Source organism: Salvelinus fontinalis, chromosome 11 (genome assembly GCF_029448725.1).
Source record: "Salvelinus fontinalis isolate EN_2023a chromosome 11, ASM2944872v1, whole genome shotgun sequence".
NCBI classification, from domain to species: Eukaryota; Metazoa; Chordata; class Actinopteri; order Salmoniformes; family Salmonidae; genus Salvelinus; species Salvelinus fontinalis.
This window is the reverse complement of record NC_074675.1, coordinates 10,440,959-10,729,316: the sequence shown is the minus strand read 5'-3', so window position 1 is coordinate 10,729,316 and position 288,358 is coordinate 10,440,959. Positions and strand designations below refer to the sequence as shown.

Here is a 288,358-nt window from a genome sequence, read left to right as displayed (position 1 = left end):
AAACAAGAAGGATATAACCCCACCCATTAAGTAACTGGTTTCACAGCCTTTTTTTCTGTTTACTCAACTGGTCAAAGTGTTACATGAATTTAACATTTTTAGTTGGCTCAAACTTAGCAAAAAACAAAGGCAAAAAAATGAAAAAACGTACAATGATGTGTTTCCTCAAATTGTCTCATAATATGAAAATCACACACAGTGCTTTTAACATACAATGTTATCAACTTACATATTTAAAACACGTTGACATGATTACATTGTGCATGTTAATTGATACAGTAATTAATATTCAACATTATCTCACCTAGGATTTGAGCTCGCAACCTCTTGGTTCACAGCATTCCAATCGTTCTCCTACTCCACCATGTCTGTGTCAATAACTGATTTCACCTGTATTTCTACACGTTGCACTTTAAAGTAAATTTCAGCTCTGTTAAAAGTACACTCAAGAAAAACTATTTTATTTATCATAGTGATTAAGGAGTAACATTAAAACTGAGTAATATGCCCCACCAACATTAGATAAAAAAATTTAACTTTTAGCATGCTTATAGGGAAGACCACTCAACATGCCCGGCACTGACACAAATGACTGATGGTTGGCTGAAAGAAATGTGTAATAAGAAGATTGTGTGGGCTGTTTTGGAGGGACTTCAGTGCAGCCTTTGGTATCATTGAGCATAACATATTGCTGAAAAAACGTAGGTGTTATGGATTAATATCTTCTGCCTTATCATGGATGGACAGATACCTATTCAATATAACTCAGAGGGTTTTCTTTAATGAAAGCCTTTCTAATGCAAATTCAGTTGAGTGTGGTGTACCGCAGGGCAGCCAGCTTGGACCATTATTGTTTTCTGTGTTTACTAATGACCTTCCACTGACCTTGAATAAAGCCTGTGTGTCTCTGTACGCTGACAACTCAACACTATATACGTCATCTGCAACAGTAAAATAAATAACTGACACCCTTAACATAGAGCTACAGTCAGTTTTTGAATGGGTAACTAGCAATAGGCTGGTGCTAAATATCTCAAAAATAATGTATAGTTGAATCATTTTAAATTGACTGCATTTTGTTTTCTCAAGTTGGAGTAAGGGCCAACTAAATGTTTTTATTCGGGTAAAACTTGGACGGAAAAATTGAGTAAAAAAAAAACTGTGGAACCAGTTGCTTAATAATAATTAGTTTAAACAACTATATATTATTATTTAAATAATGTACAATGCAGATGAATATGACACACAAATCTTTCACCGGTTCCAACTAGGTTAGTAGAGCTGAGCAAGCACATTGGAAAGCACACATGTTAAACATTTTGCCATGTAAGGCCTACTAATCTGTTTGATCACATCTCACTGAAGAGGCATTGCTGTTCCCCTCACCTCTCACGGGGGAATCAATGTCCATGTTGTGAAGCATCCTCTTGTCATTTGGAGTGAAAACCAATCTATGGGTTAGCCTACGAGTGATGTGGCTCGACAGGAATTGCTTTTCACCACTCAAGCCAGATGAGGAGAAAATGCTCCCATGGTCAACATTCTCCAATTCATTTTTGTCCATTGAATTTGTGATCAAAATGAGAGTAACTACAGTATCTAAAGACTTCATATCAGATTCTGCTTAATGTGTATTGAATGGACTTCAATGCACAATTGAGTTTGGCTAGCAATTTATCGGCATTGGGTTACATTGTTGTCATACATTGTGTATTGTATTTATAGACTGAGAAACCTCTTAGGAGATACTGGAGAAGTATCATATCCTTCCGACTACAGCCCTCTTCTAAGACAGTCCAGAACATTTTGCTGGAAGTTTGCTAGTGGTTCCTGTTTAAATTGTATTTTTGACTCAAGTAAAATGCCAATGATTTCTGCTGTGTCATCGATGACTGTGGACCTTCAGAAAGGTCACCTCTGCCCTGGTACATTTCCCCTCAAACACTTATGCCCATTTGAGAATTTCTGTGACACTTGTGTACCAGATGCACTTTTCCTTTCTCTGCAGAGGCTGTATCCTTGAAAACTGCTTTCCACTCTGAACACTCCCGTCTGCCAAACTGCACTTACCCAACTCAATGCCGCCGAAAGGTCGCACTGAGCATGCCATTTGAACCAAGGTTTTATTATTGATTACGTTCAGTGGGCCCTCTGTGGCAGCCTGTCTGTTTAGTAGTGTATTTCGTTTTTTTGTTAGGCTAGTGAATGTAGGCTACTGTGTTGTGTGGCGTGCTCACTGCTGTTCAGAAGTTTACTCTCAATCTCTCCCATACACCTCTGACTCTTTCACATGTTTATTCCTGTCAGAATGTTATGTATGCACATGTTATCCACAGTACATAACTTAGGCTATCAGTTACGTTTCTGAGTAAGCGGCATGCATAAGTATGTGAACATAGTAACATGCATGTACAAGCACATGCTCCATCAAACAGAATGACTAAATAAATACAAGTTCCTGCCAGTTCCTGCTGTTGTAGAAAATGCCAAACGGCAAAGTCATACTGCTTCTTTTTCTTATGATGAATTATGGATGAGCTGCATCAGCAAGAAAATAGTCCCCAGCCCCCACGTTGTATCCAGTCCCCACGTTGTATCCAGTCTCCACGTTGTATCCAGACCCCACGTTGTATCCAGACCCCGCGTTGTATCCGGTCCCCACGTTGTATCCAGACCCCACGTTGTATCCAGTCCCCATGTTGTATCCAGTCTCCACGTTGTATCCAGAACCCACGTTGTATCCAGTCCCCACGTTGTATCCAGTCCCCACGTTGTATCCAGTCCCCACGTTGTATCCACGTTGTATCCAGTCCCCACGTTGTATCCAGTCCCCACGTTGTATCCAGTCCCCACGTTGTATCCAGTCCCCACGTTGTATCCAGACCCCACGTTGTATCCAGTCTCCACGTTGTATCCAGACCCCACGTTGTATCCAGCCCCCACGTTGTATCCAGCCCCCACGTTGTATCCAGTCCCCACGTTGTATCCAGACCCCACGTTGTATCCGGTCCCCACGTTGTATCCGGTCCCCACGTTGTATCCGGTCCCCACGTTGTATCCGGTCCCCACGTTGTATCCAGTCCCCACGTTGTATCCAGCCCCCACGTTGTATCCAGTCCCCACGTTGTATCCAGACCCCACGTTGTATCCGGTCCCCACGTTGTATCCGGTCCCCACGTTGTATCCGGTCCCCACGTTGTATCCCATTCTGTGTGTGTGTCTGTGTCTGTGTCTGTGTGTGTGTGTGTGTGTGTGTGTGTGTGTGTGTGTGTGTGTGTGTGTGTGTGTGTGTGTGTGTGTGTGTCTGTGTCTGTGTGTGTGTGTGTGTCTGTGTCTGTGTCTGTGTCTGTGTCTGTGTGTGTGTGTGTGTGTGTCTGTGTCTGTGTCTGTGTGTGTGTGTGTGTGTGTGTGTGTGTGTGTGTGTGTGTGTGTGTGTGTGTGTGTGTGTGTGTGTGTGTGTGTGTGTGTGTGTGTGTGTGTGTGTGTGCATGTGTTGAATAGAGGACCCTGTAATTGGTATGGAGGCAGCTGACCTGACAATAACAAAATAAACTTCTCTGGCACATTTCCCTCCCGGTAACTTCCTGTTTCTTTGTTCCGTATATAATCATTCCACATCCACATCCACACACACACACACACACACACACACACACACACACACACACACACACACACACACACACACACACACACACACACACACACACACACTATTAATGTTTGAGGTCAAGGCATGTGAATTAATGCATTTTGATCTAGCTGTTAACCTTACAAGGCTAAATCACATCTTGATATTATGTGCCGTTGCCAGATTAGTAGTAGGCTGAGTTTGCTTATCAATCATTTATAGTACTGTAAATCTCTCTTTCACCCTCAGTGTTGAATAATCCTGCAGACTCAGTGATGTTCTACATATCAAACAAACTGTAAGGTCTTAGAAATTTGATGGGGAGGGAGGAAGAGAAACAAGGAAATTAACTCCATAGAGGGGGTTACTTCTTCTCAGAGTAGAGAATTTCTATTTTCGATTGTATGCATTGTTTTTCTGAAATTGGTTGTATATTATTATAAATGAAAGCAAACACACATTTGAGACCCAGTTTGTTCGACAACAGCAGTTGCTGTTGACCTGTTTCTGTTTTCTTCTTGTGCTGCAGGCAGCTGTGCTTAATTGTATATTTCTAGTCAGATTGCTGTGGATAGTAACCCAGCTGTTAATGGGTCAAGTACAGTTGTCTCTGTCAAGGATTCATGCATCTAGGCGTGTTGTCTTTTAATCTCGCTGTGTGATATAATCCATTCTAAATGCTAATGGAAAGAATGTCAGAACATGCTCTGGGAAATTGCAATGTTCTTGGTTGATGACCATTAATTTTCCTCCCATGCCATCCTCTCCCCATGGTCTGTATTGGGGCTTTGAAAGAATCGTCATGGTTCAAAATGCAGAGGTGCCTAGGGGTCGTTCATAAGATTAACAAGATTAACGTGGCCATTGGGCAACCCCCCTAAGCATTTGAAATATTAACTTTGTTCCAGAACATTCTTTTTAGGATGTCCCAAAGAGTGAATACCATTAAACAATCCATAATGGCTGTGCACTTCAAATTTGCCAGTGGATCTCTTAAATTTCTGCTAATGAAACCCCTAAATTTTGTCAGTACAGATGCACTTGATATGGAAATTCTGGACAAAAACAGATAATACATTTTTTACAGATGTGATGGCCAATATTAGGCATATACATTATCCTTAGGCATCCCTGCAGTATTGTCAGGACTGGACATATGGTGGTAAGCTGCTGATGATGGTGGTGGTATAGCAAGGTCTACCCTAAAATCACTATCTGTTAGGCTGTCATTACACACAGCAGTTTTAGCTGAACTTTAATCAGACTATTGAAAGCTCTCTATGGTCCATGTCTGTGTCTCAGAGCTCAGCAGCGTCAGTGTCGGGGCCTCAGCATGGTTCTCATTAACATAGCTTTCCCAAAATTGATTTAAGGTTTACTTTGTCAATGACATCTTCCTTTTGCCTATTCAGATGCTGTTTGCAGGACTTTCTGCTTGCCCAGCCAGTTAAACGCTGTAGGCATACAATAAATGTGCTTTTCAGCATGGTTTGCTGATGTTGTAACTTAAAGTGTTGAAGCAGAGGTACAATGAAGACATCTAACTAGCTTGCAGGAATCCATTGTTGTGGGTTCCCACTATGGCCAAGCTGCAAAGTCAAAATTGGCTATATCGTTAAAATGTATGGGTAAAAAATTAGCTTAGGGTTAGGTTCAAAATCAGACTTTAAGAAACCAGGGCTTCTTGGCCAGATAGTGACGACCATTGTTGTGCACTAACAGCCGTGTTAAATTAAGACAATGTAGGGCGATCAAACAATGGAAGCCATTCATTTTCAACGGAAGAAAAGTGATGAGAAGCGAAATGGGCGGGGGACTGTTGGGCGATGCGAGCATGGGCAAGAGAGCGTGACCATGGCGGGACTTAAGTTTAGGAAAGCTGAACTTTATGCAAGTACTCAGCAATATTGCGCGGCTATTGACCAATCGAAGCTCACTATAGCTTCAAGCCCCTACTGGATTGGCTGTTGATACTGAGAACTACCTATCATGCTGTCGGCTTGCTAGCAACCACATGATGAGCCACTCTGGACAAAGCTAGTGTGGCTAGGTGATGCATCACTGCATATTAATACCCCCTAATACCACTGTGCACAAACATTCAGCACCATGGACAGAGCCCTAATCAGCCCGAAGTAAACAGAACAGCTCATGCTCAAACATTCAGCACCATGGACAGTACCCCGATCAGCAGGAAGTAAACAGAACAGCGCACGCTCAAACATTCAGCACCATGGACAGTACCCTGATCAGCGCAAAGTAAACAGAACAGCGCACACTCAAACATTCAGCACCATGGACAGTACCCTGATCCGCGCAAAGTAAACAGAACAGCGCACACTCAAACATTCAGCACCACAGACAGAGCCCCGATCATCACGATGTAAACTGAATAGCGCACGCTCAAACATTCAGCACCATGGACAGAGCCCAGATCAGCACGAAGTAAACAGAACAACGTAATATCAAACATTCAGCCCCATGGACAGTACCCCAATCAGCACAAAGTAAACAGAACAGCGCAATCCCAAACATTCAGCACCATGGACAGTAGGTCTACCCCGATCAGCACGAACTAAACGGAACAGTGCAGCCAAACATTTGTAACAATGGACAACACAGTACTCAGCGGAAAGAAAACAGAAGATCGCTCATTCAGCACCACAGTCACTGAACAGCGCTGTGCGCAGGCAGCTCATATAGATTAATGAGTGAAGATGGCAAAGCGCCTATTTAACTGTTTTTTTTTTGGTGTTGTTGAATTTTAAAATATACAATCTACCTGTAGTGAAGCCGTTCAAAACGTACATGACATTCTAATCATCTAGCCGACACTCCCATCCAGAGAGACCCAAAGGAGCAACTAGGGTCAAGCGCCCTGCCCAATGGCACATCAACAGTAACTGTTTGTTGGCCTCTGTAATGGTTTGTTGGCCTCTGTAACTGTTTGTTAATCTCTGGGACTGTTTGTTGGCCTCTGTTGGTCTCTGTAACTGTTTGTTGGCCTCTGTAACTGTTTGTTGGCCTCTGTTGGTCTCTGTAACTGTTTGTTGGCCTCTGTAACTGTTTGTTGGTCTCTGTAATTGTTTGTTGGCCTCCGTAACTGTTTGTTGGTCTCTGTAACTGTTTGTTGGCCTCTGTAACTGTTTGTTGGTCTCTGTAACTGTTTGTTGGCCTCCGTAACTGTTTGTTGGTCTCTGTAACTGTTTGTTGGCCTCTGTAACTGTTTGTTGGTCTCTGTAACTGTTTGTTGGCCTCCGTAACTGTTTGTTGGTCTCTGTAACTGTTTGTTGGCCTCTGTAACTGTTTGTTGGCCTCCGTAACTGTTTGTTGGTCTCTGTAACTGTTTGTTGGCCTCTGTAACTGTTTGTTGGCCTCTGTAACTGTTTGTTGGCCTCTGTAACTGTTTGTTGGTCTCTGTAATTGTTTGTTTGCCTCCGTAACTGTTTGTTGGTCTCTGTAACTGTTTGTTGGCCTCTGTAACTGTTTGTTGGCCTCTGTAACGGTTTGTTGGCCTCTGTAACTGTTTGTTGGCCTCTATAACAGTTTGTTGGTCCCTGTAACTGCTTGTTGGCCTCTGTGCAGACTGAGGGCTTGCTGAATAAACTCTCTGCCATGCTTGCCTATTCTACTGTTGTCACACTCTGACCTTAGAGAGCCTTTTTTATTCTCTATTTGGTTAGGTCAGGGTGTGCGCCACCGAAGTGGGGGGAGCCTCAAGCGGAGCGGGGTCTGCGTCCCGCACCGGAGCCTCCACCGAGATGAGATGCCCACCCGGACCCTCCCCTATAGGTTCAGGTTTGCGGCCGGAGTCCGCACCTTTGGAGGGGGTACTGTCACGCCCTGACCTTAGAGAGCCTTTTTTATTCTCTATTTGGTTAGGTCAGGGTGTGACTTGGGTGGGCAAATCTATGTGTTCTATTTCTTTGTTGGCCGGGTATGGTTCCCAATCAGAGGCAGCTGTCTATCGTTGTCTCTGATTGGGGACATACTTAGGCAGCCTGTTTTCCACCTGCGTTTGTGGGATCTTGTTTTTGCATAGTGGCTGTCTAGCCCTGCAGAACTTTACGTTTGTTTATATATATATTTATTTTTGGTGTTCATCTAATAAAGTACGATGTACGTTTACCACGCTGCGCCTTGGTCTCCTCATTCTAACGATGGACGTAACAGAATATCTCACCACCAAAGGACCAAGCAGCGTGGCCAGGAAGAGCAGGGATCCTGGGCCTGGGAGAAAAGTGAGTGGAGGACATCATGGACATGGGACAAAATCATGGCAGGAGACAGAAGCCTGCCATGGAAGCAGGCGGAGGCAGCAAAGGAGCAATAGCGACGACGCCGGGGTTCGCGGCCACAAAGACAGCCCAAAGGACAGCCCAAATTGTTTTCGGGGGGGGAACACGGGGTGGTCGGCGGTGCAGAGGTGTGAACCAGAGACAACCTGGGAGGAGGTAGAGGGGTGGTCGGTCGACCCAGGGAGAGTGCCAGAGCCCGCCTGGGATTCAATAGAACAGTGCAAGGAGGGATACCGGAGAATGGAGTTGGCGAGGAGTATGCAGCAACGTAGGCGTTTGGAGGAGCGTGTCACCAGTCCGGTGCAATTTGTGCCGTTCCCACGCCTCAGGCCTCCAGTGCACCTCCCCATTCCGGTATGTCCTGTGTCTCCTCCTCGTATTCACCCTGAAGTACGTGTCCCCAGTCCTGTACGTCCTGTGCCTACTCCACGCACTCGCCCTGATGTACGCCTCCACAGCCCAGTACGTCCTGTGCTACATCCCCGCACTCGCCCTGAGGTGCGTGTCACCAGCCCGCTGCCACCTGTACCGGCCCCACGCATCAGGCCTCCAGTGCGTCTCCCCAGTCCAGTACGTCCTGTGCCTGCTCCTCGTGCTCGTCCTGAGGTGCGTGTCACCAGCCCGGTACCACCAGTGCCGGCCCCACGCACCAAGCTTTCGGCGACAGATCCCAGTCCAGTGATGATCCATGGCCCGAAGCCTCCAGTGATTATCCATGGCCCGGAGCCTCCAGTGAGGATCCATGGCCCGGAGTCTCCAGAGACGATCCAAGGCCCGGAGCCTCCAGCGACGGTCCGCAGTCCGGAGCCTCCAGCGACGGTCCGCGGTCCGGAGGCTCCAGCGACGGTCCCCGGTCCGGAGGCTCCAGTGACGGTCCCCAGTCCGGAGCCTCCAGCGCGGTCCGCAGTCCGGAGCCTCCAGCGACGGTCCGCAGTCCGGAGCCTCCAGCGACGGTCCGCAGTCCGGAGCCTCCAGCGACGGTCCCCAGTCCGGAGCCTGCAGCGACGGTCCCGTCCGGAGCCTCCAGCGACGGTCCCCAGTCCGGAGCCTCCAGCGACGGTCCCCAGTCCGGAGCCTCCAGCGACGGTCCCCAGTCCGGAGGCTCCAGCGACGGTCCCCAGTACGGAGGCTCCAGCGACGGTCCCCAGTCCGGAGGCTCCAGCGACGGTCCCCAGTCCGGAGGCTCCAGCGACGGTCCCCAGTCCGGAGCCTCCAGCGAGGGCTCCCAGTCAGGAGCCTCCAGCGACGGTCCCCAGTCCGGAGCCTACAGCGACGGTCCCGTCCGGAGCCTCCAGCGACGGTCCCCAGTCCGGAGCCTGCAGCGACGGTCCCCAGTCCGGAGGCTCCAGCGACGGTCCCCGGTCCGGAGCCTCCAGCGACGGTCCGCGGTCCGGAGGCTCCAGCGACGGTCCCCGGTCCGGAGGCTCCAGTGACGGCCCCCAGTCCGGAGCCTCCAGCGCGGTCCGCAGTCCGGAGCCTCCAGCGACGGTCCCCAGTCCGGAGCCTCCAGCGACGGTCCGCAGTCCGGAGCCTCCAGCGACGGTCCCCAGTCCGGAGCCTGCAGCGACGGTCCCGTCCGGAGCCTCCAGCGACGGTCCCCAGTCCGGAGGCTCCAGCGACGGTCCCCAGTACGGAGGCTCCAGCGACGGTCCCCAGTCCGGAGGCTCCAGCGACGGTCCCCAGTCCGGAGGCTCCAGCGACGGTCCCCAGTCCGGAGCCTCCAGCGAGGGCTCCCAGTCAGGAGCCTCCAGCGACGGTCCCCAGTCCGGAGCCTACAGCGACGGTCCCGTCCGGAGCCTCCAGCGACGGTTCCCAGTCCGGAGCCTGCAGCGACGGTCCCCAGTCCGGAGGCTCCAGCGACGGTCCCCAGTACGGAGGCTCCAGCGACGGTCCCCAGTCCGGAGGCTCCAGCGACGGTCCCCAGTCCGGAGGCTCCAGCGACGGTCCCCAGTCCGGAGGCTCCAGCGACGGTCCCCAGTCCGGAGCCTCCAGCGACGGTCCCCAGTCCGGAGCCTCCAGCGAGGGCTCCCAGTCAGGAGCCTCCAGCGAGGGTTCCCAGACCAGAGCCTCCGGCGGCGATCGGTGGTTTGGTTCCTCCAGCAGTGATCTACGGTCCGGAGTCCGCAACGACGATCTACGGTCCAGAGTCCGTGACAACAATCTACGGTCCGGAGTCCCCGGCGCCGATCCCCGCACTAGAAGCGCCACCGAAGTGGGGGGAGCCTCAAGCGGAGCGGGGTCTGCGTCCCGCACCGGAGCCTCCACCGAGATGAGATGCCCACCCGGACCCTCCCCTATAGGTTCAGGTTTGCGGCCGGAGTCCGCACCTTTGGAGGGGGTACTGTCACGCCCTGACCTTAGAGAGCCTTTTTTATTCTATATTTGGTTAGGTCAGGGTGTGACTTGGGTGGGCAAATCTATGTGTTCTATTTCTTTGTTGGCCGGGTATGGTTCCCAATCAGAGGCAGCTGTCTATCGTTGTCTCTGATTGGGGACATACTTAGGCAGCCTGTTTTCCACCTGCGTTTGTGGGATCTTGTTTTTGCATAGTGGCTGTCTAGCCCTGCAGAACTTTACGTTCGTTTACATATATATATTTTTTTGGTGTTCATCTAATAAAGTACGATGTACACTTACCATGCTGCGCCTTGGTCTCCTCATTCTAACGACGGACGTAACAACTGTTCCCCTTTCACTTGAACTGTAGATCACTTAAACTGTATAATTGTGAAAAATATTGCTGCCCCAATATTGCTGTCCCAAAATATAACCTTCCCAATTAGAATTTTTATAGCAATGATTTTTAGAAGTTAAAACATTTACAACAATCATTGCTTATTGTATAGTAATGGAGTGTTTTATGTTATTACACAAATGGAAGAACAGTCCATATCCACTTCTGGAAGAGCAAATATCAGGCTGCAACTCCATTCCTGTAGTCCTATATACAATTGCAATGCAATCTTTGCTATGTAATAACATGTTAATACAATGTTATAGGCTGAAATGTTATTTATCATGGAAACTGGTCTACATTCTGATTTTAAGAAATGTATGGATATAAAAAATGTGATGTAGCAAACAAAATGCTTTGTCTTTTCAAATTGACAATTTTACCAAAGCAATGATTTCATATAACTGTTGTTTGTGTATCAGCAACAGCGCCCCTCTTAGTGGTTGCCAAGGTATGACTTGACTTGTGCTCCTTGGCACCCTAAGCACCTGGGGAACCACGTAGCATGGTACTCTCTGACGTATAGGCATTCCCCGCGGCGTATGCGTTATGTAGTCTGTTCAAGGCTGACAAAAACACCGCGTTTTCCTGAAGGTTGGGGGGTAAAGGAACCTGTAGACGGAAAGATCACTCACATTCCTGTGACATGTTAATATTGGTTTTCTTTTTTTAATCGGTGGCAAGTGCATTCTCTCTATAATAAACAGAAATCTTTCCAGGAATTCCCAAAATGTGTTGCTGTGTAAAACTTCCTGAACAAACAGCGAAGGAAGTGGCGGACAGGATTGCCATTGCTCTCCGGTGACTACTGGACTGTTTTTACACCTTCATTCTAAATAAGGAAGCAGCCTGTCAGACATATGACCAGCGTCCCAATTTGGGCTCCGTCAAAGTACCCATCGCATCCCATGATTGCTCAACTCTACCCAATGAAACTCCTCTCCCCCTGCCCCAACTCACATGTGAAGTGACAGCGGCTGCACATACTCTCATCAGACTTGCAGCTCAGCGCTTGCTGCATACACTTTCTGGGTTGCAACTTCTTCCTCTCTCTCTCCCCTCCCTCACTTTGACGGGCGGCAATGAAGTCAGAGTGATGTCATATAAGGATACGAGTGCCTGGCAAGGTGACATGGGTTTTTGGTGAGTGGTATTCTCCACAGCCAGCGTTGCCTATCGAGAGAGGCGTGGAGCTGCAAAAGATGATCATCACCACCACCTCAAGCTCTGTCACGCTCTCTCCCTTTTCTACTCCTCTTTCAGGCTGTCATTTCATGCCAGAAGACCTGATCTGCCTTCCAAAAATAAGCCTTTACCACCATGCCGAAGGAAGAAAAACAAGAAGACAGGTATTTTTAGGGCCAGTAACTTTGACCACGTGCCCCGAAGGTAAACTGGATGGCCATTGCGCAAAGGTTCTTCATCGGTATGTGCAACGAGGCCAGCACGCACTCGACGTTGACTGCAATTGTTCTCTTGGGGTCTCTATTGGGGATTGTGTCATCATATCCGATTCCAAGCAGGACTAATGCAACTTTATTGGAGCAAAGGTGGGAGACCCTCTTTTCCCGCTCCGTTCTGGGAATCTCTGGGGCGAAATCGGACATGAATTGGGAGACTGACTATTTGATGGGCATCAAGAGAGTGCGGCGACTTTACTGCAACGTGGGCATTGGATTTCACCTGCAGATCCTCCCTGACGGCAGGATAAACGGTGTACATAATGAGAACCAGTACAGTGAGTCGCATCCTGAAATGTAATTCAATAGAGAACATATAATATGAGCGGTCCCAAGTAAAGGCGACTTGAGAGCTCCTTGTCGGCCTTGCATGATATTTAATCATTGAGGTCGGCAACATTGAATGTCTCTCAAAGCAAAGACAAATCTATTAAAAAACCTTGTATCAGTCCGTGCTAAATATCTTCCCAGGCCAAAACATGACATGAATGCTTGGACCAATATAGACGCCAACTTATTTTTACACTGGCTCCTTCTGTGGCCCAGAAAAGAATTGCCATGCACGTCAGAAAGTGCAGTTATGATAGATATTCATTTGGGCAACAGGAAATGAACAGCATTGCTCCCCAAATGATACAGAACACAGACGTTGCATGCAGAGTAGCCCCCTACAAGGTTACACCCACCGCTGCATTATGCACGTCTTTGTTCCCCCATAATCAAACGCATTGATACACTGTCAATTTGACAAGGTCCCTCTGTATAACACCATGCTTTGTTTGACTAGGTCTAATAGAGATCTCTACGGTGGAGAGAGGAGTGATAAGTATGTATGGAGTGAGAAGTGAGCTGTTTGTCGCAATGAACAGCAGAGGAAGGTTGTATGGAACGGTAGGTGTGCGCAATTGTATTTCCCTCTATTGCTGGCATGCTATTTCTAAGAGAGATGGAGAAAAACACAATGTGTTTGAGATTAGCTAACTTCTTTGTTAATATGTTATTACAAATTATATATTTTAAAGAATTAGTTTTGTTAAGTAGACCCTTTGCATTATTTTGTTCTCTGTGAATCAAATATTACCTCACTGGCGGGAGCGTTCATGATTATTCATAAATTATTCATAATTTCCAATTTCCCAGGTTATAACTTGTTTCAGTACGGTCTTTCTGTAGCTTGTGTAGCATAATGGAAAGGGTTTTTGTGAAGGATAACAAAAATGTAATTCTTATTGAAATATGATCTATTGAATAAGACGATATAAACGATGCCTAAGGAACTCGTTAGTTAACAATAGCCTAATAGTCTATCAATCATCTGATTGCTTTCCTGAGAGGTGAATGTCTGAAGCTATTTATTGAAGCAATCAGTCAACGTTCAAGGTGGGACTACTAATCTAAAGAGAAGGTGCTTTAGCATTGATTATATTAAGATTGATTTTATGGCCCAATGTTGAATGAAAATATTGCACCAAAGAGTCAGTCTAGTGTTGGCCTACTGCTGTAAATTGGTCTGAATTGGCAAACATTTGGCTCTGACATTTTAGCCTATAAAACTGCACCCTGCTTTTGGCTTGCAGTCAAAGATGGTTTAGTATGAAGATACAATAAAACTTCAACAAAATGCAGTCTCAAATAGCCGCCTGTTCCTTTTAATAGCCGGGCATCGTCACACATTTCAGCAAATAAACGCCTGTTTCAAATAAACGATGGGTCTAAATGCATTGTTTACAAGTGAACTTCAGTGCATATGGTAAGGATTGCGCAATAAAAGATACAGGAGAGCAACCTTATTGCCATGGATGAGACTGCAGTGTGGTTTGACATGGTCGCCTCAATTACAGTGGATACAAAGAGTGAGAGAATGATGCTGAAGCTGAACTTGCGGTGTGTGATAGGCAGCCTAGTCATTGCAAGTCTGATCTGCAGTGGATGTGTTAATATAATGTTTATACTGGTCATACTGGTCACAATAAAGTGTTGTAGTCTTTTCAACATGTTATTGAGCAATAGATGCCTTGCTCAAATGGAAGCCTCCAATTCAAACTCCTATTAGACAGATCTGCAAGTGTTATAATGTAAGCGCCAGTTGTGTTTGGTGACTGAAGCAAATAAACCGCTCTGGCTATTATTTTAAGTTGTACAGTATGTAGAAACTGCATCTCCAATAGAAATCCCCTATCTCGCTTGTAGCTGATGTCATGGCAACGTTGGCTAGCCAAACTCATGCGCAGAAACACGTAATCGGTACTAATGGTCGTTTGGTGCCGAACTGCGCATGAGCAGACCACCAATCAAAGGCACTCCTTTGATATACAGTTGTTTTTGACGAAAATTAAAACATGTAAGTGTCAATCTAGGTTGTGCCTTTAGATTTCGAGAAAATTAACAACTAAGGAAGAATTTTTCACTTCTCTCATTGACTTCTCAAGGGTTTCCGGAAGTCTCGCGATGTTGGGCCTCTGGGTTTATAAACTGGGACTGAACACAGTAGTGTTTAGCTGCAGTTAACATCCCTATCTATTGCCGTGGAGGAGATCTACAACTTGCTGAAATGTATTTAATGTGTTCAGCTTGACAAGACACTGTAAATCAGCAGGCAATGATTCATCATGACGTTGATGAACAAGGAGTGTCAGAACTCTTTTTAACCACGTTTAGTCCAGTCCTCTGTTTCCTCTGTATTTGGATTACTCTTGAAATAGTTTATTGTCTGTATGTTTATGTTAGATCGGCAGAAAACCCAATACTTGAATCATGAAAAATTATCTAAAAAATGATTACTATAGAACTTGGAAATGATTGAATATGAATGACTGCATTACACGAGAAATTTAGAGCATGTGGTTTTAGAAGTTTGAAGTTGTCATTTAAAGCCAGCATGCAGTCTTTTTAATTAACATTGTTTATTTTTTATTTTATCCCCTTTTCTCCCCAATTTTCGTGGTATCCAATCGCTAGTAATTACTATCTTGTCTCATCGCTACAACTCCCGTACGGGCTCGGGAGAGACGAAGTTCGAAAGCCTCCGAAGCACAACCCAACCCAACTTAACACTGCGCGCCTCCAACCCGGAAGCCAGCCGCACCAATGCGTCGGAGGAAACACCGTGCACCTGGCCCTTGGTTAGCGTTGGTTAGCGCGCACTTAGCCTTGGTTAGCACGCACTGCGCCCGGCCCGCCACAGGAGTCGCTGGAGCGCGATAAGACAAGGATATCCCTACCGGCCAAACCCTCCCTAACCCGGACGACGCTAGGCCAATTGTGCATCGCCCCACGGACCCCCGGTCGCGGCCGGCTGCGACAGAGCCTGGGCGCGAACCCAGAGACTCTGGTGGCGCAGCGCCCTAGACCACTGCGCCACCCGGGAGGCCCTAATTAACATTTTTAATCATCACTGTATGTCTATTTCATGGAAAATAACTCCAAATATATTTTTTATCATTTATTTCACTCCTTTTGCCATTGAAATTATGTCTGATCATGTATGCGGGTTGATAGAAATGTAAATATATTTACATACACAACCCCAATTGGTGGATAGAATCATCTAGACTACCCGCTTACCCCTTCACAGTCATTGGTAACCCGCTTACCCCTTCACAGTCATTGGTCAGAATAACCAGATCAAATTATGATGTCATGCTGTGGGCCAAAAACTCCATCCCACCTTAACAGGCTAAAATTTCAGGTATTTTTTTCCAAATGTTCTTATGCAAAAAGCTTTTTGTTGACCTTGTCTCTCCATTTGCCATTTTTAGAAATTCTTCCGGGATGAGTGCAAGTTCAAGGAGACCTTGCTGCCAAACAACTACAATGCCTATGAGTCTTCGGTTTACAAGGGCTCCTACATCGCCCTCAGCAAACATGGCCGCGCAAAGAGAGGCAACAAGGCCACCACCGCCATGACTGTCACACACTTCCTCCCCCGATTAGTATGATCAAAGCTGGCAATAACTCACTAATTTGCACATGTGGATGTTCTCCCAGGTAATATAGAATTATACAATATAAATATATACCATTACAAAAGAACTGCAAAAACTACACAAGTATTTATTATCTTTATATATGTATATTTGGATAGCTGCCTTTGTATTATAACTTATGTATATGCCATTATTTGCTGCTTATCACTTATCATTATCGATTGAGGAGTGTATTTACACTTTTCTGGAAGTACATACCGGTCGTAACGGGAGTAAATCAAGATAGTTGCTCAGCCAAACTCCATAACAAACGGATTTTGACATTATAACGCTTGCATATCTGTCTAATGGGAGCTTGAATCGGAGCTTCCTGGGCGTTCTCTAACTCACAGATACTGGGGCAGCTTCACCCTGTCTTTGGGGTGGATGACTAATATCCTTAGCTTTTAGGAGTGAAATGGATACTTTTTATTACCTCAAAGAACCACTTGACTGGATAAAGAGATGCATGGAATTACTGTATGCTCAAAGTAATACCTGTTTAGTTAATCCTTTCTCTGAGACCTTTGAACACTTGCTGGTCAACTCCCCTGTGTTCAAGATTGCCATTTTTTAGCAAATGGGGGTTTGAGAACGAGACTACTTAAATCCACTTCCCTTGCTGCACGATGTGAAGGTGCCTTGGTGTTCCCACTTGTGGCCCCCTTAAACTTGCATGTAAGAGACACCCGCTGTAGTCAGAAATAGGGCTGACACTCCGAGGAGGGCCTCAGGGGGGCAGGTCTATCTCTGGTTTATTTTCTTTTTCTGTAATTAGATCGATTAAGTAATATACACTCGGGTACACAGAGAGAAGACTAGAGGAGAACTTCCATGAGTGTGGGGAGGTAGAGAAACCCAGTTGCCCACCCACAGTAGAAGTTTAACCCCCATGTGAGACTCTAGTCTCTCCACAAGGTAATTTAAACATGGTGGGGCAGTTATGTGTTACAGACTGGATTCAAACCTCCTTTGTCTCAGAGCTCATTTGCATCATGGCTTGAAATGAACTGAAAAAGGGACTAGCATAAGAACGCACAATAAAACATGCATCTGCTCACAAACTCGGACACTGCTGACACCCAAAAGCTTTAGCGTTTGGCTTTGGGTGAGTGTGTGAAATGTAAAATTGTAAGCTTTTGTGCATCGCCATACATAAAGATGTCTATTAAGCCAATGAAAAATGATGTAAATATTGACAAATGTGAAACAGAAAAAAGAACCCGGAACAAGTTGCGTAGTTCAGGTTGCACAGTGACCATCCATGATGGTGCCTGATGTCTTTTATGTTGCTGAAAGTCGTTCCCATACATGATTATTTATTTGAGTTGTTTGTTAAAGTGTGTTTGGTGAAATCCCATAGACACCTCCCATATCAGTGTGCTCTGCAGCAGCACTGCAGTGGCAGAAAGTTGTTGCAAGCGGTAGTTTGATGGTTTTAAATGTAATTACGGGAGGCTCAGTTCCTAGAGTCAATGTGTAGCACTGGACTGAAGGACAGTGCAGTGCCTCATAGTTGATAGTGTTCTTTCCTCTGCTGCTGGTTACTTGAAAACGGAGGCTTCTCACTCTGCCCACCCCAAGTCACCCTCTGGGAATGTTCTCTTTGGTGGAGCCGAGGAGGAGCAGGACTATTTTAACCTAGGAAAGACTTATGGGATGCGGCCTGCTGTCTCTGTTTGTTGAATCCCCTGCAAGAATGTGTCTCATCCAGGAGGACTGGCTGCTCCCCACATACTCCCCTTTAACCAGTACCACCCCGGTCGTCAGAGACCCCTGTGAAAACCCATGGGGCTGGAGGGACCTTGGGATTCCAGCAGTAACCCAGGAGCTTCCTCTCCTGCTTTAGTCCTTTTTTAGTTCACGGTCAGAGTCATGGACCAGTGTTGACCCTGACTCTGTGTCCAGGGGGGTCTGCTATTTGAGTCACCCCCCCCTTCCCCCCCACTCCCATCAAATCCATGTTTGTCTTTATTTGATAGTGTTATCTCTCTATTTGATTCATTTGCAATGAATTTGATGTAAAGCTAGTTGATTGGTTTTAAAAGGACATACAGGGCTGTGCTGGGTTATTTATTTATGGAATTCCTTATGCACTGTTTGAATGATCTCCATAGAAAGACCATCAGTGGCCTCCAAGACTTCCATCTTGTCCTTAATTGCTTGTATATGCGTGGCTTTAAAGCTACATTCTGTGATTGGTGCATCCATTTTTGGACTTTAAATGTAATGTAAATGAGCCTTTATAGCCATTTATTCTTAAAGAATATAGCTTAGAAATGCCTCATGACCTTAGTTAAACAGTCTTACCCCATCAGAACCCAAAATATAAGATTGGTTTATTCCACTGTTTGTGAACAATGTAATTGTAAACAAACACTGTGGGTTAAAAATAGGTTAAAACTATAAAAACTAGTGGCTAGGCAGCGTTTTGTTTTTCGAATCATAGACTGTAGCTTTAAAAAAAAAATGTCATTGTCACTTTTCATATCTGATTGCCTGGCTGAGAATGCATGTGTCTTGAGATCTACAGTTGTTTGAGTTATGTCTTTAATTTCTCTTGCCGAAGTTCAAACACTTGGTTTGATGCGTCTCTGCCCTGCATTAATGTGAATGCAGGTTTCATTTTTGTTCCTCTCACACCCCTTCCCTCACACACTTGTGCGTAGTCTACATCCGAATACTTCCGGGGAGGGGACCTCTGCAGACTTGATGCAGCACTTGAGGCAAAGAGCAAAGTCACTGCAAGTCTCTATCCTCCCAGTTCTCTGTGTCTCTACAGCAGGCCTTGTGGGCCACTGTGACGTCAACCAACCAACTGCTCTTCAGGAATCACCTAGCTCTGCCTGAGAACAAAGGCTCTGATGTCAAAAGACTGTGGACAAGAGCTTCCAATCCTATCTAAAACAACCCTTCCCTTACACTTTCGCAATCTTAACAGAGAGGTCTTGGAACGGTTATTTAAAGATTTTAGTGGCACATTGGAGTATTGCAGGGGAGTTTCATATTGCAGTGTAACTGTTAAACAATTTACACAGTTTACAAGAGTCCGTTGAGGTTATTTTCAGGATGGATGGAAGCTTTCTCTAAAGGGCAGCACCTACCTACCTGTACACTTACTAGTGGTGTGCAACAGGAATTTTTTATTTTTAGGATGGATTATTATGGGCATACAATGAATCTGTCACATGGTTTAGTGGCCTGGATCAAATCTCCTTTTCCTAACTTGTTGTAATGAGAATCTATGGACTGGAAGTAAATCCTGTTGTTTGTCTATTGGTTAAAGAGTAGTCTCAGAGATCAGACTTAAGACGTATTGCCGCTGTGACTGCATGTGGTATTACATGAAAACATTCTGGGATAGTTATTGACATTGGTAAATGGAAAAATGAAAAGAATTATCAGATACATTGTTCTGATAAAAGTGAGTCAAATATCTTTTTAATAAGTTCAATGTGAGTTCATTTGAACAGCTTAATCCTCATGTCAACATACCAGGGTGTGAAGTGTGTGTGTGTGTGTGTGTGTGTGTGTGTGTGTGTGTGTGTGTGTGTGTGTGTGTGTGTGTGTGTGTGTATGTGTGTGTGTTAGAGTCTTGCACACCCTCCCTCAAAGTCAACAAGATGTCAAAGGTGCACCTTATCAGAGATCTTGAAAATATTGAAAGTAGTGCTGCTTGTGTAAAGTGAAAGTTTGCTATCTTCAAAGTAGCTTATAAAATGGTGTCTTCCTATGTCTGAGCATGGTAACGGGATAGTGAGGCAACTAAAAGCTGGAAGCCTAAAGATTACAGGTTCATATTCTGTTCCCTATCAGACTTGACCAAAACATACGACCACAATAAATTCTAGTTATTTTTGAAAATGATTTGTGAAATGTGTCAATGAACTTCAGCAGAGAAGGCATCCTGTTATCATGCTTGATTGGGAGTGTGTCTGCATGTGTTTCCCTTGTGTGTTTCGGGAAAACTTTCTTTCTCTTGGTTTTGTACCCCTGCACTAAGGGGAGTGAGCTTCCACCTATGCCCCTTCTCTCTGTTAACATATACCTCACCTCCTGCCTTAGTTTTAATTTGTTATGACGATTGTAAAATAGTAGACTTCTGCAATCATTTATTTCTGAAAAACTGACGAGGGTACGTAAGAATACTAATATATTGAAAATGTTTTTCCTTTTATTTTTGTACGTATGTGCTGTGCACAGCATTCTACTGTATTCCTGAGATACCAATAAACGTTTGTTTTATATTTGTTGTTTTCTTGGTTTCTTATTGAGCCCGGGGCTGTAAGGGTTTGTTAAACGTGACAGAATCATGTACACGTCACCTAGGATGAGACCAACTTGATTTCCTCCTAGCACCTCACTCACAAAGATGAGTGAATTACCAAACATATAGTGTGTAATGCACACTGACCAGTGCGCTATGCCCTCTACAGCCTATTGTAAAACTTAAGGTGATCTACTATTTTAAGGTTCAGGGGCACCGCTCTGCAAAATGTGACCCCTAAACCCCCTTATAGAATGTTGACACTTCTTATGTTGAAGCACCAACAACAAAGGCAAATCTGCAGTAGTTCTTGCTTGGAAAAGTGTCTAACATGAAATCATCATGTCTGAAGATTAGATTAGATCAACTTTATTGTCCCATCAGCAGGAATTCATTTAGTCAGGTGCTTAACAAGTACATAAAACATAGAAACAGAATAATAAAATTAATTTGAAAGGGCAATAGGATACATATCTGAAATAAGATAGTTATGACTGGTCATTTTATTTTTATTTGGTCCCACACTAGAACCCTCTGTGCTGTCCATATTGCGACATAAATTACCTTGTGGTTCCCTCTGCTGGTCAAACTCTGTAATGGTGGAATTGTTTGTGATGGACAGTCGGCACCAACAACCTAAAGGGGGCCCACACATCATCACATATACACACAGTGTAATGTTAATTTGGAGCTTAATTAGTCATATTCAGGCATGGATTTATGTTTTTATAATGAAATAGAAAACGTTAGATAGAAATAGAGCACTACATTAGATCTGTGTTTTTAAATGGTCAAATATTTATCTAAGTCTAAGATGTTGTCTTATCATTTAATTCAAACAGATTGTACCATAATGTTCCATTACTATCATAAAATTACGTTTTCAAAACATTAGAATGCTGTTGGGAATAGGTTGTATCGATTAGGGACAGGAAACCTTGGAAATTGGTTGTATAGATTATCTATAGACTTATGAAATGGATAAAACTGGATTCAATAAAGGGCTAATCCTTGACTCATTGTTTTTTTCTATGTCTCAGAAACATATATGTGTAATTAAAATATGCTTACTGGACAGAGGGGTATATTTCACACTGAGATGACAAAGGGTACCGTGAGTCCAAGGATCATGATTCTGAACGTTTTTTTTGCGTGAAAAAAATACGTCACTTTTGTACAGACATTGCTCAATGAGACTACGACGTTATTTGGTGACCAATACATTTAGACAAACAGTCAGGTGGAGATGCACCTCCTTCCTTCAGCCGAGAGAAAGACCCACATCTGCGTTGGGGGCGAACGCTGCGTAGGCTAAAGGATGTGAGCAGGAGTGCCATTTGGGTCTCTTTAAATAGAACCGTCCTCAAACTTTGGACCATCAGATCAGCTGAAGTTTGCAAGCAGTTTGCTGCAGAACTCAAAGCTACATCCAAAATCTCTGGGATACATTTTCTGTGTTTTGGGGGTAAAAGATGGAAATAACCAAGACATCTGGGATGAGGAACGCCGTTCTTGTGCTCTTACTGGCTGTTCTGCAGGGATTTCGACTAGTAGACGCTCTTCCAAACCCATCACCTCTCCTGGGATCCAACTGGTGGAATCCGAGAAGATACGTACACCTGCAGACGTCTTCAGACGTGAACAACTTCTACCTTGAGATCAGTTTAAATGGCTACGTGTAACGGCAGTCTAAGTCGTCCTCCTCAGACGAGGAGAGGCGAGAAGGATCTGAGGACCAATGTGCAGCGTGGTAATTTTCCATGATTTAATTCACACATAACAAGACACTATACAAAATGACAAAACAAACTAAACGTCACAGTCCTATCTGGTGCAGACCACAGAGACAGGAAACAACCACCCACAATCCCCAACACAAAACAAGCCACCTATATATGATTCTCAATCAGGGACAACGATTGACAGCTGTCTCTGATTGAGAACCATATTAGGCTGGACACAGAAACAGACAAACTAGACACACAACATAGAATTCCCACCCAGCTCACGTCCTGACCAACACTAAACAAGCAAAACACATAAGAACTATGGTCAGGACGTGACAGTACCCCCCATACCCCCATACACATGGTTAACAGATGTTAATGCGAGTGTAGCGAAACGCTTGTGCTTCTAGTTCTGACTATGCAGTTATAGAATTTGACGCCGGCTACAGTCAAACAAAAATAAACTAGACGTCAATTCACCATATTCTCTATCATTGACTACTTCAATGTCTAACTTGCTTGCTTATAGAACTTTGCATGCAATGCCCTGATATATTTAGTCCTCTAATCTCTGTGTTTGTGTAATTAGTTATAAGCTGTTTTTAAGGACATGTAAATGTGGCTCATATGGCCAACATCCCTCATTTATTGATGGTGCTGGCAAGGCCAGGTTGGATCTGATTGCATATGGATGTCCATTATATTCATCGAATGTTCTGTAAATTAAAATCTCCCCTGTCATGTGGTCCGGCGTCAAATTCTCCTACAGGGAACTATTAAAGTATTTTAGAATATTCACAAGAAAATCTGTTACTAACTGGATGGAAACCAAGCTATAGACACCCTAAAGACTCTGGCAAGTGTGCTAGTCAAGTGTCACTTCGATTATATCTGCACATCATGGTTCACCAGCAGCCCCAAACATCTAAAGAACAAGCTACCAGCCAAACAAGCTTGTAACAATTGTACTTAAACTCCCCCCTCATACTCATCCGGAGGTTGAGCATTTTGCATCTCTATCTCTGTAATGTGTCTGTATCTATGCACACTGAACAAAAATATGCTGGGGACAATAAAGTGTGCAGTTTTGTCACACAACACAATGCCACAGATGTCTCAAGTTTTGAGGGATTGTGCAATTGGCATGCTGACAGCAGGAATGTCCACCAGAGCTGTTGCCAGAATTGAATTTTTATTTCTCTACCAGCCGCCTCTAACGTCATTTTAAAGAATTTGGCAGTATGTCCAACCGGCCTAACAACCGCAGACCACGTGTATGGCATCGTGTGGGCGAACAGTTTTCTGATGTCAGTGTTGTGAAGAGAGTGCCCCAAAGTGGTGGTGGGGTTATGGGCAGCCATAAGCTGCAGACAACGAACACAATTCCATGTAATCGATGACAATTTGAATGTGATGATCCCAGTCATGTGAAATCCATAGGGTCTAAATAGGTCATTTAAATGTATGATTTCCTCATATGTACTGCAAATTTAATTGATATATTCTACCCCTTTTACATGGTATCCAATTGGTAGTTACAGTCTTGTCCCATCTCTGCAACTCCCATACAGACATGGAAGAGGCGAAGGTCAAGAGCTGTGCGTCCTCCGAAGCACAACCCAGCCAAGGCGCACTGCCCACTTAACCTGGAAGCCAGCCGCACCAATGTGTCAGAGGAAACACCATACACCTGTGTCAGTGTGCATTGCCACGGGTCTCCCAGTCATGGCCAGCTGAGACAGAGCCTGGACTTGAACCAGGATCTCTAGTGGCACAGCGAGCACGTTGCCTTTGACCACTGTACCACTCGGGAGGTCCTGCATTTATATTTTTGTTCAGTATATTTTATATAATTATAAATGACATCAAACTGTTGAAAATCTTTTTTCCCCCTAGCTGATCATTGTCTGCAGCCAGCTGTGATTATAATATAATGATACAGGCAGGAAAAGTGATCTCGTCTGTGGTGGTCGGCGAACCCTCAACCTTCTGGCCCATAGCCCTGTGTGGCATCGACTGTGCCACAAAAGCATGCTGAAGTGGCAAAGTTGATATCCACGTTTATCAACACTGAGTCACTACAGTTATTGTTATTTGTGGTCGTAAACATTATTTTGAGGTAATTCTATGAGGGGGAGGGTGTTCAATGTATTTAAAAGTATAAGGGGAGGGTCATGTGGAAATATTTGTAACTTTGCATTTGCATTTTTTTATGACACCTTGAGTTGGACCAGACCCTCCCCCCTAGTACATTTCCATCTGTCCTTTAAGGAGCCTAATGTCACCATTACTCCTTAAAGTCCAACAACCGTATGTTATTTTCAGCAGTAGACTGGCTCTGGCAGCCCAAAACAGCCAAATACTCCATCTAAACATGAGTCGATTTTCAATTGCAATATGTTTCCCCCCCTTGTTCATTCAATGTAATCTATCAATGGTGAAGCTGACCCCATGATGTTGGTTGAGAGAATGCCAAGAGTGTGCAAAGCTGTTATCAAGGTGAAGGGTGGCTACTTCGAAGAATCTAAAATCGAAATTATTTTTTTGATTTGTTTAACACTTTTTTAGTTACTAAATGATTCCATGTGTTATTTCATAGTTTTGATGTTTTCACAATTATTCTACAATGTAGAAAATAGTCAAATAAAGAAAAAACCTTGAATGAGTAGGTGTGTCCAAAGGTTTGACTGGTACTGTATGTCCATGTATAATTACCTAATTAATACCTCTGGTCCCTGCACCGGTGAAGCGTTACATGAGTACATATCACTTGATGAATACAATTACAATGTGTGTGGTCATCTAAAGAGCATCAGGCCATGACTTATCTGAAGAAAGCCCAGTCACATTTGTGGCAGCCACAGTGGATCTAGGCCAGAGAGTCAGTAAACTGCCATACAAACCTTGGCTGTGTCTAGACACGAAGAATGGCTATGCAGTGGCAACCCACTGCACTTGTGCTGCAGGTACATAGCTGCTGTTTTGTTTTCTGTTGAGAAGAGCACACAAGCCACTGCCAATGGAGAGCTCTCATGCGCTGATGTTAATTGTATGTGGAAAGGCTATCAGAAGAGAAATGTAACAAGCCATGCAGTAGAAAATCTAGACATGGATAGAAGGTCACCTGCAAATGTAGAAAACGGCAAAATCCACCAGGCCTCTCCAATGAGGAACAGCAGGAAGCTCTTGCTCAGTTACATCAGATTCTGCCCTCAGCAGTGGTTTTAGTCAGGAGTGAGGGTGATACAGACAAGGTCTCTGAGTCAGAATATGAACTAAACCTAACGCCAATGTTCCGTCAAAAGAATTTGGGCACCGAGCAAATTTCAGGTCTGATGAACGCAAACTTGTAAATTGTGAAAATTCTGTGCAACTTCTGGCGCATGTTTACTGTGAACACTGAGGCTGTAGCCACTTTAAGTTACCGTTTTAAGAGTGGTCAAGAAGACTACTGTGGCTATTTTATCATAATGTAGGCCTACCAGCGTGGCCTACCATTAAAAACAATGGAGAAAATGCATCCCATAACATTTTAACATGGAAATAGCTGTTCTATCATTAAGCCTACAGTAGCAGCCAATGTGTGGTGTTCAATGTAAACCTACATTCCATGAGACTTTTGAAAAAAACATACAGGGCTTGACATTAACCTGTTTTTCCACTTGTCCTTCAGACAATGAGGTGATTGAAAATGTGTTTGATGCAAGAAACCACTTTACAAAAGAAAATGCATATTTATTCCCATATCATTATTATAGAGAATCAGACAAATTATGCTACCCTCTACCTATTGGCTACTTAGCTTATTCAAGCCTGTCTCAAAATATAACACTGTCCCTTTAAGATAGAAAAAAGTGCTTTACCTAACTCACTTTTCAAAGATGGCTAGAAATGCATAGGTTTTGTGGAAGGAAGCAACCATGTCCCCATTGATGACTAGAAATTAGCTTTAACAGGGCTAATAACTAAATTACTAGCAAACAGTATGAACAAATGTGCACACATGGCTACATGTTTTGATCTCAAAACAAGCGCATCTAGACCACTCATGATGGAAACACAATCCAGTTCAAAGTGAACAGCACAGATCCATATATGGCAATGGTCTATTTGCATAAGAAATATCAGCTACTCTGCTCTGAAAATGTATTGAAAATGCGTTGAAGTTCAATCTCGTGCTTCTCTGCGCAGGCTGATATTTCTTCTGTGCGGCAGTCCTGGAGAGCTGTGAGGCCATGTATGCACAGCTTAGAGGGAACATTGCCCACCAGTCCCACACTGGTTGGCCCAAGTCACAAAAGTTGAAAGTTATTCCCCCAAGGAAAGTCCCTACTCCCTACCCTTCAACAGGGTGACTGTTGTACAAGGTCAATAATATGCACGTCATTCACTATAACAGTGAGTCAGCTGTCATGTAGTATGACACTGTTAGCATTTCCCATGTGCCCGTAGTGAAATGGGACATTGAGCATGAGGAAACTACAAGAAAGGAATGATGTCGACAGATGACAGACCAGCACATCAACTTTCACATGAAACCCTCAGGCCTTGCTGTTTACAATGCCCTACCCTTCCTAGCCGATTCACCTGATGGGACTTCCTGGATGACTGCCATGGGTATATGGTCCTCGAGATCAAGTGTCCCCAGAAATACAATGACTTGCCTCCAATGGACATACAGTACCAGTCAAAATTGTGGACACACCTACTCATTCAAGGGTTTTCTTTATTTTTACTATTTTCTACATTTTAAAATACTAGTGAAGACATCAAAACTATGAAATAACACATATGGAATCATGTAGTAACTAAAAAAGTGTTAAACAAATCAAAATATATTTTATATTTGAGATTCTTCAAAGTAGCCACTCTTTGCCTTGATGAAAACTTTGCACACTCTTGTCATTCTCTCAACAAGCTTCTTGAGGAATGCTTTTCCATCAGTCTTAAAGGAGTTCCCACATATGCTGAGGACTTGTTGGCTGCTTTTCATTCACTCTACTGTCCAACTCATCCCAAACCATCTCAATTGGGTTGAGGACTGATGAAGCACTCCATCACTCTCTTTGGTCAAATAGCCCTTACACAGCCTGGAGGTGTGTTTTGGGTCATTGTCCTGTTGAAAAAAACAAATGATAGTCCCACTAAGCGCAAACCAGATGGGATGGCGTATCAGAACCCAAGCCTTTTGTTGAAGATCACCTGATTCCAGATTTGCAGAGAAGGAAATTGCAAATGGTATTGAATGAACAGGAGGATGGAGCAGCAGCAATCTGTTCTTGCAATAGACATCTGTTTGGCAAGATCACCTGCTGCACAAACTAGGACAGCATGGTGAAGTGATTCCATTACAGATGTGTAGGAATCAAAAGGAAGACAGGACAATGGTTGTGCAATGCGTGTAGGAAGTTAGCTAAACAAGAACTTACGTCTTCACTGTTGATTCTACACAAGGTGTTTTATTGGACTATAGACTGGGGTAAGTCTAGCTCCCCCAGTCATCATCAACTATGCACACAGTGTAATGTTAATTTGAAGCTTAATTAGTCATATTCAGGCATGGATTTATGTTTTTATAATGAAATAGAAAATACTAGATAGAAATAGAGCACTACATTAGATCTGTGTTTTTAAATGGTCAAATATTTCTCTAAATCTAAGATGTTGTCTTATCATTTAATTCGAACAGATTGTACCATAATGTTCGATTACTATCATAAAATTCCGTTTTCAAAACATTGGAAAGGTGTTGGGAATAGGTTGTACAGATTAGGGACAGGAAACCTTGGGAATTGGTTGTATAGATTATCTATAGACTTATCTATAGTCAGTTTTCAGTGTGAAATTATGAATATGTTTCTATATCTATAAAAAATATCTAGGTCTATTATAATATGCTTACTGGACAGAGGGTTATATTGCACACACTGTGATGACATGTGCGATTTAAAGATTAGTGCAAGGATCATGATTATGAAAGTGCTGGTGTTTGGGAAAAAAAATACGACGTCACTTTTGTACAGACATTTCTCAATGAGACTACTACGTTATTTGGTGACCAATACCTTTAGACAAACAGTCAGGTATTACCCTTCCTTCCGCCGAGAGAAAGACCCACATCTGCTAATGCTGCGTAGGCTAAAGGATGTGAGCAGGAGTGGCACTTGGGTCCCTTTAAATAGAGCCGTCCTTAAACGTTGGACAATCAGATCAGCTGAAGTTTGCAAACAGCTTGCTGCAGAACTCAAAGCTACATCCAAAATCTCTGGGATACATTTTCTGTGTTTTGGGGGTAAAAGATGGAAATAACCAAGACATCTGGGATGGGGAACGCCGTTCTTGTGCTCTTACTGGCTGTTCTGCAGGGATTTCGACTAGTAGACGCTTTTCCAAACCCATCACCTCTTCTGGGATCCAACTGGGGGAATCCGAGAAGATACGTACACCTGCAGACGTCTTCAGACGTGAACAATTTCTACCTTGAGATCAGTTTAAATGGCCACGTGAGCAAAACTACACTTCGAAGCTCATACAGTAAGTTCTTATTACATTTTGGGCGTTTGGATTTGATTGAAATGTAGTTTTAAGTCATTGTCTTTAATCTGCTTCCATAGGCTAACACAATTAATTTTGTCAACAGGTGTGATTTTACTGAAGGCGGAAACAAGAGAGCGCGTGGCGATGCTTGGAGTCAAAAGTAACCGCTACCTGTGCATGGATTCCCTGGGAAACCCTTTCAGCTCTGTAAGTAAATTACCATTTTCATTGTCCATTGAACTGAAATACATGTTTTCTGTCATATGCCTACCAAAAATGCGCTTTTACGCACGGATTTCAGACCACTTTTATCCAATCACACAGCCAATATAATATCATATTTCTACATTGGTCGAAGTGTTCTTGTGTTTAGCACTCAAGTAACACTTTGAAAATTAAGTTAATTGATGTACGTTCTTAAGTGGTCTGTTTGCGTGAATTCCTCCATTTATCTGTTTGCAGACTGTTTGCCTCAAGGAAGACTGTCTTTTTAACCACAAGCTATTGGAAAACCACCGCAACGTGTACTACTCTTGTAGAACTGGTATTCTGCTCAACTTGGAAGGGATAAAGCAAGTGTACACAGTAGGTCAGAATCTACCGCAAACCTCCCTCTTCCTGTCGGAGAAGAACACCGTGCCGCTGGAGCGCCTCTTGCATCGGGAGAAGAGGAACCGGGTGGTTGACCCTTCTGACCCGTACAACATGCTGGGTCAAACGGAGGAGGACTCCCGGGCAATGCCGCAACTGGATGACACCTTGGAGATGGACCAGGAGGATGAACTCCCCGAGGGACGCAACATCTCCCGGGAGACCCCTCAGTCTCCATCCGACGACCCGTGGAACGTGCATTCCCTAAACCCCCCTCCCAGCCCCCGTATCATGAATGGAATGATGGGATAAGATGACAGGACACTCGCAGTTGTACACTTGGGTTTATCAATGTAAGCTATGTATGCGTTCACGTTGGGTCTTTTCCAGCAGTTCTGCAAACAACCCTCAAAGTTTTAAACAGATGTTATACTTGTGAAAGTCGGACCGTGACACCCTTATTAGGGCATATTGGTAATTTATATGTAGTCATAATATGAAATATGCAGCCAAAAAAGTACCACATTGGAACATTTTATTTCGGCCATTCTTCACTATAGCACAGTGAGTTGGTTTCCGTGATTTTTGATTCCAGGACGCAAATTCTGTATTTGATTGCGCTCTGTTTACGGGGAACATTCTTATGAGAATCATACTGAAAGCCGAAATAATTGTGCGTCTTTTTTGGAGAAAAAAAGAGTTGAGCTTAAGTCACTTTATTAAATGTTATATAATGCAAGAAGACTGCAAGAAAATTCCATTGATATGAAACTTAAAAATATTCCATCTAAAATTAGCCCTACTATAATGTTGAATATGCCAGTAGGCATGCATGTTATAATGCATGTTCTTCAAGGGAGACGTTTCATTTTAAACGGAAATGAATGGTCCACTCTACAGGGTATCAGAACGAATAGAAACCACATGTTATAGATGCTGGCCACCAAAAGCAAGCAACAAAGTCAATTCCATTAAAGTTTTAAGAATTTATTTATTTAAATCCATTTATTGTTATTTATAGTATACTATTTATATGGATGCTTAGCTGTTAAAGAGTTATTTTGAAAACCTGTAAGTTATGAGGAGGCTATGTGTGTGAGGGCTAGTGACATTTATCTTGAAAAAAGGTATTATGTTGATGAAATATTACTTTTTTAAATTAATTAATATTCTATTTTAGATATTTTAGAACTTCAGGATGAAGAACTGTATACTCACAACCACTTCATCCTAGAATTCTATGTATGATGCAATCATATAAGTACATGCTAAATGTGTTAGGAAGCTCTATGTGTCACATTAAGTGCGTAAGCAGGTTGACCATTGACTCATTCACTTCAAGCTTCCAGTCATTAAGGTTGCGTGTCTCACGCTTCCGCATCTCATTATGGTGAAAATTGGCATATCTTAGTTTCTGCCAAACCATCGTCTAAAAATAAACATTTCCACATTCTATTTTTGTTTCACTCTCACTAAGTAACAAGTTGGAGGTATTTTAGTCAAAGGAACACATTACGGTGACCACTAACCTTTGTCCTGTTTCACTTTGAGGTTAAACCACATTGACCTGGCTGTCACATCTGAGGAGCCTTAAAAATCTCAGTGACGTCATGAGTGAAGGCACATGTTTTTGGATTGATATACTGTAGATATTTTTCAATATTTTTGAGGCAGTTTATTCAAATATTGCAATATTCCTTCAAAGGAAGAACTGTAATAACACTCAAGTTGAATAAGATTTAAGCAAACCCACCCATTCATGTTGAAGGATCAGATTTAGTACAGATGTTTATGCTGCCACTGGTGCCTTTGGAGCATTACTCATGGTTGTCTCTGGAACAATCTAGACACAGGTCAGTAGCTGTCGCATAATTTTCAATTGCCCCAGTTCTTTGACCGGTCACGCTCAGCCTGAACACTGAAACAAAGTGAATTATATCAGGTTTTAAACATGAGAAAGTCTGCAACTCGGAAGTGGCCCCTCAGGTGATTAAACCTGATATTTCCCAACCTGCAAACATCCACGGGTTCAAATCCTGCTTTGCATAAAGAAACTACAAGACTTGCACACTCTATTGCCTCTTATGCAACCTTTACTGACAATTACATTTGTGCAAGATCAGAGGAAGCTTGTGACCATTTATGAACACTTGAGATACATGGCCATTGAACATGTTAAACACCAATATTGAAGCCTTTTTTTGGTTGTGATTAATCAATACAATACCAAACAATACTGCAACTCTGTACTGCTTGCATATGAAAATGACAATGTGTAAAAATAAAGACAAAAAACTGTCAATGTGTAACATTTAGCTAGTTTGCAAAAATAAGTATACTATGTTTAAACAGTTATGATACAAATGTCTGATATAATTGTAACTATGTAGCAGTGACAGGTTGCTTGCAATATTGCTCTTGAGTTCATGCATAGCACACCAGTCTCACAGAAAAGACATCAACTTCTGTTGGTGTATAATTTATTATCTTGTAATGGACATGGACCACAATTAGAGACAACTCCATGTTGAATTGTAAAGGCTTTAAAAGATACTCACTGACATTCTTCACACTTTTCTGCCTTTGTTATAATATGACACAAACAATACAACTAAATCTTCAAACGTGATGGACTTAGTAGTGGAAACAAACCACTACATTATCCACACTAAAACATTCTAAACAAGTCCTCATTTCATTGGACTATGACACAGGAAGTGTTTCGTTTCTATTGAAAATTCCATGGATAATTATTGGAAGACAGGGAAACCCACTCATACAGGATATACATACTTCTTGCCAATAGTTCTGCAGAATTTGCACTGAGCAATGTTCTACTGTACAAATGGTCCATTGACAGCTAAAAAGCAAATCATTTACCCTGTATTCCCATAATACTTTGTGTCCTCTACTTCTCAGTGTCATTGTCTGTGGTTGGGTAGTCATTCCCTTCCTGTGATAAATTTCTGATTACATTTTTCAACAGACCGGGAAAACAGACAAACAATGACAACGGAGCAAAACATTATGTAAAATAGATACATGAAATCACAGCAGAGATATGGACCCAACTTCAGACTGATTCAAGCTACACCATCCGACCTTTCAAGCCAACTCACCCCGATCTCTAGCCAAATAAATACACAATCAAAAGAACAACTGAGGTAGTAAATTTTTTTTGTGTTATTGCCATCGCAGTGTCAGCATCTTTTCTGCTGTTGTTAAACCTGTCAGCATTACACATCATTGTTCGAGTGACAGTGTGTGTGATGAGTCATCATTAAGGACTGGTATAGTGACTCCAAGAACATAAGATAAGGTAGAAGATACCTATCTTCAAAACTTATCCACTTTGGGGCACTTCCAATACATATGCATAAGAGCCTAGGTCACCATGGTTACATATGTCACACAAGGTGGAGGTTATTTAAACGTTTTTAAAACAGGCGAAGGTATAAACTGTGCAAAAATGCTTAATTTATTTACTGTGTATAAAATAAATAATAAATTGGTGATTAGGGTTCTTCGATGACCCTACTAAAATCTCCCCCCAACTCATGTCATCAAATAGTAGACAGGTCACTGTCCCAGATATTCTTTACATTTAGTGGTTTGTTATCAACAGTAAATAATATTTAAACAGAACAGAGTAGTGACTAAACCTTGTGTTTCCTTGTCTATCTTTAATGTGAAATGTAACATATGTTACGGGAGGTCAGGTGGTCCTTCCTGTTGGTGAAAACACAGCGGACAGCAGAGAGCGCCAGGCCAGACTCACTGGGAGACACGGTGAGGACAAAGCGGCTGATGCCTGTGTTGGGGCAGGCTGACAACACCTTGGACATCTTCAGGCCCTGGGGCAGAGAGCACTGCAGGTCCTCCACAAAATGTCTCACAGCCACGCGGATGTAGGCACCGTGGCTCACCACCAGGGCATGGAGAGGGACACCTTCCATCCCGTCGTCAGGCAAACCAGCCAGGGGCCCATCGGTGCCAGGCTCGGGTGCACCGGCCCCAGCCTCTGTCCCTACAGCAGCAGAACTCTGTCCTGAGCAGCTGTGGTCGTCAACCATGCGCTGGTAAAGCGACTTCAGAAACTTCTTGCATCGCAGCCTTACCTGGAGGGAGACATAGACACACATTACAATTATTCAAGGACTAAAATAATATCTCTTTAGAAGAAAAAAAATCTATTAATGATGTGTTGAGCTTCTGCCTTGAAGTCCTGAGTTGAACCCCCGCATGGCACTGTTGGCTATGGAATCCAGCTCTGAGCTGTTGGTGTGACAGGTTAAAGGTAATACTAATAGCCTGTTATACATTAAAAAAGTATTAGTAAGTTCATAGTATGTGAGGATCTTAAAACATCTAAGGTTAAGAAGTTCATGCATTCAGTATTAGTTGATAGATTGATAACATTTATATAATTGTGTTAAAATCCGTCAAGCATACAAAGGGTACGAATTGTGAGAGGAATGTGTAAACGTTATGTTGATTACTTTATGTTGTCGTGGGTAAAAGTGTTAATCTGTGATCTACTAAATGCTTTTAATCTATGAGCCTGAGATCGATTGCTCTGGTCTCCACTCAAGTTCACAGAGAATTTGCGGTCTTTTTCTCATTGCACTAAAAGTTCAATGAGTAAACATTAACCTATCACTCTCGTGATTCTTTCCCCCCTTGTTCAGGGGTGTAACATTGGCAGCTAGCCAACAGCAGGACCAAAGGGAAAGCTGATAAAATGTTCAGATCACAGACTAACCTGTTCCAAGGTCTCCCCTCCAGGAGGAGTATAGTCTCGACATGACTGGCCGGCTGCGTTTGCCATATTCTTCAGATCCTCCTTGGGCCGTCCTTCTGCGATCCCAAAACCCTGTATGATTGATGAACCACTTTGATGCTGATTTTCTATGCATTTTATTTGAATGTCAAACTCTAGGGTCCCTGTCGAGGTAGACTGGGCTGGATCAATTGTATACTACATACATGCAATAGGAAATGGGAGACATATGAAAGACTTACCCTCTCTCTGAGTAAGGGGTCAAAGACCATTTCAACACCCGAGGAGTGAACATTGTTCCTCATAATGATTTCTGCAGTCTGACAAAGGATAAGGATGTGTGAACAATGACAGCAGTCTTAATCTCCACACCCACAACCAAATCAGCTACTAGGCCATCACGAGAAACTAACATTACTTCTAGTTCTACCTGCTGACATTTCTCATATCCTGTCGTCTATATCTGTGGTTTAATATATCCTCTGCTCTCTTCCCTCCTTCACAGTAACATATACAATGGAGAAGTTTTGTTCCAGGAATTATTGAAGTGACTTTGTGTTATCTGAGTGTTTCCCACTGAAAAGGTGTTGTACTAGGGAATCATTTTACTTTGACATCAGTTCCCAACATCTCCTGCCATTTTCTGCAATTGAACGGCAGTGACAGTGTAGCCGGTGTACACAATTATAAGTCGCACACTGGGAATCTAAACTAAACAGAGGTTACATCCTACATCTGCTGTGCATTGTTAATATTTCTGTTGGTCACCTAACCTTGTTCCCAGGCTCAATTGCTACATAGAGCCAGCTGGGTGGATGAGATTAGTGGTCACCTACCTGTAACCTAAGTCGACATCACATGTCAGGAAAACTCACCTGTCTGGCGCGCTGCAGGTTACTGACAAACACGTTGGAGAACCTGAGCTCTCTGAGGTACAGTCCTGCAGCCTCTGCCTGCTGGAGCCCCGGCTCCGACAGGGAAGTGTCCACCCCCTGACCTGACAGCACAAGACCAACAGGTTTACACACTTAGAAAACCAGTTGGATAAGGGATTAGTCAGTGTTTGAGTGAGTGACCTTTCTTTTAACATTCCCCCTCAAGTGAACATGGAAACAGATGAGTATCAATCACTTTGATTCTACCAGCTGATACATGAGAAACAAGGAAAGGTTTATAGCTAGTTCTTACAGCCTTTGGTTTTAAATCACACAGGATTCCCAAGTGAAGGTCATTACTGGTCAAGGTTGGAATGTTTACAAATAACAACATACCTTGTAGCAACTTCTCCTTGTTGTATTGTGTCTCCCCACTGTGAACGTGAGAAGATAATCATTTTTGAAAATTACATGCATAGCGTTTTTCTAAGGATACACAGCACCAGGGAAATTCTAGAGGTGCACAAATAGTTTAAACGTTAACGTTAGTAGCTTTGATCGCTTGCATGTCTTTCAAGGAGGCTGCATGTGAGAGAGGCTTTATATGCGGTCTATGGAGAGGACACTCAGGGTGACACTGCTTCGATATGGTGGCAGAATAAGAAACCTATGGATTTAGCTAGGCAGCCGCTTTGGCACAGAATAATACTGTTAGATGATACATTTGATTTGAATAGGCAACACGCTTGCTAGCTAATATTGTCGGCAACGGACAGCTTCGCTTGAAGTGGTTCAATAGGGTTGTCACGTATGCAGAAGCCTACGTACATTTTATAAAATATATTATACATAGAGCATCTAAACAGCATACAAAACAGAAAGGTGGTGCTATTTACTTACTGTCGAACAACGGTCAAGCTAAATGTAAGCATTTTCGACTATTCCAAAAGACTTTCTGCCTCCTTTCTGGCTCAATGTTTACGGGTTTCTTCCTAGTTCTATGACACGTGGGTGGACGTGACGTCACGAGGTCTACTCTAACAGACCAATGGCATTGCAGAAGGTGAAAAATGAATAATAAATGTTCTAGTTAACAAGAATACAAATGTTACTCTTATTAAGATTGTTCCCCGATCAAACACAATTATTTGAACAATTGAACAATTCTTAAAACATTGTTGTCTAGAATAATCATTAAATGAACACTAAATGTCTTTCGCGAGGTGAAGAAACGAGTTTTGTATGGTGACCCTGAATTAATGGCAAAATTATCCCAATTGGATTGCCTGTCTACTAGCCATTGGTGTGTGTAATGGTACCTGATAAATGTAGCATATTCATTGAAGAGAGGGAGTTAAAGGATGCTTGCAACTGAAAAGGTACAAAACCATTCAATTTGAGTTGTATATATTTTCTTCAACAACATAGGTTGTTGTTTACCACTCTGTATATTTTATAATCTAAATGAAAGCTGCTATATAGTAGTTACTCATTACTAGTATGTCACCCCCGATGATTCAGTACTGTAATTGTTAGTGAGAAGATATAATACCCAAACAACTGGTGCTTTAGTGTTCATTTCCAAAACTCTATATGTTAAATATACAAAGAGAATTGTAAGTGTGAAGAGGTATGTGACTCTGTGGTTTAAACCATACCATGCAGCCAAGAATTTGTAGGTTCAAATATCATCTTGTGTGTGTGTGTTTGTGTACGTTTCTGCAACTCTCGATGTCAAAATTACAAAGAGTATAAAAAGTGTGAAGAAGTCTGTGGCTCTGAGGTTAAAACCATACCTTGCACCTGAGAGTTGAAGGTTCAATCCTCTACTCTTACACTTCAGTGTGGATTTCTGCAACTCTTAACGTCAAACATACAAACAGAGGAAGAATAAGCATTAACCTTTTACTGCAGTGGGCAGTATCAGGGTCACGCAGTGTTTCTTGGTAGTCTTAAACAAATCTACTTTGAAACAAAAGTATACACCTCAAACACATGGTTATGACCTTAAAATAAAAACCTGTACCATATCAGATAGAGTTGAAATTACAGGAAATATGAATACGATTCCACTCATGAGGCCACTAGGTAATTTGTCTGCAGGAAAGGGGTATAGACTTGGTGGTTTATTAGTCATAGCACTGACTTACAGCCAAGAGGTTGTGGGTTTAATATCATCTATGTGTGCTTTTGTATAAGTTTGTGCAACTCTCAATGTCAAAATTACAAAGAGAAGAACGTTTGAAGGAGTCTGTGGTTCTGGAGTAAGGATCTCACCCCATAAAAAGTTTGAACCCACAGACACTAGGTGTCAGATAAGACTATAGCTGCAGACACACAATAGCCTTTTGGTGCAGCATATCTTCAATCAAATGAGAAGCCATTTAGCACCCTCAAGCTTTAACTTACCTTCATATGGGCCTGCATAGTTACTTGGCTGCACAGTACACCACCCCCAACACAATCACTCTAGACATTTCATCTTCCCTTAATCTGCCCACCAGCTGGCTCTCTATGCACCAGCAATTTGAGCCTGGGGACGAGGTTAACCTTCCCTTAACCAGCACAGAACAGAAGTACATTACTAACCAGTAAAGATGCTTCACTCTTTTTTGTGGGTCAAATTTATTGAACAGAAGTTGTGGATCAGACACTTCTGAGGTACATGTGGTTGGCAGTGGTGGGGATCAAAACGAACTAGAAACCCACAGTTTTCCACACTGAAGGTTTACACATAAACATTATTTTTTGATCATAGAAAAAACTCACTAAATGGGTACCTCACAAAATGCATTCCACTTAATCCAATACACTGATCCTAAATGTGCCAATTAAGTTGTAACCCATAAGTAGAAAAAATAAGATACAAATATATATTTTTTGTCTTCCAAATACATTTCTTATAGCCGTCTTTTATTTGGCACCAGGTATGATATGAAATATCTAGTATATGGTCCTCTACTCGGCAAACGACAGATCAGTGTAATCTGACAGATGAGAAGGAATTTCTGTTGTCTAAAGAGAGTAGGTGCCACGTGAATCTCCTGCCTCTCATCCAGGAAAAAAATCTAGAACCTATCAAAAACGCATCAGAGTCAGATTTGATTCAACTAACTCCCTGAAAAACTGCTGAGTTGTGAGGTATTGTCCAATGAACCTGAGGTACACCAACATTTCAATGGTAGAATGCAGTAAGGAAACAACCAGATAAATGGAAAGAAGAGAGTAAAACATGCTATTTGAGAAAACTGCAGAAGGTACTTCCAGTCGAAGACATGTCCCACTTTACCACTCTCTCCAGTTTACACACAACAAGGAAAAGGCAAGGAAACAATAAGATACTATAAAATTCATAATTTAGCAGCACACTCAAGTGAATATCACAATTCTAAGATTGAAAAACAAAAAGCTTAATAGCAGCAAGAAAAAGATATCAAAGATAAACAGATCCATTTTGTCTTTCATCAATTGGAAATTAATTTAAGTAATTAACATAAACAAAACTTTAAATGCTTACCCATATCTATTCTCAGTTTATAGCAGATTGCGTTTAATTGCGAAAAAGCAAATATGTTTTAAGTACTTTCTGCATTGTTGAACGTGAATGCAAAAAGTAAAGAGCAAAGTTTTCTGCCTATAGGTTTAAAGACTTATGTTATTATTATTTTTTCTGAAAAACAAGCTGAACTGTGGAGCAAAACAAAATACAAAAAAACGATGAACTAGAAAAAAAACATTATGATGTGTTATCCTTTCTTAGGACCATCATATTGATTTGGATATGAAGCAGGCAAAAATAAAATTCAAGTTAAATGGATGTAATCAAATAATCAAGTCTAGATGTGATTTTTTAAAGCTTTCCTAGGTTTGCATTGCAAATGATTTGGTTCAACGTTGGTAAACCCTACTCCTACTCATTGGTCAGGAAATGCTTTCTAGTCCTTGTGCATCACCCTAAGTGGGAATCCAGCCCAGAGAATATCAAATAACTTAAAGAAAAAATAATCATTATAAAAAAATAAAACATTGAAAATCCACCTACCCCATTTGATAACCATCCCCTTCAGCTTTTAAGGAACATGTTTTTAAAAGTGCATATTTAGGTTGATCCAAGTCTTTGGCCATGACTTAAATATCTAGTTGAATTTAACGACAGGAGGCCCTTACAGGAAATGTTCCATCACACCAAACTGCTCCCTCGTGATCAACTCTTGACCTATCAGAATGACAACCGTCTGCAGCTCTTCCAATCAAGAACAGGCTTGTTCCGGTGTGCCAATCGGGAGCTTCCTACCATGTCTTCATCCATTTCCCCCTCATTTCAACTGTCTGCAGTCCTTAATTTCATGGCACCAATCGTGCCATCTCTAGTTCCACTCTCAAAACCTCCCTTTTTTGCCATCTCCTCTCACTCTCCAATAGGCTACACCACCTTTGCCAAACCGTCACTGCTCTAAATGTTCCATACACGCCAACTCTGCAAAACTTTTTTAACAATCCATCTGACACTAACAAACAACTGTAGTTTCATTCTCATCTCCAGACTAAGACCATCCCTCTAACATGCCATCTCCCTTTCACAAGTATTGGCTTTGGCTGACCCTGAACAAAAACATGCTTTCACGCCAACTTTCCCTGGTATAAAAGGTATATAATGATCCTCAATAATTTTCTAATAACGTGCAGGAGTTTCTCAGAGCACACAATCCAATAACATATAACAACAAAAATAGCCTTGTTCAATTCAAAAAGTAGAAATTGGCTTGGTATTAACTTGGCAATGAAATCAAGACAGCTGATAGTTGTTCTGTCCTCACTCTCACCCTTAGGGGGCAGTATATACACACCCTCAGTACTCCACACATGCGTCTCTCTTCCCCCCCTCTCTCTCTCTCTCTCTCTGTGTTCTGTGTGAGTGGGCCCAGCCCTCTCCTGGCCAGCATATAAGAGCATAAATAGGAAGCAGTGCTACAGATGCACAGTTTAGCAGGCAGGAGATGCAGCTCTCCTCGTCCTGTACATTAGCTTCTCCTAAATAAAGGTGTATGAACACTGTGCAGAACCAAACCAGCACTTAATGTAATGTCCACAGTACTACAGGGGCTTCCTGTATTTGAAACTGAGGGAAACACCCACTCATTGTGAAATTGATAAATGCTTAATAATGATGAACAATTATTATTAAAATAATCATAAAACTAAATTATATTGAAATAATGATAACAATATTTAGAATAACAATAATTATAATACAATAATATGAATAATAACAAAATGTTTTTGCTAGCTTTTTTTTGAGTGAAAAACTATATTTGGTATTTTTATCAAGTAAAAAACGAATATTTCTATATTTCATAATTCAAGTATGCAAATCTATTCAGGCATCCTTTCTGCAAACCTAAGGCTCTTTCAAAGTTTTCAAATACATTTTGTGTCTAAAAGAGCTTGTTTAATTTAATATGGCACATATGTCAATATGTGACCAGCTAAATATAGATGGGAGCCGCCCATAGATTTTTTTGGACCTATTCTCTATATTGTTTGTAAAAGTTCTTATCAGTTGATAATTCCAGCATGATGCTGTTGACAGCTCATAGATTGCCATCCCAAACTTTGTGGGACCTCACAGGTCGACTTATCAAACAAGGATGGAAACTCGTAGGTTGGTGTGGCATTTAGTGGTGGGTTGACTTGGCGTATGTGCTGGCAGCTCATTGCTTGACATTGCGAATGTTGTTGGATCCCATAGATTGACAGAGTGACGTGATTGGTGGGAGCTCACTGGTGGACGTCACTCTTGTAGATGGTGGTGGTGGTGGGAAGCTCATAGGTTGACATCGCGTACATCTGTTGGGGTGCTGGATACGTCTGTTGGGGTTCTGGACTGGTCTTGCTGCTCCATGGCCTTGCTGCCCGGCCTGCCTTGGGCCTCCTGCCTCTGCTGCTGTTGCTCCTGCTGCAGGCTACTAGCCAACACCCTCTCTATCTGCTCCTGACACGCCTTCAGACAGTCCTGCAACGGACACAGAGAAGAGACATCAATACACTAACACCTCTACTTTAGATGCTGTACACACACACACACACACACACACACACACACACACACACACACACACACACACACACACACACACACACACACACACACAATCTTGATTGGCCCCAGACACCTGTGGACGAACACTTAATGCTGTCACGCAGTTTCACATTCGACATCTGACTGTTATTGGAACAGCTTTGGTCACATGCATGGCAGGCCAGACCGGGAGGGTATTATGAGTCTTGTGATAGGTGGTCGTGCCTGTTTCATGACCAGTCAGTCCCTCGAACAATGGGTACCAGCGCACACAGACACCAGGCAGAGAGTGGCGACTATTGGGCCCTTGAATCCTCCTAAACATACGTGAGGTGTCACGACTTCAACCGAGGCAGGCTCTCCTTCCCGTTCGGGTGGCGTTCGGCGGTCGTCGTCACCAGCCTACTAGCTGCCACTGACTCTTTTTCCTCCCCCCTCCTTATGTGTTTATTTGTTACACCTGTGTTCAGTTAAGTGGGTAATTAGTATGGCTTTATTTGTCAGCCAGCCCGTAGGCGTCTTTGTGCGGGATTGTTACTTTGTATACCTTTTGGATTTCGGGAGTGGATATTATATTTGTGGACTGGGATTGTTGCTCGTGTCGTTGGACCGTATTGTATGTTCACCCAGTTCGTCCGTGTTGGACATTTGTGTTGGACTGTTGGGGATTAAAAGGACTCAACTTATTGAAGCTCTGCTGTCTCCTGCGTTTGACTTCGCACCCCCCCGACACCCAGGTCATTACAGAATCCCGCACCATCATGGAGTCAGCAGGAGCAGCAGCCCCCCCTCTCCCATCGATGGAGGAACAGGTTCTCCACCACACCACCGTCCTCCATCGAATCGGATCCGCCATGGACCAGATGATGGAGAGAATGGAGCGATGGGAGAGGAGTGGGCTCCTCTCTCCACCTTCAGCTCCCCTTCCTCAGGACTCTTCATCCCCCGGCTCCAGCGCGCTCCGTCTTACGCTCCCGAGGGATTATGATGGAGCGGCGGCAGGGTGCCAGGGGTTTTTACTCGAGCTGGAGCTATACCTGGCCACTGTTCGCCCTACTCCCTCGGGAGCGGAGAGGGTGAGTGTCCTCGTCTCCTGCCTAACGGGTCGTGCTCTGGAGTGGGCCAACGCAGTCTGGAATGGCCCGGACTCAGCGAAGGAGCACTACCCAGAGTTTACCCGTCGCTTTCGTGCCGTGTTCGACCACCCTCCAGAGGGCCGAGCGGCGGGTGAGAGACTGTTTCATCTTAGGCAGGAGAAGAGGAGCGCACAGGATTTCGCGCTGGAGTTCCGGACCTTGGCCGCGGGATCAGGGTGGAACGACAGGGCCCTTATTGACCACTACCGGTGTGGTCTCCGGGAGGACGTCCGCAGGGAGCTAGCGTGTCGGGACATCGCTCTTTCTTTGGATGAGCTCATCGACATGTCCATCCGACTGGACAATCTGCTGGCTGCCCGCGGGCGTTCGGAGAGGGTCCTGTGCGTTCCACCACCCAGCGCCCCGGCTCCCATCCCAATGGAGTTGGGAGGGGCCGCGCCTAGGGGTACCGGAGGAGGAGGCCTCCCCTGCACCAGCTGTGGTCGGAGAGGACACACGGCCGATCGGTGCTGGAGGGGTCTGTCTGGGAGTCGAGATGTCAGGCGGAACGCACCAAACTCACTCAGAACCCCCTGTTGGTCACATGTTTGTCTCAATTTTTTTCCCTTTATTTTTCCCCTCTTCCCAGCATAGGGCACTAGTAGATTCAGGTGCAGCTGGGAACTTTATGGATCGCGGACTCGCCCGAGAGTTGGGCGTTCCGCTTGTGCCGATAGATTCTCCCTTTCCCGTGCACTCCCTAGATAGCCGGCCATTAGGGTCAGGGGTGGTCAGGGAGGCCACAGTTCCCCTGGACATGGTGACGCAGGGGAATCATAGGGAACGTATCAGTCTCTTTATTATTGATTCGCCTGCGTTTCCAGTGGTGCTGGGTACTCCCTGGTTGGCCCGGCACAATCCCAATATTTCGTGGAGACAGGGGGTTCTCCAGGGGTGGTCAGAGGAGTGTTCTGGAAGGTGTCTGGGAGTTTCCATTGGTGCCACGTCGGTGGAGAGTCCAGACCAGGGTTCCACGGTGCGCATTCCCCCCGAGTATGCCGATTTGGCAATCGCTTTCTGTAAAAAGAAAGCGACGAAATTACCACCACATCGACCGGGTAGGGATTGTGCGATAGATCTCCAGGTTAACGCTGCGCTTCCCAAGAGTCACGTGTACCCTTTGTCCCAAGAGGAGACGTTGGCTATGGAGACATATGTCGCGGAGTCTCTGGGACAGGGGTACATTCGGCCCTCCATTTCACCCGTCTCCTCGAGTTTCTTTTTTGTGAAGAAGAAGGAGGGAGGTTTGCGTCCGTGTATTGATTATAGAGGTCTAAATGCCATCACAGTGGGGTTTAGTTACCCACTACCTCTCATCGCTTCGGCGGTGGAATCATTTCACGGAGCGCAGTTCTTTACAAAACTGGACCTCAGGAGCGCGTACAGTCTGGTGCGTATTCGGGAGGGGGACGAGTGGAAAACCGCATTTAGTACCACATCGGGCCATTATGAGTACTGCGTCATGCCGTATGGGTTAAAGAATGCTCCAGCTGTTTTCCAATCCTTTGTAGACGACATTCTCAGGGACCTGCACGTGCAGGGGGTAGTTGTGTATATCGATGATATTCTGATCTACTCAACTACTCAAGCCGCGCATGTATCTCTGGTGCGCAAAGTGCTTGGCAGACTGCTGGAGCATGACCTATACGTCAAGGCTGAGAAGTGTGTGTTCTCCAAACAAGCCGTCTCCTTCCTGGGTTATCGCATTTCCACCTCGGGGGTGGTGGTGGAGAGTGACCGCATAAAGGCCGTGCGTAATTGGCCGACTCCAACCACGGTGAAAGAGGTGCAGCGGTTTTTGGGTTTTGCCAATTACTACCGGAGATTTATCCGGGGTTTTGGTCAGGTGGCGGCTCCCATTACCTCACTGCTAAAGGGGGGCCCGGTGCGGTTGCGGTGGTCAGCGGCGGCGGACGGAGCTTTCAACAGGTTGAAGGCTCTGTTCACGGATGCTCCCGTGTTGGCGCATCCGGATCCCTCTTTGGCATTCATAGTGGAGGTGGACGCGTCCGAGGCTGGGGTGGGTGCCGTGCTATCACAGCGCTCGGGTACGCCACCAAAACTCCGCCCCTGCGCTTTCTTCTCTAGTAAGCTCAGTGCAGCGGAGCGTAACTATGATGTGGGGGATCGGGAGTTGTTAGCGGTGGTCAGGGCTCTGAAGGTGTGGAGACACTGGCTTGAGGGGGCTAAACACCCCTTTCTCATCTGGACCGACCACCAGAATCTGGAGTATATTCGAGCAGCTCGGAGACTGAACCCGCGTCAGGCAAGGTGGGCCATGTTTTTCACCCGGTTTAGGTTCACGTTGTCCTACAGACCCGGGTCCCAAAACGTAAAGGCTGACGCACTGTCTCGCCTTTACGACACGGAGGATAGGACCACCGAGCCCACTCCCATCATCCCCGCCTCGAGGCTGATAGCGCCGGTGGTATGGGAGGTGGACTCGGACATCGAGCGGGCGTTACGGGCGGAACCCGCGCCTCCTCAGTGCCCGGCGGGCCGTAAGTACGTACCGCTTGGTGTTCGGGACCGACTGATTCGGTGGGCTCATGTCCTGCCCTCCTCGGGTCACCCTGGGGTGACGAGGACAGTGGGGAGCCTTCGGGGAAGGTATTGGTGGCCTACCTTAGCTCGGGACGTTAGGGTTTATGTCTCCTCCTGTTCGGTATGCGCTCAGAGTAAGGCTCCTAGGCACCTTCCTAGAGGGAAGTTGCAACCCCTCCCCGTTCCACAACGGCCATGGTCTCATCTGTCCGTGGACTTCCTGACCGATCTCCCCCCTTCTCAGGGAAACACCACGGTTCTGGTAATTGTGGATCGGTTTTCTAAGTCCTGTCGTCTCCTCCCGTTGCCTGGTATCCCTACTGCCCTACAGACTGCGGAGGCCTTATTCACTCACGTCTTCCGGCACTACGGGGTGCCGGAGGACATCGTTTCTGATCGGGGCCCCCAGTTCACGTCCCGAGTATGGAGGGCGTTCATGGAGCGTCTGGGGGTCACGGTCAGTTTGACTTCCGGTTTTCACCCCGAGAGTAATGGGCAGGTGGAGAGAGTGAACCAGGAGGTGGGTAGGTTTCTGCGGTCCTATTGCCAGGACCGGCCAGGGGAGTGGGCGAGATACATTCCTTGGGCCGAGATGGCCCAGAACTCACTACGCCACTCCTCTACTAATGTGTCCCCCTTTCAGTGTGTGTTGGGGTACCAGCCGGTCCTGGCACCATGGCATCCGAGCCAGACCGAGGCTCCTGCGGTGGAGGAGTGGGTGCAGCGCTCTAAAGAGACCTGGAGGTCTGTCCAGGAGTCCCTTCAACAAGCTACTAGGAGGCAGAAGAGGAGCGCTGACCGCCACCGCAGTGAGGCTCCCGTGTTTGTACCGGGGGAGAGGGTCTGGCTCTCGACCCGAAACCTACCCCTCCGCTTGCCCTGCCGGAAGCTGAGGCCGCAGTGTGTAGGGCCCTTCAAAGTCCTGAGGAGAATAAACGAGGTGTGTTATCGATTAAAACTCCCTTCCTATTATCGCATTAACCCCTCGTTTCATGTGTCTCTCCTCAGGCCGGTGGTAGCTGGTCCCCTGCAGGACGGTGAGGTACCGGAGGTCCCTCCTCCCCCTCTGGACATCGAGGGGTCCCCGGCGTACACGATACGGGCTATTCTGGACTCGAGACGCCGGGTGAGGGGCCTGCAGTACCTCGTTGACTGGGAGGGGTACGGTCCGGAGGAGAGGTGCTGGGTACCGGTGGAGGACATTTTGGATCCATCTATGTTAAGGGATTTCCATCGCCTCCATCCGGATCGCCCCGCGCCTCGTCCTCCGGGTCGACCTCGAGGCTGGGGTCGGCGCGCTGCGGGAGCCGCGCGTCAGAGGGGGGGTACTGTCACGACTTCAACCGAGGCAGGCTCTCCTTCCCGTTCGGGTGGCGTTCGGCGGTCGTCGTCACCAGCCTACTAGCTGCCACTGACTCTTTTTCCTCCCCCCTCCTTATGTGTTTATTTGTTACACCTGTGTTCAGTTAAGTGGGTAATTAGTATGGCTTTATTTGTCAGCCAGCCCGTAGGCGTCTTTGTGCGGGATTGTTACTTTGTATACCTTTTGGATTTCGGGAGTGGATATTATATTTGTGGACTGGGATTGTTGCTCGTGTCGTTGGACCGTATTGTATGTTCACCCAGTTCGTCCGTGTTGGACATTTGTGTTGGACTGTTGGGGATTAAAAGGACTCAACTTATTGAAGCTCTGCTGTCTCCTGCGTTTGACTTCGCACCCCCCCGACACCCAGGTCATTACATGAGGTGTGGGTAGAACATTCCTAATAGTCCTAAAGCGGAGAATGGGCTGGACTTCCAAATGGTTACATATTCCCTTTATAGTGCAACATTTTGGACCAAGGCCCATTGGGTTGTTGAGAGGAACACAGCAGCCCTGAGACCCAAGAAACCTTTCTCATCACTCAGGAGACAGTGGGTGAATCTCAAAAGTAATTTCTCTGATTCAGTGTATCCTCTCGTGGGAGGTCTAACGAAAGCGCGGGCCTTAAAGAGTGCACACAGCTCGCAGATGCCAACATTCCTTTGAAATGTACGGATAATTAAAACTTAATGGGCCGCAGTCTGAGCGCCAGCGTTGCCATGGCCACATAATAACCACAGGTCTATCGAGAGCTGCTGGGTTGTTCCTAGTCTTAGACTGACTGTGGCCCCTGAGTCCCTGTGTGCTGTTGAACTAGCCTCAGGTTCCTTTGTGTAAGCCAAGGGAGCAGACTTACAGTGATAAATAAATATCTTAGACTACAAACAGCGGTTTAATATGTGATGTAAAATGATAGATTACAGTGCATTCGGAAAGTATTCAGACCCCTTTACTTTTTCCACATTTTGTTACGTTACAGTCTTATTCTAAAATGGATTAAATAAATAAAAATCCTCAGCATTCTACACACAATACCCCATAATGATGAAGAAAAAACAGGTTTTTAGAAATGTTAGCAAATGTATAAAAGACTGAAATACCATATTCAGACCCTTTGCTATGAGACTCGAAATTGAGCTCAGGTGCATCCTGTTTCTATTTGATCATCCTTGAGATGTTTCTACAACTTGATTGGATTCCACCTGTGGTGGATTTAATTGATTGGACATGATTTGGAAAGGCACACACCTGTCTATATAAGGTACCACAGTTAACAGTGCATGTCAGAGAAAAAACTAAACCATGAGGTCGAAGGAATTGTCTGTAGAGCTCCGAGATAGGATTGTGTCGAGACACAGATCTGCGGAAGGTTTCCAAAACAATTCTGCAGCATTGAAGGTCCCCAAGAACTCAGTGGCCTCCATCACTCTTCCTAGAGCTGGCTGCCCGGCCAAACTGAGCAATCGGAGGAGTTACTCTCACAGAGCTCTAGAGTTCCACTGTGAAGATGGGAGAACCTTCCAGAAGGACAACCATCTCTGCACCACTCCACCAATCAGGCCTTTATGGTAGAGTGGCCAGATGGAAGCCACTCCTCAGTTAAAGCCACATGACAGCACGCTTTGAGTTTGCCAAAAGGCACCTAAAAACTCTCAGGCCATGAGAAACAAGATTCTTTGGTCTGATGAAACCAAGCGTCAACTCTTTGGCTTGAATGCCAAGCATCACGTCTGGAGGAACCTGGCACCAACCCTACGGTGAAGCATGGTGGTGGCAGCATCATGCTGTGGGGATGTTTTTCAGTGGCAGTGTCTGGGAGACTAGTCAGGATCGGGGCAAAGATGAACAGAGCAAAGTACAGAGAGATCCTTGATGAAAACCTGCTCCAGAGCGCTCAGGACTGCAGACTGGGGGCGAAAGTTCACCTCCAACAGGACAACGACCCTAAGGAGACAGCCAAGACAACGCAGGAGTGGCTTCGGGACAAGTCTCTGAATGTCCTTGAGTGGCCCAGCCAGAGCCCGGACTTGAACCCGATCGAACATCTCTGAATAGCTATGCAGCAACGCTCCCCATCCAACCTGACAGAGCTTGAGAGGATCTGCAGAGAATGGAGGAAACTCCCCAAATCCAGGTATGCCAAGCTTGTAGCGTCATACAGAAGAAGACTCAAGGCTGTAATCGCTGCCAAAGGTGCTTCCAGAAAATACTGAGTAAAGGGTCTGCATACCTACGTAAATGTGATATTTCCATCTAAAAAGATATATATAAATTAGCAAACATTTCTAAAAACCCGTTTTTGCTTTGTCATTATGGGGTATTATGTGTAGATTGATGAGGAACATTTCTTTTGTAATCAATTTTAGAATAAGGCTGTAACCTAACAAAATGTGGAAGAAGTCAAGGGGTCTGAATACTTATATATATATATATCAGTGAAGGCTGGTGGGAGGAGTTATAAGAGGATGGGCTCATTATAATGGATGGAATGGAATAAATGGGACAGAGTCAAACATGTGGTTTCCATATGTTTGATGTGTTCCATTAATTTCACTCCAGCCATTACAATGAGCCCATCCTCCTATAGCGCCTCCCACCAGCCTCCACTAATATATATGGTGTGAGAGAGCTCTCAATGCAAGTCATCTTAAGGAGTTAGGAAATCTGTGTTTGTTTCTCGTCTGCCATTTCCCCTGAAAAGATGGAGCCTCTGTTAGGCATAAGAGAAGAGCTAAAGTGGGAGCCGTGCAAAGGAACTGCCTGCCTGTGTCCTACCACAAGAATGTGGGCCCTGGGTTCTAAGAAGACATTCCCTCGCCTCTGCTCTTTATAGCTGCAGTCTAGGTCCTGAGCCAAGACCCACAGGCTCTGACTCCATGAAAAGTAAATAGCTTCAATGTGCGACTACTGCAGGCATACTGTAGCGTCGCTCTTGTTTACCAGGAAGATCTCCGTGCTCCAAGCCCAGAAACGTTGGTGAATAGCTAAGTCTAACAGGCAGGCGAAGAGGGTGTCCGTGCCCAATGTTGGAACACATTAAGTATTTTGCTCTATACGCTCGCCAACACTGATATTACCACCTCTTCAAAAGTTTCCCGCCATGCTCCTAAAATGTTGACCGTAGCACTTACCTAGCCTGATATCAGATCTGTTTGTGCTGTCTCGCTAACTCCTTGTCATTCATTGACATAACAAGGAATTGGCCAAACAGCAAAAACAGACCTGGGATCAGGCTATAGACACTACTTACCACCTCTGTGTTGGTGATCTTGGCCAGCAGGTCAGTCAGACGGTCTCGACTCAGGGCCTGGTCTGAACGGTCTAGCTGCAGGCCGCAGACGGCCGCCCCCACGCTTCCCGTAGCAATCATGGAGGGGGGGTTCATGGCGAAGTTGAAATCTGAGGACAAGAGACAACATGATCCGTCAGTCACCTGTCGGACATAAGTGAGTTCACAACAGTCAAGGGGTGACAAACCAGAATCATAGTTGCACATTCAAGTCAAGGAGTAGTCCAAAGGAAGTGAGGAAGCATTTAAAAGAGGGGGAAAATCTACAATATAAATTACAAACTGAGTTGAACTGTACTTTCCCACAGACTAACACATTCCCACAAGATGCACTATCAAGTCAAGATGTAGTCCAAAGTAAGTACAGGAGCTGAGCATTTAAAGACGTTCAAACATCTTCATAATCTCTTAATATAAGTTCTTAAAGAGCTTAACCAACTTTCCCACAGTCTAACACATGGCCGTGGTGGAGCATGTGTGTTTTCCCTCACTCTGCCTCAGCTGTGATTTGGAAAACAGAGCAGGAATCCTCCTACTCAGTGAGCAATGAGTTCCAGGAACTTCTTCCTCTTGTTCTCCATCAACCAGGCCCAAAGCCCTCAGCGACAATAGCCCTGCCGGCTGGCGGGGGAGGGAGGAAGCAGGCCTGGAGGAAAGGAAATGGCACTAACGTGGACTGGGTTTAGCTTCAGCTCCAGCTCTAGCCCAAGCACAGTCCAGCCAAGCACAGACCCTGGTCTCTGTGCTGTGGCCTTCTCTCTCTTTATAGAAAGAGGATGCGACTGATAGCTTTGGATCAACCCCAGGGAGTAGTCCAACCACTCTCGTCTCCTCCTCAAGAGGCCAGCTGTGCGGAGGCCAGAGAGCTCCCCTGTCATGAGAACAACATTCAGTGCAGCACATAAAACCCCAAACATTTACATTACTGCTAAACCACAGCTGACTCTTTTTTTATTGTGGCTGTTTTGCGCTTGTGATATAAACGGGCTGCTTATGAATAGTGGGGAGACCGCTGAAACACGCCCCCCCAAAAATGCAACACTAAAATGGCACTTAACAGCCACAGGCCACGAACCTCATTGAAGGAGCCTATGGCTTGAATACCATAATGTAGTAAACAAGGACTTACGGGCCAGATCGGATCAAAGAGACACATGGCAGTAAATCTCAATACACCAAAGTGGACTTTTTCCCTAAGCTGTATTTCCTCCCCCTAGAACTGTCTGACGTGAAAGATGCAATATATAGAAGAGAGGTCAGCTTTTGTAACTGTCTTATTAATGCAGTCCATTCAATCAGAACAAGGACATACGAGGTAGGGCATACAGTAGGATATAGGAAAGGAAACAAACCCATTGGGATTCACCCTTAGAGGAAGACCGCCGGCTGCCAGTTCTGACTTATCAAACCTGGAAGGGCCTCTGTCAACAAATAATACGCAGAAAGAGAGAGCGAGAGAGAGATAGAGCAAACCAGCTGCTGCAGCCGAGTCATCCTAGTCCACAGAGGAGGAGGTGGAAGGGGAGCCAAACAGCAGGCGAGGAGACTCATCCACCCACTGTCATCACAGGGGGAGGCTAACCTAAACACTACACGCACTGAGAGGATTCTCCCAGCCTCCTTTAACTATACTATTAATGCCTTATATGCTCAAAGTGCTCTCGATACAGCTTGCATCTGCTTTTAGCAGCCATTCTAATGTAAAGATGACCCCATTAGGCCACGGGCAGTGTTCCAGTGATGGGAAGAGAAACGTGGAGAGCAGCCATTGGATGGATGTGTGTTTGTGGTACATTCCCTTAGACTGCTGAGTATAGGGTCAGATGAGTGCAATCAATGATGAGTCACAATGTCAGATAGATTGTAAACGAGAATTGGCAAGACTATCCTATCAGGAATTTCCTGTTATTACCTGTGGCACACATGGCGATGAATGTCTGTGTGTGCTTGCGGACCACAAATAGCTTCTCTTTGGGCAGGGGCAGTCTGTGTAGGATGTGATCCACAAAGTCATTTGGGATGACTGCCGCCATGTTCCACTTCAACTTCCCTAGGACCACCAACTCCCACTCCTAGAGGACAGAGACGGAAGGAAGAAAACAAAGCAAGAGAAGAACTGAGAGCAGCTGTTGCTTCGCGAGGAATCGCTGCCTGAAAATAGATTGTTGGTATTCAGCAGTCATAAAAGTATGCCTTATTTACTTTGAAGAACTACTAAAATAGTGATTTTGTCAGACAGCATAGGCAGCAGCTCTATAGAGATGATGACATGGAATGAAATAATAGTCCTCAAATAAAACAAGTGTAATATTCACAACTAAAATACTTTATGAAAGTAAAATAATGTGAAATGATGGTTAATAAGTGATAAGCGGTAATGAGCAGTCACTACCATCATGGGATTTTTATTAATTAATTGCCATGAAATACCATGCATACCAACAAGTCTGTCTCAATTCAGAGGAGAGATCATTCAACACCAGAGCAACATTTTCCTTGACTCTCTCTTTGCTCTATCTCTCGCTCGCTCGCTCTCCGTCTCTCTTTCTGAACATTTGTCTGCATGGTTCTCTCATTGCTCTTTGTGTGACGTGTCGAGCCTCACCACTGGTTCCAACCAAAGAGACAGAAGCATCGCAGCCACAGTTGCTTCCTTCCTGTCACAGGCCTTAGCTAGCTTCTTTGGTCTGCACCGCCCGCGTTGGTTAGTGCGCTGTGGGAAGCTTTTGTGTTAAAAGCAGCCTCACCCCAAGGGGAAAAGGAATGGAACAAAACAGCCGATGTGACAAATTCAACTGATCCCCCGACTGGTTTCATCTTTTGAGATGATGTATCAACCCAAAACGGAGGCTGTGGCAGTGAACGCCCATGTTTACTGAAACCCCTCTGTTAGCGTGAACAGGGACAGGCCCCTCTCTTAGAGGCTCTTTCAGATTATAGGGGCAGCCCAGGACAAGTGCCAGCCATACAGCAAGACTTCATTCATCTATATGTGTTTCCTACCAGCACAGCGCCACACATGCAAACGATTAACCTATGGTAAGCCCGTGGAGAATGTTGACTGAAGATGTGCAGGGAGGAGGTCTGTCGTCGCTGCTGTGCTCACTTCCTGGACAGCTGCCCTTGCTAGAAACCCCCTGAATTCCCCTCTCTCTCCCAGCTGATGCACCAGCAGTGGCTCATTGACAAAGAATCTAAATTTCACCATGTCTCTTCTTAGCCTGATCCCAGGTCTGTTTGTGCCGTCTAGCATGAGTTGGCATTACTGTGACCTTAGGAATTGGCAAGACAGCACAAACACATCGGGGACCAGCCTCTAACTATAAGTTTCCATTCACTTTTTCCAAAGAAACCTCTAGCACAAGGGTTGTGTGATGATACAACCCCAGCAGCTGGACAGCAGAGGAGAAGAGGACACAGTCCTATAGCTCTCCTCTCCGATGGTGATTCATATTTGGCCACTTGAGCAACATGGGTGGAAAATGCCATTTACTGTAGAACTATTGATGTAATGGTAGGGAGGAATGTCTTATCTGATACTAGGGAGTGACAGACTTTAAATGGTTGCTAAGAGGGTGGGCTGGTTAACTGGGAGTCCCCTGTGGGATAACCTGTGAATAACTGGACCCTGAGAATGACCAATCATTCAATTAAAAACAGAGAGTGGTCAAGAAAACACAGTTAGATATTATAAAACTAATGCATATAAACTTACGCAGCCAGTAGATATTAATAGAACCTTTTGTGGATTTATGCACTACTGTTCCTTTCTACAAATGATTCATCCACAATATTGGAAATCTACCTTCTACCACAAGACAAACTGAATAACTGCCAGTAGGTGGCAACACAGGCCACTTTAGTTCATACCTGATCAGGCACTCTCCTCATGCATGCACAGGCCCACTGTATGGCCAATGAATGAATCTGTCTCCAGAACTGTACACTGACATATTTAACTAAATATGGCAGAAGAAACAATTATAATAGTGTACAATTATTGAGCTATATTTGAATGTATGATGCTTTAAGTAATTGCATACTTTGCCATGCATTAAGAAGAAAAAAAGAGTTTCTTACCAGCAGCTCCCTTGGTGTGATGGAATTGTCTGTGTACATGCACAGCTTTTCTGCAGTTAATGGATGACTCTCCTTTAACTTTGTTGCAAGGAACATGCATACAGCTCCTAGAAGTTGCAAATAACACTTTCTAGTGGGCGCCACCGCTAAAAATCTGTCCAAATAATTAATAGCCAAGGGGAAAACGTCTTCCTCACTCTTCTCCTCTTCACAAACCTGGTGGGAGAGAATATTATTATTATATTAGGCCTACTATTTTTAATTATTCTATCAATATTTACATGAATGTCTGCAGAAACAAGAAATTATCCCATTTCAAAATTTGCATGATGGGAAAACCAAATGTGATCTATGTGGTCGATATTCTGTCAGTGGATCCGCATTAAAAGCTTCAATATCAAAGTATATCAAAGATCTCTCAGTCATCAAACATAGCCTGTAGCGGAAGTCGTGCCCAAACACCCACGCTGCTCATTTCGCCTTGTCCGTCATATTTTCAAAAAATAATTACAAATATAAATAAATTAGCTACAGCAGGTAAATTGTATGCATAATGTTCATTAGCCATTCCTAAACCATTCCCGAAAATTGTGAGAGTAATTTGTCTTCGATTAAAGTTCATAATGGCAAAAACGAAAGTAGCTTTTGAGGCAGCAACTGGAAATAATATTTTAGAAAATTGTCATTATTATTCAGAACGGACAAATTGGATAGATTCAACATGAAAATGAAGCTTAGAATGTCTTCTTTCATTTGACTGATTCCATAACCAATACAATCCAAGCTGTGGACATTCGGCGAACTTAAATGCATGGTGATGACTTTAAATATCCTGGTGGAACTTCCGAGGCACCACATGCCTTGCATGGGTCATTTCTCAGTGAATTAAATTATAAAAATTCGGCTACATGCCATGCATGTCAGCTCTCAAAACAACCATGCTATGAAACTGTAATAAACCACCTGAATAAATACACAAACTTATTACAGAGTTATTAGAACATGCCTATGCCTATGAACAACATGCTAAATTTTTACACAAAAATGCACACACACTCCTGTAGGTTCATTTGGATTATAGAAATCAAATCGTATTATACATAGCACACTTATTAGAGTGAAAGAAGTAAATGACATGCCTTCAAACAATATACCCGACCAATGCACACATGCCTTCAAACAATATACCCGACCAATGCACACATGCCTTCAAACAATATACCTGGCCAATGCATACATGCCTTCAGAACAGCAATATACCTGACCAATGCACATGTAGGCAACAAAAAAACCCACAAACCTCGTGCATCCATCCTGCAACCAATCGCCTCATGTGTGGCTGAATGTCCTTCTGGACACATTTAAAATACGAACATTGCGGTAGAAACCTGTCTTCAATTGTTAGCAGATTTTGCAATACTCTGTCGTCATAGAGAATGTTGGGGTCAATTTTGGCTAGCACGACTTTGTTCTCGAAGCAAATAAGTTCCATGTTTCGGATCTTGCCCTTGCAGAAAAAAAATACGTCAAAACAGGAGTGGGGACAGTGTAAAACAGATGGATAAGTAGGCTATTCGGGAGGAAGCATGGGTGAGACTGCAGCGTTTATTCCAGCGTAGTCCTGCCACTCGATAGTTTCCTCTCAGCCCTGGGCTTTAGGCTACTTGCCGCTTATCGAAGTCTGAATAAACGCAGGGTAGGCTATAGGCTATGATGCAAGCATATCTCATTCTGCACAGCAGTTGGCTAGGCTATAGTGATAAATTGTACAACAAGCTTTTGCTCTGTCTCTTGCTGTGCTGCTAGAAGCAGGAACCGGATGAATGCCACCTCACTCGTTTAACTTGTCCCTCTCCCCACCCCAAATCCGGTCTCACACATGCGCTGATGCAGTGAAATCAAAAATTAGGCTATAGAAATGTCCTAATCTATCACACTAGCATTGTGAGGTTTCTGTATCTCTTACATCTTAGTTTGTCATATTTAATCAGGCTACTGCTTCTACTACGGCTAACGAATATGAAATAACCGTCTTATTATAAGATTATAACTAGGCTATTCTTAATTGGCACTTAATCGGTTAATTATCAAGAGCTTGGAATCTATCAAACTAAACTGCAAGCTTTTCTTTAGTTCAACTATTTCAATGTTTACAGAACAATATCCTATACTGTTGAAAGAGGAACTAAACATCATTGAGCTGAAAAAGCAACATCTTACTGGGATGATTACACAAATGTCCTCTTTCACAATCATGACCAAAAATAACAATGAAATATGGAGTTTCATTGAGAGAAACAAACTTCTGCAGCATCTGCTGAGTTTTTGTGAGAACGGAATGCCCAGAATGTCAAGGTTAGTCAGATTAGTTTTACTTCAAAGGGGACAGGCTGAAAGCCTTCCATTTGCATTCCACTTTCAGGTGGGAAAGATATGCAATTAATATAGGCCTATGGGGGAACAAGTTGACAAACTCAGCTATGGTGTGCAGGAGTCTCAGCTGGGACCCTGGCTGCTATGCTCACACCAGGCAGCCATAATCCAAACATTGGGGGAAACGGAGGTGTCAGACAGATAACGCTCCCTTTAGTCAGTGCTGCTGTGTGTGCATGTGTCTAATGATAACACGTGTCAGCTACTATCACACAGTCCAAGTCGCACAGAGGTAACAGAGACTGGCCAGAGCCCTGGGAAAACGTGGAGGAGCGTGAAATCACCTTGATCCAAAGATTCCTACTGCATACCAGCCCACTGAACCCATTAGAGCAGGGGCTCCGAGACATACAGGCCCCCAGATCAGAACAGATCACAGGATGACACCAGGGTCAGAGAAAGAGACACAGACACACAGACTGGGGGAGAGAAAGAAAGTAGGGTAAAGAAAGATATTAGCTAATCCCTGAAATTGGCCTAAAGGTCAACGTCATTATATTATGAATGATGTGTGATCGAGTGAGTAATGCAAGCGAAACAGGTAAATAAATACTGCAATGAAGTGTCAGTTAACTGCCAAACCTGATTATACCGTTCCCACATAGCCAGGGCCCCCAGTTTTGTTCCTGACAGTCTGACCCGTCAGGGAAAACTCAGGGCACCACGATGGGACATGAAGAGGCACAAAGTCTATTTTGGTTTATTTGCAGCAGAGACGAGCATTCCAAGCTGGAATGCCTGTGTGTGAACAGTCAGTGGTGAGAACCTTTCTCAGAGCTGCAGTGTGTTACTGGAAGCCAATGCAGTGAGAAGCTCTCTCAGAGCTGCGGAGTGGTATTGGAAGCCAATGCAGTGAGATAATTACATTACAGATATTGGGTAATGGACATGACATGCACAGCTTCAAGGTTTGTGTGTGGTAATGGGGTTAACACACTCGGTAGTTATGTATGTGTAAGGTAGTAGGCATTTTACATAAGAGACTCACATCACTTCTATGGTTCTTCTCCAGAGCAAAGTGAACCTATGACGAAGCCAGTGAATGCGAAAAAGCTGACCTGGCACAGAATAAAAACCATAGAGAGCAAAAGGCATGTGGGTTGGCCTGACTGCAGCCCAAGTCGTTCCTTTCAATTTGAGTCCTGTTGAAGACTGAGGGAAGATGATAAAATATTTACATAGAAAACATAGACAGACTATGTCTGCATAGACTACACAGATGTAGTCTATGCAGACATGCATAAACAGTCACATTTACCCTCAGATGAGCTAGAGAGAAATTAATGGAAAAAACTATACATTCAGAACAAGAAAAAGAGAGGTGTTTCCCCACATTTTGCATTGAGAGATTATCAGTGAAACTGAAAGCCCTTATGTAAAACCCAATGGCAACATTTGAGAAGACAATGTTGAGACAGTAAGCACTTCTGGGTTTAGTCTTTGGTCTTGAACACAGACCTGAGTCAATGGTTCTATCCCCTCTTCTCTCAGCCCCTCCTATATACAACTCTCCCTCTATCTCTCTCTCTCTCTATATCTCTCCCTCTATCTCTGACGTCCATCAGCTTGTGTCTCTCACTCGTAACCAGCATCTCTCCGAGAACATTGGCCTACTCTGTTCCTTCCATACACTCAGGAGTGAAGGAAAGAGAGAGGGCGCAAGAGAAGGAGGGGAGAGGAGGAAGGGAGGGAAGGGGGGAGCGCCTAGCACAAAGGGGGAGCTTGGATTAAGTCACGAGCAGCTAGCGAAATAGGTCGGATTTTTACTGGGTGAGATCACATCCTCTCCTCTGAACAAAGAACAAAACTCATCCTCTGATGCCTGAGGAGCGCACTGTGGTGAGCCTGAGACGGGGTCTGTGTCTCTGTATGTCAACCTGTACGTACAGTATACAGTATGCGTACATGAGTGTGATGTGTGTGTAGGCTATGAGCGAGTGATGTAGCTCCTGTGAATGCAATTCTTGGTAGAGGGACTCTGCGTTATGTAACTAACCAGGCTGAGGCTGAGGGCCCCCCCCTATGCTGCTCCGTCTACAGTCAGTTCACAGGAGGTTGGTGGCACCCTAATTGGGGAGGACGGGCTTGTGGTAATGGCTGGAGCGGAATTAGTGGAACGGTATCAGCTACATCAAACACAGTTTCCATGTGTTTGATACCATTCCATTCGCTCCATTCCAGTCATTATTATGATGCATCCGCCCCTTAGCAGCATTCACTGAGTCAGTTCCCTTCCTCTCCCTCCGGTTGCCTCTCCTCTCCTCACATCACAGACATCTCAACGCGGTGAAGAAGGGAAGTGGTCTGAGTGGGAGCCAATAGGCAGTTGGCTGCCTGTCACAAGTGGACCGGGTCTGTGCGGTCAAAGATCAGGGGAAGGGAGAACACAAACAAATAAGATTCCGGTGAGGGAGCTCCTGTCAGCAGCAGTGTCGGCTGGTGCTTTCTGAGTGGGGAGGATGCTGTATTTGGTTGTGCTGGGCTGTGGGGGTGTGTCCTTGCGACCACCAGCTTCCACTTTAAAGGCTGATTCATCAGGGACAGGATGTCCAACAGGAAGACAGGCCCAGGGGGCAGATAGACCAACTGAGTAGCTGGTCATACATACAGTTCTGCACAAACTGATGATTGCTGTTTTTCTGTAGCCTGTTGAAAATATGGTGTGTTAATCAGTGGCGAGCAGTTTCCAGTAAAACATTTTCAGATAGCTTTATTTTAAGGCGCTGGCCCCACTTGTCTACAAATAACATTGCTTTCTTTGTCGCTGTGACTTCCCTCTGTCTTTGCAACATTTCCTCCCCAGCACACTTACATTTTCCTACAGAGAGAAAGGAGGAAATGGGCCCTAGCTCACATGGCTGAAGAAAGTGCTTTGAAAACTGCTATAGCAAGGTGATCCGACTCCCTATAAATCGCTAGCAGGGGAGGGTAGACTCCTGGGTCTGCTCTGGGGGCCCTGTTCCTTTCCTGTGTGTGATGCATGCTAACCATGGGCCTCTTATTCCTATACCAGGCACAAAGAGACCTCTGTGAGAGGATAGCCATCTCAGCTCACATCTTAATTCACCTGATTGGTCTCATTGCTTGATTAGATTGAGGGAGGACGCAGGATGAGAGCGCTTCCCTGTTGCCAGACTCAGCCATTCAACAGGACGATGGAAGTCATTGTGCAGCCCAAAGTGGGACTTGGATTCCATCCCGATAAAAGGGTTGTGCAAGCCAGACCAGGGTTGAAATAATTAGAATATTTCAAAAACTTTATCTGTGCTTGATTGAGCTTGCCTGGTTTACTGGACCAATAGAAAAGTCCCCAAAAGTGCAAACCCCGCTCACCTGGTACTCCAGCCAAGCTAAAGCAAACGCTCAACAACTTTGAAAAATGTCACATAGTATTTGAACCCAGGTCTGGAGCAAGCACAGAGCGTTATCCTCAAACAATGGCTGGGGACACTGCTGGGCTTCAAGCAATTCAAGGGGGGGGGGGGGGGGGGGAGCTTGTGAGGTACAGTAAGTCTTTCTGACTGATTTCACAACATACTTCTCTCAAAGTGAAAAGCCATTCTATGAATCATGGCTGGGTCAAGTACAATCTTGCAGCACAGGCTTGGTTAGCCCACTCAGGGACCATAGGGTGGGGGCGGTAGGGCCTATCGCCCAGAGATGGCAGTGGCCATCTACAGTCCACTCCCAACCGCTCACCACACACCAGTCCAGCAGCACAGACCGGCGTTTAACAAAGCAAATAAACCAACACTCTCACATTACGATGGTAATTTTAAAAAATCCCAACAAGATTGCATAATCTTACATTCCAAACAGCCTAGAGAAGATCGGAGATAAGCACCAGGCATACCAGCCTTATCGCCTTAACTGCAGGAAATGCCATGATATGAATTCGAGTGGTGAGGTCGGTGTGACCGGCAGTGACCATTCCCCCTACTACCCCCCGTCCCCCAGGACATGGCCTGGCTTTGATCCTGTGACTTCTCTTATGGAGTGGAGGACCAGGGAGGCAGAGGAGGCTGACCTGACCAGTGTGGGACCAGTATTGCGGCGGTCTGCCTGGGATCAGAGCGTGGTGCCATCAGGCTGGTATGTCAGTGCTCTGTACCCACCAGGGCATTCCTTTGGACCTAGCCAAAGAATTTCACATACTGCACACTGAAATCATCTAATCTCAAAACTCAATTGGAGAAATATGAGACTCAAACATGAATGGTATGGAGCCAGTGTTGATTGCTCAATAATGTGGTGTTGTGATAAGTCATGTCCTTTATCTTCTTCTTCCCTGTTCCTCCTCCTCCAAATTACACGGAAAATATGTTTCATTGTTCTCCCATAATTCCCTGCCTGTCCGTTCAGAATTATGGTCACTGTTTTCGTAACGTATTTTTTCACATGACACATTACTTTGGGCACAGACCTTTTTTTAGCTGGCAGCCTACATCAGTTCGACAGGCTGGATCTTTATTTAGCAAGAGGGCAATAAGCACTTTCTTTCTCCACAGTGAAAACTAGTTGAAAAACAAACCTGGAGATGAAGAACCTAATAAGACCTGATACTGGTGTTGTCACACAAAGCTAGAGACACCCAAGAAATGGGAGGTGTATCAGAGCAGGCTGATGATGGTGATGGCATTATGATGGCACCAATCAGAGAGCAGGGTTATGATGATGTCATTATGAACGAACAATCAGAGAGCAGGGTTATGTAAGGGATAATCAACGAGAGGCTATGCGTGTTATGGAAAATAATAAACGAAGTGGGTGGTGTGTTCTAGCGCGACGTGGAACTGACCCTCCACGAAGTTTCATTGTTTCAAGTTGATTATCGCTTTTATATCATGCCTAATTTAACACATTTGCCGCTAGAAATGTGTCCATTTGCAGGTAGAAATGTGTTCAACATCTACTGTAGCTAGCAAGTTTACTAGATAGCTACAGTACTTTCCTTGGTAACCAAACAAAAAAAACTTGCTAGTTTAGCTAACCAAACCATCAGTCCTAGCTTGCTATTATGAAAATTCAACAATGCCAATAATATTTTCAATTAGACTTTTGCTTTCAAAAGCAGCACAAACATAAAACATATAAGAATTAACTATAAGCCATTGAATTCTACCGTGCTGCTACCGTGAGTTGTAGGGAAATAATGCACGCTCTCAAATGCCCTTCAAGCCAATCAAAAATAAGTATTCAACAATGCCATGGTAAAACAATGTGTATAATGTAAAATTGGTCCCTCATTATTACATCATCATAACCCTGCTCTATGATTTGTCCTTTCGTGATGACAATGTTCTTATGATGGACTAATCAGAGAGCAGAGTTATGAAGATGTCATAATGGGGGCCCAATCAGAGAGCAGGGTTATAACGTCATTATGAAGGGACCAATCAGAGAGTAGAAGGTATATTGTATACACAACATGTCACACACACAAGCCTTATTTAAACATTTTGAGAAACAAGTGATATACAATTAAGACTCAAACATTCCCACAGGGACTGTTCAGTTTGCTCCATTGGGCATTTTAATACCAGATAGAAGAGACATATCCCTTCCTTCATATCCCTGAGGTCAAACGAGAGGAAGTCATCGATTCTTCCCACCGAAATTCTGGGAAGAAGAATATAGTCTTTTTCCCCTTAAACGTTATTATTCCAATGTCCACTTGTGTGAGAGGAGAGAGCGAGGTTCAGCAGTGCTTCCGAGTCTTCACTGCGATGCTCCAGGCTCATCCTGGGACACCATTTCCCAGCACCAAGGCCACATCCCTGGGGATCACTCGTCCAGCTTTGGCCCCCATCACTCTGGATCCTCCGTGGTCTTCCGGACTGAGAAAATGGCCCATCAGGCCATCACACTGACCTACATAGTGAATGTTGGATGGTGCCCATCTATCAAATCCATCAGACATACAGTGCACTCAGATTGTTGTAGCCTTTTCATTTCCAGGAATGATGAATGTGACATATCCAATGTTTAAAAAACAAACTTTCTTCTGGCAGCATTTTTCCATTATTCTATGTCAGACTAAAGCCATGTAAACAAATCATAATCAAAAATCTTGCTTTATCCACCTCCCGTCATCAATTTACACAGTGATGCACATACTGTAATTATATAATCTGGGAATGTCTTGATAAGAAAAAAGCAAGGTTGGGATACAGAACAATAACCCTTTTGGAACTCTCATTGATGCCAAATACAGAGAAAGTGTCCTGGCTGTTTTTGGAATTGAACAACCTTGGATGTCTGTGTTTCCAAGCCTTATGTAAGCATCCATAACAGGAAGTAGTGAGGCATTTGTTATGGTTGGAGCGATGGCCGTGCTGGGGCTCAGGCCCTTGGTCAGGATTCCCACTGTCACTGAGGAAATTAAGGCAAAGGGAGGCTCTCTTTATGGTTAGCCCTGGTAGACATAAATACTCCCAGGGAGAAGGAGGAGGACTTTCAATGGGGGAAAATAACAGACAACGCACAAAACTGAGCAACTGGATAAAAGATTGAGCAATGAAACTGACCACAATGCAACAGGACATTTTCATTTCAAACTAATCGAATTGTCTTGGTAAAGAGACCAAAGATCTTTCAGCAATCTCTGCAATGCACAGTGTGGGAGGAGTGATTATCCAAACCGAGATGTTTGTAGACATGACAGGGCATTGAAGGTGTGTCTCTGTTCTCCATGTTCTTTGCTGTCATGGTAGTCATTCCTTCTGAGATCACTACTCCTGGGTGTGTAAACTGAGTGTGTGTTTGCAGGCCCAGGGTGTACCCACTGGGATAAAAACTGGTTGAATTAACGTTGTTTCCACATCATAAAAAAACAGCAACAACTGCAATGTGATGACATTGAATCATCATGGAAAACTGATTGGATTTGAAAAAAGTTATCAACGAAAAGGAATTTCAGATTTTATTCACCCAACTTTTAACCTAACATTTTTGTTGATTTCAAGTTAAATTCACATTAGTTGACAACTCAATCAAAACTAGATGTTGAAATGATGTCTGTGCCCAGTGAGTACACACTAGTGGGAATATGGGGTCCTGTGGAGATTCCCAGTTCCCCAAAACAAACAGGCTATTAGTCTACACTGTGATCTGTTGAAAAGGCAAGAAGAACAACAGAGGTATGACCACCCAGTACATGCAAGGGGAACATCATACAGGCCCTTCCACTGTGTGCTGGGTAACCACAAGAACCAACATGACATTTGGCAAAGGCATTTCAATATACAGTATCAGTCAAAAGTTTGGACACATCTACTCATTCAAGGGTTTTTCTTATTTGTACTATTTTCTACATTGTAGAATACGAGTGAAGACATCAAAACTATGAAATAACACATATGGAATCATGTAGTAACCAAAAAAAGTGTTAAACAAATCAAAATATATTTGAGATTCTTCAAAGTAGCCACCCTTTATGACAGCTTTGCACACTCTTGGCATTTTCTCAACCAGCTTCACCTGGAATGCTTTTCCAACAGTCTTGAAGGAGTTCCCATATATGCTGAGCACTTGTTGGTTGCTTTTCCTTCATCCCAAACCATCTCAATTGGGTTGAGGTCGGGTGATTGTGGAGGCCAGGTTATCTGATGCAGCATTCCATCACACTCCTTCTTGGTCAAATAGCCCTGACACAGCCTGGAGGTGTCATTGTCTTGTTAACCTGTTGGGGATGGGGGCGCTGTTTAGACTATTTATGCTAATTTGGCTAATTTTTTAAACGGCTTCCCACAAAATCCTTGATCGTACAATATGCATATTATTATTATTATTGGATAGAAAACAGTCTATAGTTTCTATAGGAGTTGAAATTTTGTCTCTAAGTGGAACAGAGCCCATTCTACAGCAATTTCCCTGACATGGAGTCAGATTTGAGAAATGTTGGCCACTTTTCTGAAGTCAGTTAAAAGGGCACTGTCGTTGCTATGACTATACGGACACTTCTTACGTCTTCCCCTGGATGCCTTTACGTGATGACGATTCCAACGGGGTCGATTGCGCGTTCACAGGCCCTACAAATGAAAAAAACCTTTAGCTAGCAAGTCTTTTCTTGCTGCGTAACGCGCGTGGAAGACACCGACCCTCTCCTGTTCCAAGCGTTAGTTTAGCCTGTTATATTTCTCCGGTCATCTTTTCACTCGTTATAGGAGTTACAAACATCATAAAGTAGTTAATTTAAAGCGTTTTATAGCAATTTATATCCGTTTAGTGCGATTTTGGGACATTTATTTTTGCAACGATGTGAAAAGTTGGGCACGCTTTTCAGTTCATCCCGAACGCAGTTGACATTTCCACATGGCAAGAGGACAGCTTTCCACCAAAAGACGATTTCTCCCAAGAAAGGATCCTTTGCCCAAGATACTGATGGAAGAACAGCTCAAGGTAGGACATTTTTATTATGATAAATCGTGTTTCTGTCGAAACATTTTAGTGGCTTAGGACGCCATGTTTTTTGACGTAGCTTCGCTTGGCGCAAACTGTATTGAAAAGTAAGGATAAATTAAAAAATGTAATAACGCAATTGTATTAAGAATTAAATTGTCTATCAATCCCTGTCCACCCTATATTTTTTAGTCACGTTTATGAGTATTTATGTATAAGAGTAGATCACTGTCTAAGTGGCGCAAGGACATTTTCTGACCAGCTGAGCTACATTTCACATTGTCTAACCATGATTTTGGTGGCTAAATATAAACATTTTCGATCAAACTGTATATGCATGTTGTAATGTGATGTTACAGGAGTGTCATCGGAAGAATTCTGAGAAGGTTAGTGAAAAAATTAATATCTTTTGGCGATGTTGACTTTTATCGCTCACTTTGGCTAGAATCAATGCTGGGCTGCTAATTGCTATGTGCTAAGCTAATATAACGATTTATTGTGTTTTCGCTGTAAGACACTTAGAAAATCTGAAATATTGTCTGTATTCACAGGATCTGTGTCTTTCGATTCGTGTATGCTGTGTATTTTTACGAAATGTTTGATGATTAGTAGTTAGGTAAACACGTTGCTCATTGTAATTATTCTAGTCCATTTGTGATGGTGGGTGCAATTGTAAACTATGCCATCTACCTGAAATATGCACTTTTTTCTAACAAAACCTATCCCATACCATAAATATGTTATCAGACTGTCATCTAATGAGTTTTTTTGTTGGTTAGGGGCTATAAATATCTTAGTTTAGCCGAATTGGTGATGGCTACTGGTGTTGGTGGACAAATAAAAGATGGTGGATTATGCTAATGTGTTTTTAGGTAATAGATGTACATCTTTACATATTGTGTCTTCCCTGTAAAACATTTTAAAAATCGGAAATGTTGACTGGATTCACAAGATCTGTGTCTTTCATTAGCTGTATTGGACTTTAATGTGTGAAAGTTAAATATTTTAAAAAAATATTTTTTTTGAATTTCGCGGCACTGGTTTTTCAGTGGGGGGGGGGGGGGGGGGGGGTGTGCCGCTAGCGCCACGCTGATCCTAGACAGGTTAATAATAGTCCAACTAAGCGGAAAACAGATTGGATGGAGTATCTCTGCAGAATGCTGTGGTAGCCATGCTGGTTAAGTGTGCCTTGAATTCTAAATAAATCACAGTGTAACCAGGAAAGCATCTCCACACCATCACACCTCCTCCACATTACCCACACATGCAGATATCATCCGTTCACCCACTCTGTGTGTCACAAAGACATGGTGGTTGGAACCAATAATCAAACATTTGGACTCATCAGACCAAAGGACAGATTTCCAACGGTCTTATATCCATTGCTTGTGTTTCTTGGGCCATGCAAGTCTCTTATTATTATTGGTGTTCTTTAGTAGTGGTTTCATTGCAGCAATTGGACCATGAAGGCCTGATTCACGCAGTCTCCTCTGAACACTTGATGTTGAGATGTGTCTGTCACTTGAAATCTGTCAAGCATTTATTTGGGCTGCAATTTTTGAGGCTGGTAACATTAATGAACTGATCCTCTGCAGCAGAGGTAACCCTGGGTCTTCCTTTCCTGTGGCGGTCCTCATGAGAGCCAGTTTCATCACAGCGCTTGATGGTTTTTGTGACTGCACTTGAAGAAACTTTCTTGAAATTTTCTGCATTGACTGACCTTCATGTCTTAAAGTAATGATGGACTGCCGTTTCTCTTTGCTTATTTGAGCTGTTCCTGCAATAATATGGACTTGGTCTTTTACCAAATAGGGCTATCTTCTGTATACCACTCCTATCTTATCACAACACAACTGATTGGCTCAAGCGGATTAAGAAGGAAAGAAATTCCACAAATTAACTTTTAACAAGGCACACCTGTTAATTGCAATTCATTCCAGGTGACTACCTCATGAAGCTGGTTGAGATAATGTCAAGAGTGTGTAAAGCTGTCAAGGCAAATGAAGGCTACTTTGAAGATTCTCAAATATATAATATATTTTGATTTTTTTAAGCACTTTTTTTGGTTACTACATGATTCCATATGTGTTATTTCATAGTTTTGATGTCTTCACAAAAAAAAGGGAAGAAGAACAACAGAGGTATGCCTACCCAGCTGTGTCTGCTTCCTCAATAGAGTGGTACATGCAAGGAGAACATGATACAGCCACTTTCCACTGTGTGCCGGCGAACCACAAGTACCAACATGACATTTGGCAAACACATTCCAATATACATGACCTTAGAATAGACATTGGCTGACAGTACACGTCAGGAACAATTCACGTCAAGAGGTCGGACAGAAAGAAAACATGTCATTCGGTCAGAGCCACCAAATGTGTTTCTTCACATCTTAACTGATAAGGTTCTACCATGTGTGGGGTACAGTATGGAGCACGAGGGATCTACTGGGAGAAAGAGGAGAGATAACACATTCCCTTAAGCTACACTCATTTCCTCTCTCAGGCACTGTTGCTGCCTCGACAGCTAATATGCCTCAGCATTGAGTTACTGTAGAAGAAAAGGAAAGACGCTTCAGCAGTATTGGAAACGTCTTTTCTCACAGTCAAGCTAAAAAGGCAGTGTCATGAGATAGGCTTTGACTGGAGCTAGTTGGGTCACCCTTCACAAGCTGCACTTCGTGTCCCAAGATGACTTGTCACAGGAAGTCAGGAGGCTAGGTCATCACAGTAACGGCGTACACCAGCCAAAATTAAACTAGCATGCTTTTCCCAACACAGTCCACAGAGAATAAATTAGAATCATTAATAGCTCATATAAAAAAATAAATTTTTATCTTACATTAAGTGTGATTCAAATATTTCTTCACTTTAATGGAAATTAATTAAATAGGTGGTGACTGCAAAGACAAAGATACGTGTGATACATTACATCACGATCTTGCCTAAGATACCCATTTATTTGATGCATTAACAAATTCAAGGCCTGGCTATTGCAACAACCACTCTACAGTACACATCTCCTTTCGATAGTCAGCGAGGCATCTTCCTCTGACAGTTCTGCATACTCTGCTCTTTACCCACAGACGCCGAGTTGCACTTTGTTCTTGACAGGAACTGTGATGATCTCTTCTCACCACCTACGAGCCACGCTGAGCCTCTCCCCTGCCCTCCATTCACCCCCCAGACTGCCTCGTATAAATATATGGGGCACCAGTGCTCTCAAACAGGAGGGTGAGAAGGTGGGTGAGATGGGCACATGCCAACACGCTCAGTTCTGCCCTCACTTGTTTGTCATACTCTATGGGTTTTCCCGGACATGCCAACTGCAGCGAACATGTTCTCACAACATCTACAGATAACAACAAAGATGAGGAGGAGTCTTATGCAACATTTCTACAAACAACAATATCACAGAATCAACATGCCTCGCCTCTGGTGTTGCCTTCAACAACCACATAGCAGGAAACATGGTGGCATGACTGCACAGCTCTCTGTACAAACAAATAAGATTCTTTGCAAGACAGAGGTGGCTGGCCAAAGGGAGGGCAAAAACATGCTTTTATTCCCATGTTCACTGTAGCCAAATAGCCTCTCTTCACGTTGCCGCAACAAATTGCTGGTTACAAAAGTAATGGGATTATCTGTTTTTTTGCATGTTATTGTCCCACTGATGTAATTTGCGTCCCCAAGACACACATCTAAACCGTGAACAAATGCATAATCTTATTTCCAGATGTGTAATCTTCCTACCATCACCAAACATGCGCGGTGAATAAGCGGTGAATGAACGCCTCGTGGACCTTTGCGTTATAAAGACCAAAGATACAAAAACATGCTCCCTGCACGGCGTTAAGACGTTTGCAGCCGCTTTGAAACGGCGATACAGAGGGCTGATTTTAATATCACACACCATTAAAGGCCTATTGACCAGAGAGATCTCCAGAGGTACAGAGCCTCAATGCTACTTCAATTGAAAACTGTGTGGGTAGATGTGCACTCATTGATGTAGGCCTAGCTCTGACTCTACATAAGCATCCAAGAACACATGAAAATACTTTCTGCCATGTCATAACATCCAGAATAGGCACAGCTCTATCCCCTTCGACGTCGACGACAGTGCTGCATTGTGAATCAGATCAAACGTCTGGGCTAGCCTGGGGCGCATTATATCAGATTCAATTTTGGGTTGAGGCCCCTTCATTCATTTCTGACATTTACAGTTGGAGCAGCCCCCTCTCGGAGGCCTCTTGTATCTGGCTCTCTCTGTGGCCCCAGTCAAGTCAGCCGCTCTGGAAAAACCCAGCAGTGCATCTGACTTGCATTGCCTGGCTCCGCCGTGTGTGTTCCGTTTGGCCCGCACCGCATTTTCTGGTGGAGTAGAGCTCGCCAATTACCAGCAACTGCTCTCTCCGAGACGAGCATGATGTCATCCCCGGTCCGCCATAACAGACTGCAGATGAGCGGGGGTTTGGACAAGAGAGGGCTGGGTCTCAAGCCGAATGAATGTGCCTCACACAGGCACAGTAAAGGAACCGAAGACTTAAAACAAGGAGGATTTGACTGTACAAACTGCAGAAACACAGGCTTCTAATACAGAATTCATATTTCCTCAATATTAATAGGTGCTTGCGTCACTTTGCGGTGCAAAATCAAAGGTTGTGTAAGAATTGAAATAGAAACACACAGACAGTAGATGTTAGTGCACCAGCTGTCTCAGATAACAACCCAGGCTACAGATGGGTGTGGCCGACATGGGTGTTAATGACTGATGTCATAGCTGTTAGACAGCACAAAACGCCTCCAAGGCAGGACCTCTGTAGAGAGGAACCACACCCCTGAATGAACCACACCTCTGAAGACACAACACGGTGTGAAGGATAGAAAACAACTGACTGATGGGGTGTGCTCCCCTGGCCTAGGGCTCTGGAGGACATTATTTTTATGTCCACAGATAGCCAACTGTGTCCTCGGATATCAAAGGAAGGATGAACAATACAGCACAATGAGGCACACACACACACTCACGCACACCACTCCATTGATGACTGGTTTTGGTATCATCCCAGAGGGCTTTGCGCTTTTTAGGAAATGTTATAAAGCCACATCAGAGGCTGTCTCCCCTCCCAGAATGGACCTGTGGGTTACAGCAGGCCTCCTTTCATTTCCCCATGTAATTCATCCAGAACTCTCCAACCACACACTCCCCACCAGGAGTATAGGCTCTTTTTATAACCCCGCTCTAAGAAAGAAATATTTGTTTTGCACTATTTAGGCGTGTAATGGAAATAGTTTTAAAAAACTGCCAGTGCAGTGACATTCAATGACTGTTGTGACAGGAAAACTCCGTGGCATCATCAGGTGGTTCACCTTTAAAGGAAGATTCCACCCCAAAACTATGTTTTGGTATTTGTTTCATCTGTCCATTGTTTTTGCTTGTCAGCAGTCACATTTTCAAGATAAGTAACTTTCAAAATACAGAAATCATCCGCATATGATGCAAACCACAGCTTCATATGATGCAAAATGCATCACACGCCGATGGTTTCTGTATTTTGAAAGTTACATATCTTGAAAATGTGACTGCTGACAAACAAACTATGTCAAGAATGGACTAATGAAACAAATACCAAAATATCGTTTTGGGGTGGAGTTTTCCTTTAAATATAGCAGTGCCCTGAAGGTCTCCGAAACTGCAAGACAAGAATGCACTTAATTATATCTGTGTGTAAGAAGAACCAACCAAGACATACATAAATCAAGATGAACAGATGGCAGGTTAAGACAAGAGAAAGTGCTAAACAAGATTACATTTGAAAATGACTGGGGTGTTAATCAACAGATTACATTCAGGATGTTTATCAATCTTCCTGGATGACATCAGGTTAAGCCCAATGTTTTCTCATCCTCAGAAGTAGGAAGCTTCTCATGGTAGACACATAACTTTCACTGAGGGAACATTTTTTTTGGGGGGGCCGAAACGTTCTAACATTCATTTCACTTCCCCTTAAGTTGAAAATGCTTTTTTCAAGAGCATCTGGGCTCCACTTCTGCTGAGAGCAGAGCGGAGCACTTTGATGGAAATCCCTCTCTTAATCTTCACAGACCACTGCTCAGATACAGCTCAGAGGAGGGTCATAGTAGTTGGGAGTAAGGTGAGGTCAGAACCTTAACAAACCTTAATAAACTTTGAACTCTTCTTGTCTCACTCCTCAAAAAGTGTGATTGTGTGTGGTAGAACTAGCCTGGCTACCATAGAACGATGTAGGGCTTCAGACAATGTAACATAGCTCAACAGAAGACTGATCATTCGTATGCTACACTATGTTCAAAATCCTCCTCATCTTTAAGAGGAGAACCCCATTGAGAAGACCCATAGGACAGTCTGGTCTGGGGTTAAGAGGAAATGACCTCATAATCAGAAGTCCCCTCACCCAATCTCTGTCAATCATGGCTCATGATAGACTGATGGTTTGTTGAATGTCTACACGACTACGAAAACGACAGTCTAGGCCTAAATGTTAAAATAATAACTCTGCTCTGTCCTCTTGACTAAGATCACACCCTATTATATAGCTGCCCTTCTCTCTCTCTCTATGGACCTCCACCCTTTCAGTCTGCAAGGCTGTGTGTGTCACTGTCATAGTAACTGGTGAGCTATGCCATGGTTCACATTCCACTGCCATCCACCTCCTGTCCTGCCCACATTTTCCCACAGAACTTTAAACCCTGTGAATGAGAGTCTGCCTTTGTTTTCATGCATTTTTCCTCCAGATCCCAGCAACTTCCCCATGGTAGGAATGCAGCCAGAATGCCAACACCAGCTACCTGCATTAGAGGGCCTTTGTCCGGAAATAGGAGCGGCTGAAGAAGAGAACAGGTCAAAGAGCTTTGACAGTTGATACCTCGGCTCGAAGGAGCCTAGCCCACAATCCTTAGCAAATGAACAGTACATGCGGTCTGGATCAATGTTTAAACATGGCAAAAGAGCACAAGCAGAGAGACAAAAAAAATATGTTTGCGCAGTTTGAGTCACAAGAGTTTGAGTCACGGGTCACAAGAGCCTCCCCCCACACGTCCCCCTGCACAAATCATTAACTTTTCTGCTGATGAGAGAACTGATTGCACGCATAGCACACTCGACACGATCACTATCTAAGGTAGCGTCCCAAATGGCACCCTATTCTCAATATAGTGCACTACTTTTGACAAGAGCCCTTCGGGAATAGAGAATAGGGTGCTTTGGGACACAACCCAAATGTGTCAGGAGCAGATACAACACTGTGCTGTGGACTTATCATTCCAGCCCAGAGCTTGGAATGACGAGGCAGTCGTTTAGCCTGGAGTTCTAATTCCATACGTTCCTGCATGCTGACAGTACAGCACAGTGAGAGAGACCTGAGGATGCTAGATTAAATAAGCATAATCTGGGCTTTCAGCACTGCTAAGAGAAGGGTTATAATCGGTGCATAAATTCATTAAAAGTCGTTATGTCATAGCCTGCATAAACTGGACTCTCGCTGAACAAATACAGTCATTTCTCTGCAGAACAGCAATTTGTGGTGTAATTCCTAAACCGATGCACCTATTTCCTGACATGATATGGCAGCATGCTGCTCTTCTGATAGCATATGAATGTTGTTAAATTTGATAGGCTACATGAAACATGAGTAACTCCTTGGACAATAAAACCCACATTCTCAAAGTACACTTGAGAGGAATCTAAACATTTGCAATCATTTCCAATACCAGCCAAAATAAAAAGCCATTGTAAGCGTGGGAACCAATGAATGCCACTGTACATGTTGGAGCAAGAGAATACACAGGCTTTGTGATGGCATGCACAGGCAGAGACAGCTATAAGGGCCCTGTGTGAAGTCAACAGAGAGGACTGTTTCTCCCCTGTAACCTGAGAAGGCTTATCTCACGGAGTGAGACCGATCACTGATCTGGCCTAGAATCCCAGTCTGACAACTAACGAAGATAAGGTGCTAACAGAGGGATAGTAATAGAGGTAGGATGAATAGAGACTGGGACATCATATCATGTTAGCTGTTAGCCAACGTGCTGAAGAAGATTAGATTGTCTGGGTTCATTTCCTGGGTGAGCAGCAGACACTGCCAACTGTCTACAAACACAAAGCGAACCAAATCTGAACCACACTTCTCCCTCAGTCTTGAATCTTTAGTTATGGTGGTCAGACATATGATACAACATCCTTTTAGAAAACACAGCAGATGTACAGTTTTAGTTTTACGACCCTCACGCCAACTAGACTCATAGGGAGCAAAGCTGACCGAGGGGAGAGGTAAACTTCATGAGGTCCAGACTCCCGCTGGAGAGGATATATTTTATGAACTCAGAAGGGGAAAGCTGAAGCACGGCAGCCTATAAATGACCAGAGAAAAGATTCCACTGTTTCCAGACAGTTTAATTTATGAGTGAATCTTAGACAAGGGTTACTGGTAAGAACCTAGGACTATTAGGAATACCATTTAGCCAGAGTATTGTAGGAACACATGCCTGCATTCACAGTCAGTCAGTGCTGACATCAATATGAGTCAAGGGTCATGACCCTAGAAGCAAAGGTGAAGTGCCACAGGCCACCAATCAATGTACATCACAGGGATACCTCCACAATGAACTGACAGATGGATGTCTCACTGCTCAGCAGATGGAAGACAATCTCACAAGAATTAGGCGTTGGCCCACATTTACCACTGGACGGTACAGCTAGAATTTTTGATAAACCTATTGTGGCAGGTCAGAATCATGCACCTTTACTTTTCAAGAGACAACAAGTGGATAGTGTTTCAGTGCTACCTTCCAATATATTATTCTACATTGATACAAATGGAAATATTAAAGTCATGCAAAAGACATTCCCATTCAGCTCGTTTGTTATTGTTTACATCCTCACTTCACCATGGACACCAGGGTCTGCACACTCAACACGGAGAGCGAAGCAGAATCATTTCCTCTTTGAAAACCCATGTCATGACAGCCGGTAGATGAGCTAGAGATTTCATGATGACAGGTTGACTTGGATTAAAGTAGAAGAGTAGGCCTAGTCATGACAGGGTGGATGTCAGAGATTAAAGTAGTGGTCAGTGGACATATGGAGGAACATAGGCTTTTCTTCCTGGTGAAGTAGGTGAAAGTTCAGCAGTAAATCAAACTATTCTAACTAACACCATTGGCAATGTCCTAGTTCTAGATAAGAGATGGCGACTGCAAAGGCAACACAAAGGGGTGGTTTGTCTCTCAATCCTACGAAAGTCATTGTCCTCTGAATAATTAGAAAATGTTGCATGAGACTACTAAGCCCTCAAAATCAACGGGTATTTTTGTGAATGGAATCCTCTGCATAACAGCATATACTGTGCAGTAAACATTGCTCAAGAGGAAGGAAGGAAGATTGGACGGATGACACCAGTGATGTAACACCCCTCTTTCACAGCTACTAAGTGGATGGAAGCAGTGAGAAATGCCCGAAGGAAGCCATGTTGAATTCTGAAACTGCCATCTTTGGCAAGACAGACGGAATACTGGGTTGGGTAGGGATATGTCACAAAGATTCACTCACATTCTCAAGCAAACCACTGACCTGACTTCCTGAAATCCACCATAAACCATCCACACTCTCCTAGTAACTGGTAGACACACATAAACAAAGAACCCAAAGCATCAGGAAACCTTGTCCAAAGACAACACCAGCACTTGAGCGCTGCCACACTGCAAAGCCTGTAGAATATCATCACCTAGATCAATTTTTTGGGGAATTCAGGTCCAGCTTTCAACTTACTCTTGAAATTTGTAATGGTAGAACGAATGCACAAGGTGCAATTTCGAAATTGGGTAGTACATCATCAGTTTTCCGCTTGTCATGTCAGTCATTGCATACCTTAGAGAGCTATTTATAACTTGTCAGAAATGTCCAGATCAAGTAGCCCATGTCAGCTAAAGCTTATTAGCTAGGTTTTTTAGCCCATAGATTTTGTAGTGATGTTCGAGTCACTCAAATATCCCATCAATACACATTAGACATGGCAAAATATATAGATTTGCAAGAAAGTCTGCTTTAAAACTGCTAAATGTTCTCTGCACCCCATGACAAAATGTGTAGAATTGCAGGAAATAAGTTTTAAACCTGCAAAATGTTCTCTCTGTCAACAAGAGGGCTGTGAACAGTGTGTGTCACGACCAGTGCTTGTGCCCATAGAAATAGATGACACTGTGGTCAGGCAATGAGTTCAGCTGGCCCACATGCTAGTTTAGTCTCTTCCCTCGCTCTTGGCATGTCAAGAACTGTTATGGGCACAGATAAGTCACCGTGCCAAGAACTAGAAGAGTAGATCCTGTAAACACAGTACAGTAACCAATACCCTCCAGACCGACTGAAAACCTTCCAAATACAAGAACGGTTCAGAAGGTGCCTCCCATAAGGTGCCCACTGTCCAGGTGGGTAATGACAGTACAAAGGACAGACGACAGACTGGGAGGCTCGACAATGGTGGTGCAGACATGTAGCGTGTGCCACACGTATGAATAGGAGCTAATGTGTCGCCTATGTTAAGGTAAGTTAAGCCTACACTGGAGCCACATAGTGGGGTATGGAGGGGTGCGTCACGGCAGGTGTTCTCCCCGAGTGAAAATTGTGGCACACGCCAGCCATCTTGTGATTATAAGGGGACATTCATGCAATAACACCTGGTTATTGGTGGCCTCATTGTAACTGGGCATCAATAATTAATTTACAACTATAATAGACGAGAACGAGAGATAAATAGAGAAAGAAGTCTGTCATCTTACTCCAAGCTCAGAATTATTTTGGACGCATTGTTCTATGTCATTGTTTTACTGCTGTAAGTACTGAAATTCAAAACTGTTATTTGAACTATCAAAGTCAGAGGCAAACACACCTGCGTCCTATTTTTCTGTTCATTCCTTGTGTTATTATTTTTCTATTGGTATGGTTGGAAAGTAAGTAAGAATTTCACTGCTTGTCTACACCTGTTGTTCACGAAGCATGTGACAAATTACATTTGATTAAAAAACAGAGCAGCATTTATAGGGGGCAGCCCAAAAATATATATCTGCCAATCAAAAGTGAGGTTTAAGACTTAGATACAAAACTGTCACATTTCTGTGGTGTCGAGAGTAGATTCGAGCGTCAACTCTAGAAATGCAACATCTAAAAGGAACAGTGACACGCCAGTAAAAAGCGCTGTACATCACCACTGTACACACTGAATGCATTACTCTGCTACTGTCCGCTGACTGTGGGTGGGAGATGCCCACGTAGGCTACTACCTGTGGCACCGTGCAGACGTCTTCCATTCTGTCAGCGTGAGGCAGGCTGCGAGCACACGGACACCATTTCAACTGGTCCTCAGTGTCTTGGCTAAGGTAGTGGGAACAGTTTTTATTAACTATGTGTGAGATTCCCCAGACAGACAGCCTATACCAGTTGTACATGTACTGTAAAGTATGTACTGTAAAGTATGTTGAGACGGAATAGGTGGATTGGAGATATTCTATCTGCCCCTCCTCATTCTCCTTCTCGGAGAGAACGATGATAGGCAAATGACCAATAGAAGAAAAATAAAATAGAAGAACAAAAAATAACAGAACAGAGAAGACTAAAGAAGAACATAACATTTCAATGCATGTCAATCCAAACCACATTTAAGTATGAGTATTGAGAGAGCCTGTGACACATACGGTGGGTGTTTTAGGTCTTGCAGGGCTCACTTCAGTAACTGGAAAAAGACGCAAAACATTTTCAGGTGCTACCTTGGAAAATTAAAGTTTATTTCTCTGTTGACAGCATTATATCGGTAGTGAAATCGAAACAGAACAGAGTACCGGTAACTACTGTATAATCCAATTGTTCTGAAACAAGGTGAGTGACATATTTTCCATGTCAGGCAAATATTATTACCAATGAGTCAATGGCCTTTTCAGGTTTTCCCCCAGAATAACTCAACTCAGCACACTCTTCAAACCACCCGTCTTATAGTGGTTTCAGAACGAGTGGTCTCTGAAGCTTACAAGATGACTGTACTAATGACAGGGTGAAGGGTCTTTGCCTCCACCTATTGGCTAAGCTCAGTAATGCCCTATGAATGTCCAACGTATAAACAAAACCTCAAAACATATACACACCCCACCAAATATACTTCCATCCATGTAATTGCACATAAACAATGACCCATTACCCATCATTTTAAAGTGAAAATCATCAAGATAAATGACATCCCCAATGCTACATGAAGACAACAACCCCTCCAATAGGTACCTATGTGCACCTTGTATTTGGTCCTTGATTCCTACGGTCTCCAGTCTACACCCTTTATCCCTTTAGCTCCGTCAGCCTGAGGACCACTCCTGTTGCTTTCCCTCTGGGGTTCGTCTGTAGAGCAGCATATATGCTGTGTCTTCTCTGTTAGCAAAGGATAAGACACCTGTCAACTCATGCCACCCCCCTCCTCCCCCAGAATTGATCATGTATATTACCGAGAGATGTCGCCATTCTAAAGAGAAGTAATCGTGTTAAAACCTTACCGTTGACTTCCTCCATAGGTGTTCTGTACTTCCTTCCAGCTAACCTGTGTTTGTGCAAATGGTATGTTACTTTAAATGATACCAAAGAAAGGTATATGCATAATACAAACTTGCTGAGTGGTGTAAACATTTTTCCACTAATTTTCTCTTACCTGCCGTACATAACTATCATTAGCGTAGTACCAGCTCTGGTCCTTGTGACGAACATATGCTGTGTAGTGGCCAAACATGGCATCGCCGGAGTGCACTATGACCGCACACAAACTGTACTGGCTGTCACTCTGAAAGAATAAACAAATACAATTTGATGTCTGTCAGTAAAGCTGTACAATTTCCCTCCAATTATGTTGTGATAAAATGTAATTGTGTTTATGTAGGCCCATGTGTAATTTTTTTATGAGCATCATTTTGTATATTAGCATACCTCAAACAAATATGGCAAACATATGCCTATCTACCTGTACATAACGTTCTGACAGTGCCCCTGCTGTCAAGATCTCAGAAATGTTCAGGGTTTCTGGGAAGGTGACTTTGTAGTGTAGTTTCCTGGTGTAACCATGGGAATGACGGAATCTCTTCAGGTGAAGACACAAGACAGGGGGCAGGGAGATGAGTTTGAAGCCCTACATAAGAAAGAACAAGATGGAGTAATTCAGTGGACAGGCAAATCACAACAGTCTCTACAATGGAACATCCTTTCAGTTATAAAGAGCTGACCTGTTGGGAATGCTTCTTTTCTCCACACCTTTCACAGTAGCACTTATCTCCATCGCTTAGCTCCTGAAGCTCGAAGAAGAACCGCATACAGTCCTCCTGGAAGACCACAGAATAGGAAAGACACAGAGGCTCAACAAACCACATCCTCCCTTTGACAGCTATCAAAAGGAGCAATGTAACATTCAGGGCTAAGTACTTTGAATAGAATCCCAATATAAGAGAAAACTTGAGCCAAGTTTGAGGGAACCCTCACCAGGGAGTCATGGCTCTCCCTTATGTGCATGGGGAGGCTGAGCAGAAAGCTGGTCCCAGTTTCGATGTATGTACATTCTAGACACTGAACGTATGTCTCCACGGTAACCTTGTACAGAGAGTGAATCTCCTGAGCCTGGGTATGGAGAACACAGACAGAGAAACTTCCTATCGTATCATCTCCATCATGCTTTTTGTTGGGTATCCCTGTTGTTATTTTTTAGTTTATCTAATATTATGTCAATTTAAGTAGTACATACTAAGGCCTTGTCACTCATCTGTTGTTGGATGAGGTTTAAAATGGAGAGGAATACCTCATCTGCATCCTGCTGAACATGGTCTGAGAAACACATTCTTGTCAATGTTAAAGTTGCAGACAGAAAAATGATATTCTTTATAATTCATAAATGTCGTTGCTTTTTTTCTCTCCATGTAATGACACGTAGACTACTCATACTGCGGATGTAATTTCTGTCCAGGCAGTGCAGGAAGTCTTGATGAGGAGCAGGCTGCGATTGGTCACTCTGCATGGCTAGTAGCACCTTCCTCAGATACAGAGGGACACTCTCCTTGTCAACTGGGTTCCACCTAAGAACATAGCATTCCCAGCACTCAATGCTTTCCCACAAGCAGTCTGATAACTACCAGTAAGCTAACTAATGACTTTGTTACATGTTGATTCTTAATAGCGAAGTACTGTAACCTGCCACCTGGCTTACCCTTCTAGCAGATCTACCAGTTCCCAGGTGGCAGAGAAGGACTGCAGCAGAGCGTTCACACAGCATGACAGGCCATAGTTCATCAGACCTCTTAGGCCTATGGGCATCAATATGATCAGAACATAGCTGCATGCCTCAATTCTATCCAGACAGTTAAGTAATAATAATGTGTTATGTCTCACAGGAGGTTGGTGGCACCTTAATTTGGGGAGGACGGGCTCGTGGTAATGGCTGGAGCAGAATCAGTGGAATGGTATCAAATACATCAAACATATGGTTTCAATGTGTTTGATGCCATTCCATTCATTCAGCAGCCTCCTGTGCTCGTGTCCATATTGATCAATGCAAAGTGTGTGGTGTAAATTGCAGTGATGCTACTGCTGATTATGGTCAGAATTTCTTGACCATGTGATCTGAACAGGCAAAACTCAGGACCCTATAGCGGCTCAGTAGGGTTCAGTTATAGGGAAAAGTGTAAAATAGGTCCCGTGATCAGGGAAAAATAACCAGCCCATTGGCTTGTTTCAGAATCTACTTTCCACCATATGCATTCAGTCCAAGCCCGTACCTTCTGACCTCCTCCCGATAGGTAGACTCCAACTACAGCAGCACATTGAGAACATTCTTCGTGCCATCAGGGCTATCGTTTTAGCTTATCTATTGTTGGACCACTGTTGTTGAGTTAAGAAGCCCTGTGAGTGAAATACAAATGAATAACTGGATCGTCATCATACATTTTTACATAGCTGAGTTTACTCAACTTTGAGAAACTCGTCTAACATTAGGGGTGCATTTTTGTGTGAATCCAAAACACTACAGATAGCATAATATGTATTTATTTTCAGCAGTTATTTCACTTACTTTATCGATCTCATTGACTACCCACAGCCTCGGGGGAAAACATTTGACACGACTAGTGCAGCATCATTTTCACTTTCTATTTCTGTCAAACTTTAGGTAAAAACGAAACTAACGAAACTGAGTCCATTATATCGCCATCTGCCGGCCTTTGGGCTAAGTGCCATTTCTACCGATTTCTATCTTATCTTATTGTTTGGGCTTTGTTGAGGTCACATACAGTATTTTAAAACAGCATTGAGTGTCATTCGCCTGTAAAATTCCATGTCAGTAGTATAAAGTAGTTGACAGCGACAGTTAACACAAAAAGACCTTCTGTTATGTAAAAGGTTGTCCACATAGTTCTAGACAGCTGTGTACGCAACAATTTTAAATCAGCATGGAGACAACCTTTTGCAGCAAGAGAAGATATGGGACTTATTATGGGACAAGATATATAACTACTGATGGGGGGCCTCCTTCAGAGGGGTACAGTATGAAACCCACATAGTTGGTTGGATGGCATCCCCTAGTGACAAACCTGATCAAACTGTCATTTCTTCAATGGAGAATGAGGATGAAACTCCCAGGGGTTGAGGTCTTCATGGCAGGGGCGTTATTTCCTAATCATAGGGTACATAGCTACTACGCACTAGCTCAGCACAGGGGTCAAACAGTCTAGTTTAGTTACACGTCAAGTCAAACAGTTACCTAGCCATCTTCCAGGTCTGCACTGTTCTCTGGAGAACTGTGTCGATGCTCTCTCTGTCCATAGTCCTAAAGCCAGCGAACCATTGTCCTAAAGCTAGCTAACCGGGCAAACAGCCTTCCTACCCTGCTCTGAGCCCTCCGCATGTTCCTAAAGCCAGCCCACTAATATAAACTGGATTAGCCTTTTAATTGGGATTGGAATGATTTTAGTTGGCAATTTTAAATTGTTGGTGTTGAGCTAGGTAGGATATGGTGACTGCCATACTCTGCCATACCCAAATGACGCCCTACTTCACAGGTCCAAAACATTGGTCCCAGATCCGAACGAGGACAATCAGACCCGGATCCGAACGGACCCGGTCATTTAAAATAAAAAAGAGACCAGACCCGAATGGATACAATGACAAGTTCGATTTTTGGACCCGGTCACATGTTTTTTTTTTTTTTTTTTACTAATGATGATAAACCCTAGATTACTGATATTTGTATTGCCCAATGAGAGGTTTTGAAGTCATTTACACAATGAGCACTTGCTGTCTCTCAAATACATTGTTACAGTCGTTGATTAGCCTGCTAGTGAAATTTTGCCATATTAGCACTGACATGAAATCAGTCAAAAAAAATCAAAACAAGACATGGTATCAAGCACAAGATAAAACTAGCTGAAACGAGCCACATACAATTCCCCACACTGCAGCTTCTTGTCATTGTTACCAGCTATCTGACCGTTCAGAGTCCTAACAAAGTACAGCTTCCGGCCACATCAATGCTCGTGCATTATTTATGTGATGTTGTCAGCCAACCCATCATTACAACTACAATCACTTGGTTTAATTTCATTCTTGGTGCATAACTTTACACTTACATTCTGGTGTGTTCATAAGAATGAATAAAGTGCTACTTTAATGAGCAAAATTATACTTCTCAAAATGTTAACAAAATTGTGATTAATGCAAAGAAAACAGATGGATTATATGCATAAAATGAAGGAAACCCCTAATCGTACAAACATTCAACTAATGCACATCAGCAGATACTGTAAATGCACTGTACTGTACTAGAAATGTGTAAAGCTTATAATGTACACAACTACTTAATGTTGTGAGGTTCGCAATTTGCCATTATATAAAGTGCACAAAGCTATCATCAAGGCAAATGCTGGCTACTTTGAAGAATCTCAAATATATTGATTGTTTTGAAGAAATCTAAGCGCTCCTTTTGATTACAATAATTCCACCACACAATTTACTACTGGAGAATACGGGTGACCACATGTCTTATTCAAATATCAATGTTGTTGACAACACATGTAACATGTAATTATTCACTGTTGTCTTCTCATCTCCACATAATCTGTCACAGTTCTGCACCCCAATAGGGCATACGCCAACATCTCTCCTTATCGCTACTGCTAATACACTCGAATCATGTTCAAACAACATTTGAATATCTTTTTCCTTTCTAACCATGGATGAGGCTTTCCTCCAGAACTTATAGGCAACCTATTACCACTATCTTCATACACTCTACTGCCTCAATGTCGCTGTGGCGGGGACTTTCGTCCCTCTTACAGATCTCACAGGGGAATACCCCCACTCGGGACCTACCCTATACGGAACCTACCCTACACTGTAGTGTCACTCATGGATCTCGCAGAGAACTAGCTCCACTTGGGACCTATCCTTAAGGAACCTATCCTACACCATATAAACTCAGCAAACTCAGGTCCCTTTTTCAGAACCCTGTCTTTCAAAGATAATTAGTAAAAATCAAAATAACTTCACACAACCATAAACAATTAACGTGGAACGGTCGTGAAGACACTAACAGCTTACAGACGGTAGGCAATTAAGGTCACAGTTTTGAAAACTTAGGACACTAAAGAGGCCCTTCTACTGACTCTGAAAAAACACCAAAAGAAAAATGCCCAGGTCCCTGCTCATCTGCATGAACGTCCCTTAGGCATGCTGCAAGGAGGCATGAGGACTGCAGATGTGGCCAGGGCAATAAATTGCAATGTCCATACTGTGAGACACCTAAGAGAGTGCTACAGGGAGACAGGACGGACAGCTGATCGTCCTCGCAGTAGCAGACCACGTATAACAACACCTGCATAGTATCGTTACATCCGAACATCACACCTGCGGGACAGGTACAGGATGGTGGCATCAACTGCCCACGTTACACCAGGAATGCACAATCCCTCCATCAGTGCGCAGACTGCCTGCAATAGGCTGAGAGAGGCTGGACTGAGGGCTTGTAGGCCTGTTGTAAGGCAGGTCCTCACCAGACATCACCGGCAACAACGTCGCCTATGGGCACAAACACACCGTCGCTGAACCAGACAGGACTGGCAAAAAGTGCTCTTCACTGACGAGTCGTGGTTTTGTCTCACCAGGGGTGATGGTCGGATTCGCATTTATCGTCGAAGGAATGAGCGTTACACCAAAGCCTGTACTCTGGAGCGGAATCGATTTGGAGGTGGAGGGTCCGTCATGGTCTGTGGTGGTGTGTCACAGCATCATCTCACTGAGCTTGTTGTCATTGAGGCAATCTCAATGCTGTGCGTTACAGGGAAGACATCCTCCTCCCTCATGTGGTACCCGTCCTGCAGGCTCATCCTGACATGACCCTCCAGCATGACAATGCCACCAGCCATACTGCTCGTTCTGTGCGTGATTTCCTGCAAGACAGGAATGTCAGTGTTCTGCCATGGCCAGCGAAGAGCCCGGATCTCAATCCCATTGAGCACGCCTCGGACCTGTTGGATCAGAATGGCTAGGGCCATTCCCCCCAGAAATGTTTGTGAACTTGCAGGTGCCTTGGAAGAGTGGGTTAACATCTCACAGCAAGAACTGGCAAATCTGGTGCAGTCCATGAGGAGATGCACTGCAGTACTTAATGCAGCTGGTGGCCACACCAGCAACTGACTGTTACTTTTGATCTTGAACCCCCCTTTGTTCAGGGACACATTATTCCATGTGTTAGTCACATGTCAGTGGAACTTGTTCAGTTTATGTATCAGTTGTTGAATCTTGTTATGTTCATACAAATATTTACACATGTTAAGTTTGCTGAAAATAAACGCAGTTGACACTGAGAGGACGTTTCTTTTTTTGCTGAGTTTATTTACGACCGGTCGTTACACAAAGGGCCTATTGACTATACTCAGGTTTTCTAGGTCCGTATCCTATAATTGTTCAGCCTACGATTCTCATCTCCCCAAGATTTCAGAATGAGTGGTAACAGGTGTAGGAACTGTGCCTACCTTGTTCCTGGTGCCTGCTACTGTTTCACTGATTCGGACTCTCTAGTTCGACTGTAAATAGTGGTGAACCCTGCTCGCAGCGCCAACTGTTAGATTCTAAATAAACTGAGTAAAAACTCACGGACGACTAGTAAAGCTCTAACCAAGTTTATTCACCCAATGGTTCAAACAGCTGAAAGACAAAGACATATTTACACTCGTATTTAAACCGTCCTCCTATATCGAGTCTCCTCCTTTACACATCTGGACAGCCAATAGATCACCATTTCTAGACAGGACTTCAGTGATTCCTGTTCTTTCTCACTTCATCTTACTTGACTTCGGGCCAAATTCCTCACTTCTCCCCAACTCACGGGTGTCTTGTTGACTTGTACCAGACTGTGGCCCTTCTCCTTTCCATAGGATACCTGATGTCTAACCATAACATGTTCTGGCAGAATATGAATAAGGATATTTCATATTTTCAAGTTTAGAAGTCAGAACCCATTAATGCAAAGAAAACAGACTGATTATATTCATAAAATGAATGATATCCGTAATCGAATAAACATCGAACTGATGCACATCAGCAGATACTGTAAAAGTACTGTACTGTACAGGTATAAAGCTTACCATGTACACAACTACTTCATGTTGTGAGGTTCGCAATTTGCCATTATATAAAGTCAATACCACTACAAAAATGTGTGCATTGTCGAAAACGGATAATTGCACATCTAGTAATCATAGTAAGGTGCATCCCAAGATTAGCTGTAATTTGTCAAACACATTTAACAGAGTGCTAAATCCATTTATCTAATTCACGAAAGCTTTTTGCCTCAGTTTAGTATCAAAGGGTTCACATTTCACACCTCACAGTCAGCCTCAACTAACGACACATGAGCTGTCAGATTTAGGTGCAGGGGTTGGTGCTGGTCTGTATTTTGGTGCTGGTCTAGGTGCTGGAGCAGGTACAGGAGCTGGACGGTAGTATTGCTGGTAGACTTGCGACCATTCGTCGTCCTCACCATAATGGATGAGGTACTCTGGGTACACCTGGTGCTTCTCAAACACCACAAAGATGGAGGGGTTGCTGACTTCATCCACACAGCTGTCGTAGAAGATGGTGTCCCCTCCATCCTTCGAGGGGGGCCGGAGGTAGTGGGAGTGCCCTTTGGTGTAATCTCCCACCAACACACGACAGACAAACATGGACCTCATATTTGATTGGCCAGTGTAGCTGTTGGAGTATTTGGCATCACGGGCAAAGTAACTCCCTGAAATTGGATGTTAGGAGATGAAGGGGTAAGCAGTAATCATTAATCACAGGAAAAGATATTACATCAATGATATATCAACTCGCTTTATGTTAATAATTAGAAAGAAATGTAATAGCACAAGCACATGACACAGCTCACCTTTCCCATAGGCTGTTCCGTTTAGTCCACAGATCCGCCAGTCAAAGTTGTTAAGGCAGATGGCATGGAGGTATTTGGAGTCTGTGCCATGGAAAAGCTGTTTCTCCTTCACATTCCTCCCTCTGTTGTTCTTCTTCATGAGATCCCTTTGCCTGGCAATCAGAATAAAAAATAAATCCCTTTACCTTGCAATCAGTGTATGTCCTCTAGATGCACTGTAGACAGTGTGCAGAATGTATTGGAAATAAATGATTTGTATTTCTTTTTGAGATGATATTTGTGACAGAAGGTTAGTCGAGAGAGAGAATGCTTGTATAATGTGCAATTATTGTGGGTGCAGTCAGGAAGTGAGCATCAAGCTGTAGCATATCCTGCCGCGATTGGGAGTCCCGTAGGGCGGCGCACAATTGGCCCAGCATCGTCCGGATTTGGCCGGGGTCGGCCACCATTGTAATTAAGCATTTGTTCTTAACTGACTTGCCTAGATATATATATATATATATATATATATATACAAATAAATTAAAAAAGAACAACAACAAAAAACATGGAAAAATAAATCTATTCCAGACCAATCAATAACAGGTGATTGTCAGTTGAAAGTGTATGTAGTCTTAGGAAACGTACCACTGAAAGACTTCCCAGAGGGCTTTGTTCTGAATCCTCTCGATTTGGTGGATGCTGAAGCCTCTCATGGTGTTCTGAAAAAGCCCTTGAATCTCCTTAAACTCCACTGACAAGCACGGAAGGTCGACTCTCTGATAGGGACATGATGGGAGACAGAGAAACAGTCATAATACACCATTAGCCTACCATGTAGGGACAGATTGGAGCAGTTATTTGCCCAGGAACAAACAAACAGCCATCTCCATTGGTCTAATATAGCAGGTTCCTTGCATCTGGTATGTACTGTATATAATATAATACCTTGTATCCTGTTTCAGGAGTTTGTGCCTTGTCCCAGTGTCCTGGTAAAGCTCTGAAATTTGAGTGATTGCTCGGAGCCCTTTTGCTGAAATGTAGAAGAACAATAAATATTCCTAAAGGTAAGTGCAAACAGACATTTGGTTGTCCAGTTCAACCACAAAATGTAAAACAAAAAAAAGACTAATATAAAAGGCAAATGGTTGCAGATAAATAGTAACCTGGTTAAATAAAAGACTGCCATTGTTTTGGGGGAAATCTGTCTATTTCACCAAATATCAATACATGTGTGTATTCTGATGTTTTGAAGTTCTACAGCATTTGAATCAAGATAATCTATTCTTTCTAATGATGTACATCATTTTGGGCAGAGTATTATGCTGTGATCAATTGCTGGAAGTAAAAACTTCGGAGTGCATCCCATTGTTTCCTATAGGGGAAATAGGGGTGTGTCGGTCTATTTCGCCAAATATCTACAAAATATAAAATACAAAATATATATATATCTTTTGATTATTTTCAAGTCTTTGTCATGACGTGGCCCTCTTTGGGATAGCGAGTGGCTTCCCCCTCTCTTCTCTCCTATACCCAGGTTCTGTTATCTCAGGTCGTAAATTCCTGGAGGGGGCTCTCTCCTCCTGGCCATGCAGAAAGAGACACATAGAGAGAACAAAGGAACTTCTTCTACATCACAGAACTTGAGAACTGAACAATATTCATGTTTTGGAAAATGTGTAAATGATCGGTGGAGAAGCCAGATACGACACGGTTCATTTTGTTTCATGTTTGTGACCTCATGAAAGACAATGCAGCCACATTACCATAACTCTGTTTATACAGGAGCCTCCGTTATGAGGTTTGCGTCTAATTATTGTATAAAATGAATGAGTAAATATGAAACTATTTGTGAAATCATGTAATGTGATTTTAAACCGTTAATGTGAGAGAATTGTATTCCCTTTAAAGTTTAACTAAGTCATTGGCCCGCCCCCATGAACACAGACATGGCTCATGTGACAGACCTTTTCTACTGTTCCGAATAAAACCCCCACCTGAAGAAATCCTCTTCAGACCATGCGTACCTCGGTCACCGAGGGGGTGAAGGTTTGAGTAGAGACCACAAAAACCCCAGTATAAGCTAAAGTTGTAATGGTTATTGAATTCCTAACCATACCACGTGGAGCATTGGCTACACGGGTGGAAATGGTTCAACTCAGACTATCGATCCCTACAGAATAAGAGCAAATCTTAGATACTAATTACTAGTCTGCAGCTTGAAATTGTTAACCTGGGATGCGAAGACCGACAACCGCCAAAACATCTATTCTATAAGAACATTTCTGAATGGTACTCTAAAGTACCCATTCTAACCACGAAAGACTCCAGGGAAGCAGAGAGAGAGACGCGCGGATGAACGTTCCAACAGAAAGACGGACGATTCCAACAGAGATCACGACGACACACTGAGCGTAAATATATATTGATTGCAATTATTCCCGAATGAGTGAGCGTTCATGTGCAAAGGATTAGAATTTCATTTAATATAATTATCAACTGTGTAGTGACTCTTTTGTAATTCCCGCCTGTTCTCAGTTCACACCCACTTCCCTTTGTCCACCAAGCAGTCATATCGGCTTAGCCCACTCAGGAACCTCCCCTATCATTTCCTTGTAACCATATCTACTGTTTGTTTGTTTATGCATTTCTGTGATTATTTAGTTAGTTAGTAAATAAATTATTAAGACAATTGATGTATGGATGATTCATAGTAAAATCTGGGTTCGTGCAGATAACCAACAATTTACGATGTTTGGAATGAGACTAACGTGAGGTAAAGAATAATTCATTAATTAGAAGACTAATTGATCAGATATTAAAATATCTGAAGAGTTATATTAGGAAAATTAAAACTTTGTAATCTGAAGATTTTCCTTGGTGCCCCGACTTCCAAGTTAATTACATTTACATGATTCGTTTAATCACGTAATAATAATTACAGAGAATTGATTTGATAAAATAACAGTCTTCACTTTAATGATGCCAAAGACACGACATCTGACACCATTTTAAATCAGGAGAATCTCCTCTTTGTAATGATGTAAGGCTGGGCAGCAAGCTCTGCTGTCATCAAACGCTAGTCTTTAAAATGTCAGAAATCACACATTACCGTTGGAACGAGGCTGCCCCATTGTTTCTCTATGGGGAAATTGTACAAGGACATGTCTGTCTACTTCTCCAAATATCTCACAATGTGTATATTTCGATTTTTTCACATCGGACATTAAAATAATTATCAGGAGAATCTCCTCTTTTTAATGATGCAAGTCTGGGCAGCGAGCTCTGCGGTCACCAATCGCTAGACCAGAAAAAGTCAGAAGTTAGAATTTTTCCCTACTTCCTTGTTTCGCAGATGTAAGCACACTTGACATTGAGTTGTTATTTATCAGTTTTATCCTAAGTACAGATTGTAGTTGTAAAATAAAAATGAATACTTTTTTTGGTGCCATTTAGGGGAAATGGAATTCTAAGTATCACTTCAGTCAGAAGAGGCTTAGCGAAGGTTCGTTTCTATTAATTTGCTATTCGCGCTGATGTTCCAGCTCAGCCAACGTTCCTTGGCCATTTTTCAGCCTTGGGTGAATTTTGACTTATTCTATTGACCAGCCTACCAGCAGAGCTAGCTGATAAAATCGAGCTCTTGCCAAATCCAGTCAGGAGACGAGCAAAAACATATTCTCCCCCAAGAAAATCCTTCAATGCAGATATTTGCTGTTCTTTCAATTAAGCTATTCCCTCCAGTTCTTATATAACTGCTGCTATTAGCAGCTTCCACACCAACCTCCAGGCGCTCCTCGTTGTCATCAGCAACTAAACCACCCCACAGATTATCAGAGGACGCTGATTGGTCTGGCCATACGGTGGAGGGAGAGGGATGTGCTCAAACGGTTTTAATATGATTGTTGCCAGACTGTATCCGTGTGGCGAAACAGAATGTAAGCTTGCGTGATCAGGATGGTTCGTACGAGGCTATAGTGCTACGGCAAAAATCAAAACGTACACCCAGTGGGGGCCATGGACCGAGATTGGGAAACCCTGGTCTAACAGAAATCATTATTTACAGTCAGCTACTCCTCTTCTATAGACTACTTTCAAGGCAGGAGAACACACGAGGAGCCTAGTGGTGAAGTGAGTGAACAATCCCCAGGAGAGTCATTTCAAGAGCAAATTGATCCATACAAAATACATTCACAGCTTCATCTTACCTGGTTTTGATAGTTTGTGCATCAGCTGAAGAGACAAACACAGGCCGTCTTCTCACAACCTTCTTGGTGCTGTACTGCTTGTTTGTTTGAATCATGTCTGAAATGGAGCAGAGCTGTTGTAACAACAGACAGTTTACGTCACATGCAGATGTCATTGTTTTGCCATAGTGACTCCATCCAGAACTATCTCAATTTGTCACATACAGTGGTAGCTGTAAGAATCACTGCATATCTGTCCGTAATATACTATGTATGGTGTATATGGTTTTAAGGCTGCAGTTGGTTTATCTTGGATATCACGTCATCTGTGCTCACCAGGGAAACTGAGTTCATAGGTCTGTGACCCCGCGGTGAACTCTATCACAGCCTTGTTGTCTTCCTGGAACCTCTTCTCCAGGTCTTCACTGGTGATGGTGGCTGCCCTGTGTCCACTGCTCTGTAAGGCAAGACAGAAAACATGGGGGTTATGCATTATTTGCATAACTTTGATTTAAAGAGGGACTGAACTCTGTCCTATTCAACCATCACTATTCAACACTGCTCGTCGTCACTCACTGCTGATGCGTACTGGATCCAGTTTCCACACTCATCCTCCCAGAACCAGGCCCACTCCGTGGTGAGGATGAACATAGGCTGTAGCACAGAGGAGACGGTGGAGAGACGCCGGGCTTTGTTCAGACCGCACGTCATCGTATCGAAACACACAGGCTGGACTCCCCGACTAGACAAGAGAGAATAAAAGACAATCAGCAATCACAATAGGAGAAGCTGTATATCACACTAACTAGAAGCGTATATGGCATTAACAACTCATCGTATTAGCAACTAGCAACATTTGCCCACCATTGACCAAGTGCCCTACGTGTTACTGTCCATTCAAGTTCATTCTTCTTAAACGAAGAGCCCACCTGTATGTCTTTGCTGGGTCGCAATAGTCCTTCTCAATCACCTCGTTGTCTTGGAGAGCTGTCCAGTTTAGTCCCTCCCTCACCTCCCATTGGTAGGGCATGGTAGAGTGGGCTTTAAAGCACTTATCTGAAATATGAGTAAAGTTAGGTGTTGAAGTCTTATGTTTATTAAGCTATAAGCATTGATTATTCATAAAATTATGCTTTGAAAATGCTGTCTTACCACCGTGTATGCAACTGCCCTTGATGAAGTACAAACATATTTCCGATTTATCTGAAAAAGAGAACAGGACATTTAATTTACCATGCCAATAGAATCAACATCTATACATTTTCATAGCTTGTGACTGGGAATGTTCATCATTCATCGGATCTTAATACCAGTTAATAACCATGTAAATACACTGTAACTGAGCACATGAAAAAGTTTCTGCTAAATTCTAGGTTATTTTAAACAAGAAATCCACAATTAACCTACGTATTGATTCTTGTCATCAATTATGGGCTATGACTGCATGACCGTGCAGTAGCCTAGTGGTTAGAGCGTTGGGCCAGTAACCGAAAGGTTGCCCCATCGAATCCCTGAGCTGACATGGTACAAATCTGTCGTTCTGCCCCTGAGCAAGGCAGTTAACCCACATTTCAGTTGAATGTACAACTGTACAACTGACTAGGTATCCCCCTTTCCTCTTGCCATTACCTTGACGAGGTCTGTTGGACCGCTGGCTTATGTTAACGGTGGCAGTAGCAGCATCATGCTCAATCTCTTTGAGCGCCCTGAATCTGGCAATCATCGGAGCGGGAAATAGGTGTGCTGGAGTTGCTGCAGCACCCTCCAAATATATATAATTAGCCTACTCCTGTCTGTATAGACATTTATAAATGCAGTCAAAATAATACACCAAAGAGACGCAATTTGGGCAGAAAGTGCGCCAAATATCCAACTGCTTGTTGCGTTGTGGCCATAGAAATAGAATCAATGGAAGGGTCTTGGAACCTCTAACCCTGGCAATTTGTCTGGTAAACTCATGAGTACATTCAAGATGGCTGCCAGTCCTGACTTCATGGGACACAACCATTCTATGGATTCTATTTCTATCATTGCGGTTGTCAGCATTAGGTCTTTGTAAATGTCGAAATACAATCGCGGGAAAAATGTAGTTTGAAAAGCAAATGCCTCTTGCTGGAAAGAGAAGACTAATCTGTCTGCAGAAGCTACCAAATGTTTTCTCAACAACTCCCAATATTAAGCGAACAGCACAGATTTTTTTATTGGCACAAGCAAATCGGCCGTCACCGGTGAGTAGCCTTCGTATATTCATGCTATCTTTATCAATGGGTAAGCCAGTGCCACTGGATATTTTATTTAGCAGCCTATACTCTAGCCCAGGTTTTCTTAAACCATGAGTTGGGCCCCAAAGTGGGCCCTGGTCATGTGAGAGGTGGGTTGCTGTTATGTGAATGCCTCTATAATCACACACTATTTCTTCTGACACCTACAAGATATTAGGAAGTAGCATTAGGTTCCACTAAATGCTATGTTCTCATAAATTAAATTAAACTCACTTTATTTAATGATTATTTAATAACTTATGAGTTAACATGCTAATAACAGTGTAGCCCTTATCGTGACTACTCGGTGGGCCTCTGTTAGTTAGACTTGTTACTTGTGTTAGCGGTTGCATTAGCTTTACCTCTTTGATGTTGCCCCTTGCCTTGCTTGGCATGGTCTTGCTTTTGCAACCACTCCATGTTCATATACACAGACTTCAGGGAGGCAATGAGCTCACTGGGCACCCCTCTGTCCTGCAGGACTTTTAATGGGTGGGGTTCGTAGAAATCATGACACCTGGGACAGTTGCAGCTACCCCTGAGATACATCTCACAGATGTGGAGCCTCTTGCATGTCTCGCCATCCTGGCATTTGCCATACTCTCCAACGCCGTTGTTGTAGTTGCGGCACACCTAGCAGAAGGAAAACGTTTGTATGAAAAAAAAAAACACACAAACACAGACGCATGCACGCACACACATACACATGCATGTATGAGTACACACACACAATATTCTGGGATATTCCATTTATAATTCTGCACACTACAGCACAAGATTGGAGGAACATGAACTTAATTTAGATCATGATCACTAAACACAAGGCCTTAACCAGACAGAGCATACTTTAGCAAAGGGGCCAACTGCAGTGTTACGTACTGGTGGTAAGAAGAAGCCATCATTCTGAAGCAGCAGAGTGCACAGCTCAGATTTGTTCAGTTTCTCCAGTCCGTGTTCTTTCAGGACTCTGCTGTTGTCCCCCGAGGTCAGGTCATGGTTGAAGCGACATCCTCCTCTGTAGTCAAAAGAAAAAAAATTCTTGATACAACCTTCCATCCCACTGGGCACAAACTGGTTGAATCAACGTTATTTGTCAATGTATTGTAACGTGAAATCTACGTGGAAAATACACTGAGTGTACAAAACATTAGGAACACCTTCCAAATATTGAGTTGCACCCCCTTTTGCCCTCAGAACAGCCTCAATTCGTCAGGGCATGGACTCTACAAGGTGTCGAAGGCGTTCCACAGGGATGCTGGCCAACATTGACTCCAATGCTTCCCACAGTTGTGTCAAGTTGGCTGAATGTCCTTTGTGTGGTGGACCATTCTTTTTTTCTTTCTTTTGACCCTCTTTCTCTCATGATATCCAAATTGCGATCCAATTACAATCTTGTCTCATCGCTGCAACTCCCCAATGGGCTCGGGAGAGGCGAAAGTTGAGTCATGTGTCCTCCACAACATGACTCGCCAAACCGCGTTCCTTAACACCCACCCGCTTAACCCGGAAGCCAGCCGCACCAATGTGTAGGAGGAAACACCGTTCAACTGACGACTGAAGTCAGTCTGCAGGCAGCTGGCTCGCCTGTCACATCTGCTCCGGCAACGCCCTCTACTGCTCATCCTGTGTCTCCTTGACCTGCCGCCACTCCCCCAGTACTCTCTACATCTCCCTCGCTCTCTCTGTGTGTGTGTGTGTGTGTGTGTGTGTGTGTGTGTGTGTGTGTGTGTGTGTGTGTGTGTGTGTGTGTGTGTGTGTGTGTGTGATTGTGTGGGCGGAGACAGGTGTGCTGGAGTCAGAGCAGATCCCCACCAGCTGCAACCTGTTCCATAATCAAGATCTCTACAAATACTCAGCCCTGCCCCTTCCACGCTGCCAGATCGTAATCTCTGATCAGTCAGTCTACGTTTCTAGCCGTTTGTTACTATTCAGATCCTGTTATCCTGTTGTGCCTGTTTTCCTTGCCTGACGCTGTTTTCCTTTCCAACCGGTGCACCTGGCACCTACTACCATGCCCCATTCAAAGACACTTAAATCTCTTGTCTAGCCCACTCACCCTCTGAATGTCACACATACACAATCCATGTCTCAAGGCTTAAAAATCCTTCTTTAACCAGTCTCCTCCCCCTCATCTACACTGATTGAAGTGGGTTTACATTTAAGTCAATAAGGGATCATAGCTTTCACCTGGATTCACCTTGTCAGTCTATGTGATGGAAAAAGCAGGTGTCCCTAATGTTTTTTACACTCAGTGTACATTTGATTTGAAAAGTTTTTGAGGGTGAAATTTCCACATAGACAAAGCTTGTATAAAATATGTTGAATTTGTACCTTTGAAACAATGTCAGATCTTCAACGTTATATCCAATATCAGATAAAAAAAATAGAATGGGCAGCATCTCCTACTGGATAATTGATTTACAGCTCCCTTCTGGTCTCCCAAACAGGATTTTAACCAAGCCCAGCCATGATATTTGTCACTGACTACAACCAATGGTCTAGTGAGAATTATTATTAAGAGATCTCTTAATAACCAAATATATTTACTGTTGCTATCGAAGTCATTCCAAAGGGTAGGTTTAACAGAGCAAATCAAATGTTACCATTATTTAAAAGTCATGTATCATCTAATAGGCCTATGTAGCATTTGCGAAATCAACAGCTATTGTTTCAATTCAACCCAGGGTTCAACAAAAAATAGACAACACATATAGGCCTAGGGTTTCAAGCTTTCGTTTATTTCAAATATACTCTTCAAGTTAATAATTAATATGTTGGATTCACGTCTCCATCTCACCCAAAAATCGAAATGAAAGATTAGGACTAAATCAAATCAAACTACATATAAAGTTAGTCATAGACTGTTCTCTCTGCTACCGCACGGCAAGCAGTACCGGAGCGCCAAGTCTAGGCCCAAAAGGATTTTTCAACAGCTTCTACACCCAAGCCCTAAGACCCCTGAACAGCTAATCAAATGGCTGCCCAGACTATTTGCTTTGCCCCCCCCCCCCCCCCCCATCTTTTACGCTGCTGCTATTCTCTGTTAATTATCTATGCATAGTCACTTTAACTCTACCTACATGTACATATTACCTCAATTACCTCGACAAACCGGTGCCCCCGCACATTGACTCTGTACCGGTACCCCCTGTATTTACAGTTGAAGTCGGAAGTTTACATACACTTAGGTTGGAGTCACTAAAACTCGTTTTCAACCACTCCACAATTTTTTTTTTTAAAACAAACTATAGTTTTGGCAAGTCGGTTAGGACATCTACTTTGTGCTTGACAAGTAATTATTCCAACAATTGTTTACAGACAGATTATTTCACTTATAATTCACTATCACAATTCCAGTGGGTCAGAAGTGTACATACACTAAGTTGACTGTGCCTTTAAACAGCTTGGGAAATTCAAGGCCTAATTCAAGACATCATGGGAAAATCAAAATAAATCAGCCAAGACCTATGAAAACAAATTGTAGAGCTCCACAAGTCTGGTTCATCCTTGGGAGCAATTTCCAAACGCCTGAAGGTACCACGTTCATCTGTACAAACAATAGTACATAAGTATAAACACCATTGGACCACGTAGCCATCATACAGCTCAGGAAGGAGACGCGTTCTGTCTCCTAGAGATGAACGTACTTTGGTGAGAAAAGTGCAAATCAATCCCAGAACAACAGCAAAGGACCTTGTGAAGATGCTGGAGGAAACAGGTACAAAAGTATCTATATCCACAGTAAAACGAGTCCTATATCGACATAACCTGAAAGGCCGCTCAGCAAGGAAGAAGCCACCCAATTTGTGGGCAGAACTGAAAAAGTGTGTGCGAACAAGGAGGCCTACAAACCTGACTCAGTTACACCAGCTCTGTCAGGAGGAATGGGCCAAAATTCACTCACTTATTGTGGGAAGCTTGTGGAAGGCTACCCAAAACGTTTGACCCAAGTTAAACAATTTAAAGGCAATGCTACCAAATACTAATTGAGTGTATGTAAACTTCTGACCTACTGGGAATGTGATGAAAGAAATAAAAGCTGAAATAAATCATTATCTCTACTATTAATCTGACATTTCACATTCTTAAAATAAAGTGGTGATCCTAACGGACCTAAGACAGGGAATTTTTACCAGTATTAAACGTAAGGAATTGTGAAAACCTGAGTTTAAATGCATTTGGCTAAGGTGTATGTAAACTGCCGACTTCAACTGTAGTCTCGCTATTGTTATTTTACTGCTGCTCTTTAATTATTTGTTACTTTTAATTCTTACTTTTACTTCTCAATTTTTTTTATTAACACATATTTTTCTTAAAATGGCATTGTTGGTTAAGGGCTTGTAAGTAAGCACTTCACTGTTGTATTCGGAGCATGTGACAAATACAATTTGATTTGATTTAGTCGTATTCTTTAACATAGATTTTGGGTTGATATGGAGATGTGAATCCAACATATGAATTATTCATTTGTAGACAAACTGGATATTGAATTGTGTTTGGTTGTCGATGCAACCAAATATCAACATTTGAAAGAGATGTATATTTTGTGCAACTTACTTAGTCTGGATTAAATTCCAGTTGGTCTACAAATTCATAATTGATATGTTGGATTTCAGTTTCCATCTCAACCAAACATATAAGTTAAATAATTGGACTAAATCAAATAAAACTGTATTTAAAGTACATTTAAAGTTTGATTTGATTGAATCCTTTAACTTATATTTGTAGACTAACTGGAATTTAAGACAGAATAAGTCTGTCACGTTCCTGACCTGTTTTCTGTTGTTTTGTATGTGTTTAGTTGGTCAGGGCGTGAGTTGGGGTGGGCATTCTATGTGTTGTGTTTCTATGTTGGGTTTAATGTGTTGCCTGATATGGTTCTCAATTAGAGGCAGGTGTTTGACGTTTCCTCTGATTGAGAACCATATTAAGGTAGGCTGGTTTCACTGTTTGTTTGTGGGTGATTGTCTTCCGTGTCTGTATGTATGTTCGTACCACACGGGACTGTAGCGTTTGTTTGTAGTCTGTACCTGTTCGTGCGTTCTTCGTGTATTTGTAAGTTCTCATGTTTTAGGTCAGTCTACGTCGTTTATTTGTTTTGTAGTTTGTTAAAGAGTTTTCGTGTTTCGTCGTTCTGTTAATAAATTTCATCATGTATTCATCACCCGCTGCGCCTTGGTCCGCTCATTCACCACAAGACGACCGTTACAAAGTCAGTGCCGCGAAATATCCTTCAAATGTTGCATTGACAACTCAATATCACTTTTGCCATATAGTAAATAGCCTTGAGTTAAGCCATATTTTCATTAAAAGTTATTTTGATGAATTTATTCATACTATTTCATCCTTCCACAAGATATAGTCCCGACACAAATCTAGGGTTGCTACCGAAGCCGGCTGTTCGTTTGTTTTATTGGTTCGGTTGCCATAGACGTGACCCAGTAGTTCTGTATCAACGGATACAGGAAGATAGTCGTTCATTCATAATGTTCCATTGCCATACTGGCTGGCAACATTGTTATCCCTTGCTTGCTAGCTAGCCAACAACGGCTAACTTACAGTCACGTCAAACAGTGCAGCCAGAATACCCACAAAGTAGCTGCATTTGAATTTGTTTAAGATGTTTTCTATTTATTTGGATACATCCATAACAATGAGCTAATGAGGCGTGATTTCGCCTGGCATAGAAAATGTGCTCACTCGTGTTAGGAATTTTATGAATAATGACTAAACAATGTCTACATTTAGATAAAACTATAACTGTCACACCCTGGCCTCTGTTATGTTGATTTTCTTTATTAGTTTAGTTATGTCAGGGTGTGACATGGGGGATATTTGTGTGTTTTGTCTAGTTTAGAGTGTGTGTATTGTTTAGGGTTGTATAGTGTATGGGGTTTGTGTTCAGTAGAGAGGTTTAGGAAAGTCTATGGTTGTCTGGTTTGGTTCTCAATCAGAGACAGCTGTTTATTGTTGTCTCTGATTGGGAGCCATATTTAAGGCAGCCATAGGCTTTAGGTGATTGTGGGTAATTGTCTATGTCTATGTTGCATGTGTGTACGTAGATTGTTAGCTTCACGATCGTTTATTGTTTTTGTTCGTTTGTAGTGTTTGTTTGTCTTCATTAAAAGAAGATGTCTTTCTTTCACGCTGCGCCTTGGTCCGCTTATTATGACGATCGTGACAATAACTAATTGAACTCAATCCTGTATTATTATATCTGATTAATAATGTTAATTCATAAGTAAGGGATTATGTAGCATGAACAAGGAGTAATTAAAACATAATAAACACCATTCCAACTTAGTTAGAGAGGTATGTGGTGTGGGTTATAAAGTAAGCCAAAAGGATCGTTAAACTATGGTTGAACCGACCCAACTTAGCCCTGAGATGTTTAGATAAGGTAGTGAGTAACTTCTTAGGTCTTCCATTATATTGGGTTGTCTGCTAAAGTGGTAATAAATTATAGTGAGCCTTCAGGAGAATAAATTATATTTTGTGTCATGTGTTTGTGTTTGTGTCATGCTGGTGAGTTGGAATGAACTTTTGAACCTGTTTTATCTTGGTCAAGAGGAGGAGCTTTATTCTGTAACCAACGATGTCATATTTTGTATATAAACTGTTGTTTGTGGTTAAATGGGAGCGTGCTCCTAGAATAAATACTATTATCTATTTTTAATAAGACTGTTCCCTGTCTATTTTATGTTAATAAGAATCTTACAAATTCTTAGAAACAGAGTGATTTTAATTATTGAGCACATAAAAGGAATTATGAAATTCCCCTAACACTCGTCAGGACACTGTTTTTAGAGGAGCTAGCCAACAACACAGCTAACACAATCACTTAAAACTGAAGCTGGAAAGACTGCAAACTAGCTGCACTTCATTTCATTTGACCTTTTTTCAATTGACATTTATTTGTATATATCCACAAAAATTATGCCAGCTGATTCATAATTTCGACTGGCTGAGAAATGCTGCCTGCCTGTCTGTCTCGTCCCGACACATTTATTACTATGGGACAGTTGGAGATTTAATATAAATATTGAAACAATGTTGCAATTGTCGGGGAGACAGACGGCAAGGTTAATACAAATCTCCGCTGTTGAAAACTAAATGACAGTCTAAAAGAAATGTGAGATAATGTCTAGATGCTTTATATAGTGGAGATCAAGTTTATAAATTGCCTGGCTGGGCTGATGATGAAGTAGATTGAGCAGTATGGTTGCAAAATTGCAAGATTGTTATAATACGTTAATTGCATCAAATGGTTGTTTTATTCAACAGAATAAGAGTATTCTTAACTATTGTGTGTGTGTTCTACTGAGGATGGGCCTCTGGGAGATAACACTGACGGAAGATTTACAATGTCTTTTGGGTGATAAAACCTAAAGAGCATTCCAGAGCATGAGTTAATGTTTCTGTTCTATACCGTACAAGGGAGAGATGGCTCCAGTTTGGAGTCGAAGGGCCAGACCCTGGTCTAAACAATGAAAACTGTTGACACAGCAGATACTGTCTGCTATGTATTATAGGTATCTTTCATACAAATCTGAACCTTGTGACCCATTCTATATATCTGTTGTTCGTCACGTAGGTTGAAAGGGGTGTACCTTGGCTATAAAAGACCTTTGTACTTTTGTCTCGGCGCACTTAACGAATCATCAGAGACGGTGATTCGTCGACCAGCCATCGCTATTGCAAAGCTCTCACTAATAAATATTCAGTTTAAGTATAACTCTGACTTGTGTGATAAGTTTGTCTCTCCTCATTTGATAGTAAAGAAATGAACCACCACAGCAGTCAGATGGAACAGAGTAAATAGTTATTTTAAAGTAAAATATTTAGCCGTAACTTCTGGAATAGACACCGGCTGGAATGCGGTTTTAACCAATCAGCATTCAGGATTATATCCACCCGTTGTATAATCGACTATAAATGTAATCTTATGTAATCACAGAAAGTATGCGTACTCAAAATAGCATGCTAAGGGTGCAGGTCTGTGAAGGTGATAACACGTCAAATAGATGCATAAATACAAAATATCTGACATTGTATTCGCAATTGAACTTTGTTGTGGTTTTAAATGGTTGAAAGCGCAGTGATAACACATTTAGATGACAACTAAGGGCTTGATTCAATCTGTATCACCGAAGTTCAGAGCTATAGTGCGATTGAAATTTAAAGGTTGTTGTTCCTGCATTTATGGTAAACGCTGCATATGTTGGCTCACTCAGAAATTACCTTAACATTTTAAGCGCGCTATAGCGCTGAACATTGGCGATACAGATTGAAACGAGCCCTAAACTAAATTCCCAACACATTGGGAATTCAACAAACTTTTGGCTGTCTTTCTGAGTGGGTGAATAAATATTGAAATCTCACTGACCAACGTCTCAACTAAATATTACAAAAATGTCCACATTGAAATGACGTGGTGTGACCACAAAAAATTGTTGAATCAACGTTGTTTACATGTCAGTAAAAAATATATATGTAATGTGATGATGTTGAATCAACATGGAAACTGATTGGATTTGCAAAATGTCATCAACGTAAGGGAATTTCGTATTTTTCTTACCCAACTTTTAACCTAAATCCAATGTGATGGATTTTTGGTTGATTTCACATTGAATTCATGTTAGCTGACAACTCAACCAAATGTAAATTAAAAATAGACTTTGAACAGACGTTTGTTCTCAGTGGGTATTTGGTCAGTGCATGATAATATGCCCAGGCCTGTTTCTTACAATTTATTGTAACTACTTTCAGCCTAGTACACAATGGAAAAACTTTTGAGCAGCGCCTAGAGGGTTCAAGATGTGTTCGAATGCAATGCGTAATTTCATGCGTAATTATGGACCATTTTGGATAGGGCCTACTGAAAAAAAGTAGGCCCCCTCAGATTTGCCCTGTCAAAAAATGTGTTTTATTATTTTTTGGTTTAACTTATTGTTGGTGTTTCTCTGTAATACTACTAGCCACCTACCAATTTTATGAAGTTGGCTATCTCCCAACCTTATAACTGGTAACCAAGAAGCCATTTCAGGCTATCAATCAAGTTAGAGTAGCTAGCTTGTCTAACTATCTTAGCTGGCATGCCTGCTGGCAAGGTTGGTAAACTTTAGAAAAGCAAGCAATTACTAAATGTACTGAATAAGACTCACATTCCTTTAAATATTTTACCTTGATTTCAGCAGAGATGCGGAGAAGCATATTTAGATTATTTAAAAAAGGAACCAGGCACAGATCTGGGGAAGGGTACCAAAACATTTCTGCAGCATTGAAGGTCCCTAAGAACACAGTAGCCTCCATCGTTCTTAAATGGAAGAAGTTTGGAACCACCAAGACTCTTCGTAGAGCTGGCCTTCCGGCCAAACTGAGCAATCGTTGGAGAATGTAAGCACTGTATGCTTAAATATACAGAAAAATAAACATATTTATGACATAGAATTAACCATAGTGATTATGGCTTTAGATTGCAGGAAAAAGCAGTTTTAGGTGTTTGGAAAATGCAAAATAATCCAACTTCTAAATGGGGGCCTAGCCCCCCTCAGACCACCTCTGTATCCTCACATACTTTATGCCCCCTCAGATTTTTGTCATGCATGATATGGAAGACTATTAGGCCCAAGTGAAGACCAAAAAAATAAATAATACATTATGGGTGGTGGTACTTGGATTTTCGTTTGGCACGGATTGTACATAATAAACTTGAAAAACTTTGAGAATAAAGTCGACATTTCGAGAATAAAGAAGATATTTTTTATTTTATAAAGTCAACATTTTATTTTGTGAATAAAGTGACAATATTTCGAGAATAAAGTGGCAATATTTTGAGAATAAAGTCGCAGTTGTATTTAAGATTAAAGTAGGAGATTTGGTTAATAAATGCATTATCCCTGGCTTCCTGTTGCTGTGTGCTCCACCTTTGAAATGCCTGAGTTAGATGACTGGTGAAACTATACTTTAGAATTGGCTTTAGTAACAAGGAAATCCTTCTTCTTTTAGCACATAATAACCAAAATATTATAAGTATTAGGACCAATTATCAGGACCAATTATTAGAGGTTGTGACTGCCACAGATCGGGTCTTTTCAGAAGGAGGAACCACACAGACTTGGATGAGGTATTTAATCCAAGCCCGTGTGGTTACATAAATAGGTAGAGATGGGCGTGTTAAAACAAACAAATGGCCATAATAATCAAATACACTTGTTCAAACAGACGTCACTGCGCACTCACACTTATTAATCTAATGATCTAATAACTCGCACACACCCTCACACCAAGTTTCCACCTGGCAATTTCAGCATTACATGGACTTGCATGGATCTCTCCGATTTGGTCCTGCCGTACATACCTACACGTACGCTACAGTCACAAGACGCAGGCCTCTTTATTGTCCCTAGAATTTCTAAGCAAACAGCTGGAGGCAGGGCTTTCTCCTATAGAGCTCAATTTTTATGGAATGGTCTGCCTATCCATGTGAGAGACGCAGACTGGGTCTCTACCTTTAAGTCTTTACTGAAGACTCCTCTCTTCAGTAGGTCCTATGATTGAGTGTAGTCTGGCCCAGGGGTACGAAGGTGAACGGCAAGGCACTGGAGCGACGAACTGCCCTTGCTGTCTTTGCCTGGCCGGCTCCCCTCTCTCCACTGGGATTCTCTGCCTCCTGGTGCTCTTCCATGCCGTCCCTAGGAGGGGTGCGTCACTTGAGTGGGTTGAGTCACAGACGTGATCTTCATGTCTGGTTTTGCGCTCCCTCTGGCTCCTGTGGTGGAGGAGATCTTTGTGGGGTATTCTCAGCCTTGTCTCAGGGTAGTAAATTGGTTGTCTGTTGATATTCCTCTAGTGGTGTGGGGGCTGTGCTTGGCAAAGTGGGTGGGGTTATATCCTGCCTGGTTGGCCCTGTCCGGGGGTCTCGTAGGACGGGGCCACAGTGTCCCCCAAACTCCACCGCTGTCTCAGTCTCCAGTATCTATGATGAAATAGTCTATGTAGCGGGGGGTTAGGGTCAGTCGGTCTTATCTGCTGTCCTGTGTGAATTTAAGTATGCTCCCTCTAATTCTCTCTCTCTCTCCCTCTACCGATAACATGGCCTGATGACTCCTGGCTGTCCCCAGTCCACCTGGTCATGCTACTGCTCCAGTTTCAACTGTACTGCCTGCGGCTAGGGAACCCTGACCTGTTCACCGGACGTGCTACCTTGTCCCGGACCTGCTGTTTTTGACTCTTTTTACTAGGATTAAATGTCAGGAATAAAATCTTGTGTTTACATGTATTTGGCTAAAGTGTATGTAAACTTCCGACTTCAACTGTACAGGGTCAGTTCTAGTACCATATTTACAATGTGCAGGGATACTGGATCGATAGAGGCAGATACAGTGCCTTCAGAAATTATTCAGTCCCTTGACGTTTCCACATTTTGTTACGTTACAGCCTTATTCTAAAATGTATTACACTGTTTTTCCCCCTCATCAATCTACACTCTAACTTCAAGCACCAGCTGTCAGAGCAGCTCACAGATCATTGCACCTGTACATAGCCCATCTGTAAATATCCCATCCAACTACCTCATCCCCATACTGTATTCATTTAGCTTCTTTGCACCCCAGTATCTCTACTTGCACATTCATCTTCTGCACATCTATCACTCCAGTGTTTAATTGCTATATTGCTATATTTTATTGCCCTACCTCCCTTATCTTACCTCATTTGCACACACTGTATATATATATATACATACCTTTTTTCTACTGTCTTATTGACTGTATGTTTGTAAATTCCATGTGGAACTCTGTGTTGTATGTGTCGAACTGCTTTGCTTTATCTTGGCTAGGTCGCAGTTGTAAATGAGAACTTGTTCTCAACTAGCCTACCTGGTTAAATAAAGGTGAAATAAAATAAATAAACACAATACCCCATAATGACAAAGCAAAAACAGTTTTAGAAATTTTAGCTAATGTATTAAAAATAAAAAACTGAAATATCACATGCACATAAGTATTCAGACCCTTTACACAGTACTTTGTTGAAGCACCTTTGGCAGAGGTTACAGCCTTGGGTATGACGCTACAAGCTTGGCACACCTGTATTTGGGGAGTTTCTCCCATTCTTCTCTGCAGATCCTCTCAAGTTCTGTAAGGTTGGATGGAGAGTGTTGCTGCACAGCTATTTTCAAGTTTTTCCAGAGATGTTCAATCGGGTTCAAGTCCAGGCTCTGGCTGGGCCACTCAAGGACATTCAGAGACTTGTTCCGAAGCCACTCCTGCGTTGCCTTGGCTGTGTGCTTAGGGTCGTTGTCCTGTTGGAAGGTGAACATTCGCCCCAGTCTGAGGTCCTGAGCGCTCTGGAGCAGGTTTTCATCAAGGATCTCTTTGTACTTTGCTCCGTTCACCTTCGTCTCGATCCCGACTAGTCTCCTAGTCCCTTCTGCTGAAAAACATCCTCACATCATGATGCTGCCACCACCATGCTTCACCATAGGGATGGTTCCAGGTTTCTTCCAGACGTGACGCTTGGTATTCAGGCCAAATAGTTCAATATTGGTTTCATCAGACCAGAGAATCTTGTTTCCCATGGTCTCAGAGTCTTTAGATGCCTTTTGGCAAACTCCAAGTGGGCTGTCATGTGCCTTTTACTGAGGAGTGGCTTCCGTCTGGCCACTCTACCATAAAGGCCTGATTGGTGGAGTGCTGCAGAGATGGTTGTCTTTCTGGTAGGTTCTCCCATCTCCACAAAGGAACTCTAGAGCTCTGTCAAAGTGACCATTGGGTTCTTGGTCACCTCCCTGACCAAGGCCCTTCTCTCCCAATTGCTCAGTTTGGCCAGGCGGCCAGCACTAGGAGGAGTCTTGGTGGTTCCAAATATCTTCCATTCAAGAATAATGGAGGCCACTGTGTTCTTGGGGACCTTCAATGCTGCACAACAACATTTTTTGTTACCCTTCCCCAAATCTGTGCCTCAACACAATTCTGTCTCTAATCTCTATGGACAATTCCTTCGACCTCATGGCTTGGTTTTTGCTCTGACATGCACTGTCAACTGTGGGACCTTATGTAGACAGGTGTGTGCCTTTCCAAATTGTGTCCAATCAATTTAATTTACCACAGGTGGACTCCAATCAAGTTATCAAAACATCTCAAGGATGATCAATGGAAACAGGATGCACCTGAGCTCAATTTCAAGTCTCATAGCAAAGGGTCTGAATACTTATGTAAATAGGGTATTTTCTACTTTGTCATCATGGGGTATTATGTGTAGATGGGTGATAACTATTATTTTTTATATAATTTTGAATTCAGGCTGTAACACAACAAAATGTGAAATAAATCAAGAGGTATAAATACTTTCTGAAGGCACTGTATGTAAACACACAGATTTGGATGAAGTACCTCGTCCAAGTTTGTGTTGTTCCTCCTTCTGAAAAGATCCAATCTGTGGCAAAACCGATTCCAGATCCTAATAATTAGGTTATTATGTGCTAAAAGAGCAAGGATTTCCTTGTTACTAAAGCCAATTCTAAAGTATAGTTTTAACAGTCATCTACTAATGTGACGCGCACAGCAACAGGCAGCCATGGAGGCATGCAATTAATAACCAAATCCCCTACTTTAATTTTGAAATACAACTGAGTTTATTCTCGAACTATAGCCACTTTGTTCTCAAAATGTTGTCACTTTATTCCTGAAATATTGCCACTTTAATCTCGAAATATTTCCACTTTATTCATGAAATGTATGTTTTTAAAGTACTATCCGTGCAAATCAAAATGCCACCACCCATCACCATTTATTTATTTTTTCTCTTCACTTGGCCCTAAAACTAGGCTACAGATTATATTTTTTGTCTGGGTTAGGCCCAACATGTTATCTAAATGTAAATACCTAATAGAGCCCCACCGTGGAGGTGTAATACCAAAAAAGAACTAGCGGTCAAACAGGGTAATGGTTCTTTCAACATTCATTTTTCCCATATGGAGTTTTAGAAACACTTAAAATAAGGGCTGTGTTTTGTGTCGGCTTACGGTGACGTTTTGATAACCATGTAAATCTCTCTCAGAGAAGGTGACTTTTATCAATATATTTGGCCCTATTGTCACGTTCTTCGTCCTCCTCGTCTGAGGAGGAGTAGGAGATATCGGACCAATACGCAGCGTGGTGAGTATTCATATTTATTAGAATACTTTCAATAAAGAACAAAAACAATAAACAGACAAAATAAACAAAGACGCAACAGTCCCGAAATAGTGAACACTAAACACAGGAACACACGAACAGGAACAATCACCCACAACCCACAATACAAAACAGGCTACCTAAATATGGTTCCCAATCAGAGACAACGACTAACACCTGCCTCTGATTGAGAACCATATCAGGCCAAACACATAGAAACAGACAAACTAGACATACAACATAGAATGCCCACTCAGATCACACCCTGACCAAACAAAACATTGAAACATACAACGCAAACTATGGTCAGGGCGTGACACCTATTTACTCTCATATTTGTAAATGCTAATTAGCATCAAAGTAGACATCATGCAAGACTACAAATCCCAGCAAACTCCTGCACATCATCTCTAGCTGATGCCTTTGCAAACAGGTATTGTGTCAATTTAAAACTTACACAAGACAGTTCATAGAATTGTAAATTTAAAAGAAATGTAGCCAATGTATTCATTAGTAAATTTAGCTAACATTAGATAGTTAATCCAGAGATTCTTACCTTTGCCTCGATTCGGCAGTCTCGTCCAGATCATCATGGCATTTGTAGTTCTTTATGATAGCCAAGTTAGCAGCTAATTAGCATTTCATTTTGGGGGGGTAAATATAGGGGAATATATTGATAAAAGTCACCTTGTCCTAGAGAGATTTACACTCTTATCAAAACGTCACACCAGGGTAAGCCTACACAGAACACAGCCCTTATTTTAAATGTTTCTAAAATCCCCTATAGGAAACATGTATGGTGGAAATTTCACTGTGACCTGCTGCTGACTATCAGGCAGTGAGCAGGTTGTTACTGAGTGAGTGGTGGGAAGGGGTGCTTGTGGGTGTTGAGAACACTAGTTGAGAGAGCACTGCAGCAGGCAGATGAGTCATAGTGACAGAGCAGCACACACACACGTTATGACAACTTCTTACCAGTTGTAGGTAGGTTATTTAGATTGGTCATTATGGAGACACCTATTTCCAAATATTTTTCCATAAAACATTAATGTGCAAGAACTGATTTGACGGAGACAAAGCATTGGAAAACGACTTTAGGCACACTAGAGTGCTTTAGATAGTTGGTTTAAAGTAAACTGCATTCAAAATGTTTACTTTTCTTAGGGAAAACCAAATCAAGCAAAGGGTTTTACGCATGCGCCGTTCTTGGGTCTCGAGCGCTGTGTAAGTGGAAATGGAAGTTATGGAATTCCCCTGCGTGCTTCTGTTGTAGGAAAACATGACATTAAATGTGAAGAATGATAGATTTGTATATGTTGGCCATCAAATAGGCTATTCATTTCTATGCCATTGTAGGCTACTCTAGCCTACAATTTGATACAATAAATACGTTGAAATTACGATATCACTTGAGTCATTGCAAATGAATTTGTGCCACTTGTGTAGCCTACCTGGAGCTGACAAACATATTTAATAAATAGCCTATAACTTCAGTTTGTTGTTGTAGCCTTGTGTTATTATGCAATTATTAATGGCAATGTTTAGTTAATAAAATTGGAAGTTATCAATTGTGATCATGGTCACAGCTCAATGTCAGTTTCATTGTGGACTTTTCCCTGAAATTAGATGTAGGTGGCCTATCATGGGCTATGGGCTACCTGCATCTAGTTCAGCAAACAATGGCAAAGTTGAATTGCAATTATAAACCCTGATTTTAGTTAGTAGCCTATTCCTATTGAAACAACAAGTCAAGCTCGCAAATAGGCCATTTATAACAGTTGGTAGTCTTAACATCTGGCACGTAATAATGGCACAATTGCTAGAAAATAGTTGCACAGAGATGTTGAGATCCTCTGTACAACTTTCATCACTCAAACTCTCCTGTCAGATTTATCTATAGTTAAGCACATGCACAAATTTGATTTATTTATAGTCCTGAATGCTGATTGGCTGACAGTCGGCTATATCAGACTGTATACCACGGTTATGACAAAAAAAATATTTTTACTGCTCTAATTACATTGGTAACCAGTTTATAATAGCAATAAGGCACCTCAGGGGTTTGTGGTAGGCCTTAATGGCCAATATACCACAGCTACGGGCTGTGTCCTAAGAACAGCCCTTAGCCGTGGTATATTGGCCATATACCACACCTCCTTGGGCCTTATTGCTTAATCATAGCAGTCAAAACAAGTTAAATCGACATTCATTGACGGAACATTTTTAATAAGGGTGAATTATCTTTTCTCTTGCGACATATTCTTAAACTAACAAGGATCATTATTTTGATGGAAAACCGATTTTTTTCCTCAGCCTTTGTCATTACAAATTACGTCAATATTCCTTCTTAAGCGCTTGACAACGTTATGGAAAAACGTTATTGGATAAATGTGGCAACTCCTCTCTTGCTGTAGAAAAACAAATGGGGGGCTAGATCTCAGGCCGTGTGGGTCGGTTTTGAGGCTCATTTGTTTAAAAATATTAGCTACACCTGGCGGTTCTCTATATACACCAATAATGCCATAAAGCAGGGTTCCCAACTGGCAGCAACGGTTGTTGTATATTGGCTCCCCAAGTTTTATGAGCAAAAAAAACATATATATATATTTTTTATGATTTGTTTATTTTCTACATAAAAGACTAAAAACACCAGCAGATCAGCTCCAATTGATTTTAATTTCAGAAATCTGTTCCCAAGTATTCCCATGCATAATATGAAGGACACTTGATCGTCTACAAATGTGTGGGATACTTGCGGTCATAAAGCAAAGGGAAATGCTATGTGCCAAAAGTTCCCCAGAACGGGCCTTGTGGTTAAAATAAGGTCACCAGCAAACGATTGTAAAAACAGTAACACAATTGTGAAGAATTGAAGTTCCATACCTTCTCCGACTGAACGGGCAATCTCCAAGCAGGAATCGTTTACAAAAATGTAAATTTCGGCATCCCTGGCAATCGCTGGATCTGCACAGTCGAACTCCAGTCTTGGCTAACACCCTTTGCTCTCCGTCAAAAACAACAAAACAAAATTTTGCTTGATTCTTAATTACATCCCGCACCGAGACGGGCAAGTCACTGTACAAATTCGCATCTAATTCATCGACGTTCATTGATCCATGATTAGCACAAATAAGTTTAGTTATGGTCGATTCCGTCATTTCTTCAACGGGTTAAACAACGTTATATTCTTCCCAATTGGTTCAGAACAATAACGAGAACATGATGTGTTTAGAAGGGAGCTGGTGAGTGAATCGAAACCGAAACTTAGAATAACCTTTATGATCTTTCCTTCTTCTGCAAATGCAATAAAGCCTTCATATTGCACAAAATAATTAGCAAGATCTTGACACTAGCCAATGTGTTATATACTATTTATATAAATAGGCCTGGAATCTTTATCATTGGAACGTAAATATGGAGTCTACTATCGCCTGTCTACTGTAAAAGATACCAACTATGCCCAGTAGATGTCAGATGCGTCCCATCCAAACTCTAGGCCCAGGGGAAATTCATGTCAGTCAAATCACCTACAGTGATCAGAATTTTTTAACATGTCATTATCACTATATTGCCATGAATTTGTTGTAATGTCCATCCTTTACATGTCTGAATCATTTTTTATAGTGTAATGCTGCATACTACGTGAGTGTAAGTGGAGGTTGCTGAGGGAAGGATGACTCATAATAATATCTGGAATGGCATAGTATCAAACATGTGGTTGTGGTTGACACCATTCCATTGACTCCATTCCAGCCATTATTATGAGCCGTCCTCCCCTCAGCAGCCTCCACTGGTGATTGTGCTGCTGTTACCATATGCCAGGGAGTTACACACTACACTCACGGCTGCACAGCAGGATTGAAACCCTCTCATATTACATTGGTGGCAGAGGTGGGATCGCCCCTGTTGTCTGGCCTATGTTGTAAGTGTACCATTGAGCGCCATTTTGGGCTTCATGCAAAAGTACACATAGGGAGAGTATGGCTAATTAGCCGATATTAAGCATATAATATCCTACATCAGTGGTACTCAACTCTTACTCTACGCAGTTCGGAGTCTTCTGGTTTTCAGTCTGCTGGGTTTTTTCTACCTAATAACTAATTCCCAGGTCTAAAATAGTTTTTTAAATATTATTTAATTAGCAAGTCAGTTAAGAACAAATTCTTATTTACAATGAGGGCCTACCGGGGAACAGTGGGTTAACTGCCTTGTTCAGATTTTTACCTTGTCAGCTCATGGATTTGATCCAGCAACCTTTTGGTTACTGGACCAACGCTCTAACCACTAGGCTACCTGCCGCCTGTGCAACAACGGGGCTGGACTCAATGCTGGAAATTCACGTAATTTCGCCGTTTCCACATCAAAGTCAATGAGCAGCACCACGGAGATGTCCACCTTTTAGTCCAGTCTTTCAGGAAGAGAATTAAATCAGTCTCCGATTAGAGAGGAACAATGAAAAAATGCAGTGGAACTGGCTTTGAGGTCCCGAGTTGAGTTTGAGGGGCCTATGTGCCCCCTGGGCCACTAATTTACATTTTTATTGGGCCCACTTTTGATGGAGGTGAATGGACATCTCATTCCAAACTCATTCCACGGAGGGCCGAGTGTCTGCAGGTTTTAGTTTTTTCCTTTCAATTAAGACCTAGACAACCAACCACTCAAGTACAAGGGTGAAGCGAAAACATGCAGACACTCGGGCTTCCCTGTGTAAATATAATCTGCAATATCCAGATATGGGGTATCCCTTTAAGAGAGAAGTGGCTACAGAAGAGTCTGGCTGCAGGCTAGACTTAAGTGTGTTTCCTGAATATTATTATTTAAATTGGCTCCCTGGATCTCGTTGGCGTCTCTTTCTAGCAATGAACAATTTGGAGATCTTTCTCCCCAATAAGAAACCCCTACGAAACTCGGGAAGCCAAAAAGATAATTCTACACAAGGAACGCCTTTTTATCCAGGCTGCAACAAAAACCCTCTGCAACAAGGGGGCAGGGCTCAATGCTGGGAATTCACGTCATTTCGCCGTTTACACATCCAAGTCAATGAGCAGCATCACGGAGATGTCCGCCTTTTAGTCCTGTCTTCCAGGAAGAGAATTAACCAACGCGTCGCCGAAATGTAGAGCACAGGACCAACAGAAAACAAAGAACTTTCACGCGTTTATGATGAACATGGTCATATAATGGATTGATAACAAACCATTAAACGTATTTATTACGTGGCCCGTAACGCTCGACACGTCAGGGAGTCGGATGTGGGTGTTTTTTCTGGTTTATTTCAAAGAGGAGAACGGGAAAAGGAAAGTGGGAAGAGGAGAACTTCCAGAATTTAGCGAGACATGTCAGAATCCCCATCGCAGATCATAACCAAGGTATTTGTTGATTTTATAAAGCAGAATCAAGTTCTAGAACCCCGGGGTGAGATGCGCTTGACGCAGTCGTGTTGTTGACAACTGCATCGTGTGTGTTGGTAATCATCTGTTGCTGAGGGGAACGTTTCGCCGCTCTGTTGTAGACTATACCAGCGCATGGTAAGTCCATCCATGCTGTGCGCAAGTTTACCGACTTCGCAGCACACCTGAGAGAAACGTTTTTCGTCACGACGTTCATTTTCATAGGCTATTGGTGCTTTCAAGACAACTGGGAACTCGGGGGGAAAAAACGAGGTCAAATCATGACGTCAGTGATCTTCAGGTCGGAGCCATAGAAAGATGCCCGCGTTTCCGACTTGGAATTCCGAGTTGGATGACCATTGAAAGATTTTTTTCCCAGTCGGCGCTTGTTTTTTCTGAGTTACCAGTTGTCCTGAACGCGCTAAAGTCGGAAGTCAGAGATTTCCGAGTTCCCAGTTGTTTTGAACGCGCCATATGGCTTGTTTGATAACACCAGAAATGTTACTATCCTTATGGATCATATTAGCCTACAGTTAATGTTACCGGTTTAAACTATTCATGGGAATATAAATGTATCTGTCACGATTAAATAGCATACACACAGGTAACTCATTTTCTATACAATACATTTTGTATACGTAAACCTGAGATATGTAGGCCTAAAATGTGTAAAACAGTTCCAGTGCAAAAATGCATGCTGATTATCATGTTATTACATTACAATAACGGTCTAAAGATGATCTTCAAATTTCAAGTGACAAGGAAACTATTTTGTATTGTTGGGATGCAGCCTAAAAGAGTAGGCCTAAAGATATTTTGGAATTATAATGTTTTGCAGAGAAAAGTAGCAGAGTTAATGTAGGCTATATGTATGCCCTACAACACACGCACTCACACAGAAACTCACTCTCTTGCTCCCTCTTGGCCCCATCTGTACCTGAACCCCTTTTTGACCGTACACAACCATGTCAAACCTGGGCTGTACAAATGCGAAATCTTGTAAAAGTAAGACTTGATATAGTGTGTTACTGTTGGCTATAGGCTACTGAAAACCCTAAGTATTCTTGAAGAGTAGGGCGGTCTGCGTAATAAAATGAGATTATAAGCTCATTGCTACATATGCCACAGTGAGTTCCTAGTACAGTAGGCTAATAGGAACTAGCCATTTTAGATTGACTGGTTGAATGAATCACCAATCCATGTTACAAGATGCCGCTGTTGGCAAACTGAGAGCCTATAAACATCATATTCAGCAGCACTGATTGGCCCATACATACTCACCCGTTAACTGTTGCTGTCCATAGAAGGTGCAGAGTAGAAAGAGGAAAATTAATGATGTTAGAATACCATTGTACACAACAGCACATGCATACATTGTCGTGTTGACGGGTGACATTTTGTATAAGTAAATGTGCATAAATACCAGTAAGTTCAACCTCCTGTTTAGTGACTGGCTGCAATGACCATGCAAACACACCACATACAGTGGGGCAAAAAAGTATTTAGTCAGCCACCAATTGTGCAAGTTCTCCCACTTAAAAAGATGACTTCAACTATGACAGACAAAATGAGGGGGAAAAATCCAGAAAATCACATTGTAGGATTTTTAATGAATTTATTTGCAAATTATGGTGGAAAATAAGTATTTGGTCACCTACAAACAAGCAAGATTTCTGGCTCTCACAGACCTGTAACTTCTTCTTTAAGAGGCTCCTATGTCCTCCACTCGTTACCTGTATTAATGGCACCTGTTTGAACTTGTTATCAGTATAAAAGACACCTGTCCACAACCTCAAACAGTCACACTCCAAACTCCACTATGGCCAAGACCAAAGAGCTGTCAAAGGACACCAGAAACAAAATTGTAGACCTGCACCAGGCTGGGAAGACTGAATCTGCAATAGGTAAGCAGCTTGGTTTGAAGAAATCAACTTTGGGAGCAATTATTAGGAAATGAAAGACATACAAGACCACTGATAATCTCCCTCGATCTGGCGCTACACGCAAGATCTCACCCCGTGGGGTCAAAATGATCACAAGAACGGTGAGCAAAAATCCCAGAACCACACGGGGGGACCTAGTGAATGACCTGCAGAGAGCTGGGACCAAAGTAACAAAGCCTACCATCAGTAACACACTACACCGCCAGGGACTCAAATCCTGCAGTGCCAGACGTGTCCCCCTGCTTAAGCCAGTACATGTCCAGGCCCGTCTGAAGTTTGCTAGAGAGCATTTGGATGATCCAGAAGAAGATTGGGAGAATGTCATATGGTCAGATGAAACCAAAATATAACTTTTTGGTAAAAACTCAACTCGTCGTGTTTGGAGGACAAAGAATGCTGAGTTGCATCCGAAGAACACCATATCTACTGTGAAGCATGGGGGTGGAAACATCATGCTTTGGGGGCTGTTTTTCTGCAAAGGGACCAGGACGACTGATCCGTGTAAAGGAAAGAATGAATGGGGCCATGTATCGTGAGATTTTGAGTGAAAACCTCCTTCCATCAGCAAGGGCATTGAAGATGAAACGTGGCTGGGTCTTTCAGCATGACAATGATCCCAAACACACCGCCCGGGCAACGGAGTGGCTTCGTAAGAAGCATTTCAAGGTCCTGGAGTGGCCTAGCCAGTCTCCAGATCTCAACCCCATAGAAAATCTTTGGAGGGAGTTGAAAGTCCGTGTTGAGGAGAGGAGATCTGCATGGAGGAATGGGCCAAAATACCAGCAACAGTGTGTGAAAACCTTGTGAAGACTTACAGAAAACGTTTGACCTCTGTCATTGCCAACAAAGGGTATATAACAAAGTATTGAGATAAACTTTTGTTTTTGACCAAATACTTATTTTCCACCATAATTTGCAAATAAATTCATTAAAAATCCTACAATGTGATTTTCTGGATTTTTTTTTCTCATTTTGTCTGTCATAGTTGAAGTGTACCTATGATGAAAATTACAGACCTCTCTCATATTTTTAAGTGGGAGAACTTGCACAATTGGTGGCTGACTAAATACTTTTTTGCCCCACTGTAAGTCAAATATGATTTTATGAATAAAGAGATTGGCTATGTGTAGGTACCTTATCCCTTAGATAAAGAATGTCTTTAAATGGTGTTATAGTTTCTCAGCGTGGTGATTCTCAGGCTGTTTGGGTTTAAGGATGGTTTTCGGGAGGTTTGTAACTAAGGGATGCTTTGTGTCTCTGTGTATCTATTCATAGCAGGAGAGGAGCTCATTCAGTCCTTCCTCCGCGAGCCCCCTGCCAAACTCCACTTCCTCCCCTGTCCATGCTCCCACAGCCAGGCCAGCCAGCCGAATGGAGGACGAGCCTGCCAGGCTGCCCGTGCACCTGCGTGAGTCACACAAACATGCAGACACACGCCAAACACACACACACAACTCATGACAGGCGCACACAGAGAATACATGACAGTCATAATCAACAAACAAATCTTTGTCTTTTCAGCCTGCAGTTTCCTTATTCGATAAACATTTGTTTTGAGAGCTTTTGACCTCAGAAAATGGCAGATTGAAGCCATGATTTACTATAGCTACTTGCATGTCACGTCATGACTCCAACGTGCATCATTCTCCCCATGTGGACAGACAGACCTACTCATGTATCCCTACTCTGAGGCGCTGAAGCAGATCCAGGGTCAAGGACCAACACAAGACGTCTTTACTGGACCATAGCAGAGTCACTGTACTGGAACACTACACAGTAGAACACAGTGGAATGCAACACAGCAGGACAGTGACAGCCAACAACTCAGTACACGGCAGCACAGCAGTGTTCAGTACAATAACACCTCAGGGTACTAAAGGACAGCACACAACACAACATAGCTCAGTACAAGAGAATAGCGAACAGCACAGAATAATAGCCCAGTGTAATGGAGGAGCATATAATGTAAAGAAGGTAGGAGAAGAAAGGAAGTAGGAGATGGGTTGGGCTGGGGAGAGTCTAGAATTAGGAGAGAGAGTGAGCTATTACAGGACAGAATAGGACAGGGCGGACAAGAAGGAAAGTAAGGAGAAGACTGTACATATGAGGTAAGGTGAGGAGAGGATTTGATTTGTATTGAGAGGGCAGATGCGTATATTGATTTACATTGCTACTTTACATTATTCTGCACTGATGAGGAAGAGCGGCAAGTAAGAATTTCACTGTACCATTTACACCCGCTGTATCCTGTGCACGTGACAAATAAACTTCGATTTGAGGTGTTTACTGATCTGACATGGTTGGAAAAGTGAGAGCATTGGTGGAAACCATGTTTTTTTTTAACCTATTCTTAAGACCAGTATAATCACCATGGGCCTCAATAAAGAGAGGAAGGAAGGAAGGGAAGGAAGAGGGACAAGGAGAGGAGGGAACATGACAACCGTGTGCTGTCTGGTGGAGCTGACGGCAGGTCTCAACCGGCCACTGCCTGAGCCAATAAAACAACAGGCGGGGTTGGATCACGGCCAGGATATAGACTGGGTGTTTATAGAGTCGTAGAGTCACTGGGCCTGCTCTGTGTGAAAAACTATTCATATTTAACCAGGCACCTTTTAACATGTATGACTTTTAGGACTTAGAAGACTAGTGAGATTCATCTTTGTAGTACTTCAGTGAGTTTGGATATAAATCTTCCCACTGGGCACAGCCATCAATTAAATGTCTATTCCACGTTGGTTCAACGCAATTTCATTAAAACTATGTGGAAACAATGTTAATTCTACCAGTATGTGCCAATGAGTTGTTGTGGGAACTTTTGAGGGTAATTGACCTAAATATTGGCGGTTTGTTGATGTGTGTTTGGCAAAGATATGGTGCAGTACTCATAAATTAGACCAGTATATTAACACACTTTGTGGTAATCTCAATATCTAAAAGAAATGACCTGTAGTGTCTATGCACGTGGACCATACAGAGGAAATTCCCCATTTCCACTTCCCCTTTTGTATTGTCATAGAAAAAGGAAGAACGTTTAACATGTCTGTTTTGGTCTGAGGTTGTCTGTTAGGGCGGTTTATCTGGGCGTGGTGAATGTGGTCTGCTGGACTGTGAGCTTCGATTCAACTTTTTGTTTGAATCTTTAGATTATGCAAGATTTCCCTCTCTTCTACATGTTGACTCTGTCTTTAACTCTGTTAAATGTATAAACTACCCTTCACCTGTTGGCCTACAGTACCCAAACTTCTTATTGGAACCTTCTTTGGCTCAAAGCCATCACTCTTCCTGACAATGATCAAGTACCCTTCTTTTAGACAACTTGTAACACGTTTGCTCCCCTTCCGAACACATCACACAGCTGGATCCAACTGGCACACATACTGCTAGAGACAAACCGTCCACATTCAAAGGCAATTTGTCCAGGGAGAAAGAAAGAAAGAATGAAAGGGGGGGGGGGGGGGGGAAATTGCAGTGTGGGCATAAATCCGCCTTCTCTATTTCCTGAGGAGGAAGTGGATTAGATCAGGGTGAGAGTTGCAGCCTTCTCCTCACTCTCAAAGAAGGCTACTCTTCTTTTTAACCCCTTTTAGCCAGGAGTGTTAGAAACCACCCCACTCTGAATGGGAGAGGTTTGCCTCTCCCTGTGTGTCTGGGTGAATGTTCTTGAAGTGGTGAAGTTAGGGTTACATTTCTCCATCACATTGGCGGATTTTCACGTTAATCCTCCAATTTCCTGTCTGTTAGTTGTCTCATTGTTGAACTATAGAATATGCACATGAAAAGAAAATAAGCACAGCTGTAAAACACTTAATTCTACTGTTTGGTTGCACAAGATGTCAGCGCTTGAGGGAAGTGGATGACTTTTGTAACCAACAATTCCATTCCATTAATTGTGTTTACTTAATTGTCTTGCGATGTGTCAGCCTCAAGGTCACCCACCTAGCAGACACTAAGAAGCGTAGCAGTGTCATTCAGGCTCACTGCAGTAAGGGATTCACGCTATTTACTGACGTCACAACGAGTCGGGTGGGCACTGATGGGGATGTAACATTGAGACACCTGTGCAAAGTGACAAGTTCAAAGAATAGGGAGTGAGTGTCTATGGGAATGTGTATGGAGAGTACAGTTTACATTAAACATGGAAGCTTATTGAACATGAGAAATCACTTGCTGGCTGACTGAGAAAGAAGCCTCTTCTTGGAAACTTGGCTTGCTGCTGTTTTTCTTTGTAAACCTTTCTCAATAGATTGTGTTTGCTTTGCTCACAGCTGGGGTTCTACTGTGTGTGTGTGTGTATGTGTGTGTGTGGCTGAGAGAGTGAGTGTGTGTGAGAATGTCTTTGTGCACAGGCATGTTGGAGTTGGTGTTTGCTTGTGTATTAATCAGTCTCTGTGTGTGTGTGTGTGTGTGTGTCCGCATGTCACTCTGTGAGTAATTGTACAGTGTGTGTGTGCCTGCATATTAGTTTGTGGAGTCATTCTGTATGTGTAAAGATGTTTGCGTGCATATCAATGGTGCAGTACATGAAGGGGGGGGGGGGTGACTGTGTATACCCCAGTGCCTTTCAGAGGGGAAATTTCCTGCCCCTGGAAGCCGTTCTCATCCTCAGGAATTTCCTGAGTGGGCAGACTGCGCTTCCTGAATAAATGTTGTTGTTTTTCCCCCTTCGTTCCCTTTTCTCCCTCTGAAAGGGGAAACTGTTCTCACATGCCAACAGCCAAGTGAAGAGCAGCCCCCTTCTCTTCCTGTTTGAAACACTCCACATGCCATCATGGAAGGAAGGGGGTTTGGGAGGAAAGTGGGGGTCATAGTTCCCCACCCCAAACCAGGCAGGGAGCAAACTGAGCCCACCAGACAGATTGATGCTTAAAAGACATAGCTATGTTGCTAATGCTACCCATTCTCCCTTTAAAGGGCGACTGCACTTCCTTTGGCTTTTTGACGGTTGCTCAATGGAGACCATGACTGAAGCCAAACCAGAGTTGTCTTGGGGGTGTGGTTGGATGTGGGTGTGTTATGTTTGTATATAGACCCTTTCTAGTACACGACACACTGACAGATGCATGCGGCTATTGGCTGCAGTAAGAAAGACATTGCCATTTGTGCCCATTCAACAGCCTAGATTTAGATTTTATTACTTCTAAACAAAATAACTTTTTGGGGTTCTCATACACTTACAATGATGTTTTGATTATAACTTGAACAGTCGCTAAGATTATATTTGGTTTTGCAAAATAAGTATTTTGGATGCCGCATTTGTTAGCTGGAATGCTAACGCTCATTGACATAGTCTGTAGCAAAAGTTAGCCAAAGAGCCATTTTACTGGTTGAAGTGTTAAAAAAAAAAAAAAAAAGTAAAATGCAGTTGATTTGTGATTATGACACAAACATTCATATGAGCCTTAATCCAATTATAATCCAAAACTAGTGTGAAATGCAACATGTAAATATAGAGGCTTTTTTTTGCTGGCGTTCTATAAGAACTCCCCCGTGTTCTTCCACCAACTTGTGTGTATTGCCCTCGTGAGGCAATGTTTGCAACACAGAAATGGGTCTATTGTACCTTGGCAGGTGTTTGTCCCTCCCGAGTCGCTGTTGCAACAACAACCACTTCCTCAAAATGTTAATTAATTTAGACGATTTTGCAGAGGAGGTCTTAGTCACGTAATTTTGCATCTAGCTAAGGTGTTTGGTGCAGTAATTCTTAAGTAAAAACATTTGCATGAAAAACTAGTCCGTGCACTGCATACAGTCTATCGAGCTGGGAAAGTCCTACTCCGCGCTCAGGACTGATTTCTGAGAACAATATCTTTACAATATCATCTGCGAGCTGTCAAATTATTGTAAAGAAAGCACAAGCAACAACTGTTTATCAGTGTACAAAATCACTTGCTAGCTAGCAAAGTTCCAACTCTTTTTGTCAATGAAGCTAGCAAGTAGAAGCTAGACTGCTTATCAAGTCAGTGGAGAGTTGTGTGCTTCGGTGCTGTTATTTAAAAAAAATTTTTTTTTACTTTCTCAGTATCTATTACCAGAATGTGAGTCTGTCTGGCAGTGTTTAATAGGGAATCGTGTTACAAAACAGGTCGTGGGGGACACACAAGATGGGTCTCAGAATATTGAAAAGTGGTCTATGATCATCTCAGTTCTCCTTTTGCCCAAAAAAGTGCCTGACTCGAGTGATTGACACTCTCAAACATTAGCAAGTGGCCACTCCATAGAGGACTTAGGGTCAAGGGTTATTTCTACGTAACGGTGGCGACTCAGTTGTCTTATGTAAACAAGTCAGAGGAGCCTTGTAATAGGCAGATCTGTTTCACTGTCTGGAGGTTCTGGCTGCTAGGATTGGATAGAGCGTGTGCAGCTGATGGAGTGCAATCAGTACAGCTGCTTCTCTCGTGTTAGTGGGCATGATTGTAATCCATACCCAACCCCCCAGTAAGTCGCAACAAACTCATGTACAGAACGCTGTTTTGGATGAGACTTACTTCATGACCAAAATGATCCTATTTACACATTGTAGATATTTTTGACCCTAGAATTCATGTTTCTAACTCATATCGATGCCACATATAACCAACTTTGGTTTTAAACGGCCTAAGGGGCAGTTGACCTTTTTTTAAGTGAAGGGTCTACTTCAGATTTCATTAGCATAGATGACATGCTAATTTCCATGACATTATGGTTTAATACAGAATAATTCTGGATTGAACAATGAGGTCAAACTGAGAACAGCTATTCACTTGAACATCTCTGAAACCTCTAGCTGGGCTGATGTATGTTCCTATTACATCTGTATAATTTTGTATGCAGCATGTATGTATGCGTGTATACATGCATGCATACATACACACATACACAGTTGAAGTCGGAAGTTTACATACACCTTAGCCAAATGCATATAAACTCAGTTTTTCACAATTCCTGACATTTAATCCTCGTTAAAAAAAATCCCTGTCTTAAAGTTAGGATCACCACTTTATTTTAAGAATGTGAAATGTCAGAATAATAGTACAGTGATTTATTTGAGCTTTTATTTCTTTCATCACATTCCCAGAAGTTTACATACACTCAATTAGTATTTGGTAGCATTGCCTTTAAATTGTTTAACTTGGGTCAAACGTTTCGGGTAGCCTTCCACAATAAGTTGGATGAATTTTGGCCCATTCCTCCTGACAGAGCTGGTGTAACTGAGTCAGGTTTGTAGGCCTCCTTGCTCGCACACGCTTTTTCAGTTCTGCCCACAAATGTTCTATAGCATTGAGGTCAGGGCTTTGTGATGGCCACTCCAATACCTTGACTTTGTTGTAGAGGTCGACCGATTTTATGATTTTTCAACACCGATACCGATTATTGGAGGATCAAATAATGCCTATACCGATTAAATCGGACAATTTTTATATATATATATTTGAAATAATGACAATTACAACAATACTGAATGAACACTTATTTTAACTTAATATAATACATCAATAAAATCAATATATTCAATTTGGCTTAAATAATGCAAAAACAAAGTGTTGGAGAAGAAAGTAAAAGTGCAATATGTGCTATATAAAAAAGCTAACGTTTAAGTTCCTCGCTCAGAACATATGAAAGCTGGTGGTTCCTTTTAACATGAGTCTTCAATATTCCCAGGTAAGAAGTTTTAGGTTGTAGTTATTATAGGGCTATTTCTCTCAATACCATTTTGTATTTCATATACCTTTGACTATTGGATGTTCTAATAGGTACTTTAGTATTGTCAGCCTAATCTCGGGAGTTGATATGCTTGAAGTCATAAACAGCTCAATGCTTGAAGCATTGCGAAGAGCTGCTGGCAAACGCAGTAAAGTGCTGTTTGAATGAATGCTTAAGAGCCTGCTGCTGCCTACCACCGCTCAGTCAGACTGCTCTATCAAATCATAGACTTAATTATAATATAATAACACACAGAAATACGAGCCTTAGGTCATTAATATGGTCAAATCCGTAAACTATTCTTTAGAAAACAAAACGTTTATTCTTTCAGTGAAATATGGAACCGTTCGGTATTTTATCTAACGGGTGGCATCCCTAAGTCTAAATATTGCTGTTACATTGTACAACCTTCAATGTTATGTCATAATTATGTACAGTTATGGTAAATTTAATTACGGTCTTTGTTAGGAAGAAATGGTCTTCACACATTTCGCAACGATCCAAGTGGCCCAAACTGCTGCATATACCCTGACTGCTTGCACAGAACGCAAGAGAAGTGACACAATTTCCCTAGTTAAAAGAAATTAATGTCAGCAGGCAATATTAACTAAATATGCAGGTTAAAAATATATACTTGTGTGTGTTGATTTTAAGAAAGTCGTTGATGTTTATGGTTAGGTACACATTGGTGCAACAACAGTGCTTTTTTTTTTGCGAATGTGCTTGTTAAATCACCCGTTTGGCGAAGTAGGCTGTGATTCAATGATAAATTAACAGGCACCGCATCGATTATATGCAACGCAGGACAAGCTAGATAAACTAGTAATATCATCAACCATGTGTAGTTAACTAGTGATTATGTTAAGATTGATTGTTTTTTATAAGGTTACGTTTAATGCTAGCTAGCACCTTACCTTGGCTCCTTGCTGCACTCGCGTAACAGGTAGTCAGCCTGCCGCGCAGTCTTCTCGTGGAGTGCAATGTAATCGGCCACAGTTGGTGTCCAAAAATGCCAATTACCGATTGTTATGAAAACTTGAAATCGGCCCTAATTAATCGGCCATGCCGATTAATCGGTCGACCTCTACTTTGTTGTCCTTAAGCCATTTTGCCACAACTTTGGAAGTATGCTTGGGGTCATTGTCCATTTGGAAGACCCATTTGTGACCAAGTTCAGTGGTCTGTTTGCCCAAAGAGAAGGAAAGCATGGTAGCTGGTAGGTGTGCATTTTAAGATTTACAAGTGTAGCTTTTGAGGTACAGCATTAGTACAGTACTACTCGTTCCTGCATTTTCTAAAAGAGGGTTGGCCTTCTCTTATAAAAAAGCATAAATAGAATCAGTGAAGGCAGGAACTTATTGAAAACAAACTACAGTACATGAGCCAGCTTGCCCCCAATGCGCAACATACTATCAAACAGGTTGCGCTACTTCCTGCCCAATAACCGAGCATTTGATTGGTAATCTGTTTTTACGCTTGTTTTGACTGGATGAAGTCCAATCTGGCTGGATTTGGAACACACAGTTTCCGATGAGGTGAAGTATGTTGTTTGCATATTGACCTGGAGCGAGAGAAAGAAAGGAGGGGATGAAGTGAAGGACAGGAACAGGGAGAGTGAGGGAGAGAGGGTGTGAGTAAGGGAAATGTAAGGTGTCACCCTCATGTCTGACTCACAAGGTCAAAAGGCCTCCTTCTCCTCCGACTCTCCAAGAATGAAAGAGCAATATCCGCCTCTCATTAAAGAGGTGAATGACTATAGAGAGGAAACATACTTGATGTTTTGACCAAAGTCCTGAGCTGTCAAAAGCACTTGCAAACTTCTATAGCATTTACAGTACATTCACAAAAAATATTTTGTTATTCATTCCAGGTACAACTGTACACACACTACTGGTCTGACCTTTAGCGGTCTACACAATGGACACATATTTCCTCTGAATGTTCTGTTTTGCCGAGAGAGGAGTTAAAGAGGTTGGGGGGTTGTGGAGGGTAACAACGAAACAAGATACCAGTGATCTCATCCGTTCTCTCCTTCATTCATCCCATGCGCTTACGAGTTGCCCAGGCAACAGCGTGCATCACTGTGTGTGTGCGTGCGGGGGCCTGCAAATCCACAGAGTGAAAATTATGTGTCATCAGAGAGGATTAGTAGCCCACGGTTTAGTCAAGGGCCTTTCGGGTGGATTCGCCGGTCGTGTTCGAGAGTGTTTCATCCCATACACAAACAGACTGCACACCAGAAACCCGAGATGGTGTCCAACAAAGACACGGATGGTGAAACGAGAGCGGGGGCTGAAATTGATTTGGTCATGAACACTGAAACAATAAATCTGCAGGTTCTTACACAACTGAAATGTGAAAAGGATTGGGCAAAAATGGAAACTTCTCTGAGCCTGTGAGGGACAGAGTAAGATGTAGGGCTAATCAAAGAGGCACTGTCACTCTCTCTCTTTCCTCCCGCTCTTTTTCTGGCTGCCTCAGCTTCTCTGTCTCTCTCTCTCTCTGTGTGTTTGTCTGCTGACTCTTAATATCCGTTTCTCTTCCTGTTGGTCTTCTTTTTTCTACCACTTCTCTGTTATTGTTTCTGGTTCCCATCACTCTCTATCCTCCCCTCCCTGCTCTATCCTTTTCTCTCTGTCTGCTCTCTCCGTTGCTGCTGACTGTTGATAAACCTCACAGCGTCGCTCCCTAACCTTACCGCAGGAAGTTTCCTGTGCTGAAACGGAGCCCATGCTGGATCGCTTCCTGCCCAAGTGCGTTGTGGAACACGTTTGTTTGGGCCTCCCTCCCCCACTCCTTCCTCCGCTGGGCCCTGTACAGATGGCTTGGTCCGGCAGGCCGGATCTCAGAGGAGTTTTGGCAGCGTTGTGCCTTCCCTCTTTTGCTCTCTCTTTCCCCTCTCTCAATCCAGCCCTGGAGAGAACATACCACTGCAGTGACCTCACAACCAGGTCCTCCCTGCATGCTGTACGCATCGCTAAGGTCACGTGATTAAGGGGTCACCCGTAGGCGACACAGCTGGTGAATGCTAAGCATATAGTAATTAGATCTGTTCTCTTGTTAGGTGCTACCAGTAACTTACTGATGGTGTTTGTTCTCACCATGGCAGTCAATGGCATTGTTCGGTTGTTCAATCTAAAATCTAGAGCTGGCATTAGAAAAATTAATCTAGATTGAAAGGATATGAAAACATATTTCATTGGGACATTCTAAATCCCTACAAACAACGGGCTGTAGTCCTCATGTTATTCTTGAACACCGGTATCCAACTGTTGTATGATTTACACCTTTACTCATAAAAGGGCTCTTTACTTGTCATATGTTACCCATCGGGGGCCAATTGGCCCCTGATTGAAAATCCAGCTCAATCAGATGCATGGCTCCTGTGACAATCTGTAGTATTTTTCACAGACTGGTTCTGGCTTGACTGTTTGTGGAGACTATGTAAGTAGACCCTGTGTAGTGATGGAATAGGCTACATAAAACATTCCATGACACATCAAGTTCTTCACTGGCTATATAGTTATGTCCATACGCTATATTCTAGATAAACTTTCCCTTCTCAAGTCTATCACAAGCTCTGCCAATGTCTCTTCTCTCTATCTGAATATGGAAGGGAAGTGGGAAACTGGCAGTCTGAGACGTTTCTTTTTATATTGATTGTTCCCTGTATAAAACGTCCTTTGTTTGACGGGGGGGGGGCGATCGCTCTGAAACCGCGCACGGGTTCCGATTACTCCTGTGACAGTGACATTGCGCGCACCGCTGGCCAAAGATAACAGCTGTCCCATTCCAAGAGGAAGTGTTTGAGGCCTGGTGATAAGTGAGACGTAGAAACTGACGCTCTTTGTCTGGTGTACGCGTGATGAATGCTGCTCTGGTGGTTTGGTGTGTGTGTGTGTGTGTGTGTGTGTGTGTGTGTGTGTGTGTGTGTGTGTGTGTGTGTGTGTGTGTGTGTGTGTGTGTGTGTGTGTGTGTGTGTGTGTGAGGTGAAGCACAGCAATACTGTAAATCTGTTCAAAGGTTAGAGCCTAGTACAAATGTATAGATATATGAATGTAAATATAGGCCACCCAGTACCCAATGACGTCATCTAGATCAGGGCTCTCCAACCCTGTTCCTGGAGAGATACCCTCCTGCTACAGACGCCAAAGAATACAGTATCCTGACAAACAACAATGACGTTTCTGTCAATGATTTATGTGCTAAACATCTAGTACTCTCAATTGCAATACGATGAGCAAGACTGGGAAAACAATACGACTTGACTCATATACCGTATAAACCCATGGTAAGGCTTTCTAGCTGATATGAATTACATGCTGTTTACTTTCTAGACATCCACTGCTCTCTGATTCCCACAGTCACCCACACCATTGTTTTCCCTTTGAATACTATGGTATTGTCCATGTGTGGGTTTAACGAAAAATGTAATGTGATAAAAAATAAAAAAAACATGACGTCAATTTCCTAAAAGAATGAATGAAATGCACCTCAAGGTTTGATTCAACCACATTGTTATTTAGGTTACAAGGAGCAAGTTGATCATTTTCTAAGTAATGGTGTCGGACACACATTTGTGGTGAGCGTTGATTCCTGGGCTATTGCTCATTGCAGTCAGTCACTAATGCGTTTGGGCGATCCATCAGTGCAGATGTTTCGCTCTCGTAAGTTCCCACGGCAGTGAAAGAAATATTTCAGAGCCTGCAGGGTGAAAAACGTCAGAGCTGTTTCCTCTGGTATTCCTCAGTGTGTCCTTGCCATTTATGCACTATGTATTAGATTAGTCTAATACACATGTATTTATACACTGACTGAGATAAGCCACAAGTTTTCCTTTGCAAACAACATCTACCAAGGTTAACTCACAAGTACTGACAAACATGAAGCAAATATGAAATGAACATACTGTACGTGAGCACGCATGACTGAAGTTTCATCTTTCTTGTTCGACACCTCCTCCATTCCTGCACTCTGCATATCTCACCTCATACCCTCCCCCCTTCTCTTCCCCCCTCTCCGCTAATCTTCGAATCAATCCCTCTTACTTTGATCTCCTTCCCTCATTTCCCTTTTTACTGCCACCTCTGCCTCCTTCCTCCCTCTCTTCTTTTACTTCCCCCCGGTCTCCCTCCTTCCCAATACTTTCTTTTCATCTCCCCCCTCGCTCCCTCCACCCCCAGGCCTGCAGCCGGTGTTCTGGAGCAGGGAGGACGTGGGCCAGTGGTTGCGCTGGGCCGAGAGGGAGTTTGCCCTGCGGCCCAACACCAGCGGCAGCTTCCAGATGAACGGCAAGGCCCTGCTCCTCCTCACCAAGGAGGACTTCCGCTACCGGTCGCCCCACTCCGGTACGCCCACCTCCCACGCCACGGCCCTTATTAATTCAAACGGTTGCTATGTTATTAGAACACATTTTTCTAACAACATGCTCATGTTTAACAATAATGAATTTTAAAGGGGGAATGACTTGAGAAATGGCACACTGACCTAAGATAATGGCCATGTGTCTAGAGCAGACACTGAATGTCTTTGATAGACCTTTAGTCTATATTTGTAAAATATGTTGATAGATCTGCTCAGCTGGAAGAAAGCAAGAGGACGAGCAAAATCAGGTGATTCAGCAGCTTCCTTAGTGGCGTTGCGGTCTGTCTTTGTTGTTGTGGGGAGGCAGTAGGAGACTGGTTGGGTAAATGGCCGATCAGGAAGTGCAAACCGAACTCAACCGTCACCTGCTAACACCAGGAATTTCCCCTGCAGTGCCGTGTTAAACAGCAGGGCCAGAAAGTGAGAACTGAAAGGGGTTTATGTGTGCAAGTGTGTGTGCCTGTGTCGTCTTCACTTCCTTTATGAGAACCATTTCCTTGATGATCTGACGGGAAGCCTCGCAAATTGAAGTGAAACAACTCCCTCCATTCTATTGATTCCTTTTGAGGGAAATACTCTCTCAGAGCCCTTCATATACAGGTAGCGAGTTAAATCTTTCAGGGTGTCCTAATAATGCAATTTTTACACATTGAGCATAAACCATGTTATGCTAATGCCATCTCTGTTGTAGAAGATACTACAGGCTTTTTTTCATATTGTCTGACACAATCAACCTAGCCTCAGCACAGGAATCTTGGAGGTGTGACAAAGTGAGTCACATGGTTGGTTTATGACTAGACTTGCCATTAGGATTCTGTCACGTCCATGACCTCCTCAAGTAGGCTGCTTTGTAGGAGAACAGATGACGTATGGAAGTTGCTAGGCAATAATATCAAGTCTTGAACTGCCTCTTGGCAGGCTGAATCATTAGCAACACTATGACTCTTGTCCTGGTCTGTTGGCCTCATTTACCATCTGTTTGGTCCAGACCATGTTTTTAAACTCCAGTAAAGATCTCTGGTCGGAGCCTGATCCTTTTGATGACATTGATTGACAGCTGCTGCCATGTCTATGGGGTACACCATTGGAAGGGCTCATACAGTAACATCTGACCTCTAACCAGTGACCTGTGTATCCTGCAGGGGACGTCCTGTACGAGCTGCTGCAGCACATCCTGAAGCAGAGGAAGCCGCACTCCTCCTACCCCTCCGCCTACTTCCCCGGCAACTCCTTCCACCCTCTGCCAGAGGGAGCTCTCCAGCACCACAAACTGGAAGGTCAGTGATGTTCGTTAGGGCACACTGTAGCAAAAGGCTTTGTAATGGCAAATGAAAATCTGTGTTCAGACAAGTTCAGGTTATACATTACATTTCACTCTCCCTACTGAACACCAGCCCGATGATGTTCTTGAGATCACACTTACTGAAGGAAGAATAGAGAGAGATGATTACAGGAACGCATTGAATTGAATGGGGGGAATGCAGTGGCATTGAGTTCAATAACCTTAGGATGGCTGTTGATTATTGTAACATGATCTTAGAGAGCCAGTCCAATTGGAAAGCATTTCTCAGACCAATATGAAATCAACTTATTAGCCTATGGGGGGGGGGGGGACAACATTTGAGGCCCATTATGGAGTGGAATATTGAACGCATCACCATTGCGTTACTTTCCTGACAATATTATTTTGTTATTCATCAAACTTTTCTGCCAGAAGGATTTCACAATTCTGTTCTTGTCTAGGGGAATTTGTTGTGAGTAATTCCCCCTGAAGAACCCAACTGATCTGACTTCTGTTTCACAGGAGTTACTCAACAATCTTAGACAGTGGCTTCAATTCAAGTATTTAAATTACACATGATCAGAGAAAATCAGTTGGTCATGTAGCAATACAATTGCAAGAAAGCATCTCAAGTATGCTTTAAGTGAATCTGACAAAAGTAACAAGTGGTGCAATGGTCTACTCTAGACTCTAGAGAGAGGTGTTTAAGTCTCTGTTTACTATCCACCTGAAAAGAGGAAGGACTTAACCTTCTTCATGCTATACTTTGGACTCATTTCACTGGAATGGTTAGAAGGAAATGGGAGGAGAGAGGAGAGGTGTTGACATTGAAACCTGCTCCACAAGGAAATGCTTCTATATTTAAACAACCTTTGGTCTAGGAGTTGATTATCTACAGTTCCTCATCTCTACATGTTTAATAGGGGAAGTGATTGGGTTAGATGATTCAGATGCTCAGGACTTCCTTGTTGTTTGGTATGCTAGTTCTGGTATGCAGAAGCAAAGCTATTTCTTTCTTGCTTAGAGGCAAAGCATACTAGCTATTCACATGTAAACACTAAGTAAATGTGTACTCTACATGTTGTAATGTCCTACCCAGTAGAGGGCAGTCCAAACCAATCACTAATAATCTACCACCCACATACATTGAGACATGAGGAAGTTTGTAAATGTGTGTAGTGACATCTACTGGACATCATGTAAATATTTTGGAAACATATATCCTAGGGGCGGCAGGTTAGTGGTTAGAGCATTGGGCCAGTAACCGAAAGGTTACATGCGGAAGACACAATTTAGTTGAAGGCATTCAGTTGTACAACTGACTAGGTATCCTCCTTTCCCCTTCATTGCAGAAACGGTACGGCGAACACCACGTGGTACAGAGCCCCAACCCCAGCACCCACCCACCATTGAGCTCCGACACCGCTCCCGCTCGCCACACCACCCCACTCCCCACCTCTCCCCCCTGGACCCCAACTACCCACGCCCTGGTGCCGAGGACCACCTCCAGACGTCCTCCCAGCTGCCCGACAGCAACCACCACCTGCCCGAGGACTTGTACACTCTGTCGGTGTCCCCGGCTGCCCCTAACGGCCGCTGTGCCACGCCCCGCGAAGCCCCCTGCCCAGGCAGCCCCGGGTGCCAGGACGCTGCCCCCCCTCGTGTCATCCAGCTCATGCCCAGCGCCATCATGCACCCCCTGCTGCTTAGCCCAGGGCGAGGAGGTGTCGCTGGAGACTTCAGGCACAGCCGTGGGGGGCCACCACTTCAGGCCCCCCATGAAAACGGGCGTGAGGGGAAGGGCCACATCCAGCTGGCACTGGCCCACCACCAGCAGCACGCTCTACATCAGCAGGAGGAGGCGCTCTACAGGAACCACCACGTCATTGTGCCCGTCTCGCCACCAGAGGAACAGGCAATGCCCATTGGACGGATAGCAGGTAACTAACGCTCCTAACTACTCAGGGTTCATCTTAGAGGGGGGTGGTCACGGCTTCAACCACCTCTGGAGGAAGTGTGGCTAAAGTTGAAGTTAACAGGTACTGTCTGAAATGTGTCACACCTCTAACGGGTTTGTGTTCCCAGACTGCAGGCTGCTATGGGACTACGTCTACCAGCTCCTCTCAGACAGCCGGTACGAGAACTACATCCGCTGGGAGGACACAGAGACCAAAGTCTTCCGCATCATGGACCCCAACGGCCTGGCTCGCCTGTGGGGGAACCACAAGGTAACGAACTTCACCTCCCAGTGTTTGATTGGAAAAGGCATTTTCCCGCAGTGCTGTTTTTTTTGAAGTTCTGTGTTAACATTCTATCTTGTTCCATTGGTTGTAACAGAACAGGACCAATATGACGTACGAGAAGATGTCACGAGCACTGAGACACTACTACAAACTGAACATTATCAGGAAAGAGCCAGGACAGAGACTCTTATTCAGGTATGGTAGGGTTTAGTTAAAACCCAATATTTATTTGAAGTAAAAAATATATGTATATACACTTGTCCAGTTTGAGTTAACTAATGATTAACCACTGTGTATGTGTGGTTCAGGTTCATGAAAACCCCAGATGAGATTATGAGTGGACAAACTGACAGGCTGGAGCACATAGAGTCGGACACAGACGATCAAATCTACATCAAAGAGGAATGCTGAGGCCTCTGGGAAATGGAGCCCACTAAAGCGATGAACTACTACAGCCGCTGATGCCTTTCGGAAAGCAGCTCGAACAATCGTTTCAAACCAAGAGCGCCCGGACATTCACTCCATCCAAAACTCAGAGGAACTTGATGGTGACGTCTCTAGATTGCCGTTAAAACTTTATAAGATTTTCTTTCCAGACAAATCTTATCATTTTTTTTCTGTCCTAATGCAAGGAGTTCAAAGGACCTGGTGAAAAGTATATCTCATAAGACATTCCTTTTCCCTGAACTGCCACAGCAAATCAATCATTTCATGCTTGTCATGTCATACATTGTTGATTTTTCTTCCCCACATGTGCATTAAGTATAAGAAAATGTTGCAATTTGTGCAAATAATGGGAGAGGTTGTGTAGCTGGAACATTTTCACCACAGAATAAATCTTTTTGATCAATTTGTATGGCTGATCTCTTTAAAATGCATCTGACCTTATTGCTTGCAGCCTAAGTCTAGCAATCATTCCTGAAATGATTGAATGAAGTGATATGTAGGCTAAATGGTGACTTATTGTTTATTTTTTTACATGACTGCCAAAGTGCAGTTTGGAATTTATTCTGAAACAATCCACATGGTGGCAATGCTGCACCACTTCTGACTGTAAACCAACATAGTTCACCGCACTGTAGTCCCAAATCCAGATCTACTGAAGTTCACAAGGAATCAAAGGTCCAGTGCAGCCATTTTTATCTCAATATCAAATCATTTCTGGGTAACAATTAAGTACATTACTGTGATTTTGTTTTAAATTAAAATGGTCAAAACTGCTTCTTAGCAAAGAGCAATTTCTCACATTCACAATTTCACAGTATTATTCCAACCTCATAGTGTGTATATACACAAGACAATCACGTTTTTGCCTGCACTGGGCATTTTAAGAGGTTAATTTAAGTGTGTGTGATATCCAACCACACCTGTTCCCACATGACAATTAAAAGGTATACAATATATCTATTTGTGCAAAACTGTCCCCTAAGGCTCACATCTGCCAAAGTTACATTAAATCTTGCACGTTAATAGACCAATGCAAATATTACTCCACGGCTATGATGTCATGTCTCCTACAACTTTCAAAAATCATATTTAACGACATGATGCAGTTCTATGTCATGAATCGAAATTCCCATTGATGTTATTTGCGCAAAACTGAGCAAAGACATTTTTGTGTAGTCTCTTATTGTGATTGACCAATGTAGGCTTATTAGTGTGTTTACGCCAGTGGCGATTGATAGTGTTAGTGGCCTTGTGTGCCACACTATGATGGGTTATTCCAGAGTCTGTGATGAGCGCTGCGGTCGGTAGGTGTCTGTATGATAATAAGTTAGTGCGCGCGGCGTGCATGCAGTCAGTCTCTGATGGAACTCAGTGGAATACAGACTGGTGCCGCAACTGAGGCAGAAGTCGGGACAATTTCACTTCAATTTTGAGTTTATTACTCAATTTTATATGATGTTATTTTATTTTCTCTCACTTCAAGGGTGATCACACTCCGTTAAGACTGGGAAACAATAATGACAGTGTATTCACACGTTGGACAATAAATAGTCTGACTATCAGAAAGCATAAGAGGAAGAGAAATCACTGAATCATTTTCTGTGCTCTATCAATCTACAGTCAATTATTTGTTCCAAGAAAACGAGAAGTGTTGCGTTTGTGTGCGCGTGGATTTAATTTTCGGATATCTATCACCGTGTCAAGCAATATTGGACCAGTCCTACACAAATCTAGGCTGTGCTGATGTCGACCGCGGACAGACGCACCGCTGGATTGTAGCAGTGCCGATGGATTAAAGGGCAACCTTAAAACATTTGGAGGGCGCGAAGGGAGCGGGGCAGCAGGTATGAAAATCATGATTTTAGCATACTTGGTTAATTTTGTGCGCCCTATAATGATAGATAATGACACTTTTTTTCTTTAAATATGCTCAGTCAATCATTTTTGACATTTATTGCGTGCTACAAGATAATTAGTCTACAAGGAGCTCTCCTTCTAGGCACATGCCATTTCAACTTCTAGTTTTGATTTACATTTGATTGAGTTGTCAACTAACTTGAATTCAATGTGAAATAAACAATGTCACCATGTCATTGGATTTAGGTTAAAAGTTGGGTGAAAAAAAGAGGACCTTTCCTTAGTTAATAACTTTTTTGCAAATCCAATCAGTTTTCCACCTTGGTTCAACGTCATCACATTTGTTATTGTTGAAATGATGTGGAAACAACGTTGATAAAACCACTTTTTGCCCAGTGGGCAATCTCAAGAAGTTCTTAACTTGAATCTCATCAATATCCAATCAAGTCTGAAATAATTAGCGCGATAATGACTGGGTTCATTTTAGTCTTGATGTTGATCAGACTAGCTCACAGCATGAGTTTAATTGCCAGTCAATCGCCCTCATCTCGAGAAAGTGCACCTCGAATGATGTGTGGACCTGCATTTATTAGTCTATGCCAACAGCATCCGCTCATTATTTATTTTCTCTCGATCAAAAGTTGAACCACTGAAATTTCTGGCATCATTGTAACTATTTAGATTATCTTTTATAATTACAAATTAGACAGCCCTTAATCCTTATGTTCCCTAAATATGGTTCAACTGTCAAGTTAGTTGTCTATTTGGTCTTGGGGCCGTTAATAAGGGAAAACCATATATGGTGATTCTCCATCCACTCATTTTATACACAGACATCCATTGGTCTGCCAACAGTGCAACCATTGTTTATTCAGTGGGCTGCCATACAAGTCAGAGTTGCGGCTTCAACATTGGTCCACTGTCAAGGTCCACTACTAAATAGGCTTGTAAATTAACAGTCCAAAAGCATCAGAAGGGCAAGTGTGTCCTCTGGATAGTCATGCAACCTAATGACTAGCTGTTCAACCCAAGACAGCATACCAGAACGAAACCATAGGGGATGTATGTCGGCCAACTGAAATCTATGATAACATTTAAAACAACATGGATGCTAAACTACAAACATGCTCTCTCACTGTGGAGAAGCTAAATGTGTTTTGATCTGATCAAAACCTGGGTTTTCAATCAAATAGGTTGTCTGTCTCTTTCTATTTTAATGTGTGCCTGCACCTTACACCCTCCATACCAATTCAGAGGCACGAGGTGTTCTTGCATCAGCACCAGCAGCGTAAAGATTTACTGAGAGGCTTGATATGAAATGGACTTCAAAATGTGGTCTCAACCTACTGGCAGTCATAGCAAGTTAATGACAGCCTTGATACATACCATGATACACTATAAATCATATCAAGTAAATGTGGAGTCTGAAGAGCATTGTGGTGCTCAGGTATGACGTTATCATAAATCTCAGTCAATAGAATATCTAAGCTGTTTGTCAGGCTGCTACTTCTTAAAATATCCCATGTTTGTATCTCTCCTGCTCATCTCGTCTCACACTGACATTGTTAATCAGATGACATGAGCATTTGTCACCAGTGACAATTATATTACACCTCAGGGAGAGGGCATACGGATTTCAAAGACAGGAAGAATTTGCACTCACAGGAGGACGAACACGCACGTTAGTGAACACGCACACGCAGGTGCATGCATAGTAGTTAATCAACATCAATAACATCTACTGACAACTGCCTCAACTCCCTCAGACAGACAATTGATGGGCACATCCCTGGCTCTTATCAGACTGGCTACACTGTGAGGGGACATATCACAGAGGAATGCCCTCTCCAGCTGGGTGACCTGGTGCCAACTGTCTGCAGCTGTCTGGCCAGAGCCGGATGATGTTTCTCCAATGTCACATCCCTGGTGTGTACTGTGCCCTTTCCCATTCAGGACATTACCATTGATCCATCCATCTATGAATTTGAGAGTGGTTACATTTCCCTCAGCTCATTCCTTTGTTTTATCAAACAAAGTGGCAGGGGTTAGGCTGTTGAAATGACAGATTAGGCTTTTAAATGAGCAAAATGTCTTATTGGTGGGTTATGAACCCTACATTGACCTGCTGCTATATTAACCCATAAACCATTGTGGTTCAAGTCCCTCTGGAGCTTTTCTGTAGTGTCTGGCTTGACCTTTCAGTAAGAGTCAATGAGGCATCCTAGTTCAGGGGTTCCCGAAGTGGAATCTGAGGAGGTACTGCAGGGGGTCCATTGCAAGACCTCAATATATGTCAATATATATATTTTTTTAATACCTTTTTATGAATATTGCTAGCAAGAACAGTTTAATGAATTTTGTACGAGATGCGTGGAAAAAGTTTAGAGGGTACAATACAATGTAATATTATTCATCCACAATTTCTGTTAATCTTTTAGATGCCCAACATGGGCATGGGAGGCTCACAGGGATATTTGTATCCACAGTACTCCATCATTTACCATTTTTTTCTACTCAATTCTTCTTGTATTCTCCCAAAATGTTGTTTTGAACATAATGCAGTGTCATTTAAGCTTTAAAACTGCAGCTCTTTTACTCTGCCCTATGGCAAAATGTGTAGAAATGCAAGAAATTAGCTTTAAAACCGCAAAATGTACTCTCTGACTCCAGAGACTGTAAAATGTTCCTTCTCATGGTCCGAGACTTGATTAGTCTGGCCATGCACTGCAAAAGTCATAGTAAGACTGCTTGTATGCTATTTTAAATCACACTCTAAATAGGAGTTGCGTTCTGATATTCTGAGAGGGTCCCTGATATATTTGCTATCACAAAAGATGTCCCGGATGCAAAACAAGTTTGTGAACCCTTCTCCTAGTTCACTGACCGCAACCTTCAGGAGTTTGTTTTGACGACGTGCTGCTGTTTGGTGTTGCTGGTTCAGCTGACATTTCTGAGTTGGAAACTCATTCCACGGTCACAGATTGAAAAGGGTCACAGGTACATGACCTATAGTCCTAATGGTGATTCTATCAAATCAATACATTTAGGATTTAATCTAGTAGACAATTTCTCTAAGTCAGGCCTAGGTTACATGGGTAGAATATCCTTCCAAAGGACACACAGACAAACTAAATCGATGTAGCCTATGACCGTAAGTACTTTTGTCACAACTTTCAATATCATTGTGACATATCCTTGGTGTCACTTGAAAGGCGTTGGAATGTGATACATTTTATATTACTCCGCAAAGAGAGAACCTATACTGTAGCGCTCGACTGTTCTGGGCTCCATTTTCTTTGTGATCAAAACAAAAGACTTCAGAGGCCAAGCTCTCGCTCCTTTCTCCAGAAACTATAGAAATGTGTGAAAAAAATTGGTCGTTGATTGGCACCCGCTGTGCCTGCGTTTGATGTAAGTCGGAAGCGAGGGCTTTTTTACCCTCTCTCTCTGCCTGTCCCATTCTTTTTGATCAGCCTTTTCCAATTGGAGTTTAAACAAATTCACCAGCCGCAGAATAAATAAGAAAGCAGAAATGCCAAAATAACAGCAAGTCCCGCCCCTCACCACCTTCTCTATCTAACACAACCCCCCCACACACACACTCTTAACATACACCTCATAGATGTTATTTCCCTCTCTCCTACTCTCTCCCCCTTGCTCTCTATCCAATCTCCCATTTGTGGGCTTTGGCACTGTAGTGCCAGGGTTTTGATAGGTCCTCTCAGGATCCATTTGCCAACGCCGTGCGGACGCGTTCATTAGCATCATGTCCGACTTCGTTAGTCTTTGTTTAGAGGCTGAAGGCTTTGTTCCTTTTCCAATTTAACACATTGTCCGTGGTGTTTTCGACAATGTTCGCATCTCTCTGCCTTCTCCCCCCTCTCCATCTCTTTTGCGCTCTCTCTTTTATTCTCGCTCATTCTCTCTTTCCCTCTTGTCTCTGGAGAGGTACATTGTATATTTCACCATCAAATAATACTGAGTGAAGCACAGCTGTTTGGCACTGTGTTGTGCATCACATGCTTCTATAAGTGGTGGTTTCAATTTAGTAGGAGGAAAGAGGTTTAAAGTAGGATTAGCTATTGTGAAATATAAAGCATTTCACCATGCATTGAGTCACTTCCTGTTTGTGTGTTCTACTGACTAAAGGGTACTACATTGGCCTATCAAACTGGCCCTGTGAATCGTCTGTTTACTGTGGATGGTGATGGTTTTAAGTGGGTGGCCGAGAAGGTACTTGCCGTTGTCGACATTCGGTTTCAGCAATTGAGATGTGAGGCCCCTACCTTTTTAGACAACATTGCTTACACAATTATAAAAGAGTAGGTTATTGAACTTGATGCTCTTCTAAGTTCCATGTTGTTGACCAAGCCCACTGGGCAAAAACGGGTTGAATCAACGTTGTTTCCACGTACTTTTAACCAAAAATGAAATGTGATGACATTGAATCAATGGGGAAAACTGATTGGATTTGCAAAAAGTCAGTGTAAGGGAATTTCGTATTTTTTGACAGGGTGTTTGGTTGAATTCACGTTAGTTGACAACTCAACCAAATGTAAATCAAAACTAGATGTTGAATTGACATCAGTGCCCAGTGGGAAGCTTTGTTACGGTTTCCATGCTCATTACATGCGGACTCCATGTGTGCACACCAATCGAACATATCTATAACCTCTCCCTTTCTCTATACTTGTGATTGTCTCCGAAGATGGCTGGCAGCCATTGCTGTCCCAGAATCCTTCTCTTCTTGTGTGGTGGCTCTCACATCCCCTGTCCAAAATCCCCCCCCCCCCCCCCCCCCCCCCCTCTTCATGGGCTGTCCTCCAGTCGTCTGTGATCCTGTTTCACACCGCTGGTCTGCGTCCGCCTTTTCCCCACCAAGGCCGTTTTATCTCTCCTGCAGGGTCTTAGCAGGGCTCTGCGTGTGGCCCAGTGGCTTAACAACATGCGGCCTTCACGCAGCTTGCCAGCAAGGCCCAGAGAAGTCTCCACAAATACCAATACTCTTTTGACAGTAGGAAGAAAACTCTTTTCATTGCTTTTTGTTGGTTTGCGGGGCAAATCTGGAGCTACTTTAAAATGTTGTTTACCAGTAGGTCTCTGGCTCTTCAAAACTGACAACATTAATCCTTTGCGCTAAAGCCAAGGTTGTAGCTCCTGGAGGCAATTGCTGTCTTTAGGTCAAAGACAAGGTGACATCACAACCTCCAGACTGTCAATACCTGACTAGAGATCTAGACTAGCGCCCTTTACAAATGTCTGGCATCACACACACCTTCAACATAACTATGCAGTGCAAATAGTTTAGCAGATAACTTACTTCCTGTTCAAGTAAAATACATTTGTATTTGTAACATGCTTTGTAGACAACAGGTGTAGACTAACAGGGAAAGGCTTACTTACAGGTCCTTTTCCAACACTGCAGAGTTAAAAATAAGATAAAAAAGGGAATCATACACAGTGAATAAGGAATATAAATAACATGTAAAAATATCATGGCTATATACTGGGAGTGGAACAATAACATGGCTATATACTGGGAGTGGAACAATAACATGGCTATATACTGGGAGTGGAACAACATCATGGCTATATACTGGGAGTGGAACAATAACATGGCTATATACTGGGAGTGGAACAATAACATGGCTATATACAGGGAGTAGAAGTACCAAGTCGAGGTATTTGAGGTAGCTATGTACTCTTCATACAGTATAGGTAGGAGTAAAGTGACTAGGCAACAGGATAGATAATAGACAGCAGCAGCAGCGAGTGTGTGTGTGTGGGGCGTCAGTATGCATGTGTGTGGGCGTAAGTATTGTGTGTGTTTTGGGGTGTCAGTGTAAGTACTGTATGTATGAATTTGAGGGTAGTGGCCCGTGTGTGTCCATAGAGTCAGTGCAAGAGAGTTAGTGCAAAAAAGGGTCAATGCATTTAGTCCGGATAGCCATCTGATTAGCAGTCTTGTTTAGAGGTCTTATGGCTTGGAGGTAGCAGCTGTTCAGGGTCCTGTTGGTTCCAGACTTGGTACAATGGTACCACTTGCCATGCGGTAGCAGTGAGAACTGTCTGTGGCTTGGGTGGCTGAAGTCTTTGGATAAAAAATGTGACACCGCCTGGTATAGAGGTCCTGGATGGCAGAGAGCTCCGCCCCAGCGATGTACTGGGCCGTACACACTACCCTTTTTAGCGCCTTGCGGTCGGATGCCAAGCAGTTGCAATACCAAGTGGTGGTGTAGCTGTAGAACTTTGAGGATCTGAGGGCCCACGACAAATCTTTACAGCCTCTTGAGGGGGAAGAGGTGTGGTCGTGCCCTCTTCACGAGGGGGAGTGCACTCTTTAAGGCTGTGTTTGAGTGTTTGGACCATGATAGATCCTTAGTGATGTGGACACAGAGGAACTTGAAACTCTTGACCCGCTCCACTAATGCCCTGATGATGTCAATGAGGGCATGCTCAGCCTTCCATTTCCTGTAGTCTACGATCAGCTATTTGTCTTGCTGACGTTAAGGGAGATGTTGTTGTCCTTGCAAAACACTGCCAGGTCTCTAACCTCCCTATAGGCTATCTCATCGTCGTTGGTGATCAGGCCTACCACTGTCTTGTCATCGTAAAACTTAACACTGGTGTTGGAGTCGTGTACGGCCACGCAGTCGTGGGTGAACAGGGAGTACAGGAGGGAACTAACCACCCACCCCTGAGGTGGCCCCTTGTAAAGGGTCAGCGTGGCGGATGTATTGTTGCCTACCCTCACCACCTAGGTCCAAGCACATCAGAAAGACCAGGATCCAGTTGCAGAGGGAGGTGTTCAGTCCCAGGGTCCTTAGCTTAGTGATAACCTTAGGGTGCTTAGGGTTTTTGTCCTGTTGGAAGGTGAAACTTTACCCCAGTCCTAGTGTCTGAGCGCTATGGAGCAGATCTCTGTACTTTGCTTCCCCTCTGTGAAGCATGGTGGTGGCAGCATCATGCTGTGGTCAGTTGTAATGAACACGATGGGAGACAGAGAGCTGGTTTCAAGCGCAGGGCGCAGCAGGTGTTTATTATTAAAGGACCACAGGAGGAGGCAGGTAGCTGGGTCCAGGGGCAGGCAGAAGGTCATACACAGGGTGTCCAAACTAGGCAACAGTACAGGCAGGGAAAAGGCTAGTAACGTCATCTGGGAGATCAGGCAATAGGTTGATAACAGGAAATCCAATAGGCTAAAGTACAGGCAGGGAATAGGCAAAAGGCATCGCTAGTGAGGCAGGCAAAAACTGTCATACACGGGAGGAGTAAATTATGGGATAAACAGAGCTCCGACTAGAAGTGTGTCATAAAGCAAACAATACCTCACAATGATGGGGTGCAAAGAACTGAACTAAATAGTGTGTGATAATGACATACAGGTGTGTGAACAGGTGATCAGAATTCAAATGTTTGGGATCTGGAGAGTGAGCTCCGTTCATGGGATATATGTGTTTGAGAGTGTGAGTTGGAAGCAGATGGTACAGCAGTGGTGTAAAGTACTTAAGAAAAAATACTTTAAAGTACTACTTTACTAGTTTTTTGTGGTATCTTTACTTTACCATTTATTTTTTGGACAACTTTTACTCCACTACATTCCTAAAGAAAGGAATGTACTTTTTACTCCTTACATTTTCCCTGACACCCAAAAGTACTCGTTACATTTTGAATGCTTAGCAGGATAGGAAAATGGTCTAATTCACACACTTATCAAGAGAACATCCCTGGTCATCCCTACTGCCTTTGATCTGGCAGACTCACTAAACACTAATGCTTCGTTTGTAAATTATGTCTGACTGTTGAAATGTGTCCCTGGCTATCTAAATTTAAAAAACAAGAAAATCGTGCCGTCTGGGTTGCTTCATATAAGGAATTTAAATTATTTATACTTTTACTTTTGATACTTAAGTATATTTGGGTGCTGCGGGTAGTCTAGTGGTTAGAGCGTTGGACTAGTAACCAGAAGGTTGCAAGATTAAATCCCCGAGCTGACAAGGTAAAAATCTGTCGTTCTGCCCCTGAACAAGGCGGTTAACCCACTGTTCCTAGGCCATCATTGAAAAAAATAATTTGTTCTTAACTGACTTGCTTAGTAAAAGAGGAGGAGTAGGGATTGGACCAAAGCGCAGCGTTGTGATATGACATAATGATATTTATTAAAGTAAAGACGAAACACGAAAATATTTCAACAAACTACAAAACAAATAAACGAACGTAGACAGACCTGAACTAGAGAACTTACATATACGCGAAGAACCCGGTCCTGTGTGGCTCAGTTGGTAGAGCATGGCGCTTGCAACGCCAGGGTTGCGGGTTCAATTCCCATGGGGGGACCAGGGTTCAATTCCCACGGGGGGACCAGGATGAATATGTATGAACTTTCCAATTTGTAAGTCGCTCTGGATAAGAGCGTCTGCTAAATGACTTAAATGTAAATGTAAAAGAACGCATGAACAGGTACAGACTACACAAACGAACAAACGAAACAGTCCCTTGGAAGACAGCCACCCACCACAAACAATGTGAAACAACCTACCTATATATGGTTCTCAATCAGAGGAAAACGTAAACCACCTGCCTCTGATTGAGAGCCATGCAAGGTCAATTAACACTGACACTTAACATAGAACAAACACAGACTGCCCACCCAGCTCACGTCCTGACCCACTAAACACAACTATACAAAAGGAAAACAAGGTCAGGAACGTGACATTGAGTCCTTTTCTTTGAAGGTATCTTTACTTTAACTCAAGTAGGACAATTGGGTACCACTGGCTGTGGGGATGTTTTTCAGCGGCGGAGACTAGTCAGGATTGAAGGAAAGACAAATGAGCAAAGTACAGAGAGATCCTTGATAAAAAACCTGCTCCAGAGCGCTCAGGCACTAGGACTGGGGTAAAGTTTCACCTTCCAACAGGACAAAAACCCTAAACACACAGCTAAGTCAACACAAGAGTGGCTTTGGGAAATGTCTCTGAATGCCCGGACTTGAACCCGATTGAACATTTCTGGAATTACCTGAAAATAGCTATGCAGCGAAGCTCCCCATCCAACCTGACAGAGCTTGAGATGATCTGCAGAGAAGAATGGGAGAAACTCCCCAAATACAGGTGTGCCAAGCTTGTAGCATCATACCCAAGAAGACTCGAGGCTGTAATCGCTGCCAGAGGTGTTTCAACAAAGTACTAAGTAAAGGGTCTGAATACTTATTTCCGTATTTTTTTATTTATACATTTGCAAAAATGTCTAAAAACCTGTTTTTGCTTTGTCATTATGGGGTATTGTGTGTAGATTGATAAGGAATTTAAAAAAAAATCTATTTTACAATAAGGCTGTAACATAACAAAATGTGAAAAAAGTCAAGGGTTTTGAATACTAGCCTATTGGCATGCAGGTGGCGCCTAATTGTAGATTTGGAGACCCTAAGATGCAACAGACACATACACACATACATACACACATACAGAGCCTGGCTTGATCTGGCACTCTGCCTCCCTCAGGCTATTTAACGCGGGGGCTGTAACCTAAAGACTACCCTCAGAGACTGTGGCTTTCAATCTGACCACTTTCCTGCTCTTATCTGGTGAAGAGGCCATTTTAATAGCTTACAGCCAGTGCTCTATCAGGCAGCCGACTGTAGTGACGATGGAGATAAGGCTGACATGGAGTCAGGCAAGACTAAAAGGATAAGAAGACCACAGAAAAACAGGGGGGTTGAATCTTCCTCAAGGGAAAACACTGGCCTCAGGAATGCTGCGAAATATTAATAAGACCCCAATCAATTAATTAAAACTAACATTGTTCCTTGGTTACCGGGAACCAGCAAGAATAGCATGAAATATCTGGTAGTCAAATGCTATGACATAGTGATATAGCAGTCAATAGAATTGGCAGTTAAGTGTTTGTATGTTTTGTGTGTGTGCGGGCGTGCTGTGCATGCATGTGTTTGTGTGTATTGTAATTCTTTAAAAGAAAATTGACCAAGTTTTTATTTGTTTTGTAATTTTTTGTTGGGAGGTTTACAGGTCCAACATCAAATTCTATTAATATATTTTGGCTGCCACTGAAAAGAAAAAAAAAATAGTAAGAAATACAAATGACCATATTTGCAACGGCTTTCGTCGGTGGAAGGAGAGGACCAAAGCGCAGCGCGGTAAGTGTTCATCTTAATTTAATAATAATCAAAAAACAGAACACTTCAAATTCAAAACAACAAAAGTGAAAAACGAAACAGTTCTATCTGGTGCAGACACACAACGACTGAAAACAACCACCCACAAAACACAATAGAACACAGGCTACCTAAATATGGTTCCCAATCAGAGACAATGACTAACACCTGCCTCTGATTGAGAACCATATCAGGCCAAACGAGAAACCCCACATAGAAACAAAAAACATAGATAATACACACCCAACTCACGCCCTGACCACACTAAAACAAAGAAAATACAAAAGAACTATGGTCAGAACGTGACAATATTGAGGATATTGTAATAGTCAAGTTGGTAGTTAAAGAAAAATAAATCAAAAAGAGGTGGGCCTACACTCCCAACTCCCCATCCCATCCCCCCCTGGCATCCAGATAAAACCCTCCGCATAACACCCCTTCCCCGTGGGCCTGAAAGCAAGGAAAGTAAAAACATGAATATACAAAAGAAACGTCAATTTTTCAGGACCCTGTCTTTCAAAGTTAATTCGTAAAAATCCAAATAACTAAACAGATCTTCATTGTAAAGGGTTTAAACACGGTTTCCCATGCTTGTTCAATTAACCATAAACAATTAATGAACATGCACCTGTAGAACGGTCGTTAAGACACTAACAGCTTACAGACGGTAGGCAATTAAGGTCACAGTTATGAAAACTTAGGACATTAAAGAGGCCTTTCTACTGACTCTGAAAAACACCAAAAGAAAGATGCCCAGGGTCCCTGCTCATCTGCGTGAATGTGCCTTAGGCATGCTGCAAGGAGGCATGAGGACTGCAGATGTGGCCAGGGCAATAAATTGCAATGTCCGTACTGTGACGCCTAAGACAGCGCTACAGGGGGAAAGGACGGATAGCTCGTCCTCGCAGTGGCAGACCATGTGTAACAACACCTTCACAGGATCGGTACAGCCGAACATCACACCTACGGGACAGGTACAGGATGGCAACAAAAACTGCCCGAGTTACGTCAGGAACGCACAATCCCTCCATCAGTTCTCAGACTGTCCGCAATAGGCTGAGAGAGGCTGGACTGAGGGCTTGTAGGCCTGTTGTAAGGCAGGTCCTCACCAGGCATCACCGGCAACAACGTTGTCTTTGGGCACAAACCCACCGTCGCTGGACCAGACAGGACTGGCAAAAAGTGCTCTTCGGTTTTGTCTCACCAGGGGTGATGGTCGGATTCGCGTTTATTGTCGAAGAAATGAGCGTTACACCGAGGCCTGTACTCTGGAGCGGGATCGATTTGGAGGTGGAGGGTCCATCATGGTCTGGGGCAGTGTGTCACAGCATCATCTCACTGAGCTTGTCGTCATTGCAGGCAATCTCAATGCTGTGCGTTACAGGGAAGACATCCTCCTTCCTCAGGTGGTACCCTTCCTGCAGGCTCATCCTGACATGACCCTACAGCATGACAATGCCACCAGCCATACTGCTTGTTCTGTGCGTGATTTCCTGCAAAACAGGAATGTCAGTGTTCTGCCATGACCAACGAAGAGCCCAGATCTCAATCCCATTGAGCACGTCTGGGACCTGTTAGATCGGAGGGTGAGGGCTAGGGCCATTCCCCCCACAAATGTCCGGGAACTCGCAGGTACCTTGGTGGAAGAGTGGGTTAACATCTCACAGCAAGAACTGGCAAATCTGGTGCAGTCCACGAGGAGGAGATGCACTGCAGTACTTAATGCAACTGGTGGCCACACCAGATACTGACTTACTTTTGATTTTGACCCCCCCTTTGTTCAGGGACACATTATTCAATTTCTGTTAGTCACATGTCAGTGGAACTTGTTCAGTTTATATCTCAGTTGTTGAATCTTATGTTCATACATTTGATTAAACATGTTAAATTTGCTGAAAATAAACAGCTGACAGTGAGATTACGTTTATTCTTTGCTGAGTTTATATAGATCCCAGGCTGGGGTTGGTGGGACATCGGCAATTTACATTTGTATCACAAACAATGTTTGAGAAAATCATGATGAAAGTAGCCATTTTAGGCCCTTTTTAGACCTACAGTTGACGTCTGAAGTTTACATACACCTTAGCCAAATACATTTAAACTCAGTTTCACAATTCCTGACATTTAATCCTAGTAAAAATTCACTGTCTTAGGTCAGTTAGGATCACCACTTTATTTTAAGAATGTGAAATGTCAGAATAATAGTTGAGAGAGTGATTTATATCAGCTTTTATTTATTTCATCACATCCCCAGTGGGTCAGAAGTTTACATACTCAATTAGTATTTGGTAGCATTGCCTTAATTGTTTAACTTGGGTCAAACTTTTTGAGTAGCTTTCCACAAGCTTCCCACAATAAGTTATGTGGAATTTGGCCCATTCCTCCTGACAGAGCTGGTGTAACTGAGTCAGGTTTGTAGGCCTCCTTGCTCACACATGCTTTCTCAGTTCTGCCCACACATTTTCTGTGGGATTGAGGTCAGGGCTTTGTGATAGCCACTCCAATACCTTGACTTTGTTGTCCTTTTGCCACAATTTTGGAAGTATGCTTGGGGTCATTGTCCATTTGGAAGACCCATTTGCGACCAAGCTTTAACTTCCTGACTGATGTCTTGAGATGTTACTTCAATATATCCACATCATTTTCCTTTTTAAAAATGTCACCTTTATTTAACCAGGTAGGCTAGCTGAGAACAAGTTCCCATTTACAACTGCAACCTGACCAAGATAAAGCAAAGCAGTGTGACACAAACAACAACAGAGTTACACATGGAATAAACAAACATACAGTCAATAATACAATAGAGAAAGTATATATACAGTGTGTGCAAATGAGGTAGGATAAGGGGGTGAGGCAATAAATAGGCCATAGTGGCAAAATTATTACAGTATGCCAAATTAAACACGTGGGTGTTCCTACCTCATGAGGCCATCTATTTTGTGAAGTGCACCAGTCCCTCCTGCAGCAAAGCACCCCCACAACATGATGCTGCCACCCCCGTGCTTCACGGTTGGGATGGTGTTCTTCGGCTTGCAAGCCTCTCCCTTTTTCCTCCAAACATAACGATTGTCATTATGGCCAAACAGTTGTTTCATCAGACCAGAGGACATTTCTCCAAAAGGTACAATCTTTGTCCCCATGTGCAGTTGCAAACCGTAGTCTGGCTTTTTTATGGCGGTTTTGGAGCAGTGGCTTCCTCCTTTCTGAATGGCCTTTCTAGGTTATGTCGATATAGGACTCGTTTTACTGTGGATATAGATATGTTTGTACCTGTTTACTCCAGCGTCTTCACAAAGTCCTTTGCTGTTGTTCTGGGATTGATTTGCACTTTTCGCACCAAAGTACGTTCTTCTGTAGGAGACAGAACGCGTCTCCTTCCTGAGCAGTATGGCGGCTGCGTGGCCCCATGGTGTTTATACTTGCGTACTATTGTTTGTACAGATGAACGTTGTACCTTCAGGCATTTGGAAATTGCTCCCAAGGATGAAGCAGCCTTGTGGAGGTCTACAATTTTTTTTCTGAGGTCTTGGCTGATTTCTTTTGATTTTCCCATGATGTCAAGCAAAGAGGCACTGAGTTTGAAGGTAGGCCTTGAAATACATCCACAGGTACACCTCCAATTGACTCAAATTATGTCAATTAGCCTATCAGAAGCTTCTAAAGCCATGACATCATTTTCTGGAATTTTCCAAGCTGTTCAGGCACAGTCAACTTAGTGTATGTAAACTTCTGACCCACTGGAATTGTGATACAGTGAATTATAAGTGAAGTAATATGTCTGTAAACAATTGTTGGAAAAATTACTTGTGTCATGCACAAAATAGACGTCCTAACCGACTTGCCAAAACTATAGTTTTTTAACAAGAAATTTGTGGAGTGGTTGAAAAACGAGTTTTAATGACTCCAACCTAAGTGTATGCAAACTTCCGACTTCAACTGTATACAGTCCACCTATAAGACCCTATGATCTGTGAACTGTACATGGAACAGATATCTTGGTGTCATTATACTCCTTATAGTGTGCTCTAAAATATGGAGTAGACTACCAGCCAAAGGTTTTAGAACATCTACTCATTCAAGGGTTTTTCTTTATTTTTACTCTTTTCTACATTGTAGAATAATCGTGAAGACATCAACTATGAATTAACACATATGGAATCATGTTGTAACATAAAAAGTGTTAAACAAATCAAAATATATTTGAGATTCTTCAAATAGCCACCCTTTGCCTTGATGACAGCTTTGCAAACTCAACCAGCCTCACCTGGAATGCTTTTTCAACATTATTGAAGGAGTTCCCATCTATGCTGCTTTTCCTTCACTGTGCAGTCCAACTCATCCCAAACCATCTCAATTTGGTTGAGGTCGTTTGATTGTAGAGGCTACGTCATCTGATGCAGCACTCCATCACTCTCATTGGTCAAATAGCCCTTACACAGAATAGAGGTGTGTTTTGGGTCATTGTCCTGTAGAAAAACAAATGATAGTCCCACTAAGCGCAAACCAGATGGAATGGTGTATCGCTGCAGAATGCTGTGGTAGCCAAACTGGTTAAGTGTGCCTTGAATTCTAAATAAATCACTGACAGTGTCACCAGCAAAGCACCTCCACACCACTACACCTCCTCCTCCATGCTTCACGGTGGGAATCACACATGCAGAGGTCATCCGTTCACCTACTCTACGTCTCACAAAGACACGGTTGTTGGAACCAAAAATCTCAAATTTGGACTCATCAGAACAAAGGACAGATTTCCACCGGTCTTATGTCCGTTGCTTGTGTTTCTTGGGCCAAGCAAGTCTCTTCTTATTATTGGTGTCCTTTAGTAGTGGATTATTTGCAGCAATTCGACCATGAATGCCTGGTTCACGCAGTGTCCTCTGAACAGTTGATGTTGAGATGTGTCAGTTACTTGAACTCTGTGAAACATTTATTTTGGCTGCAATCTGAGTGCAGTTAACTCTAATGAACTTATCCTCTGCAGCAGAAGTAACTCTGGGTCTTCCTTTCCTATGGCGGAAAGGAAGTTCTTGAAATCTTCCGAATTGACTGACCTTCATGTCTTAAAGTAATGATGGATTGTCGTTTCTCTTTGCCTATTTCAGCTGTTCTTGCCATAATATGAACTCGGTCTTTTACCAAATAGGGATATCTTCTGTATACCACCCCTACCTTGTCACAACACAACTGATTGGCTCAAACACATGAAGAAGGAAAGAAATTTCACAACTTATTAAGTTTTAACAAGGCACACCTGTTAATTGCAATTCATTCCAGGTAACTACCTCATGAAGCTAAGAAGCGTTTTGGTGGTTCCAAACTCCTTACATTTAAGAATGATGGAGGTCACTATGTTCTTGGGGACCTTCAAGGCTGCAGAAATGTTGTGGTACCATTCCCCAGATCTGTGCCTCGACACAATCCTGTCTCAGAACTCGGACAATTCCTTTGACCTCATGGCTTGGTTTTTGCTTTGAAATGCACTGTCAACAGTGGAACCTTTTATAGACAGGTGTGTGTGCCTTTCCAAATCGTGTCCAATCAAATGAATTTACCACAGGTGGACTTCAATCAAGTTGTAGAAACATATCAAGGATGATCAATGAAAACAGGATGCTCCTGAGCTCAATTTTGTGTCTCATAGCAAAGGAGCTGAATACTTATGTAAATAAGCTATTTCTGTTTTTTTGTTTGTAATAAATTAAAATGTTAACGCATTGTCATTATGGGGTATTGTGGGTAGATTGCTGAGGATTTTGTTTAATTTTATCCATTTAGATTAAAGCTGTAATGTAACAAAGTGTAGAACAAGTCAAGGGGTCTGAATACTTTCCAAAGGCACTGTATATACTACATGAGCAAAAGTATGTGGACACCTGCTCGTCGAACATCTCTTTCCAAAATCATGGGCATTAATATAGAGTTGGTCCCCCCTTTGGTGCTAAAACATTCTCCACTCTTCTGGGAAGGCTTTCCACTACATGTTGGAACATTGCTCCGGGGACTTGCTTCCATTCAGCCACGAGAGCATTACTGAGGTTAGGCACTGATGTTGGACGATTAGGCCTGGCTCGCAGTCAACATTCCAATTCATCCCAAAGGTGTTCGATGGGATTGAGGTCAGGGCTCTGTGCAGGCCAGTCAAGTTCTTCCACACCGATCTCAACAAACCATTTCTGTATGGACCTCGCTTTGTGCACGGGGGCATTGTCATGCTGAAACAGGAAAGGGCCTCCTCCAAACTGTTGCCACAAAGTTGGAAGCACAGAATTGTTTAGAATGTCATTGTATACTGTAGTTTTAAGATATCCCTTCACGGGTCCTAGCCCGAACCATGAAAAACAGACCCAGACCATTATTCCTCCTCCACCAAACTTTACAGTTGGCACTATACATTCGGTCAGGTAGCTTTCTCCTGGCATCCCCCAAACCCAGATTTGTCCGTGGTGAAGCGTGATTCCTCACTCCAGAGAATTTCCACTGCTCCAGAGTCCAATGGCGCTGAGCTTTACACCACTCCAGCCAACGCTTTGTATTGCGCATGTTGATCTTAGGCTTGTGTGAGGCTGCTTGGCCATGGAAACCCCTTTCATGAAGCTCCCGACAAACAGTTCTTGTGCTGATGTTGCTTCCACAGGTAGTTTGGAACTCGGTAGTGAGTGTTGCAACCGAGGACAGACAATATTTTTACGCACTATGCGTTTGAGCAACTGGCGGTCCCATTCTATTAGCTTGTGTGGCCTACCACTTCATGGCTGAGCGGTTGCTCCTAGACATTTCCACTTCACAATAACAGTACTTACCATTGACCGAGGCAGCTCTAGCAGGGCAGAAATTTGACGAACTAACTTGTTGGAAAAGTTGCATCCTATGACGGTGCCATATTGAAAGTCACTGAGCTCTTCAGTAAGGCCATTCTACTGCCAATGTTTGACTATGGGGATCACATGTCTGTGTGGTTGATTTTATACACCTGTCAGCAACGGGTGTGGCTGAAATAGCCGAATCCACTAATTTGAAGGGGTGTCTACATACTTTTGTATGTATAGTGTTTGCATGTACATTGATTGCATGTATGTGTTGGGCTTTATGGATTGTTAAATTGTATGTGCTAGGCTTTAGCTGAGATTATACTTCCCGGAGTCAAGTATATTTGTCCAGGCCTCAATTGTTCATTTACTAGCACTATTCATTCTCACTGTCGCTAATTATAATGTTCTAACTTCTAATAGTAACTGTATCCACTGGCAAATTGGGAGAGAGTGGGGTGAATGCCATCTAAGAGGCAAAACAATTTTTGCGGCCATGCTAACAAACCGGCTGTGCGCGTGCGCCATCGTGCATAAATGTATTTTGCCCCCCCACACCAAACGCGATCACGACACGCAGGTTAAAATATCAAAACAAACTCTGAACCAATGACATTAATTTGGGGACAGATCGAAAAGCATTAAACATGTATGGCAATTTAGCTAGTTAGCTTGCACTTGCTAGCTAACGTTATTTTGTCCTATTTAGCTAGCTTGATGTTGCTAGCTAATTTGTCCTGGGATATAAACATTGAGTTGTTATTTTACCTGAAATGCACAAGACCTCTACTCCGACAATTAATCCACACCTAAAACGGCCAACCGAATCGTTTCTAGTCATCTCTCCTCCTTCCAGGCTTTTTCATCTTTGAACTTATATGGTGATCGCATCTAAACTTTCATTGTATTACCACGACAACCGGCAACAAAGTTCATCTTTCAATCACCCACGTGGGTATAACCAATGAGGAGATGGGAGAGGCAGGACTTGCAGCGCGATCTGCATCAGAAATAGGAATGAGTTCTATTTTAGCCCTTGGCGTTTCAGACGCTCGTTGGGGTGCGCGAGCAGTGTGGGTGCAATAATTGAATAACATGGATTTCAAAATGTATTTTGCGACGCTCGCGCACACGACGGGTCTGGTCTGGTCAGTATGTAACTGTCAACAGTAATCTTCTCTGATTGATTGAGAGATTCAAGGAGAGCTATCATCGACAAGTAACAAAGTGGATGCAACGCATACATTCATGGACTTCAAAATGATTTTAAAAAACTTTGGCCCAGAAACATTTACCTGCAGGGAACATCATATGAAGGAAAGTGCCTACTTGATTTAGGGGACATAGTGAACAGTTGGGAAATGGAGACAAATTTCCTTGTAAAACATTTCCTTTGTGTTAAATACAGTCTGTGAACAAACTTGTATAAATTGATGGTTGGGATTACGTGATGCCAAGGTAGTATTTTTCAATATTCCTTTTCAGTTAAAGAGTTGTTAGGATTCACTTAGATCTGTAGACCATACTTTTTTAATGGCTAGCTCAGAATATGATCTTTCCAAAAGTTGTTTATATATTATAGAGATCAGTCCTTTCGGGGGCCCAGATAATTCATTTAAAAAATCCATCATTGGATGATTCTGTCGTTGAGTTTCCCAAGGGACTCCATAGGCCAGCATAGCTGACCTAAGTTAAAAATATACACTGCTCAAAAAAATAAAGGGAACACTTAAACAACACAATGTAACTCCAAGTCAATCACACTTCTGTGAAATCAAACTGTCCACTTAGGAAGCAACACGGATTGACAATAAATTTCACATGCTGTTGTGCAAATGGAATAGACAAAAGGTGGAAATTATAGCAATTAGCAAGACACCCCCAAAAAAGGAGTGATTCTGCAGGTGGTGACCACAGACCACTTCTCAGTTCCTATGCTTCCTGGCTGATGTTTTGGTCACTTTTGAATGCTGGCGGTGCTCTCACTCTAGTGGTAGCATGAGACGGAGTCTACAACCCACACAAGTGGCTCAGGTAGTGCAGTTCATCCAGGATGGCACATCAATGCGAGCTGTGGCAAAAAGGTTTGCTGTGTCTGTCAGCGTAGTGTCCAGAGCATGGAGGCGCTACCAGGAGACAGGCCAGTGCATCAGGAGATGTGGAGGAGGCCGTAGGAGGGCAACAACCCAGCAGCAGGACCACTACCTCCGCCTTTGTGCAAGGAGGTGCACTGCCAGAGCCCTGCAAAATGACCTCCAGCAGGCCACAAAAAAAACATTTTTAACTGGTAATGTTAACGTGTCTTTCAAATCTTGGAATGTTCTCAAACCATTACTATCCATGATATCGGCAACGGTACGCATTCCACAATTGTACCATTGTGGGGGATGCAAAATGCCACCCTTAGGGATCACAAGGCATTATTGTGAAATATGGGAGTATGGGTATGCCATTTTGATTCTGTTACATCGTTTTTTACATTTTGCACCAAATAGAAATTGTGTGAGCAATAATAGGACCAAAGGGTAGTTTATATTGTTTAAGGAATATATCAGTGAAAACCACCTCTTCCAGGTCAATAGAAGACACCATATTTCTCTCTATACTCATCTAGGGGGCGGAAGAATTATGTCTAAACCAATTTAGGATGGGACGAAATGCTAGTGCATGGATATACTATTTCAAGTTTGGTACAGATAGAAACTGGGAGGACTAAGTTTGTTACTTTTATCCAGGATCGCTTACCTTGCAGTAAATATTTTTAATCCGCACTATGGATTTTATCCCAATAGCCAGAAGGGGGAGACAAGGGAAGCAAACTACAGAAATTCCGTCATGGCAATATTTTCATTTTGACAATAGATATTCTGCCTGTTAAAGCAGCTGGGATATTAGTCCATCTACTGAGGTTGGATTGAAATTATTTGAGCTTTCTGTTAATGGTTCTGGCAATGATTGTATTTAAGGGAGGAAAATATATCTATTCACAAATTTTTAGAATGGAAAACATTTGGGATTCCATAAGTAGAGATGGAGTACTTCATCATGGTATTGAGAGGCAGCAGGGCAGATTTGGTTAGATGTATTTCACAACTTGAGATGGAGCTGAATTTGTCTATGATCTTCAAAGTCTTTGGGAGAGATTGAGAGACATTGTCTAAGTAAGATATTGTCTGCGTATAATGAGATGACGGGATCTGTAGAATTGAGAGATTAGTGTAATTTATTTTGATTGTCGAATTGCCTGGGCCAGGGGCTCCATAGACAATAAAAATAGCAGAGATGAGATGGGATCACTTTGCCTGCTACTTCCAGTTATTCTGAATGGACAGAGCAGGTATTGCCTGTTATTACTATGGCTGAGGGATTGGCATATAATGTTTTAATGAAATTGAAGCCAAGTGCAACCAAAGATATGACCATTCTAGTCTATCAAAAGCTTTTTCTGTGTTCACATTTCTGTGTAACACATGGCGAATCAACACACTCCCTGGGTAAATGTCAACCCGGGTCCTAACGAGATCTGGGACCACGGCGGGGCCCACACTAGCACGGACGCTTCACTCACGCTCTCATTTGCATTCTACCTGGGTGACTGTACCAGAAATGATTCCACAGGAGAGAGAGAGGAGGAGGGAGGGAACGAGAGAGAGAAAGTGAGAGAGGTGGAGGAGGTGGTGGAATAAACTCTGAGGAGTTCAAAGCCACGTCTTTGGCCCTGTAGCACCCTGTCAACCTGGGCACACTTCCTGAATGTCAGAATACGGCAGACTTGAGGGGAAGAGAAAGAAATCCAATCACACCAGTATGCACGTACAGTAACATGCAGTGAATGCATAAAAACAAGGCTTCTTGTTGCTAAGCCAATGGCACAAGCCAGTAGACTCCAAGCTCTTGTTGGTTGTTATGGGTGCAGGCAGGGATTCTAGTCTAGGTCACATGAATCATTTAGCAATGAAGAAGTTTGTCACTCATTAATCAAGAGAAGGCGGTTCATGCAGGAAACTAGAGTGATAGCTTCAGCTGATATTGCACCAATTACATTCATCACTACCTGCTGCGCACAAGCCATACGCTGGAGTTTACTGGTGCCATGCTGTTGCTTTAACATGCATTACTCGCTATGCATGTCTATTTTCTGTTATCCCACCAGCACACCAGCCTCCACCTGCTTGGCTCTGCTTTTTCTTCAGTCAGAGGGATTTGTATAGTATACCTTGCTCACTGCCTGTAAATATCATTATCTTAACATGATGCATGCTTTATCTGTACATTGTCAGCCCCTATAGGGTCACACGTTGGCAACATGCAGAATGTTGCCAACATACTGTACACACCAGGGATCATCAACGAGATTCAGCTGTGGGCAGATTTCTTTTCTTGAGCGGATGGTCGGGGGCCGGAACAGAGTTCTAAATCATTTGTAGACTACAAATTGACCTCAAGAAGCCCAAACAGAGATAATGTTTGACTAAAACATAATAATTTCAAACCTTGCTTAGATGTATACGATCACGTGTCTTTCTATTATGCATGGGAATACTTGGAATAGATTTCCTGAATAAAAATAACTTGGAGCTAATTTCCTGTTGTTTTTAGTCTTTTTTATTTAAAATTAAATCTTTTTTTACAACAAAAAAACTTGGGAGGCAATTAAAAAAAACCCACAGGCGCCAATTGGGGAACCCTGCTGTACACTCTTAGAAAAATGGGTTCCAAAAGGGTTCTTCGGCTGCCCCCATAGGATAACCCTTTTTGGTTCCAGGTAGAACCCTTTTTGATTTCAGGTAGAACCCTTTTGGGTTGTATATACATGGAACCCAAAAGGCTTCTATCTAGAACCAAAAAAGATTCTTGAAAGGGTTCTCGTAAGGGAACAGCCGAACAAACCTTTTATGTTCTAGATAGCACCTTTTCTTCTAAGACTGTAGTTGATAATTAAGTGTTAGCCTAATTGGATTTCTTGTAAACTATAGAGTGAGCGAAATCAGACAAACTGATGTAAATCTGTTTCAAGTGTGTCCCATCACGTGTCAAGTGTTATTGCAACCTACTTATCTGCAGTTAATGACAAAGTCAACTCAATGTGTGCCTATAGCAGATACATCTATATTGGATGGTCGTTCAATCTCAGTAGTTGTCAAGGACAGGGCTTCACCTTCTGTCCATGCATCAGACTTTCCCCTCACTATCAGTCTGCTTTTTAAACAGCAAATCCATAATCCTATCAATAAGGTGCAAAAGGGTGGCCAAAAAGGTGGGTTGCTGTTTATTAAATAAAGGTTGTGAAAAATGTAGGCCTATTATGGGGTCTTTGCAGTATACAGTGTGTGAAGGACATTATTGCAGTGTAGCTTGATTGTATTTTCTTTCGAAGGCTGATTCAGTCACCTATTAGGTTCATCAATATTATATTATGTTCATATGTCAGTCCTCTATGCTCATATGTATTTCCTAGACCGTGCTGTTATAGAACTACCCAGACAGTGCCACACTCCACCAATTTGCAGCAGTTTTCTGAGGTGTCAGTTTTTCTCACCAGACTTTACTTAAAGGCGCAAGATCAGACACATACTCAGCAGCATCTGCTCAGCGATGCATTTTTCTGTTCTGTGTGTGTGTGTGTGTGTGTGTGTGTGTGTGTGTGTGTGTGTGTGTGTGTGTGTGTGTGTGTGTGTGTGTGTGTGTGTGTGTGTGTGTGTGTGTGTGTGTGTGTGTGTGTGTGTTTGTGTGTGTTGAGATGACACAAGGGGAAATAGTGTGTTCTAGCATGAACACATTCCTATTCAGAAAAGGCAAACAATTCATCAGAAGTTCTTCTCAAGGACCTTTTGATATTACGGCAGATAGATTTTTTTATTAGAATCTTAATATTGTTGGTTATAGGCTATACATTCATAAGCTGTCAGAACAATTGTACCCTGCACCACTATCCAGCATGCATTTGGTACAAATTTGGTTTGGACCATACAGTACATCACAGTGTATATCCGGGCCCAATTGTTCATCATGGAAATGTGGGCTGAACAGTTGATATACTTAGATATTTCATTTGTAATTCTTCAGCATGTCCCCCACAGCCCTCTGACTATGTAGGCTACCACAGAGTGCTCTCAGACAACAGTTCCTACTCAGGCTTGAGTTTTGTAGCTTAATGATGCCCCCCAGTCATTGCTTTGTGTCCACTGGTGGCTTTGGAAAGTGACTGCCAGTTCCAACAACGCATCAACTTCTGTATGCCTTACAAACCAGACAATCATTTTGGGGTCTCAAAACATTCCCTGAATGTAGGCATAAGGCTCAACATTTTTTCTCAGTGTCCAAGTGTCCAACATTGTGTTCTTGTCAAGTCAAGATCACTTTCTCTGTCAAAAAGCAAGCCGAGATCTACCGCTCAGGTAAAAAAAAAAACATGACTTAAAAAAGATGAGCCTATGCAACATTAACGTAATACAAACAGTTCTGTAGGAATGAGGTTTACCACTGGGCACAGATGTCAATTCAACATCTGTTCCACGTTGGGTCAACGTCATTTCATTGAAATGACGTGGAAACAATGTTGATTCAGCCAGTGTGTGCCCAGTGGGTTGTGCAATAGGTTTAATACATTATCATAGTATATTGGCTATGCTTGGCCTGCCAATATTGTTAATCTCAGACCATATTATATTTAAAAACTCAAGCTTTGATAACAACATAGGCCGAGATCAGTTGTTGTATCAATTGCAAGGTACAGCTGAGCATAAATTGAAGTAATATGCTGATTATTTTTATTTTACTGAACTGATGGTATCTGCAAATGATTAGAGGAGGGAGGGAGAGAGCAGTAGATGGTCTACCTCTCGCAGTCCCTGCTCTCTCCTTTCCTCCGGTGAGATTGACCAGAGAGAGGGGACACCGTCTTCCACCTGATGGCGAAACTCGAGTCGCAGAGCATTATTTCTGCCTCATGCACAAATTCATGTTGTTCCTATGACCAGAGAAAGTGAAATATTACTTTATATTAAAATAGACACTACAAGCTGCTGATAATAAAAACGCAGGGCTATCTATACACTTGGATACTCATTCATTGCAGCTGCAATGTGAGTGGAAGTAGGGAAAAGAGTGTTTTATGTTTTGTTAATTTGTTGACTAAAAACAGTGGTGACAGTGCTGAATAAAACTGAAACATGAACTCTCTCATAAAAAGATCAGCTCTGCTGTATTCTTTGACAGTCATGGTTTGAAAAATTATGAAATCTCACATAGGCTTGTATCAAACTTTGCTGTGGGGTCGTGGAAACTGTAGGTAGGCACGGTGATTTGAGCTATCCGATTGGCCAGCACAGGAGGTGCACTTGATTTAGCCACAGCTCTCCTGGTCCGCCGGGTAGGTGGAGTTTGGCCTTTCAGACCAATGCACAGCAGGGATTCTGAATCAAGTGCACCTACCGTCAACAGTGCAAGACGAAGAAAATACAAATAGGAGCACAAGGCTTTATTGTTGGCTTTTCAAAATAAATGTTTGGTGATCGACTAGAAATGCCTTGAAGATGGACCGGTTGGTGACCACTGGTCTAGAATGGTTCAGGGAACAATGGCACTATAAGGTGGTGGAACCTGCAGGACATATATGCTCCAAACAGCATGTCTAAGTCACTTTCAGGTTCATTTACTGTAAATTATGTTTTAAATTAGTCCTATTAGAACATTCTAGAAACAGGCCACAAATAGATAAACAGCCTGGTCGTTTCTCACCCATCAAAGATGGCTGCCGCTGCTCTGTATTTTATGCTCTCCTTAAACAGTGGCACCTCACAAGAATTAATAAGTGATGTCCCACACAGAAGTAAGTTTAGCCATTTGGAGGTTTGGTCCAGTTTGGGGGGGGGGGGGGGGGGGGGGTTGGACGTGTTCTGAGTGATAGTAATGAGCTCCTGGAGACAGGCTCGGCGTGCTTCCCGTCAACACGGCAACCAATTACCGGCCCGCACCTGTCCAACTTGGTCGCAGCTGTACGGAACAGTGAAGCAGTCAGGCTGTATGCTCCAGTCCCTCCCGACAGAGCATCGAGCATCGAGCACTGCTTCCAGTTTCCTATTCCTGGTTGTAATGAAGGTGAAGCCTGTTCTGATCCACAGCCATCAGCGATCAGCTCTCCATTTGAGTGTCAGAGCCCATCACAATCCCCATCTTGTCTTTCTACCCACCCAACCACCCATCTTCTGAGGTTGTTAGTGTTTGTCTCTAATGTCGACTCAGACTAGAGTAAGCTGTTTTTGCTTTCAACAAGCTGTGTGTGTGAGTCTTAAATACTGTGCACATAATAGAAGCTACAGCTGGCTGAGTAAAAATAAAAACTATACAAACTACAACCTGTTAACATCTAAGTATCATGTCGATAAATGTATTTAATGGTGCAAGGAATTGTTTGCAGACGCTCACTGTTACACGCCCCACAAATGTCCATTATCACCCCCCCTTGAAAAAATAATACATTTAAATGACATGCATTTCCAGAATGGTGGATATGGATTGTGTCTCTGGGTCACATGGCCTGTATTTTGAATAAGAGAAAATAAAATGTATTTCTTAAATGGCGGATTTCATATTTTAGCATTCATTGTCACATTTGACTTTTCTCTGCACAAAGAGAGCCCCGGCCACCATGTTCCTAATAATTTAAATCCACATGCAATCTCGCTCAGCCATCTTATCCAGGCCTGGCCATCCATTAGCTACTTCTCATTTCAGGGAGAAGCTGCAGCCCCATTAGTTCTGCCATGCTCGGCTACATTTCCATATCGTTCCATTTCAGCATTTTCAGCCCAGAAAATGAGAAAAGTTGCGGATTAATTCCAACTAATCCTCATTTTTTCCAATTGCCTTTAATTACTTGTTCTGGCCTCTGACATTCTGAATGGTCTCCTGCAATAACTTGACTTGGACGCATTTCCCATTGTGACTTTAAGAAATGTTTGCTTGTGTTTTTGCTTTTTGCTTCTCTCTGTCTCTCGCTCTCTCTGTTTGTCTCTCTCTACGGCTCTCTCTGTCTCTCTCTTTTCTGTCTATGTCTCTCTCACTCTCTCTCTTTCTGTTTGTGTGTGTGTGGTCTCCTATAGTTTGGTAATGAGTGACACCTTGTTCTGGTGGATCCCCATTTGAGATGACTAGCTAGGCAGGTGATTTTTCATTTTTGGACCATTTTCATAAAGGTTTTAGACAGCTACTGTGGACTGTGAACGGATGCTTGTCCAAGTGGTCTACTTAATGATCCCTTAATGTTACATTCAAGCTCTGTAAGAGTCTTCTGTCAATGTCTATGGCAACATAACCTTTGGGAGCCACTTGCATAGTACTGCAATGCTATGCCAGACACCTGCTAAAAGGACAAAATTATAACATGCCACATCATCTGTGTAGAATCCATGTACACTTTTTTTCATAGTGAGTCATCAAGGAGTTGGAACAAGGCAATGGGCAAGTGTGTGTGACTCCTGAGCCACCACGGTGTTGTGATACCTCCCTTGACAGCCCTCATGAACAGCACACGAGTCACAGTGGCCATCCAAGCAGAGCGGCCGTTTATGCCCCTTTGCTTTCAAAGGAGGCCCCAACGAAACGCGCTGATGAAAGTAATCTAATACCACAAATTAGCCTGTCACTTAGGCCGGATTATAACCCCCGCGAGAGCACAAGCTCAAATAACTTCTGCTTCGTTGTTCCAGGATGTAAATGGGAGAAAGAGAGAGGGGAGGGAGGGGGTAGAGGGAGGGGGGAGAGAGGGAGGAGAGGGAGAGACGCAAGATGGAGAGGGAGAGAGGTAAGAGGGAGGGAGGAGAGAGGGAGAGGGAGCGGGAGAGAGGAGTGGGAGAGGGAGAGAGGAGAGAGGTGAGATGGGGAGAAGGAGAGAGGCGAGATGGAGATGAGGGGGAGAGAGGAGAATGGAGGGGAGGGGGAGAGAGGAGAATGAAGGGGGAGAGAGAGGAGGGGAGGGGGAGAGAGGAGAGTGGAGGGGGGAGAGGGAGGAAGGATAGGGAGAAAGGTGAGATGGAGATGGGGAGAGGGAGAGAGGAGGGGGAGGAGAGGGAGAGAGGTGAGATGGAGGAGGGAGAAGAGAGAAGAGAGGGAGAGAGGAGGGCATGGGGAGAGGAGAGGGAGAGAGGAAGAGGATGAGGGGAGAGGGGAGAGAGGAGAGTGAGGAAGGAGAGGGCGAGATGGAGATAGGGGAGGGGAGGGAGAGAGGTGAGATGGAGAGGGAGAGAGGGGGAGGGAGAGAGGTGAGATGGAGAGGGAGAGAGGGCAGGGGGGAGAGAGGAGAAGGAGGGGGAGAGGGAGGGGGGATAGAGGAGGGGATGGGGTAGAGAGGAGAGTGAGGAAGGAGAGGGAGAGAGAAGTGAGATGGAGAGGGAGGGAGGGAGAGGGAGGGGAGGAGAGTGAGGAAGGAGAGGGAGAGAGGTGAGATGGAGATTAGGAGGGGAAGAGGGAGGGAGGGAAGGAGGGAAAGAGGAAGGGGAAGAGAGGAGAGGGAGGGGAGAGTGAGGGAGAGAGGCGAGATGGAGAGAAAGAGGAGAGGGAGGGAGAGGAGAGGGAGCGAGGAGAGGGAGGGAGGAGGGAGGGAGGGGAGGAGAGGGAGGGGGAGAGAGAGGGAGAGAGGCGAGATGGAGGGGAGGGAGGGAGGGAGGGAGAGAGGAGAGGAGAAAGGAAGAAAAAAGTGTACCATTTCATTTTAATCCGCTCAATCACTCTCTGTGTAATTAAATATACTTTTTTCGTCAACCCCCTTTCTCCTTCACCCCCCCATTAAAATAAGGCCTGCCTGTTCCATTTGAACAAACCCTGATCCCCTTCTGGACTTCGAGGAGCCTCCCTCGCTAATCTAAATCAATGCCTGGTTGGCCCCAGCCACCCACTCCACCCATATGCCTACGTAGCTGTGCTGACATGTGAATGAGGCTGACACGAGTGAGAGAAAGAGAAAGAGAATGAAAGGTGTTGTTAATTCATGGCCTGCTCTGGCATAGCTTGTCATAGGCTGTGCATTCGGAATGGTCAGTGGCACTGACCTACAAATTATCACTGAAGAAATGTTTTGAAGCCTGGTTTTGATAAGCTGTTAGGGTCACACACTCACATGCACACACTCACATGCTGAAGGAACGAACAGAAAAGCATTGAGGGTGACATTGGCTGAATTGGTCAGCCATTCTTAAGGTGGAGGTGCTTGAGTTTACTCACACACAGAGAAAACACACACACACACACACACACACACACACATGGTTCTATATATGGGGAAGGGCTGCTCCCCTTGGCTCTCGCGCCTATCAGTCTTAACTTGAACCTCTGAAGAAATTGTGCTCCGGCCTCAATGGGGGAAAGAAGGAGCCTTTGAAACATTGCTCCACAAGGTCTCTCCACTTGCAGGCAGACAAGGACAGCAGAACAGAAATCTCCAGTCACTCTTTTGAATAGCATCTCCAATAGCTACAGTTACAATTACGCTACTGTATATAACCTCAGATGAAGACAGCAACTCTTCTATAGAATCATGTCAGGCTAATCACCGGCTTGATCATGCACATGATCTTGATGAATGATAATGATATGATGACATTTGCTGCAAGGTGTTTCTATTCCAACTGAGGTACTGTAAAATCGCGCGTAACGGTTCTTCGACAGCTTGACAATGTGGCAGGCAGGGTGCTTTACAACACCTTTTTATAAGGTTAATCCGTCACCAAGGTAGTTGGTACAGATAGCATAATAAAGCCCTACTGTTGTCTTAGAAATTCTTACATCTTGACTACTTGAAATGAAAACTTCAGTACCAAACAACATAAGGTACTACCCATTGTTTGCTGTGCATCATTTCCCCATCCCTGGCTACGGTTTACTGTGCAATAAAGCAACATATTCAGTTCCATGTTTTCCAGGAAGTGATATATTACAGCTTCAGTTACAAAGTTATTAAGAGCCGGGTGCAGAGTGCGCAGACGATAATTGGCTAACAGGTAGAACAGTCAGTCTCTGTGGCTAATTAAAGGCATTACATAATCACCTGTCTCTTCTCGCCTGTCCTTGGTACAGAAATGAGAAGTTTCATCAAGCCTCCTAAAAATAGAGTGCTCCCTCGCTCTGACGCCTCACTTTTCACCTTCTCTTTCTCATCAAAGAGGAGCTCAGCGTGCCCGAGCACGGCTTAGACACTCTATTCATGTTTCCTCTCGCTTATTGGCTTCCGTTAATCCAGAGGTAGGAATTTTTGGTTTCCGATCACACCAAGTTAGGCTAAGAAAATTGAGCCTGTGACTTTGAATACGGGATGCAGCCCCCGGGGGATACATTGTGTCGTTATTTAACGGTACAATATCTTCACTTTAAAGGCCCAGTGCAGTCAAATATGTGATTTACATATATTTCCAAATTTTGAGGTTGAAATAATGCTGTGAAAATGATGATTAATGACCCTTTAGTGTAATAGCTACTTGGAAAGAGCGGCTGAAATTTGTCTGTTTTGGTGGGATGGAGTTTGGCTTGCCTGCTGTCATCAAATTAGTTAATAGACCAATAAGAAAGAGAGATCCAAACCATTCTGCCAATAACAGCTAGTTTTCAGTTTTCCCCTACCCACTCAGACTACTCTCAGACAGTCCCAGCAAAATTCTTGCTTGAGAAACTGCTCTTTGCAAAGCAATTTGTATTTCTTTTTGACCATTTTAATTGAAAACAATCACAGTTGTTACCCAGAAAGGATTTGATATTGAGATAAAAATGGCTGCACTGGACCTTTTAAAGGGAATGTCGTTTTAGTCACAACAGATGGAGTCCGAGGTAACACCGGTTTAGAGGTGTGTTAAACAGCCAAGCCCATGAACACAACTCTACTATGACATATAAACAAAGTCAGTGCATTAACACTGGTGAAATATGTCATCCCGAGGTGTCTGGAACTAAAGTAGTTCTCAGCTCTCCTGTCCTATCACATCAACACCTCCTTAAATTACATGTAATATTAGGCTTGTTTAAACCAAATTACTGCTACAGGTGTGAATGTGCCTCAGCATCTGTGTACCCGCCAGCTCTCCCAAGGGTCTCGATTGAAGGGCACTTTCCCTAGTGGGCAAAGTTGGATGTGACGTCATCATGACAGTTCCTGGTTGCAATGATGTCATAACGACAGTTTTTGTTGTAATGACATCATGATTGAAAACAAGAGGGGTGTTCAGGTTTTTTATTTGTCCCAAATTAGCGTCCTAGCTGCATCACCCACGTGGATGCTACAAAACAATGGTGGTGGATCAGGAACGGTACCCTTTACTGTGTCCTTTATGAGCCCCATCTTGTAATTGCAGATAACAGGTCACATTTCATTGTCTTTTGTTCTAAGAAGAATCAATGCAACCCCCGTCTTGTGGTGATTCTGTTGGGCTGCGTTGATTCCCATACGGTGGTTAAGTGTTTGTGAAAAGCGGCCTACCTTTAAAAGGTCAGACCACTTGGAACCCTCGGTTTGTTTTATATGTTGCTACTGCACCTCAAGCAAATACTGGGGGAAAACACTCCGAAGCCTAGGTGGTTCTATACAAGAATAAATTAGTGTTTTGGTGTCTAATGCTAGCACACAGCATGCGTACACATAGCCTTAATACACGCATGCACGCGCAAACGCACACATATACACACCCACGGCCTCACACACTACAGGCATGGCCGCGTGCACACTCCCACACGCACACCTTCCGTAACAATCTGCATCATTCACCATGATTGGATAATTCAAGTGGCTCTCCGTTTTCGACATGTTGTCAAGTGCCAGATCTTTGAAGTCATTTGCTCCCTGCTGAAGATCTAGGACCTATTCACCCTGCAGCACTAAGGCATAATGTGGTGCCACTTCTCTATGGCGGCATCCCAAATGGCACCCTAGTCCCTACATAGTGCACTACTTTTGACAAGAGCCCTATGTAATATAGGCCTATAGGGGATAGGGTGCCATTTGGGACGTAACCTATGTTCCCTACCCAATACACGGCTTTCTTTCTGTAGCATCGTCTTCTGGGGTTAGGTTGTAAGGGGATGGAAACATTGCTTTAAAAAATATTGCACATGAATATTTCAAAAGGCTGCCAAAGCATGTCAATAGCCGTAACGAGTGTTGCACTTCTGAAGAGAGAATGGTAAAGAGAGAGGAAATATGCTGCATACAGTTAGGGAAGACATCCCACATACCCTCATCTATTGACATTCATGATACATGTTGTTGTAATAGTGTAATTCATACAGCGGTGCAGCCCAAAGGCCTTATCATAAATAAATGACAAAAGCATAATAAAGCAATATGATTAAACCTAAAGGATAATATAAAGACGAGAAAAATGCCAAATCAAAACCAATACATTTTATGACAGACACTGAAGACAGTGGTTATATGTAGTTAGATAAAAGGACCCAAATATTTCAAGGCTCTAACTCTTTGAGACAGTTGGAGACCAGTGTTTGAATTGCACAGGAAGTGACTATCTGGCGTGATAATCTATCTCCACAATATGGTTGTATTCTAACATGTCTGGTTGCGCAGACAGCGCCAGCCTGGGTGGCGGTGTGGATGCTGCATATAAATAACACAAACCTCATCAGGTCATTATTAGTACAGGCAGGTGATGCACATTTCCTCTGCGGATGCGACAAAGGTCACCCACAACAATAATCACCACTTCATCAATATCAGCTGTGCACGTAAGAAATGTCCCGAGGAGGTAGACCTAATGTGGTATTGTGTGTAGATGGGTGAGAAAAAAAGTAAGTAATATTACCATTGTTATCAAGTTTGACAAGACCGATATGCGTTAAAGAAAAATAGCTCTTGCCGGGTTCTTTACAGTTATTTCAGTCGTATCAATCAACAAGACAAACTTAATAGAACGTACAAAAGGGCATAACTAGCGAATGTAAACAGCAGAACTCAAAGACGTTATTTCATAGTCCCCCCCCCCCCCCCCCCCTCTATATTCATCTCTCTCTGATCAATCGTTTCATGCGGAAGTCATTATTGGGTAGCAGTCAAGGAGCCCATCCTGTATGACTACTTCCTGTACTACCCTTCATTAAAGTAAACACTCAAAAGATATGCAATGCCTTACTACTAAAATGTTTAGACCACATTCATTCATAAAGCCTCGGCTATGAGAAGAAAAAAATAGACCATTGTACTATGACCTCATAACTCATAGGAGGAGGAAGTGTGAATAGGAGAGCAAGAGAGGCAGCCGTCCAATCCATTGGTGTGAATGCACTGGTTTCTCCTGCTTGGTAATAGTACCAGAGTGAACCGTACGCCTGTCTGAGACGGGGTTGAATGTTGTAGCCTGCTACGTTTATGAGCTTGCCCTCTCAAATGGCTTCACATCTCCGATGTGTCATTACGGAAGGTGTCATTACGGAAGGTCATTATGACGGTTACCACTCGGAAAGGGCACTCAGCGTTGGTGTCTGGTAACAAGTGAACACTTGGAAGTGAAAACTTTTGAAAGGGTTCAAAACTGAAGTCAGGTCATGCATTTAGGGGTCCCTGCATTTTCATGTCAGTTACTTACAGTATATTGGGAAGCTTCTACATGTTTGTGTTTTTTTTATCTCTGCCGGACATGCATTGCAATTTCCATTAGCCAGAGTGACCCGGTTAGCTCAAGATAGACATTGAACCAGAGAATATTTTGTGACAGGGTTTGGTCATTTTGTTGATAGTTTCGACCTAAAAATCCCAGACTGTTCTGACTGGTGTCGCGTCTCGTTTACATTCACATTAAAGCAGGATCATGAAAAGTGTTTGGTGTGACAGAGGGGAAAAAGCATTACTTTCGCTTCATACTGTCAGTGGAGAACATCTGTGTAGCAGAGATGCTTGTTCTGTGACCGTGCAATCGGCCCACTGCAGCTGTCCGAGGTGACAGTCCCTGTCACGGTCGAAGAAAAGAGAGAAAGAGAAGAGGGGAGAGGGGGAGTGGGAGAGAGAGACGAGAGAGATAATCCCTGTATCAAATCCAGCTCCAGAGACAGAGGAAAGTCCAGGTTTTTGCAGTTTAACGATTTCACTCGCTTGCCTGCCAATCTCTCCAGCCACAGCTTTGTCTGTCTCCCACGCCACCCTCTCCCTCACTTTATTACACTGAGGCTTTTATCATATGTTGGGCCATGTCTATAGGAATAAAAGCCTATGTTTGTTCGCCGAATGTGTCAGGGCTCTTTGTTGTTATGGCCTCACAAATCGCACTGTAGGCTACTGTGTGTCATCTCAAAGAGGTTTGCACAGTACAGTGGCGTAGGAACAGCTCTCATCATGCGTGGCTTAACTGTGTAATAGCTTTGCAACTTCAGCAGATCTTACTTACTATAATGGCTCCACCATTACAGTACCATCAGAGTCTCCTCTCCTGTATGGCCTCTGTCTTTGCTAATAGGGCCCTTACTTTTTTCCACTATGTAAATACAGATGTAGGATCTTAATTTGATCTCCCTTTTGCAGGAGAACTGTCCTGCAACACAGGAAATGTAAAACTTGTAATGTATTTGAGGTATAAAAAGGCTTCTGAAGATAGTCATTTCCACTTTGAAATGTATCAAGCCCCACAAAAATGTCCATTCATTATAATCCACATAATAATTCACATTTCCTGTTGCTGCAGGATTATTTTTCTGCTGTTGCAAACTGGCTCAAATCAAGATCCTACGTCTGTAAGTCTTGATGAATAAATGTCTTCCCTTCCTGAGTTCTTTCCTCTTTACAGTATGTATGTAGGCCAAGGTCGGTGGAGTCTTTTGTCCACATTATGAAAACTATTATAGATTGGTCCTTCAAGGCTGGGATATGAGTGACATATGTGTTACGCGGCAAAATATTTTTAGGTTTAACAAATAGGACAGAATGATTTGACATGTATCCCGTTGATACAGTCTGTCTTCACAAGGGAATACAGCGTTTCCACTATCTGTTCCCCTTGGCAAACGTGGTCTTAGATTTCAGCCCCACTCTTAAATTATTGAATCTCAAGTTTCTTAAAAAGTAACCTAGTTATGCTATCCATCCCTGAAAAAAGTTCTAAAACTTGCAGCAGCTTGACCCGTTGGCTGTGAGAACACTCAATCGCTCGTCTTTGTTCTTGTATCAGCCTGAATAGACTTACTGATGCAGACACTCACTCTGGGTTGAAAGAGATCTTGGTATGTTGCCCTGTCTGTAGAGTGCCAGCATCTCGCTTTTACCTCAGGTCAGAATCCATCACTGTCTGTCCATGGGGAAGGCTGACCTACGACCTTCTCCTCACCACAACGGCACAGGGGGAACTTATCAAAGTCTGTGAACACGACCTCGCTCTACACAGATCAGCCAAGGAGCTCGGCAGAATCTAGTAATGATTTTGGGGAATAGGCTAACATTCAGTGGAAGGCTGACCATAACCCCTCAGGAAACTAAAAAGATTTTGCATGGGTCCTGAGATCCTCAAAAGGTTCTACAGCTGCAACATCGAGAGCATCCTGACTGGTTGCATCACTGCCTGGTACGGCAATTGCTCGGCCTCCGACTGCAAGGCACTTCAGAGGGTAGTGCGTACGGCCCAGTACATCACTGGGGCTAAGCTGCCTGCCATCCAGGACCTCTACACCAGGCAGTGTCAGAGGAAGGCCCTAAAAATTGTCAAAGACCCCAGTCATAGACTGTTCTCTCTACTACCGCATGGCAAGCGGTACCGGAGTGCCAAGTCTAGGACAAAAAGGCTTCTCATCAGTTTTTACCCCCAAGCCATAAGACTCCAGAACAGGTAATCAAATGACTACCGGACTATTTGCATTGTGTGCCCCCCCCCCCAACCCCTCTTTTACGCCGCTGCTACTCTCTGTTTATCATATAGGCACAGTCACTTTAACTATACATTCATGTACATATGTACATACTACCTCAATTGGCCCGACCAACCAGTGCTCCCGCACATTGGCTAACCGGACTATGTGCATTGTGTCCCACCACCCATCACCTGCCAACCCCTCTTTACGCTACTGCTACTCTCTGTTCATCATATATGCATAGTCACTTGAACCATATCTACATGTTCATACTACCTCAAGCTACCTACCTAACTGGTGTCTGAATGTAGCCTCGCTACTGTATATAGCCTCGCTACTGTTTTTCACTGTCTTATTCCTCTTGTTTTTATTTCTTTACTTACCTATTGTTCACCTAATACATTTTTTGCACTATTGGTTAGAGCCTGTAAGTAAGCATTTTACTGTAATGTCTAAACCTGTATTCGGCGCACATGACAAATAAACTTTGATTTGATTTGAACCACATGCTGACCTAATGACCTGTTGGAACCACAGTGAGGACCAGCCTCGTGAGCAGTCCATCGTAGCTTGTGGATAGGAATGAATCACATGGTCTTTATCCAATCACAGTTGGCCTATTTAGTAATACTATTCAGTCTAACCAATAATTGTACTCCAGAGTATTTGGTGTTATGTGGCAAATACTCAGTTCGCAGCTAGAAGTGGAAATGTTCTCATATCAAAGCCATGCATTATGAGACAGTTTCAGATATTTATCAAGAATATAGTTATTAACATGAATATGTGCAAAAACAGCATAATAACATAATTCCGTCATATTTCCATTAGTAATTGTTGGCGCTCAATGAAGACAAGTGTTATTGCTGGTCATTAAACAGTAACAGCATTTAACATCCAACACCTGACTTTATGAAAACCTGCTAAATATAGATATTATTACATTAAAAAGGTAATAACACGTATTTACATCTTATTAATGCAACACAATATAGCCTTTTATACCTTTTATATTATAATTGAATGAAATTAAAATATACAGTCAATTCCCTGATTTTTCATTGCGCTCACTTCAGCTAATTTTACATATAGATCAGCTGTGTATGCACGTTTTTTCTGTGCCGGAAAACTATTTTTGAAGTGGTCCTTCCATAGCCAATGCAACCGCTACCCTCTGCAAGGTCAAGTTGAGTCTTTTGAAAGCCTGCTCATTGGTCTGTAACTATTCAATTTGTTTCAGAGAGAGAAGAAGTCAATAGAATAGGAAGGGGCATACGAACAGAAAAGGAAAAATGTTTCTTGCTTCATTCAGTTTGAAACGAATGCACTTTGTACTCTTGAAAGAAAATCAAATCTACACTCTATAGGCCATACATCGAACAACAGACCTTACTGCTACAGCGATATAAAGGGAGAAAAGTCCCATTCCAAATGAATTTGAACACAGATATCAATTATGGCAAACCACTGAGGTGGCACAAGTGAACAATACTATGTTCTTCAAGTGAACAATTTTAATAGAGGTATTGTATCGTTAATATCAGCACACATCCATAGAGTAGAGGCAAAAGAAGAAGAAACTCATCCTCACAAACCATATTTTAATTATACAGTACATTTCTCTGTGGTTTATTCCTGTTTGGTTTGTTTTTGCTCTCCTCTAAACTTTTGTGTGATATTCGTGTTATGTGCCTGCAGCAATCAGCGGCATACATTATGCATATTTCCTCTGGGTCTATTCTGTGACAAAACCATGCATTAAACATGACGTTGTATTTGAATAAAACACACAAATTTGAACTTGACGCTTGCACTTTGCCACTATCTTAACTCGAAAATAAGTGTGAGTCTCCTCCTTTCTGTCTAAAACTACAGTACAATTAAAAATAGTAATTTCACACAATGGCGATGTGGAACATGGAGGTAACTCAAATCCCAGTGCTTGAAGTGGGACTGTTATTATCTGCACCCTTTCATAGTTCCCCTTGCAATCGAACGGCTTTGCAAGAATACTAATAATGCACAAAATGGTTCTTTACTTCACAGACTTGTGCTTTCTCAGAGAAACCCCTCGTGTGAGGTAGTGGTATACGCGAGTGTTCAGGGAGGAGTGAAGATTTAGGACGGGGATGAATAGTTTGCTAAATCAACACTTTCACTGATCCCTCATGATTATCATAATCATTTTGAACAGTCGGTGAACAAGGAGAAAACTGAGGTTGTTGACTAGAAAGAGGCTAATCATGTGTTTGTGCTGTGCATGGCGGATATACTGGCACAGTTATGCAGCGTCATAGTAACATCCACTTATTATGGGAGACGTGGAATGAACAGTACATTTGACAAATCTTGCATTGAAAAATGTAATCCTGTGCAAGGCCACAATGGCAGCTCAGTGCTATATTAGAATGGTCTGTCTTTTATCTGTTTTATTGATCGGCCATCTTTTAATCACTATTTCCGCACTCAAAGGCCAGCTCCCGTTTCATGATTGCAAAAATAAAATGAACTACATGAATAATCTGATAATCCCTGTGAGAGATACGCAATCTATATGTCAATGATCGAGGTGGAGAAAGACAGGGGATGGTGAAATAAAAGGGGTAGACAAAGCATGTAACTGTCTCTGCCTCATGGCATCTGATACCTCGCCTCTTCCAGTAATTACTGCACCACTTGTGTCTTGTGTTTGAAATTTGATCATTTCCTGTCAAGGATAGCAAGCAATGCCAAATGGTTTATGTATTCCGTCCCAATCTCAACCACACTTCATTAGGGAGAAAAGATTGCAAGGCCCAGGGTAAGGCAGAAGGAATGGATTAATTCTGAGTAGAAGAACCCAGGATCTTCTCTCGTCTCCTCCCTGTGTGGAGCCACAGCCCACGGGCCTCTGCCCTACTGCCCTACTGAAATGGTGAGGGCCTGTGTGGGGGTGGCAGAGGGCCTCACCTGCTCTGAATAGCCCTTTGGCTCCGTCATAGAGAGAGTTAATTAGGAAATATGGTAGAGACGGAGGTAAAGCAAGTGAATGAAACTGGAGATGAGGGGATGGGCAGAAAAAGATAGAGAGGGGGATAATGAAGGAGAAGGTGGAGATGAGTAGTTGGCTAGTGTGTAGGCTTCCGGTCAGCAGGCATACTATAGCAGAGGTTGGCCTGATGCAATTTAAAGCACATCTCCTACAACACTGGAGAAGACACTACGAGATGGACGCTTGTTGTGCCTTTCTTGGAAGTGGATTTGAAAAGGCAGGAGCAGAATGAATGTGAACCATGGGACCTCACTAGTCAAATGTCTTCCTCTTTTCGCACTGATCCAAATAGACACGATTGGTGGAAGTAATATGGCAGAAACCAACGGGATGATTTTCTTTCACCTGTCCAGTTGTTACAGATCAACGTTGATGAATGATAGCAATGTGGAGAGAGGAAGTCTCATAAGACCACTGAGATGCAACGGCCATGTTTTGGATGACCTAAATGCCTAACGTGCGAGATGCTGTAGTAGATAATGAGATGCTTGTGTATAAGTGTATAACCATAGTTTGTTTTAACAAAGTGTAGCCGTGTATCTCTCTTCACCCTCTCTGTTTTTCTCTCGCAGGATGAGTGAGAGACACACACAGCAAGGAAGTAAAGGGGTTCTACTTCTAATGGTCTGCATGGTGACTCTGCTGGAGATGGCTAGACCAACAGAAGGTCACAGAGGTAAGGACAGTACGGTACACCTGTAAGAAGGGGCGTGTTATGATGAGCGTCTGTTGGCTGTCATGGACAAAGTGGAGCATGCTCGTTGCATTTTTTTTACGCTCATTTTGGCAGATGCCTACTGTATATGTACTGAGTGCACAACACATTATGAACAGACTGACCAGGTGAATCCAGGTGAAAGCTATGATCCCTTATTGATGTCACTTGTTAATGCCACTTCAATCAGTGTAGATGAAGGGGAGAAGACAGGTTAAAGAAGGATTTTTATGCCTTGAGACAATTGAGACATGAATTGTTTATGTGTGCCATTTAGAGGGTGAATGGGCAAGACAGAATATTTAAGTGCCTTTGAACGGGGTATGGAACTGTAGTAGGTGCCAGTCAGACCGATGGAATGCTTTCAACACCTTGCAGAGTCCATGCCTCAACGAATTTAGGCTGTTGTGAGGGCAAAAGGGGATGCAACTACATTAATCTTGCTAGTTTAGATGATGTCTGATCTCTGAGCCTTCACAATATAATAACTTTTTATAGCCTATAGAAGGCCTAGATGTTTTATCTTAGCTCATAGATGATTCAATGCACCTGATGTTTCATCGAAAAGGATTGTGTGATAGGGATTAAATGTGTGAAAGAGATGCAATTCAAAGTTCCCTTGTCTTGTTAAGACTGTTGACACGCTGAAACACCACTAGAACATCACTAGAACCCAGTGAGATCAGTTATGGCATCTCAGTAACATTACAAGTGTGGGGCAACGCGAATGTTTTAACCTCATTGGTTTCAACACTGAGAGCCTCACTGACAATCCACTGTCGCAGATAATTGGCATGGTGATTCCGTAGACATGCAGGATGGCCATTCGTGGACATGACAGAAAATATTTAGCTTTCTTCTGTCTGTCGACCAATTAAAGTAGGGCATGGGCCTCCAGCATGTGGCTTTTGATTGGCAGCGATCCTTACTCAAGGCGCTCATCATTTCTGCAGGAATTGGATCAGAATAATCTCGCACACGTTCAATTTCTATCTGATAGCTTCAGCAGCCCTCTAATTTCCCTCGGGTGTTATTTCTGTTGCTGTAAACCTGTTATCATTCCAGGGATGAAATCAATCCAGAACACGTTCAAAGTCGAAGAAAAAAAAATATTCCCAGAGAACACAAGAAAAAATAAATTATACCATTGAAAAAAAGAACCACCCTAAGTAAATATTGTTGGTTTCGGCAAGCAAAGAAATTGATTTTCTAATGCACTTTGTGTCCTATTTGAGTGCTCGCAATACTTTTTTTATATTAGTGGCTTCTGTCAGCAAAAAGCTGCATAAATTTGTATATCTTCAAAACACTCTTCCCTCTTTGCGCTTTGACGTGTCGGCTTTAATTTGCTGAGATGTGCAGGAAGAGTGATCTGCCTTGCCTTCCGAGTTGCTCTCTCTGGTTCACCTTGTATTTGCCATTGTATTGAGTTGTTTACACGGTCAAGGTGCAATACTGGAGAGGCACAACAAGAGCACTTGACCCTATGGGCACTCCTACCGGATACACATCCTTGGAATATGATGTCCAAGGACCTTTACAATCCTTATCACTACAATGACCCACTGTCCTTGTAAAGTCAGTGGAGGAATGTTTCTGATCATCTATATATTTCCTAATATTCCAAGTATTGATCCAATGGGAAAACACTGGACATATACAATTAGCACTGAGACTAAACATATAGCTTTAGTTTGTCCAATTACTGTCATCGACCATTAGCGCATTGCAATAAAATGTACAATGAAGCACGGTCTCACTCCAAAGGTTTACGACCTATTCAGCCTACTTAAAAACATGATGAGAATGCCCTTATCCCCCCATTATACGGGAGCAATTCTATTTGAATTATGGGCAACCCAGAACGAGTATCCTATTATGTCTGTAAGTGCATTTTATCTTCTTTGTCGATTTCCAGTGTTTGTTGGGAAATCAGTTGGCTGGTAACAGTGCAAATGGATTGCCCAAAAAATAAACATTGTTCTTTTCCTCAAGAGCACAGTTGCCAACCATTTGGGAGTCTTATTTTTCTTATTTTTTTTCTGAAACAGCATAATCAATTTTTCTTGGTGAGGAATAGATCAGCAATTGCATTGCCCTAGGGAAAATACATTTGATTTCACTTCTTAATCTGATTTGTAGTGTGCCTTGAGGATTTCACTACACAGACTGTCCGCTTCAGTGGAGCCCTGCAATAAAATGTATCTTATGTGTTCACGACCAATTTACATGATCAAAACGATAAGAAACGTTTCTATCTATGGCCCAAGCTTTACGGACGTCAGATGCAGAACACCATAAGGATCAATGATTTGAAAAGCTATTTGTGCCGCTGGTTGTCTTCACTTGCACTATTGCTAAAATTGCATATTCAGAATTGATTTGAAGGTTAAAAAAAATCGAGACATTCTGTACTGTACATCTGAGACCAGCCTGGCCAAAAGCCTCTCAAACAGAGAGAAATAATGGCTATATAAAAATAAAAAGTGAATATAATCATGAACTGTAGTGTTGGTTCCACTTTCGTAACACAGACCCAGAGAATCAATTTGTAGTCAGTGCATAGCAATTACATGGGTCACCAGTTCTTCATCACCTTGGAATATTCTTTTCACAAGTATATAAAGCCACTCACTCCTTTCCCATGCACCGGCCCAGCAGGGAAAGGCGCTTCTCTGGCACTCTGGGAAAAGACTCATTCCCAAGTACATATAAAACCTCTGTTTCATAGCAGGACAGCACAGTGGTCATACGGCTAGAGCTCCAAATCTACTCAAAAAAACTCTTCCTCTCTGTGTGAAGCGTGGCGCTACTTTTACATTGATCTAAGCAACGCCGGCAGAAACGTATTTGTCATTCATATCTTTTTTGATACGACTAGTGTGTGAGTCAAACTCCCGCTACGTTCAAGCGATTGCTCCTCAGTTATTTTGATGTATGAGCAGGCACAGGGGGGACGGCGATAGCAGAAGCGCTATCAAAACTTGTGTATTATCAAAAAAGAGCTCCGCCTCCCTCCTTTTCACTTCCTGCTTGTCTTTTAATCTATAGGCCGATACCTAACACCTCTCTATAACATGGCACGACTACTCATCTGCTTGAACTCCTAACAGTTAGTGTGAGGAATCTCACCTGAGCAATAATACTCTTATCTGCTACTGTGAGTTCATCAACCACTGCATTCAATTTGATCGAAGCTATTGGAAACATTCAAATGTTATTGATTGATGTGTGACTCTTCCACATTGTGTCCCAGTGATGGTGGTGTTGAGGATGTTACTTTAGGTGTTGATGCAGCTGCAATACAGTCAACTCAATACCCTACCTCCTCCTACGACATTTCTGCCTAATTGAAAAAAAGAAAATAACATAACAAGGCATGCAAATGCAATTTAATTAAATAAGCTTGGCTGGCTTCACTGGTATAAAGTAAAGCAATCAGTGGGAAGGTTCCACAGCACTTTTCATTTGTTGTTTACCAAATGAGCAATAACTGCCTCTGCAGAAGGACGGACTCCTTGTGAAAATGTCACATGTAATTAAAAGAGCAGGAAGCAGCACAGTCTCTAAATAATTCAGACAATGTAGCCTGAGCTGTAAATTGGCTCAAAATACAGTAACTCCTTAGATAGGTATTTTTCAAATGTTTTTTGAATAGCCTACTAATTCCTCGGCTGATTCTTGCAGTTAAAAACTATTTTAAAGCTTAATTGTAGTTATTCTGTACCTTCAGGGTTTGGATACCGCATAAGTATTTGGGAGCCTCCCTTAACAGGTATATTTTATTTATTTAACTAGGCAAGTCACAAATTCTTCTTTTCAATGACAGCCTAGGAGCAGTGGGTTAACTGCCTTGTTCAGGGGCAGAACGACAGATTTTTACCTTGTCAGCTCAGGCATTCGATCTTGCAACCTTTCGGTTACATGTCCAACGCTCTAACCACTAGGCTACCTGCCTCCAGTGTTCTGATTATGTGAACAGGCTGTTAGCCAACCTAATACAAAGTTAACTCTACAATGGACATATAGTAGGCCTACTCTATTGCCTGTTAAAAATGAACGCTTGATTCTAACTTTTTTTGCAGTCACACAGCATAAGTAATACAATAGTATTTGCGTTGTGGCTCTTTTTTGTGCTGCACTTTTTTGTGCTGCACAATAACCAGAGTTTTAGGCTATGTGGAAGTACTGTTGCATTATTTTAGTTCTGACAAGCATTTACTGACTTATCAAGTGGCTAATTCTGATTTCAATCTGTTCTATGTTTTCTACAGTGCATCAAGTCAGAACCGGCACTTGCGAGGTTGTGGCTTTACATCGATGCTGCAACAAGAATAAAATAGAAGAACGCTCCCAAACGGTTAAATGCTCCTGCTTCCCTGGACAAGTGGCTGGGACGACCAGAGCTGCCCCGTCCTGTGTAGATGGTACGTTCCAGCTGAATATTTAATGTGCTATCGATGTGTCTTTTTTTGCTGATGGTCTGTTCCACTCGTACTAATAGGAGGAGGTTAGGCTGAGATCATCATTCAATCTTTATTTTGTGAACTCGCACTGTCTTCCTTAGTGAAACTGCTCTTAAGAATTGTTGTTAATTTTGTAACGCTTCAGACCACAAGGTGCTTAGTCATAGCCATCCACAGAGGCTTAATTTATACTTTGTTTTATACTTAAACTTTACAATGCACTTTACAAGTGTTAAGCTGTAATGAAATGTGTTAAAAAGTGTTTACCAGAAGTGCTCCTGTGCCATAGTCGTATCCTCATGGGAAATTAGTTTGGTCTCCTGTTTTTCAACCTAAAATTCCGTCTGGTCTGGTGCTTTACAACTCAGTAGTGTCTCTGCCTTTTACAGTAATGGCCTTGCTGAATTGTACTCCTCCTCTCACTCCCTATAGTGCTGTAGAACCATGTGGTCCTATTAGAATGAGCTGAACATGCCAAATACACTACCTTCAGAAAGGATTCATACCCCTTGACTTTTTCCACATTTTGTTGTGTTACAGCCCGTATTTAAAATTAATTAAAGTTAGAACATTTTTGTCACTGGCCTACAGAAAATACCCCATAATGTCAAAGCGGAATTATGTTTAAAAAAATGTTTTTCTAATTAATAAAACATGAAAAGCAGAAATGTCTTCAGTCAATAGGTATTCAACCCCTTTGTTATGGCAAGCCTAAATACGTTCAGGAGTAAAAGATGTGCTTAACAAGTAACATAATACGTTGCAGGGACTTTGTGCAATAATAGTGTTTAACATGATCTTTGAATGACTACCTCATCTCTGTAAGGTCCCTCAGTCGAGCAGTGGATTTCAAACACAGATTCAACCACAAAGACCAGGGATGTTTTCCAATGCCTCGCAAAGAAGTGCATCTGTTGGCAGATGGGTATAAATTTAAAAAAGCAGACATTGAATATCCCTTTGAGCATTGTGAAGTTATTAAGTTATTAATTACACTTTGGATGTCTCAATACACTCAGTCACTACAAAGATACAGGCATCCTTCTTAACTCAGTTGCCAGAGAGGAAGGAAACCACTCAGGGATTTCACCAAGCCAATGTTGACTTTAAAACAGTTAGAGTTGAATGGCTGTTATAGGAGAAAAGTGAGGATGGGTCAACGACATTGTAGTTACTCCACAATACTAACCTAATTGACAGAGTGAAAAGAATGAAGGCCTACACAGAAAGTAATACTGCTAAACATGTGGCAAAGAAATACATTTTATGTCCTGATTACAAAGCGTTATGTTTGGGGCAAATCCAACACAACACATCATTGGTACCATTTTTCAAGCATGGTGGTGTCTTCGTCATGTTACGGGTATGCTTGTCATCAGCAAGGACTAGGGAGTTTTTTTTAATGATTAAAAGAAAACGGAATAGAGCTAACCACAAGCAAAATCCTAGAGGAAATCCTGGTTCAGTCTGCTTTCCAACAGACACTGTGAGACAAATTCAACTTTCAGCAGGACAATAACCTAAAACACAAGGCCAAATATACATTGGAGTTGCGTACCAAGATGACATTGAATTTTCCTGAGTTGGCTAGTTACAGTTTTGACTTAAATTGGTTTGAAAATCTATGTCAAGACTTGAAAATGTCTGTCTAGCAAAGATCAACAAGAATAACGTGCAAATAGTGTACAATCCAGGTGTGCAAAGCTCTTAGAGACTTACCGAGAAAGACTCACAGCTGTAATCGCTGCCAAAGGTGATTCTAACATGTATTGACTCAAGGGGTGTGAATCGCAGGAGGTTGGTGGCACCTTAATTGGGGAGAATGGGCTCGTGGTAATGACTGGAGCAGAATGCATCAATACACATGGTCTCCAGGTGTTTGGTGCCATTCCATTTTCTCCATTCCGGCCATTATTATGAGCTGTTCTCCCCTCCGCAGCCTCTACTGGTGTGAATACTTTCTGAAGACACTGTACCTATAGGACGTGAAAGTAGATGTTGTGAATCTCAGCGCCGTTTCAATGAGTGTTATCTTCAGGCACCCAGAAATGTGTCGTCTTTTCCCACCAGAACCCAATTTTACACCTTCAGTGCAACGTTGGGCCCAAGCCCGCTACCGCACAGCAGAGTTACCGGAGTGCCAAGTCTAGGTCCAAGAAGCTTCTAAAAAGCTTCTACCCTCAAGCCATAAGACTCCTGAACATCTAGTCAAATGGCTACCCAGACTATTCACATTCCCCCCCCCCCCCCCCCCCCCCCCCCCCACACCCACCTTTTTCAACGCTGCTACTCTCTGTTGTTATCATCTATGCATAGTCACTTTAACAACTCTACCTACATGTACATATTACCTCAACTAACCGGTGCCCCCGCACATTGACTCTGTACCGGTACCCCCCTGTACATAGTCTCGCTATTGTTATTTTACTGCTGCTCTTTAATTACTTGTTACTTTTATTTCTTATTCTTATCCGTATTTTTTAAAACTGCATTGTTGTTTAGGGGCTCGTGTCACGATCGTGTGGAGGATTGACGGACCAAAACGCAGCAGTAGGAAAATAAGCCATATTCCTTTTAATGAATACAAAGGCAAAACGAAACAAAAACACTTATACACTAAACGAAACAAGAAAACGATCGTGAAGCTAAGAACGAAGTGCACACACAGGCTACAAACATATAACATAGACAATTACCCACATCAAACGAAAGCCCATGGCTACCCTAAATATGGCTCCCAATCAGAGACAACAGAAATCAGCTGTCTCTAATTGGGAACCCATTCAGGTAACCATAGACTCTCCTAGACAACTACACCAACATAGACACAGCTAGACACATGCACTCAACACAAACCCATACACTACACCCAACACCCCCTTTACCATATAACCACCCAAAACCTATAAAACACAAACATTCCCCATGTCACACCCTGACCTAACTAAAATAATAAAGAAAACAAATAATACTAAGGCCAGGGCGTGACATAACCCCCCCCCCTTAAGGTGCGAACTCCGAGCGCACCAGCACACAGTCTAGGGGAGGGTCTGGGTGGGCTTCCTTCCACGGTGGCGGCTCCGGCACTGGTCGTGGTCCCCACCCCACCACAGTCCCTAACCGCCTCCGTAGCTTCCTCCCAATGACCCCCCTCCACATTAACCCCACTGAATTAAGGGGCAGCTCCGGACTAAGGGGCAGCTCCGGACTAAGGGGCAGCTCCGGACTAAGGGGCAGCTCCGGACTAAGGGGCAGCACCAGGATAAGTGGCAGCACCAGGATAAGGGGCAGCACCAGGATAAGTGGCAGCACCAGGATAAGGGGCAGCACCAGGATAAGGGGCAGCTCCGGACTGAGGGACTGCAGCTCCGGACTGAGGAACGGCCCATGGCTGGCTGACGGATCTGGCTGCTCATGGCTGGCTGACGGATCTGGCTGCTCATGGCTGGCTGACGGATCTGGCTGCTCATGGCTGGCTGACGGATCTGGCTGCTCATGGCTGGCTGACGGATCTGGCTGCTCATGGCTGGCTGACGGATCTGGCTGCTCATGGCTGGCTGACGGATCTGGCTGCTCATGGCTGGCTGACGGATCTGGCTGCTCATGGCTGGCTGACGGATCTGGCTGCTCATGGCTGGCTGACGGATCTGGCTGCTCATGGCTGGCTGACGGATCTGGCTGCTCATGGCTGGCTGACGGATCTGGCTGCTCATGGCTGGCTGACGGATCTGGCTGCTCATGGCTGGCTGATGGATCTGGCTGCTCATGGCTGGCTGACGGATCTGGCTGCTCATGGCTGGCTGGCGGCTCTGGCAGATCCTGTCTGGCTGGCGGCTCTGGCAGATCCTGTCTGGCTGGCGGCTCTGGCAGATCCTGTCTGGCTGGCGGCTCTGGCAGATCCTGTCTGGCTGGCGGCTCTGGCAGATCCTGTCTGGTTGGCGGCTCTGGCAGATCCTGTCTGGTTGGCGGCTCTGGCAGATCCTGTCTGGTTGGCGGCTCTGGCAGATCCTGTCTGGTTGGCGGCTCTGGCAGATCCTGTCTGGTTGGCGGCTCTGGCAGATCCTGTCTGACGAACGGCTCTAGCGGCTCCTGACTGACGAACGGCTCTGATGGCTCGGGACAGACGGGCGGCTCTGACGGCTCGGGGCAGACGGGCGGCTCTGACGGCTCGGGGCAGACGGATGGCTCTGACGGCTCGGGGCAGACGGATGGCTCAGATGGCGCTGGGTAGACGGATGGCTCAGATGGCGCTGGGTAGACGGATGGCTCAGATGGCGCTGGGTAGACGGATGGCTCAGATGGCGCTGGGTAGACGGATGGCTCAGATGGCGCTGGGTAGACGGATGGCTCAGATGGCGCTGGGTAGACGGATGGCTCAGATGGCGCTGGGTAGACGGATGGCTCAGATGGCGCTGGGTAGACGGATGGCTCAGATGGCGCTGGGTAGACGGATGGCTCAGATGGCGCTGGGTAGACGGATGGCTCAGATGGCGCTGGGTAGACGGATGGCTCAGATGGCGCTGGGTAGACGGGCAGTTCAGGCATCGCTGTGCAGACGGCAGCCTCTGACCGGCTGAGGCGCACTGTAGGCCTGGTGCGTGGTGCCGGAACTGGTGGTACCGGGCTGGGGATACGCATCTCAGGGCTAGTGCGGGGAGAAGGAACAGGGCATACTGGACCCTGGGAGCGCACATTAGGCCTAGTGCGTGGTGCCGGAACTGGTGGTACCGGACTGGGGACACGCATCTCAGGGCTAGTGCGGGGATAAGGAACAGGGCATACTGGACCCTGGGAGCGCACATTAGGCCTAGTGCGTGGTGCCGGAACTGGTGGTACCGGGCTGGGGACACGCATCTCAGGGCTAGTGCGGGGAGCAGCAACAGGACGCACAGGACTCTGGGGACACACAGGAGGCTTGGTGCGTGATTTAGGCACTGGTGGTAAAGGGCTGGAGACACGCACCATAGGGCTAGTGCGTGGAGGAGGCACTGGTTGTACTGGGCTGGGGACTGTCACAGGAGAGTTAGTATGTGGGAGTTAGAGAGGAGAGTTAGAGAGTTACTAATACAGGAGGTGCAGGACTAGGGAGGCGTACAGGAGGCCTGGTTCGTGGGACTGTCATTCCCAGACTGTTAGCACGCACATCAGGACGAGCATGGAGAGCTGACTCAGGTAACCTCACATCCCGCACACGCTCTGTCGGGTGGATCTTGTGCCTCACGCACCAACACAGCAGCTCCCTCATTTCACTCTCTTCCAACCTCCCCAATATATCCTTAACAGTCTCTGTATCATTCCCATTGCTCACCTCCAATATCAGCCCGACTGGCTCAGGTTCCCTCTTAGAGTCCTCACGGGTAGCACGGGAAGTTGACGCAGATCTCCCATCTGGACTCGCCACACTCCCCATGAGCCCCTCCCCAAGAAATTTTTGGGTATTACTCACAGGTCTCCAGCCTTGCTTCCGTGCTGCCTCCTCATATCGCCTCTCGGCTTTCGCTGCCTCCAGCTCTTCACGAGGGAGGCGATATTCTCCCGGTTGTGCCCACGGCCCCTTACCATCCAGTATCTCCTCCCATGTCCAAGAATCCTGTGTAGGTGGGTCCTGTTGCCGCTTTACATGCCGCTTGATCCGATGTTGGTGGGTAATTCTGTCACGATCGTGTGGAGGATTGACGGACCAAAACGCAGCAGTAGGAAAATAAGCCATATTCCTTTTAATGAATACAAAGGCAAAACGAAACAAAAACACTTATACACTAAACAAAACAAGAAAACGATCGTGAAGCTAAGAACGAAGTGCACACACAGGCTACAAACGTATAACATAGACAATTACCCACATCAAACGAAAACCCATGGCTACCCTAAATATGGCTCCCAATCAGAGACAACAGAAATCAGCTGTCTCTAATTGGGAACCCATTCAGGTAACCATAGACTCTCCTAGACAACTACACCAACATAGACACAGCTAGACACATGCACTCAACACAAACCCATACACTACACCCAACACCCCCTTTACCATATAACCACCCAAAACCTATAAAACACAAACATTCCCCATGTCACACCCTGACCTAACTAAAATAATAAAGAAAACAAATAATACTAAGGCCAGGGCGTGACAGCTCGTAAGTAAGCATTTCACTGTAAGGTAATACCTGTTGTGTTCGGCGCATTTGATTTGATTTGAAGCCGGATTCACCTCCCGTTGATACCGTACGACTTAATCCTCAAATTACTGACAGATCAGGGGTATAAGTGACTGCTCCTTGTTTTGGAGTGAATCTCATGTGTGGCAAGCAGGGAATGTGTTTCCGTGAAATAAGTCTGAAATTAGATATACATTTGATTCATATGTGGTGAGCGAAGTTTCCAAAACAAATGTCTTCCTTAAATCTCTTCTATTCTCTTAACTGTTTTCTGGATTCGTAAGAGGTTTTCAATGTACCGGATAAGAATGTCAATACCACCATTTTATAGGTCTAATGCTGTATCAATGATGAAATCAGTGTATGTTTGCATGTGAACTGTAGATTTGAGTGCTTCAAAGTTGCCAGTAGAAAGACATGTACTTGATTTACATATCTTTATTTTTTTATTTAACTAGGCAAGTCAGTTAAGAACAAATTCTTATTTACAATGACGGCCTACCCCAGCCAAACCCTAACCTGGACGACGCTGGGCCAATTGTGCACCGCCCTATGGAACTCCCAATCACGGCCGGTTGTGATAGCCTGGTGATAGCCTGGAATCTAACCAGGGTCTGTAGTGACGCCTCTAGCCCCGAGATGCAGTGCCTCAGACCGTTGCGCCACTCGGGAGCCCTCATTGTAAATGTGCTTCTTCTGAAGCATAAAGCTGACAACTGCTGCGTCATGTTTCCTTTCATTACGTTATATCATACAGCCACTCTGATTTCCACATTCAAGGTTTAGCTACACTTCAACAGGCCTCACCGCAAAGTCAACTCAGCTTTACGTATCCTCAAAACCGCTTTATAATTCCTCAAGGCTGAAGTTTTGTCCACAGAACCGTGAATTCACAACCCTCCCAGTTTTGCTTAGCTTATATTATATTTGCTGCATTCCTTGTGCACCTGTTATCATATTCAAAAGCTCACAGATTAATTTGCAAGGCTCCAAACCTGTTCCCTTGTATTGCACAGTGAATGTAGGTGATTAACAGTGCTGTATATCAGAATGTTAAGACTAATGTATCATTGTCCCACAAAGTCCTTATTATGCTACTAGGTCTACGGGAAGTGGGAAGGGAACACTCGTTTCTGCTTTGAAATCAATAGAAAGAGCACAGCAATCACTATGCTTTCTACGGGAAGGGGACGATTTGAAACCCTCACATTTTTGAAAAAGGCCCTTGAAGTTGACTTACATCTATGCCATGTCAGTCCCAGAACATCACTTACCCCCACTAATGTGGCAGTCAGACCACCAACCAGGCAGAAAGAGCTGCCTCAATTTGGGCTTGAAAAGCAGTTCACACCTAAAGTCTGGCACCAGATGCGTTTGACCTATTCGATGACATTTGAGTATTGACATTCTCAGCAAATTAAAGCGCTGTGCCAATGGCGCCCAGTTTAAAGTGCTCCACGGGTGATCTCTGAAAAATGAACAGCACTTAACCTTTTAATTATTCTTTTTTATACGTCCAGGGATTACCTGAGCTCTCATCTCAGTTTGAGCCTGATCACCTCCTCAAAGCATTGTTAAGTGTTTGAAATGTATTCTGTTCCAACAGTTTGGTTGGACATCAAACCGTATGATACAGCCAACGTTGTACAATTACTGTCACTTCTAGGTGCTTGACACAAAATTGCTGTTATAATCATGCCTGTGGGATACAAATAAGTCTCTGTGCATGATGGTTTGGCTCTCATTAAATACAATACAACTACTTCATGGTATTTTGTGCTGATGGGGGGAGAAAAGTTGATACCGTTACGTTTCACCATATAATTTTTTGCCAATATTGTATCAATATTTGACTCCAAGTATTGATTTGTAAAAGAAATAGGTAGGTAGCGTAAGCGTTAGGTAGCGCTAGTCGGCTGTACCTGCACCAAAACGCCGCTATTTTTCATCCTATAGCTTGTTCTCCATCTTATGTTTAAATTGTGAGCCAACATGTTTTCAGCCCTTTTATTTCCCTGACTAATCAAAACTAATTTTCTCATGGCTCTCTCATGTCTCTCTCTACAGCAGACATATAGTGAGCAATAAGTTTGGAACATCAAATCGCAGTACATATAGAATCGTGAGAATCGCAATGCATATCGTATTGGCACCTAAGTGTCGTGGTAATGTTGTATCGTGAGGTCCCTGGCAATTCCCAGCCCTAGTGTTTTGTAAAACAAGGAACATGTCTGTTCCTGTATGTGTCCCTAGTATCTCTCAAAGCTGCTCATTATAACGCCGCCTCTGTTCTCCCCTAGCCTCTATAGTGGAGCAGAAGTGGTGGTGTCAGATGCATCCATGTCTGGATGGGGAGGAGTGTAAAGTCCTCCCAGATCTAAAGGGATGGAGCTGCGCCACGGGGAACAAGATAAAGACTACCAAGGTAAGGGTCATCGTAATCAACACATTGCACTTTAGACAGTGGCAACAAGCTATTTAATTTCAGCTGTACAGAGTACCAACATGGTAGCGGTCATAGTAGTCCTCATAGTAACCAAGTACAGTCAACTTCAGTTTAAGAAGACACCTATATGTTTCTCAACCTATTGACCTTGCCTACTTGTATCATTGGTCAAGTTCAAACTGTTTAGTCTGAAATTACAGCACTCTGCCGTGCCATTGCTAAAACTGTCTAATGTTTGCAGTCACTACTGGGACCCCGGGGGCCTATATCCGAGGGGCCAACATGTCTCCTTAGCACTATCAGAGCCATTTTGAGGACCGAAACGTGCAAATTACTCACTCCAATTACTTGCTTTTAACGCGGTAACCCGATGCCCATATCCTTCCCTGGGTTATGACGACCCCTAGACTTGAGTTCTGCCTTCTTCCATGTACTTAATTATTTAAACTGGCCACACCACACCTGTCTGGAGCCTGTAATTATCGATCCAGGGATTAGTCGGGTCCTCAAAATGTAATGTATTTTTTTTGGTGGCCGGTATTGCTGCAGCAGTATTGATAGATTGATCAACCATAATAATCTCACGCACGTGTTAATTTTGCCTGGTTTGAAATGTAAAACTCATCTCTTCACTTCTTCTTTTCCCCCTGTCTTTGTTAACACGGAACGCCGGAAAGATCTCATCGGACAGGGATCAGCTCTGGTAACCCTTGATGCCACGGAACCGAATCAAGGTGATGCAATCTTGTTAGATGAATTTGATTGAATTAGACCAGTATCAGTGTTAATGTTCATTGTTTTCTGAATTCAGATTATAGCATTTCATGCAAATATTGAATATTACAGTTTAAACATTATCGCAATCCTACTGTGTCAAGTGAGAAACAGCAAGCAAACCATTTCTATTAGTTTGAACATTTGCTTAATGAGGAAATAAGATTTACACCATGCTCCTTAATTGTACTTATTAGGATGCAAGTAATGACTATACATGGATAATTGATGGTTTAAATGGATAAATTCAACAAAACAGCTGGAGAGAGTGTTCTAATTGCTTTACCTGCCATCCAAGATACTTCAACATCTTTTTGGAAGATGGAAAATACATTGCTTCCCCATAATGTGATTATGCCATCTCAATAAAATTGCCTTACATTAAAATGAAAGCATATTTCCATCTACCCGCTAATGTGCTTCCCTGCCACGGGCAAAACCTATTGAGAATGCAGGAGAATGAACAGGAGAATGATTATCTAGCATAACATGTCCAAATAACCCATTTAGCCATTATAGATTGGAAAATGATAATCGTACAGTGAATAATGAGCCGAGCCAGGTTGGGTATCTTTCTGTTACGGATTTCATGAGTCACCCTCTGACCCATGCAGCTATATGCCTGTTTCGCTCATTGTTTTCACTCAGCCTTAGGTTTAACACAATGTATGTGATTGAATATGATTCAGAAAGAGATTATGAGTTAAATGTTTTAAAAGCAGCCTGAAAAACCGTCAGAAGGTGCCACATTCCTATTTAATCCCTCCTGTCTTCTGTTGGTGATGATGATCTCAGTCGATGCATTAATTTTCCCCTTCTGCGACAACTCCACTGAGATGCCGTTAGATCTGTCTCGTGTAGGCTCCTTTCTCTGCTGACAAAAGCCTGCGCCTTCTCTTTGTCTTTGTAGCATGGAATTATTCTCAAATTAGTACCACATTAATCACAGTGACAGCTTCGGAAATGTAAATGGCTCGTTGAGGGGGAGAATTTATTGCAATGTGAACGACAAGAAGACACTCTCTCCTTACACATATGCAAAGTGGCGTAGTGCTCACCTAAATATCTATGGAATTTACTGAGAGTGTGTTTGATATGATTATGAGAGATTTTTTAATATGAAGTTAGGCGATGCCTGGGGGTTATCATTGAATTTTTTTATCACTATATTTTAAGATAATTTATTCAGAGACAGAGAATACAGTGTATTAAGACATATGAAAAATGGGCCTGTCCACAGTCAAATAGCTGATTAGTCTGTCAAAGGTGCCTGTTTTCTTTGCAAAGTTCAGCAGTAAAAATGTAGCTTGACAACTCCCGTGGCAGCTTCCCTCAGCTGTCAGACTGGCCTAGTCGGTAGACAGTCTGCTGGAATCGATAGTGGAACGTCGTTATGAAGGTGTTATGGGTGTTCCTCGCAAGGCACGTTCCTTAAGCCCTTTCCGGAATGTACTTTTGCCTGAGCCGAGTAGCTGTCAGTCAGAGCCGGAGCTTCATGACGGGCAATTTAATCTTGTGAAGGGTCCGAAGTGCTGAGAGTATCTGACAGCATTAAACTAGGGGAGGCAGAAAACCTCAGTCTGTACGGTAAGGCAAATTCTATCCACACAAGTCCTTTATCAAGATAAAACACCATCCCTGTCAGGATAGGCCAGAATGTGATATGGAAGGTGGAACAGGAAAAATTTGAACAACAACTTGGCCTAAACCGCAAAACATATTCTCTGTTTAAATTTTCTTCAAGGAATTTCCTCCCACTGAGTGTAGCCTACCATTACAAATCATTTCCCAGCACGGATGGGGAAAGGCATTTAGTTGGAAAAGCACATTCTTATCCAGGGGAAATCACTTGTGCCTTTCAAATCTTGATTTAGTATTATGCTTATCATTATCGTTTTACCCCTATCTGGAAAAAGAAGTGGACAAAATCATGTGTGACTTGTGCAGTCAGTGTGACAGAGGTAATTTCAGTGGCTGCGAACGCTAATGAGTTTGCTTTGTTTGTTGACCACTGTGAGCGGAGACGCTAATATCTCCTGATAGCTTTTCTTTGCTCACTTTATTGCCTTTTCTCATTAAAACTAGCAAAGAAAACCAACCACCTAATTCATACAAGCTTAGGTCATGAGATTAAGAATTGTAAACTTTTCAAAAGGTCATTTCATAATGCAGGCAGATGAACCGTAAACTTTAGATGCAAAAGGCCTTGTGATAGACTTGTGATTACTTTGCACCAAATAACCTCACATTCTTCTGGGAAAAGTACAAGATAGAAACTGACTCTGTAGTCACTAGGGACTGAATGTAGAACAATGGATTTTTAATTAATCTGTTCATTAACCTTTATGTCTACACTTCAAAGACACTCTTTAGAATCCTTTTATAACTCAACAACCGGTTGGTGAAACAGTGGCGTTGGTTGTGTTGCACATACTGTATTCATTGTGAGATGAAATCTGGATGGCCTGATGTTCATGGAAATGTGTTTGTGTTACAGGTGGAGCAATAAATGTTACTGGGTCTTTACCTGTGGAATACCATCATGGACTCAAGAACATTGCAGTGACCCTTTTTGTAAATAGAGACTCCCTCTATTGGAGACTATACTATGAATATTCTGGAAGACTTACAAACACAGGGTAACAAAGGACATCTGGATGAGAAGAGAAGAGTGAACACACCTAAATGATTGCTCAGTAGAGGGGACCTTTATTTTGAAAAGCCCAGACATGACTATCACCACATTGGACATCAGGATGTCTTTTTATTCTCTAACATTGTTCTGCTTATAGTGGATTACAATGGTTAATTTTGCCTAAACATTATTTGTAAAGTGATAGTTTTTCTTAGGGAAATAGTTTTTTCCCCCACAGAATGCATTGTGCATCATAACTGTAACAGACTATCATCAATATCAAGAATTTCCCCCATGAATATCAGGGACGAGTCAAATTTGATCCAGTTTTTATCAATTAAATGATGGTCAGAAAATGGAAAGAATAAGAAATATAAAATTGGTGAACCTTATTGTATTGAGCCAATCATTGAACATGCCGGGTGATTTTCAAAGGAGCACAAAAAAGGCACAGGTACTGGAATTGGCGTATGTACACCTCCATATTTTTTAAATGGGTGGCCATCATTGTGGGTGGCCGTTCTCGATGGTGCTGCGCGCAGGGTACATAGCTTATTCAAATGAGAGTTGCAGTCAATGGCAAAACCAATGGCAGTTGAGAGAATGTGATGTATCCAAGGACAAATTGATGTAGACTACTGATGTATAGGGCAGACTACAATGTAGGATTTCCACCACCAAAACTGAAAACTGAAGGTCATGTTTGATTTGCATGTTTTATTCTAAGGGCATCATCTTTCATTTCATCGAGAGCAGATTGGGGCACTAGGTGCATACTTTTGAAAATGTACACATGAATGAAAGTGGTGCGCAAATGAGTTACCCCTAGTGTGCTTAGCGTTTGCTTATGTTCTTTTGAAAATCCTCCTATCAACTGCCAGCTGATCCAGTTAGTTTGTATATGTTGCACAATGCTGAAGCTCAGATTCGAATGTCCATGTAAAGTTTATGTTAATGTATGCAAGCTAAAATGCATTCATTCTACAAAACTGGCTATAGTCCATGGGGTTGGTAGGGGCCGGTTAAGTGTTAAGTACTTTTAAAAATGAATTTCTGATTCGCTGATAACTTTTCAACAGGTATCTCTGACGCTTCCTTCGTCTGTGCAAGTGATAACATCTTCGAATAATAAACTGTGGTTGTGTCTTAACTTAATGCTTGTCATGTGACCCTTAACCTCCTCAGGTGTAGGAAGAAGAAACCAGAGATTGACTCTGTTTAGCTATGCTTCACACAGTGTAGGCTACAATATGAAGCTGATAAGGCTTCATAATGATTATACAGCAGCCCTTAGATTGAGTATCTCTATTGTGGAATGGAACATTGATTCCTTTCAGAGTCCTCTTTATGGGCTATGCCACAACACATGGTATACAAAAAACAAATATGTGTATACACACACACACACACACACACACACACGCACACACACAGTCTTGTATAACTAACCTTGTGGGGACACACAATTCAGTCCCATTCAAAATCCTATTTTCCCTAACCCCTAAACCTAAACCTAACTCTATCCCTAATCCGTACTCTTAACCTTAACCCAAAAACCTAACCTTAACTCTAAACCTAACCCTAGTTCCTAACCCTAAACCTAATTCTAACCTTAACTAATTCTAACCTTAACACTAAACCCCCAAGAAATAGCATTTGACCTTGTGGGGATGAACAAAATGTCCCCAGTTGGTCAAATTTTTGTTTGGAACTTCTGGTCCCCACAAGAATAGTTAAACACGTACACACACACTTTGAAAATGTACATCCAGAACACTAAAGATTTTCATGATAAAAGATAAAAACATAGCAAACTACAAATCATAAATTGGTACTGTATGGGACATTTTCAACCATTATGAAAGCAAAGCCCACAAACTCAAAGTCAGTTGTCACCCCCACTCAACTAGAACCTACCTTTCAAACGCTCCCCCTCAAGAATACCATTGTTTGCCTTTCATGGGCAGACAAACATTGATGTCACCAGAGTAAATACATCACACCGAGAGAGGAGCTAATGAAATCTAGGGGTTATTGAGTTCCAAGAACATGACAGCCAGGAGAGAAAATACCTTCATAAAATCACAACTGAAAGGCATGGAATTGCGAGAATAATACCAGTAAATGAATGGCGTACTTGCATAATGTCAACATTATAATAATGCTTTTCTTGAAGCTATTAAAATGTGTATTTCCAGTGCAGTAATTCTATGAGTGTATAGTTGCTTTGGGGCAATATAACATAGAAAAACAGCATGTTTCCTTAGATTGTCAGTTGTATGGAAAGGACTAGGCTCAAAACAGTAGGCTACTTATTTTGTTTTCTTAGGTCATGGCAATATGGATCCTTTACTGTACTCTAGTCTACTTGACGAAGATACGATGTACAGTAAGATTCAAGGAGGTGCCTCATGTGTATATAGTTCATTTGGCTCCTCTTTTTCGTGGACACATGTTTATTCTTGTACAATCCTTGTATGATTGACTCATATCATCTCCCAGCAGCCTCAATGCACTCTCTTACTGAACAACTGAGGTTACTTTGCAACGCACCGCTTCCGACTATGTCAAACAACACCGTCTTGAATGACATGGCTTTCCTAGCCTGCTAACGCGCTCCCACCCTTAAGTCTGTGAAATGTGTTGAAGCGGCAGCAGAAGACAAGCGCTGCTGCCCCGAGTGTCTCAGTTTGTCATGTTTTGCGGATTCCTCTTAGACGAGCAAGTGCTTCCTTTAAACACAGAGCTTCACCTTCGATTACAAAGGGCGCCCCATTCAGCACAACACATGCTCTCCACCGTCAGAAGGCCATGACACCCCGCAAGCCTCAGAGCGTTAAAACGGGTTGACATTTTAACAACCCTCACAGATTCTCCGCCGCTTTCTGACACGTCTCAATGCTGTGATGGGAAAGGTGAGGCAGGTGGGGTGGGAGGTGGTGGAGTTAGCAATGAAAGAGAGAGCAGTGAGCTGAACTTGGAAGCTCTCTCTTTCTTTCTCTGATGCTTCTTGATTCAAATGAGGTAAAGGCATTTGTCTTGTTCTTTTTTCCACTGCTGCCATTACAAGTGCACATCAAAGGAATCCCGTTTCTCTCACCATATGCTGTATAGTTTCATAATCTTATGTGGGTTTTGTAATTAAATGCTCCGCCAGGGGAATGGAGCTTGTCGATTCTCTGGGAAAGGAAAATTTCATTAAAGAAGCTCAGTGTAAAACATTGGTGATGCTATCGCCAGCTTTGTACTTTTATTTAATTTTATAGTTTTGCATAACAAAAGGACTTGTCAGGCTTACATGTTGGAAAAAGTATAGATATGGAATGAATCGTTCTAATAATTTTAAGACAGGGAGTGTTGATAGCCTATATTTTTTCCCCCCTAAACTGTCCTCAGGCTTGGAAACATGTGTTTGAGCGTGGACTTGGAAAAGAGACAGCATATGGGGAGATTGTTTGGCCGATAATTAACTTTTCGGATAACGCATTTAGCCAGACAATTTCTTATTTCATTCACTAGACAATTCATAGTATTTCATTTGACAGTAGGCGTAGTGACTAGTCAACAGCATGTGTGGAGAATCAGCAAAATGACACCATTTCCTGTTCCTAATAATTACTGGCCGAGCACAGTTTCTCTGGACACCCCCCGCAAAGTTTTGTAGCCGCCGCTGAGAAACAGGCTAATTAGATGCATGACAACTATATTGTCTGTCTGTTTCACCTACTACCCATGTAGATTGGACAACACAAACAATTCACTCGCTACATGTGGAAATATGTAGATTACTGTCAAATTATTTTAATGAAAAAATAAAACATGTAGACATAGGTGTGAGATGGGGGTGCATGGGTCTCCAGAGTTACTGCCTTGCGGGACTGCAGGGGTTTCTGCTACGCCAGGGCTAATAATAAGATCTCCCAGGTAAGCACAGCTCCTGGATCAGCAGTGCACCTGCACTTTAAGCACAAAAATCAGCTTTTATATTGATCCATTCTGTAGACCCAGGTCCTAATACACTAATTGCTAATGGTTCCTACAACCTGCATGTTGGACAACCTTCTGCCAGTAGAACATTTTGTCCTACTCATCAATTTCACTGTTGCAGCCTGGGCCCACCAAGATGCACAAAGACATTTTACAAAGCCAAACTTCAAATTGCCCTCCTCTGACCTGCTATATTGAAGCAGCTCGATGATGGACTGAACGAGTCACAGCCTGTGATTCATTCTGCTTCCCAACTGCTAATGATGATCAACTGTTTGGTTCCCGTTCTTTCTCAAATGCTTTAAAATGAGCTACTATTAACAGGTCATGGGAATCATAAATAACACTGCAACATGGTGTCCTCCAATAAGAAACAGTTAAAGCCCGAACACAAAGCTCTAAACAATCCCATTGTGGTAGGACTGGTGGTCAGATTGGCCGATAATTGTATAGTTTTCATGTACTCTACATCAGTTCAAGGTGTACCAGCTTTCGTATGCACAGCCAGCAGCCAGAGCCCTCATTAAACCGTAGGCACACACACACACACACACACACAGATATTGGATCTTAATTTGACCAGTATTGTTGCAGCTAAATAATCCTGCAGCAAAAGGATTTTAACGTTTAGTCCATAACGTTGCTTGATTGGTGGTTAGGCTTTTAGCTTGCCAAAATGTGGCTACATGAAAAGTGCAATAATGTTAATTTAACTGTTTTTTAGTGCGGGTCTTCAGTGAAATTATGATAAATCATGAAGCTAATCTGCATTTCCTGCAGCACAGGAAAATTATCAGCAACGAAAGAGTGATCAAATTAAGATCCTGTACACACACATACACAAATGATATACACACAACCTATATCAGAGGACCCATGATTTGTAAGCTCCTTTTCTAATGATGATGGTGAGATCAAAGATCAACATGAGGCCTTCATCATCATCAAACGGCACTCCCAAATGCAACTGTGGTTTCACTACAACTGTGGTTTCACTGGAAGTGTCAGAGTAAGGGTGTGTTATAACCCACCACCGAGCTGCTGCATTACCATACATTTGTGTGTACAGGTATTTGTATGAGTGTGTGCATGCTTGTGTACGAGAGAGAGATAGAAATGTATCTATGAGGTTGTAAGTATTTGAAGTTGGTTTGGGGGCAAAAAATGCATCATTGCTCAAGGCAGCAGACCACAGTGCTCACACAATAACCAATAATGAATGTGATTTACTGTCTATCATAAACTGGGTGGTTTGAGCTCTGAATGCTGATTGGCTGACAGCTGTGGTATATCGGGTACGACAAAACAGTTATTTTTACTGCTCTAATTACGTTGGTAATGTCACAAGTGTAGAGAGGAGTAGGCAGGAGGCAGTCGCAGGTTAGAACTACTGAGTTTATTAAAGCACTATAATTATAAAAGCGGGACGAAATACAATGTGCAAAATAATAAAGTATTCAGGAAATAGTAGGAGAGATTCCTCTCAGGAAAACAAGCAACATTTACACTGAGCGACAAAGACAAATGACAGAGGGAGTATATACAGTGGGGCAAAAAAGTATTTAGTCAGCCACCAATTGTGCAAGTTCTCCCACTTAAAAAGATGAGAGAGGCCTGTAATTTTCATCATAGGTACACTTCAGCTATGACAGACAAAATGAGAGAAGAAAAATTCCAGAAAATCACATTGTAGGATTTTTAATTTATTTATTTGCAAATTATGTTGGAAAATAAGTATTTGGTCAATAACAAAAGTTTCTCAATACTTTGTTATATACCCTTTGTTGGCAATAACAGAGGTCAAACGTTTTCTGTAAGTCTTCACAAGGTTTTCACACACTGTTGCTGGTATTTTGTCCCATTCTTCCATGCAGATCTCCTCTAGAGCAGTGATGTTTTGGGGCTGTTGCTGGGCAACACGGACTTTCAACTCCCTCCAAAGATTTTCTATGGGGTTGAGATCTGGAGACTAGCTAGGCCACTCCAGGACCTTGAAATGCTTCTTACGAAGCCACTCCTTCGTTGCCCGGGCGGTGTGTTTGGGATCATTGTCATGCTGAAAGACCCAGCCACGTTTCATCTTCAATGCCCTTGCTGATGGTAGGCTTTGTTACTTTGGTCCCAGCTCTCTGCAGGTCATTCACTAGGTCCCCCCGTGTGGTTCTGGGATTTTTGCTCACCGTTCTTGTGATCATTTTGACCCCACGGGGTGAGATCTTGCGTGGAGCCCCAGATCGAGGGAGATTATCAGTGGTCTTGTATGTCTTCCATTTCCTAATAATTTCTCCCACAGTTGATTTCTTCAAACCAAGCTGCTTACCTTGCAGATTCAGTCTTCCCAGCCTGGTGCAGGTCTACAATTTTGTTTCTGGTGTCCTTTGACAGCTCTTTGGTCTTGGCCATAGTGGAGTTTGGAGTGTGACTGTTTGAGGTTGTGGACAGGTGTCTTTTATACTGATAACAAGTTTAAACAGGTGCCATTAATACAGGTAATTAGTGGAGGACAGAGGAGCCTCTTAAAGAAGAAGTTACAGGTCTGTGAGAGCCAGAAATCTTGCTTGTTTGTAGGTGACCAAATACTTATTTTCCACCATAATTTGCAAATAAATTCATAAAAAATCCTACAATGTGATTTTCTGGATTTTTTTTCTCTAATTTTGTCTGTCATAGTTGAAGTGTACCTATGTTGAAAATTACAGGCCTCTCATCTTTTTAAGTGGGAGAACTTGCACAATTGGTGGCTGACTAAATACCTTTTTGCCCCACTGTATACAGCGATAGAGGGGATTGGAACCAGGTGTGTGTAATGATGATGAGACAAGTCCGGGGTTGAGGAGTGAAGGGCGTTTGCCAGCAGCATGTTTGGCATCAGCTAGAAGGCCGGCGACGCAGAACGCCTGAGCTGTACAGGAGGGGGAGCCAAAGCGAAGGCTGGTGTGACAGGTAAACAGTTTATAATAGTAATAAGGTACCTCGGGGGTTTATGGTATACGGCCAATATACCACGGCTAAGGGCTGTTCTTAAGCAGGACACAATGCTGAGTGCCTGGATACAGCCTTTTGCTGTGGTATATTGGCCACATATCACAAACCCCTGAGGTGCCTTAATGCTATTGTAAACTGTTTACCAACATAATTAGAGCAGTAAAAATAACTGTTTTGTCAAACCCGTGGTATGCGGTACGATATACCACGGCTGTCAGCCAATCAGCATTCAGGGCTCGAACCACCCAGTTTATAATAGACCGTATACCATGGGTATGACAGAACATAACTTTGGTAACCAGTTTATATTAGCAATAAGGCACCTCGGGGGTTTGTGGTATATGGCCAATATACCACGGCTAAGGTCTGTATCCAGGCACTCCGTGTTGCGTTGTGCTTAAGAACAGCCCTTAGCCGTGGTATATTGGCGATATACCACAAACCCCCGAGGTGCCTTATTGCTAATATAAACTGGTTACCGAAGTTATGTTCTGTCATACCCGTGGTATACGGTCTATTATAAACTGGGCCCTCGGGCCTTATTGCTTAATTATGTCATTTGCATATGCGTCCATGTTCGATCGTGAATACGATCTTGACATGACCTATTTAACAACACCAACACTTGTATAAAACACCACCAACATGGAAAAGCCCCACAATCCTAATTTTTCTCATGAAAGGACCATGTAAAACACCTCATCTATTCATCTTCTTGAAGACTTCAAGTGTTTGATTTTCATTATCTAATCATGGCTTGTAATGGTGCGTTTGCTTGGTTGAAACCAAAGAACAGCAAACCCAGTCAACCATGACTAGCAAAAAAAACTCAGAACCCTCCTAATGGCCAAGCGGACATTTTGCTTGCATACATCATGCATAGCATAAATGGCAAAGTTCACTTAGAATGCAATAATGCCATGGCACACCATTATACAGCTATAACACATTCAATTGAGCTGAACATTATTTGAGCGAAACCAAATTTACCTACAAAATCAATAGGAATAATTGATACTAGCTGCACCTTGCCCTTCCCTTAAAGGTGCTTCACATATCCCTGTGGAACACTTTCGACAGCTTTAAGAGTCCTTGCCCCGAAAAATGTAGGCTGTTCTGAGGGCAAAAAGGGGTGCAACTCAATATTACAAAGGTGTTCCTAATGTTTTGTACACTCAGTGTATATCTGCAGTAATAGTGTCATGATAGTGTTTCACAGTATTACTTACCCCCCAGTGTTGTGATTGGCTGTGATATTTGCCTATTGATTTCTCAAGCCGGAGCGGCATCTGTTGTCAAAATGGGAAAGCTGTTTTGACTTTGTGGCTGTGTTATCTAGTGGAAATTGGGTCAAATGGCCAATGTAGAAATCCCTCTGTCATTTCCTGGTTGCTAACATTCTACACTGTTCGCTCAATTTCAGTTTATGTGAGAAAACAATCATTGTACCATCTAAATCGATGTGAAATATCTTTTCAACAACAAAACATATAGTTTTTACAGCTGTTTGAAGTTAGTGGACGAAAGTAAAAGGCTCAAGCGCGAGTCTCCACCATGTTACGGGGAAATGGGATGCGGGGGAGGTGGGGGAGGTGGGAGATTTGTTTTGAATGCAGCCTAGTGCTGTAGCAATTCACCTAGCTTCCACATAGTGGAGATATTCTGAGAAATTCTAGGTGTGGCACCTGTAACAGAGAACAATGGGGTAAAAAGTCTGCCAATGTTAACTAAATATTGGCTCGTGGGGATCGGAGGTATCCTAAACAATAGATAATGGATCTAATAAGCCATGCAGGATAGCAAACTAGATGAATAAGCCATTAAAGACAAAATGGTTATAAGGCGACAATGTTATTGTCAGCAGTCAGAAAATGTCTCCAGTTCAGCATTTTTTTCCACATACCAAGGTAGTTGTAAATCTAGAGTTTTTCAGAGTGCTCCATCTCATATAGCCCGTCGGTACTACTGTACTCTAGTGCTTGCAATTATTTGAAAGGTTACTTTCCGACTTCATTATGTACTTGATGATAAGGCCACTAGATCTGCCTTTGACACAGTTTAATATTCAAGGAGAGCGTGACTAAAAATCTCCCTGTTAGAACAATAGACCATGTATGATAGTGTTATTGTAAAGTACTGTTGAAGTGAGACAAGTCAGTCTAGCAAAGACAAAAGGAGTTGCGGGAACTTCCAAACGAGTAAGCTTTCTGAGTCAATTAGCACGGGTTGTTTTCCAATTCATAGCTCACTACTCATTTCCACTTGACAAGAATGTCAATATATGAGTCTGACAATCGTACCGTATGATACTGCACTGCCAATTCAAAAAGAGTGACTAGATTTAAACTTTTTAGTCCTTATTCTTATGTCTTACCTTTTCCGGAATGATTGTTGTTTCAAAAAGTAGTTAGGGCGACATCTATTTTTTTGGCTAACCCCATAAAAGGTCACCCGATGTCACAGATCTCTGATACATTGCACTGACAGCGGTGATAAATCATTAAGAGAGGATAATTTTTTTTAACCTATTTTACTTTGCCCATCTGTCAGCATAACGTTACCTCTGTGGTCTTTAGGGAGAAAATACAGTATCCACACAACTAAAGAATGTAGCTCAAGAAGTGTATAAAGTGTAAGTGTAAACAGTCTAAGTGGGGTGGCAGGTAGCCTAGTGGTTAGAGTGTTGGGCCACTAACCGAAAGGTTGCTGGATCGAATCCCCGTGCTGACAGGGTAAAAATCTGTCATTCTGAACAAGGCAGGCAACCCACTGTTCCCTGGTAGGCCATTCTTGTAAATAAGGATTTGTTCTTAACTGACTTGCCTGGTAAAATAAAAAAAGCATAGACTGGTGGATATATTGAACAATAAATTGGAAGTTGACAGTCTGTATGAAAGCTCAGGGCTGGTAAGTGGTCTCAACTTACTGTAGAATATGCAATTTCAAAATTTGGTTGTGCATCAACAATTTTTCTCTTGTAATGTCAGTCACTCAATTAGCCAGCTATCTAATCTTACTGGGCACGCAGGGCATGTGCTCAGGGGTTCTGACCTCTAAGGGGCCCCCATTGATTTTGTCTGTCACTCTCACTCAGATGTCATATTAGCATAGCATAAGTCATGCCAAATTGTGTAGAATTGCAGAAAGTTTTCTTCAAAATTGCAAACATTTCTCTCCGACCTATGACAAAATGTCTAGAATTGCAGGAAATGAGCTGTAAAAATGAAAACATTTCTCTCTGCTCCATGTCAAATGTGTAGAATTGCAGCAAACTCACTTTAAAACTGCCAAATTTTCTCTAGAACCCATGGCAGAATTGTATGAAATTAAACAAAAATGTTTTCTCTCCGCCGTAAAGAGGGGGCCCCTAAAATGTTTTGCCTTCAGGGTAGGGGGGTCCCCCAACTAAATTTCACTAGATTTCACTAAATTTCACGGCCCTGTGAAAGCTACATTCTGAATTGGAATGGGGGGATGGGGGAGGATCAGGAAATGACTGAGCAGAAAGTTTTGATAATATTTCAACATGTGTCCTGTCTATCTCAGCCCAAATTCAACAGTGAGAGCAAGAGACACTAATTAAGACCATGACGGATCATTTTGGGTAGGCTCATTCCCCCGAGCTCACCGGAACATCGTTCATACAGCACAGTGAGGGAACATACTGGTAAAACACAGGAAGTGGAGGAGATTCATTCCAGTGATAGATTAAATACTTTCCCCCCCTCTTTCTCATATGCCTTGCCTCTGTGTCAAAGTACAGGCTTGGCTGTGCTCTCCATTTCATCAGTGCACTCTCTAATCAAACGCCTAGGGAGGTCTGCAAAGTTCTCATCCGCTCGGCTGATACCACTGTACTTTCATAACCGTAAGTTGATAGGGTTAGTGAACATGATAACGTGTTATGGTTAAATTGGAGGCTCTCTCTCCAGTTGTCATGGCAAGATAGGATGCCCTTGCCATATTTGTAGGCCTATATTGAAATTTTGATCCCACTGGGCACAGACGTCAGTTCAACGTCTAGTTTTGGTTTACATTTGGTTGAGTTGTCAACTAATGTGAATTCAATGTGAAATCAACAAAAAATGTCACTCTGTCATTGGATTTAGGTTGAAAGTTGGCTGAAAAAAGACATGGCCTTAAGTTGATGACGTTTTGCAAATCCAGTCAGTTTTCCACATTTATTCAACATCATCACATATATTTTTGGGGTTGAAATGACATGGACACAATGTTGATTCAACCAGTTTTTTTCACAGTGGGATGTTGGGAGTTCAACTGACTGGATTTCAAAAGTATAGATTTTTGTTTGTCTAGTTTAGTTTCTATTCAAATCAGGTCAATGGAATCACTAAGTGAAGGGCAGCCATCAAGAATTCTTGCTTTCAGAGTTGCATCACATCTACCCTAATTATTATTCATAGCAGTTCATTTTATGATAATTTTTCTGGACACAGAACCTTGTAGTTAGAGGAGCAGTCAGTCAATTATTTTGGGGAAAAACACCAAAATTGATTATCAATATAAACCTGCGTAGGTGGTAACTTCCTAAGCCAAAAGAAATGTATTAAAAAGCATCACATTCTTCTGGTGTGAGCACAAGAAATCAACAACACAACAAAAATATATACAATAGAAATCTGGCCATCTGACATAGGATACTTTTTGGGGAGAAAATACATTTAACAAAGCCATCTCTTCATTGTCTGTCATGCGCCGGACATTCCCCGCTTTATTAATGTGTTGAAAATGGATTCATTCCCTGTGAAAGGGGTGGTAAAATTAGGTGTTGGCTCGCAGTTCAACCAATTGTAAATAAATAAAGCAAACGAATGATTTTTTGGATGAGCCGGTGACCATCCCTATCACTGTCATCAAGCATACTATATACCTGTCTAACAACGCATCCAATGGAGGAGAAGCAGACACGACAACGGCTGCCACGGTGATTTGCACTGCTATTGTATCGCCCATTGTTGTGTTATGAATTTATCATTTGCGAGAACCCTACGTTGAATACCCGGCTTGCGACAACAATGGTGAAAAGAGATTGACAATAACCAATTTAAAATGAGTGAAATGGCAGAGTTTTCAATGAAAGCAGGCAATTTTAATAACTGTCACATTTCTGGTGGAACATCAGAAAAAGCGGGTAGTGTCTTTGTTAAGTTTGTCAGGTTCTTTGTTTTCTGACCTGTTTCTTTATCTGCATGATTAAAGCATGGTATGAAGGCATGCCATTCAATTTATGATCAAGGCCTGGTGGCCAAGTTGTTTTGTGGTATTGTTAGATGAGTCTGTCACTAATGAATTATGGTGAATCATAATCAAATAATTCTTATACGACTGCCCTCTTTTTTTTATATATATACCCGTTCAGATTTATCATAACTTTATCATAACCTCTAATACTATAATTCAAACTTTTATGGGTGGGTTTTTGAAGTAATTTGAATTTGTGATACAGTATAATTAGTAAACTTCTACTTTTTCCTTTCAAGAATGTTTCAACTCACTTATTAATTATTTGACAATACTGAACTACCTGCCCTCATCTGTGTACATCAGTCTCTTGACAACATCCCAGGTCATGACCCAGACTTCACACTTTGAAAGAAGAAAAGCATGATCCTTTAGATTGCGATGGAAGCCTGGCCTCTGACAACCTCATTTTTAGGGCTGTCTCATCTTTATTGCGATAAACCCTCCACTGACAGTGACCTGAGATGAAAGCAGGAGACACAAAGCCGACACAAGTTCAGATAAAGTTCTCTGCGGGTCCGCTTCAGAATCGCCCCACCCACTCACCCCCACCTAAACCTCTGTTCACCTCCACACCGATGCAGTGAGATTGAATAGAGAGCGAAGGAGGTTGTGGGGAGGGAGGGAGGGAGAGAAAAGTTCCTGTGCTTTCATTACAACTTTCTGGTTGATCCCACAAGGGGGCCTTGGATGGTGCAAAAGACACTGGGATTGACGTCTCTAATCTCTCCGGCTCCCTTGAACTCTACCTCTCCTTTTGTTCTTTAAGCCTGGCCTTCGCTCATTTCTACAACTCTATTTGGGCTCAGGTCTTGGTTCGAGAAAGAGCGATGGGAGGGTGGGGCTGGGGGAGAACAGGGAGGAACCATGGAAGCGGAACAGCAATCGCCGTCATGGCTGGAGGACTCGGTTCAGCGTCCTCTGGAGGGATGAGCTGGTAAGATGTATTCTGTCTGACTGAAGGCGAAAAATTGGACTTGGTTGGCTGAGGTGACCCTATCGCAGAGGCTTTAGAGAATTCAGAGGAGAAGACTGATCAGCTGTTTCGTATTGATCTACAGCGGACTGCGACCAGGCAGATCGCTTTTATGTCCCAATAAGTTTAATGGGTTCACTTCCTTGTCTCCTTTGCTACACTCCAAATCTGTGTGGATATGCAAAAGCAACATGGCAGCAATATGACGTCGGCTTATCTATGTTTAACTATCTAGATCAGATCAGTGGTGGTTACAAAAGAAAGGAGAACTCTTTATTGGGAACCTCTATTTGGAACCCACAAAATGAAAAAATCCACAAATGATAAAACCAACAAAATTATGGTAGAGGCTATTTAAATGTAGATGTATAGGACTACCTCCTAGAAGGAATCACCTTCTTTCTCCTTTCAGTATTGTGTAATATGAGAGTGAGTCATTAACATTCTTTGGGAAGTTACAGACTCTATGTTACTCTATGTTACCCGTGCGACATTCATCACCAAATGGTGCATCCACATACACACAATGAATCTCGCCCTCCTCCTCCTAATTTCTCTACTTTCCATGATGAGTGGATGCAGCCTACTGATTCATTGTGAGCTCTGCTACTCAATAACAGATGCCCTCATTACATTATAGGCCACTGTTTGTTTTGCAGACAGGAGCCTTAGTGAGAGGCTGAGCTGAAGTGGGTACTGGGACACCTGTATGAATACATTAGACCCTCTCATTTCCATGGCTCCCACCTGGTGCCCTCATGCCGTACCAGGCACCACGCAGACCCTTTCTCCAAGAGCCCGGCGCTGTGAGCAGCTAAAAGTAATCAGCCACACGGCAGGCTAGCTAGCTTCCCCCTCCCTTATGTACCCTGTGACGCACAGAGAGGCTGTAAACCAAACTCTATTTGTGTTCAAGGCACAACTGTTTCCCTCATTTGCTATTTAATCATGTTGATGTGAAGACACGTTTATGGGGAATCCAACATCTTCATTTGTAACACTGTAATTAGTCGTTCAGTGTTTTACTAATCTTCTTTTGATTCAACTTTAAGCCTATGAATAGACATTGCATGCATTGCAAATCAGTCCTTGTACACAAATTACAGTAAGCCTACATGGTCAAACAAAAGCATCTTATTTCCATATAGGATGAAGGACTAAGATACAGTAGGTCAAGGGGGGAACTGTGTAAACCGGCTTCGCTCAGAACAAATCCTTTACATTGTTTAGCCAATATAGAACGTATATGTCTGTTTTAGTTTGGACAGTCCACAACAACCTAAAGTGCTTCACAAATATATTTTCATTCCTACTGTAAACTGGGGGGGGAATAGATTTTTCCCTCCAGAATGTACTCCCTGCCAATCATTCCGCCTTGCAGCTAAACAACAAGTCTTGTTCAGATGTACAGATGTGGTAAGACAAACCCAATATTTCAAATCCACTTACTTGAAAACATGACACTACAACAATCGCCTAAAGTCTATTCAAAGTTTTCTGGGCATCTCCAAGACAAGAGGATGAAAAGACTGGAGCACTGTGTGCTGGTTTGCAGGCATGCAGCAGTTGAATGATCCTGTCTTGAGGATCAGGTGCCATAGAAAATTTGACAGCCACTCTCATCTCCGCATCCTCCTCTGCGAAAACATGAGGCATGCCTGGTCTTCCCCTCCCCAATGCTTGAGAGGGAGCTGGAGAGAGGAGGTGCTGCAGTCAGATCTTGGCTCCAGGTAAAGAGAAGCCCTTCTCGCCACTGAGAGCGGCGTCAGATCTCAACAGGAAGTGTTGATGCAGCAGATCTTGCGTGTTATCTCGGCTGATCGCGCTGGGCAAGGGAACTGTCTGGCCGAAGTCGCAGATGGTGTTCGGTGCCTTTGGCAGTTTATAGTCTCAGAGCTTCCATTAGCTTTCAGTGCTAACGGTGCTTGGGTTGTAATTAAAACTTGGAGTAGACACCGGCAGCTTGACATGACAATATTGAGCCATCGGTTTGTGCACATCCAGGAAGCCTTCGAGGAATATTCTCAAAAAAGAGTTTACCTCTAGTGTGGAGTAAAGAAGATAGATGTTAAGTGTTCAACAAATGATGTCATTCCAGACAATATTACACACATGACGTAGGCCTATCATATAGCCTAGTAACTTTTAACGAAATAATGATGGAGGCACTGCATGATTAAACAGTTGCTGCATGGCCTGTAGGCGCAGGTTCCATTGTATTTTGTTTTTTTTTCTCTATAAAAAAGATAAGGATGAATATGATGGCATGAAATATGCTATGATGGATCGGAATGCTATATCATGAGTATTCTATTCTCTATGGTACTGAAGAGCTGCACACCTCCAGGGTTCCCACAGTCCCTTAAATCACACCTTCAGTTCCAGGGACAGGGTTCTGGAAAACGGTTCCCTCTCATTCAAAGCCTTCACTGCTAAAGAAGACAGAGCTTAAATGGTCCTGATGAATTAGCAACACACAAGTCATATTCATTGCAAAAGCTATTGGGAAAGGGAATTCAGGGAGAGGGAGGAATGCTCTGCTCTGCACAAACTCCCCCGGGGCTCTGTCAGTATTGAGGGGGACTGGGGAATTGGTGCGGTAGGGGAGGGAGTCGGTTTTTCCAGCGTGCATATCTCTGCTCCTCCACCCACACACTCTTTTCTTTTACAGAAGAAAGAAATCCCAGCAGAGGAGTTCCTTCATCTTCCCAGAATATGTATGTTCTTTTGTGGCAAAGCAGCTCCTCTTAATTAAACAATGGCAAGTATCTGCTGTGTAGTCTGGCAGAGGAAGAATGTAAGAAAGTGTAAGCATATCAGACGAGATCCCAGTTCATTAGCAACGTAAAGCTAGAGCCACAAAATAGATATTTTAGGAAGAAGAGAGATGTAGAATTATATCTCTGGCAGATATGGTACGTGGTCCTGGTCTGGAACATACTGAATCCTTGTCATAGAGATTCCAGTGGTACCTATTGCCAAATGTATACAGTATGTGAGAATGGGAGAGAATTTCATTGAGAGTCTGTGGGATGTCCTCCTCCACCAAACAATATTTATTTGAGACATTGCATTGCCACTGTGGCCTTAGGCTTTCCCATTATGGAGTAGATGATACATTTCATTCTTAAAGTTCTTTGTGAAATGGCCTTGTTCAAAGCAACTTAGACATAAATGGATGATGATGACTTATGAGAAGGTTACCATCTTCAACAACTGCCAAATCCTACATACCATAATGAGTGTGGCTGCTGTACATTTGCATCTCTTAGAAACTGTCATTTTCCAGAGGGACTTTTTCCAGCATATTTTCTACACATCTCATTCAGTACTGCTGCCCACTAAACAAATCAACACATAGGCTACAAGCTTGTCAGTGATAGAATATTGCTGTTCAAATTGTTGAATGTAATGGGCTAATCTAATGGAATGAAGACTGTGCTATGTACTTCCCTTGTTCCTGATCTATAGATAATTCTACTATGCTGCTAAACAATTAAGTCAAACAGAGAAAACACACACTGGTTGGCGGCGGCCAGTAAGGTAAAGTGCATCACAGATTCCCGCCAACACCTTTGCAAATGTGATTTATGCTCACCGCCACAGCATGGGCCCCCAATCTTTAATTACCGTGCAAATTACTCGCCGCTGTAATTCATCAGTATGCAACCACCCTTACCTCGTTTCCACACTTGTTTAATGAATAATTGCTTTCCTGGAAAACCGGCTTCTCCCCTTGTAATGGCAGAGGCCTCTGAGGGTATTGGCCGCTAATGTCGAGCGCGGGTTCGCAAATTCGACTAGAGCCCAGATTGCTACCTGCACTAATGAAATGTACGGCAATGAGGATGAATTGTCTTTAATTGCACAGACCTTTACATCTTCATGTCGCAGGGAATCACGTATCTGCATCCTCTAATCGTCTACACAGGGAAGCAATCAAGGCCGGTTAGCGTTTTATTTTTCAATTCAAACAGTGGAGGATTAAAGGGGACTCGTTGAATGGCTGGGTAGGTCCTCAGCTAAACATGAGCCATTGACCATAGCCTCCTCAGTGTTTGCGCGTTAAAGCCCACTAAACGAATTATGAGAGTCCTCGTAAAACACAAATACATTTTACTGCGTGAAGGGCATTATGATACCTTTGAGTCCGCTGGGTAATAAAAACATTTTATCCCCACATATTTTAGAAACGACTTATTTGAGTCTTTTTGTTTGAACTGTTATACAATGTAACCAATGTTATTATTGAATAACTGTCAAAGTAAATTAATTGACCAAAAAATAGGTCTATTGCAGTTTCAAACTTTTATATCTCTCTGAATCATCTGGTACTCATTATATTGCACAAGACCAAAATATTTTACAAAAGACAAGTGCCACTATCACTGTTTATTACACAAACAGTAGCCTGTCGTTTTGTTCTCAGTGGCCCCTGCCATTGCACCCCGGGAGCCACTGGATCTGCTGGTTGTGGAAATGGCCTTTTGTCCAATCAATTACCAATCAATTACCCAACCGCTTAATTGATTCTCAGCAGTAATCATTTCGGCAGAAATCCAAATCAGTAGGGTATTTAATGTGTTAAGAAGAGAATGTTCTATCACTAGGGCCTTGGTCACAGTCTACAGCCCTTTAAATTCAAATCTCAAATTCGAAGCCAGTCACTGCTTTTTTTTCATTCTTCCTCTCTAAACAAGGACTGAATTAGACCTGGAACTGAAGGTGGTGCAATTAATGATCAGAAAACCAGCAGTAGTCAGGACCTCGTACGGTAATATCAGAATACCCCTGGTATATACGGTGAAAAGAAAATATAGATGACTTAGCTTGGAATGGTTGGATCATTTTTGCCTTGGAACCACAAGAATAAAGTGCATGTACACTGTAGAAGGAAATCAAAGCATTCACTCTACTCTAAACCCTGAGAGATTATTTGCAGAACACACTGATTCTTCAATGCAAGGCTAGTAGCTACACTGCCAATAATTCATCACTTGAAAGTGAAGTGAGAATTGACACACCGACACATCAACACAATGGACAAAAGAGGTACCGTATGCAGTCGTAAAATAGTGAATCGTGTTATAGTTCTTCCAAGGCCGCTATTTATTCACTATGGCACTGTGCTGAACTTGTAAAACCAATCAAACAGCTAACAGCTACAAATCAAAGACCTATTTTACAATCATTGATGAGGTAGCCTATTATTTGAGATGCACACAGTAACTCAATAACACTACTTACAAAAAGTATAAGAGCCAAAACTCTGATGAGAACTCCAACTTGTTCCCTTTAGAAGCCAAGCTTCTTACCAGCAGAATAATCACAACGAAGTATCCCAGACAAGCCGGTGGGTAACCTAGCCTACAGTACCTCTGGGAGAGGGTTTTGAAGTGTAACATTTTCCAGGGTTAACTGGTCGAAAGGCTGTCCGCCAGCTATTTTTAATTGCCTCCAGGGGCCGTTAGCTTGGGTCATTCGTCACGGTGGCTTAGTGCTGTGTCTGCACACCTCGTTCCAAGTCCACACTAGGCCTGGGGACCACGCAGACTACGCTGGCCCCACTCAACTCATCCAATCTGGATCGGCGGCCAAGAGAGGGAGGCAGCATCTACAGTAGGATCTGATTATACCTGCCCTCGCGTCAGCAACATTTATGAGCGCATGAACTCAAGCGAATCCTCTAGGCTGGGAAAGGGAGGTGGTGGCCTATAAAAGTGTTGGGTTGTTTGTATTCTTATAGAACAGTACTTGATGCCCTCGGTTACATACTGCAATGCCAATGAGTAGTGTGTTCTTAGCCAAGACTGTGGTGGAGAGATTGAGAACAGTCTATTGGAATTGGTTTGTCCTGGGAAAATACGGAGAGAGTGAATGTGGACTGTGGAGGTCTGTGTTTTTGAACAGGACATGATTGTGCCCATTGTGATTGTGACCTTAGTCTTCTTCCATTTTTAATTTTTTTTTGCATATTCTTGGACGGGTCATCTGTTTTGCATTTCCTTAAAGAAATTCGTACTTTATTACATTTCCTTTGACCAAGAAAAAGCAATTTCTTTAAATGAACTTAACATTATAGTTCAACAGTGCTATAAACTAGCAAATACATGTGGGACTACAACAACTCAATTGTGTTTTGTTTGTGCAGACAATCATGAGAGTTGTTTTGAAGGAAGACTAAACAATGAATCATTTGTAAAAAAAATAAATAATAATAACAGTACAAAGCATAACAATTTGGCTATTCGGAATAAAAATACGACATTATCAAGTGTGGTCAATGCTAAAACATCTATCCTGTATGTGCAGCAGGTACAAAAACTCTTATATGCCAAGGGTGTGTTATCATGACTAATTTGAAATAATAGATCAGTTTGAATCTTTCAACATAGATCTTCAAAAACAGGAAAACAAGATGGGAACACAACAAAGAATATACTGCAGGGATACCTAACCATACCTGACTGAAGGTAAAGAGTCCTTTTTAAAAGAGAATGTGATGTATTGTCCCATCGCTCTATATTCAGCCGAGCCCTGGGCTGGGCATGGCCCTCAGAGAGACCCAATCCCTGATTATTTTTCACCTTGTTTACGGTTGCACACCTCTGCGGCGCTCTCTCCCTCCATCCCTCGCTCCATCTCCCTCTGCATGGGCCCGTCTCATTACGTCCATCTCAAGGAGTCAGTCAGCGGAAAGAGGGAGCGAGGGAGGAGAATGAACGAGGGGGAGGCAGGGAGGGGACAGGTAATACAGGGACAGGTAGGGGAAGCGCCGGTGAAGAGATAGGAAGAGTAAAAGTCGATAGTTGAGAGTAGAGGTTGTTGGATGAGAAAGTGAGAATGTTTGCTGTTCAAACGGCATGACAGGTGAGAATGTTTACTGTTTTCAAACTGCTAACAGTGTTATATTGAAATAACCCCTCTAACCCACAGGCAGATTGGATGGGATATGACAAAAGACAATTTGTAACACTAAGACCCCAATCTAAGTCATGATTTGCATGATGACAAGTGTAGCAGTGATTACATTCTGAGCCTACTGTACTGTGGGAGGTTTAGAAGCTAATGCGTTGTCTTATACAAGACTGCCATGACAACCAGGCCAGGGATTGACTAGCCTACATTTCCTCAAAGAACAAGGTGCATTTGGAAGTCAGCATACTCTGACTTACAAATCAATATTTGAAAGAAAAATAGATGAGTTGAATCAATATGTCACGCCTGCTACCGCTCTTCCCCCCTGGCGCTCGAGGGTGCCAGGCTCCCCAGCACTACGCACACCTGCCACCATCATTATGCACACCTGCCTTCCCCCATCACGCGCATCAGCGATTATTGGACTCACCTGGACTCAATCACCTCTGTCATTACTTCCCCTATATCTGTCTGCTCCCCCGCTCTGTTCCCCGCTTCAGCATTGATTGTCATATGTCCTTGTATACCCGTGTGCTGACGCTGTTCCTGTCTTGTTCCATGTCTGTTCCGATTAAATGTTTGACTTGCTGTACCTGCTTCTCTACTCCAGCGTCGGTCCTTACACAATTGGCCTATCCACCTTATGCAGCCTGGCAACAAGGGTGCAGCCAATTTGTTGCGGTTGTTTTCCAAGTTCTGGCGTGTTGACAAGCAGTTGATTATTAAATATAAATGACATGTAAAACCTACTAAACAACATGCACAGAATTTGAAAGATATGGTACTTCTCTGTTGAGGACAATTAGCGTTTTCAACTAGCATAAGCACTTGGAAGCCGGCGTTAGCGTAATAAGCATTCTCACAGAGATAACATGGTGGGTTAGCTAGTTAGCTTTGTCACACATTAGATTGCAAATATCCTAATGTTATCGACATAAAACATTTTGGAACAGTTTCTGTCTTTTGTCATTGACATTCTGTGTCTAACAACATTGCCTTTCCTACATTTATCTTTGATTGAAAAGGAATACAGCCTGTATGGTTAATGACCATTAGATACAGTCAAATAAGCTAACTAGCTAACCTGCCATGTTATCTATGGAAATGCTAATTATGCTAACGTTGACTTCCGAGTGCTTGTTTAAATTTTTAAGTTTAAAAACATTTCCTCAACAGAGAATTAAAATATATTTTAATTCTGTGCACTTTATTTAATAGTTTTGACAAATGTAACTCATATTTAATGATGGTTTCGCTTGTTTGTCATTGAGCCAGCCCGGAAGTAGAAAAACATTTGTGCTCGATCAGGAACTGAGTCAAGTGGGCAGGACTACAGAAGGAGAGTAGTTTGGAGTGATTCAATCATAACTTCAGTGAAAAGAAGACAATTGTGACTGCGCTATGATCTGTTATTGGAGGGACTAAGGATGTAGCTCAACACAAGGGATTGGCACAGTTGGGCAGAGGTACAAAGCTCAGTGACAGTTGCACTTGGTGTTTGGCCATGTCCTCTGGCTATACTGTAGGATGCTCTCCTGGTGGCACACAATGCAGTGCCAATGCGTTCTGGGTTAAACAGGTTTTGAGAAGCTGTGTGGTGTAGTGGCATGAATGGGTTTATAAACTGTTCTGTGTGGGCTGGAAAACATCAAAAATAGCAGTGCGTCTGTGTGTAGCCCATTAAAACATACATCTGAAGTTAAAAATATACACAGTATGGAGTGATAAGCAATTATTTCCATAATGATAATAAAGAATACAGAATGCTACAAACCCAAAGATGATTGGTCATTTTTCTTCCTGTTAAACTATCGTTTGACACACCGTACAGCACTAGCTTATTACTGTACACAGGGGGTGTGTGACTGTGCGTGAAACAATGTGCTGGGAGGGAGATAGAATACAGGGAAATAATAGCAATCTGTCCCCTGTGCTGTATGCCTAACAACTGTGTGTCAAAATGAGAGGGATCCATTTTTCCACATTACTAGCTTGCATGGCAGCTGAAACATTACCATGGCACGTGTGCAGAATAGATAAACCTCAAACCTAGGAAAAAAGCCTGGTTTTAGGGGAACAAAACCGATCTAAGACAATGATGACATGTCCAAGTGTATTGTTAGATTCATCTCATTAAACTAATGTGGAGATTCTCACACAAATTTGAATCATACAGTGTGATAGTACAATGTCAAGTAATTTATACAGTGGCACTTACATGGAACACCAGGTGTATGGTGTAAATATAACAAACTGTGACTGACAGAGGCAATTTAACTTGGCGGTTCAAAGACACAAAACATGGTTTTGATGTGACACACTCAACACAACACAATTACAGTGGGGTACAGTAGCTGTCCTGCAGTCAGTACAGTAAATTGATTAAATTGACCTTACAGTATTCTTTATGTACTCTATGCTTTATGTTGTCGCTCTTTCTGTACAATACAGCTAATGCCACTGTGCCACAGCATAACCCTCTGCCCCACCAGAGAACCAGTGTCCCAGAGAAGCGTTTTTCCCGGCACAGTTAGGTACGATTATCTCGCCACTTTCCCTGTTTCTAGAGCAGAACTAATTAAAGCTGAAAAAGAGAGTTCCCTCACTATCCATGCACGACGTGTCTTACCGAATGTATGCACGGATATAAAAAGGCTTCTGCTGGAATGTGACAATTTTCTAAACCTGTCCATCACGCTAGCTTGTTCTATTCAGAAACTTCTGGAATTGTGTTGTTGTTTTTTCTGTTTTGGAGTATTTGGGTTACTTCTGGATGTTGTGATTGAATAATTTACTTGCTTGTCTTAGTGGTTACACTTTATTTTACAGTATTGCTTATTAGCTAGTATATAAGTACATTTAATATGGCAATTTTGTTTATTTTTTAAGCACCACTAAACATAATTTGGAAACAGGAAGTTGCGATAATGCTTAACTGAAGTTAATATTTGTTAATATTTTTTTGTCATCTTTTCTACCGTGACTCTGGGTATCACAATTTAAAGCCAAGTGATGGAAATAGTAGGCTTCTTATTGAATGTCTAGCATTGGAAAATTCATGACTCCCTGGGTGTGTTTCTACCCCTGGATAATTCCAGTCTGTCTAAACACGGAGACAAGAGAAGGTGATCAAGCTGAGGGTAAACATATCTGCAGGTGCACCAGATGTTTTTACCCATGATTCGTTGCGTCATGCTGGTTTCAGCTGATGCAAGAGGAGACACCTGCAATGCACTGCGCTTTTGAACATTTTAGAATCCCAATATTGTACTCTTGGGCAAAACTTCCTTTGCTACATTTTTGGCAGGTTGGCATTCATCATCATGACTCTTGACCTGGAGGCAGTGGTCACTAGCTAGCACAGCCAAAAAGTCATAAAATCGGATTTTAAACCAACACTAACCTCAGCCTGGTCTCATAGACTACATGCAACATAGTAAAAGTAGATCTGGGGCGCTCTAATTTGTATGATATGTTACGTTTGGTGTGGTTACATAAGACAGATGGTTACTTAGGGCAAAAATGAAAGTAGGGCGGTTGGTCGGGTGGATGGGTCAGAGTATAACGCAAACTTCTAGCAACCTAAAGGTTCCGAATTCAAATCTCATCATGGGCAGCTTTAGCATGTTAGCTAATTAGCAACTTTTCAACTACTTACTACTTTTTAGCTACTTTGCAACTACTTAGCATGTTAGCTAACCCTTCCCATAACCCTTTTAGACAAAACTTCCCTTAACGCTAACCCTGTTAGCTAACCCTTCCCCTAACCATAACCTTAACCGTTTAACCTAACTCCTAAACTTAAACCTAACTCTAACCCTAACCCCTAGTCTAGCAAACGTTAGCCAGCTAGGTAATGTTAGCCACCTAGCCACCTAGCTAGAATTCATAACATATCATGCGTTTTGAAAATTCGTAGCATATAGTACGTTATGAAAATTTGTAACATATTGTACATTTTGCAAATTTGTAGCATATAATACGAATTGTAATTTGTAACATATCATAGGAAATGTGTGATGGCCATCCACAAATGAATACATACCATACAAAACACTATAAATCAAGTTAGAGTAGCTTGTCTAACTATCTTAGCTGACATGCCTGCTGGCAAGGTTGCTAGACTTTAGAAAAGCTAGCATTTACTTAATGTACTGAAGAAATTCTTTCAATCTTTTACCCTTATTTTAGGTGACACGCAGAGAAACATTCTAGTTTCTTTAAAAAAAGACTCACCAGTCAGGAGGATACAGACAGCTCAAGAGGTATGCTTAGATATGCAGACAAATACTTGGTTTAAATGTAATCTGGCACCTTATGAGAATATCATGATATATATGTATTAATGATGTGTGTCATGATCCACCATGTACTATGTTGTAATTTTGCTCTATGATGTAAAATCCTAGGCATGTTAGTGCAGTATATTGAGATGTGTGATTTCCAACAGTCAGAATGACACCCTCATTAAAAATTGAACAAGTAAAGAGGTATGCTTAGATAACCTATGCAGAAAAATTGACATATTTTTGACATAGAATTAGGCATAATGATTATGGCTCTAGATTCGAGGAAAAAATATGTTTCAGGGGTTTGGAAAATGCTCCATTCTCTGACTTCCCACTCCATCTTCACGTACTTCGTGCCCCATCTAAAATAATGGGTGCATTACACCCCTAGCTGCATAATTGGGCCCATGAAATATTAACAGTATTTTAATATTTCAGTGCAAATAATGAGGGCTCTTGACCTCTGTATTTAAATTTAATCATTACATGAAGAATTTAGGGGCATTTTCCCCCTTGTCTCTTTCTCATTTCCTGAGAAACTTCGGAGAGTGATGAAGAACCTGTTGTTACATAATAAATGAACATCATAGAAGATTCATCAAGAAAATGAGTCATAAAACAAAGTGCTTATTGTGAAAATGTTGAATACATCAAATTAGAAAATGTCTGAATAGCTAGCAAATCAATTTCATTTGAAATATTTCTGCATATACAAGCACCTATTCAAATACCTAAGACATCAGGGAAGTAAAAATATTTCCAGGTGAAAAGGTGAGAAGTGTGTGCCTCTGAGTATGTGTGATTCGGTGTGTGTGTGTGTGTGTGTGTGTGTGTGTGTGTGTGTGTGTGTGTGTGTGTGTGTGTGTGTGTGTGTGTGCGTACGTTTGTCTGTGGAGAGAGTAAGGTAAAGGGTCGGGCACGAAGCATCTGACAGCTTCATCAAAGAGGGACAAACACCGACGCGCAGACACAGGCTGAAGGTCGGCCACGCCGTAATGGCTGGCCCCCGCTCCCATTTGTCTAAATCAGGACGTGTGCATTTAGCAATCAGCCACAGGTAAAAAGGCATTTGGCTGGCTGTCATACCCAGTCACCTTCATCCACGCCTGTATCGCCCAGTGGCCCTGTCAGGCAGGAGGCTGGACGCAGCCCGACTCAGGTAGCACAATAACTCTTATCATCAAGAGCAGCGGCGAGCCAGATAGACACGTTATTATTCTGAGACACACATTCCATCCTAGGTATGGAGGGTAGTAGACAGACAGAGAGAAAGAGGGGGAGACAAAGGGGGAGAGGGTTAGAGGTAGAGGAGTGGGAGGGGAGGGGGGAGGTGAAAAGATAGGCAGGTTTTCAGTAGAATCAAGCAGAGAAAGGATGAGAGAAGAATGGAGAGATGGTACAGCTGGGGAGATTGGGGTAACGAAAGACGGTGCAAGAGAGAGAGGAAGGAGGAAAGGGAGAAAGAATGTCAGGAAAGATGAAAAACTGAAGGGAAGTGTGAAAAGGGGTGAAAGAGAGCTGATTCTCTGAGGTGAGAAAACAGTTAGGCCTATGTGTTAGGACCCAAACACAGACACAGCCTCATGAGTACAGAATTCATCAAGAGGGACTGAGGAGGATATTGATCTGGTTGAGGTAAACAATATTTGCCCTGCACACATGCATTTCTCACCTGCAATCAGATACTGCGCAAATTGCCTTTTGTCGATTTGTAATTATATAGGTGAATGATTTCCTGGCAAAGCAGCCTATTGATAAAATGTCTTTTTTTGCCGATGTGTTGTGTAGCTGTGTGAGGCATCTATGGCAGTAAGTACAGGGCAGTGTTACATTTAACTGTTTGCTTTTCAGTAATGAGACGTAGAGTAGAGTAGCAAGTCAGTTTGCCTAAGACCTGGACTGGTTCCATTCTGTTTCTCATTTCAAATCCAATAAGCACTACAAATACACCTTGTTTTTAAATGGTGATCGAATTGCACAATATAGACGCAGGCTGAATGCAAAGGTGATTTGATAACCACTCTACCACATCTATTCCTCATCTCCATCTCTGTGCCAGCCACCAGATGACTTGGACCTTACCTAGCTTGTGAAATCTACAAATATACTTTTTACAGAGTCTGCCAGTTTTACCTCTGAGGCTTCCCATCTCAATCCCTCACAGAGCTATCTCCCCGCCCTGCCCACGCACACTGACACCACTGTCGCCCCAGCTCACCAAGGGAGCAAAGAGGCAGGATTAAATACCTTCAGAGACTAGGCATGGTAATTGATGATAGGGGCGATCTCAAGCCCCCCATTTCCTGGGCGATGACTTGAAAGCAAAAGTGACTATGTCAGGGACAGGATGTCCCTCTCACGACATCCAAACGTCTCCACCTAAGCCTCCCTGCCCTCTACCCCCTCCACCCCTTTTCCCCTGGCCTGTATAAGCCCAAGCACCTGGCCACAACTGGGAGAGGGGCCAGAGAGTCACACACTGCTCTTTTTATAGACACTCGTTGGAGCTCAGCCAGAAATGTGGACCAAGCATTAATCATGAATTTCAATTTGCCACTAATTTCATTCATCTCCGTCTGTGATACCTCTGGGTTTGCGATTCCAGATTTTTAAGTGCCACCACAATCCCATTGGTTGGTTTGATTGCATACCTGAAGGGTATAGAAGCATAAATAGTCGGAAAATATGTGCAAATTACTTTCTCTGGGTAAATGCATGGTTTTTCGACAAAATGCAGGATATGTTAGTCAATACAATATACTGAGGATACCATACTGGAAGGAATAATCTAGTATCCAATGCAACAGACATTACTGTAGTCATGTTGTTGTACTATGGTTTCTTTTGAATCTGGCCTTTTGTATTTTACCTTCTCTTGAAATGCTTGAAATGCTTGAAACCATTTCCTCCCAAACACTACATATTTCCTAGCCTGAGCAAGACCTAGTCCAGCGGTATGGTTGTCTATAAAGGATAGCCTAGCTATACAGTACTACCAGAATGACTACTACTTGTAAACAACATAAAAAACAACTATAAAATCACCATTTACAAAGATGAAGTAAGAGAAAGGTATAAAAATCATATCCTATCCAACAATAAATGGTTGACTTGTAATAAAGTCAGAAGTATGAAATTTGTTGATACCCAGAGCTCAATTTTCCTTTCCGGTGTCCTAGAGATACATTTCATTTCCTGTAATGAAATGAGGCAGATGATGAAGACTTGAGGAGGTATTCTCTGTAGTGACAACAGTCGTCTCACACCTGTTCTCTCACATCTGACCATCTCCCTGTCTGACGAACCCCCTGGGGTCTGACCTGCAGTTGGAAAGATAGTCAGATACGTGCTGCGTCTGGTAAACAGACACAGTGGGTGCTGCTGGCATTGATGAGAAGTAGAACTTTGGATATTCCGAGATATCGGCAGACACAAAGACAGATGATTCCAACAGAGATAACCAGACAGAAAGATGAGCAGACAGAAGGTAATGTTCCTGATGCATTCCTTCTCTCTGCCTGAGGGACTATGCATGTGTTTATCGAGCATCAGCAAGTCCTTTTGTTTTGCTTAGTCCGACGTTGCCCCCTGTCTAAGGCTCCAGTGGTTTACATATTCCATTCGCTGCCCTGAGACGCCGCTGGGAGAGGAAAAATAGCCCTTGGTGCGGTGCATCTTGCTTTGTGTGGTTCACATAGCAACGGGACCCTGTAACCTCTAGAGGTCGGTCACCCGGGAATTCTGGGAAGCTCAACTGTCAGATCTGGCAGCCACTCAGGCGTGGAGTATGAACCGGGGGGAGAAAAAGACCAGCGCACACACTGTAAAAACTACTGCTCCACACACACACACACACACACACACACAGTCAAAAATCCGCATCCACCTCTCCATAACTGCCTCAACCCTCCCTGGTGACTCAGTTTGATCCCAGGGATGAGATCACTTCCTTGCAGATACTGTACCCTGTCTTTGTATGGGCTGTTTTACCAGGGTTAAATTGATACCCCAGGGAGAAACAGGGGGGTAAGAGATCAATGGGTATGGGAGAGGGGGTGTCAAGGGATGCAATTAATCTCTATCAAAATGCTCCTTTTAGGTGTAATTAGAAATTCTCTCAACATGGGGAGATGGGAGAGCCAGGATTACAGTGATGAGGACGGGGTGACATCTGTATACTGAGACAAGGGGTAATTTGTCTCTCTAACGAGGATGTAATATTGATTGGGATGCAGGCTGACTGAGATCATGCAGTACCTCACTAGCATTTTATTTTACAGTCACATTGATTGTCAAAGGCAGAACAGAACAGGAATAACAAACACTGGCAATACAATCTAGCCTGCATGTGTTTAGCATACACTTACAATAACATGTTCATTGTGATGATAAATGTATATTTTGATAGCTGCTCTACTAATATAGTATATGCCATTTAGCAGACACTTTTATCCAAAGGAACTTACATTCATGCATACATTTCATTGGTCCTGTAACGATCGTCTGTGGTGGAAGAATGACCGGACCAAGACGCAGAGTGGTAAGTGTCCATGTTTTAATATAATCCACTGAACACGACAAAAAATACAAAATAACAAAGTAACCTAACCGAAACAGTCCCGTGTGGCATGAACACAGACACAGGAAACAAACACCCACAAACCAACAGTGAAAACAGGCAACCTAAATATGGTTCCCAATCAGAGACAATGCAAAACACCTGTCTCTGATTGAGAACCATATCAGGCCAATTGACAAACCTAAACATAGAAACACATAACATAGACTGCCCACCCCAACTCACGCCCTGACCATACTAACTAAAGACAAAACAAAGGAAAATAAAGGTCAGAACGTGACAGGTCCCAAGAATTGAAACAACTAACCTGGCATTACAAGCGCCATGCTCTACCAACTAAGCTAACAAGGACCATGTTACCAGGGCAACACCTCCATTCTACAAAGACCTAGCCCAATAATAGACTAAAGGAGCCTAATGTTACTCCTTATTGTCCAAGGACCTTACATGTTCTGTTAAGAGGTGAATTGCCTCTGGCATCCAAAAACAGCCAAATACTCCATCTAAAAGCAAATAGTTTCTCAATTGTGGTACAGTTCTAGAAACATAAAGTGCTCTACTTTCATATCAAATCGAAATAATTTCACAAATGATAAATATACATTTACTGTAACTATTTTAACCGGTTTTAACACAGTGGCAGCCGACGGTATATTTCAGTGACAACACGTTTGTGGCGTCCGTCTTCCATTTACACACAGGTGTTCGGAGACACATATAGTTAATTAGCACCGGCAGGCCTCTGTCTTCTGTCTGTTTCCGTAAACGAGTGCTGTAACAAATAGGACTGTGTGGGAAGCCTACCCTTTAAAAAGGTATGTAGGCATTTTTTTTTATTATTTCTCACTGATGTGAAAGATATGTTCTTTATGTTTCCAAAACCATACCACAAGCATTGCATTTTAACATTCAGAATGAGTGTTAGGGCTCTTAACAAAACTCCCCCAGCCAGAAGATACTATCACCAATAGGCGCTAAAGGTAATTAGTGTCTATGAATGGGTTACGTGCACTGTAATCAACAATTGAGACATATGCTCAACAGACATATCCAAACATGCAATACTCTAGTGAAGGCTATAGGTGAATGTTTGGGTGTAGGCCATTAATTGCTTGGGGCCCCCCTCACCTCGTTGGGGCTGCAGGGGCCTCCGGCAGCACCCCAGTGATTGTCAGTACTGTAGTTTTCAAGGCAAAACCTGGCCAAAAACAGGCAATCGTTTTATTTGATGGAGAGCACTGGTTAGACTCCAAAGACAAGAGGTAGCGCTAAAGCATGTATTGTAGAGGCCTACTTACTTGGAATTCCGACGGCTTACTTCCTGATAAGGCTCTTTATCCTCGTGAGCCAAATCTTCCTCATTGGCTCGTAGCAGAGTCATACTATCGTCTCCATGCTTGGGTCATTGTGTCAACAGATATATCTCTGAAAGAGTGACATGACAATCCCGAGCCTGAATTTCCAGCAATTAATAGGGCGTCCGACATCATTAGTCTCTGTGAACAGGAATAAAACAGAGTGTTTGAGTGGGCCACGGAGGTGATTTAAATGCAAAAGAGGCCAGGGTTCCCGAGCAATCCATCTCATAAACCTGATTTTGGACTAAATGTTTGATTCATAACCGCCTGGTAATGACTTTCCCGTCAAAAAGGAATTGCGTCAGGGTCAGATTTAATCCGTACCTTGTTCAGATGATATCCTATCAAAGCCTGGAGGGGTGTTCCTAGGGACCACACGGTGGCTTACAGGTAAGAGGAAATGACAACCACCTATAACCATTATGAAATCACATCGTTTAAGGAATGACTCTCAGTTTCATTTCCCTATGTCCTCAAATTGCAGGCATATTAGCCTACACACACAAGTAGACTCTTCCGAGCATGTAGACTTTGGCAAACAACACAGACAGGTATGACATACATGGCATACAAACAAGCATATTTTCTGTCTCTTTCTTGTCCTCTCTCTCACACATGCAGGGACTGAGAAATACACAGACACACACACAAACACTTTCCTCATAGCCGACACCCATATTTCACCGTAGCTCCAAGGGCCTCCTCCTGTGACAGTCATTAACTGTGTGACAAGTTCCAAATCGTCAACCCACACCATGTTGTCAGATTTCACTGCTTATGAGTTTTCAGCTGCGATGCAGCTACCTGACAGGAGGCGTCAAGGAGACTGCAATAAGCAACCCAAGCCTCTCCATGGCACCATGTCTCAAATAAATGAGTACAGATGTAGGATCTTAATTGGATCACCCTGTTGCAGGAGTACTTTCCTGCAATGCAGGACCGTTTTAAATTGTAGTCTATTTTAGGTTTCAAAAGGCTTCTGAAGTTTGTTCTGAAGTTTCCACTTTGAAATTTCAGACTTGATTTTCCCTTATGAAAAATGTATCAACCTCTACAAAACGTCCATTAATTATAATCCAAATAATAATTTACATTTCCAGGATTATTTTCCTTCTGTAGAAAACTGGCTCAAATTAACATCCTACATACAGTACGTAGTGTGGTGCAGATTCATTTCTTTAAAGTTGAAACACACGACGTCATACAGACACATTGGATATGCTAAGATCAATGAATACATTACATGCAAATACTAGCAAGGTCAAGCCCTCGATTCAATACTATTTGAGCCTTCTGCCCTGCCATACTTGTCATTTTACCTTAAACTACACTAGAGCTTATTGCTCATGCCCTGTTTAGTGTAAGTAAAAGGAAAATATTACCTTCAACAACAAACGTTATTGCGTTTATGATTCATACCACGGCCTAGCATGACCTGTACATGTCATGTGTTGAGTGTGTATGCAGTTCTGTGTTTGTGTATATGAATTAAATCAGACCAAAGACAACCTTGCGTTAGAGTTAAAAATGAATAGGAATTGTGTAGCGTTCATCACCAGCTACTGTTCCTCAGTTGAGCAGCTCATTCTTGTTATTGATAGACATTTATGAAAAATAATTGTACAGTAACTGTTGATTACCGGACTTGAACCAGGACATACATTCAAAACAGGGAACATGCAGTACATGAACAATGAACACAATGTTTTGCTAAGTTTTGTCTCCATGCATGACACAAAAAGTAGCCTTATATTTCTCAAAATTCTTCATTGCCTGAAATTTCACAGTCAGCACCAAACCAGCAAGAACAGGGCTGTCCAATCCAGACGATATGGAGATCAAACACCATACCAGCCAGCCAAGACGACCCGCGGCAGCATGTGCTACCCGCTACCCCCAGCCGGCTCTTGAAAGGCGACACAATTCCGATAAATGTATTCCTGTCAACATTGCTGCGATGCGTTTTTAATACAGCCCCCAGAGGATTCAGGGCACAAACAGGCAGAGTCAAACTCAATTTCTCTCAGTAGAAAGAGCGATGTGACAACTGCCTTATGCAGGTCAGGGACAGTCAGGGACTAGCTGTCCAGGCAGCCCGTCTGGCCCCAGTCAGATATGGCTGAGGAAGCGATGTGCTATGAACCACCATGTCCTGAACAGGTTAGTGAGGATCTCAACTCCAGGGACTAAAAAGTCAATAGCATGCTGTGTCCATGTATTTCTAATTTTATAGTTTAAACAGACTCAAAGATCAGTGAAAGTGTATTATGTCATGGCAACTGGGCGAGCTTGCGTCAAATACGAATAGATGCTTGCAGGATCACATCTAATCTCAAATTGGGTTTTAAAAATGACCTGGTAACAAGGGTTATGAAATATGGATGTTAAAATGGACAGATGTCAGCCTTCAGGTCAAAATGTAATTTAGAGCTCCTTTAATCATTAAATAATAATCAATGTGGTTCTGTGTGTCATATACTGACATTACCATACCTTTAATATCATGGCAGAAAGAATTCATACCTCTTGACTTAGTCCACATTTTGTTGTGTTATAGCCTGAATTCAAAAATGTTTCTCACCAATATACACAAAATACCCCGTAACTGAGTGAATACTTTGTAGAAGCACCTTTGGCGGCGATTACAGCATTGAGTCATCTTGGGTATATCTGTATCAGCTTTGCACATCTGAATTTGGGGATTGTCTCCCATTCTTCCTTGTAGATTTTCTCAAGCTCTGTTAAGTTAGATGGAAACCGGTGATGAACAGCAATCTTCAAGTCTTTCCAAAGATTTTCAATGGGATTCAATCCTGGGTTTTGGTTAGGCCACTCAAGGACTTTCACATTCTTGTTCTGAAGCCATTTCAGCGTTGCTTTGGCTGTATGCTTGGGGTCATTGTCCTGTAAGAACGTAAAATGTAAATCTTCGCTCCCAGTCTAAGGTCATTATACACTCTAAAGCAGGTTCTCATCAATGATTTTCCTGTATTTGGCTCTCTTCATTGTTCCTTATATCCTTACCAGTCTCCCAGTCCCTGCCACTTTACCATAGTTCTTTGCATTCAGGCCAAAGAGTTACATTTTTGTCTCATTAGACCACAGAATATTTTGCCTTATGCTCTGAGGTTTTTCACGTGCCTTTTTACAAACTCCAGGCGTTCTGTCCACTCTCCCATAAAGCCCCGATTGGTGAAGTGCTGTAGAGACTGTTGTCCTTCTGGCAGGTCCTCCCATCTCAACCAAGGAAATATGTAGTTCTGTCAGAGTGGTCATTGGGTTCTTGGTCACCTCCCTGACCAAGGTCCTTCTTACCTGGTTACTCAATTTGGTCAGATTGCCAGCTCTAGGCAGAGTATGGGTGGTTCCATATTTTTCCAATTTCCCAATGCTGGAGACCACTATGCTCCTGGAAACGTTCAACACTCTAGAAATTGTTTTATACCCTTCTCCAGATATATGCCTCATCACAATTATATCTCTGAGATCTACAGACAGTTCTTTGGACTTCGTGTTATAGTTTCTGCTCTGACATGCACTGTCAGCTGTGGGACCTTATATAGACAGGTGTGTTTCTTTCTAAATTATGTCCAAACAATTGAATTGGCCACAGGTGGATGATCAAAGGAAATTGGATGCACCTGAGCTCAATTTGGAGTGTTATAGCAAAGGGGTGTGAAGACTTTTGTAAATGAGATATTTCTGAATGCTGTTGTCAATAAATTTGTTAAAATGTCTAAAAACATGTTTTAACTTTTTCATTATGGGATATTGTATGTAGATGTGTGGGGAAAAATCTATTTAATACATTTTTGAGTTCAGGCTGTAACACAATAAAATGTGGACTAAGTCAAGTGGTATGATTACTTTCGGAAGACACTGACTATATTTGATTTCGGGGTATAGGCACAGTTTAATAAAGTACCAAATGTTGTTTGATATAGCTAACCATCATATCAGTTGAACAGTAATAATCGCTGTTTGAGACGGCGATAAGACAACAGAACGATGGTGTCTAACACGGGACATTTATGTAGCCCTTACCTGCAGTCAATGACCAAAAGTGCCCTCTTTGGTCTCATGGGTGGAATGTTATTATTAATCATTTTCACAACTTAATAAAGATTATTTTAGAAAACCTGATGAAAATCCGATGTTTCTATCTCAAACTGTTTTGTTATATTTCAGTCTTCTGTGATGTATATAAAGTGTAATATTGGGATGCAAACTCAAAATGGAATACATTTCAACTCTCTATCTGATATGGTACAGGTGTCTTCTTTTTTAACCCCATAACCATGTGTGTGAGGTGTATACTTTTGTTTCAAAGTAGATTTGATTGTACCAAGAATCCCTCTGTTTGACCCTGCAATAAAAGGTTAACAGAAATGGCACCAGATTAGTTCCCAGTCTGTCAGATGGAGCTGACGCAACCAGAGTGCTGACAGGACATAATGAGTTATGAACAGATCAACTCCTGTTTTCGTCCTCACCTGACCACTCTACACCATCAATACTTACAGACTACTAAAGAGGTTACACTCCAGCGCTTCACATTGGACCTCATAGGGCAGTGATGAGGCAGTGTTGAGTTAACACTGCATGCCAACAACATAACATTAAACAGACTTCACCACACCTTAGTAACACATTTAGACTCATATCAGTGTAAGTGTGCAACTGCCTTGAAGTTAGCTACTATAACTGATTCCAGTCACCGCAGCCAAAGCATTTGCATTAGGCACTTCTCAGAGGGAAAGACGTGACTAAGATCAATGTGGATTTGAGGTGCTATACGAGAGATATTGGAGATTGCCCTGGCTTGCAAAGCTTGGGACTTGGCCAGTAGAGTACTTGAGTGCATATAGTGGTACCACTGCAGTGACAGTGAGCTCCTTCAGACTACAGTGTAGAGTGCTTTCCCTTATGGCAAATCACAGCCAGTCCATATTCATAATCATTCCCATTAGTCTTCAGCCAAACTGCCCTTTACCTCCATTTTGCCCCTCAATTATTCTTCCTGTGTACACTTTGCTGTAGCTACTTCCACATCAGCACTCGTGGACTGCTGGGAAGCTTTAAGTGGTCCTTTAGAGGTAAAAAGCTACTCGGGTTGTAAGTCCTTCATGGAACAGAAATCATATTGTAAGAACAATGAAAGGAAAAGCAACTGTGTGAATGCTGTTATCTAAAGGGATTCATTGTGGAGTGATTGTGTGTATCTGCATGCCATGCCCACATGACCTCATTTGATTTTAGTTCCAATATATATCTTTGGGGACTGCTTGCAGACTCAAATAATACAACACTTACCGTAAATCATGCAAATTATACTTCCTACAGAGCTTTAGTATAATGCATAATTGCCCTAATGCTCAATGGAAACAATGAGAACATTTCCAGCGTTTCACAAAAAATGTGTCTGTGCTTTTTGGGAAAATCCTTTGTTGTATTGGCCCTTTCTTCACAACCCTTCACATTGCTTTGCACCCTGCTATCATCCAAAAGGCGAGGTCAGTACAGGTGCATCAAAGCTGGGACCGAGAGACTGAAAAACAGCTTGTATCTCAAGGCCATCAGACTGTTAAATAGCCATCACTCGCACATTAGAGGCTGCTGCCCTATATACATAGACTTGAAATCACTGTTAAATAATGTTTACATATTTTGCAGTACTCATCTCATACATATATACTGTATTCTATCCAATTTTACTCTATCTTAGTTTATGCTGCTCTGACATTGCTCGCCCAAATATTTATACATTCTTAATTCCATTCCTTTACTTTAGATTTGTGTGCATGTGTGTAGTCATGTGAAATTGTTAGATATTACTTGTTAGATATTACTGCACTAATGTATCTAGAAACACAAGCATTTCGCTACAACCGCAATAACATCTGCTAAACACGTGTATGTGACAAATCATTTTTGGGGTGATTTGGTTCCAATTTATCTTGGCCTATGTTATGGGTGCCGAGATTATCTTCACCCTTGAACCCATCATGCATGATCCTCCTTTAAGTTCATGTACCCACTGCTCTGTTCTGACGAGAGGTAGCTTTGGTCTTCGCCAAGGGATGTTGTTTCATTAGGTCTGACCGGAAACCCTGTGATTACACACTTCCAATAGGATGATAAACCCAAGGTACATACTGCCTCTCTTAGGTGCCACTCTCTTTCTCTCTCTCTCTCTCTCTCTCTCTCTCTCTCTCTCTCTCTCTCTCTCTCTCTCTCTCTCTCTCTCTCTCTCTCTCTCTCTCTCTCTCTCTCTCTCTCTCTCTCTCTCTCGCTCTCACACACACACACACACACACACACCAATGAAAGGATCATAACTTAATTAAAGCTGAAAGATTGTTTTAGGCGTGAATTATTATTATTTTTTTACGAAATGGAATCTCACCTCAGAGAGCACTGACATTTGAGACCATTTATGGAAGCTGACATTTAAACTAATCTCAATCAAATAATCTGGTCCTCGGCGCTAAACTAATCTGATTAACCCTGGAATCAGAGTGCTGTGCAGATCACTGAGTACAGATATGAGATAGCATCACCGGCGACCCCCAAGACTGAAAATAGAATCAACTCCTCATAATTCCATGTTTACCTTGCATATTCGACCCCAACCATCCTCCAGGCTCTCAATAGATTTGACTGAATACAGACACTTATCCTTTGTCCTTTGTGAAATGCATAGAGCCAATTAACATGAGCCCAATCAGGAGGTCATGTCTAAGTGTATAATGGTTTGTTTTGTAGTTCATCTGAGTGGTTGAGGACATTGACACCTCCACTTATAGGTGTTTTAACTCTAAGTCTGCGTGTCCTTATTCGGTTTACAGGTTAGATCGGATTGAAATGTGCAGAGACGAAAGGAAATGTAGTGATCCACGCAAGAGACTCATTTCTCTGGTTGAACAGATAGTCGGATCCTCAAAGAATATCCTCCTTAGATTGCAGTCTGCTAGGTAGGACACAACATCCGAGACTTGTTAAGAGTCTTGAAAGAACATTAGTTCAGGCTGAGTTCAATTTCCTTTGTGCTCGATAGTCAATCAGCTAGATCAGCTCACTGAACAAATTCCCATGCTTTCACACTGCACTCTGTCACATGATTAAGATCCTACACCTCAGTATCTAAAATGGTTCCTAAACCCAGAACACACTCAGTTTGACTGTTACAGGCCGAGCTTGACACTATTGTCCCAGGGCACTAGATAGACATTAAGATAATACAATCTGAACCATAAAACCATTCTGTTTGTGATTCCACAGAGTATAGTTCCACAAGCCAAAGGCCCCCTGATCCTCTAACTGCAATATTTCCACAGCTCTTTACTATGAGTGGGTTTGTGACTTGAGGCGATGGTCATTACAGACTAATACAGGGAAATATTGTAATACTTTACGTGAAGCTTATCTCTATTCCCAGAGCTAGAATGGAGAATTTACTCAATGCTCAATGCTGCAGTGAGCTCTACTGCAATATTGTTTATTTTCTTCTTCACTAAATTTGTTTCCAATCCCGTGCCCCTATATTCGTTTCCATAATGATCTCATTGTCTTCTCTTAAAATTACACAAAGCAAAGGGTTTGAGTAATCTGTGTTTTTCCATCCATTGAAAATCTGTTGAATTGGTTGTTTAATATGGGTTGAATAGATTGGTGTTATACTTCAAAGCAGTGATGAATTCCTTTGGGGTTTGAGTTTAAATGTTTATGTTGGGATTTTTTTTCTCCCTCCCCTTTATTGTGAGAGTAGGCCTCCAATCCAGCTCTCTTCCCCCCCCATGTCACAATTCAACAAACAATTTGCTGACAAATAATGTACACAGAGCACATTTACATATAAATTAAACCCAGCTATTTCCAGACAGAAATAGATTTTTATGAGTCCATAACTTCAACTTACGACAGTAATAATGACAGTGTTGCTGTAAAATAATGACAATGGAACTTCATTTACAGACGCATATATGTTCCCAATATTCTGGGTAGACATCTGCATCCATCTTGTCGTCAACCCCCCCCCCAATGCTCTCCCGGAATAATATGTGACAAATAGATTAGTTCTGAGTGGAGAAAGCACTTGTTCCCGTTTGGAGAGCGTCATATTGATCCTGCTTTGGCAGTCTTACCTGGAAAAGAGTGACTTAATGCTTTCTCTGCCTGCAAGCACAGAGACTCAGGGCTGTCTCATGTGTCTGTCTTCCCAATGTCTGGGAAGGTGAAAATCGACCTCAGTCACAACCCCCTCGTGTGTGTATTACCTTGAAATACTGAGTTATAAAGGACATGCTACACAATAGCCCAGACAACTCTAATTCATCTGCAGTTTGCCAACACTATGATTCATGAAACATTCACATATATCAATAATTGATTGAACTCTTGAAGTAATTTGCGTGCAGATAATAAATGCACTGCTGTATGAAACAAGAGAACACAAGGAAGGGATTATTTAAAGATGAGCAACCCTCACGCCTCTCATCCTCTATCTTCCACCAACAGAGTTTTAACTCACCCGCCTCCTCCAAAGACATTCGCTTTTATGCGATGAATTACTATTTACTAGTGTTTGTCTGAGAGCTGTCTTACCTCCTGCTGTGGTATGGATGACACAGAGAGACATTCTAAAATCACATTTACAGTTGAAATCGGAAGTTTACATACACCTTAGCCATATACATTTAAACTCAGTTTTTCACAATTCCTGACATTTAATCCTAGTCAAAATTCCCTGTCTTAGGTCAGTTATGATCACCACTTTATTTTAAGAATGTGAAATGTCAGAATAATAGCTGAGAGAATGACTTACTTCAGCTTTTATTTCTTTCATCACATTCTCAGTGGGTCAGACGTTTACATACACTCAATTAGTATTTGGTAGCATTGCCTTTAAACTGTCTAACTTGAGTCAAACGTTTCGGGTAGCCTTCCACAAGCTTCCGACAATCAGCTGGGTGAATTTTGGCCCATTCCTCCTGACAGAGCTAGTGTAACTGAGTCAGGTTTGTAGGCCTCCTTGCTCGCACACACTTTTTCAGTTCTGTCCACAAATTTTCTATAGAATTGAGGTCAGGAATTTGTGATGGCCACTCCAATACCTTGACTTTGTTGTCCTTAAGCCATTTTGCCACAACTTTGGAAATATGCTTGGGGTCATTGTCCATTTGGAAGACCCATTTGCGACCAAGCTTTAACTTCCTGACTGATGTCTTGAGATGTTGCTTCAATATATCCATATCATTTTTGTTTCATCCGACCAGAGGACATTTCTCCAAAATGTACGATCTTTGTCCCCATGTTCAGTTGCAATCCGTAGTCTGGCTTTTTTAATGGCGATTTTGGAGCAGTGGATTCTTCCTTGCTGAGCGGCCTTTCAGGTTATGTCGATATAGGACTCGTTTTACTGTGGATATAGATACTTTTGTACCTGTTTCCTCCAGCATCTTCACAAGGTCTTTTGCTGTTGTTCTTGGATTGATTTGCACTTTTCACACCAAAGTACGTTCATCTCTAGAAGACAGAAGGCGTCTCCTTCCTGAGCGGTATGACAGCTGCGTGGTCCCATGGTGTTTATACACTGCTCAAAAAAATAAAGGGAACACTTAAAAACACAATGTAACTCCAAGTCAATCACACTTCTGTGAAATCAAACTGTCCACTTAGGAAGCAACACTGATTGACAATAAATTTCACATGCTGTTGTGCAAATGGAATAGACAAAAGGTGGAAATTATAGGCAATTTGCAAGACACCCCCCAAACCAGTAGTGATTCTGCAGGTGGTGACCACAGACCACTTCTCAGTTCCTATGCTTCCTGGTTGATGTTTTGGTCACTTTTGAATGCTGGCGGTGCTCTCACTCTAGTGGTAGCATGAGACGGAGTCTACAACCCACACAAGTGGCTCAGGTAGTGCAGTTCATCCAGGATGGCACATCAATGCGAACTGTGGCAAAAATTTTGCTGTGTCTGTCAGCGTAGTGTCCAGAGCATGCAGGCGCTACCAGGAGACAGGCCAGTACATCAAGAGACGTGGAGGAGGCCGTAGGAGGGCAACAACCCAGCAGCAGGACCGCTACCTCCGCCTTTGTGCAAGGAGGTGCACTGCCAGAGCCCTGCAAAATGACCTCCAGCAGGCCACAAATGTGCATGTGTCAGCATATGGTCTCACAAGGGGTCTGAGAATCTCATCTCGGTACCTAATAGCAGTCAGGCTACCTCTGACGAGCACATGGAGGGCTGTGCGGCCCCACAAAGAAATGCCACCCCACACCATAACTGACCCATTGCCAAACCGGTCATGCTGGAGGATGTTGCAGGCAGCAGAACGTTCTCCTCGGCGTCTCCAGACTCTGTCACGTCTGTCACATGTGCTCATGTGCTCAGTGTGAACCTGCTTTCATCTGTGAAGAGCACAGGGCGCCAGTGGCGAATTTGCCAATCTTGGTGTTCTCTGGCAAATGCCAAACGTCCTGCACGGTGTTGGGCTGTAAGCACAACCCCCACCTGTGGACTTCGGGCCCTCATACCACCCTCATGGAGTCTGTTTCTGACCGTTTGAGCAGACACATGCACATTTGTGGCCTGCTGGAGGTCATTTTGCAGGGCTCTGGCAGTGCACCTCCTTGCACAAAGGCGGAGGTAGCGGTCCTGCTGCTGGGTTGTTGCCCTCCTACGGCCTCCTCCACGTCTCCTGATGTACTGGCCTGTCTCCTGGTAGCGCCTGCATGCTCTGGACACTACGTTGACAGACACAGCAAACCTTTTTGCCACAGTTCGCATTGATGTGCCATCCTGGATGAACTGCACTACCTGAGCCACTTGTGTGGGTTGTAGACTCCATCTCATGCTACCACTAGAGTGAGAGCACCGCCAGCATTCAAAAGTGACCAAAACATCAGCCAGGAAGCATAGGAACTGAGAAGTGGTCTGTGGTCACCACCTGCAGAATCACTCCTGTTTTGGGGGGTGTCTTGCTAATTGCCTATAATTTCCACCTTTTGTCTATTCCATTTGCACAACAGCATGTGAAATTTATTGTCAATCAGTGTTGCTTCCTAAGTGGACAGTTTGATTTCACAGAAGTGTGATTGACTTGGAGTTACATTGTGTTGTTTAAGTGTTCCCTTTATTTTTTTGAGCAGTGTACTTGCGTACTATTGTTTGTACAGATGAACGTGGTACCTTCAGGCGTTTGGAAATTGCTCCCAAGGAAGAACCAGACTTTTGGAGGTCTACAATTTTTTTCTGAGGTCATTTTCCCATGATGTCAAGCAAAGAGGCACTGAGTTTGAAGGTAGGCCTTGGAATACATCCACAGGTACACCTCCAATTGACTCAAATTATGTCAATTAGCTTATCAGAAGCTTCTAAAGCCATGACCTACTTTTCGGGAATTTTCCAAGCTGTTTAAAGGCACAGTCAAATTAGTGTATGTAAACTTCTGACCCACTGGAATTGTGATACAGTGAACTATAAGTGAAATAATCAGTCTGTAAACAATTGTTGGAAAAATTACTTGTGTCATGCACGAAGTAGATGTCCTAACCGACTTGCCAAAACTATAGTTTGTTAACAAGAACTTGGAGTGGTTGAAAAACAAGTTTTAATGACTCCAACCTAAGTGTATGTAAACTTCCGACTTCAACTGTACTCCTGTTTTTAGAGCAGGAAGGCTGAATCAGGTGTGTGAGGACTAACACCATTGCTGCTCTGTTTGCACTAACTGCTTTAGGAATACAATGGAGTTCAACGTTTCAAAGTAAGTCTATTCAAGGTAAACACTTGAACGTTTGGGCCTTGTATGCTGATTCATATAAAGTATTTTTAATCCATCAATCATTTCTATTTTCAGGGTGGACCAAGCCTAACTAGGCAAACCATTGTTTAAAATAATGAATATTTATGGAGATGTTACTGAAGCAAAGCCTATTATAAAATGTCTGACTCACTGTCTGACTCAGCAGTATTTCAAGGTAGGAAATAACAATGAAAACATTTAGACATGCATGAACCCATCACACTCATATAACTCGGACAATAGGATTTAAAATAAAACATATGACCGTTACGTTTCAGCATAACAGATTTAATAACTGAAGTACTATAGATTAGATGGGCATCATCATATGCTAAATTCACATCAGAAAGGAAATCCTCTGCAAGGATCAAAGAGGAAGTGGCGAACGTACAGAGGGGTTGCTGTGTCAACGGGAAAAGTGGTCATTTTATGGGTTATCATTCAAATGTAATCCACAAGGCCCTCCTAAAGGCTTTTATTCCCGTTGGCTAATGAAACAGTAAACTGACCCCAGGGGTGGGACTCAGTGTCTATTGATTGCAATTTGACATGACTGCAATTGCGTCGCTAGATTGCCCTCACTGTGGCATGGGGATATGATTAGGTCTGGTGTAGTGTAATGAGAAAAATAAATAAAAGGGCGCTTCAACTACACATCCAGGGCCACTAGCATGCAAATTGGAATGCACCTCCACAGCTCTCCTATTTCCCCAACACATCTGTGCCTTCCATTCCACACCACTCAGTGAAAAGGTTAATGTGTATTTCACAATCAACCATGTGCTGGGTTTTGGGAACTTTCTAAACCAAGTTAAACACCCCTATCCTCCCTTCTGATTGGAAAATCCATAGTTCCACTTTTTGGACCATCTGTCGCGAAATATGATCCCCCGTGCTTTCTGATAATGCCAATCAATTGAATTTTGCTTTGTTATTGTCACCTTGTAAAGAACTTATACCCCCAGCGGAAAATGTCAGATGCTAGAGAATGTCACCTGCGACATAACCATTTTTCATCATTGTTATCTGGTAAGGGGAACAAATGATGAGTCTTTTTTGCTAGGCCTTTCATGACCGCTTTCTAATGATGATTAGACAGCACTGCATCGTATGTGGCACAGCTGCTGATCGAAAGACTTTCGCTCCACAGTTTCCATTTGCTTCAAATGTTTGTATGAGATCATCTTATATAATTTGTGTTGTTTGGACACAGCAGCACTGTGTGTCCAAGTAAAATTCCCCTTTGGGGACAATAAAGTCAATGGTATTTTATCTTTTGTCAACACATTTTCATGCCCCTGGATATGGTCCCACTACATACAGTCCCTTCAGAAAGTAGTCACACCCCTTGACTTTTTCCACATTTTGTTGTGTTACAGCCTGCATTTAAACTGGATTAAATAGAGATTTGTTGGTCACTGGCCTACAAACAATACCCCATAATGTCAAAGTGGAATTGTGTTTTTAGATTTTTTTTTACAAATTAATAACGAACGAAAATATGAAATGTCTTCAACCCCTTTGTTATGGCAAGCCTAAATAAGTTCAGGAGTAAACATGTGCTTAGCAAGTCACATAATAAGTTGCATGGACTCACTCTTTGTGCAATAATAGTGATTGATATGATTTTTGAATGACTACCTCATCTCTGTACCCCACACATACAATCATCAGTAAGGTCCCTCAGTCGAGCAGTGAATTTCAAACAGAGATTCATCTATATACAAAGACATTGGAGGTATTAAAATGCCTTGCAAAGAAGGGCACCTACTGGTAGAGGGGTAAAACAAAAACTTACACTAGATGGTGTATGAATTCACCCAAAGATACAAAAGCGTCCTTCCTAACTCAGTTGCCGGAGAGGAAGGAAATCGCTCAGGGATTTCACAAGTAACTTTAAAACAGTTACAGTGTTTACCAGTTGTGATAGGAGGATGGATCAACAACATTGACAGAGTGAAAAGAAGTACGCCTGTACAGAATAAATATATTCCAAAACACGAATCCTGTTTGCAACAAGGCACTAAAGTAATATTGCAAAAAATGTGGCAAAGCAATTCACTTTTTGTCCGGAATGAAAAGTGTTATCCAATCCAACACATCACTGAGTACCACTCTCCATATTTTCAAGCATAGTGGGTGGCTGCATCATGTGGCTGCATCATGCTATGGTATGCTCATAATCATTAAGGACTGAGGAGTTTTTCAGGATAAAAAATAAATGGAATGGAGCTAAAATCCTAGAGGAAAACGTGCTTCAGTCTGCTTTCCACCAGACACTGGGAGATGAATTCACCTTTCAGCAGTACAATAACCTAAAACACAAGGCCAAATCTACACTGGACTTGCTTACCAAGAAGACAGTGAATATTCCTGAGTGGCCAAATTACAGTTTAAACTTAAATCTGGCAAGACCTGAACATGGTTGTCTAGTAATGATCAACAACCAATTTGACAGATCTTGTAGACTTTTGACAAGAATAATGGGCAAACGTTGCACAATCCAGGTGTGGAAAGCTCTTAGAGATTTACCCTGAAAGACTCACAGCTGTAGTCGCTGCCAAAGGTGATTCTAACATGTATTGACTCAGGGGGTAGAATACTTATCTAATCAAGATATACTGTATTACTGTTGTATTATTTATTTTCATTTGTATTATTGTTAGAAATGTGTTCGTCCACTTGACATTACAGAGTATTTTGTGTAAATCGTTGACAAAAATAGTAGTTAAATCCAGTTTAATCCCACTTTGTAACACAGCAAAATGTGAAAAAAAGTTAAGGGTTGTGAATACATTCTGAAGGCCGTGTAACACTTAGAACACCTGAGTAGCTGTTGGGTTTTCATCTCGTCATCTTCTCATAGCACACCCTCTTCTACAATGCCAAAGAGCAAACTACAAATACAGTACAGTAATATGTTCACCTAAACTCCTTCTCAAAGGGCTTTGCTTCAATCAAGAAGCGGGTTGAATAGTGGTCACGTACTGTAACTCCCTTGCCGGTGCCGTTTCTGGATGTGTATCGAATATGTTTTTTGTGGCAAGATGCTGCACCGGGAAATCATTTGTTTTCTCTTTGCAATCCACCCTACAGTGGGACCTTCACATATACAGCAAAGGCAATCGTTAAGACAGTCTTTTTTCTGCTACCATTAAGGTCTAATATATCACTTGTGCAGTCAATTGTACTTGACAGGCAGCTTCTTGAACTTGAACTGGGTCATCTGGTGACAGATAGCATGGCCTGTTTGTTCAATTTCCTCTTCTGCAATAGCATCGCTCTGAAGTGACTTATTATAAATCACTGTGGTTGCGTTCATCATGTATCTTGTCAGCGCCACTGCGCCAGGGAAAGGCAAGGTGTGTGTGCCTGTGTGTGTGTGTGTGTGTGTGTGTATAACTGTCAGAGAGCGAGAGGAAAGACCGTGAGAGATTGATTTAGGACACAAATAGGGAGAGTATCGTGGTATGAAGATATTAAAGAGAAGGTAAGAGTATGTTTACTTCAATGTGAGCTTGAGGGAGACAAAAACCTCATGCATTGGATTCTGAATAATACCGTATATGCATGGGTGTAGGTGTTATACTTTTAAGTCGATGTGGCAGGTAAACACAAGATGATATGATATATGTGATATATGTTTGTGTGTGTGTGCGCGCGTGCATGTGTGCGTGCGTGGGCGCGCGCGTGTGTATATGCGCTGAGAGTCACATGGTAGGCTGAGAGAGATGAAACCCTTTACTTGGCCCTTCGCCCCTCATCACCTTGAGGGGGTTCTGCTGGCTGCCGCATATAAGCTTTAATGTGACTGAGAGATAATGAGGATCTTTCCATCCCAGAGAGAGAGCAAAAGAGCGAGATAGAATGAGGAGGAGAGAGGGGGGAGAGAGAGGCAGACAGAGAGACGGGGAGAAAGAGAGAGCAAAAGAGCGAGATCGAATGAGGTGGAGAGAGGGGGGAGAGAAACAGACAGAGAGATGGGGAGAGAGAGAGCAAAAGAGCGAGAGAGAGTGAGGTGGAGATAGGCGGGGAGAGAGAGAGAGAGAGAGAGAGAGAGAGAGAGAGAGAGAGAGAGAGAGAGAGAGAGAGAGAGAGAGAGAGAGAGAGAGAGAGAGAGAGAGAGAGAGAGAGAGAGAGAGAGAGAGAGAGAGAGAGAGAGAGAGAGAGAGAGAGAGGAGATGGGGAAAGAGACTGGGTGAGAGAGTGTGTGTGTGTAGGAGAGAGAGCGAGAGAGGAGGTCAAAGGACAATGTCTGAAGTGGACAGAAAATCCCAAAGGAAGATGGAGGAGCTCCTGGCAACAGCATTCACACATGAGATGAGAGAGAGTGTTGCACGGCCAGCACAACAAGTATTTGTTCCCCTTTAATAGTCCAGCTGGTATTTCAGTGAAAAACTGGTGATACTATCAACTAGACTGGCTTGCCTCCTGACCTCAGCATGGTTTGATAATAAGGCTTACTGTCACTTTCAGACTCTGTGTCAAATGGATGAATCCGTACTCATAGGTAAACATTTGAGTGGAGGAATGTATTCATCTAGAAAATATACACATTTTTTGTTGGAGTGTTTGATATTGAAAGAGGTTTTGTTTAAAGGCCTATCGATGTCAAGCTTGAATTTAGATTGAACAAAGAATGGGAGCAATTAACATGAACGAAATCCAAAGCACTCTTCAGATCATGTTCGTAGTTTCTGTTTCCATGGAAAAGGCTATCTTTGCATTACAGGTATCAACCAATAAGTGAAGTGTCAATCTGTCTTTGACGAGTGGACTTGATCGTATTACACCATGCAGAACACTCAAACCCATTAACGGACATGTGGCACGTTGCGACCCTTTGCGAATCACAAGAAGTGCTTTTTCAGATTTAGTTACCGCAGCGTTGAAGCTTCTGACCTTGCATCTGTCCAGTGTCACAACAAAGTACATTATTCAAAAGGCATTGTCTTCCTCTTCAGAGGTTGCCAAATGGTAACGCTAAACGCTAATTGACTGAATGGTGCAGAAGTCTTCAGTTTCTTCTCTCTGTTTTCTGTTGCTCATCTATCGCTCATGTCGGTGTTTATGGTAAATTGAGAGGACACACCTGGCTAATATATGACATTGGTTGGTGTCTGTGCAGCTGTCCATTATACTGGGCACGGTGATAGGGATGCCACTGATGCCCCCTTCCACTTGTGAGCAAAACTGTTCCCAAAGTCTTTGGTGGCTGTGGAGTCCAATCTGAGATCCACAAGCTTTGTTGCAGGTGGGGCATGTGTATTCTGTGTTGGTGGGGGAAGGCATGGTTGTTTTTGCTGTCTCTTTGTGTTCCTCTCCTCCTCCCAACTCTGTACACCGCTCTGACAGAGCTGCCTTCAGGTGGGATGTTCGGCAGCAGCGTCCTCCAGGTCTGTGGGTTTGATATTGTACTTCTTCAGCCACGTTTTCAGCTGGTCCTCGTAACGCTAACTCCCTGCAGACCGTAACTGGCCATACACAATCTTCTGCAGCAGGCGCTCCTGAGACATCCTGAAGACATGCCCGAACCAGTGCAGTTGGCTTTGGGTGACTGTGACCTCCATACTCTTGCAGCTGGTCTTAGCAAGTATTTCTTTCACCCCAGGTAATTCCCAGGATGGGAACACACACACACACTCATACACACTTCACTTTGGGTTAGTTCTAGAGCTACAGGAGCGAGTTCCTATAAACAGTAAAAGCTGAAGGATTCAACCAGTACACATTGCACATTCCAAGGCAGTCACAAAACTGTCTCACAGTAACTAAGAATGCCATTTTGGTTGATCATACCACGTTGTCCTGGGATTACAGTGAACAAATAGGTCTGAGATGAACAAGTGCATGACAATATTCTAGACAATTGGCTTTTTAGAGATAGGAGGTGTAGAGGAGAATCCTTAGTCTCTGATCAAGGTAATATGTGTTATGAGGGGCTCTGAACAAAACGAATTACAACGATTACAAGAATGAGTCACCTTGTTTATCTGATTGCTTCGCGGGCCCTTCGATAAAATAAATGTTCATGGTTTCAATTGCAGCCCTTAATTAAGAGAGGACCTCTCCATGTAACAGCAGCCCTTGGCTCCCATTGATTGATGCCTAATATAGCGCCAAAGCAGCATATATGAAAAATGGATACTGCAGCAGACAGGACAAAGTGAGAGATGAAATTCAGTTGCACCGCCACTAGTGTGAGTGTGTGTGAGGTCTCGGTGTGTGTGGTCTGTGTGTGTGTGTGTGTGTGTGACAGAGTATCCCTCTGTCTAACACGTTCATACTCCTCATGACCTTGACAGGTTGTTTCCTCGCCATCCTTGAGTAGAGGGACAAAGAGGAGTTATAGATCTATATTTGGAGGCACACAGGCAACACAACATCCAGTTTGATATTATGCTGTACGTATTGAAGTCTCTCTGGAACATTACGTCTTTATGACTATGACAGTGTTTTGCTAATTAACAGTTATATATGCACACACAAACGGACAATAATAACCAGAGAGGTCTTACAAATCTGTGTTTCCGAATTCATCAGCATAGTCACAGTTTGTACAGATTATGAATGCATGCAGATTAATTTGGCTTGAGTAATAATTATCCACAGCCTACAGTACGTTTTATTTATGTAAATGTTTTCATGCATGGGCGCTATTTTCAGACGATCTCTGTTTGAAAAACAAATTGGTGAAGCAACCAGGCTAATATATTCTTATTTGTGAGGCAAGTCGTTAAGGCAAGGGTTTCCAAAGGCCAATGTTAACATTAGCCTTTGGCAAATTCACCTAAGTGAATGTAGGCCTACAGATATCATTAATTGCAGTCAGTTTTTCTTAAATAACTATTTTCCAGAAAACACAATTATTTTTAATTATTTCAATATGGATTTAGTTTTGAACAACTGGTTTGTATGATGGACAGGTGTGTAAGTCATGGCTCAACCTCCGTACACTCACCACACACTCTGAAGAAGTGATCCAGAGAGACCTACTGCAGAGACTGTCTTATCATATGTTCATTAGGGATCAGGATCACACGCCACTATCTAAATATAGAGACGTCATTCACTGAGAAATTAAAATTGGAAAAGGAGCCTGAAAGAGTTGAAATGAGCTGGTGGACAGACAGTCTTCATGTGGAAAAAGTTACTGTCCCCATTAATCCGACACAGTCCAGAACTTCATTATATTTCTGTAATAGATAGGAGAGGGTAATATTTGATTAATGGCCAGTGGTGTGATATCATATGCACTCTGAATTGATGAGAGAACTTTCTGGGGTTTAAAGGATGTAGCCGACCTGAGATGGTACTGTAGGCTACTAGGATGTCAAGAAGCCTCCTCCAACGCAAAGCTAGCTTTACAGTCTATTGCTATGTACAGTCAATTCTGACAAGTGGAACACTGAAAATCAGGGTTCAATGCCAGTCGGTAACACTCCCATAAGCTTTAATAAATGCAGTACATTTTCCCTGACTCTGTCTAGCTCTATTCGAGAGATGAATAGCTGAACACATGGACCAACAATGAAGAACTGGAAGTCTCAGACTATTGGAATGGCTTTATGTGACATCAAAACACAAACACAGCGTTCACTTGCTATTCTACGCACATAATATCATATACATCATGCTCCCTGTGATTATCATATGTTATTAGCTAGTAAATTATCATTCATTAGCTAATGCATAATTTACGACACATGAGCTGAGCGTAGGCCTATATGACATCACTCACATGTGGATAATAGCATACATTTATTTTGACCTGAAATGATTGTACATTTAGGATATAAGCATGCCCCTGCGATAACAAACTAAAGCTAATCTAGCATGACTAGCTCATAAGAATAACATTAGCATGAATTAGCGTTGAAATATGGTGAGCCGTTTGTCTTACACAGCTGCACGAAAACAATCTTATGTAGGCCTAGGTAACACTGAGCATGCCTCTCAAGTACACATTAAAAATGTTCACCAAATATAACGTATGAATGTCACTTAAGGCAGAAATAGGGACAGGAAAGGACAAGATAGTACTGAGCTAGGCAGAGTCAATGAACTGTGAACCATAGATGACATGAACCTTTTAGCTGGCCAATGCAACACAGTAATGGCCAAATTTACATGAGCCTCTGAATGTTTCACTTAGATGGCAGCAGATTTGGGATGACAAGCCCACACCAACAGAAAACATTGAATCCCTAGTGGACCACCGTACGTAACAGCATATGTTCCCCCAAAATCAACAAACCACTCTGAACACTGAAGGAAAAAATAAGGAATACGGAAAGTGCAAGGGAAGAAGTTATTTCCATGCCGTACTCCCAAGTCAGAGTCTTTGAGTGGAAGTCCGATTTTCCTTGTGGAATAGAGTGGAGGCCTCTGCTCCACTCGCTCCAGGGAACCTGTTTGGAGTGCAACTTTATTTTGGCCTGTGGACACATCAAGTTCTGCCTCAACAAGAAGAGAAAGAGAGCCGAGGAGGAGAGAGAGAGGCTTTTCAAACAGCATACATTAAATGTCTTCTCTGTACTGTCTTCACCTTCCGTGTTTGCCTCTCCTTTGGGTCTGTCTCACGTCCTAGGGCAATGGCACTAACAAGACTCCCTTCCATGGTCTCTGGTCACACCAGATTTACCTCACTGTCAGTTCAGCTTCCCTTCAAGGAGAGGCTATCAACACATTGGTCACAGTGTAAGCAAAGGCCAAGTGTTCAGATAACAAACTTTAAACCGAGAACCTGTGTCTAGTGGGAACTAGTGCTAAATGGAAGTTAAATAAAACATTTAAGAAGATGTAGCTGTAGACATTCCAAATGGACAAGAATTGAGCACCATCTGAGAAACATATATTTCCAGAAAACTTAAGGTTGACTTTTGAAGGAAGTACCTTATACCTTCCAGACATCCCTTAATCCCTACTTGCACGTTGTTCTTACACTGCTGAGGACAAGCAACGGTTCAGCTCCATTTGAAGATAAATCCATTTGAATGCATGGTGTGCATCATAGCCAGATAATGCTTAGTGAGGCATCGAAGAAGAGCGTTCCTTGCTGAGCTGAGTGCACGGACATTCTCCTGGGAGGCCATATTAACAATCGGTGAGCTTTTTCCAGAGAGGAGCACGGTGAATCCATGAAAACCACCAGCAGAACCAGGGCGGAGCTGTTAGCATGGGCTCTGGCCTGAGTTAGGGAAAAGCATGGATACTGACCTTACCTCAACCATCTCTAGAGTAGCTTGTGCACGTTCACTATGTCATCAAGAACATTGGTACTACAGCACTATACATCCTGTGTGACAACATGAAGCTAAAATGAATGGAGTTGGAGGAGGGTTGGGGGGACTTCAGGATGGGTTTGTAAGGTTTGTGGGACATAGTGTATTTTAGTCATGCCCCTGTGGACATAAATGCGGATGGATGAGGAACAGTGCAACTCTCATGCCTGGTTTGGCAAAGGGCTTTTGCAGACACTTAAGACTAACTGATGGCTTGTAGCTAAAATGGTCGAGATCTTTCAGCTGTTTTAATGATGAGGTAGCATGGCAGGTGCTGGAGGTGGAGAGGACTAGCTTCTCTCTCTGTGTTCGTTCATAAGATATACCATATAAACCACAGTAAAATATCACTAAATGTAGATATCTTCTGTATTGACAGACACTGTACATATCACAGAATTCTGATAAGGCATGATGACATTGAGCTAATGATGTGCCGTCTCACTGGTGTGCTATCAAGTAGTCACCAGAGGGTCAATTCTGCCCAACCAAGTTTGCATACACAAGGTTGTAGTTGCTATGCTGCTGTTTTCCACAATTACCTACTGGTTAATTAGCATTTAGGAAGTGTTTAATGATTCCCATGTAAGTCTACAGTGTGTCCTACTCTACGATATTACCCACCACATTTTACATTTGCAGTTCTGGAGTTGTGTCCAAAATGGCACCCTATCGGCCCTGGTCAAAAGCAGTGCACTATATAGTGAATAGGGCTCAATTTAGGATGTACACTGGGTTTAATTCCAGCTTCCTCCAATAGTCAACAGAGCTGTAACACCTCCCAGAGAGGTGACTGCAGACAGAGGTATAACCTTTCTGCCTAATGACATGGGGAGAGAGCCAGAACCTGCTGCTAGATGAATCCAGAGAAACCTCGCCCTGCGGAGAGGACATGCTTAAGTGTAGCCACCTGCAGTGTGATAGCAGGTCGGCGGGTAGCCTGTCTGGGTTACCTCGTCAGAAAAACAGGCCTTCTTTGATTTAGATGTCCTCTGACTTTTGTAAACCCAATCACTTGCTGTGTTTTCACTTTGAGAATACTTGGAACATCTGAAGATTCTCCCCAATATAATTCAGAGCTCCTACCTTGGAATATTAAGTTGCCAAATGCAGCTATTGAATGAGGCTAAAATATTTTAGGAGGAATATCTGTTATAGCTTGGAAGGAGTGAACGAACCATCATTAACTTATTTGAGACTGTTTCGTGGCGCAGCAATGGAAATAGCCTTTTTACCTTGCATCATGGGAGGGGGTGGAGACACGCTGGCACTTGAGTCTGGAGTGACCCTATCCTGTGGATTCTGCTCGCCCTCGGTAACGCCCCCTACAGTGCAGCCATAGATAATTACCAGGGAGTGTTTGATTGAAGATCAAAATTCAGCTCAGAGCTTCCAACAAGCCTCACATTGCCAATATCCTGGTTAGGTTTCTATTCAAATCTGCCAGCTTATAACTATTCACAACTAATGCTGTAGCTTTTTAAGTTCTGCATGCGTCTTCATAATTAGAATAGCAGACCTCTCTAACAAGCATATCGACGGTAAATAATATGTGTGATTAGACGAGTCAAGGTTATCTGATAGCTTTTGTGACAACAATTCTGTTCTCTGGGTAGGTAGCTTGCATAATACATGTATGTGGATCATTCCTATGTGGGTAAAATAGGGTAGAATTACAAATGGCCCAGTGCAAACAACAGTAAGGTGTTTATTGTCTCTCTTTTCGATGGTGCAGAAATGTCACAGAATGTGCTGGGACTTGCAGCATGTTAGTTTGAAGTCAGCAGTTTGGTTGTAATTAAATTGCAGAACTGAACGGAGGTGTCCCAGTTTTATCCAACTTTGGCAGCCGGTGAATAATCAGTGCACAGCTGAGTTGAAGGACATAATTAATGATATGGAAATGTAAATACAAATATGTATCGTCTATCTGCATGAGAATAGTGTATTGTTATAGGAGTATTGTATAAATGATTCATTTCCCAGACGTACTGTACCAACTAGTCTGACTCTATACAGCACAAAGCACAATTCATTCCCCAAATAATTCTCCAAATATAACTCTATCATTCCTGTACCGATTTATTATTTTTCCAGGTACATACTTTGATTGACCGTTTGTTATCGCAAATTTCAATTATCCCCATGCAACAGTTTAACAAGAGAAAAGGTGTTTGCACTTTCAGAACATCTCTCCCAAAGACAGCCTTTGAAATCCTTTTACAGAACCTCAAACACTTTAAACACTCTGTCTTGCCACTGATCAGTATGAACACCATTAGTTTCTCATCATATGGGCTATTTATAGTCATCTGTGCTGATGACGTTTATAATGTAAGACTGTACTCAGGGGAACTATAAGAAATGCTTTGTAGCTCTGCTGACATGAAGAAAACTCACCTCCCTAAATATATATATATATTTGTACTTTTTCTCATTTCAAAGCTAAGCGTGGACTCTCTGGATGACATCCTGAGCATCTGCAGGCTGAGCTTACGGAGAGACTAAACAAACAAGAGAAGAGTGCCCCCTGTATGCAGGCTATGTTTTCTTCCTCGGTTTTGTTTCTGATTGGTATTTAGTTCTGCAATAATCAAACTGGTTCCATACATCCTATTACAATTGATTCTAAACGATCAAATAACAACACAATCATTTTTACTCAGACAAGGGTTTTTATTTCATGCATTTCCTGACATTTCTTGCTTAAACCAACAGCTAATAACCAATAGCCCAGATACTCAGTTTTAAATTAGACATATTTTTGTCTTCCCCTCAGATATAAGGGTGTATCTAAGGTGAAAGATACATCACAAATGTTCCCATTCAAAATGCCCTTTCTAAGAGCAGTGTCAAATGGAGTTAAATGAAGAGACAGGTCAGATCAAAGAGCTCCGCCAGCAGATCTCCACTGTCTTATCCACTAAACCAAGAGAGACCCTGTCAAGACCTCATCCACGACGTGCCTGCTAAGATAAATCACATATTCCTAATATAGATTAGAAATGAACTCGTTAACCGTTCAAGGTGTCTACAATAGGTGCCCTTATCTTTGTAAGAAATGCTCAATCAGTATTATTGCATTTTATATTTATATCATGCCTGAGTAACCCAGATATACATAGTCCCGTCACATGCAGGCTATTTTATATGTGTTTATATAATACAGTAGAATGATCAATAATTCAACAAATGACTGATAAAAATGTATCAAAGAAACCAGTCAGGTGTATCCAATAAGGCACATAAGTGAATTCCCAAATCGGGTTATGCAGTATTACCAGGGATCTTCTTGGGTTATAGAGTATTACCAGGGATCTTCTTGGGTTATACAGTATTACCAGGGATCTTCTTGGGTTACATTGCATTACCAGGGATCTTCTAGGGTTACATTGCATTACCAGGGATCTTCTTGGGTTACATTGCATTACCAGGGATCTTCTTGGGTTATATAGCAATACCAGGAATCTTCTTGGGTTACATAGTATTACCAGGGATCTTCTTGGGATATTTTTTTTTTTATTTTTTTATTTTTTATTTCACCTTTATTTAACCAGGTAGGCTAGTTGAGAACAAGTTCTCATTTGCAACTGCGACCTGGCCAAGATAAAGCATAGCAGTGTGAACAGACAATAACACAGAGTTACACATGGAGTAAACAATAAACAAGTCAATAACATGGTAGAAAAAAGAGAATCTATATACAATGTGTGCAAAAGGCAGTATTACCAGGGATCTTCTTGGGATATACAGTATTGCCAGGGATCTTCTTGGGATATACAGTATTACCAGGGATCTTCTTGGGTTATACAGTATTACCAGGGATCTTCTTGGGTTACATTGCTGTAAAGGTGTCTGTGTGTAGCTGGTGAGATGAGTCAGGCGCAGGACAGCAGATATGAGTAATAAAATACTTTACTCAAAATATCAAACATAACACGTAATATACAAGGCCACACAATACGGACCACAATACAACAAACAATCACTCACAAATACAACATGTAGAACAGGGGGTTAAATAATAAACAAGTAATTGATTAAGTGAAGCCAGGTGTGATTAGACAAAGACAGAACAAATGGAAAATGAAAAGTGGATCGGCGGTGGCTAGAAAGCCGGTGACGTTGACCACCGAACGCCACCCGAACAAGGAAAGGGACCAACTTTGGCGGAAGTCGTGACAATTGCATTACCAGGGATCTTCTTGGTTACATAGTATTACCAGGGATCTTCTTGGTTACGTAGTATTACCAGGGATCTTCTTGGGTTATACAGTATTACCAGGGATCTTTTTGGGTTATGCAGTATTACCAGGGATCTTTTTGGGTTATGCAGTATTACCAGGGATCTTCTTGGGTTACATAGTATTATCAGAGATTTTCTCGGGTTATATAACATTACCAGGGATCTTCTTGGGTTATACAGTATGACCAGGGATCTTCTTGGGTTATACAGTATGACCAGGGATCTTCTTGGGTTATACAGTGTTACCAGGGATCTTCTTGAAAAGCATAATGATCATGATAAGGAAATAATGGTTTGCTGAGAACATATGGTCTGTGTTGTGTTATACACAGTGTAATGTGCAGACCACGGTGTGATTTTTTGTGCTTTTGTCATGTAGTCTCTAGAGGGCTATCAAACGGCTCCAAATACACGTATCACCTTTAATTAAGCATTCCCTTTTTCACATAGAAGTTTAGCCAAATAAAAATGCACACTTGGTAGTTATTACTAGTAGGGAGCACATGATGCACAAAAACTGATCAAGCAAACAAATAACATTGTAAGCATTTACATTTAATGCAGAGGAATTAGCAAGTAAACAAAATGGGAACAAAATCTGTTCAAATGTAGGTGAACCCCAGGCATGCAGTAAACATCCTATTGAAAGAGTAAAGACAACAGTTTGACTCAAGAACAGGATTGAGATTAATAAAAGAATCAGGAGTGTCGACCAATAGCAGAATAATGTGGTGCTTCCAGTTCCGAGTTGGAACCTGGCGCCGCAGAGGAGACAGATGTGCAGCGGAATATGCCATCGATTGCCCCCAGGCATTTTCAACAGTTCTAAAGGCTTCCACTGTCAGAAACGAAGCACCGGGGAGCGCACAACACAAAAGTTAAATGAAGGTTAAATGGAAGCACTTCAAAGTGGGAGATCCTCCACAGAAAAATAACAAAAAAGGTTAATGTGTGTGTTGTTGAGACAGCCGAGCAGCTTGTAGCTTTTGGGTATGGCAAGTCTGAGGTCCAGTTTGGGCCGACTGCCTCAGGGCCTGGCAGTACAGGTTTCATTTACCCAGTAACAACGACGACTAGCACACAAATAGGGTTTTTCACAAATGGCTTGAGACGGCAGTTTTCACCCAATCCCCTCTTGGTTGATGCTGCAACTACTTCAATGCCTCAAAACCTGGGATGATAACTCAGCAGCACGGAGGGATGGTCACACAGCCTGTTCTACCTTATGTGTCCAACCTCCCCTTCTGCTGCTGGTGATACTGACCTGTCACTATCAGGTTGGAAAAGAGGAAGGGATGGTAGATGTAGGGGTATTATGTGGATGTAGTGGTGTAGGGGTATTAGGTAGATTTATGGGTATTTGGTAGATGTGGTGGTCTTATGTAGATGTAGGGGTGTAGAGGTATTAGGTAGATGTAGTGGTATTAGGTAGATGTAGGATGTAGGGGTAATATGATAGATGTAGTGGTGAAGGGGTATTAAGTCGATTTAGTGGTATATGGGGTACTAGGTAGATGTAGTGGTGTAGGGGAATTAGGTAGATGTAGTGGTGTCGGGGTATTAGTTAGATGTAGGGGTGTAGGGGTTATAGGGATATGTAGTTGTATAGGGGTATTAGGTAGATGTAGGGGTATTAGATGGATGTAGTGGTGTAGAGGTATTTTGTAGATGTAGTGGTATTAGTTAGATGTAGTGGTGTAGGGGTATTAGGTAGATGTAGGTGTATTAGGTAGATGTAGTGGTGTAGGGGTTCTTGGTGGATTCAGTTGTGTAGGGGCATTAGGTAGATGTAGGGGTACTATGTGGATGTAGTGGTGTAGGGGTATTTGGTAGAGGTATATGTAGTGGTGTAGGGGTTTTAGGTGGATGTAGTGGTGTAGGGGTATTAGGAAGATATAGTGGTGTAGGGGTTTTAGGATGATGTAATGGTGTAGGGGTTTTATGATGATATAGTGGTGTAAGGGTTTTAGGTGGATGTAGTGGTGTCGGGGTATTAGGAAGATATAGTAGTGTAAGAGTTTTAGGTAGATATAGCGGTGTAGGGGTTTTAGGATGATATAGTGGTGTAGGGGTATTAGGTAGATGTAGTGGTGTAGGGGTTCTAGATGTATTCAGTGGTGTAGGGGTATTAAGTAGATGTAGGGTGGGTATTAGGTGGATGTAGTGGTGTAGGGGTATTAGGTAGATGTAGTAGTGTAAGAGTTTTAGGTAAATATAGTGGTGTAGGGGTATTAGGTCGATGTAGTGGTGTATGGGTTTTATGATGATATAGTGGTGTAGGGGTTTTAGGTGGAAGTAGTGGTGTAGGGGTATTAGGAAGATGTAGTGGTGTAAGGGTATTAGGTAGATGTAGTGGTGTATGGGCATTAGGTAGATGTAGTGGTGTAGGGGTTTTAGGTAGATATAGTGGTGTAGATGTATTAGTTAGATGTAGTGGTGAAGGGGTATTAGGTAGATATAGTGGTGTAAAGGTTTTAGGTGGATGTAGTGGTGTAGGGGTATTAGGAAGATGTAGTGGTGTAGGGGTATTAGGTAGATGTAGTGGTGTAGGGTTATTATGTAGATATAGTGGTGTAGAGGTATTAGGTAGATGTAGTGGTGTAGGGGTATTAGGTAGATATAGTGGTGTAGGGGCATTAGGTAGATGTAGTGGTGTTGGGGTATTAGGTAGATGTAGGGGTATTAGGTAGATATAGTGGTAATAGGTAGATGTAGTGGTGTAGGGATATTCGGTATATGTAGTGGTGTAGGGGTATTAGGTAAATGTAGCGGTGTAGGGGTATTAGGAAGATATAGTGGTATTAGGTAGATGTAGTGGTGTAGGGATATTCGGTAGATGTAGTGGTGTAGGGGTATTAGGTAAATGTAGCGGTGTAGGGGTATTAGGAAGATATAGTGGTATTAGGTAGATGTAGTGGTGTAGGGGTATTAGGTAAATGTAGCGGTGTAGGGGTATTAGGAAGATATAGTGATATTAGGTAGATTTAGTGGTGTAGGGATATTCGGTAGATGTAGTGGTGTAGGGATATTAGGTAAATGTAGCGGTGTAGGGGTATTAGGAAGATATAGTGGTATTAGGTAGATGTAGTGGTGTAGGGATATTTGGTAAATGTAGCGGTGTAGGGGTATTAGGAACATGTAGTGTTATTAGGTAGATGTAGTGGTGTAGGGATATTCGGTAGATGTAGTGGTGTAGGGGTATTAGGAAGATATAGTGGTGTAGGGGTATTAGGTATATGTAGTGGTGTAGGGGTTCTAGGTGGATGCAGTGGTGTAGGGGTATTACGTACATGTAGGGGTATTAGGTGGATGTGGTGGTGTAGGGGTATTAGGTAGATGCAGTGGTGTAGGGGTATTAGGAAGATGTAGTGGTGTAGGGGAATTAGGTATATGTAGTGGTGTAGGGGTATTAGGTAGATGTAGTGGGGTAGGGGTATTAGGTAGATGTAGTGGTGTAGGGGTTCTAGGTGTATTCAGTGGTGTAGGGGTATTAGGTAGATGTAGGGTGGGTATTAGGTGGATGTAGTGGTGTAGGGGTATTAGGTAGATGTAGTAGTGTAAGAGTTTTAGGTAAATATAGTGGTGTAGGGGTATTAGGTCGATGTAGTGGTGTATGGGTTTTAGGATGATATAGTGGTGTAGGGGTTTTAGGTGGAAGTAGTGGTGTAGGGGTTTTAGGTAGATATAGTGGTGTAGAGGTATTAGTTAGATGTAGTGGTGTAGGGGTATTAGGAAGATGTAGTGGTGTATGGGTATTAGGTAGATGTAGTGGTGTAGGGGTTCTAGGTGTATTCAGTGGTGTAGGGGTATTAGGTAGATGTAGGGGGGGTATTAGGTGGATGTAGTGGTGTAGGGGTATTAGGTAGATGTAGTAGTGTAAGAGTTTTAGGTAAATATAGTGGTGTAGGGGTATTAGGAAGATGTAATGGTGTAGGGGTATTAGGTAGATGTAGTGGTGTAGGGGTATTAGGTAGATGTAGTGGTGTAGGGGTTTTAGGTAGATATAGTGGTGTAGAGGTATTAGTTAGATGTAGTGGTGTAGGGGTATTAGGAAGATGTAGTGGTGTAGGGGTATTAGGTAGATGTAGTGGTGTAGGGGTATTAGGTAGATATAGTGGTGTAGAGGTATTAGGTAGATGTAGTGGTGTAGGGGTATTAGGTAGATATAGTGGTGTAGGGGTATTAGGTAGATGTAGTGGTGTTGGGGTATTAGGTAGATGTAGGGGTATTAGGTAGATATAGTGGTATTAGGTAGATGTAGTGGTGTAGTGATATTCGGTATATGTAGTGGTGTAGGGGTATTAGGTAAATGTAGCGGTGTAGGGGTATTAGGAAGATATAGTGGTATTAGGTAGATGTAGTGGTGTAGGGATATTCGATAGATGTAGTGGTGTAGTGGTATTGGGTATATGTAGTGGTGTAGGGGTTCTAGGTGGATGCAGTGGTGTAGGGGTATTACGTACATGTAGGGGTATTAGGTGGATGTAGTGGTGTAGGGGTATTAGGTAGATATAGTGGTGTAGAGGTATTAGGTAGATGTAGTGGTGTAGGGGTATTAGGTAGATATAGTGGTGTAGAGGTATTAGGTATATGTAGTGGTGTAGGGGTATTAGGTATATGTAGTGGTGTAGGGGTTCTAGGTGGATGCAGTGGTGTAGGGGTATTACGTACATGTAGGGGTATTAGGAAGATATAGTGGTGTAGGGGTATTAGGTATATGTAGTGGTGTAGGGGTTCTAGGTGGATGCAGTGGTGTAGGGGTATTACGTACATGTAGGGGTATTAGGTGGATGTAGTGGTGTAGGGGTATTAGGTAGATATAGTGGTGTAGAGGTATTAGGTAGATGTAGTGGTGTAGGGGTATTAGGTAGATATAGTGGTGTAGAGGTATTAGGTAGATGCAGTGGTGTAGGGGTATTAGGAAGATGTAGTGGTGTAGGGGTATTAGGTAGATGTAGTGGTGTAGGGGTATTAGGTAGATATAGTGGTGTAGAGGTATTAGGTAGATGTAGTGGTGTAGGGGTATTAGGTAGATATAGTGGTGTTGGGGTATTAGGTAGATGTAGGGGTATTAGGTAGCTATAGTGGTGTATGGGGTATTAGGTAGATGTTGTGGTGTTGGGGTATTAGGTTGATGAAATGGTGTAGAAGTATTAGGTAGATGTAATGGTGTAGGGGTATTAGGTAGATGTAGTGGTGTAGGGGTTCTATGTAGATGTAGTGGTGTAGAGTATTAGGTGGATGTAGTGGTGTAGGGGTATTAGGTAGATGTAGTAGTGTAAGAGTTTTAGGTAGATATAGTGGTGTAGGGGTATTAGGTCGATGTAGTGGTGTATGGGTTTTAGGATGATATAGTGGTGTAGGGGTATTATGATGATATAGTGGTGTAGGGGTATTAGGAAGATATAGTGGTGTAGGGGTTTTAGGTGGATGTAGTGGTGTAGGGGTATTAGGTAGATATAAATTTGTAGGGGTTTTAGGTGGATGTAGTGGTGTAGGGGTATTAGGTAAATGTAGCGGTGTAGTGGTATTAGGAAGATATAGTGGTATAGGGATATTAGGAAGAAATAGTGGTATTAGGTAGATGTAGTGGTGTTGGGGTATTAGGTAGATGTAGGGGTATTAGGTACATATAGTGGTATTAGGTAGATGTAGTGGTGTAGTGATATTCGGTATATGTAGTGGTGTAGGGGTATTAGGTAAATGTAGCGGTGTAGGGGTATTAGGAAGATATAGTGGTATTAGGCAGATGTAGTGGTGTAGGGATATTCGGTAGATGTAGTGGTGTAGGGGTATTAGGTAAATGTAGCGGTGCAGGGGTATTAGGAAGATATAGTGGTATTAGGTAGATGTAGTGGTGTAGGGGTATTAGGTAAATGTAGTGGTGTAGGGGTATTAGGTAAATGTAGCGGTGTAGGGGTATTAGGAAGATATAGTGGTATTAGGTAGATGTGGTGGTGTAGGGATATTCGGTAGATGTAGTGGTGTAGGGGTATTAGGTAAATGTAGCGGTGTAGGGGTATTAGGAAGATATAGTGGTATTAGGTAAATGTAGCGGTGTAGGGGTATTAGGAAGATATAGTGGTATTAGGTAGATGTGGTGGTGTAGGGATATTCGGTAGATGTAGTGGTGTAGGGGTATTAGGTAAATGTAGCGGTGTAGGGGTATTAGGAAGATATAGTGGTGTAGGGGTATTAGGTATATGTAGTGGTGTAGGGGTATTAGGTGGATGTAGTGGTGTAGGGGTATTAGGTAGATGTAGTGGTGTAAGGGTTTTAGGTAGATGCAGTTGTGTAGGGGTATTAGGTAGATGTAGGGGTATTAGGTAGCTATAGTGGTGTATGGGGTATTAGGTAGATGCAGTGGTGTTGGGTTATTAGGTTGATGAAATGGTGTAGAAGTATTAGGTAGATGTAATGGTGTAGGGGTATTAGGTAGATGTAGTGGTGTAGGGGTTCTATGTAGATGTAGTGGTGTAGAGTTTTAGGTAGATATAGTGGTGTAGGGGTATTAGGTCGATGTAGTGGTGTATGGGTTTTAGGATGATATAGTGGTGTAGGGGTATTATGATGATATAGTGGTGTAGGGGTATTAGGAAGATATAGTGGTGTAGGGGTTTTAGGTGGATGTAGTGGTGTAGGGGTATTAGGTTGATGTAGGGGTATTAGGTAGCTATAGTGGTGTATGGGGTATTAGGTAGATGTAGTGGTGTTGGGTTATTAGGTTGATGAAATGGTGTAGAAGTATTAGGTAGATGTAATGGTGTAGGGGTATTAGGTAGATGTAGTGGTGTAGGGGTTCTATGTAGATGTAGTGGTGTAGAGTTTTAGGTAGATGTGGTGGTGTAGGGGTATTAGGTAGATGTAGTAGTGTAAGAGTTTTAGGTAGATATAGTGGTGTAGGGGTATTAGGTCGATGTACATTTACATTTACATTTAAGTCATTTAGCAGACGCTCTTATCCAGAGCGACTTACAAATTGGTGCATTCACCTAATGACATCCAGTGGAACAGCCACTTTACAATAGTGCATCTACATCTTTTAAGGGGGGGGGGGGGGGCAGAAGGATTGCTTTATCCTATCCTAGGTATTCCTTGAAGAGGTGGGGTTTCAGGTGTCTCCGGAAGGTGGTGATTGACTCCGCTGTCCTGGCGTCGTGAGGGAGTTTGTTCCACCATTGGGGTGCCAGAGCAGCGGTGTAGTGGTGTATGGGTTTTAGGAAGATATAGTGGTGTAGGGGTTTTAGGTGGATGTAGTGGATGTAGTGGTGTAGGGGTATTAGGTAGATATAAATTTGTAGGGGTTTTAAGTGGATGTAGTGGTGTAGGGGTATTAGGTAGATATAAATTTGTAGGGGTTTTAGGTGGATGTAGTGGATGTAGTGGTGTAGGGGTATTAGGTAAATGTAGCGGTGTAGTGGTATTAGGAAGATATAGTGGTGTAGGGATATTAGGAAGATATAGTGGTATTAGGTAGATGTAGTGGTGTAGGGATATTCGGTAGATGTAGTGGTGTAGTGGTATTGGGTATATGTAGTGGTGTAGGGGTATTAGGAAGATATAGTGGTGTAGGGGTATTAGGTATATGTAGTGGTGTAGGGGTTCTAGGTGGATGCAGTGGTGTAGGGGTATTACGTACATGTAGGGGTATTTGGTGGATGTAGTGGTGTAGGGGTATTAGGTAGATGTAAGGGTTTTAGGTAGATATAGTGGTGTAGGGGTATTAGGTAAAGGTAGTGGTGTAGGGGTTTTAGGTGGATGTACTGGTGTAGAGGTATTAGGTAGATGCAGTGGTGTATGGGTATTAGGAAGATATAGTGGTGTAGGGGTTTTAGGTGGATGTAGTGGTGTTGGGGTATTAGGTAGATGTAGGGGTATTAGGTAGATATAGTGGTGTAGAGGTATTAGGTAGATGTAGTGGTGTAGGGGTTCTAGGTAGATGTAGTGGTGGAGGGGTATTAGTTAAATTTAGTGGTATATGGGGTACTAGGTAGATGTAGGGGTATTAGGTAGATGTAGTGGTATAGGGGTTATAGGTATATGTAGTGGTGTAGGGGTTATAGGTAGATGTAGTGGTGTAGGGGTTTTAGGTGGATGTAGTGGTGTAGAGGTATTAGGTAGATGTAGTGGTGTAGGGGTTATAGGTAGAAGTAGTGGTGTAGGGGTATTAGGTAGATATAGTGGTGTAGAGGTATTAGGTAGATGCAGTGGTGTAGGGGTATTAGGAAGATGTAGTGGTGTAGGGGTATTAGGTAGATGTAGTGGTGTAGGGGTATTAGGTAGATATAGTGGTGTAGAGGTATTAGGTATATGTAGTGGTGTAGGGGTATTAGGTATATGTAGTGGTGTAGGGGTTCTAGGTGGATGCAGTGGTGTAGGGGTATTACGTACATGTAGGGGTATTAGGAAGATATAGTGGTGTAGGGGTATTAGGTATATGTAGTGGTGTAGGGGTTCTAGGTGGATGCAGTGGTGTAGGGGTATTACGTACATGTAGGGGTATTAGGTGGATGTAGTGGTGTAGGGGTATTAGGTAGATATAGTGGTGTAGAGGTATTAGGTAGATGTAGTGGTGTAGGGGTATTAGGTAGATATAGTGGTGTAGAGGTATTAGGTAGATGCAGTGGTGTAGGGGTATTAGGTAGATATAGTGGTGTAGAGGTATTAGGTAGATGTAGTGGTGTAGGGGTATTAGGTAGATATAGTGGTGTAGAGGTATTAGGTATATGTAGTGGTGTAGGGGTATTAGGTATATGTAGTGGTGTAGGGGTTCTAGGTGGATGCAGTGGTGTAGGGGTATTACGTACATGTAGGGGTATTAGGAAGATATAGTGGTGTAGGGGTATTAGGTATATGTAGTGGTGTAGGGGTTCTAGGTGGATGCAGTGGTGTAGGGGTATTACGTACATGTAGGGGTATTAGGTGGATGTAGTGGTGTAGGGGTATTAGGTAGATATAGTGGTGTAGAGGTATTAGGTAGATGTAGTGGTGTAGGGGTATTAGGTAGATATAGTGGTGTAGAGGTATTAGGTAGATGCAGTGGTGTAGGGGTATTAGGAAGATGTAGTGGTGTAGGGGTATTAGGTAGATGTAGTGGTGTAGGGGTATTAGGTAGATATAGTGGTGTAGAGGTATTAGGTAGATGTAGTGGTGTAGGGGTATTAGGTAGATATAGTGGTGTTGGGGTATTAGGTAGATGTAGGGGTATTAGGTAGCTATAGTGGTGTATGGGGTATTAGGTAGATGTTGTGGTGTTGGGGTATTAGGTTGATGAAATGGTGTAGAAGTATTAGGTAGATGTAATGGTGTAGGGGTATTAGGTAGATGTAGTGGTGTAGGGGTTCTATGTAGATGTAGTGGTGTAGAGTATTAGGTGGATGTAGTGGTGTAGGGGTATTAGGTAGATGTAGTAGTGTAAGAGTTTTAGGTAGATATAGTGGTGTAGGGGTATTAGGTCGATGTAGTGGTGTATGGGTTTTAGGATGATATAGTGGTGTAGGGGTATTATGATGATATAGTGGTGTAGGGGTATTAGGAAGATATAGTGGTGTAGGGGTTTTAGGTGGATGTAGTGGTGTAGGGGTATTAGGTAGATATAAATTTGTAGGGGTTTTAGGTGGATGTAGTGGTGTAGGGGTATTAGGTAAATGTAGCGGTGTAGTGGTATTAGGAAGATATAGTGGTATAGGGATATTAGGAAGAAATAGTGGTATTAGGTAGATGTAGTGGTGTTGGGGTATTAGGTAGATGTAGGGGTATTAGGTACATATAGTGGTATTAGGTAGATGTAGTGGTGTAGTGATATTCGGTATATGTAGTGGTGTAGGGGTATTAGGTAAATGTAGCGGTGTAGGGGTATTAGGAAGATATAGTGGTATTAGGCAGATGTAGTGGTGTAGGGATATTCGGTAGATGTAGTGGTGTAGGGGTATTAGGTAAATGTAGCGGTGCAGGGGTATTAGGAAGATATAGTGGTATTAGGTAGATGTAGTGGTGTAGGGGTATTAGGTAAATGTAGTGGTGTAGGGGTATTAGGTAAATGTAGCGGTGTAGGGGTATTAGGAAGATATAGTGGTATTAGGTAGATGTGGTGGTGTAGGGATATTCGGTAGATGTAGTGGTGTAGGGGTATTAGGTAAATGTAGCGGTGTAGGGGTATTAGGAAGATATAGTGGTATTAGGTAAATGTAGCGGTGTAGGGGTATTAGGAAGATATAGTGGTATTAGGTAGATGTGGTGGTGTAGGGATATTCGGTAGATGTAGTGGTGTAGGGGTATTAGGTAAATGTAGCGGTGTAGGGGTATTAGGAAGATATAGTGGTGTAGGGGTATTAGGTATATGTAGTGGTGTAGGGGTATTAGGTGGATGTAGTGGTGTAGGGGTATTAGGTAGATGTAGTGGTGTAAGGGTTTTAGGTAGATGCAGTTGTGTAGGGGTATTAGGTAGATGTAGGGGTATTAGGTAGCTATAGTGGTGTATGGGGTATTAGGTAGATGCAGTGGTGTTGGGTTATTAGGTTGATGAAATGGTGTAGAAGTATTAGGTAGATGTAATGGTGTAGGGGTATTAGGTAGATGTAGTGGTGTAGGGGTTCTATGTAGATGTAGTGGTGTAGAGTTTTAGGTAGATATAGTGGTGTAGGGGTATTAGGTCGATGTAGTGGTGTATGGGTTTTAGGATGATATAGTGGTGTAGGGGTATTATGATGATATAGTGGTGTAGGGGTATTAGGAAGATATAGTGGTGTAGGGGTTTTAGGTGGATGTAGTGGTGTAGGGGTATTAGGTTGATGTAGGGGTATTAGGTAGCTATAGTGGTGTATGGGGTATTAGGTAGATGTAGTGGTGTTGGGTTATTAGGTTGATGAAATGGTGTAGAAGTATTAGGTAGATGTAATGGTGTAGGGGTATTAGGTAGATGTAGTGGTGTAGGGGTTCTATGTAGATGTAGTGGTGTAGAGTTTTAGGTAGATGTGGTGGTGTAGGGGTATTAGGTAGATGTAGTAGTGTAAGAGTTTTAGGTAGATATAGTGGTGTAGGGGTATTAGGTCGATGTAGTGGTGTATGGGTTTTAGGAAGATATAGTGGTGTAGGGGTTTTAGGTGGATGTAGTGGTGTAGGGGTATTAGGTAGATATAAATTTGTAGGGGTTTTAAGTGGATGTAGTGGTGTAGGGGTATTAGGTAGATATAAATTTGTAGGGGTTTTAAGTGGATGTAGTGGTGTAGGGGTATTAGGTAGATATAAATTTGTAGGGGTTTTAGGTGGATGTAGTGGATGTAGTGGTGTAGGGGTATTAGGTAAATGTAGCGGTGTAGTGGTATTAGGAAGATATAGTGGTGTAGGGATATTAGGAAGATATAGTGGTATTAGGTAGATGTAGTGGTGTAGGGATATTCGGTAGATGTAGTGGTGTAGTGGTATTGGGTATATGTAGTGGTGTAGGGGTATTAGGAAGATATAGTGGTGTAGGGGTATTAGGTATATGTAGTGGTGTAGGGGTTCTAGGTGGATGCAGTGGTGTAGGGGTATTACGTACATGTAGGGGTATTAGGTGGATGTAGTGGTGTAGGGGTATTAGGTAGATGTAAGGGTTTTAGGTAGATATAGTGGTGTAGGGGTATTAGGTAAAGGTAGTGGTGTAGGGCTTTTAGGTGGATGTACTGGTGTAGAGGTATTAGGTAGATGCAGTGGTGTATGGGTATTAGGAAGATATAGTGGTGTAGGGGTTTTAGGTGGATGTAGTGGTGTTGGGGTATTAGGTAGATGTAGGGGTATTAGGTAGATATAGTGGTGTAGAGGTATTAGGTAGATGTAGTGGTGTAGGGGTTCTAGGTAGATGTAGTGGTGGAGGGGTATTAGTTAAATTTAGTGGTATATGGGGTACTAGGTAGATGTAGGGGTATTAGGTAGATGTAGTGGTATAGGGGTTATAGGTATATGTAGTGGTGTAGGGGTTATAGGTAGATGTAGTGGTGTAGGGGTTTTAGGTGGATGTAGTGGTGTAGAGGTATTAGGTAGATGTAGTGGTGTAGGGGTTATAGGTAGAAGTAGTGGTGTAGATGTATTAGGTAGATGTAGTGGTGTAGGGGTATTAGGTAGATGTAGTGGTGTAGGGGTTATAGGTAGATATAGTGGTGTAGGGGTTATAGGTATATGTAGTGGTGTAGAGGTATTAGGAAGATATAGTGGTGTAGATGTTTTAGGTAGATGTAGGGGTTTTAGGTGGATGTAGTGGTGTAGAGTATTAGGTAGATGTACAGTACTTCAATGATCTGTGTATTCTTATCAATAATTAAAACATGGACAGATGGGCCCTTTTCATGTACTTGCTATTTTTGGCACATCCAGAATGAATTTGAAAATGAGTATGCAATTTATTTGTTTTGCTTGGGAATATGGAGCAATTGACTGCTACACAATTGTTACATGAGATACGTGGAGCCGAGTCATTGTAAAAACCCTGTCCTGTCTGTGACACATTAAAGAAATGTGTAACTTGCCCCTAATGTGCCAGGGGGCCCCCTTTAGTACATCAACCTATCACAACAATGTCAAGAAAATAGGTTCTGTGTCTACTTCGAAACACAATGGGGACAATTAACTGCAAACTATGAGGACTAAATGAAGCCATGGGGGAATGGTGTTGAACTGAGGCTCTGCAGTTTACCAGGGAATAGTTTGACACTGTTTTGAAGGTCAATTCCTCCTGCATTCAAACCCCATACCATTCCCGTGGGGTCCCCTGCCCTGTTAAAATGCCTATCACAGGAAACTAGAGAGGCTCATTGTTCTCCCCTCTCCTGTTGACCCTTACCGCCCCATTAAAATCTAGCCTGAAACCCAGCCTGAGGGTCTTCAGCCATCATCGGCACGCATGCCTTGGTAAACAGCGTTGCATACTAACGAGAGGGTATGCGCAGAGTTGGAGGAGACTGTGGCTTGCATCCTAAAATGTGACAATAGAAACAATCTCTCATACTGATAGGCAAATGCTGAATCAGACCTGGGGACTGGCGTGCTGAAAGCTTTTATGCACTTTCACATTGACTATTGATAGAATACAAATGTAAAGCTACCTGTATGGTGAATGTTAGGGAATAAAAGTCAATGCTACTCCATAAACACACTGTTCACTGATAGGGTTTTCAGGAGGTTGATGGTTTAGAATGTTTCAGGCCCTAGAAGGGTGACAGCTGATTTGCCTTTCTCAAAAGTCCACTTCACATTTTGATATTGGGATCATCATAAGGCGTCTGTCAAAACTATAGGTTTAAAGGGATAGTTCATCAACATTTCTTAATACTTATTCATTTCCTTACCCTGAACGCAGTCTGTGGACAAGGAGAGGCAGTAATCCATGCTTTCGTTTTGTACATCTAGACACTTTTACAAGTCGCTAACATGAGCATTTTCAACCAACAAACAATGAAAGTCAATGTAGCCAATATTAGCATTTTCATTAAGCAACTCATGCCCAAACGATCAATCAGAGATTCACACCAATTACACACAGAATAAATAAAACGGTGCAGTGAACAGAGGATGTGTTCCCATAATCTTTTATTTGACTATTGTGATGCAGCTTCTTCATATTACAATTACAAAATGTAATTGGTCGTCTGCGTTACCCGTGTGTTACTTATCCTTGCCTTGAAATGACAATTGCAGAGGTAGTGGAATTATTGACACGATCTGACATATAGTATGATTGTCTATTCTATTACAACACTAGGACTCAGCTACTGACCGGAGCTAATGTATGTACTCCTTAAGTGAAATCGTTGGAGTACACAAATCCATATAATATACATAATTCGCTTGCATCCTTAGACTAGTATGGTAATGTATGTGTTGTTATGCATACAACCAATGTAGTTGAAAACATGACCTTTTATATTAATGTTTAAGAGGAGTTATCACCAAGGTGTTATGCTCATTGACTTCTTTGTGTCCTTATTTTGTATTTCATCTTTATTTAACTAGGCAAATCAGTTAAGAACAAATTCTTACTTACAATGACAGCCTACCCCGGCCAAACCCGGACCTCACTGGGCAAACTGTGCGCCGCCCTATGGGATTCCCAATCACGGCCGGATGTGATGCATTTGAACCAGGAACTATTGCAGTGCCTTAGACCGCTGTGCCAATCGGGAGCCCTTATGTACAGCAGACATTCAAGTACTGCAATGTTAGGATTTTTGTTTGTCACTGTGGCTGGGTTCCCTTCCACATAAATCCAAGGGTATGTTCTTAAAATGTGCTGAATATAACAACTGTGGAAGACTGAAAATAAAAATAAATGTCATATTAATTTCTCCAAATGAATCACTCACATTAAATCAGATGATGGATAAGGATTTGTAAACATCAAGGAGTAAACTGAGAAAAAAATTGGCAAATTAAAAAAAAAAGAAAAATACTGTCACAGTTGCCAAATCCTTACTTGCTTATGGATGGGTAATATTTAAATGCAATATTCATCAGGGTCTAATAAGGCACAGTAACTTGTTAACTTAAACATTTATTTATAATATCTTTTCAATAGTGTGAAATGAATGACAGCTTTAGCCTCTTAGTACAGCAAGACATTTCTGCAACTGCAAATCATCTGCGCTTCCTTTAAGTTTTTAATCACCCTGTTGATATCCAGATCCATCTGGGAAAACAGATGTGTGAAATAAAAATTGATTGCGGCTAAATATGTATTTGCATACTTATAGACTGTTTTCCTTGCCACACCAACAATGTCCATTGCACGGTTAAGCTGCTAAGTGTTTTTCAGCCCTTCTGATTAAAAAAGAATGGCAATTAAAGTGTTTTGTCACAAGTCCTGTATGAGTCATAATTGAGATACAGTGTAAGCTGTGAATTCATCAAGAGGATTGTTTTACTTCCAAAAACAATTTCCGTTACGCTATGACACAACCCGAGTCGATGACATTATGTCCATAGTCAGCACATCAACAGAACTCCATCTTTAAATACATAATTACTAGAGTTACAACCTTATCATAGTAGGCAATGTTTTCAATAGCTACAGTAGGATAATAAACATGTGCGTATGAGAGATAAAAACTGAAAATGCATTAACAAAAATAAAAAGTAGAAACATTCATTGAAATTCCTTGTGATGTTTCAGATGCTGTTTGATCATCTGATACCATGTATAACTATTTAGGTTTAGCATTTTGTTCAGATTAACCTGTACAGAAAAAAATATATATATATAAGTCATCGACATACCAAACATGCCCAAAATACAACATTATAATACAGAATCATTCATACATAGGAGCCAAGTGTATTTGATAAGGCTAATGGTGCATAATTGTTATTCAATTGACCCAAATTTCAATGTTCTCATTAATAATAGTCTGAATCAATATAATTTCCTTTTGGTCCTTAAATAATATGCAAATCATTTCCGCATGACACATTAAAAAACGCATCACATCGCCTTCACATTACTATGTACAGAACAATCTGAATACTGTAGATTCATTGTATATAATGAGTATAGTGAAGTATTACTTTTTTCAATATAAGTCATATATATTATACTTAATTGTGGCACAAATCAAAGTTACAGCCTGATCGTTATACTGCGTTGCATTGGAATAAAGAATATACTATTTAAGTGAAAGTCTTACAACCTTATATGATTATGTTTCCTTCACAATAAAAACAGAATATAACTTATAACAAAAGGAAAGAAACTGCTGAATACCGAAGAGTTAAATCATTCCAAAAACAGCACAACAAATCCTTCAGTTTAGCTCATCCACATTGTCTATGGAATGACAATAAGCAATTGATATGGTAACTTAAGGGAAAAGCAACACTATGATTTTATTATTTGAGAAATAATGCTTCTAATTATACAAAACACAAACTCAAATCATACACATACTACACATGGTTGAACATGGAAATGAACATGATTTTGCTCCAGAACAAACATAATTGCCTACAAATGGCTTTGCCACAGCAGCACATGAATGCAGTGTGTTAATCTACCGTTAATGTACACCCTGTGAAATACTAGTATATACACACCTGTTGAAGCTATAGAAGGGAAATAAAAATACAAAGAAAATATATTCAATGGCCATAAAAATCAAATAAAAATATCAAACTTAAAATACAGAACATCAAAACTAAAGAGAGATACTTATAGTGTGCAATTACTTATTTCATTTTGGAATTTCCTATCTTTTGACATCACAAAAGAGCAGCCTCTGAGAACAATGTGTTGTTCTGCTATTTGAGGGCAGCTCAGATTGTTACATTTGGTCTAGGTCTTTTGAAACCAGTAGGGGGCAGTGCTATTTGATATATAAAAATGATTGTACAGTACATTCATCCTTAAAGAACTACTGCATACTGACCCCTGTGGTCAGTGACCGGGAATAGAGACCCTGCAGCCGCAAGCAAAAAGTAGGCCAGATAACAAGTGACACTTGCCAATGTAATCGAGCCCACAGTCAAGTTAAAAACTACCAGAAACCACAATGATATAAAAAAATATTTTTCTAAATATGAAATGCTGGTAGGCTACACATAAATTGGGACGGTAAGCAAATTACCACAATCTAACAAGTGCATAAGTCTGTTTCAAGCTGTATTGAGCTATTTAACCAGAACACAAGAGGTGATGGATGTTAAGAATTCTAAAAAAAAAAATGAATAATTTTCTCTGTAGATGGCATCCAGCCAACGGAGGATTTAGAATCAATGTCAAACAATGTTATGTTATGGTATATTGCACATTAAAATATATTGCATATAACATAATATAGTTAATTACTGTTAATTTAGGTAATTATTTGCACAAATTATAATTAAACATATATTAAATCATATTGACATATATAACTTTTGTGGTGCAATGAAAGATATTATTAATTAAGTGAAGCTCACTTTGAATTGTGTTAATATGGAACTGCACATGAACGTTGTTTATTATCATGTTAATAGAAATTGCTGACAAAATTCTTCAAGCAAACATTATGCTTACTACAACTTCCCTCAAAAAGTCATTTCAGAGAGTTAGAGCTGAAAGGAAGAAATACTGTACTTAAAAATTAAGGTCACACAAGAAGCTGTTTAACCGTTTCACAATAGGCATGTTAATTTGGTAATTTCTATAACACTTCAATAAATACATTTTCATGTATATATATACACAGTACCAGTCAAAAGGTTAGACACACCTACTCATTCAAGGATTTTTCTTTATTTTTACTATTTTCTACATTGTAGAATAATAGTGAAGACATCAAAACTATGAAATAACACATACGGAATCATGTAGTAAACAAAAAAGTGTTAAACAAATCAAAATATATTTTACATTTGAGATTCTTCAAAGTAGCCACTTTGCCTTGATGACAGCTTTGCACACTCTTGACCATTCTCTCAACCAGCTTCATGAGGTAGTCACCTGGAATGCATTTCAATTAACAGGTGTGCATTAAAAGTTCATTTGTGGAATTTCTTTCCTTCTTAATGCTTTTGAGCCAATCAGTTGTGTTGTCACAAGGTAGGGGTGGTATACAGAAGATATCCCTATTTGGTAAAAGACTGAGTTCATATTATGGCAAGAACAGCTGAAATAGGCAAAGAGAAACGACAATCCATCATTATTTTAAGACATGAACGTCAGTCAATTCAGAAAATGTCAAGAACTTTGAAAGTTTCTTCAAGTGCAGTCGCAAAAACCATCAAGCGCTATGATGAAAATGTCTCTCATGAGAACCGCCACAGGAAAGGAAGACCCAGATTTACCTCTGCTGCAGATGATAAGTTCGTGAGAGTTACAAGCCTCAGAAATTGCAGCCCAAATAAATGCTTCACAGAGTTCAAGAAACAGACACAACTCAACATCAACTGTTCAGAGGAGACTGCGTAAATCAGGCCAAATTGCTGCAAAGAAACCACTACTAAAGGACACCAATAATAAGAAGACACTTGCTTGGGCCAAGAAACACGAGCAACGAACATCAGACCGGTGGAAATCTGTCCTTTGGTCTGATGAGTCCAAATTTGAGAATTTTGGTTCCAACCACTGTGTCTTTGTGAGATGCAGAGTAGGCTTTTCTGGTGACACTGTCAGTGATTTATTTAGAGTAAAAGGCACATTTAACCAGCATGGCTACCACAGCATTCTGCAGCGATACGCCATCCCATCTGGTTTGCGCTTAGTGGGACTATGATTTGTTTTCAACAGGACAATGACCCAGCACACCTCCCGCTGTGTAAGACCTATTTGAACAAGAAGGAGAGTGATGGAATGCTGCATCAGATGACCTGGCCTCCACAATCACCCGACCTCAACCCAAATGAGATACTTTGGGATGGTTTGACCGCAGAGGGAAGGAAAAGCAGCCAACAAGTGCTCAGCATATGTGGGAACTCCTTCAAGACTGTTGGAAAAGCATTCCAGGTGAAGCTGGTTGAGAGAATGCCAAGAGTGTGAAAACCTGTCATCAAGGCAAAGGGTGGCTACTTTGAAGAATCTCAAATATAAAGTATATTTTGATTTGTTTAACCCTTTTTTGACTACTACATGATTCCATATGTGTTACTTTCATAATTTTGATGTTTTCACTATTATTCTACAATGTAGAAAATAAAGAAAAACCCTTGAATGAGTAGGTGTGTCCAAACTTTTGACTGGTACTGTATATTTGACACAACTTAGTTGCATTCTTTACGTAAGGCAATGTATCATTGGTGAAAGTTAAACAGCTACTCCCAGAAATGACCATTGACTACAAAAATGAATATCCCTGTATATACGTACATCAATACAATGGCTAGGAATAGGTTATATTGCTCATGGATTCTTTATTTGGTATAAACCAACAATATGCACATTTATAGATGATATTGATTGTGAATATCAAGTATTCTTAATAAGGCCCTTGGAAACACAGCCAATAAAACGAATTGACATCCAACCTCATTAAATATGATTAAATTGCATTTGTTTCATTGTTGTTTTGGATGAGGCCTAAACATGGGCAGTTTATAAGTAGTGCAGAGTACGGACTCCATGTGCAATATGCAATAGTGAATAAAACAGTGGGTGTGTTACCGTTAGATTAGAAGCATGGCAGTTTTGCAGGTTTAGCTAACGAACACAACAGACACAGTGCGCTAAAGGACAGTATAATACATGGTCACTGGAGCCACCAAACAATGAACTCACCTCTGTTCCTGTGTTGCAACAATATCTGTCTCTCACCATAACCCTGGTACTAACGGACTTTATGTGTCCTCGCATGTCAGCTCCCAGCATAGGAAGCGGGGATATTAACCTGTATTGATTTCAATCAAAACAGTTGAATTGGGCTGCTGGTGTGGTAGGTTTAGTGGCACAGGCTAAATACATGAGCAGTACTAGATTTCTGTCGACAGGTCGCATTTCACAGATTCCTAGATACGCGACAAAAGCTTCTTTCTCATATTCCAAGCCTTGTGGCCTCCTAACATGCGTTCTGTATCTTACACCATTATCTCTGGCTAGTCTGATGTTTGAGTAGTAGTCAGGGCAGTCACCACTTCCTCCAGCAATACACCATGCAGTATCCCACAACATGGTTGTCGTTGTTACTCTGGCAGTTTGAGTGTCTCTGAAACAGAGGGGCCCCTGCGGCGAGGCCCCCGAGCGGAACCCTGGAGAGTGAAAGACCAGGATGCCCCCCCCCCCCTTGAGCTCAGTCTGCAGTTTGATAGTGGCAGAGGGGGACGTGAGGGTGGTGGTGAAGGGGAGTGTGGTTGGCAGTAGGGAGGGGCTCTAGATGTTGGTCTCCCTCTGCATGGCGTCCTCATCCTTGGGGTCTACCATGTCCTCCAAGGCCTGGGCGTCCCCGTCTGTCTCCTTTTGGTCCTGGTCCCGGTCAGGGTCCTCGGTTTCAGTCCGTTTGTACATCTCCTCCTGCTTGCGCTCCTTGGCCAGGAGTCTGTAGTTGATGAAGTTGCCGATGAACAGCCAAATACTGGCCATGATCACCACAGCACCACAGCAGAAATACATGTACTTGTAGTTTTTGGTGATGTCCACCAGTTTACCTGTAAATAAGAGCATAGAAAGGGTAAATGTTATTACATTTAGATAATTTTTTTTTTAGTGATGAAGGTCTGTCATATCGCTATTTTCTGCATTTCCAAATATGCCTTTATCAGTTTCTTCATGTCTACTGATCTTTAATGAGGACATTATCCCAAATAAATGAAGCATTTTGTCAAGCACCAATAATCACAGAATTAACTTTCCATTTGTTGTTATTGTAAGTAGACAAATAAGCACATATTATAAGCACACATGCCAAAATGTAATATTGCTTTTCCACTCTAAATCAGCAAACTCTATAACCAAGATCAAACCAAGTGAATGACTACTAAGCAATAGCACTCCTTAAAACAATAATTGAGTGACTTTAATTTATTCCTTTGGCATATCAACTGCTTAAAAAGTAAGCAATGTCTCACAACTGAATTAAGTACTAATGAGTTGAGAGATCAGTGACATACCTGCCAGAGGTGGACCAATGAGGACAGGGCAGCACTCCACAATGGTGGTGAGCCCCACAGCGCTGGAGAACCTCTGAGCCCCCACTAGGTCCATCAGGGTCTCAAACAGCACCGAGCTGACCATGCCGAAGGCAAAGCCAAAGAACACGGCGTACACCACCAGGCCTGTGTAGCTCTCCACCAGGGGGCAGAGGATGTGGCATACCCCGTTGTAGAGCACGGCAAAGCTGAAGAAGTACTGGATCCTGGGCCGGATCCACTTGGAGTTGGCCAGGAGCCCCATGGAGGGCCGGGCAAACATGTCCACGAAGGCCAGGATGGAGAGCAGGAAGGCGGCCGAGTACTCGTCCACGCCTATGTCCTTGGCGTAGGCCGTCAGGAAGACTATTGGCGAGAAAAAGCCCAAGAACATGATGACGTTGCCCGACAGGTAGATGAGGAAACCGCGGTGCTTGAAAAGCGACAGGTCAATGAACTTGTTGACAGTCCCCAAACAAGTGGTCGTCTCCTTCTTCTTGGTGGCAGTTTTGGCAACGACCAACTCCTCATCCTTCTTAATCTTGCCCAGCGGTGGCCCCAGGGGCCTCATCAGGGAGCCAGCCACACAGCAATTGAGCAGTATGCCCCCAAGGATGAGGAAGCTGCCCCTCCAGCCGAATGAGTTGAACAGGTACTGGTTGAAAGGGGCTAGGCTGCTCAGGAATACTGGGCTACCGGCCATGGCTATTCCGTTAGCGATGGGACGCTTCTTATAGAAGTACTTGCCAATCATAGTCAGTGCTGGCTGAAGGTTAAAGGCTAGGCCCAGGCCTTTGTGAGGAGAGAGGATAATATGATTTAGAGTTAAAAAGAACATACATTTCTAATAAGTTAATTATCTGATAAGATAATTCAGGCATATATGACAGTGAGCATGAAATACACATTCGGAATAATATACATTTTCTTCAAGTAGCCAGACTGTGGTCATTAAATGATTTGACAAATCAAGCTTAACTGTACTCTTGTAATGTATCTATAGTATTTTACTATGATCTTTGTGAAACACAGAATGGAAAAGTCCAAATCAGTTGTAGGCCTATTTTCAACCAGCTACTTAAGGAGTTTGACACAATAATCAAATTAACTCTGAATGAGTTGAAATGGATTTCATCGGAATTACCTCCTATAAGACCGATGCAAACATAAAGCTCCACCACGCTGTTGCAGAAGGAAGCGGATATCAACCCGATAGAAGACAGTACTCCCCCCATGATCATGACAGGTCTGCAGCCATATGTGTTTACCAGTACACTGCTTATGGGACCTGGAAGAGAAACAAATGAGATACTAAAAACATGGTCTTTCATCCAACCCAAACATTCAGCCTGTAATAGACTAGGGTAATCATGTAGTGATTACTTAATGATTTAAGCTTGTTAGCGTTGAAAGACAGCGTGAAACTTCCCGGCTCTGGAAATAGAAGTACTGTAACAAGACCTTGTTGATACTGGTAAACAATGTACAACATCGTGTTGTGTGTTCTGCATGTATTCTTAAGGGGATGAGGGCTGCATTGAGAGATCAGTAACAAACAGGTATGGGTGTAACACAGCATTATCTTAGTAGTCAAACAAAAAAAAATCCTTATTGCCAATAAGTACAGAGCACGTTGACAAAACATCTGTTATTTTCCAGCTTTGCTACATATGTATCAGGGATCCCATCACGACAAGCAATAAATGTACTGTTGGACCAACAAGACCAATGACACAGAGTGCAGATGAGGTCTTGGACATAACTCAGGACCTAGATTAACCAATTGGTGCCTGTCAGCCTTGGACAGGCTGCACTGAGAGCTGAGGGCCAAACTAATAGAGTGTTAGTCAAACGGAATGAGTCAAAATCGATCAAGCCCGTCAAGCATCATCGACACGCTGAGTGAAGACATTGAACTGAGCTCTGGTTGGACACGCAATGGGTCTCTCTGTTTCATAAGCTTTCAAGGCACAGCTGCCATGCTAATGCAAAACAGAGACCCAATGTGGCAACCAGTTATCTTATGAAATGGATAATAGACACTGACTGTGTGAATACACACTGCATGGGCATAGATAGGTTTCATATGTGACAGCGAGAGAACGCTAGTTAACGTAAATGGACTCCTTTGAATTGTAGCATCACCAGATGTATTTGCTGAAAGTGCACTGCAATGCAATGTTTTCATATCTGAAAAGAGGTGGAATCATGAACTATGATACACACACACCTTGAAGTGAGCTGAAGACCTTGGCTCCATGGCCCATTTGTCCCTCAACTCAGTTTCTCTGTAATTCACAATTTTCCAGGAGTAACAGTAAGCACTTGATATTGGTAGTAAACGCACAGATGAGTTGAGTGGGCCGACCAGCATCACGCTACTATGCCACAATGCACTTTCCATTTCCTTCAATAAGGGCTTGCCACACAACTTCTTCTTAGAGGCATACAACACAAGACAACAGGCAGGAAGTGAATCTTAGCAGATTTTGGTTTTAGTGGGTCAACCCCTGTTATTGAACCCTCTCTATGGTCATTGATAGTACATCAATCTGAAAGGTCCAAACAATTCCTTTTAAATTGTGTCCTTGTCAAATTTCTAAAAGTTGTTGTTGAGGGAAACTTTATCCTTTGTATTTCTAAAGTCCTGTTATGTTTGAACCTCTGGTCTCTATTACTTGATAGGGTGAGGACTGACTCTGCTTCTATGGTATGTCACAATGTCCCCTTTCATGACAGACTTTAAACAAAAGGAAGAGTAAATTGAATAAGAAACGATAAGAGTAATGAAAGATTTTTCCCTTTTTTGAATAATGCCCCCATTAGCAAGCAGAAGATGTGCCGTATCTGTGTCGGACTCGGGGAGCGGTGCTATTTAAAAAGCAGGTTGGGGAAGAAGTCGCCTGACTTCATTTGCTCTGCGTGAATCTTTTTTCGACCTTGAGGAGAAGAGCCCTCCTCATTTGCATACAGAGCACTTATCAGTATTCTCCTGAGTCTGGTGGTGAAGCCTGGATCGGCCAAGTGGAGGGAGCCCTTGAGGTTTCATATTAGCGCCTTTTAAAAAGGAATTCATAAGTGAAGTTTAATTGCTGCAATAGCTGGACAGACTTTCCAGGTTACCAAAAGCAAATTAGGAGTTTGTTTTGACAGTAACTTTAAGGACAAACAATTTGACTATTATTGACATTCAACATGCCATCTTTGAACATACTGTATCTCAGCCCCTACCAACATGCTTGGGCCCATTAATAAAACATTTTATTGAAGTATGATCAGATACCATAACTTAATGTTGCTTGTGTCCAGACTTGAGGCAAAATATGGGCTCAATCATGGAAACAAATACCTACAAGAGGATGGGTACACCCGTCATTTACCCTTTCAGCTGTGATTTATTTCACAGGACCTAAAAGCTAGTTACACAAACTTCCATCTTTCTGCTGTCTAACACATTTTTCTACCACTCCCTGATTTGTGAGGTTGGAAAAGAAAAGGTTGATAAACCGTCAAGATAGCTGACTATGCAGGAAACTGATGTTTGCAATCCATCATATTATTAATGTCTCTCTCATTACGGAATAAAGCGCTGATATTTGAAGCTTAGAGTTGTTTTCCAGAGCAGTCATACAAGGACGCAAACATGAATTCTATCAGTGGTTGATCGACTAATAAACACAGCTTAGCTAGCCATATTTCTTCTGGACAGTTCAGTTAGCATTGAGGCTAACGTGCCTGGCAGTGAGAGAGCTCTGCTGTGCTGACTGTCAACAGAGGAAGGTACTGTATGTAACCATGCTGCCTAGCCTAGTCAAGGTCAACTCTCCCTCTCTCTGTGTGGATTAGTGACATTGATCCAACACTGACACACACACAGCCTCCATATTAGCACGTCACTGCAGAGCGACACTCAGCCAGGCTAGAAGGGAGGGACGGGAGAACAGGGCATCTGCAGTAGGCATATAGATGATGCAATAGTGTGCAATATTTCACAATATTTCCCTTTGGGCTCTTTTCTGCACCCATCATCATCATTACTAATCATTCATCTCAGTGTCTGTGTTACACCCTGGGTTATAGAGCCAAACATCCAGGACGATATGAAATAGTTGCCTTCACTTCCAGTTGTTGCGCATTTGTGGTTGTATCTAATATGTGTGTGATATGTGTCATCATAAAAATAGGTTGGCTGCTGTTTGAAATCAGCAAGAGCCACACATTGGCATATCCTGATGTGTGAGGACATGGCAAGCATTTCCAGTTTGTTTGCTCTGTGATTGCATCCAATCAGCATCATAGATGGCACTGCTATCTTATCAGTTAGGGAGTCTGCCTGATGACTGCCCTAGAGAATTCAGTAAGTGTCTGACCTCTGAACTCGTGGTGGAGGTGGCAGTTGCGTCAACAGCACAGACGGCAGGCGGTGTGAAAACAACAGGTGCGTTGTAAAAGAACCACAGTCTCCTTTCTCTTCCAAGAGGACAAACACCCTCAATAAGCAGCTCTCTGGTTGGGGTAAATATTTGGTGATGCGTGATTGTTTTTCCACCATGTTATTCCAGAGAGCAGCATATACCGCAATGTGCTGTCCGTTGCTTGTAGAAATAAAGAATGCATTAAACACTGAAAGGACAATTGCTTTATCAGGCTACAGCTGGTGCAAACACATAGGACAAGAGAGCAGGTGTTTAATGAATAGCTGATGAAGCTCTGTTCTCCCCTTTGCTCAGAGATCAATATGAATGAATTACACTAAACATTTTAATGAGGGACAAGTGCCTTGTACAGGCTTGTCACATATAGAGGATGCTATTGGGTGTCCTTGGCTCTCTATGGCCAATTGGCCATCACTGTCACCATCATCACAACGGTCTAGGATACAACAAACCCTGTTGACAGCAACAATTAGAAATGACTGGATGGGATGGCATCTGCTAACAGATGGCCAGCATGGCACAGCCAAGCAAGGTGCCTACTGGCTAACCTAGTGAGGGGTAAAGTCATGCAGAGAAGGAGAACGTGATGCATTACTACTACAATACGCTTATGACTAGTCACAGAAACCGTGTGTTCGTCTTGAATGTCCATTTAAATATGGTCATAGGTTCTCATAGGAGACACACAATCAGATCATTACAGGTACCTTGCCCCATACTTAGGGCCTGAATTTTCCCTGGACAGGTCACATGGTGAAGATAAACTCAGGGCACTTCATATACAGAAACCCAACTCTTAACAAATCAGACAGACGACTTCATCAAGAGACTATCTGGACATGAACTTCTTACCTCCTGCGTACATGACGGCCAGCATGATGGAGGAGATCCATGCTATCTGGCTGTAGGAGCAATCAAAGATCTTCTGGATGTCCTTGAAGTAGACAGTGATGGCCTTGGGGAAGGCGTAGGAGAAGCCGATGGAGATGAAGGATCCCAGCACCACGGCCCAGCCCCATCCCCCGTCCGGAGGGGTCACTGCTGGGGGGCCTGCGGCAGGGGGTGGCATCTCTGGCCCGGCTGGCTCTCAGCGCTCACTGTTTACTGGATGGGGAAAGAGGAAAAGGAAAGAGAGGGTCAGTACAGTGGAGATATGAAGAGGAAAGAGAGGGTCAGTACAGGGGACATGGTGAAGAGGAAGGAGAGGGTCAGTACAGGGGAGATATGAAGAGGAAGTAGAGGGTCAGTACAGGGGACATATGAAGAGGAATGAGAGGGTCAGTACAGGGGAGATATGAAGAGGAAGGAGAGGGTCAGTACAGGGGACATATGAAGAGGAAGGAGAGGGTCAGTACAGGGGACATATGAAGAGGAAGGAGAGGGTCAGTACAGGGGACATATGAAGAGGAAGGAGAGGGTCAGTACAGGGGACATATGAAGAGGAATGAGAGGGTCAGTACAGGGGAGATATGAAGAGGAATGAGAGGGTCAGTAAAGGGGACATATGAAGAGGAATGAGAGGGTCAGTACAGGGGAGATATGAAGAGGAATGAGAGGGTCAGTACAGGGGAGATATGAAGAGGAAGGAGAGGGTCAGTACAGGGGACATATGAAGAGGAAGGAGAGGGTCAGTACAGGGGACATATGAAGAGGAAGGAGAGGGTCAGTACAGGGGACATATGAAGAGGAAGGAGAGGGTCAGTACAGGGGACATATGACGAGGAAGGAGAGGGTCAGTACAGGGGACATATGAAGAGGAAGGAGAGAGTCAGTACAGGGGACATATGAAGAGGAAGATAAACTGTTGAAAAGCTCTCTTAGTTGGGGAATTGGGCAATAATGATGATAATGACGTCTCCATTCCTTCTAAGATTAATTTCTGTACTGTAAACTTAGGCTTGAAAAATGAATTAAAAAATGTAAGTTATAAAAAATGTATAATAAAAAAAGGTCTCATATGTGGACTACTTGTGGACTACTCTCTCCCACATAAGGTGGACCACTTATGTGGACCATTACACACTATATTCAGAGGTTAAAGGTTGTTTGGAGACAATTGTAGCTAACACCAATACCACATTGACAATGGAATGTTTTAAGTGTATGCCCTACTGTTTACCACCGGTTGAGGCCATGTCCCTTTTGTCATTTAAACTCTTGACTTGGGTCATAAGACCAAATCTCAGCTCCAGAATGCACGTGAGCGCACACACACTAACAGGGTTAATCACCCTTGTCACAAGGTTGAGTTTCTACCTGAAACTAGACCAGCCCTTGCCCCACCCACTTTTCACCTTGAGGGTATCCCCCTGGTGTGACAAGGGAGAGGTGTACGGGCAGCAGTGACCAAGATCACTTGTCTTTATTGACAAAGCAAACATGTCTCTGATCGTATATACACACATACACCACACATACACACTTTCTAAATTGATATCAAGAGATATCATGGGTAAGAGGCAGCTGCTTAGTTCCAGACACACAATCTACAACAACTGATGAGTGATATTAATATGTGCCTTCGGGATCCAATGAGCTTAATCAACAACAACAACAACAATATTGCATAAATGATATAATTCTGATCTCACATACGTTGACATGACACAACCAACCACTGGCTTCTGAAGGCATTTCAACATCACAAGTAAAAGCTTATTCAAATGGGATTATCGTAGTTTAGCAAAAACATGCTCAGCCATACTCTAGAGACGATAAAGCTTAACAGGGGTGTGGCATGGCTTTGATTAGGTGGGTTAGAAGATTGAAGGTAGACACATAGCACACTAACTCTATTCAAAAATAAGAATTTGTTCTTAACTGACTTGCCTAGTTAAATAAAGGTCAAATTAAAATAAAATAAAATTTCAAGGTAAGGTGTTGAGGAAAGTGGTTGAAGTTCCAACCAAACCAGAAGGGCACAAAAACACTAAAACTAGAACCTTTCATTTCAATCTCAAGAGTGGCTGTAAAACAGGCTCCATGACAACAACAGGGTGCACTGAAGTCAGTGGCATCAATAAATTATATAGTCTCTGTCTCTCATCAAGACGTGGCCAGATCAGATTGCACTGCTGTGGAGCCTCATTCATATTCAGCCCTGTCTCAGCTGTCAACGGCAGGCAATTAGCTAAACTAGTCGCCATGTGCTGTGATTGGTTGACCTCTCAGAAGGAAAAAGGAAAACGTGAATGAAGACAGTTACTCAAATCAAATCAAACTTTATTTGTCACATGTGCCGAATACAACAAGTGTATACTTTCCCGTGAAATGCTTACTTACAAGCCCTTAACCAACAGTTCATGAAGAAGAAAATATTTAATAAGTAGACTAAAATAAAAAGTTACAATACAAAGTAACACATAAGAATAACAATAACGAGGCTATATACAGGGGGCACCGGTACCGAGTCAGTGTGCGGGGGTACAGGCTCGTTGAGGTAATCTGTACATGCAGGTGGGGGCGAAGTGACTATGCATAGATAACAAATAAACAGCGAGTAGCAGCAGTGTACAAAAGGGAGGGGGGGAGGGCAATGTCAATGTAAATTGTCCGGTGGCGATTTTATGAATTCTTCAGCAGTCTTATGGCTTGGGGGTAGAAGCTGTTGAGGATCCTTTTGGTCCTAGACTAGGCGCTCTGGTACTCACTTGCCGTGCGGTAGCAGAGACAACAGTCTATAACTTGGGTGACTGGAGTCTCTGACAATTTTATGGCTTTCCTCTGACACCACCTATTATATTGGTCTGCCATCCAGGGCAGGAAGCTTGGCCCCAGTGATGCACTACCCTGTGTGGCGCCTTACGGTCAGATACCGAGCAGTTGCCATACCAGGCGGTGATGCAACCGGTCAGGATCCTCTCGATGGTGCAGCTGTAGAACCTTTTGAGGATCTGGGGACCCACGCCAAATCTTTTCAGTCTCCTGAGGGGGAAAAGGTTTTGTCGTGCCCTCTTCACGACTGCCTTGGTATGTTTGGACCACGATAGTCCGTTGGTGATGTGGACACCAAGGAACTTGAAATTCTCAACCCGCTCCACTACAGCCCTGTTGATGTTAATGGGGGCCTGTTCGGCCCACCTTTTCCTGTAGTCCACGATCATCTCCTTTGTCTGGCTCACATTGAGGGAGAGGTTGTTGTCCTGGCACCACACTGACAGTTGTATGACCTCCTCCCTATAGGCCGTCTCATCGTTGTCGGTGATCAGGCCTACCACTGTTGTGTCGTCAGCAAACTTAATGATGGTGTTGGAGTCGTGTTTGGCCAAGCAGTCGTGGGTGGACAGGGAATACAGGAGGGGACTGAGTACACACCCCTGAGGGGCCCCAGTGTTAAGGATCAGTGTGGCAGATGTGTTGTTCCCTACTCTTACCACCTGGGGACGGCCTGCCAGGAAGTCCAGGATCCAGTTGCAGAGGGTGGTGTTTAGTCCCAGGGTCCTTAGCTTAGTGATGAGCTTCGTGGGCACTATGGTGTTGAATGCTGAGCTGTAGTCGATGAACAGCATTCTCACATAGGTGTTCCTTTTGTCCAGGTGAGAAAGGGCAGTGTGGAGTGTGATTGAGATTGCGTAATCTGTGGATCTGTTGGGATGCTGTTGATGTGAGCCATGACCAGCCTTTCAAAGCACTTCATGGCTACCGACGTGAGTGCCACGGGGCAGTAATCATTTAGGCAGGTTACCTTCGCTTCTTGGACACAGGGACTATGGTGGTCTGCTTGAAATATGTAGGTATTACAGACTCAGTCAGGGAAAGGTTGAAAATGTCAGTGAAGACACTTGACAGTTGGCCCGCGCATGCTCAACGTCACTATAAAAGACATTAAAAAGTATGTTTTAATTTTATGCTAAAACTGATAGTAGTTGAAATTTGAGATTTTATCAGCTGGTTTATAACTACTATATGACTTCTGACACACACACACACACACACACACACACACACACACACACACACACACACACACACACACACACACACACACACACACACACACACACACACACACACACACACACAACATTGTTTAGGTAAGGAATACCTCCAGCCTAGCTTTTCTAAATAAAGGCGTTGTTTCATCACGACTATGTAAACACGGTTGTTATTTAACAGACACCATGAGTATTTGTGACCTGTATTATGTGGGCTTAACGGAGGGTGAAGTGGTACAGAAAATGTATTCTTACAGGCATCTTCAGGTCACTCTGTTCAAGTGCTTGACTTTCATTTTTTAAAACATTTCTAACTTAAGCAAAAATAAATTGATAATCACTAAAATATATAATCCTCTGTGCATATTCTCATGTGTTGCTCTTTTAATTAAACTCAAGAGATTGTCTATTTTTCAAACATCCATATGGTAATAGTCTAATCTGATTATTGTCTGGGGTTGATAGTGGGGTTGATTGATTAAACGTGACGATAATGCATAACATGGTCTCAGGACTCATAAGCTGCTTAGGTTTATAAATCTGAATAGTATACTGAAAATACCAAAACACACATTGTAAGCGATGATAACAGTCACACACAAATGTGCAGTCACGCACAAAAAAACTTTCTGTAAGTAAACAAAACAAGTTTGTTTAGGCTATTTGACGTACATGAGCCTACTTGTGTTTTTCAAGAGAAGTTTTTTCATTCTTTGCGCTCCACAGTAGTTTCTCCCCTCTCCCCATGATGTCATCATGTGTCCTCTGTAATGTGTCTTTCCTCTGTTTGGTGTCTCAGAATAGCAGCTGACACAGAGGGATGGGCAGATGCTTTCACAGCCAGAGACAACCAACCACAGTCCCACCCAACCGGAGGGATATGTCCCGTCTAAGCCAATCACAAGACACCTCAGATGCCTGTCCTTGCCCGTTGTTGAACTGAGCAAACAGTGTGCCTACCTTAGGTCTACCCGTGCTCGAAAAACTCCTGGTATCTTCAACTTCAGGGAAGGTTAATGGAGCCTTAGAATTAGAATGCAGGGGCAGGCAGCCAACAACTACAACAGCATTCCTCTAATTGAATTATCTCAATGACAAGCTGATCAAAGCATGTAACACAATAGTGTGCGTGTGTGAACCTGTCTGTGTTCTGTTTCAGGTGAGCTACGTTGAGTAACCATGGAGCTTGACACAGAAAAGACGTGTAACTGAGTTAACGGACACAATGCACCACCTGCAGCAACACGACTGACTACCCATGAGCCACATGATGAGCAGGATTGGTGGCTTTGTGTCTCTTGGTACACCCAACAGGATTATGTGGGATAGAGTGTGCAGAGCGAAAATGAAAATGGATAGTTAACCTACTCAGAGCTATCTTGGCACCACCCTGACAGAACGATTTTAGTAAATATAGAGCCACTCTGAGGCTGGTTGCGGTTTTGAGCTGTGCAATTTACAGGATAATCACCCTTTTTTTCATTGACATTGTGTTATAATTTGTTTTATAAATAGCAGCTACTCCATTTGCCACGGTCATAGAGGTGAAGTAGAACAATGATTTAAAAAAACACTTCACTTTTTCTCATATCTAGTCACTGCCTAAATGTAAAACAGGCAGTGTAGAAGTTTCTTGTTGGGCCCTTGCACAAAGGTATGAATGACATTCAGGCATTGCGAGGTCACTAACGTCACCATGCTGTACTGTGTATCCACAGGCCTTCAGACAGGTACAGGCCACTCCTGTGACAGTCTAGTCCTCAAGGAATCTTGTGTCACCTTGGATGAAACTGACAAGAAGATTTGAGCCAAGTGTTTTCTTTAGCATCATACACTACCTGATTATGTGGTCTGAATAGCCTGTGGGAGAGGAAGACATGAGGAAGAGACGGAGAGCAAATAGATTGATAGAGAGGGAGAAAATGAGTGCTTGTAAAGGGGACTTTCCCGGTGAACAAAATGGAGAGCAGTTATTGATCACATCAATCAAAATCATGTTGATTGATTATAAGAATTCAGGGAGAACATCTCCAGAGTAGAAGCCAAGAGAAATGTCTAATCCGCCTTCTCTAAATGTAGCTGGTTCGAATACCTGAGCTGACAAAGGTGTAAAACCTGTCGATGTGCCCTTGAGCAAGGCACTTAACCCTAATTTGCTCCAGGGGCACCGTACTACTATGGCTGACCCTATTAAAGCAACACATTTCACTGTATGTGACAATTAAACATATTCCCCCCACCCCCTTTTTATTTGATATCACAGCACCAATGTTCTCTAAACAACAGCCAGAGAGTCTTGTACAAAGTCACGACAAAAGACAGTTACTTTGCCAGCTGCTTTCCACCAGACACTGGGTGATGAATTCATACAAAGCTCATAAGGTCATCAATACAATATCAGTGTGCCCTCGGTTAGTGTACCTCCAGTCTGACGTCCATCACTATCAACAGATATGAGTTTAATACATAACATACTGCAAGGAGTCTAGTGATCATCAACCTGTGACACAAATGAGTGTCACAAATAGAACACTGGAAATCATGTGTACTACATAAAGAGAAATTAATAAATATAAATTATTGTGTTAATTACTCTTAACTGAATATGAACTTTATTCATCTGAAATATTCCCCATTACAGTGCTCTATACAACTCTGTGTTGTCTTCAGAAGCAATTTTCATTGACCATTGCCATATGTCAGGCCATACGGCAGGTGCCCAGCCCCGGCCCCAGTCAAAACATTTTCCTATACAACATGCTTTCTATACTTGTTGGCTTATTGGGGCGGCAGGTAGCTTAGTGGTTTGAGCGTTGGGCCAGTAACCGAACGGTTGCTGGATTGAATCCCTTAGCTGACAAGGTAAAAATATGTCATTCTGCCCCTGAACAAGGCAGTTAACCCACTGTTCCCCGGTAGGCAGTCATTGTAAATAAGAATTTGTTCTTAACTGATTTGCCTAGTTAAATAAAGGCTCAATTATTGACCTCGTTGTATAACTTGCAGACTTTTCCTTTTTCAAGAAGAGGCTCCAAAATGTTAATATTACCACCATGTTTATATGTTTTCCAAAAACACAGACTGTTTCTGGAATTCCTGATTTGTTCTTCTCAAGTAGAAAACCAAACCATTCTGGTTCGACACCCATAACATGCTTTGCTTGAGGTCAAAGTGGCAGTGGAAAATGGTGACATAGGATTTAAAATTCCACCCAGCAGAGTACAATTTCTTAGATCCTCAGGTCTATTCACTGTATCACTACCACATAGTGAGCGCTTTTAATGATGAGCATAGAAATAGCACACCTAGAACATATCTACCACTTCTTAGACTTGCTTTCAATGCGAATGACAGACCTATAACTCACATTTCCATGTGAATTTGGTCAGGTGGCCCAAAAAGTTACATATCGCAGTTTCAATTATATAATGAAAGCAAACTGAAAGCAAACAAATTAACTCTCATTCTCTCAATACATTAATTCTAGGACTTGGCATGTCAAAAGTGTAAGCCAGGGTGGTGTTGAAGGGGCTTGTAGCCTTTTCAAAAGCAGGCACCTGACCTGGAGGTCACCTTAAAGTAATGTATGTACTGTAGCAAAAGTGTATTCTTACAACGAGTTCATCATTAACCACAACTGCTAACTCTCACTTCACACAAAATGATTCAATGTTGACATAAACATTCATCAAGATGGAAAGTAATATACCAGAAACAGTGATCCAGTATACAGTTGCCTCTTTGAAGACCTGTATAGTAAAGACGCAACAGAAAGAACAACCTCAATGATTTCTCAATAGAGAAACTACTGAGAGACAATGGGGACACTGACAGCCAGAGTAGACACACCCTGCCCAGCAGTCAGGGGTCTTTCAATGAAAATAATCAATACGTGTTTGATATCTTATTATTGTAGTTTCTGCTTTCTAACTTCCAAGGCAACACACCCAGAAAGTAGTCTTACATGAACAACTGGTAATGGCAAAGCACACAATAAGTCTATCTACCACATTTAGGCTATAAGGAGACATTTTGAGCAACAATATACCTGTTAATATAAACACAGGTATGAAAACAACTTGGTGTAAAATGTTATCAGATACCTTTTACTACAGGTTCTCTTAACCCATTACCGAGCTGAGTTTGTTCAAATGCATGGGTGGTGACTTATCTACCATCTACCAGTTAACCACACCCACTTAGACTACTTATTAGACATGTCTTCAGCTGCTAAGTAAGTACCTTTAATTACCATGGAAGGCCTTGAGCGGTGTTTGTGCGTAGTCAGCAGGTGCAATTTATTTAGCTCACCCAGCACGCCAGGTAGGTGGTGTACTTTTGGAACCGTTCCATTGGTCTTTAAGTGCCAACCCTGCCCTCCTGGCGCACAGGGCGAGCTAAATAAAGTGGTGATTTCTGTCTAGGCAGAGTGTCATGGCCCCTGGAGCAACATCCAGTGCTGCCAGTGCCAAGAACCAACCTGTTAATTCATGCCAATATTTGCTGCAGCGTCAACGCCTAAGTAATGGTATGGGGAAACATTACATATTACACCACACATTAAAAGTGTAAAGTTTTAGTAGTTTGATAACGGTGTGGAGATGATTCTTCTAAATTCTTCTACAACATTTTTTTTTTAAAATTAGCCTACATTGATTACAGGGACATTTCATCCAATTATTTGTTTGAGAGGGGGTCACCGAGTAAGTGTTAGGCTATGTAAACACCAAACAGGACATTCATAACTGGAGAAAAAGCATAAACAAACTGGGCTCTGACCGAACATGAACTGTCTCTTACAACTTCTTTTGATAAGCTACGGCTGTAGAGGACCGCTCAGCTACTCACAGGGGATTAGTCTGAGCTCCACTTCCTGTTTTCTACTACAGCACCATGGGACTGGAGCGCTGGACGCAGCACCTAAGCCACGTTGTTGATCAAGGGTTCTCGTGCCAGGCTAGGGACTTACTGAAGGTATGCAACCTAATACATACCTGACTCCAGTTAACATATTACACGGTATTCATCAAATGCATTTGTATGCCTAATATTCTGTGGTGTAGGATACTGGAAATGGATTCAAATTGAATCTTGCAAGCACTTATTAAACATCATCAAATCAAGTTTATTTTATATAGCCCTTCGTACATCAGCTAATATCTCGAAGTGCTGTACAGAAACCCAGCCTAAAACCCCAAACAGCAAGCAATGCAGGTGTAGAAGCATGTGTATAGCATCATGTACACTAGGGCTGGAAATTGCCAGAGAGCTCACAAAATGTTATCACGATATTTAAGCTGCTTATACGATATGTATTGTGATTCTCACAATTCTATATGTATTGCGATTCGATACTGCGATTTTATTGCGATTTGATGTTCCAAATTTTCAAACATATGGGAACATATTGCTCACTAAATCTGCTGCAGAGACAAGACAGAGCATGAGAAAATGAGTTTTGATTAGTCATGGAAATAACAGTGCTGGAAACAGGTTGTTTCAATATTTAAAAAGAAGATGGAGAACAAGCTTAAGGATGAACAATACCAGAGTTTTGGCGCAGGTACAGCTGACTAGTGCTAGCTAACGCTGATTAGAATATCATTATTATATCTATATATTTGTCCAAAACAATATTGCGAAATGTAACTCTATGGATTTTTCCCTCATCACTATTGTGTGCGCAACAACAATCATAACTACTGCTTTGTAAATACTATATCAACACCACAAACTTGTTTGGAAATTATTGTAACACATAAGGGCTAAAACCTCAGCAACTCAGCAGCCCAAATGATTGATTTTCTACCCACATGGTCAGGGGGAACACTGCTTTTAGTTGATATGAAAACAGCGAAACACATTAGTGCAGAGGAGAGTGAATGTGGCTTGAGGGCTATGACAACAGTCCAGTATTTAGGATCGAGTCAGAAGTCATATTACCCTAATCACACCAGTGAATGACGGCCTACGGGCTGCTTGTTTTAGTCCAGATTACAAACCCTTTCTCCTGTGAGTTGGCTGTCTATAAAACAGATTTATCGCCCGAGGGGTTGGGAAGTCAGATGGAGATGGATGGTGAGGCTAAGAGGCTGATGACAAAGGGCTGTGGAGATGAGTCAGCTAAGCTTGAAGCTAACCATCCATGTATTATTTAGCTACATAGACTAGCGCACTAGCATGTAACATTTCTATTGGGATTTTAATGGTTCCTAGCCATCTGTCAGGTCAACTATGAAGTGGTGGCTCAACAAAGTGGAGAGGCCCCTATGTGGGTTACAGTACACCAATGTTAAAGGTTTCTCATGTCTGCAATGTCTACATATTACCCTGACTTTAGTAACCCAAAGAAAGTAGTCCAGTACCAGAGACAGAACCAGCCTACGCCAGTACCAAAACGTCTCCAATAGGCCTACCACAGAGCAAAGTCATGACCTGGGGAGGAACGTGAAAACCCCTCAAGTGCATTATTAATTCATAATCAATATGTGCACATAGCCAAATCTATGGCCCATTGTTCTTTGTCTACATTTATTTCAACAATGCAAGCCATATATTGCCCAATTTCCCATAACATCTCGCATTACCCAAGAACCAGGCAGACATCGCAGGTCATTTTGTAAAAAAACAGGTTTATCTCGTGCTATATATCCCCCTTTCCCTTTCCTATATCAAGTCAAGGTGGAAACAAGGCAGGTCAAATGTGACTGACCGGTGTTATATTTAAAGCCCACCAGCTGACCCGGAGAGTGAAAGATCCTCTGCTTGGCCCAAACCTGTTTACGGAAAAACGTTCAGATCAGATCCTTGGATAATAATAGACTGGCAGGATTTAGTAACTGTGTCATCTCTGTGGGAAAAATGGCTACTTCACATTGGGTATCGAGACGCACGCGATGAGAAGAGAGATGTATGTACAATAGACCTACTGATTGATCAGTGATGACTCGCAATACGCGCGTGTAGATCCTAATCCGTGTGGTCAGACACTCTGTGTGCGTGTGCTGCTGATACAAACCGGATGGAACCAGCCAAATATGCATATCATAATCTACACTGGGCCTACATAAAAAAGTACTCAGAATTCTCTAGGCTACTGTAGTCTATAAACATCATTCGCACAATCTTGGGAGTATTCTAAGAGTAACGAAGAACATGTCTGTCGGTACCACATTGGGTTAACTCTGTGATTACGCACAATATGTGAATTTCAAACTGAAACATAATGTAATTCAAAATCCAGCCTATTTGTTTTATAAAGCATTAAGACAACGTGGTGTGGGCTATTCTTGCCCCGATGACCAAGCAGCTCTCTAAATGCCGAAGCAAAGCGTTTCATTGTAGGACAAAACGCACCGGCAGCTTCGTAAGTGTTATTTCATCACGCATAACTTTCAGGAAACGCATATTACCTTTTGCGAATATAGGCGCGGTCTATCCCCAAATGTGGTATGTGGTCCTTGGTCGCTGACCTTGTCAGTGTTGCGGGAAGATGGGGCTGTATTCTATTTGAATTCGCTTACTAGGAAGCTGAATGTGACGTAGAGCGTTGAAAGAAGGCGGCCCATCCTGCTGCTACTGTTGCTATTCTTGACCACCGTTAGCCTAGCGCTGGAGACAAGAGACCCGCCAGAGCATCAAGTAAAACCAGCCGGCTTGCGCTCCAATACCCGTTGGGAGGAGAGGGGGGCGTTCGATAATTTGTTTGAGGGAGTTTATCATTCTTTTGTGATTGAAATGTGGTTTACCTTATGTGGTTTAGCTTCCACTGGAGAACGCTCCGCGTGTTGTGCCCCCATTCAACACAAGCTCGAAGTAGGTCATCCGCTTTATCACGGGGATTCATTTAAACAGTCGTGTAATGAGAGAGTTGTCAAAACGCTTGTTTCATGCTAGTAAACTATGCATCAAAATGTTGTAGCGAATATATTTTCACATCACTTACGTTGGCCAATTTTACCAGTTTATCTGTTTGAAGAGCAATTGAATCCTAGAGCGCCAATCGCCCATGTAGGCGTTAGGCGCCGCGCCCAACTTGTGATACACATTTATATATACACAGAACGAAAAATATAAACGCAACATGCAACAATTTCAAAGGTTTTACTGAGTTACAGTTCATATGAGGAAATAAGTCAATCGAAATGAAATCATTAGGGCCTAATCTATGGACTGGGAATACACCTATGCATCTGTTGGTCACAGATACCTTAAACAAAGAAGAAAAAAGGTAGGGTCGTGAATCTAAAAACCAGTCAGTATCTGGTGTGACCATGATTTGCATCATGCAGCACCACCCATTTCATTTGCATAGAGCTGATGTAACGGCTTTCTTCATGGGATGAAGGAGAGGACCAAAATGCAGCGCAGTTAGTGTTCAACATGTTTAATTAAACAATAAACAATGAACATTAACAAATAACAAAATAACAAACGTGAAAGCCGAGACAGTCCTATCTGGTGCAGAACACAAACACAGAGACAGGAAACAACCACCCACAATCCCCAACACAAAACAAGCCACCTATATATGATTCTCAATCAGGGACAACGATTGACAGCTGTCTCTGATTGAGAACCCTATCAGGCTGAACATAGAAACAGACGAACTAGACACACAACATAGAATACCCACCCCAACTCACGCCCTGACCAACTAAACACATACAAAACAACAGAAAACAGGTCAGGAACGTGACAGAACCCCCCCCTCAAGGTGCGAACTCCGGGCGCACCCCTAAAACTCAAGGGGAAGGTCTGGGTGGGCATCTGTCCGCGGTGGCGGCTCCGGCGGTGGACGAGGACACCACTCCACCACTGTCTTTGTCCCCCTCCTTAGCGTCCTTTGAGTGGCGACCCTCGCCCCCGACCATGGTACAGGAACCTTCAAGGCCCCTCCTAAATAGAGGAGACAACTCAGGACAGAGAGGTAGCTCAGGACAGAGAGGTAGCTCAGGACAGAGAAATCGCTCCGATCAAAGAGGTAGCTCAGGACAGAGGGACAACTCTGGACTAATGGCAGCTCCGGACTGGGTGGCAGCTCATGACTGGGTGGCAGCTCATGACTGGGTGGCAGCTCATGACTGGGTGGCAGCTCATGACTGGGTGGCAGCTCATGACTGGGTGGCAGCTCATGACTAGGTGGCAGCTCATGACTGGAGGGCAGCTCATGACTGGACGGCAGCTCATGACTGGAGGGCAGCTCATGACTGGAGGGCAGCTCATGACTGTAGGGCAGCTCATGACTGGAAGGCAGCTCATGACTGGAAGGCAGCTCATGACTGGAGTGCAGCTCATGACTGGAGTGCAGCTCTGGCAGCTCCTGACTGGCTGGCGGCTCTGGCAGCTCCTGACTGGCTGGCGGCTCTGGCAGCTCCTGACTGGCTGGCGGCTCTGGCAGCTCCTGACTGGCTGGCGGCTCTGGCGGCTCCTGACTGGCTGGTGGCTCTGGCGGCTCCTGACTGGCTGGCGGCTCTGGCGGCTCCTGACTGGCTGGCGGCTCTGGCGGCTCCTGACTGGCTGGCGGCTCTGGCGGCTCCTGACTGGCTGGCGGCTCTGGCGGCTCCTGACTGGCTGGCGGCTCTGGCGGCTCCTGACTGGCTGGCGGCTCTGGCGGCTCCTGACTGGCTGGCGGCTCTGGCGGCTCCTGACTGGCTGGCGGCTCTGGCGGCTCCTGACTGGCTGGCGGCTCCTGACTGGCTGGCGGCTCCTGACTGGCTGGCGGCTCCTGACTGGCTGGCGGCTCTGGCGGCTCCTGACTGGCGGGCGGCTCTGGCGGCTCCTGACTGGCGGACGGCTCTAGCGGCTCCTGACTGGTGGACGGCTCTAATGGCTCGGGACAGACGGGCGGCTCTGAAGGCTCGTGGCAGACGGATGGCTCAGATGGCGCTGGGCAGACGGATGGCTCAGACGGCGCTGGGCAGACGGATGGCTCAGATGGCGCTGGGCAGACGGATGGCTCAGATGGCGCTGGGCAGACGGATGGCTCAGATGGTGCTGGGCAGGCAAGCATTGCAGGCGGCGTTGAGCAGACGAGCAGTGCAGGCAGTTCAGACGGCGCTGGGCAGGCAGGCAGCTCAGACTGCGCTGGACAGACGAGCAGTGCAGGCGGCGTTGAGCAGACGAGCAGTGCAGGCAGTTCAGACGGCGCTGGGCAGGCAGGCAGCTCAGACGGCGCTGGACAGACGAGCAGTGCAGGCGGCGTTGAGCAGACGAGCAGTGCAGGCGGCGTTGAACAGACGAGCAGTGTAGGCAGTTCAGACGGCGCTGGGCAGTCGGGCAGCTCAGACGGCGCTGGACAGACGAGCAGTGCAGGCGGCGTTGGGCAGACGGCCGACTCTGACCTGCTGAGGCGCACAGTAGGCCTGGTGCGTGGTGCCGGAACTGGTGGTACCGGACTGGAGACACGCACCTCAAAGCTAGTGCGGGTAGCAGGAACAGGGCACACTGGACTCTCGATGCGCACTAAAGGCCTGGTGCGTGGTACCGGCACTGGTGGTACCGGGCTGAGGGCACGCACCTCAGGGCGAGTGCGGGGAGAAGGAACAGTGCGTACAGGGCTCTGGAGACGCACAGGAGGCTTGGTGCGTGGTGCCGGAACTGGAGGTACTGGGCTGGAGACACGCACCACAGGGAGAGTGCGTGGAGGAGGAACAGGGCTCTGGAGACGCACTGGAAGCCTGGTGCGTGGTGTAGGCACTGGTGGTACTGGGCTGGGGCGGGAAGGTAGCGCCGGATATACCGGACCGTGCAGGCGTACTGGCTCCCTTGAGCACTGAGCCTGCCCAACCTTACCTGGTTGCATGCTCCCCGTAGCCCGTCCAGTGCGGGGAGGTGGAATAACCCGCACTGGGCTGTGTTGGCGAACCGGGGACACCATACGTAAGGCTGGTGCCATGTACACCGGCCCGAGGAGACGTACTGGAGGCCAGATATGTAGAGCCGGCTTCATAGCACTTGGCTCAATGCTCACTCTAGCCCGCCCAGTGCGGGGAGGTGGAATAACCCGCACCGGGCTATGCACCCGTACAGGAGACACCGTGCGCTCTTCCGCATAACACGGTGTCTGCCCGTACTCCTGCTCTCCACGGTAAGCATGGGAAGTGAGCGCAAGTTTCCTACCTGCCCTCGCCACACTACCCTTTAGCCTCCCCCCAAGAAATTTTTGGGGTTTCTTCACGGGCTTCCAGCCCCGCTTCCGTGCTGCCTCCTCAGACCACCGCTCCTGGGCTTTAGCTGCCTCCATCTCTTCCCGAGAGCGGCGATCTTCTCCAACCTTAGCCCAGGGTCCTTCTCCGTTAAATATTTGCTCCCATGACCATTCCTCCTGGTACCGCTGCTGCTGTCGCTGCTGCCCGTTGCCACGCTGCTTGATCCTTGTTTGGTGGGTGGTTCTGTAACGGCTTTCTTCCTGTGATGAAGGAGAGGACCAAAAGGCAGCGCAGTTAGTGTTCAACATGTTTAATTAAACAATAAACAATGAACATTAACAAATAACAAAATAACAAACGTGAAAGCCGAGACAGTCCTATCTGGTGCAGAACACTGACACAGAGACAGGAAACAACCACCCACAATCCTCAACACAAAACAAGCCACCTATATATGATTCTCAATCAGGGACAACGATTGACAGCTGTTTCTGATTGAGAACCCTATCAGGCTGAACATAGAAACAGACGAACTAGACACACAACATAGAATACCCACCCCAACTCACGCCCTGACCAACTAAACACATACAAAACAACAGAAAACAGGTCAGGAACGTGACAGAACCCCCCCTCAAGGTGCGAACTCCGGGCGCACCCCTAAAACTCAAGGGGAAGGTCTGGGTGGGCATCTGTCCGCGGTGGCAGCTCCGGCGGTAGACGAGTATACCACTCCACCACTGTCTTTGTCCCCCTCCTTAGCGTCCTTTGAGTGGCGACCCTCGCCCCCGACCATGGTCCAGGAACCTTCACCAAGGCCCCTCCTAAATAGAGGAGACAACTCAGGACAGAGAGGTAGCTCAGGACAGAGAGGTAGCTCAGGACAGAGAGGTAGCTCAGGACAGAGAAATCGCTCCGGACAGAGAGGTAGCTCAGGACAGAGGGACAACTCTGGACTAATGGCAGCTCCGGACTGGGTGGCAGCTCATGACTGGGTGGCAGCTCATGACTGGGTGGCAGCTCATGACTGGAGGGCAGCTCATGACTGGAGGGCAGCTCATGACTGGAGGGCAGCTCATGACTGGAGGGCAGCTCATGACTGGAGGGCAGCTCATGACTGGAGGGCAGCTCATGACTGTAGGGCAGCTCATGACTGTAGGGCAGCTCATGACTGTAGGGCAGCTCATGACTGGAAGGCAGCTCATGACTGGAGTGCAGCTCATGACTGGAGTGCAGCTCATGACTGGAGTGCAGCTCATGACTGGAGTGCAGCTCTGGCAGCTCCTGACTGGCTGGTGGCTCTGGCAGCTCCTGACTGGCTGGCGGCTCTGGCAGCTCCTGACTGGCTGGCGGCTCTGGCAGCTCCTGACTGGCTGGCGGCTCTGGCAGCTCCTGACTGGCTGGCGGCTCTGGCGGCTCCTGACTGGCTGGCGGCTCTGGCGGCTGCTGACTGGCTGGCGGCTCTGGCGGCTGCTGACTGGCTGGCGGCTCTGGCGGCTCCTGACTGGCTGGCGGCTCTGGCGGCTCCTGACTGGCTGGCGGCTCTGGCGGCTCCTGACTGGCTGGCGGCTCCTGACTGGCTGGCGCCTCCTGACTGGCTGGCTGGCGGCTCTGGCGGCTCCTGACTGGCTGGCGGCTCCTGACTGGCTGGCGGCTCCTGACTGGCTGGCGGCTCTGGCGGCTCCTGACTGGCGGACGGCTCTAGCGGCTCCTGACTGGTGGACGGCTCTAATGGCTCGGGACAGACGGGCGGCTCTGAAGGCTCGTGGCAGACGGATGGCTCAGATGGCGCTGGGCAGACGGATGGCTCAGACGGCGCTGGGCAGACGGATGGCTCAGATGGCGCTGGGCAGACGGATGGCTCAGATGGCGCTGGGCAGACGGATGGCTCAGATGGTGCTGGGCAGGCAAGCATTGCAGGCGGCGTTGAGCAGACGAGCAGTGCAGGCAGTTCAGACGGCGCTGGGCAGTCAGGCAGCTCAGACTGCGCTGGACAGACGAGCAGTGCAGGCGGCGTTGAGCAGACGAGCAGTGCAGGCGGCGTTGAGCAGACGAGCAGTGTAGGCAGTTCAGACGGCGCTCGGCAGGCAGGCAGCTCAGACGGCGCTGGACAGACGAGCAGTGCAGGCGGCATTGGGCAGACGGCCGACTCTGACCTGCTGAGGCGCACAGTAGGCCTGGTGCGTGGTGCCGGAACTGGTGGTACCGGACTGGAGACACGCACCTCAAAGCTAGTGCGGGTAGCAGGAACAGGGCACACTGGACTCTCGATGCGCACTAAAGGCCTGGTGCGTGGTACCGGCACTGGTGGTACCGGGCTGAGGGCACGCACCTCAGGGAGAGTGCGGGGAGAAGGAACAGTGCGTACAGGGCTCTGGAGACGCACAGGAGGCTTGGTGCGTGGTGCCGGAACTGGAGGTACTGGGCTGGAGACACGCACCACAGGGAGAGTGCGTGGAGGAGGAACAGGGCTCTGGAGACGCACTGGAAGCCTGGTGCGTGGTGTAGGCACTGGTGGTACTGGACTGGGGCGTTAAGGTAGCGCCGGATATACCGGACCATGCAGGCGTACTGGCTCCCTTGAGCACTGAGCCTGCCCAACCTTACCTGGTTGCATGCTCCCCGTAGCCCGTCCAGTGCGGGGAGGTGGAATAACCCGCACTGGGCTGTGTTGGCGAACCGGGGACACCATACGTAAGGCTGGTGCCATGTACACCGGCCCGAGGAGACGTACTGGAGGCCAGATATGTAGAGCCGGCTTCATGGCACTTGGCTCAATGCTCACTCTAGTTAAATATTTGCTCCCATGACCATTCCTCCTGGTACCGCTGCTGCTGTCGCTGCTGCCCGTTTCCACGCTGCTTGATCCTTGTTTGGTGGGTGGTTCTGTAACGGCTTTCTTCCTGGGATGAAGGAGAGGACCAAAATGCAGCGCAGTTAGTGTTCAACATGTTTAATTAAACAATAAACAATGAACATTAACAAATAACAAAATAACAAACGTGAAAGCCGAGACAGTCCTATCTGGTGCAGAACACTGACACAGAGACAGGAAACAACCACCCACAATCCCCAACACAAAACAAGCCACCTATATATGATTCTCAATCAGGGACAACGATTGACAGCTGTCTCTGATTGAGAACCCTATCAGGCTGAACATAGAAACAGACGAACTAGACACACAACATAGAATACCCACCCCACCTCACACCCTGACCAACTAAACACATACAAAACAACAGAAAACAGGTCAGGAACGTGACAGCTGATCAGATTGTTGATTGTAGCCTGTGGAATGTTGTCCCACTCCTCTTCAATGGCTGTGCGAAGTTGCTGGGAATCGTACATTTCGATCCAGAGCATCCCAAACACGCTCAATGGGTGACATGTCTGGTGACTATGCAGGTAATGGAAGAACTGGGACATTTTCAACTTCCAGGAATTGTGTACACATCCTTGTGACATTGGGCTGTGCATTATCATGCTGAAACATGAGGTGATTGCAGAGAATGGCACGATAATGGGCCTCAGGATCTCGTCACGGTATCTCTGTGCATTCAAATTACCATCATAAAATGCAATAGTGTTTGTTGCCTGTAGCTTATGCCTACCCATACCGTAACCCCACCGACACCATGGGGGCACTCTGTTCACAACATTGACATCAGCAAACCGCTCTCCCATCAGCAAACTGCTCGCCCAAGGGAGTAGTACACATCGATTTACCAGATCTTCAGTTTCTTGCCAATTTCTCGCATGGAATAACCTTCATTTCTTAGAACAAGAATAGACTGACGAGTTTCAGAAGAAAGTTCTTTGTTTCTGGCCATTTTGAGCCTGTAATCGAACCCACAAATGCTGATGCTCCAGATACTCAACTAGTCTAAAGAAGGACAGTTTTATTGCTTCTTTAAATCAGCACCACAGTTTTCAGCTGTGCTAACATGATTGCAAAAGGGTTTTCTAATGATCAATTAGCTAATCCAAGTTTATAATTTTAAAAGGCTAACACAATGTGCTATTGGGACAAGGAGTGATGGTTGCTGATAATGGGCCTCTGTACGCCTATGTAGATATTCCATTAAAAATCAGCCGTTTCCAGCTACATCATTTACAACATTAACAATGTCTACACAGTATTTCTGATCAATTTGATGTTATTTTAATGGACAAAAAATGTGCTTTTCTTTTTTTTAAAAAGGACATTTCTAAATAAACCCAAACATTTGAACGGTAGTGTATATCATTGAGTTAATAAAGCCACATACTCAAGAAAACAAAAAAAGAGACCATGTTTGTTTTCTTGAGTAAGGCAGCTCCAAAATGCAGGTGCTTCAGCCCAGCTCAGTGCTTTCTGTAGTGGTGGGGCAAGCCAGCAGAAAATACATAGCATTGCACTGTGATTGGCTCAGTGTTCTGTCACTCATGGGGAAACTACGTCACTGCGAAGTCTAAGGGGAGACCTCGAAAATTCTAGCCATTTGGGTGCTGACAGAGTTACATTAGAAGTGCCCATCCAAGAAGGCTGAAGGTCATTGGCCACAGATAAAATAACATCAAATCACGTTATATGTACAGTAGCTTTCATCATGAATCAAGTTGACAATCTACTGGCAAATCCTTTTCAATCCTTGTCATATGAAGATAAATAATGAAGAGAAATTATAGATAAAACGTATCGGTGCTCATCGGCCATTGGACGTAAACATTACACAAGTTGGAAATCGCAAATTCAACAATGAGTGGTTTGGAAGGAAGTGAGCACAGCACAACAAAGTCCAAAAATGTATTGTATGCTGCTGCATAAATTATGTAATATGCCAGGGAGATATGCACAGTACCAGTCAAAAGTTTGGACACGCCTACTCAATGAAGGGTTTTTCTTTATTTTTACAATTTTCTACATTGTAGAATAATTGTGAAGACATCAAAACTATGAAAGAACACATATGGAATCATGTAGTTACCAAAAAAGTGTTAGACAACTCAAAATAGATTTGAGATTCTTCAAAGTAGCCACCCTTTGCCTTGATGACAGCGTTGCACACTCTTGGCATTCTCTTAACCAGCTTCACCTGGAA

At 43.0% G+C, this 288,358-nt stretch overlaps 10 protein-coding genes across 14 annotated transcripts; 4 read left to right on the top strand and 6 right to left on the bottom strand.

The window, feature by feature from the left end:
• Positions 1–2,527: 2,527 nt before the first annotated feature.
• LOC129866048 (keratin-associated protein 6-2-like) lies at positions 2,528–3,207 on the bottom strand. Its single transcript, XM_055939179.1, has 2 exons — positions 2,818–3,207; positions 2,528–2,710 (listed from the first exon to the last, which is right to left on the bottom strand). Exons 1-2 carry the CDS (start codon positions 3,205–3,207, stop codon positions 2,528–2,530), a joined length of 573 nt encoding a protein of 190 aa, XP_055795154.1.
• Positions 3,208–11,591: 8,384 nt separating this feature from the next.
• LOC129864998 (fibroblast growth factor 4B-like) lies at positions 11,592–20,335 on the top strand. 2 transcript variants are annotated; one of them, XM_055937381.1, is made up of 3 exons: positions 11,592–12,401; positions 12,920–13,014; positions 15,882–20,335. In XM_055937381.1, exons 1-3 carry the CDS (start codon positions 12,062–12,064, stop codon positions 16,059–16,061), a joined length of 615 nt encoding a protein of 204 aa, XP_055793356.1. In that variant the 5' UTR covers positions 11,592–12,061; the 3' UTR covers positions 16,062–20,335. The 2 variants fall into 2 exon arrangements, with proteins under 2 accessions (XP_055793356.1, XP_055793355.1); XM_055937380.1 differs by having other exon boundaries at positions 11,598–12,401; positions 12,911–13,014.
• A 7,379-nt stretch (positions 20,336–27,714) lies between these two features.
• On the top strand, positions 27,715–30,987 carry LOC129864997 (fibroblast growth factor 23-like). The gene is made up of 3 exons (XM_055937379.1): positions 27,715–28,616; positions 28,723–28,826; positions 29,082–30,987. Exons 1-3 carry the CDS (start codon positions 28,382–28,384, stop codon positions 29,520–29,522), a joined length of 780 nt encoding a protein of 259 aa, XP_055793354.1. The 5' UTR covers positions 27,715–28,381; the 3' UTR covers positions 29,523–30,987.
• A 686-nt stretch (positions 30,988–31,673) lies between these two features.
• On the bottom strand, positions 31,674–35,887 carry LOC129864996 (fructose-2,6-bisphosphatase TIGAR B-like). The gene is made up of 6 exons (XM_055937378.1): positions 35,766–35,887; positions 35,262–35,299; positions 34,866–34,987; positions 34,233–34,310; positions 33,973–34,083; positions 31,674–33,328 (listed from the first exon to the last, which is right to left on the bottom strand). The coding sequence occupies exons 1-6, from the start codon at positions 35,795–35,797 to the stop codon at positions 32,894–32,896; spliced, it is 816 nt and encodes a 271-aa protein (XP_055793353.1). The 5' UTR covers positions 35,798–35,887; the 3' UTR covers positions 31,674–32,893.
• Positions 35,888–39,224: 3,337 nt separating this feature from the next.
• LOC129864995 (G1/S-specific cyclin-D2-like) lies at positions 39,225–55,198 on the bottom strand. Its single transcript, XM_055937376.1, has 5 exons — positions 54,657–55,198; positions 53,357–53,572; positions 51,189–51,348; positions 49,238–49,386; positions 39,225–40,878 (listed from the first exon to the last, which is right to left on the bottom strand). The coding sequence occupies exons 1-5, from the start codon at positions 54,846–54,848 to the stop codon at positions 40,690–40,692; spliced, it is 906 nt and encodes a 301-aa protein (XP_055793351.1). The 5' UTR covers positions 54,849–55,198; the 3' UTR covers positions 39,225–40,689.
• A 20,783-nt stretch (positions 55,199–75,981) lies between these two features.
• On the bottom strand, positions 75,982–79,403 carry LOC129864994 (ubl carboxyl-terminal hydrolase 18-like). The gene is made up of 11 exons (XM_055937375.1): positions 79,305–79,403; positions 79,012–79,135; positions 78,444–78,540; positions 78,182–78,312; positions 77,985–78,064; positions 77,726–77,860; positions 77,473–77,568; positions 77,214–77,378; positions 76,908–77,036; positions 76,756–76,799; positions 75,982–76,633 (listed from the first exon to the last, which is right to left on the bottom strand). The coding sequence occupies exons 2-11, from the start codon at positions 79,076–79,078 to the stop codon at positions 76,561–76,563; spliced, it is 1,017 nt and encodes a 338-aa protein (XP_055793350.1). The 5' UTR covers positions 79,079–79,135; positions 79,305–79,403; the 3' UTR covers positions 75,982–76,560.
• Positions 79,404–83,390: 3,987 nt separating this feature from the next.
• On the bottom strand, positions 83,391–108,695 carry LOC129864993 (protein mono-ADP-ribosyltransferase PARP12-like). The gene is made up of 12 exons (XM_055937374.1): positions 108,144–108,695; positions 91,963–92,098; positions 91,446–91,716; positions 89,975–90,025; positions 89,752–89,878; positions 89,399–89,564; positions 89,159–89,279; positions 88,844–88,940; positions 85,584–85,668; positions 85,284–85,414; positions 84,657–84,808; positions 83,391–84,515 (listed from the first exon to the last, which is right to left on the bottom strand). Exons 1-12 carry the CDS (start codon positions 108,416–108,418, stop codon positions 84,124–84,126), a joined length of 2,004 nt encoding a protein of 667 aa, XP_055793349.1. The 5' UTR covers positions 108,419–108,695; the 3' UTR covers positions 83,391–84,123.
• Positions 108,696–110,260: 1,565 nt separating this feature from the next.
• On the top strand, positions 110,261–130,012 carry LOC129864991 (transcription factor ETV6-like). Of its 4 annotated transcripts, none has more exons than XM_055937370.1 (8): positions 110,261–110,629; positions 113,872–114,001; positions 125,457–125,621; positions 126,780–126,914; positions 128,272–128,859; positions 129,005–129,147; positions 129,257–129,357; positions 129,471–130,012. In XM_055937370.1, the coding sequence occupies exons 1-8, from the start codon at positions 110,597–110,599 to the stop codon at positions 129,571–129,573; spliced, it is 1,398 nt and encodes a 465-aa protein (XP_055793345.1). In that variant the 5' UTR covers positions 110,261–110,596; the 3' UTR covers positions 129,574–130,012. The 4 variants fall into 4 exon arrangements, with proteins under 4 accessions (XP_055793345.1, XP_055793344.1, XP_055793347.1 ...); XM_055937369.1 differs by having other exon boundaries at positions 113,869–114,001; XM_055937372.1 differs by lacking the exon at positions 110,261–110,629 and adding an exon at positions 110,669–110,788.
• Positions 130,013–130,941: 929 nt separating this feature from the next.
• Positions 130,942–187,652, top strand: LOC129864992 (chemokine-like protein TAFA-2). The gene is made up of 6 exons (XM_055937373.1): positions 130,942–131,453; positions 169,876–169,979; positions 174,293–174,445; positions 182,943–183,067; positions 183,766–183,822; positions 186,360–187,652. The coding sequence occupies exons 2-5, from the start codon at positions 169,877–169,879 to the stop codon at positions 183,793–183,795; spliced, it is 411 nt and encodes a 136-aa protein (XP_055793348.1). The 5' UTR covers positions 130,942–131,453; position 169,876; the 3' UTR covers positions 183,796–183,822; positions 186,360–187,652.
• Positions 187,653–256,703: 69,051 nt separating this feature from the next.
• Positions 256,704–279,907, bottom strand: LOC129864990 (monocarboxylate transporter 2-like). Its single transcript, XM_055937367.1, has 5 exons — positions 279,537–279,907; positions 268,043–268,294; positions 263,899–264,042; positions 262,737–263,546; positions 256,704–262,274 (listed from the first exon to the last, which is right to left on the bottom strand). Exons 2-5 carry the CDS (start codon positions 268,257–268,259, stop codon positions 262,000–262,002), a joined length of 1,446 nt encoding a protein of 481 aa, XP_055793342.1. The 5' UTR covers positions 268,260–268,294; positions 279,537–279,907; the 3' UTR covers positions 256,704–261,999.
• Positions 279,908–288,358: the final 8,451 nt, after the last annotated feature.

What these genes read in the sequence shown, in the direction of transcription:
- LOC129864995 (XM_055937376.1), bottom strand. Translation starts at nt 54,848, where the DNA reads ATGGAACTTATTTGCTTCGAGAACAAAGTCGTGCTAGCCAAAATTGAC. An exon ending in TTGCAGGATGGATGCACGAG is followed by an intron (nt 53,573 to 54,656) that starts GTTTGTGGGTTT and finishes CTCTCCCACCAG; the next exon opens with GTTTGTGAAGAGGAGAAGAG. An exon ending in CATCGCCATGTGTGCCACAG is followed by an intron (nt 49,387 to 51,188) that starts GTAATAACAGGA and finishes TCTTGTCCTCAG; the next exon opens with ATTTCAACTTCGCCATGAAC.
- LOC129864997 (XM_055937379.1), top strand. Translation starts at nt 28,382, where the DNA reads ATGGAAATAACCAAGACATCTGGGATGGGGAACGCCGTTCTTGTGCTC. An exon ending in TACACTTCGAAGCTCATACA is followed by an intron (nt 28,617 to 28,722) that starts GTAAGTTCTTAT and finishes TTTTGTCAACAG; the next exon opens with GTGTGATTTTACTGAAGGCG. An exon ending in TGGGAAACCCTTTCAGCTCT is followed by an intron (nt 28,827 to 29,081) that starts GTAAGTAAATTA and finishes ATCTGTTTGCAG; the next exon opens with ACTGTTTGCCTCAAGGAAGA.
- LOC129864991 (XM_055937369.1), top strand. Translation starts at nt 110,597, where the DNA reads ATGTCAGAATCCCCATCGCAGATCATAACCAAG. An exon ending in GCCCATTGGACGGATAGCAG is followed by an intron (nt 128,860 to 129,004) that starts GTAACTAACGCT and finishes TTGTGTTCCCAG; the next exon opens with ACTGCAGGCTGCTATGGGAC. An exon ending in GCCTGTGGGGGAACCACAAG is followed by an intron (nt 129,148 to 129,256) that starts GTAACGAACTTC and finishes TGGTTGTAACAG; the next exon opens with AACAGGACCAATATGACGTA.
- LOC129864996 (XM_055937378.1), bottom strand. Translation starts at nt 35,797, where the DNA reads ATGCTTACATTTAGCTTGACCGTTGTTCGACA. An exon ending in AGCTTGACCGTTGTTCGACA is followed by an intron (nt 35,300 to 35,765) that starts GTAAGTAAATAG and finishes TCACGTTCACAG; the next exon opens with TGGGGAGACACAATACAACA. An exon ending in GAGGGGAGACCTTGGAACAG is followed by an intron (nt 33,329 to 33,972) that starts GTTAGTCTGTGA and finishes GTCTCCCTCCAG; the next exon opens with GTAAGGCTGCGATGCAAGAA.
- LOC129864998 (XM_055937380.1), top strand. Translation starts at nt 12,062, where the DNA reads ATGGCCATTGCGCAAAGGTTCTTCATCGGTATGTGCAACGAGGCCAGC. An exon ending in ACATAATGAGAACCAGTACA is followed by an intron (nt 12,402 to 12,910) that starts GTGAGTCGCATC and finishes TTGTTTGACTAG; the next exon opens with GTCTAATAGAGATCTCTACG. An exon ending in GAGGAAGGTTGTATGGAACG is followed by an intron (nt 13,015 to 15,881) that starts GTAGGTGTGCGC and finishes TGCCATTTTTAG; the next exon opens with AAATTCTTCCGGGATGAGTG.
- LOC129864992 (XM_055937373.1), top strand. Translation starts at nt 169,877, where the DNA reads ATGAGTGAGAGACACACACAGCAAGGAAGTAAAGGGGTTCTACTTCTA. An exon ending in ACCAACAGAAGGTCACAGAG is followed by an intron (nt 169,980 to 174,292) that starts GTAAGGACAGTA and finishes TGTTTTCTACAG; the next exon opens with TGCATCAAGTCAGAACCGGC. An exon ending in TGCCCCGTCCTGTGTAGATG is followed by an intron (nt 174,446 to 182,942) that starts GTACGTTCCAGC and finishes GTTCTCCCCTAG; the next exon opens with CCTCTATAGTGGAGCAGAAG.
- LOC129866048 (XM_055939179.1), bottom strand. Translation starts at nt 3,207, where the DNA reads ATGGGATACAACGTGGGGACCGGATACAACGTGGGGACCGGATACAAC. An exon ending in ACGTGGGGACTGGATACAAC is followed by an intron (nt 2,711 to 2,817) that starts GTGGGGACTGGA and finishes TACAACGTGGAG; the next exon opens with ACTGGATACAACATGGGGAC.
- LOC129864993 (XM_055937374.1), bottom strand. Translation starts at nt 108,418, where the DNA reads ATGACGGAATCGACCATAACTAAACTTATTTGTGCTAATCATGGATCA. An exon ending in GACCCAGCAAAGACATACAG is followed by an intron (nt 89,565 to 89,751) that starts GTGGGCTCTTCG and finishes TCTCTTGTCTAG; the next exon opens with TCGGGGAGTCCAGCCTGTGT. An exon ending in CTCCTGAAACAGGATACAAG is followed by an intron (nt 85,415 to 85,583) that starts GTATTATATTAT and finishes TGTCCCTATCAG; the next exon opens with AGAGTCGACCTTCCGTGCTT.
- LOC129864990 (XM_055937367.1), bottom strand. Translation starts at nt 268,259, where the DNA reads ATGCCACCCCCTGCCGCAGGCCCCCCAGCAGTGACCCCTCCGGACGGG. An exon ending in GGCCGTCATGTACGCAGGAG is followed by an intron (nt 264,043 to 268,042) that starts GTAAGAAGTTCA and finishes TTTCTCTTCCAG; the next exon opens with GTCCCATAAGCAGTGTACTG. An exon ending in TTGCATCGGTCTTATAGGAG is followed by an intron (nt 263,547 to 263,898) that starts GTAATTCCGATG and finishes CTCCTCACAAAG; the next exon opens with GCCTGGGCCTAGCCTTTAAC.
- LOC129864994 (XM_055937375.1), bottom strand. Translation starts at nt 79,078, where the DNA reads ATGGCACGAAGAATGTTCTCAATGTGCTGCTGTAGTTGGAGTCTACCT. An exon ending in CTGGTAGATCTGCTAGAAGG is followed by an intron (nt 78,313 to 78,443) that starts GTAAGCCAGGTG and finishes CTATGTTCTTAG; the next exon opens with GTGGAACCCAGTTGACAAGG. An exon ending in AAAAGAAGCATTCCCAACAG is followed by an intron (nt 77,379 to 77,472) that starts GTCAGCTCTTTA and finishes TTTCTTATGTAG; the next exon opens with GGCTTCAAACTCATCTCCCT.